We start from the raw sequence: 288,358 nt of genomic DNA, 5'->3' as shown, positions 1-288,358 counted from the left end.
GAAAGTGGGGACCCTTTAAGCTCCCCTCATCCTGCCAAGCTGTTTGTATAACAACAACATAATGGTGATGACATTTGATTTATATACTGCGCTTTAGGACAACTTAACACCCACTCAGAGTGGCTTACAAAATATGTTATTGTAATCCCCAAAATGATCACCCTGTGAGGTGGGTGGTGCTGAGAGAGCTCTGGAAGAGCTGTGAGTGTTACTGACTCAAGGTCACCCAGCTGGCTTCAAGCAGAGGAGTGGAGAATCAAAACCAGTTCTCCAGATTAGAGTCCCGCCGCTCTTAACCACTATGTCAAACTGGCTACGCCATTCCCTTGGCTCTATCCAAACAAAGTTCATTCTTCTTGCACTGTCCCACCTTCACCCATGGAAGCTCTCCAGTCAGACATCAGGATTTGAGTCCAATCTCATTAGAGACCAATAAGATTTTCAGGGTATGTTTTGCTGAAGAAGGGAGCGCTGACTCCCAAATGCTCATCCCCTGTAAACCTTGTTGGTCTCTAAGGTGCCACTGGAGTCAAATTCTGTTGTTCTACTGCAGACCAACATGGCTACCCACCTAAAATTATCAGACTTCAGAACTGAAAGAAAACTCCCATCTTCACAAGAGGTGGTCTTCTGAGGAAATAACAAAAGCAGAGGGGACTGTTGTGGCCCTGCTTGTAGGCTTCTGAGAGGAATTTAGCTGGCCCTGGCTGAAAACACAGCAGAAGAGGACAAGGACAAGAGATGGGATCTGGTCCCAAAGCACCACATTTCTCAAATAATTTCTCTTTCCAAAAATAAGCCTGGCTGATCCAATATTGTATTTGCTGCAATGCCATATTCTGATTTTTTTTTCATTTGCATGATTTCATTTGCTTGCAGAGACAAAAAGAGAAAAAATACATTGCACGTTACTTCCTCACACAATTCATCATTCATGTATGGAATATTGACTGCCAGAAGCTCTGGGGGATAGTTTCTCATTTAGATGGCTTTTTAAAAAGGATTGAACAAACTCAGGACAGAAAGGTCTGTCAACAGCTATTACCCATGATAACTACATGAAACCTCCCCATCCATATGCAGTATAACCCTAATTAGCAGCCATTATGTACAGAGCATCACTTCCATGCTCTTTTGGCAAGTTCCCAGATACACTTGGCTAGCTGTTGTTGGCCTGTGTCTGAAAGATGAAAAGGGTCTCCAGACAGGGTTGGCGACACTCAGAAGGTGGCTGGAGATCTCCCAGTATTACAACTGATCTCTAGAGTATAAAGATCAGTCCCCCTGGAGAAAATGGCTGGTTTGGAAGGTGGATTCTACCATATTATACCATAATGAGGCCTCTCCCATTACCCAACCCTGCCCTCTCCAGGCTCCACTCCCAAAATCTCCAGACATTTCACAATCTGGAGCTGGCAACCCAGTAAGATCTGAAACAACAAGCAAATCCAATCACCAGTCTTCTGCCCCATTCATTTTTTCTCTTTACAAATGCATTTCCCTGTCAGACCTTCCCCCAATTAATTTCCCCTTCTATTTCCCTCCAAAAAATTATCTCCCAGATGTCTCCAGATGTATCCCTCCCTACAAAGAATATTCAATTAATTGTTCCCTCTGCCTCTCTCTACTCAAATCTCCACTTTTCTTCCTCATTCATCTGTGGATCTCCCTTGGCCTTGTTTTGACACAAATAGATTGACCCTCATTCATTTTCACGGAGCTTGATGTTGTTGGTGTTAATTGCTAAAGCTGTGAGCTAATGCAATAAAGTTTATATGATAATGATTCTCACGAAGCTGAGGTGCTACTGGTTCCATTCAGTGTCCTCCTTCTCTTCCACCACACAACAGTCCAGCTCAATTTCAGGGGCAGATGTGGAACAAATCTTTTTTGTGCTTTTACACTAGTGCATCGGTCCTGTTTTGAAATCTCTGAAAAGAACTTAAAATTGGCCTGGTTACATGCTTGCCAGTTGACTTCCAGTGATGTTTTTGCGGAGGGTTGCCTTTTAAAAATATGATGGGTGTATGTGCCATAAGAAGCCACAACTGAATCAATGTCAGAATACTACTGAACTCATTTCTGAGCTTTTTAACCATGAGTGATTTTGCACACGTTGGATAATGCACTTCCAATCCTCTTTATAGATCATTTGGAACGGATTATGTTGTGTGTGGAACAAAAAATCCACCTCAAACGATTGATAAAGTGCATTATCCTAGTTATCCTAGGTTTGACTGGAAATGTATGACTGGTCCTAGAAAACTTATGTGGCAGAGCGAGGATTTGAACCTGTGTCTCCCAGATCCTAGTCCAACACTTTAACCAACAACACCACCACCACAACAATAATAACTGCTCTTAAATACCACACTGGGTCTCATTTCCTTCTCCCTGTAGCCCAGAAAGGTGTTGCCAAGGAACAGACCAGGATCAAATTATTGCATTCAGACTAACCCATGTAGCCAATAAACTAGCTTCAGATCCTAGTCTGATGGACTTTAACTAACAATAGTTAGTGGTATGATCTGCATTCAGGCAATCATACTAATGATATTTTAACAAAACCAAGGTTTTTGTGCCAAGTCGGAATTCTGAACTCTGTAATCATGTACTATGCCCAACATCTGTGCATATTGTGAGGGAACTATGCCACTGAAATCCTTATTCCTTGTTCATAGCTGATGTTATCATGCATGTATTTTACAATTTAAACGTGGGGACTTTTTGCAGGCAAACTCAAAATGTAAAGTATGAATTAGCCTTGATATGAGACTAGAACTGGGAATGAATTGGAGAGGAATGAGCTTTATTCCAGTTTTTGTAATGTCTCAAACTTGTAAGTGAACCTGACAAGATTGAATATTTTTTATAGGAGTAATTTTGGCATTGAAATACCTATTACCCAAATGTGATTTCCCAGGGATCCAAAGAAACAAATATTTTGAGTCCCTATCATGATTGTTCTTATTACTGTGATTTTTTATTGGAAGATTTCTCTTTTTTTTAAGACGGAAAATAATTAAAAAGCTAAGTGACTTCTGTCTGGACAGCCTAGTGGTGTTTGAATGATTTTGCTTTGCAGACATCCTTTCATGGAGCTATTTTTAGTTTCTTTTTAATAATTGAGCTGTAGCAATTGTGCTCAGCAGTCAGACCAGGCAAGGAAAATAGCAGCTCAAAGAATCACTACAGTGGGGAAATAATTTAAATCAAACGACATTATACTGATTCCCCTCTTTTTGAAAGGTGAAATTCTACCTCACAGTGAGTAACTGGGGGAAAGGAAAAATGGACACATTTACTATGTGTAGTACAAAGGAAATCCATCGACAGGGCACTTGCGTAAGAGGACAGCAAAGAGTAAGCTAGGCTAATTGTGTGATCCAGCCATAGCAGTTCAATGGCTTTGGCAGTTATCACCTTGGTTTCCTCTCAAAAGAGCCAAGTTTTGAGACATAACTAATGTCCTGATGTGAAAAAAGAAGATAGGAATAAAAGTGACTGATCCTATTGGCACTGGATTTAATCTTTTGTGGAGGGATGAGAGTGGGGTGCCCCACCCCCAGCCATGCTCAGCAATAGATAAAATAGGAGAATGCTAAGAATTCTAAGCTGTGGTTATAGTTTGTGAGCGTTTGTCAGGGCTGGTGTTTGGCATTTCACCACCTGAGGCAAGAAGGCCAGCTGTGTGTTTGCCTTGAACTATGCCCCAAAATGGCTGCCTGAAGAGACTACATTATGGTAAGGCCTTCACTATTTCCTGCAATCCTAAGGCAAGTCTGTCTCACTCACACATCAAAATTTATGAGGACATCTCCCCTTCAACATTTCCCCTGCTAAAACACCAAACACAGGGTTGCCAATCTCTCAGTGGGGCCTGGAGATCTGCCAGAATTGCAACTGATCTCCAGACTACAGAGATCATTTCCACTGGTGGAAATGGCAGCTTTGGAGGATGAACTCGATTGTAGTACATCCCTTCTGAGCTCCCTCCCCTCTCCAAACTCCACCTTCTCTAGGCTCCACCCACAAATCTTCAGGAATTTTCCAAGCTGGAGTTGCTACCCTACACATTACACAACATTATTTAGCAAAATTGTGATTTCAGACACAATTCTGGAAAATGAGGTGCATAATTAGCAACCCCTTAGGAATCAAGGGGACAATTGTGTGTTGAAGTTTTGTATATTTCAGTAGACCTAAAAATATGCCTGTAATGTTTTGCATGTTAAAAAGGTTTTTCTATTTTATTTCTGCTGATTAGTGAGAAGTTTTTAATATTTGTTTCTGTGTGTTTAAACGCAGGCCTCTGAAGTTAGGAGGGATGCTGGATGAGCGAATGGAGTCTGCTTTGATTGGATGGCAGCTGTACCCTATGGGGCAGAGTGAACTGCAGTTTTTAGTCAGTGTGCTGAGGGAAAGTATTCATTTTGGCCAAATTAGGGAAACTGTGTAGAACCTGAAGGCTTGCGTCTGTGTGTTTGTGAGAGAGAATTAACCAGCCAGGAGATTCTGGCCAAATCAGGCAGTCTTTGTGTATCTGAGAGAAATTATTTCTTTTGTCTAAGTCAAGCAAATTGTATGAGATCCTGGATTATTCTATGTATCTAGGTCAGGCTAGCTGTGTAGAAAAGCCTGAGCGAATTTTTGTCTGTGTGGATAAGAGGAGTGTTTATTCTGTTAATGAAAAATCTGTCTAAAAATTAGCCTTGTGACTGGGTCTATAAATAATATACATTTAAGAATATATAACTATTTTGAAACCACCAAGCTTTCAAACTATTCTGAAACCAATATGTGTATATAAACTCTGCAACTGTCACGCTTATGTTCTTATGAATAAATTCTACTTCTGATTAAGCAAGAAAGAATCCACTTTTTTACCTCACAGCCACCCCCATGCACTGATCATTCTGTCATACTATCATCTATAGATAAGTCTTCCCTATAATACCAGTTAAACTGAAGAAATCTAAGGCGAAAAGCCTTTGGTGGTAGCAAAAACCTTTCAAGAAGCAACAATATATAGGTCCCACAAATAGGACAACACTCCTTGTGGGTTTAGAAGTGGGATTCAAACCCTCCAAGGGAAGATGTTCTTAAGGTAAAAACCTGGGCAAAGTAGTGAACGCTCTACTGTGTGAAAAGGAGTGTTGGTTGTGACCAGGCCCCTCCTGAGGTAAAAATTTAAGGTAACATAAGGAGGAACTGAATTAAAGATCCAAGGCAGGTTTAAAAGAAAATCATTACAATGTCTTATTTATCTTAATTACACCTAGATGATGTTTACCGTAAGATAAATTTACCCTAAGGTAGCTTTATTTTACCCTAGATTATTTGCTGTCTGTTTCTTTGGGAGCCTAGCAATTGGTAACTACAGTATCTCCCAGCTAGGTTCTTACTTGAGCCCAAGTTTTTGTTTTTTTTAAACACCCTATGAAGTAAAATATATCAGAAGTCCAGCAGCACTTTAAAAAGCAGCAACATTTATTCCAGTATAAGAGCCAGCTTAAAGTTAAAGGTTCAGCCTCCTGGAATCTGATTTCCTTTAGCCCTGGAATGCATCATAAAATATTCCTATCCTCACCTATGCCCTATCTTACTCTTGAATGCCAGCATGCACTTTTCTTGCTTTACCAGTCGTTTCCCTTCCTAGACTCTTTTCTTGCTTAAGCCATAGGTTAATTAAGTCACTGTTAAAATCTAAGACTTATTCTAGAGAACCTTCACCTGTTACCCTAGGTATGCTGTAATTTATGTTTAATTTGTTTTTTTTCCTGAATATGGTCTTTTTCTTTTCTTAAACATGTTCTCTTTGCTCTTTTAGTTGCTCTCTGGCTGCTCAAAAACTTCATTCCAAACCACAAAGCCTAGTTACAAACTACTCCCTACGTAGTAATGCGTAGATTTTACTCTTAATACACAATGTCATAAATGATAGGTTAGAAAGCCTGGATTAAATAATAAAATAGATGGGCCAGCTTGAATGTCAGACAACCAATAGATTCCCAGGAATCCACATGTGCTTGGGAAGCAACAAGAAAGATTAAGTGGTAGTAATTCCCGTGTTAGACTTCAGTATGAAATCTCTAGTTAGCTTAGTCTTGTTTGAGAGTACTTAAATCTGAGATGGTTCAGAGAACCACATCATTAGTGACAAATGAAAAGGGATCCCTAGTGCCTTTGAGAGCATGGTGCCCACTAAATGTTTTTAGAAAGTGGGCAGGGCCAGGTGAGGCTTTTGCACAACAGGGCTGATTGGCCATGGGGGATTGGCTGTGCAGATTTTTAAAAGGTTACTTCAGCAGCAGCTGCCAAGAATCACTGCATGATTGAAGATAGGCTGTGTATATGAAAGAAAATATTTTGAAAGAATATGTTCATTTAAAAAGGCATCCCATTAAACATAGCTTCTGCCTGAAATGTAGAAGTGTTACTAGTAGAATTATACATGACCATACTTCCTGCCATTTTGTGTTTGGCTTCATCTCTTGTGGCAGCCATTTTGTGGTTGGCTCCACCTCATCCAGAAGGCATTTTGCAGTTGCTTCTACCACCCTGTGCCAGAATTCCAAAAGTGTCTGCTGGATGAAAATGTTGAGGATCCCTGGTATACATATAGATACTAGCTCTATGTAGAAAATGATGTATATTCCACATGTGTGATAAATGCTAAAGAAAATGTCCATTTGGAGGTGAGTTCTTTCAGTGTGTACTCACAGCTACACACATATAAGCCAAGTACATATAACTTCCCATATGGATCTGATCCCCATATAAGAAAATCATCATGTGTGAATTATCCCTTAGAGTGATATGTGTGTATAGGGGAGCAGTGACACAGAGCAATTGCTTAGGAGATGCCTTTCCACAATGTTACTGGGAACTAGGTATTTTTTTCCTTTTATCTATGAGGTAATAAATGGCCCAAATCCCCAATGGCAAAGCAATGCAAAAGAGTTTACTACATACCATCACTTTACCTCATTTTTTCCACCTGTAAAATGGAAGTACAGTAATTCTGTGTTATCACTTCACAAAGATTATACTTAATTGAGAGTTAATTAAGTGATGTTTGTCACTAGCTCTGAAAATGTCGACAGGCTCTATTTTGGCAAAATGCTGTGACAGAAGTTAATGATGGTAATATGCAGATGAAATGCATTATTAGCTTTATGAGGCAAAAGGAAACTCTAAATGAAGTGCTTGATTTCCTTGGTAAAGCAAGACAAATTGATAAGCCTTACTTCATCATGTTGTCTTAAGTCTCATTAACTTCTCTGAAAATGCTCTTTGTTTGAAGAATAGAACAGCTTTTGGGAAAATCTGCAAGTGGTGTGAAGCCATGACAATACAGTTAGTGGCTCAAATGCTTTAGGTTTTCTGAGGCAGTAGCCTCCATCTCCTTCCTTGCGGTAGGATTTGTGTGTACAGATGTACACACAAATGTACATCTTTGTAGAAATGTACAAAGAGATTGCCTTAATCGAGTAAATTTTATTTAAGTGACCAATTCTTGGCCAGATAGATTGTTCTTTGCAGTTTGGTTCATTCTGTTAGCTCTCCTTGCTCCCTTCCTTTACAGGCTTTTGTATGTAAATGCTTCCTTTTTGGATCACAGCTAGAAGTGGGTACGAACCCAAAAAATGGCGGTTCATTTGGTTCATGGTTCGTCACAGTTCACGAACCATGAACTTTCATAAACTTGCCCCGATTCATAAACCGGTTTATTTGGTTTGTGAAAACGTCACTTCCGGGTCAGCAGAAGGTCTTCAGAGAGCCCACCCACCCCCATTGCCTAGGAAACTGATTGATTGGTGCCAGGCTGTCTGCAGTGATGTACTGAAATATCAACCAATTGAACCAAGTTAAAATTCGTCACAGTTCATGAAAAATGAGCTCCCACGAACTGCCGGTTCACAAACCATGAATCTGTCCTGGTTCGTGACAAACTTTGGTTCGTAATTCAGTCCGTGCCCATCTCTAATCACAGCCATACCACATCATGGAGTTTGTCATGTTAAGACTACATAGACAAGAGGCCATTCCCTGGATGAGTGCACAACAGATTTAATCAAAACAATATCAACACAGTTAACTTTACATTCACTTTATGTAAGAGGCTGTAGGACATGGGAGCTGTTGGTGTTTTTAGTCTTCACACACACTCTCTCTCTCACACACACACACACACAAACACACACTCATCCATCCCCCCAGAGTGGGATGGGGAGGATGACATTGTAAATGCCTACAAAATGGCCACACTGGTGACCAGCCATTACTGTCATTTCATCTGGCCAAATGGGGCTTATGAATAGCCCACACATACCTCCCCAGAACTCAGGTGGGCTATTTTTTTACACCAGTCCTTCCTCTCATTTTGCAGTGTAGGATTAGGTGGTTACTTTTAGGCTTAAAAGAAGTCCCTCCCCCCACAAGACTCAGTTGGCAGATTTGTTGGATTTTCTCCTATCTACAATACAGTGTGGGGCTTGGAAGGCTCTAGGGTTCTAGAATCTAGGTTGTATGTTATGTTTTAAAGGATCACAACTGGTAGAGACAGTGCAGATATAACTTGAGGAGCAACCTGACTTTTCACTTTCAGGGCAAAGGTGGCTCAGATCAGCATGTCAAGGTTATTTGGTCTGTCAAGGCTGGAACAAGAACCAACTTGAGGGGTGACGGGCTTGCCCAACAGATGCTGTTGGGCACAAGGTGGTGACTCGGAAGGGCTGCCCCCATCACAATCTTCCAATGTGCAGATCCTCAACAAATTTTATAACCAGTCAGAGAAGGGTAGATTACTCATGCAGGGCACTAGATTGGGAGGTGGTGTCTCAGCCATCTCAGTCCAGGCACTACGTACACTGAAATGGAGGAGAATATACATTAAATTTTAATTTTTTTCCCTCTGCATTGCAGGTTATTGCATTAATAAAGCTGTAGCCCAATTCTCTTCCATTTCAGTGAGTCTTGCCTCATTATTTCTAGTGAGTGTGTTAAACTAAAGATAGAATAACTGCATATTCCCTTGGTTATGTGTCACAATCACAAGGTCAGAGATGGAGCACCTGGGAGTGGGTGGGTGTGCTTGAAGTGTTTCAGAATTGGTTTCTTTATGTCACCATATTATTTTTAATATTCAATTTGTATCTTTTCAGATTCTTCCTAGGTACTTTTGTTAGTTGCTGCCTATTTGTCTTGTCTAAAACATCAAAGGGCATTACAGGCGAATGAGAATATACACGAATGTGCTCATTAGTGAATAACCCCTCCGTTTTATGGATGATGATTTTAAGGTCCATTAGTAACATTTTTGAAGTTGATATGGGAAAGGAGTTGAGGCTGGGATTTTATGCAGAGCTTGGAATCTGGATATGTATTCCTATATTCAAGATACTTGTAGTTTATCAGCTAATTTAAGCATGAAGATATTATGAAAAACTGAAAAACACGTTCATGAAATATTTTCAGCTTGTGCTTTATCACTTAGTTGGTTTGGCGGTGGGGGGAACATAGGTGAAGTGCCATTGTTCTGCAAGGGAAGAGAAATATAAAGACATGATTATTCTCACAGGCATTCTGCAGAATGGCAATTTTCAACCTCTCGGACTTTTCCAAAGCTCAGCTGCCTAAGCCAATTGAGTTCATGAAATTGAAAATGAGCTTAGATTGGTTTGGAGGGATTACATACATCCAAATGGTGGTGAACATGGGCATTTGGCATTCTGTGTACAGGGTCTGTGAATTTTTGATAGCAAATCTCTTTTAAATATGGGGAAAGTCAAGTGGTCCAAATGAGAGCCTTAAGGCCTAAATATGCTGACCCTTCAAATCGGTCTTCCTTATAATTTTTGAATAGTTTTACAAGATGTTTGGACAGACGACAAGCTATTCTTCCCATTCATCCCAGCTCCTTATGAATTTTTGCTGGACTTCCACCTTGCTTCATGAAATATAGGTTGTGGATTTAAGGCAGCCTCTGGAATCAGCCACTGCCTATAAACACATCTTCCTGTAGTGCTGAAACATTTTAAAGCCATTGAACACTAAAGTCACTTTCTTAAAGTTACACAGAAAGTGCCATTGGTTACACGTACACTGGACTCATGCCTCCCCAATGGTACATCATAATTATCTCCATATACTCATAGAGGTTCCAGGCAGTTTTTACTGTCTCAAGCAGCTCTGCTGCCTGTAAGGTTGCTGTTCTCCTGGTGGGGGCAGTGGATCGCCTGTCCCCACCCTCTGGCCCTGCCAACAGGCTTCCAGGGCATGCTCCCAGGGCAGTGCGACAACGTCATTCCCAGAAGTGACGTCATCAGGCCACTCTGGGAGCACTCTTGTGCTATGCTTGGGGGTGATCATCGTGCAGGACTTGGGAGCACATGCACAGAGCATGCACATGAAAAGAAACAATAAGGTGAGTGCCAGGCCCCCACTTCTGCCAGGAGGGTAATCTGACCTGGCAACCCTAGCTACTCATGACTAGAGATGGGAATGAACAGCAATACGAACTAAAAAAAGCCACGAACACCCCAATCTGCTGTTCACAAACAAGCTGTTCATGAGGCCTCATTCTAAATGAACAGGTGGTCGTTGCAAGCCTCGTTCGTTGCTGTTCATCAAGCCAGACAATCTGGCACCTGCAATCAATTCCCTTGGCAACCGGAGGCAGGGACTGCTTGAATTCTGTCTGAACTCCTGCTGTTGCCCTGGAAACCCCAATCTAAGCCCAATTTAGCTTGATAGGTAGGTCTTCCTTTCAAATGTGGTGCTCCAAATTTGTTACAAGGAGGCAAAAAGCACTGGGGAGGGGGTCTCCCAGCTCGGATTTTGCAGACAGTGAGGGAGAGACAGTTGCTGTTGGCATTTTGAGAGAGAGAGAGGAAGAGTGCATTGGAGCTTGAATTTTCTTTGTGTGTGGTGGGATAGGGATCTACCTCTTCAAGTTCCAGGGCTGCTGCCAGGCTCTGGGCCAAGCTATTATTTATTACCAGTACCTTTCCTGCTGCCTGCTCGGGTAATGTTTCTGGCAGTGGTGCAGTAGGGATCTTGATGGCTGGAGGAGAGCCTGCTGGCCCCAACGAACAACAAACATGTTCGTGAACAGGTCATGTTCGTCAATGTTCATTGTTCGTGGATGGCAATGAACAACGAACACCATGTTCGTGTGTTTTTTCTGTTCATGCCCATGATTAGTCATAACTTATGGTGTTGCTTATAGATCTACAATATGTCCTGAACTGGGGGAAGGAGGGAATCTGAATGATTTTCCATACCACTGAAGACAGTCTTTGGTATGAAAAACCAGCCTCGACTTGGGTGAAGCTCCTTCCTGCCACATGGTCTACTAATTAGTCAATCTCTGAGCATCAAAGCAGAATCTTTCTACCTATGATTCCCATGACATCCCAGTGTAACCTGCAAAGGCTAGCAGCCTAGGAGATTAAAGGGAGTCTATGGCCTTTTCCATAATGTAATGCTGCAGTGTAAATGTGTAACTCTTTCTAATGGCATCAAATCAGAACTCCTAATTAGAACCTTATTGTGCCATCTGGGAGTTTTGCAAACGACAGAGACTGTTAGAGATGCTGAAAGGCCTATATTTAACTAAAGCTTCACTTCTTTGGTGGTGTAATTGGTGGTTCCCATATTCTTTTTTCACTCCAACAACTGCCAAAGTCTTCCCAAAAATTACAGGCCCTCCACCTATCAGCACACTGCTGTAGTGAACTCTGATGTTCCTTTTATCTCAACCTGTAAAAATGTGTAAATCAATGGCTGTTAGATGCATTTTTTCCCTACTTGATTCCACTTGACTGTATCAGAAGCCCTTGTTGTGTCTCTCTGTATTGTAATTTTTTTGAAGATCATTGCTTTATGTTATCCTGGGAGGGGGGGACAATTCTCAGCCTCTTGTATGTTATTTCCTGTTTTCATCATCTTGTCTGGAATATGCTGCTTATGGTAAATGGCATTATTAAAAGCAGTGCCAGCAATAATAGTGACTGCAAGTGTGTCAGTGCATAAGTGTGTATTTCAAAGTTTCATGAGCAACAGCTCCATCAGCTCCTTTTGTGGCTTTTCTTTGAATTGTTCCTTGTATTTTCTTGAATAAAGTCACGTTTCTCTAGAATTACAGTCATTGCATATGCACTATTATTTGCATTGTTACACCTCTCCTAATAGGGAAGATGCACCAATATCTTTAGCGTTTTAGGCCAAGGTAGATGTTCAATTTAAGCAGAGATACCACTGAAAATAACATTTAGGCTCCACTGCTGTCAGGCAAACAACTCTGTTGTAATGTCACAGATTTCTATGGTTTCTTGCCCAGATGTCAGCTAATGACATAGCATAGCTACTAGGGAACGCAGAACATTATGATCTCATGATACAAAGTAAATTCTTCTAGATATAATGGGTAGGGTTGCCAGTTTCCTGCTTCCACCCTCCACCCCCCGGCCTCACTTATTTGGCCAGTGGGGGGTGGGGGATGCACCTCTCAGGGCGTGGGTTCAATTCGGCCCAAATTGGACAGCTGCAGAGTGCAGTAGCACTCCTGCGCTCCACAGCGGTTGGATTCAGGCCGATTTGGGCCTAAATTTGGCCAAATCAGGCCTGATTCAGCCCCTGTGCAGAGCACAGGAGCACTCCCAGGGCAGCACATGGCCTGCGCAATGACATCACTTCCCAGAAGTGACATCATTATGCAGGCCTGGAGCGCATGCGCAGAGTGCACATGCAAGAGGGACATCAGAAGGTAGGTAGGTGCCAGGCATCCAACCTCCCACCTGGAGGGTTGGGGGATCTGGCAACCTTAGTTATGGGGGATGAGGGCTTGAAAATGTGTCATTTGCCAGTTTTGGTAGCAGCTTCAGCTTTTAACATCTAATTTGGCTCAAGGTTGGTGTTTTCTATACTACTTGTAGAATCACAATATATTTTTCTGAGATGGCGGATGCACAGTATTCCATGGTATAGATTCATTCAGCTAATGCTTGCACAGTCTGGTCCTTATAAACAAGGCTTAAAGCTGAACCTTTTTGGCCACTGATTAGTTGCAAAGTAACAGGCATTCAGACCTACAGTTCCTCACAAATATTTAGGTGGCTGTGAAACTAAATATGAAACAACAACGCTGCTGTGGGTTACAACGATTTTGTTTGCTGTGTTTTCAGCTGTGTTTCTATTCTATGTATTCTAATTCATCTGTTCTACGTATTCTACATTATAAAAGTGTGTCTGCATTAACAGGGATTAACTGGGATTGAAAGGTTATATTACTGGACATCTGGCTTTTGAATTCACTGCATAATATCCTGATGCATGATGGGTATGTTTTTTTAGGAAGAAAACAAAAAGTAGCCCATAGTTTATGATACTGTTCAGCTGTTTATTGAAGCAAGCAGATGTAGAGTATTAATTAACACTTGGGCGTGCATTAATGTTTAAACACAAAGGAAAAAAAGAGGAAGGTATCCTATCAATATAGAGCTGGTCTGTGAAAAACAACAACTAGAAAAACAACAGGCCTTTTAATATATCTGTACTCTAGTCTTAAGCTAAGTGGCATTCTGGTGTGAGAGAAGGAAAATGTATCATATAATTTATTAGTGGGGGGTTCCACACTTCTTTTTTCCCCCTTTTGTATCTGCTTCAATTTATTCCCTAATTTTTGCATGCTGGGTTTTTTCCCCTTTAGTTTTCACTTTGAGATTTTTGTTTTTTCCTGGTTTTTTCCCCACTTCCTTTGAGATCACTTTTATCACAATCTTTTTCTGGAAGCCAATTTGGGATCAATTTTTTTCTAGTACATAATATTTCTTTCAGTTTTGTTTGTTCTGGCCACTCTCAACTAGAGATGGGCACGAACAGGAAAAAAACCCGAACATAATGTTCATTGTTCGTTGCCATCCACAAACGGGCTCATGAACAGCCACAAACATGGCCCTGTTCATGAACATGTTCATGGTTGGCTGTTCATGGGGGCCAGCAGGCTCTCCTCCAGCCATCATCCAAGTCAAGATCCCTACAGCACCACTCCCAGAAACCGGACCTGAGCAGGCACCAGGAAAGGTACAAATAATAAATAATAGTTTGGCCCAAAGCCTGGCAGCAGCCCTGGAACTTGAAGGGGTAGATCCCTATTCCTCCACACACAAAGAAAATTCAAGCTCCAATGCACTCTCTCTACCAAAATGCCAAAAGCAACTCTCTCTCTCTCTCTCTCTCTCTCTCTCTCTCTCTCTCTCTCTCTCTCTCTCTCTCTCTCTCCACTGTCTGCAAAGTTAGAGCTGGGAGCCCCCCTCCCCCTGTTTTTTGCTCCCTTGTAACAAATTTGGAGCTCCACGCTTGAAAGGAAGACCTGCCTATCAAGCTAAATTGGGCTTAGATTGGGGTTTCCAGGGCAACAGCAGGAGTTCAGCCAGAGTTCAGACAATCCCTGCCTAAGTTGCCAAGGAAATTGATTGCAGGTGCCAGACTGTCTAGCTTGACGAACAGCAACGAACAATGCTTGCAATGACCGCTTGTTCATTTAGAATGGGGCCTCACAAACAGCTTATTTGCGAACAGCAGATTGGGCTGTTTGTGGCTTTTTTTTTGTTCATATTGCTGTTCGTGCCCATCTCTACTACCAACCCATTTTTTCAATGATTGGTTGTTCCTCTCTTCCACTCTTCTACCCCACATTTCTTCCCACCGTCACCACCTGGTTTTGTTTTCTTTCTTTTTTTAAATTGACATTTTTATATCAACCTACCATTGTACTAATCAATGTAGCAAATTCACTGAATTCTCAACTTCCATTTTTTAAAATAGTAAGTCTCTAGCTCCTTCCATTGCTGAGATATGCCTTTTTTCTTCACTCCTCAAAGGAAGAGGCTAGGGACTTACCTTTTATTTTTAATAAAAGCTGAGAATTCAGAGAATCTTCTACATCTATTAATATAAAGGTAGGTCAGTATAGCAATATGAAGAAGAAGATGATGGTGACAGATTAGTCCCCCACTCAGAGCAGTGAACAAAATCAATGTCATTATTATCCCTACAATACAACTGAGGAGCTGGGGCTGAGAGGAGTGGCTTACCCAAGGCCACCTGCTGAGCTCATGGCAGGAGTGGGATTCAAAGCAGCAGAGTGCTGATTTGCAGACTGACCACTTAACCACCATGCTACAGCATAATGATTTTTTAAAAAAAACGGCAAAAGCCATGGTGGCTCAGGGCAGGGGCACTTCTGACACCAAAAAAGTAGCGTGGTTTGAAAAGCATGTAGCTGCTGCTGCTGCTCCAGGCTTCATCCCAACAGAAATTGGTTTGCCTCACCACTGTAGGCCTCCACCTCCTGACTCTGTGTCAGTCCAGGTGGGGCTCTCCGATTTAGACTGCAGGAGGTGGGGGGCTTAGGTATGCATGGCAGAGCTTTTCCCCTTTTAGTCTTCCCTATGCAAAGACTTTCCCATCTGTTCATTTTCAATCTTTTTTTTAAAAAATCAGCCCGTATATCAATCTATTAATATAAGCATGTGCAAAAAATAAAAAAGGGAAGGTGCTGTGATGTAACCAATTATGCCACCGATGATGACAGCACCCTCACTTGAAAATCCTGCTTATTAGGGCACATGCAGAACAAAATAAACTGACTCCACAACTATAAAAATGCGAAGGGAGGGCAGAGATGCGGAAGAACCATACCCAAATTGTCCAATGCTTGGCGATTGACTGCTAAGAAAATCGCGAATTAGTTGAATGTGTGGAAAAGCCTTATAAAAAGATGCTGCCCAAGTAAACAATTAGGGGAAAGCTACAGAAAAGGGGGGGCAGATTTTAAAATGATATTCTCCTCACTTTCTAAGTGGGTGCAATTTCCTCATTCCATTTCTAAAAAGAGAGAAGGAGAGAAAATCCAGCAATGTGACATAGAAAAGAACTAAGCTATCATTTGTTTTGTTTATATAGTCATTATTGTCAAAAATGATTATCTGGGTTTTTTGATGTCTACCCTTCTCAAATATTCGAGCTATTTTTCACCTTGGATACTAGAAGGAAGTATGCAAAAAGTCTCAAAGCCTTGTCTTTAAAATCCCAGGGAACATTGCAGGAACTGAGCAACTAACCCACAGGGCACAGGGAAACAGTCTTGGGATCTGTGCAATCCCTGAGCTTGTTTAACCAAAGTCATGAAAGTTATGTGCTGAACAGAGGCAGGGGAGAGATTGGGTGTCAAAAATGGTCCTGGAAAAAGGCTCTGTCCCCAGGCCACCGTCAGCACCACCCTCCAACAGCAGCGGAAGAGTAGGCTAACTGTTTTGTATGTGTCAGGGGGTCCAGTGACTTGGGGCAACAGCGGCAGCAGCTCCTGGCTCGTGCCCGCCTCATGCCTGCAAGGCTTTCTTGCATAAAGTGAATCTTGTGTTGGCTCACTGAAATTTTCCCGGGTAGCCTTAATGGCCAATCCACCCTGAACACAGGTAGGACAGGTTGACATACCTTGGAGAGAGCTTTCAGATGGTATACCAAAATGGTGGCTTAAGGTTTATCTTCATTAGACCATAGAGCTTTCTTTAGCTTGGTCAGGCAAGTTCAGAGAACTGCACAACTTCTTTGCTTTCAGTGTTCAGGACCTTCAGGGGCTGTGCCCTGCCCAGGGACTGTGCAGTTTCCTGGAGGGAATATTACATCTGAACCATGATGAAGAGTTGCATTATTAAAACAATGAATTAGGACTGCTGGTTTCCCTGTTGACTATGACAACTAACATACCTAATTTGTTTACGCGTTCTTCTTTACCTGTATCTGCTCTATGCATTGCTTTTGAAATGTGCGTACCAAACAACTGAGAACACACAGGTTAACAAAAACATTACCAGCTTCCTTGATGAGAGTAATCCATAGGTAAAAATCTTGACAAGCATAGCCATCAGACTTAAGAAAAAAAGATGATGTTTTTAATTAATTAACTAAAGCTGTAAGACAAAATTTCATCAGCAAAGGGCAATTCAAGCAGTTTGTTGTAAACAACACCTGGATGAAGATTTCTTTAAGTTGCATGAAATTTATAGATCAGATTCCAAAGATACTTTTTATAAGTGATAGAATCAAATAGTGGCCATCTAAAATAACAACAGAACATTTCAGCGGGGGGGGGGGGGACCAGTATCAAAAGTAATTGATTCATTTCAAGATGGGTAGCCATGGTAGTCTGTCTGTAGCTGTAGAAAAGAGCAAGAGTCCAGTATCGCCTGTAAGACTAACAAAATTAGTAGCAGGGTATGAGCTTTTGTGAGCCACAGCTCACTTCTTCAGATACAGCTAGATACACTTCTGGATTGTTGCTCTTTTCTACTGATTCATTTCAGTTTATAAATCAAAATTGTTGACTGAAGTCAAGTGGCCAATTACTCTTTGGTCTTAATTTTTCACAAGGAGCCTGATAATTACATAGGGATCATATCATTTCAGTCATGGGCCATTTACACTGTCACCCAGTTTGTTTCCAGGCACAATTCAAAGTGCTGATGTTGACCTTCAAATTCCTATGTGACTTGAGACCAACATACCTGAAGGAGGTCACCTATTCCCTTATAAACCTACCCAACTACTGTGGTCATCTTCAGGGACCCTGCTTCAGGGACCCCCCACTTTCTCAGACTATGAAGGTGGTGACCTGGGAAAGGGCATTCCCAGTCATGTGACCCAAACTCTGGAACTCTCACCCCAGGAAGATTCGTCTGTCCCCTTCTGCCATTTTCTGCCAGTGGATAAAGACTTTTTGTTTCCTTTAGTATTCTCTCAAAGATTCCTCCTTCATGCCTAATGTTTTAAATAGTTTTAAATATTTTAATTTTGTTTTTGTCTTTTTATGTTTAGTTGTTTTTCTGTCTGATTCAAGTGGGGTATCCCTCTTAGTCTATAGCAGAGAAACCAAAAAAGGACTCTCGTGGCATCATAAATGCAACCAGAAGCATCAGCTTTTGTGGGCCTTGCCTACTTCATCATGCATTTGATGAGGTGGGCTGTAGGCCCACAGAAACTTATGATTCAATTAATCTAGTAGGTTTTAAGGTGCCACAAGACTCCTTTTTTGGGTTTTCTTTCATATCTATCTCTCTACGGAAAGAGATCTCTCTTTAGCTGATTATAAAATAAGCAGTTTGTTGTGTCGGCATGATGATTCCACCTGCCATGTTTAAACTGTCATGTAGCAATAATTAGTTTTCACAAGACAATTTAAAGCTTGCCTAGTTTGTTCAATAGTTCATTCCACTCTCTAGAGACAGTCAATTGCGTTTATTAGTGTTCATAGCCTGAACTCTTGGTTCACTTTCAGACTTTTGCAGTATATTTGTATGAAGTCTCCCAAAACACAAATGCATTAGTAAAAGCCCTCAAGCTAAAGAGAACAAAATGCACAGTGGGTAACTAAGAATGTAGTAGAAGCCCACAGCCAATGATTTGGCTGGTAATTTTAGTTCTGAAATTAAGTTCTGCCTTGTGATCGCCCTCTTTTTTTTTTTTTAACTGCACTCTCAGTCATTATTAGACCCTCTTTCCATCCATTACCTGTCTGATCAGCATCCCCCTCCCCACCAAGATCTTCCACATACCACCACCACCCCATTCCTGTTTCTCAATCCACTGGTTTCCCATATAGCTCCTCTGATCTACATATAATTTCACCACCTGATCTTTAGAGTCATGTTCTTACTCCATCACACAAGAAGAGTAATCACAAGATAAACATCCCGGATCATGGCGGCGGTATATTCTCTTTCTGTGTGATGTAGAGCACGCTCCTGAGGAAGCAAGTACGAAATCTATGGAGAGTAGCTGGCCCCAGATTGGGCGTGAAGAGGATTTTTCCATCAGCCTCGCTACGTCGGTTCCTTTACTCACAGAGGAATTTGAGAATCATAAGAAGAAAGACATGGTTATAAGGACATCTTACTAAAAGAAAAACATTTTATTGCTCCCGGTTGTGAGTTGTGTTCCACCAATTCTGCATATTTAATCAACATTGACTGTGAGCATTGTAGAAATATGTAGTGTGCACTGTTCTTCATGAACTGTGGATATTTTTGTGTGATATATGCATATGAAATGAGTAGCACTTGCACTTTAGAATATAATTGGACAGAAATGGGTTTATATTGAGCTGTTTTTCTTCCCGTGGGCTTTACCCTGGTTGTTTCGCTGATTTGTGATGGGAGTAGCCATTGTTTCAACTTCACTCTTAACCGCTACAGCAAACTGGCTCTCATATTGCAAGAAGGATGAAACAACAGCAGGGTAGGAACAGTACTGAGGAAGCAGAAGCCAAAGTGGCTTAGTCATTCATCTAAATGTTTGCCTCACTTGGGATTGCTAATTTTTTAACCTGAAACTACTAAAAGGGCTAATACGGGTAATATCACAACAATAGACCAATGTCCCCATATATACAAACCAAAATTTATAACAAAACCCTAACCATTGGGCAATCAATTACAAGAAATGCTATATACAGTAATCAAAAACAATGCTTATTTCCGGCATACAAAATGATGGAGCTTAACAATAATATATAACTATTATATATAACTATTTAAAAATAGCACTCCAAAGATTCGATGGGCCCGGACTCACCTGGGCCCGGGTTGCTGCCGGCGCGTCGGGAGGGAGGGAGGCGGCGGCGTCCATGTTGCGGGGCTCGCCCGTCCGGCCAGGGGCGAGCCCGGCCAATCGGTTTAAACCGCGGCCGCCCAATCAGGGCGGCCGGGGTGTCTGGGGGGGCGGGGCCTGGGAAACGGACTGCAGGTTTGCAGTCTTCCCTCAGGTCCGGCTCCACCCTATTTATCTCTGCTGCCGGCCGCGTTCCTCTTCAGTCGCCGGCAGAGGACGATCACCCACCCTCCTCTCCCTGTTTCTTTGGCTTGTTTTATGCTATTGTCACAACTTCGTTTGCGGTGGGCATCGGGGCAGATCTCATTCGGGGGGGCCAGGGCCTGCGCGCCCAGGCCCTCTAAGGGGATTCCCATAAGGGATCTTGGGGGTGAGCGATGGAAGGGCCCGCCCGGCTCGGGGGCGGCCAGGAAAGCTCACCCCCAGGTGGCAGGGGAGGCCACTCAGGGGTGTACACCCAGGTGACCCCCCCATATGCCACTCCTTGGGTCCCCCCCTCAGCATGGCTGAGGGGGGTGGGTTCCGGCTGGCAGGCGGGCCAGCCGATGCTTTCTGGGATCTGCCCCTCATGCTGCGCCAATGCTCCCATTGTTATGCTAATAAAGTTGTGGCCTGTTTTCACCCAGCACCGGTTCTGGTCTCTTCATTCCGCGCACCTCCCTCCCCACCTTAGCATAGGCAGCAATCAACGTGATGCCTATTTTCAGCACACAAAATTATGGCACTTTACCAGTAATATTTGGCTATTTAGAAATAGCACTCCCAAGGTCCAACGTAAATGAACTGGTGTGGTATTTTAACCTGGCAATCAAAGTGGAGAACATCCAGAGCCACTCTCACTGGAATGCCTTCAAATTGCACTGGGACTTTCCAATTTGCCTTGAGTTTTGCTTCAGCTAGGATTTGATGGAAGCACATGAATGTGCAGAACTCACCTAAAGTCAAATTAGATGTTCGTACTCAGACGAAATATCTGAGTTTTTTAAATGGCTTCTTTTTTTTTTGATGGGTGTGGTTTTTAATTGTAAACCATCTTGAGCAGAACTACAAACAGGTGGCATAGAAATATTCTAAATAAGAAATGAGATAAAACTAAGCAATTTCTCCAGTGGGTTCTGCCACATTCATGAGTCAAACTCAAAGCGAACTGGCTTCAATTCAAGCAAAACACTTGAGGAAAGCTGCCATTTATAAGCAAAATCAAAAAGAGTCCAGTAGTACCTTTAAGACTAACCAATTTTATTGTAGCATAAGCTTTCGAGAATCACGTTCTCTTCTCTGCTCTGACTTTATCAGCTGCCTGGCGAACACACCTACACCAGGCAGAGACTTTCTTGTCAGGGAGATGCAAATAGGAGGAAATGTCATTTGTTGAACTTCCGTAGCAAATGCAGTACTTAGAAATTCTTTCAAGGGGAAAAGGGAGGGCGGTTAACTGACCAGTTAGTATGACAAATAGACAAGCGTTTCAGCAACCAGCTGTAATTGCAATGACTTATCTTGCAACAGTTATCCATTGTTACCAATGACTAGTTATTTTGAATGCTTTATAATAAGCATTTGATGAGCAATTAAAAACTGCCAACCAGGCATTAAGAGACAGCTTTGAAACTGACAAGATCAAATAAGTATAAAGGAGAGTGCAATCCCTAATTAAAAACAGACAGTATAAAATTTGTGTTTGCCAAGAACACTACAGAAGAAACATTGTAATCTGTTCTGTCTGATGCAGCAGTAAGAGTTGCAATTAATACTCATCTGATTCTTAACGGGAAAGAACCTGCAAAAGTGATGTGAAGAGTTGGTTGAGTGTTTTAGAAATGAGCCGGAATAACCCTTGGAACAGGGTTTTCAGTTCAGTAGAGCTAGAAACTACTAATAATTAGCATTTATATAGGCTCAGGGTGGGGTGTTCAAAGTATGTCACATACAATATTTCAGTTCTCTTTACAATAATTCACTGGAGTTGACCAGTAATCTTATCCCACATGGTAGATTAGAGGATAGATGAGAAATAGTGGCTCATTTCAATAGTATTACACTTCAAGAAGAGGTTGGACAGCTATTGGTATGGGGCATGCTTTCTCTCTGGATTTCCTGCAGGGATTAGACTAGATAGCTGATAAGATCACTTCCAACTCTATAATGTTATCTTATCAAACTCCTCCAATTACCTCATTTTAAATGGGAAGTGTGCTAGAGTAGGTGTTAATATGCACATTGAGAAAAAGTCTGGAGTGCCCCTCAAATTCCCAAGTCACTGTGATTCTTATGGAACACCACATGGACTTTTATTAAGGATCAACAACTCTTAATTCTGCATTTTTATGTATGACTAGTTGGAACAGAAAGTAGGTGTGGGAAGCATGTTCAGATGTGCAACCTCACCCACAATTTAACTTTCTGTTCCAACTAATCTAACACACATGAGGAGTTTTGGGCAAGGGGGTTGTTCCAGTTGCCTTGGCAATGGAAATGTGTTCCCTCTTTCCCTGAACACCTCCCCCAATTTGTGGGGTTCCAAGGCCCAATAGTTCATTATTTTCTGAATTTGGGAAACTAAAACTTTTTTATCATGGCAATATACTTGAGTGACACCATCCTATTTCTCTGAGTAATGTGTAGTTGAAAAAAATGCATTTGATGATGTCACCATGATAACATTTCCTTATTCAAGCAGCCAATGAGTGATGATAGCATTTTCCAACTATATTTAACTAGCGAAACTTGAAGGGAGGACACGCCTTGGTAATGTCCACGTGTCTCCTTGGTGTCTGGTGTCTGTGCTGGCATTCTAGATCTTTATTCTTCATACTTCATGTCGATTGCATTTGCACCATGATGAAAGCCATCCAGAAAAATCTACAAGCAGTAGAACCCTTACCACATTGACCAGCTTGAAGTGGTTGATCATAAGCCACAAAGCAGCCTGATTCCTCTTGATCAGGGCCAGTGCCAGGGTTTCTGGTGCCTGAGGCTGGGGGGGGGGGAGCAGCTTCAGGAGTGCTCCTGCCCCTGTGCACACGCGTGCAGAGTGCGCATGCGCAACCAGACTGTGGGGCGGGGGACAACTGGGTAGGAGGGCTGAGAGGCTGCTGGCCCAGCCAGGCACAGCGGGTGGCTGGGGAGGTGCGCGTGTGTTCTCCCAGCCCTTCCATGCCATTGCTCTGCACACTGCCCTGGACGCCTGCCGCATCTGGCCCATGGCTGCTGCTCCTGGCCGGGGGGGGTGTCGGTGGCAGCAGCAGCGTGGGAGAGCTGGGAGGCTGCAGTAGCCACAGGCCAAGTGTGGCAGGCAGCCGGGGTGGCACGCGGGCAGCTTCCCATCCCTCTCAGTCAGCCGCCCGCACACTGCTGCCACCTGCTCTGCGGCGCGTGCCCCCAGCCCTGACCCCGGTGCCTCCTCTGGTGCTTCAGCACTGGAGGTGATCGCTGGGCTTGCCTCAATGGAGGTGCTGGCCCTGCTCTTGATTGCCCTTGCTAAGACATGGTCTGGTGCCAACACAGCCTTAGTATTCTTTTCCATTCCTTGTGCCAGTAATATCCACTTCCCACCTGTACTTAGAAAGCGTCCTGCATTTCAGGCCTTACATATGGCCCGATCCTGGTGTACTTGCCAATAGTATGTGGAGTATGGCCTAAATGAAGAGTCTTTTGTCTACAACCCCAAGGGCCAGAAACTTACATTTTTTTAAAAGCCTTAAGCTTTTTAAGTCTCTAACCTTTTCCTTAATGAGAGTTCCTTCTGTGTAATGAAAAATAGCCTGAACTACTTAAATATACATCTAGTGTTAACGTATTAAATGTGCATCCCATTCCCCTGCTAAAAGCAGCACATGTTTCAACTCCCTTCACACAGATACATGGCCAGTCAGCTGACTGAGCCTTGCCAGTCTTTGAGTCTTATGAGAGCATTATTGTTGATTCCGCACACGTTGGATAATGCACTTCCAATCCTCTTTAGAGATCATTTGGAATGGATTTTTGTGTGTGCGGAACTTCTCCTGGGTCTGCTAGGGACTGCATGAGCTACTGTTTGGCAGCCAGCAATCTCCTCAGTAGCTCACAAGCTACCTGTGGTAAATCCCTGCTCTAACTAGCATCATGACCAGGTGGAACTAAGTATTATGCATATATATAGATTTATTCAAAGTATTCTGTAGCAGAAATAATGCATAGTTAATATTTTGTATGCCTAAACTATGAATTTTATTACTTTTGGTTTGCTTGCTGGTTGTCAGCATAAACACCTACAAATTACCCCTTTTCCTAGTCAGATGATGCATAGGGAATGAGGTAAGTAGAATAAAGGGATCTAAGTGTGTAAGCTAGTTATGCCTTATGAAAAGGCATTAATAACCAATGTTGAAATACTATAAAGTACCTGTTGCGGCCTGGTGCTTCACAGGTTCAGAAGAAAACAAAATGGTCCTTATTTTTAATATTTCTCTTTGGTTCAATGATTTTATAGCACTTTTTTATATGCTTGACATTCCAGGATCTTATTCTTCAGGCATCGCATGGGTTGGTTTGTTTACTCAGCAGGTCCAATTAATGACTTGTCACTCATCCAGAAATCCTTTCAAAAGGCATGATTGATCTTACCTCACCTTGGTTAAATTAATCTCTTTTTCAGAAGAGTCTATCTTAAGATTTAAAATAAATAAATCTTTCTCCTTTTTTGTCCTCTTTCAAAGAGCTAGGGAGATACTGACAAGGTTGCTAGAAGATAAGTTGAAGGGGATTATTACTTAGTTGAGAAGATATAATAAGGTGTCCCTGATCCAAAGACTATGTCCACATATCCACGTAACATGTTGCTAACTAGTGAACTCTGACAGAGGTTAGATTGGCTTGGAGAACTGGAAGAAGAGGATCACATTTGCATGACTGAATTTTAATCATGGCATATAATGGGCAGCTAGCTGAGGCTGCGGAAAGATGCATCCTTGGCATAAAAGTACAAGCACAGAGCAATAACTCAATCAGACTTTTCAATGCCTTGGACATTATTCTAATAATGTTCAATCCAATCAAAGTACAATGCCCTGCTATCTGGTCTCAGTCTTGCCAGACAAAAAAGGTGTTGACTATAGCCTATAACTGAATGACACTATACCAAGAGACACAACTTCTCAGACCCACCTCCTGTCTTCACTGAGCCTTCCTCCTTTTCCTCTAAATTAGCCCAGAATTTTACATCAGATATCCCCACCTCCCTTCTGCTGTGCAAAAACCAGCCCTTTTTAACTGTCTGAATTGCTGCCTGAATTCTCAATTGGCATCCTTGCCAAGAAATCCCTCCTGGAACTCCTAACCTTTGGGCTGGGTTAGGTCCAACGTTTGCCTGGGTCTTCAGTCCCACAGAAAACTATATGCTATCCCAGACGACTCTTTCCCCATGGAGAGTGCAAGAAGAGATCTCCCTCTTGCTCTCCTTGCTGCCCCTAATCTTCTTTCCCCCTCTTTAGCGCTCTGTTCTCTGAGAAATGCATTGTACTGTGTGGATCCTTGGTATTTTGTATATTGCAGGACATTTGGTTATTCCTCTGACTGTGTACTTATGCCTTTTTCTCCATAAACTTTTTTCCTCTGATCAAATCCCTGTTCTTGTCTTCATCCCAGCCTTGGGCTGAAGTTCCATCACTTTGTCAAAAGAGCCTTAAAACAGAATGTGCTGATTTAGGGCATATTCATTTCTAGATGGGTGTTAAAACTTAAAGGCCAAACTACACATTACTTGTGACGTGAATCAGATATCCTTGCACAGAGATGTGACATTAGAGAATGAATGTTCCCAAGCATGTCAGGACCCAATTCGGCAATGTGTCATGAGGAAGCCTTTCAGCCTTCATTTCTGTGCCATTTTCCCAACCCGAAACGTATCGGATACTGTGTAGTTTGGCCCTATGTTAGCAGCGGCTTCCAGGACAGAAAGAGAGCATGGAGAAAACTTTGGCTATTTCATGTGATTCTGACTCTAGTTTAGGAAGCAAGCTCATTCACATAAGACACATGTCCGTCATGTGAACAAACCACAAATGGTAGCAGCAGTTTGTAGTGATTTCAGACTTGGAATGCTTGCACTTATGTCAGTTCAGTTCACATTCTGTTACCTAGTTGCAAGCAGATTTTTCATCAGCCAGTTTAGCTGTTCATGAGCAGCTCGAGCTTGCATTCGAACAGTACAGTACAGGGAAATCAGCACCATGTAATACATGCACATATTCATACAGCGCAGTTGGAGTCCTAGTCCCTCTACCTGTCATCACTGGGTCAATCTTGGCAGCAAATCATTTGAATAAAAGTGTAAGCAAACCAGTCAGTCAATCAGTGATTATTTGGGCAGGATAAAAAAAAAAAGTACTAAATAAATGGACTCTTTTTTTTAACTCTTACTATTTGATGTTTAATTCACTCTGCACTTTCAATGTTATTTCATACAGATGAATTTTTGTACAGTTTTATGGGAGGCATAATCCCTCCCACACCATGTTATTTAACCAGAAACCTAACCCAACTATCCATAGCCCTGGCAGAAAATTGATTATATAAGAAGGGAAGGACTTTAAACTGTCACCCAGTCTCTGGTTATATAGTCAGGGAGAAAGAAGGGTCAGGACTTTTCCATCCTTTTCTCTCTCCATATTGGAGCTATCCCTTTGAAGTGCAAACTGATACTCTTAGGGATTTCCTTTTTGCCTTACACCTTCCTCTCCTTACTCTCTTTTCCATCTTGCAGCCGTGAAGGAAGGACACCCATACTGCATCTCTCGGCCTCCTGGACTAGATAGAATAGAACGCTATCTCCTTTCCTATCCTCAGTGGAGTTCTGGTAATACAGAACTCATATTTCTTTTCTCAAGCTTAAACTAGACTCCAAGCATAAGTTTGTTCCTCTTCATGCACTCTGTACTTAAGCGCACACACACTTTGTTGCACCTCCTATGCTACTCTGCTAACAGGTTATGGGTCCAGCATGTTTTTGCTACATCTACTATTCTACTCTGCTAACAGATTTCACCTACAGTAAGGCAGCATGAAATGAAATGCTGCCACCATAGCTACTGCAAAGTTGTTGGGCATTGGCTGGAGTCGAATGTCAGCGAGGTAAGGAGATTCAAGGGTCAGCTCATGAGTGATTTCAGTTCTTGAAAACTGCATGGGTTTGTATCCAACTAACTTTTCAGATGGTGAAAATGGAAGGAAGGAGTTCCCTTTGACCCCTGACAAAGGTTATGCTGGGGATCATAGGATCTGCCCGTACAAAAGCCAGGTGGGATGGGGGCTGTAGAATGGAGAAGATTGGGGTGAGATTGAGTGAAAATGCTGGCTGTATCTAACTCTATGGTTGTCTTTGGAACATGTTCACTGTGAGGTTCACAGCACCTTTGCTTTAAAGTGGGAAGTGGCATTGAACACAATGGTTACTGTCATCAGGCTCTTTTTATAATATAAAGTGGAATCCTAGCATAAGAAAAGGAAGAAGAAAATAGAAATCTATCATTTAACACAGTCCTGTGCTGAGTTCCTCAACCCCGAAGTCATTTGCATCAAGAAACAGAGCAGCAGAGAGAGCTGAGTAGCCCAAGGAGGTGTGTGGGTTTGGAAACTCATACCACTTGAGAGTTTCCTCCCTGTTCTGCCCCAAATCTGCCTTGAGTTCAGTGAGTTCAAATCCAGTGAGAAAGGCAGACTATAAACAAACACACAAAACTCTTCCCAAGGTTTTGGTGGTGTGAAAGAGTCCTACCACCACCCCAAGGTCTATTTATTCTCCACAAATCCATTTGGAGCCTGGGGCCACCAAGAAGGGAGATGTGTGTAGCTTGACCAAGCAGACCGGCATATGGGTAAAGAGAGAATGTAGCATTACACACAACCTTGAAGGAAACATATATTCTATTCAGATATACCCACACAGATGAGCTAGGAATGAATCAGCTTGCAAAGGTTCAGTTTCTAGCAAATAAAATGGATAAGAGACATACTAGCTAACTAGACTTGAAGACAGATGCTGCACGCTTAGCATCATCCCCCTCCCCAGCTTGGTGAGGAGAATGGGCTTGGGAATGACAAGAGGCGTGACGGGGCATGCTCTTCATTCCTCCCTGGGTCTCCACACATCTTTCCCCAAACTGACAGGCTGTTTTTACCTGTTCCCTCCCAGTCATGTTGATTGTTGTGGTGGAGGTTGTGTCACTAAACACCCCAATATCTTTAGTGGTTGTGTCTCTAAATACCCCCCAAAGTTGTTACACAATCCTATAACATTTTGCCCTACTGATCCTTATGGCTGACATCTGAAGATTTTAAAACCTATCCATCTCCTTTCTTGATAGTGGAGTGCAACTGGCTTTCCTTTCCCATACATTACTATAGGTTTCCTGAGTGCACCATACAAAGTTTATCGCTGTTTTCACACATCTCTGTCTGTTTTCTATATTCCAAGTTGGCCTACGGTAACAAAATCAAACAGATGAAATGGAAAGATTCATGTCTATGACAATCAATTCAATAAAAACATAATAGTTTAAATAACAAAATCAAAAACAATAACTGAAGATTTTGAAAGATCTTGGGTAATCAAAAACAATCACCGGTCATAGATCCTCAATCCAAAAAAGAAAAAGTTTAAACTATAATAGAGAACAGGAGGGAAGGTGTTTCTATAACCTGGAGATGGCAATAGGAATGCTCTCTCTTGAGTACCTGACAGCTTCACAGGTAACAGCTTAAGTTCCTCAGCAGCCCCCCACCCCCTCTACCCCTGGGCTGCCCTCAGATCTTGGGCAGCTTCATCATGCCAGGCTAATTTCTCAAGACAGAAGGAAATTAATGATAGGACTAAACTGTTCAGTGGTAATCAATGGGGACCTTCTCTGGTGCATTTTATAATCAGGGTTTTTTTCCCTGGCTGGCACACAGCATGCCTGTTTTATTTGGGAGTTTCTACATTATGCCCTTCCCTTTCTGAACCCAGCTTCTGAGGCTTTTCTTTTTAAGGGATACAGCACTCCAGTCGCAGGCAGAGTCTCCATGAGAAAGCTCTTCCTGCAGCCAATCTAGGCGGGATGAAGGTGGAGCTTATTATCATTGTCTTCAAAATGGTGGTGCTCAGCTCTGTTTTTCCCACTCTTTTAACCCTCTAACAGCTCTTCAAAACAATTCAGCTGAGGCTCAGCTGTTGGAAGGAGGGGGTTTGGCCAGATTGCATGGAGGGGGACTGGCAAGATTGATGTCACATTGGCACTTCTGAGCCAACATGATGAGCAAGAAGTGAGTGGGGAAGGATGGTGCCAGCAGCAAACAGCGTGGGGAGGGTTATGTGCAAATGCTTTCCCCAAGTGCTTCAATCACATTTGCTGTTCACGCAATTGGGGTGGCTTTTCCTGCCCCTGTGTGAAAGCAGCCCAAGTGAAAACTGGTCTGTTCAGCAGAGCATCTGAGTTCTTTATGTAAATAGTCCTCTCTGTCCTTTTTCACTTTTGCCCTATCTTGTGCCTGTTGGTATTGAAGTCACATGTCCGGGGAACTGCTTGCTGCTCTGTTAAAGATCTTTTTTTGGTTTTATGTCATCTGATTTTTTTTGGCTCTGCTGTGATTGTTTTAAAGTGTTTTCTTTGTTAGCTTAGCTTAAAGTAAATCTTTTAAAGGCACGGGGCATGGTCAAAGAACAGGTGCCTAAAATGACAGAACAGTTTCCTTGTGGTGACTGGTGAGTGGGTCTTTTTTTTTCTGTATCACCATGTAATGGAGACCTACAGGAAATAAGCAACTGAGATTTGGCTATCTTAGCATCCCAGGAAGAGTCCTTACTCTGCGCTTGACAAGGGAACGTAGAAAGCAAATTGAGCAAACATTGAATTTATTCACTCTGTTTGCATCTCTGCCATGACATTATTTCATAAAGTCACCGTATAGTGGATGAAATGATGATTTGAACTCTTCCCTAAAGGAGAGGGAATAAAAAAGCAGAATCGTCAGCCACAGATGCTAGTGTCTTGAGGAACTAATTTGCCTGATGGGATGAATAGTACTAAAATCCAGTTCACAACCTAGGGAAGCCAAAATACTTGGATTCACAGTACTAGCTCCGTGATCCTCCTGAATTCACAGTAGAGCCTATGAATGTTTACACAGAGGTACCCCTAAGTTAGGAAATAAGAACATAAGAGTCCTTCTGGATCATGCAAAAGGCTTGTTTCTGAAAGTGGCTCCCAAGTAAATGTGCATCAAATAGCAGGTAGGAGTTGGATTTCAGCTTCAAGGGACTTGGAAAAACGTTATTTTCAATAGTTTTTGCAGTTTTTTATTGCAGCATTAACACCTACAATAGCTGCCACCTGTTACACGTGTGATTCCATTTTTAAGTCAGTTTTAACACTTAAGTCCTGATAGAATTGCCAGTTACCTTATACTATCCTCTGTCAAAATAACATTCAGATGAATGTTGCAGGAAAGGTAGGCATCAGCTGAAAGCCTGTCACATCTATCCAAAGAGGGAATGGTCTCCAATTTACAACCACACGAAAAGGACAATCCCAAGAGACCATATAATACAAAACATGCAATATTTGTAAGTTATTCATAAGTTTCCATATTCTTTCTATACAGGCACAGAGTCCTCACCACTGTAAATTGATATTAAGCCAAGGAACTCCCTCCAAAGGGAGGACGGCCCCCGGCAGGAGAATGGCAATGGGTTTGCCAGCTTCGTTGGTACCCCGTTTTGCTGCACCTCGCTTCTTCACAAGCCTTTACAATGTGCAAACAGGATCCTCAATATGTAGAATTGGGTTTCATTTGATAGAGCTTTTTCTCACATTCTCGCACATTGTAAAGGCCTGTATAGAAAGAATATGGAAACTTATGAATAACTTATAAATATTGCATGTTTTGTATTATATGGTCTCTTGGGATTGTCCTTTTCGTGCGGTTATATCAGCTGAAAGCCTGCCAAATCTTCTGTTAGCTATGGCGTTAGTCTCAAGATGTATTCATGTGCCATTTATATTTCAACATCATTTAAATGTGGTGTGCAGAATCAAGTGTGCTTTGGGACAAGTGTTGCATTTATGCCCATACAAACAAGATACTACTGTGGAAGGCATGTCTTCCCACACATCAAGATCAGAGGAAGGATGTGGCACTGTGCTTAGATAGCTAGAGCTAGGACGGGATCCCAGAACTAAATATCTAAATATGCTTAAAGCAAATTATCTTGGCTTAATTTAGCCAGGCAATCATCTGCCTATTTTCTCTCTGTGTGAAGAACCAACATACACTGTAGAGTTGGGGCGGGGGGGGGGGGCATGGAACATGATACAATCAGTAATTGACTACAAATTATTATTTGACTTGGAGGAGTGGGAGGATAAAAACATGTAAACATTAGGAGGAAGAAGTAGCTGACCATTCTTAAATTCACAACAAGCATGTTCTCCTCCTTTTATTCCACACCTGTCATGCAAATAAAATAACATCTTCATTTGCAAACCTTTCATGTTTCTTCTCTCTTTCCTACCCCCCCCCCCAACTGCAACATTTGTCTTTAGCTGTTAAGCAGGCTAGCAGTAACATCTGTTAGTATTAAGATATACTGCAATGGATCTCTGAGTCTGAAGCCCTGTAGCATATTGGTTACTCAGTAACAGAGACAGGCTTTTCTGTCTACATGATCTATAACGCTCTTCTCTTAATTTAAGAGGAAGGAGTTATTTTTAGACCCTACCAATGACTCAGAATATAGAAGCAGCAGCTGTGTAACAGAAGCATGGCTGAGATCAAGCATATATATGGTGTTCTGCACATGTGTGTGTAATATTGCTGAAAACCTTGAATAAAATGAATATGGTTTCAGTTCAGCGGGTAACACATTCCTCAGTTAGCCTTTCTGAAATCCATTCAGATCGTGTACCAGCAGAATCTTTCTTTCAATGAGTTTGAAAGAAGATGAAAAGTAGTATAGATGACTTTTACTAGGAAAGAGTTACTGCAGCATTAGATACGTAGCCTACATTATATCCAGAGCTAAAAATTTTATTTGGAGCTGCAGGATCATTTGATATCCTTGGTTTAATCTATAGCCCAAACAACTCTAGCAGTTCAGCAATGAAAATGCAGCCGTGATGACAGTAACCAAATTTACAGAGAAATTATTATTATTACTCAGGTTTGCAATGTGTAGCTATAATGTAATATTTATCCATTCTTCCTGGTTCACAGTCCGTGTGTCTATGTACAGATGCTAGCTGTATTTATGTGTTGTCAGAAGAAAGAGGGTTTAGAAATATTTTAAATAAATTATAATGGAGAGTTGTGTGTAAGGAAGTGCAATCTGCTACTTTAAGAGATCAGTGGTGCATGCAAACTACCTTTGTTAGAACAGCTGCTAATCCTGCTGCCAATTTAAACATGATGATGAACACATTAGTCACTCACTGATCATAAAATAGTATGTAAGTCTTGCACATGTATGCAAGTCTTTTGTGACTGAATTTCATAAATATGTTTTAAGTCTTCAGTGCACAGATCTCAATCACATAGTATCCTCCAAAGCATACAGGCCAGCCTTTCCATAAAACTTGTTTTAAAAAACTAACCTATATATGGAACTAAAGAACAAATGATAAAATAAATTTATGCTGTCTACCAATTAGTCATTTGAATAGATATAATAGTCATAATGCATTCTATTTGAAAGCATTAGTATGGACTAACTTACCATTTGATGTCTGAATGGCCTCACTGTGGGATTTCATAGATCTATGCACATGCACATGTAGCTATAGCCAATAAATTTAGGTAAATTGTGTTTTTAATACATGTGGACATTTTGCAATATAAAATGATATATATTAAAAAAATGTAGTCAGTGTTGTGTAGTGCTTAGAATGTAGGAACAGGACTAAATAGGCTTCAGTTCAAATGGCTTCTCAAAGGCTTGCTGCCTTCCATGAGAAGCTTGAAGTTCTCTCATCTTTACAACTGATCTCCAGACTACAAAGATCAGTTCCCCTGGAAGAAATTGCAACTTTGGCAGGTGAAGTCTACGACATTTCATCTGCACTGAGCTCCCTCCCCTTTTGCCATCTTTTGGGCATGGAGTAAGGATCACTGAGTTCAGCAGTATTTGGAAATTTCCTGCATTTTGGAGAGGGTTGGACTAGATGACCCTAGAGATCCCTTCTAACCCTGTGATTCTATGATTCAAACTCCCCCCTTTCCAGGCACTGCCCATAATCTCCAGGAATTTCCCAAGCTGAAATTGACAACCCTAACTGCTCAGCTATGAAACTTGTTAGTCTTGGACTTAGACACTTGTTCTAAGCCTAACATATTTCATGGCATTATTGTGAGGATAAAATGGAAGCAGAGAAAACCATGTGCAGTCCCTGAGCTTTGAAGGAAAGGCAGGATAAAAATACAATGGCTAGATAGACATTTATTTTACTTTAAATATACTGCCTTATAACTGGAGGGTTTTTTTATATTGTCTGTTGTAGAATAAAGGAAAGCTAGTGTCTTAAAGAATATTAGCTTTCTGTGGGAGAAAATATATTCTTTTTTATTTAAGAGGTAACATTTTCTTCATAGCAGTATATCAACTTCTGAGAGACAAGAGGAGAAGAGGACTGTGAAAAGAGGAGTTGTTGTACTTGGAATATTGCTCATCCAATAATTGTAGCGTGAAAAATGCTAGGTTTGTGCCAGTTGAAATTAACATCCCAGATGTATGTAATAGAATTTTTTCCTTTGTCTATACAATTTCATGGGTTTCTGAAAAGAAATCATAATATTAATGCAAATGTTTTTAGTCAGCCTTCAAGGATTAGAAAGTTGCATGTAGCGAATTTCCTTTTCCAAGCTCCGTGCGAATGAGCCTTCTTGTGTACCTTGGAAGAAGGCTGGACTCAAATGGAACGAAATCTAGGAATGGGAATTGTATATTTTTTAGGTTTTCCAAGATAATTTTCTTCTTGTGAAATGCATGTGGCACAAGATAGGCTTCATTACATGCATGCATAGTTAATTATATGCAAAATAAAAGTGAGGGACACTGAACAGCATTTGAATATGTAGAAGTGTGATGTGCATATGGTCTGATCTCATTCACTTGAGGCAACATGAGGCTTTTTCAGATAGTTGGCACCAGGCCAGTGTCTTGGACTTTGTAGGGGTGGGGGCACTGGTGGTTTGTTACCAGGCAACACTCATTCATTCTTCACATTTAAATGCCACCCTTCTTCCAAAGAATGCAGGTTGGCATACATGTATCTGATTATCCCATTCCCCCTCCCCTTCATAACAACCCTAAGGGGTAAATCAGGGTGAGAGAGAATGGCTGAGCTAAGATCACCACAAGAGATTCATGGCCAGAGAGAGATTTGATTCCTGGTCTGCCCAGCCCAAATTCAACACTATAACCATCACATCAGTTTCTGTGCACATGGAGGTCTACTTTATGGGAACCCATGACTAGACATGGGCACGAACCACAAAAAAAACGAACCATGAGGTTCGTGGTTCGTGGATTTCCACGAACCAGGAACTGCGAACTCCCACAAACTGAGGCAAGTTCCCGAACCAGTTCATGGTTTGTGCTTTCCGGCTGCTTAGCTGCAGGAAAAGGGGCATTTAATTGTTAAAACGGCCCTTTCCTGCTGCTTGGGCTTAAACAGCCCAAACCCCACAAACCCCAGCCCCAGCCCCCCAGCCCAACCCCCAGCCCCACCCCACCCAGCCCCAGCCCCAGCCCCAGCCCCAGCCCCAGCCCCACACTTACCTTGTCTTCTCCGCAGCCGTGACTTCCTCCCCCCCTCCTGCGAGGGGTGGGATGGCTGTTTTCAACCTCCTCTGCCGTTGCGCGGGCCTGCAGAGCAGTGGAGGAGACCAAAAACGGCCTTCCTGCCCCTCAAATGGCTGCTGTGGTGGCCATTTGAGGGGCGGGAAGGCCGTTTTCGGGCTCCTTTGCTGCCCTGCGGGCCCACACAGCAGTGGAGGAGGCCAAAAACAGCCTTCCCATGAGAGGAGGGGGAGGAGGCCACAGCCATGGAGAATACAAGGTAAGTGTGGAGCTGGGGGCTGGGGACTGGGGGCTGAGGGGCTGGGGGTGAGGCTGGGGGCTGAGGTTTGTGGAATTTGGGTGTTTAAAGGGCCCTGCCACTTGCAAGTGGCAGGAAAAGTTTAAATGGCCATTTCCCCAAGGAAATAGCCATTTAAACTGCCCTTCAATATGAACCAAATGAACCAGTAGACCAGTTCGTGGAAGTTCGTGGAAACGAGCTTCCATGAACCACTGGTTCGTGAACCACGAACTGGGCTGTTCCGTGGGTTTTTTTGGTTCGTATTCAGGTTCATTCCCTATCTCTACCCATGACTCCATTATGGTATGGCTCTACCATGATCTTTGTATCTGCAGGCCATAGAAAAGAGGCATCCCATACAGAGGTGCTGGTTCTCACTCCCCTAGGAGGCAACATTGGGGAAGTCCTCAGCCTCTAAAGCTCTGTTCGTTGGCTGACCAGGGCAACTAGTTGGTTGCTATATGAAACAGGATGCTGGACACTAATCTGATCTAGTAGAGATGTTCTTAGGTTTTTACTCTCTGAGCATTGTTTGGCCATGAATCTTCTAAGACCCATCAGGCACATGCACAGGAGTAACCAGAAGAGAGAACTAGCCCATAGTGAATTTGAATTCAGAATAGGTAGGAACTTGACGATAATGAGTTGCGTAGGTTCTTCTGTTCATGTTTTTACTGATCCTTAATGTCTGAATTCTTTACATATCCATCCATTAGGGAAGACTGCAATGCTTTACCTTACTGATAATATTAGGAAACAACATTGTCATCCACTCTTCTTTTTAGAAAAAACAGTTGCTGCTGTAGCAACAGTCTGACTTGTTCGGTAAGGTGGTTATATTTTGCCCTGGTATGGGATGGGGGTGCAAGGAGGGCAGCTGTGGTCAACTGAGTACGGGTGACTGTTTAAAGTGAATGTTATTGACTGAAACAGAGGAAAATTAAAGGATTTTCAGCTCTACCTTGCAAGTCCTAAAACCTCAAACAGCCGTATTTTCAGTGAGATTATCACTTTAAAAAATAAAGTCTTTGATTCAGAAAGATTCAGATCAATGACAATTACTGTCTCTAAAGATCAGCATGCCAGTTACAGAGAGATATACTAAGTACTAAAACATCCTCAGCGCATGCAACAAGTAAACAGCCTGTGTCGTAAATCAGACCTTCACAACCTGTGACCCACCAAGCTGAATGCCTCCCACCAGCCAGTTATACAATCTTCCAGGTGCTAGACATTCTCCTTTCCCCCATTGCAATCTCAAGCAACCAAGAAAAGATACATGTTTGGCTGGGGAACCATAGCTAGGTTTATTTGCATTAAAATAATTTCTAAAGTTGTCTTGAATCTGAAACATTATCAGAGATGCATGGAACAGCTTTTGTTATATCTTAGATATGAATTCTGTTATTGTACCGGGGGCGGGGATTGGAGGGTGTATGTTTTTCAGCACAGTGTTTCTACATATTGCTGCTAATAAAAAATGTCACTTGCGGACCTAGTTCATGGGAGGAAAGCTCATCCAAAGAACTAGGGAAGATCCTTTGCAGCAGAGCTAGAGGGGCAGGCTTTGATGCAGTTTGCACATGGACACGGTGCCTGTGGATGATATGTTCCCAAAGGTTCCCACTTCCTTCCCAGAATGAGAGTCAGTTACACACACTTTTGTGCTCCGAGTGTGTGCATAAGGAGGGTGAGAGAGCACTATATCCAGATGGGATGGTTCTTTTCCTATTGGTTTCCTCAAACATTATGAACTAGTGTCCTTGAAAGCTTTGTTGCTTTCTTAAAATAGGATACTTTTATTACTCAGCATATATTTTTTCCTCATTAAGTGTTCTCATATGGCACAATTATAATTGAATAAGGCCACCGTTGGGGACATATTTTCCAGAGAACAAATATTTTGCAGTAAAGAATGCAACATAACAAAAATATTATTGAAGATATGCAATATCGTATATCAAAATAACAAACTCTGCATGTTCCTTGTGGTAACTGGAAGAATTCCATCCCTCAGATCTGAGCCCGAAGGAGTCCTGGAAGCCCCAATATTTTATCCCATATACAGCTTGGCTTAGCTTGTGCTGTCCTGGAAGAATCCTAAACATTTGAGTGTACACCTTTTGCTTCCACTTTTATGTAGGCTTACCATTTGTCTGCCCATGGTATTAAATCCCCATCCACAGGACCAACAACCTTCTTGAGAAAAACTGAGGACTCGGAGAGAGAAAAATCAGAAAATGGTCTCCATAATGATGCCATGTCTTAATGGGGACATTCCTAGAGTGTTACCCAGAAGTGATATCAAACCCTCCCCCAAAGCCATCTTCCCTTAAAATCTCCTGGCATTTACCAAGGCAATGCTGACAATCCTAGTATATGTAAAGTTACACAAATGCCTCCCTTTCAGACTTTCTAGTAATCAGTATGACTTGGGAGAAATTTCACCTTTTGTGCTTATTTGAAATATCTATTTTGGGGGCATCCCTTGTTTTGAGGTAGAAAAACATCAGTATCTCATTTTCAGTATCTTATGTGATTGCTGTTCATGTGCACCAAATTTCAGCTTTCTAGGTGATCTAGAAGAACCTCAACCATTTGGGGTGCATTTTCAAACCCACCATTTAAAGGGCAGATGTACCAGGCTATTATTTGCAGTAAAACATAACAAGTTGAATAGTGGATATTGTCTACTCTTGACTGCCAGAAACTCTCCAGGTCTCATGCAGAAAAAAGTCTTTCCCAGAAACTGCTGAGATATTTTAACTAGAGAACCTAGGAATGGAACCTAGGTGGATCATTACGACTAGATTTCATTATGTCCCCATTCCCATGTTATAGTGAATGCACATACAACTTGCATGCACATGCATATACCTGCTTTCAAGAAAGAGCTAATGTGTGCTCATTTTACAAAGGACCGGTACCTGGACACATGTCTTATTTAGATCACACATTCAGCTGTACATGCATTGAATATAACATGAGAATTACTTAACACATGTATAAAGAAAAATCAAGTGTATTGTGCATGGATTGTTTGTGCATTCACTGTCCTTTGTGAACATAACAGTTGTGTCTTGGGCTGTGTGTGTGTGTGTGCTGGATTTCATCTTCCTGGTTTGGAAGTACACCATTTGAGGGAATTTGAGGGAACCCCTCTTGCCCTTGTTCATAGGGTGATAACTTAAATACAGTCTCCCTTCCAAAGAATCACCATGTCTTGAGTTACATGAATACAAAAGTTGAGTTTTCTGAAAGGCCTTAACCATTTTGGAGGAAAGAGATTGAAAATAAAATGGACAATATTATAATGCTCCTGTATAGAGATCTATAGTGCAGCCTCATTTGGAATACTGTATTGAGTTTTGGGCACCATATCTCAGAAAGGACATTGCAGATCTGGCAAAAGTATCAAAGAAGGCAACCAAGATGATTAAGTGGTTGTAGTACCTTTCCTCTGAGAAAAGACTGAAGAATCTGAGACTTTTCAATTTAGAAAAGGGACAACTGGGGGTGGGGAACATTATAGAAATTTATAAAATTATGCACAGGGTAGAGAGAGTGGACAGAGTGATTTTTTTCTCCCTCTCCCCAAATCCTATAACTCGAAAGCATCCAATGAAGTTGATGGACAATAGATTCAGGATGGACAAAAGGAAAAAACTTTTGCTCAGTGAATCATTAAACTGTGGAATTCACAGAGGATATAGTGATGGCCACAGGCATAAACAGCTTTACGAGGGGATTAGACAGATTCATGGAGAAAAGGTCTATCAGTGGATACTAACCACGGTGACTAAAGGGAACCGCCGTTCAGAGCCAGGAGACCAGGAGGGAAAGAATTTGGCCTCTATGCCCTGCTGTTGCCTGCCCTCGCCCCCAGAATAAATGTTTGGCCACTGTGTGAGACGAGATGCTGGCCTAAATGGACCACTTGTCTAATAGAGAAGGGCCCTCCTTATGTTCTTACAATACTCTGTGTGCCCTGTTTTCAAAGAGAGGTGTACATATATAATCTGTTTGACATTTTCTAATCATCCGGATAAGTTGATTACATGTATACCAATTTTCAGCCTCATTGAGAATTGCATTCTGAAACTCTCCCTGCTCTGGGCTGCCTTTTCAGAATGTTTTTGTGCCAGGTCTAATGTGTGTCCAGAATTCAGTTCCTAGTCGATTAAAGTGTGGGGCATAGAGTTTATACAGGTGGCAATTTGAAATATATAAAGATGTTATTTTAATAACTAGTCTTAAGATGTTTTGCCTGAGTACTCTACATTGGGTTTATTGTTTTATTAGCAAAATTCTGGTTATTACTACTGCTGGTGTGTGTGTGTGTGTGTGTGTGTGTGTGTGTGTGTGAGAGAGAGAGAGAGAGAGAGATGTGCTTGTTCTATGACCCTGTGGTATGTAGAATTGCCAGACACTGGGTGAGGCCTAGAGGTTTTCTGGAATTACAACAGATCTCCAGACTTCAGAGATCAGTTCCCCTGGAGAAAATGGCGGCTAGCATTATACCCACCAAGGATATGCTCCCCTCTCCAAACTCTGCACTCTTCAGGCTCCACTCCAAATCTCCAGGGATCTGCCAACCCAGAGTTGGCAATCCCAGATATGTGTGGGTAGATGTAAAAGCATTTCATTAGACATGTTTTGTCAGTGAAAGAAAGGAGATACAATGAGAGGATCTGAAGGCCAGTGTTACTTGACTGCAACCATGTCTCCAAGTTCAGCGCTTTACTTTTCCTCATAGAAGTGAATGGAAACCATTCTTAACTGCAGAGGAAACTATTAGGGAAAATATAAAAGTGAAAACAACAAGCATTATTGCCTTGCAAGCTCCTAATGTAGAGAAATTTCAGTTTCTCTTGGGGAGCTGTTTGAGATATATTTGCTTTCAATAAAATTTGCATATATACTATGTTACAGAGATTTTATTTATATTTATATTTGCATTTTTCTGACAGAAATGCTATCCCCCACCCCACCGTTTACAATGATATGAAGGGCCTGGAGTGTGTGCACATTAGAAAGAGGTATTAATGCAGGCTAATTAATCATGAGCTTTTATATAACCAAAAGCTAAGATACATTTGCCATCTATCTGGGTGAGCATTGGGGGAAAGGGGGACAGAGAAAATGCATGTTATGAGTGAGATGCAGAACCTTATAATTAAGGAAGCATGTAAATAATAATGGAAGTCATTAGTGCTATTCATTTGAAAAGAATGTTACAAATGTAATTGGAGCATTAAAATGAAAATCCATTATGACAAAACATTCATGATACAAAAGAGTGAGAATGTGTTACCTTTAGTTTTATAAATGTCAGGTCTTCCCCCCATCCCCCCAAGGCACCAGTAAGAGAAAGAAAACTAATCTAAACAGTTTCATTTTAACATTTTTTTGTTGCATGTTATTTCATTGATGCTCACAAAAGAGTTCTGCGCTTGCAGACCTAGGATGACTTGTGGATCCAGAGAGTTTAAGATTCATTGAATGGAAGAACAGAGATTACAAATTTTCACACAGAGGAAAAGATTGTTCGATGGCTGTGGGATTCAGTGGCAGAGTACAACTTTCACCATGGCAGTCTTGGCTTTATTACATCTTTGGTCTGTTTTAGGTAGGCTTCCTTGGATGCCTTTTTCTTTAAAAAAAAAAAAAGAGGGGTGGGAGAAGAGGAAGAAAATGATTTAGCAATTATGGAGGAAATTATATGATGCTAAAATTGCACCATGTTCTGCTGCTTGAATGGAGGGACTTGTGCCTTGAAAGGGCTATAATTTTAGGGTGGGAAAAAAATGAAGATTACAAAACAAAGAGTGAAAATTTAAATATGTCTAATGGATCAGGCTAAGGGGGGAGGTGGCAGCTGGAGGAAGTTGGGGGAGACAATAAAGGAAATGTTTTCTTGTAAATGTGTTCAGTGATAAATAAGCTGCATGACAATAAAGTTGGTGGACCCAACAGCAGCAACTGCTAAATATAATTCCCTTTCCATTCCCTGTGTTTAATGTGTCATATTCTGCTTTTATGCAAGTGACAATGGGACCCACTTTTGAGATTAACAATGGTTCATCCTTTCAAGGGACCCCTCAACAATAGACAAACATCAGCATGAGTCTTATGCCAAATGGGTATAAGAAAAACTATGTGAATTGCGGAGCAGATATCAATTGGATCCATCTTTGTGTTGTGCTATTTGGAACCAAGCTGTCAGGGGAAGTCAGGCACACAAAAGGTCTTGTATGGCCATAGAACGAGTAGGACAGCTTACTTTGCTCCTAGAGAAGCAGGAAAAATCCATGTGTGGGCAGGGGAGATGAAAATGCTACATAAATAGACCAAAATGTCAGAGGTTTGAGAAATTCCTAATGGAAACAGTAGATCTTTAGGACTGGTCCACACATCAGATGATAGAATTCTTTACATTTAATTTCTCTGTATTACAAAAGATATATAAAGGTCTGTCTAAAGTATCAATTGTCACTCTCGTGTATGGCACAATAGGATGTGCAGCCACAAAAGTCCAATCCAATTAGTCAATTCAGTCAAATATGACCTTTATATATCTTTTGTTTGTGGATCTATTTATTGTCTATATTTATTAATAATAATTGCACTTTTGCACCTTTTGTTTAAAAAATATTTTTTTAAAAAATATATAATAATATTTCATAAGATCTCACATCATTGTATTTCATTACATCTTACCTCTCGGTTGGTAGTTACCTCCTTTAGTTCTGCATTCTGCTGCTTATGCCTGTTTTAATTGTTGTCTTCTATTTGTTTTATACATAGTTGTTTTGTTGGTTTATTTTATGCTGCATTGGAGATTGTTTTAGATGACAAAGCAGCTACTACAAATGAATGAATCAGTAAAAATGAGGCTGTTCTACAATTGTTCCATGTAGCAGAGAAATAAAAGTGAATTGCTGAGATGAGCTGCAGGAAAGGGGTAAAGCACAAGATTAGCCTGGAGTTCTTCCCTACTGAACTTTCACAAAAGACAACTTAAGAGGACTGACTTTAGATTATCGCTGGGGCACATCATTACATTTGGAGCCCCGCATTTGGTTTCTTCTTGGCATTTCACTCTATCAGGAACAGATGGAATTTTTCATTGTAAACATTTGTCTTGCACAATGAATAAATTCTCCCTCCTTCCAGTGTCTTATAAATTGATGGTTTCAGAAAGCCTAAATACAGCTTTTATTCCAAGATGTTACAGATCTTTGGGCAGAATTCAATGCTCTTTTGCAACTGTAGCTAATAATAATGTGGGAGAAAGCAACATTGTTACTTCCTGGGACCAGTGTGGAAAATTACACACTTGGGAAAATGCATTAGGTGTTTTCCTCTGTCCTTGGTAAATAGGCTTTTGACTTCTACCAGAGCCAAGGTGCTGACCATTATTCGAACTACATTATATATACAGCTAAGCAGGCAGACCAGACTAACAACAAAAGCACATGCATACACTGTCCAAAATGCTTTATCATCTTGTGATCCTCACCACCATCCTGTATGCATTACAGTTCCAGATCCATTAGTCTGTGGTAGATGAATTAAACAAGAATCCACTAGCACCTTAAGGACTAATAAAATTTATAGCAACATGAGTTTTCATGAGTCAGAACTAGAGATGGGCACTAACCAAAATACGAACCAAACTCTGTCACGAACCAGGCCGAATCGTGGTTCATGAACCAGCGGTTAATTAGAGCCCATTTTTTAAAATAACTTTTGTTAGGAAAATGTTCCATTCTAATGACAATTGAAAAACAACAAGAATAACGGTAACAGTAATCATAAATTCACAAGGCATGAATACAAGATCAAAATATTAGATCCCATTTCTGATGAACCGCCACGAACTTTAGGGTGGTTCATTTGGTTTGTTTTTTTTGTTTGTCACTGCAGACAGCCTGGTGCCAATCAATCAGTTTCCTAGGCAACGGGGTTGGGCTTTCTGCAGACCTTATGCTGACCCAAAAGTGACGTTTTCATGAACCAAAATGAACCATTTCATGAAACGGGACAGGTTCGTAAAAGTTCGTGGTTCATGGTTCATGAGATGTGACAAACCACGAACCGCATGGTTTGTTTTTTTTTCTGGTTCGTGCCCATCTCTAGTCAGAACATGTCTGATCGGGTGCATTATTAACACTATAATGTAGATGTGGGATTGATGCAGAAAAGTCTGTAGGATTTTATAATGATTTTTATTTTTATTTGTCTTCTTGTTGATGAAGAGCTTGTTGGGAGAAAGTAACTTGGAAAAGAATTATAAGCATACACACCCCAACTCCAAAACTGAAGATTAAGCAGCTTCTTTTCCCTGCTTACTTCTACCTTCCACCCAAAATGGCAGCATCCCATGGCAATTTTTCAGTTTTTAAAAATTGAGTTTTATCAATTTCAACATAATGGGCAGTTTGCCACCTGATACAACTAGCAGTGGTTTTTGTTATGGTCCAACAGAGTAAGAAAAGAGGGCTACAAGCTTTAATTTAGTTAAAATTAGGGCAACCAGAGCCGGATCTAGGGTTGCCAGCGCCCGGCGCAGCATGATAATGTCATTTTGGTGATGTCATCACGCAGGGTGGCAGAAGCAGCATGTGGAGCTGGGAAGCCACCCACACCATTCGCCTCCCTGAAGGCGAATGGTGTGGGCGGCCTCGCAGCACCCTGCGCTGCCTTTCGCCTGCCCCACGGGACAGGGGGTGGCCGGCTTGCCATGCACCCCCCTGTCCTGCAGGGCAGGCAAAAGGCAGCGCGGGGGGGTGGCGAGGCCGCCCACGCCATGCACCTGCCCCACAGGACAGGGGGCGGCTGGCTGCCCCTTCTCCTGCGGGGCAGGCGAATGGTGTGGGCAGCCATGCTGCCCTTTGCCTGCCCTGCAGGACAGGGGGTGCACGGTGAGCCAGCTGCCCCCTGTCCCGCATGGCAGCGAAAGGCAACTCGGGGTGCTGCGAGGCTGCCCACGCTGCTGCCCATGTGCTCCGGTGCTGGCAGCTGCTCCCGGCGCCCCCTCCCTGGCAGTGCTGGGGGCAGACTACCCCCCTGCCCCCCCTTGATGCAGCCCTGAGGGCAACAACAAGAATCAGTGCAATTAACCAATGAAAAGTTTCAGTTTCAATGTAATGCTTCACATCCCATTAATAAATGGAGCAAAATGTCTTGAAGAGACTGCCACAAGCATAAAAGCCACACAGGCCATTTCCACACACGTTGAATAATGCACTTTCAATGCACTTTAGCAATCCCTTGGAAGTGGATTTTTTTGTTTCACACATGGAAAAGCAGTTCCAGATGTTCACTAAAGAGTATTGAAAGTGGATTATCCAATGTGTGTGGAAGCAGCCACAGATGCTGCTAGTCTCAGAACCATCTATGAGTTGGATACAACCAGCTTTTTTCACCCTATCTTACCCAGTCTCTTTCCATCCTGCAGCCCCTGTTCTACATAGCTTATGTATATACATGTCCCATGACTCTCAGCACAGCCTTTTCTGGTTGGCAGGAGGACGCCTCCTTTCTTTTTCACCAGCAGAAACAGTGGTTGGAAACAGCCCTGTGGCTTTGGTTTCAACAGTAAGAGACTGGAGAACTCAAAGGCAATATGCCTTTTATACTCAGATTTGCCATAATACTGAGTGCCAAACATAGGAATATTTGCTTTGCTTTAAGGTAATGGTATTTCAGCCTCTAGAATAAATATAAGCAATAATAGGGGAGATAATCCAGCTCAAGCAGCATTTTGAAGTCCTGTTTGATTTCAAGTTAAGCGCATGCCTAAATCACTCCAGTGAGAATCAATAGGACTTAGAAGTGCCTGGCTTTGAGCTGGATCATACCCCAGGGTTATTTTTAAGTTGTACTGTCCAAATTCAAATCACTGCAGCAGCAATCCACTATTGAGTGGATGCATATTACTTTTCACTGAGAAATGACTAAAAGTAGAGAGGAAGAGCTGGGATGAAATATTTCTTTAGAGCTTCCTTCCCTAAAATATTGACTCGCTTTGGTAATGGGATTGGATGATCAATGTGATGCTTACTTGTTTATACAGACATCACAGCCTTCGATATTCAAGTCCCCTTTGGAATCTAAATCCTGCAGTGCTAAAAAGCGGCCTGAGCCTGTGCCGAGTAGCACTCCAGTGAGGGGATTCTGTTCTATTGTTGAAAAGTAGCTCAGATTCCACGCTCGCTTTTCAGTGGGAAATGCAAACTCACAAGGAGAAGAAGCTGTTTGCTACAGGGGGGAAAAAGACACACCGAGGGCCCTGCGGCGCTATAAAGACTATCAAATTCAGGAATTTTGAAAAGGCAAGGTGGAAACAACATATAGGAATCACATATTTAATTGCAAATTGTAAATTATTCCTTGTCTTTCCCCCTGCAACTCTTCCCCTGTCCAAGACCTGAAAAGTCAGTAAAAGCACAACTCTGTTGGGCAGGTTGCTACTCATTCCTTTTAATGGGTGGCAACTGGAGACTGGGAGACAGTGACGAGCCCAAGGTCATAGGATGAGGTTATGGGCAACATTACAGTCCTCCCCTCCTAAGCAAAGTCACGTTTTTCTGTGTCCATTGAAGTCAATCAGCTTAGAAGGGTGTAACTTGACTTAGGATGCCACTGTCGGTTTCCCAAACTCTTTAAAAAAAGATCTGAATGCTGTGCACAAAGGTGGAGAGATCTGTACTTTAAAATCAAAACTTCCTGAACTCCAAGTCAGGAGTACAGTATTGTGAGGGCCACAGACTATTTGGGGACAGGATGGGAATCTTGAAAAATTGTTTGTTAGGCCATATGTTGCATATACCCTCTAACATTTCAGTGTTACAAATAAGGGGCTTGCATATAACATCTCTATTCTCATTCTAAAGACTACTGCCCAAGCTCCCTGTACCTGCCAACAGGGCCAACGCCACCATTGAGGTGGTGAGGCAGGTGCCGTGGGTGCTGGGGCGCTGGAGGGGGTGCTGGGGGCAGAGGCATGCACCACGGAGCTGGCATGGCTGGCCTGCAGCTGCTGCAGCCAGCCAGCCCCGCACCACCGCCACCACCGCCACACACACCCGGCCAGGTGCAGCAGCCGCGGGCCAGGCATGGCAGACAGCTGGAGCAGCATGCAGAGCACAGGCAGCCTCCACGCGCCGCCCCAGCCACCCGCTGGCCAATGGGCCCAGCTTTGCTGCGTGATGATGTCATCATGTGGTGACATCATCATGTAGTCCAGGGGCACGCATGCGCACTGTGTGCGTGCGCATGTGGGGGTGGCCACAGGCCCCATAAACTCTGGCACCAGCGGTGCCTGCCAATCACCAGTGGCTAAAGTTGCCAACCTCCAAGTGGTGGTTGGAGATATCTGGGAATTACAATTGACCTTCAGATGACAGAGATCAGTTCCCCTGGAGAAAATAGCTTCTTTGGATGGTGGACTCTATAGCATTATACCGTGGGGGAGGTCTTCCCCTCCTAAATCCTGCCCTACCTATGCTCCAACATGAAATTCCCAAGGAAAACCACAACCTAGAGCTGGCAACCTAATGATGGCTTTGTTCTGTCTCTATACAAAAGATGCCTTTTTATGATTTTTACATTGCCATGTTGTTTGTCATGTTCATGATTAACATCGTATCCTTTCCCATGGTCTAAACTGTTGCCTCCCTGTAATTGTGGCTTTGATTCTTACTTCCTCAGGTTCCTGCATAACTTTGGAAACCTTCAATTTCATTTTCTAGAGGTCAGCCTAGCTGCTAACATTTTTCAGTACCTCCTAGAGTTCCCTCACCTGCAAATCTGAGGAGTGTGAAGTCCAGTTCTTCGTATATGCCTACAGTAAGCATGGTATAGAAATTAGACCAGAGTTCAAACAGCCACTCAGCTATGAAGATCACCAGGTTACTTTTGTTGAGCCACCCACCCTCTCTCAGCCTAAACTGCCTCTCTACCAACTCAATCCTATGTATATCTGCTCACTGGAAGAAAGTTCCACTGTATCCAGTGGGACTTATTCCCAGAAAAGTGCACGCAGCCTCCATTGATGCACGGATAAAATGGGAATCATGTGGACTGACCCAACCTCCTTGAACAGAGACTTCAATTATAGAAACAGGCCTCAATTTCAGCTATATTATTCATATAAAATCTCCTTCCTCCTATTGATGAATCCAGATGTTGTTGAAGGAAATCAGGGCCTGCACACCTGAATTCGTTTATTTTGCCCAACTACTCTTTAACTTGCTCCTTGGATACCTGCTCCTGTATCGCTTCCTCTTTGTCAGCCTTAATGATTCCCAGTGGCGAGGTTGAACCTAACCATCAGGCGCAAGAATCTTGTGTGCTAGTGAGTAAGCAGCTGACAACGGGTGAAAGAGTCGATCCATCATATTGGTATGCAAAGTCTCCTTCTGAGCACAGATTAAATCCTGTTGGAAATGAACAGTTTGGGCCCTGCCAACTTTACCTTTGTTCTCATATTATCCTCATATTATTTTGGGCATCTGAAAATGAATTAGAGAAGGAGCAAATTGTCTGTGTCATCCACTCTTTTATCTACACAGATCCAAGTCCTTTGGGATACAGAAATGATTTTAAGAGCTTCTAGAGGCACAATGTCTGTGCTCAGTGTCAAATTTCTAAAAAGAAAAGTACCAGTGCTTCCCTGCCCAGCAATCAATTCCTCTCCCTTGTTAGCCCCCCACCCTCCCTTTAATTAGGCTGCCAGAAGTAGCCATTATTAGAGTTAGAAAGGCACTCTGTACATGTTTTGGGGGAAAACCCTTCCCTCTTTAATATTATCCTGTGTGCTTTGAGAATTATTTAAGGCATCGAAGGTTGTGGAGCTGAGCCCTGACATAAAAGTCCTCCTTGTTCTCTAATCGACCCACTTTGAAAGAACCCCATCTAATAAAAGTTAATTTCTCCAGGACTAAAATAGGGAATAATTCAACAAAAGACAGGATTGTTTATCAGCACTTCTGTGCTGTGTCCTTTTCTGCCATAAGTTATTTTCCCCCAGACCAAGTAAGGAAATATTGAATAACAACATGGAGAATGGAAGGTGCCGGGCACTAATGAGAACAACCCCCGTCGGGAGGTACTTTTGGCATTGTTGGCCGAATGCCTCTTCTCAGGTGAGACGTACACAAACAAGCTGCTAACACACACCCAGTTGGGGTTCATTCTTATTTTTGGAAAAGCAGATGCTGACTTCCAAGGACTCTACAGGGATATTCCAAGGATTCCAACAAAATGCTTCATAAGGCACTAAGGATGCGCACAAAACACTTTCAAAATACTTATTTTTTTTCCTTTTTGGTTCCTTTTCTTTTTAAAAAAGAACTTCATTCCATTAATTATTACAGTTATTCATTTCAGTTATGCTCAATTTGTTTTTAATTTCCACTGCTTACAATGGAAACTGCTTACAATGGAAATGTAACTTCTTTCTAATTGGGATGAAAAAAAATCTCAGTGACTATCCCAGTCATCCAAAGGATCCTCCTTGCTGAATTTCAGACAGAGAGAGGAAAGGAGGAAGATTTTCTAGCAGAACAGGCTGGAGGAGCAGCTTGGCCAAGAGGGCATGTAGCATGGCAGAGGGAGCACAGAGGGCTGCGTTTTGGCAACCCAAGCCCAGTGCATGGAAAAATGGATCAAATCATATATGAATAGTAAATTAAATGTCACAGGGCCATCACTGTGTGGGGTTATCTTTGTGCCTGTCTTGCTGGGAATGGAATCAAGGGAACATGCAGCTTGCCGAGTAACTGCCCAGGGACTCTGGCTTTTAATATCGTGTGTGATCCCTCCCACCCTAGATGAAGGGCTAGATTTGGGTCCAGGAGCACCTTAAAGACCAATTAGATTTCCACGGTATGAGCTTTTGAGAGTGTAGCTCCATGACAGAGCATGCAAAGGCCCCAGTTAAATGATTTCAGATGAAAGGTACTGGGAAAGACCTGATCCTGGGAGAGCAGCTGCCAGTCAGAATAAACAATACTGAGTTAGATGGACCAACGGTATAAAGCGGCTTCCTTTTCATAGGCTCCATTTCTCTAAGGAGAAATGTATTTGTTAGATATAGTTGTATGATCTTAACAGATTGGGTTTTGACTCTTTTTTAATGAATGGGTTCCCACCTGCTAGGACACTGCCACCTCTTCGAGTAAGTGACTGCAGTGTACACACTTGACTGAGATAAGAGAAAATACTACCCAGCATTGGGCATTAGCTTCTGTGTTATCACAAGAATGCAATAAAATGTTCGCCTATGTCTGCCTCAGAAGAAGCACTGCCTGAGAAGCCAATTATTCATCTCTGCCTCCACTCAGCCTTCCCTGCTAGTCTGTATGCTATGTATATGCCGGGGCCGCAAGTAAAACATTAGCCCTAGGGTCAGCATCAGAATATAACCAGCTGTTCTTGTCTGCTTGCTATAGAATAAAAGTTCTTCTTAAGCCAGTAATGTGACTGGTTTAAACACTTTGGAAAGACAGACCTATCAGCACAAACCTCTTTGAAGGTAAGGTCTGTGTAGCTGCTAACTGGAAAATGTTCCTGTCAGTTACATATTTGCTGAATCACCCTGTCCTCCCCCTCCGCTTTCCTGAGCTTTGAGCAAATCAGAAGACAGATTTCAGAATACTATCAACCATTAGTATTTTTCCAGGTTCAGTTAGTTGTAACTGCATTAACAAATAGAGGTGTTTTTCTGTTCTGGTTGTTTAAATCTCTAAATAGGCAACCCAATAAAGTACGTATTTGTCTCTTAGTCCCTACAAACCCGCAACTATATACAAACTCATACAAACACACACTCCGACACACAGCTTTCCATTTATTTTAGCCATCTACAACCCATCAATTACATCCTTCCTATTACTCTGGTCAGGAAAGGAAGAACGTGTTTTCATCTTAGCAAAGGCAACATGCTTACTTCTTGTTTATCATTCCTGTGATAGGAGGAGGATTAATAACTGCTGCTAGTGGTACTAGATGTTTCTGCTTCCTTTCAGGTTATTCTGCTAGGGTGTGTTGGTGTGACAAGGCATTCACCAAACACACACGTTTTCCCTGCAGCTGTCTTGCTGGGTCTGCTGTAAACGATCTACGGCAATTAGAGCTGTGGTTGCAACAGCTATAATTTTGTTACAGATTAATATCCATCTAAGAAAAAAGAAGTAAAATGACCCTCCCCCCCTGCACAGACTGAGCTCTCTGGGGATATTCAACAGGGCAAATAAGTGTTGCATTCAAAATATGAGCATCAGTCACTACTTTTTAAGTGTTGTTTTTGTTGCTTTTTGGGGGGGGGGGGCAGAGCAAAATTGTTTTAAAAAAAAGAACTGCAACATGACCAAAACTTCAGAAATAAGGGAACATTCTGACAATTGTGCCTCTTTAAGGACAGATCAGGAAACTGCTGGAATGGACTTCTGGGCTCTCCTGTACAACGCTATGCATGCAGTAAATTCCGGGATAAGGGATCCTGGTTTGTTCACACAACTGGATAATGTCGTGTAAGGCAAATTTGACAGTCCCATGATCTTGTACCTATGTAGATTTACCTCCCACCCACCCCCCAAATTAAAGAAAAGTATTCTGGAGGTGCAGTGTTACTCAGTGCCCCCCGAAGTTTCTCAGAATAAAGGACATCTGTTATACAGGGCTGCACATTTTTCTGGCACAGGAGACAATCCTTTAAAATAGAATTCAGCCATTGAACGAAAAAGCATATGGGAAAATGTAAATTCTTCCCTACTCAGGAAAGTGGGTGCCTGTGTAGCCCCTCCTTTCACTGCTCAGGTGAAGGAAAATCCTGCCCAAATTTTATGTGAAGAAAAACCAGGAGTAATAAATGATAATGATAATAAAACACTCTGTCCTTTAATTGTTTGGGTTTGTGAAGTGTTGGTGTGGTGGGGGGCGAGGGAGGGAAGGCAGGGAGCCGCAATTGTCAGAGATTAATGAGCCTCCCGCTTATTAGTGCTGTTCTTGGGCTTTTGTGTCTCATCGCTTCAGGCTGAGGATGGGCGGGCGGGCGAGAGAGCGCGCGTGCGGGGGGCGCCTGGCGAGCGGATGACACGACGAGCAGGCAGAGAGGGAGCGAGAGAGGGAGAGGGGAAAACTCCACCAAGCACCACACACACATTTATGAGGCGGACGGGCAGGCAGGCGCGAGCCGTGTGTGCCTCCGCGCGCGCGGAGCGAGGGAGCAGAAGGGGAGGCCGCCGGGCAGGGGGAGCGACGGCGGCCCCAGCCCGAAGCCGCTCCCCCGGCGGAGCCTGAAGGAGAATGAGCGGGAGCGGCAGAGCGCGCGGAGCCGGCGTGGAGGGAGAGCGACTGGCGCGCCGTCTCTGGGCCGCTGTGTGGGCGGAGAGAGGCGAGGCTGAGGGAGAAGAAGAGGCAGCAGCCGGGCTGGCGGGCAGGCAGTAGTAAACGGAGGGGGGACAGGCTAGCACGAGCAGCAGCGGCGCGGAGACAGACCCAGCCAGCCAGCCAGCCAGCGACGCGCCGCCAAAGGGCTGGGCCAGCGAGAAGGAAAGAGACAGTGCAGGAGGCGGAAGGGGGGGGGGGGACGCCCAGAAATAGAGGCAGCCCCGAGCAGAGAGGACGCCGAGCGGGGACCGCGAGAGGGGGACGGACAGGGCGAGCTGAAGAACAGCGCGGCGCGGCGGGGGGTAGGCGAGAAGCGCGACGCGCCGGGGGAGAAGTTAAAAGGGAAGGCGCGCAGGGGAAAGCCATGCAGCAGGGGAAGTGAGAGCGGGAGAGACTGAGACTCTCTCTGACTGGCAGGCAGGCAGGCAGGCAGGCAGGCAGCGAGGGACAAGTGCCCCGGCAGCCGCTCTCCAGCCCAGGAAGGGGAGGCGGACTAGACCAGAGCTCGAGCATGCCTTCCAGGAAGAGCGCCGTTGCGTTCTGACTGCGCCCTCTTCTGCAGCCACATCCGCCCCGAACAACGCCCCGAAGCTGCGGGGGGCGCCCCCATCTCCAGCGCGTCCATTCAAGGTAAAAACAAACCGGTCGCCCCTAACCCAAGATGCGGGGCGGGGAGGGGGGGTTCCTTGTTGCGTCCGTTCCAGCGTTTGTTTGCTTGTCCTGTCGTCGAAGCCATTTGTTGTGTGTCTGGGCGTTAAGAATGGACGGGCTTAGGGTGGGTCTGCACGTGAGGGGAAAAGGACGGTGGGGTGAGCTTGTGTGTCTAGAGCTCGTGTGCACATATCTGCGTTTGCATGTATACCATATATACATGTATATAATATTCAGACACATAACGTGCATATCTCACTTCTCTTAGATTTGGCGTGCTTCTTTGCCTTAATATTGTAACGAATGGTTCTTGTATGGTGATAACTGTTAGGCAGATATTTAGAAAGTGTGTTGTTTTTCCTTTGCACATGTTGGCCTTATGTTACAAAGAGGCATTGCGTTCCATTAAGAAGACTTTATCCCTTTGTATCCCTGTGTCTGTGAACCGTGGGTTGAGTTTTCGAGGAAACAAGACAGACGGAGATGCTTAGAAAGTTTTCCTGCTGAGCCGCAATTGCCTGCCACATTTCTCCCGGCTAAATATACAACATGCACATGATTATATCTTGCATGTTGCCACTGAGGTGCTTGAAATTTCTCCTCCTATTGCACGCTAAATAACAGCTGGTAGAGCATTTAGAAGTAGCATTCAGACTGACAGGTGGAAGCGCAAGTGTTGTGGAAAATAATGCAGGTGTCAGCAGGTGCTGGTTTGAGACCTGTGGCAAAACATTGCTTTGCTGTTCAGGCTCAGAGTGTATTAGCAATACTGGGAGTACTTAATCAGATGAACTTCATTTTAAATAATATTGCTACTCTATGCCCTGGAATGTAGATTCCATTCGACATAGGAAAACTTCAAGCAAATGCTTTAACTTAATTTAACAATTGATATCTCTTAAATGAAAGAAAGTTGTGATAATTTTAATCACCTTTCATTATGACATCTGTTACTGAACATCTTTTTTTTTAGTACCAGTGTTGTGTAAAATGAAGGGAGAAACCAGCATAAAACTTGCCAGAAGACGTATCCCCACTCTTCGAGTGCCAGGTATTTCTAGTAGTTAGAGGCTGTGTTTTGATTTGGTAAGGAGGAGTACATTGAGGTTAGCATCCTTATGATGTCATAAAAGGCATTGCCTGGAAGCTGTGAAGCTTACTGTATCATTTAAGTGTCTGAAATTATAAGTCAGCTGCCCGCAGTGTCCACCGTTTATGGTTACTTCATTGCTATCATTTCAGTCTGCAAGTCTGTATCCTCCAGATCCTTTGTTTGTAGCAATAAACAAAGTAAGAGTTTGTTTGTCATTCTCGTTTCCAACCATGTTTGAACTTTCCTGGAAAAGTACAATTTTATCCTCAATCTGCTACCAGTATTTTTGTTTGTGCTTTCCTCTTGTCTGCAGCAGTGTTTAAATCCATCATTACTGTTATTATTGTGCGTTGTATGTAACACTGCAAGTGAAATATATTGTTGTTCTGACTATTTGGAGCAGATTTCTATTGCGCTGCATGTTTTTAAAATTGTCATTTCGCCCTCAAGTATAAGAAGGATAAAATTGGGGTTTCCTTGGCTGTTTAATTTCAGCTAATTCTTTTTACTTATATACCAGCCTTTTCAGCAATGTTCATTATACATTGAGGCATGTTAGTATGCACAATGAAGCTTGCAAATTACTAATCTTATATTGACTTTGCTCTCCGTTTCCCACTGAGCTTGGTTACCTTGAGAACTGTAGCGTTAGTGCCATTAGAGCATGCTCCACTTGGGAGTTCGGGTGTGTTCTGTTTGCAATGCTGCTTAATGAAGAAGCATCTCACTCTCCCGTAAAGAAGCAGAATGGAAGAGGAGAGTGATGATTGGCTCTGGATACTGACAAAAAAAGAGAGGGAGAGCCATTGCAAAGGTAAAAGCTGACAATGAAATGTGGTGAATCATTATGCAGATTCTTTGCACATTAAGTTAGACAAATGTTTTCAGTCAATATTTGTGTGGGTTGAGAAGGATGCCTGAAAGAGCTAAATAAAGATTCTTTTAAAAGTTGTGAGAAAATGCAAACTGTGAGTGGTGATGGGTTGGGTCTGGAAGGATGTTTGATCTGTGCATCTCCTGGATGGCAGTCAAACAAATATTATTTCCACCCCTCCCCCAAAGTCCTAAAAAAAAATTCTGGAAAAGGATTATTACGATCTATAATAGCAAAAAATCAGTGTCTGGTATTGTGAGCAGTTTGCCAGTCTAACTATACATAAGGTGCTTGAAGGCTCAGTTTTATTTAAGAATCAGAATACTGTATTCCACCTTGTGCTTGTGCAGTACTTAGAAGTTTGTTCAGTTTATGCCACAAATTATTGTTGCTTGTTTTTTTTTTTTGCAGAAAGCAAGCAGCAGTAAACCTCTGATAATGTTTACAAGTAAATCAAAATACCTATATATTTATATGGCAAATCATTTAAGGACCGTCTCTAGATAATTGGGAGAGACTCTTTTTTTTTTTTTTGCAATGAAATAGTCCATAAATCAGAAGTTCTGAAATACTCCATCAATGTTTTCAGCAGTTTGCCTATCCAGCTTGTTTACATAAGGCTAGTCAGGTTTAAATGTCTCATAAAAATGTTTTACCCTGTTTCTCTTACTTCCTTTTTCTTCTGCATAGTATCTTATGTGTACCTTGATTTGTACACCAGTCTTGTTAAATAAATGCAGCCTGAGGGCATAAATAAGGATTAGTCCTGTGGATGTTTGCTTGCAAGTAAATTGTATTTAATTTGGTGGGGCTTACTTTCAAATCTGTATGCATAGAATTTTAGGCACATCGGTGTATGTGTATGCTACAGGCTGGTCCTAAACCATGGGTTCATGAAGATACATTAGGTGAAATGATAAAAAAAGAATGTAAAATAGAAAATTGCTTTAGGAACACAACTTGCATTTCAGCTGGACAATTCCAGCATCGCCCATTTGGATAAATAATTATTTGCAGTGAATGAGCACAGTGCGTCCAGAAGCTGCATCAACCTGTTTTTAAAGAGAGGGGTCATTTCAAGCTTCCGTCCAAGCACATAAGTATCCATTTTGAAATGACTGACCTCTTATATACATATAATTTGACACGGGTAGCCACGCTAGTCTGTAGCAGCAAAATAAAACAGGAGTACATTGGCACCTAAGTTTTGTTAATCATTAAGGCGCCACTGGATTCCTATTTTAATTTCCACAATTGTCATTGTAAATTGTATGGAGTACAGAACTTGCTTTAAGCCTATCAACAGTAGTTCTCCAGGTAAGTTGCCTTGTGCATTCAAAGAAGTTACCCTATGCTGTTCTTCGTCTGTCTTCTTCAGTATGGGTAAATGTGCTCTGAATAAATGGAACTTGTCCCAGTGTTAACCTCGGACAATGTAATGCAGTTCTCCTTATAGAAAGAGGAGGAAGAATTGTTAGATATCAAGAATATGATGCCAAGAACCTGGGTTTGGACATTCCTATTGGGAACGAAAGCCTAACAGCCAGGGAATGCCAGAAATATTTGGGACTATAGGTGTATGACAGAGTTTAACCCCTTGGTTTTCTCAACTTTGCTGCAGATATTTGCAATTACCATATCTGTTTGCATACATAAAAGCATTGAGCTGTCCAACTCCAAAACAATGTTTGAAATGATAGGGTATTAGGGACTGCAGTTGTTTTGGCGTTCTCATTTAATCTAGAACACCAGTTTTCTGATGCTTAGCTAAATTAGTCAAATGACATACCTTGAATATCTTTTAAGATAGTAGACCTAATATCTTAGCCAACTCTGATCTTTTACTAATGTGAGGAACAGGACAGAAATAATATAGGCTGCAAATGTGTAGTATTATAACCATTTTAATACATTGTTTTAGTTCTAGCCAGAAGTGCACTTTTGATTGGTTTTCAGGGAGACAAAGAGAGAAAGAATGTTTATTTTGTATGCCCCCACGATGAGCATGTACATTCCATAAGAATTATCTTGCTAATCAGGTTCATATAGTCCAATGGCCTGGTTCTAGCCATTTGTTTTAGGAACCCAAACACAGCATGAAAAGGATGGTCATATCCTGTTGTTTGTTTCCAGCTTTTGGAACACAGAGGTAGACTGCGTTTGATAATGGAGGTTCCACTTTGCTATCATGGCTAATGTAGATACTGTTTATGTAAATAAGTGTTAGATCTCATAAGTGTGGAAGCTAATGGTTCCTTCACTATAAAGTTCTGAGAGTCGTCTCACACGTAACATGGAAGATATATCTGATCCTGGCTCCCTCTGTACATTTTGAATGGGGAAAACGAAAATATTAAACATGTACCTAAGTGATTGAAATAACAAATTCATTTTTTGATCTATGCCATGCAACACTGTACCAAGTATCCACGCAGCTGCAAATGATTAACTCCAACTGGTCTACTCTGCTGTTTTGGAGAGCCAGTGCGGTGTAGTGGTTGGAATATCAAACTAGGAACTGGGGGACCAGGTTCGAATCCCTACTCTGCAATGGAAGCTTGCTGGGTGACCTTGGACCAGTCATACCCTACCAGTCTAACCTGCCTCATAGGAGGAGAGGATAAGTTGTTTTGGGTCCCCATTAGGGAGAAAAGCAGGGTATAAATGAATTAAATAAAGAAAATCTGGAATTACATGTGAGTTCTATCCCCTGTAGTAGAGGGTAGGAAGAATTACTCTAGTATGTTGATGAGAGCATTTGATGGTGTGAAGCAATTAAGAAAGGACAAGGTGGAAGTAATACGTTGAAGTGAACTTATCTTCAAAAAAATTATCTTAAAAAGTAGACAAAGTGATCTTTAAAATAAACAATTCTGACTAGAAAAGTTTCTGCCTTAGTTTGCTTTGGTTTAATCATTTCAGAAAGTAACACTTTAAGGATAATTTTCTGAATTATCAGGAATCATGATTAGAACTACATTGCTGGAATGTGTTCGTTTTTTCACGGGATGGTATTAGTGTGAAGCAATTTAGAAAAAAAAATTACCAACTGTTAAGTATCAATTAGAATAGGATGAACTTGCTAAAACAATTTCTGCTCCTATCATTCGCATGGTATGATGTTTTTATCACATTTCAAATCATATGGTCATTTGAAGAATGAATGTATACTAGGTGATAACTTCAATGAAAATCATTTTGTTGTGGAAATATTTACGTAATTCAGCATTCGGTCACATTTTGTAGTCCCTTAATATTTTTTGTTACTAAGGATTTTTGTTACCATTGATGAATTAATTTGCACTCCATTGCCATGATATCAGTACAAGCTTGCCAATTTTTTTATGGATGGGGAAATCTGAGTCACAGATACTAAGAGAGATGTCTCTGTATTATGATATTTTTCTAAATGGATAAAAAGTACATCACTAGGAAATCAATAAGAGGGCTTAACTGCACATTCAGGCTCTTTCCTATAGGACTTTGAACTTCTTCAGCTCATACCTAGTCTTTTTAAAAATTATATTCTTTACATTAGTACTAGTGTGTGTGTGTGTGAGAAACAACTTTTTAGCTAAATTTCAGATATGATATTTTAGATAGCTGTTCCCAAGCCGCAACATCTGGCACATTCGTATTGTTAGGGGAATTATGTAAGAGTAAATGCTTTGACCACAGTTTTAATTTGTGACTGCCTAACTAATTAGACTATGTTTATACAGCTGTTAGGAATTCCATGCCACTTTTAAAATCACACTTGTAAATGTCATACTAAATAGTGCAGATACTTGATTAATATTTGCATGCTATGGTCTTGTCTGATATTTTGGTAGCGGGATATTAAAATAAAATCTTCATAAATCAAAATATAAATATAGTGATTTCACGAATCTTTTTTATTTTCTCTGTTGTTTCTATCTCATACATTTTTGATCAACAAAGCAAAATAATTTGAGAAGATGGTCTTTAGGAATGTTGATCTCCCTGATACAGCTTTCATATTTTGTCCGTTATAATACTAGTATATTGCTTGCAGCTTTGCTGAGCATAAGTCACTTGTACTTATGCAGTTTTTACAACTGAAACAAGATATATTCATGTGCTGTTCTGGAAGAGTAGCATTAAATTTGTGAGATAAAAACTATGGCAGTGAACTACATAGATCTATTTGCAGAGAAGAGACTATCATTATCCGTTTCCTTGAACATTTTCTTTTTCTTCTTTCTTCTTTTAAAAATGACAATAGAAAAGCTTTACTTTTACTGTTTGTTAATATACTTCAAACCTAACATGCTGTTCGTGGATCAGTTCATTATGACCATATCATAGATATTATTGCTGCAATACATGGAATTTCTTCTAGGGTAACTCTGCTTTCTTCTAAAATCAAGAGCTTGGAGTGTGGCAGTGTAATAAGAGGACTTAAATGGTCATTTGAGAGAACTGCCAAAAGAAACAATACCATTTCAGATTGCATTATTGTGCTATAAAGGTTCTGAGTGTGTGTTCATCATCCTGCTTTTTTCTCTGATTTTAAAGAAATTGTTGCAGCAAAAGAGGTACATAAGTATATATTTGTACACGTTCTATTTACAAGGTATTTAATCAGTAAATGGAAGTGACTTCCATTTAAATGTTGAGGCTAGTGGTATCTTGTTTATGTGCCAAAGCTTAATCCCAGAGCCAGGTAATTACTCTCTAAAAAAGTGAAATTGCCAGTGTACACTGTTCAGACCTGACCACTTAAAGGGAAAAAAAAAGGGAATCTATAAACCCGAACCGTAACCCTGTTCAGACTTGACCACTTAAGGGGGAAAAAGGAATCTATAAAATTCTACCATGACTGCAAAATTCCTAGGAATGGCCAGCCTGCGTACTGCACAGCATCCTCAGTCTTCCTTGGTCTTCCCTGTGCATCAACCTTTTCACCACCATCCAACTCCCAGGTGCTGTTATCAATAAGCTTGTGTGATGAAGGGATAGCATCTCTGCATGCAGAAACAGATTTCTATTAATCCAGTAGTCTAACATTAATTCCTGGCTAAATGGTTGCAAGAGAATTGCCTTCAAACATGGTCAATTCTTTGAGGCTTCTGTGATCTTATACAGTGCATATGGTTCTGCGTATGCCTCTTTCAAAATCTGTAATCCCAGAAGTTAAAAGAATTGTACCTTTGGTCTTTCTGACAGCCACTGGTATAGCCTCTAATATTTTTGAAGCGATTGGCAATGTATTGGTGCATTTTTATATATTTCGAGGCAGTGCTTTTTTGTTTTTTAAAAAAGATGCTGGTACTCATACGTAAGGTTGCATCAGTTTCCAAATGTTCCCTCCTCAGGATCTGGGAGAGCCCTCTGGTGTTGAGCACTGCCACAAAAGAAGCCCTGGTGTGTTAAATTTCACCCCTGGCCACTCATAGCAACCTCCTCCTAATCATATATAATTTGATGTCTGAGAATGAGTGGCCTGCAACTTGTATTCATATTGAATACTTTATACAACTGTAATAAATATGGATATTTGGTTATTTATTTGTTTGATATTTTTGTCCGCTCTCCCCATGGTGGGCTCAGAGCAGAGAAACAACCAGGTTAATACATGTTAAAAAAATAAATAAAACATAAAATCACACAATGATAAAACTCAGTTCATACAATAAAACTCAAGATTGTGCCCCCCAAATATGCTGTGCACCATTAACATTCAAGGGGTGGGAGGTAGAGAGAGCAGCCAGTCTGATGGAAAACTTGGAGGGGATCACAATACTCCCCCCACAGACAGGAGGCTAGCGGAGAGGCACCCTATACCCCAGCCTCAACAATATGCTTGGCGGAACAACTCTGTTTTACAGGCCTGATGAAAGGATAATATGTCTGGTTGGGCCTGAGTTTCCACAGACAGAGTGTTCCACCAGGTCAGTGCCAGGACTGAAAATGCCTTGGCTCTGGTCGAGGCCTGGTGAGCCTCCCGGGGGCCAGGGATCACCAGCAGATTTTTTCCAGCTGATCGAAGCACCCTCTGGGGCATATATGGTAGAAGTGGTCCTATGGCACTTCTCAACAGTGTGTCATGTGAATCATGACATTCTCATGATATTAATAGGTATTATTTGTATGAAGTTATCAAGAAATCTGAGTTTAACAAGGATGACTTAGTAAATCTGCCACATCTGGTTCCATTTAAAAATACATAGAATCATTATAGTTCTAATGAGTGAGATTAGAATACATGATTAATTAGGGTTCTGTAGCCATCTGATTCTAGAAAGCTCATACCTTGGATATCAAGTTGGTTTTTAAGGTGCTATTAGACCTGGATCTTGCTCTTCTCCTGCAGACCAACTCAGCTATCCACTTCGATATATAGCCATATAGATATGGGACTGTTTGTTTAGGAGATTCCCATTTTCCGTGTGTGAAGGAATGTTGTCCGTTAATATACGGCAGGTTACCCTTCAAGCACAGGCACCCTTGCAAATACATTACCTCAAAGAAACTGAATTGCAGCCAAGTTCTTTCTAGATTGGTAAACTGTTAACAGTTGAAATTTTATACCAATTTTATGTGTTCACTGAATCATAATATTCAAGTCAAAGGAAATGCAAATGGATGAAGTTCCAAAAATGGATTATTATTAACATACACATTAAGGATTATAATAGATCTTTGTGATTAGATAGCTGAACAGCCCATGCAGTTGTCAGCACAAAGGATCATGGCAGCCCTGTCATGTAACTGTGCTTGGAAGCATATTCCACTATGTTCAGTAGGGCTTAATCCCAAGTACACATGAACAGGGCTGCAGTCTTGGCTTAAAATAAACTAACAGGTGTCCATTTCATATCTCTCTATGCCAGGGGTTGACAGGTCCCCTGCGGCCAAACTTGAGGATGGAAGAGCGAGGAGGGGTAGCAGGTACTTATTCGATGTCCACCCGTTGTACCAGAAAATGACATTTCTGGTGCAATGTGGAAGCAGTGGGTTTCACCAGGGAATGATTCTCTAAAAATCAACTCCAAACTTAGTTTTGGGGCTGAGTTTTAGAGAATCAGCCCCTGTAGCTACAGATTGCTCCAGTGTTACACTGGAAATGACTTCATTTTCTGGGGGGGTCACACTGACTTCACACACATTCCTCAGACCTGCCTCTGTCCTTTCCAGGTGCCTCTTCCCCCTGCCAACTACATGAATGGCAGTGGGGGGAGCAGAAACTGGCAAAGACTGGGAGCAGGAGATATGGCTAGCCTGCTTCATGTGCTTGTGATCTTCCTCGTATTTATTTTCTAAGTGAAATCTTTGCTGTATGTAAGATGCTATAGAAATATATTATAAGTGCAACATTAAAGATAATTTAAAGCAGTTTGCTCCATTTATTATAAAATATTTGTCATTGAGTAAAAATAGTTATGGCATCATGTACACTTGAATGGATCCACTCTAAAAGGTGAATACAAATCTTAAATCCTGTCATCGTTTTTAAAATGAATATTTTGTAACATGCAGACTTAAAAGCAAGGTTTTGTCTTCCTTCTTTTAGATATTTTTAGAAGTGTAATATCCTTGTTTCCCATTAGGGAAGAAGAAGAAAACTAAGTGAGAAAAATTACAAGCCCGAAGCAGATAGCTCTGAAAAACATCAGGGTTACACGAAGTATGCTGGAATACATACTTTCAGCTACCTGGTTTCAGTGCAGTGTCTTCTAAAGGCTGTAAGGAGGAACCTTTATGTGGCACTGTTGTTACCGTTAGTGGTGATAATAACTACGGGTAGGTATCTGAAGAAGTGAGCTGTGGCTCATGAAAGCTCATTCCCTGCCACCAATTTTGTTAGTCTTATAGGTGCTACTTGACTCTTGCTCTTTTCTACTGCTACATGGCTACCTATCTTGAAATAACACTACAGACATTTTAAGAACTGTTAAACTTTTAAGCTAGTGCACAGTTGTTTGTCACTTTAGGTCTGCACTATCACTGGTTATTTCCATATGTGGCTGAGTCATCAAATTGCAAACATCACAGAAGATTCATGTTCTTCTATTTAAATGTCTGTGCCACCTTTCCTGCAAAAATGACCCTCAATATGTCTTACAACCAGGGTTTTTCTTCAGCTGGAATGTGGTGGAATGGAGTTCCGGAACCTCTTGAAAATGGTCACATGGTTGGAGGCCCCGCACCCTGATCTCCAGACAGAGGGGAGTTTAGATTGCCCTCCATGCTGCTGAGCGGTGTGGAGGGCAATCTAAACTCCCCTCTGTCTGGAGATCAGGAGGCGGGGCCACCAGCCATGTGACCATTTTCTCTGAGGGCAACCCACTGAGTTCCACCACCTCTTTTCTCAGAAAAAAGCCCTGCTTACAACCACAATCATGAAATGATAAAACTCTTAAGCCCAACTAAAAATTACAGAGTCAAAAATTAACAGCAACAGTGAGCCAAAGTGCAACAAGCTCATGCGTCACAAAAGTTTTCTCTAGTCTTTTAAAATGCCATGGATTCGACCTGGCAAATCTTTCTTGTGAGGGAATTCTATAGTACAGGAAGAGCTGATGAAATTGCTCCAGTGTTAGTCAAAGATGCCCTGTGGTAGAGCAGTCTTTCTCTAGATCGGGGAAGTTCATAGTTCAGGCATTTGCAAAGTATCCTGGACACAAACTGATTATAACTTTTATGGGCAAAACCAGCTAACTGAACATAGCCATGAAACAATTCTGTTTCAGAGCTATCAGTTGAGTTGGATCACGTAGGTTTTTGAGCCATCAAAAGCTGAACAGGGGCGATATGTGAAATCCAGAGATCTCTATGCACATAACTGCTCATAGGGATACCATGGATATTCCCTCTCCTATTTTTAGATCTTAAGAACATTTCTGGGGAACTGTTACAAATTTAGACAGCTTAATGAGTTATTTCCCGTTAGAGAAGAAGAGGTATTATTGTTTTAAAAACAATGAAATGAGCCTTTTCACTAGGTATGCTAGTTAAAGGTACAAATTCCTTAGCTTGAAAAGGCCATGACTATTTGACTTGTGTTGATAACATTGATGCAGTTATTTTGCAACTAAAAAAAAAAAAAGCTGATGCTGTAAAAAAGCATAGCTTTGGAGGATTTAATTTTAAATACTTCCAGAAGCAGAACTTTAAACCTTGGTGAAAATCTTGCTAATTGTGGTCACAGGAAAAGGAGAAATGTAGAAGTCATTGATCTGTCTATATATTAGTTGTCATGTAATATGGTTTCTGTTCTTTTGCACACTTTGGTCCCACCATTGCTACTGTTGCAATGACACCGAATACAGATTTGGAATGTGCTAAATCTTTCATGTTTAAGAACTTCTCTTTCAAATATAAGATTTTATTAACAGACTCTACTATGGCAAATTCAAGGGTTTTTTTTACATTTCACTATGGCTGTTTGTTTATTTATTTATGTCATTTATAGTCTGCCTTTCTCACTGAGACTCAAGGCGGATTACATAGTGTGAGATTAGTACAATCAGTAGCAAGGTCAAGGGCAGGCATTTCCAAACACAGCGTCATAGGGTAAATAAATACCCTATTGGATCCATTAGCACGGATCCAATATGGAGTTGAAGAATAGCTGAAACAGAACGTAATCAATTCTAGGACTGACATTAGACAACATGATCTTGCTTCAAACACAGTTTTCTGAATTTCTCCAAATACTCATTTAAAATTGTAAGTCTGCACCTGTTTCTAAAGGTTCATTTCAGCTCTGCTTAAAGTCCTCTACAATGGGTGGAAGAATTATGTTGCAGTGTCATATCTCTTTCAAAACCACATTTTTTCCCGTAGATACATCTGTTACCTGCTGTGAATGTTAATACAGAAATAAGACCAAAAGGACACACTTTGCACCTTGCTCCTTTCCACATAATTTCTGAATGAAATTTTATAAGGGGGATGTGATTACTTTTTCTTAACATGTTTGTTTCCAGAATAAAATCATTATCGCAACAAACTGGACAGATACATTTTCTAATGTGATGCTGTAAAAGTTTGCTCAGAAAAAGATTAGCTACAGCAAGTACTTTAAACGAAACAGAAGTCGATACCTCTGATTGTAATTCCTATTGGCAAAGATTTTAGTAGCCAGAGAAGAGACCTGCAGAGTGTCTGACTTTCATTGACACAGGACTTTAATAAGAAAAAATGGAAAAGAAGTGTTCACATTTAATTTTTGATGCTGTTTATCTATGTAGATATTTATACCCCCTTTTATGGCGCCATTCCTCCATTTCCTCCCTTTTATCCTTATGATCAGGGCTTTTTTCAGCAGGAACGCAGTGGAATGGAGTTCTGGAACCTCTTGAAAATGGTCACATGGCTGGTGGCCCCGCCCCCTGATCTCCAGACAGAGGGGAGTTGAGATTGCCCTCCGCGCCACAAGTGGCGCGCAGGGCAATCTCAACTCCCCTCTGTCTGAAGATCAGGGGGCGGGGCCACCAGCCATGTGACCATTTCCTCCGAGGGCAACCCATTGAGTTCCACCACCTCTTTTCCCAGAAAAAAAAGCCCTGCTTATGATCACCCTCTGAAGTAAGTTAGGCTCAGAGAGAGCGACTGGCCCAAGGTCACCTAGCTAGCATTCATCATGACAGCATGCAGTTTAGAACCTCGGTTTCCCAGATTTTAGGCTGACACAATAGACAGAAATTGCAGATAGCTATGTTGGTACAAATCAAAATTTATAAACAAAACCATGAGCCATTTAATAGCATTTATTAGTACCAACCGAAATAACACAAAACAGAGTGCCAACACAAGTGTTGCCAGTCTCCAAGTAGGGTCTTGAGATCTCGCAGAATTACAACTCATCTCCAGACTACAGAGATCAGATCCCTTGGAGAAAATGGCAGCTTTGTTATACAGTCTTATGGTATTATTCCCTGCCATTATCTCCCAAACCCTGCGATCCTCAGGCTCTAAATCTCCAGGAATTTTCCAATCTGGATTTGACCAGCTAGGAGTTGGTCCTAGCCAGCACTTATGTTCTCTAGAACTCATTAGGCTGCATGTAAAGAAAATAAAGGGTAAAGAAGAGAGGAGAAATACGTCTCAGGCCAAAATCTTATGGTGTTCTCTAAACATCATATGTGGAAAGCCAAGCAGATTTGCATAGATGAAATGGTGCTAAGTGGAGTGTGTCAGGCAGGCTATGTCTTTGGTCCTTTGTGAAGAAGCAAAAATAGAATCATCTTATTGAAAATATAAAAATTAGTTGTTGATCCAAATTAACACCAAACAGAACACCGACAGACATTTCATCAACTACTATAAAATAGCTTCGCTAGTAGTAAATACATCCGAAAACTAAAAATTCTAAGAAAATTATTTTTGTGTTATAATGATCTATAGGAAAAGTATGTTAAGCAAACATTTCTGTTCCGCTGGACTCAGAGGTTTTCAAAAAGAAAAACAGGAAAAGAACCAAACTATATTTTGTTTACCCGGAGGGGCATATGTGTATTTTTCTTTTACTTCTTTCTAGTACCTGTTACCATTAAGCAAATATATTGTTCTGGGAATATTACTCTGTCAAGATGCCAAAAACCAACATCTGAAGTAGAAAGCGTTTCTATACCTCTCCTATCAATTACCTTAGCCTCTATTTATTTATTTATAATATTTATATCCCACATTTCTACGTTACGATAAACAAGATATCTTACAATATCTTATAAAAACAATAAAAATAAAACCATAAAACCCAAAATCATCTTAAAAGCAACGTTGCTAGATAAAAACACAAAATCAGATCTGGTTGCTTAAAAAACGCAGAACAACGTAACAAATTCAGAACAGATTGTAAAAATAACATGTTATCAGTAACCACCAACAAAAATGAACCAGCACTTTACAAATTAACACTTCACAACTCAAATTAAGATCTCCAGAAATGGGTGGATTATAAGATGGCTGGAGAGGTTTAAAAACAACTATATACAACACTACACAACTATAAATTTGGCAACAGGCAAGCATCTATGGTGATGATGTGGGGCACAGTCGGACTGTAGCAGAAAACATTCTGTTTCTGATACTCACCCACCTTGTCTGTGCCTGTGGGGCACAGAGAGTAGGTGCTCTGACACTGATCTCATAGGAGACGACAGTCCTTCAGGTATCTGAATCCTAGATCCTGTAGGCTGGGGGCTTTATGGGAAATGGCCAGCGCCAGGCATTATGCAAACAAACCACCAAACAGAGTCAGTCTTCTAAAACTGGCAAAAAGCATGCAAGCCTTGCTGATGTACTTTGTAACTTTTGCTCAGTCTTCAGAGGCAGCAATAAGTAATCAGTGCACGGACAAACATTGCTGTAAAGAAGTCCTGCTACATTGTACACTGAGAACGATGTTACAGAGTATCTTAAAATGCATTTTGTTTTCTCTTGTTAGCAATACTGTTCTGACTTCTTCTTAGCACCGCCCCCCCCCCCCCACATACACACACCATTACTATCATGTCTGGCTGTGCTACAGTTCTTACAATCTTCCATGTTTAGTAGAGATGGGCACGAACTGACATACGAACCAAAGTTTCTGACTAACCAGGTTGGTTCATGGTTCGTAAACTGGTGGTTCGTCAGAGCCCATTTCTGATGAACCGCCACGAACTTTAGGCTGGTTCATTTGGTTTGTTTTTTGGTTCGTCACTGCAGACAGCCTGGCGCTGATCAATCAGTTTCCTAGGCAACAGGGGATGGACTTCCTACAAACCTGCTGGATCGGAAGTGGCCTTCTGCTGGCCCATAAGTGACAATTTGCTCACCCGGATGTGCCGTTTTCACGAACCAGGGCAGGTTCGTGAATGTTCATCGTTCGTGAAATGTGACAAACCATATGGTTTGGTTTTTTCCCTGGTTCGTGCCCATCTCTAGTAGCAACATTAGACTTGTGGGATGACAGCTATAAAGCTGGTTTGAGCCAGATAGATATTTGCTACTGTTGTTGTGATTATTATTTATTATTTTATTCAGTTTATATTCTGCTACTATTTTGTGATTGAAACTCTGTTGAAAATTACCAGGATTCCATGGCTTTTCCCCCAGGTATGGGAAGGTTTTTGGCTTTCCTGTTACTTCTAGGTTGTGGAAAAACCTTGGAAATCCTGAGAGACAGTGGGAAGAAAACATCTGACTTCTGCCAATCCACTTCCATTCAGGACAATGGTGGTGCATGATGATTGGTAAGAAAGTGTGAGAAAAATACTTGAGAAATATGGTATAAAGTATGAAATACAAACCTGGGGTGTCATAAATTTGAGCCTGTGTAACTTCTTTGAAATAGTTTATGACTTTAAATCTCAGTCTCAGCTAGAAGAGATGGGGGGTCTATGCATATTTGTGTTGGAGTTTTCAAGTGCAGATAGAGATGAGGAGGGAACCATTATTTTTATAGAAAATATAAGGAAGGGGAGGGGAGCTGAATTGTGCCTTCTCCCCCTTTCCATATCCCGCTGTGCCCACTTGTTCATAGCATTTTTCTCCTATTCTGGCTCTGACATGAGAAGAGAGCCAGATTGGAAGAAAAATACTTAAAGCAGTACAGGCGCAGAATGGTAAGAAAGTAGAAAGAGGCGTGCTCTGTTTTCTGGGGTTTTAAAAAACAAACAAAACAAATTCCCCCATCCAAATCCATCCAAGTGTGTTGCCCTTCATCGCCTCTGGGAGAACACTGTTTCATGAAGTGAATGTGTTCTATAGAATCATAGGGTTGGAAGGTACCTCTAGGGTCATCTAGTCCAACCCCTCACACAATGCAAGAAATTCACAACTATCTCCTCTCCCCACACCCCAGTGACCCCAGCTCCATACCCAGAAGATATCAAAACATGCTGTTTTGTTTGTAACTATGCTGTTTGCAATTATCTGGCTTGGAATTCAGATCTAACCAGCTCATGTTCATATCCACTATCAGTTGAATGTCATTTCTATGAAAAGTTCTAAATTGTCTTATAATATAAAATAAGTTTGTGGTTTTAGTTTAAGACTAGTTTAAATGTAACTTTCAAACTGAGACTTTTGGGGAAATGTTTGGCTCACCCTAAGCTAAAAAGAGCAAGAAAATAAATTAGTAGATAGTAGCAGAGAATAGATATATATAAAGACTTGGCATAAATCATTCACTATTTCACTTCGGAAGCTTACCAGAGCTAGGTCAGTTGAGCTCCAGGATTGCACAACTTCTGTTTTCCAAAGAATCTCAGCCTTCTGTTTTCAAATACATCTATATCTGCTTTTGCCCCTGCTGTAAGAAAAAGTAAAATGAAATAATTCCTAAAGAGAGCCCCCTCTTGCATGCCACTTGTTATTGGGCAGTTTCCAAAGGATAAGGTATATATACCGGAGATATTTTGTTAAATGGGAAATGATGGTAATCTAGAATATATCAAAATAAACTTCTGATTTAAAAGGCTGTAACATTTGAACAAAGGATTTTTAGTATGTACTACTAAACAGGAAAAGCACATATACTAAAGTTGGGAGTTTATTGGTTCATGCTGTAGACATATGGTGCTCAATAAGCCAAAGCCAATTCAAAGCAGGATTCTTTAAATGTCATGTGACAACTCATTCAGTCATTTCTCTATGAAAAGGAAAGCCTGACCACTTAATTGATATAGAACAAGGGTTCAAGATACTTTCAGATCTGATGACAGGAGCTTTGACTCTTATGCCTTGAAAATCTTGTTGATCTTTAAGGTGTTAATGGACTCATATCTTGCTCTTGTACTGCAGACCAGCATGGCTACCCATCTGAAACTGTCTTTGTTGATATAATGATCTTGACTTGTGTTGGCTGTCGCGTTCCTTGCCTGATTGTGGAATCTGTTAACTTGCTATGTGCTTAGAATCTTAAAATATGTTTAAATGCATTTGCTTGCTCTTAAATAAAATGTAATTGGTGTCTGCAGGATTCATTATTTATGAAGTTGCTTCCTGTCTCTTATGACTCTGTATGATTTAGAATACTCTTGCAGTGGCAGATGCAGCACCAGTTTGAATATGGGAATGATAAAGGGTTTTTTCTACTGGAATTAGTTCAAGAAAAACATGATGTCCTAGCACTGTTTGTTTGAAGTACAAAGATATTTCCTTTTTTGACTTAAAGAAAAATGGGGTGGTGTTGAAAAAAAAAACAAGAATATTTCCAAAGAGAAATAAATGCTCACCAGTGCTTTCAGAAACAGGGTGATTTAAAAGCGCCTCTCTGCTTGGGATACTTATCTAGAAGGCACAATATGTAGCAAGGAGAAAGGCTATTGGTATGAAAGCCAGCAAGGAGCTAGGTCCTTGATCTCTGTGAATACCTTAAAAGCTGTGGTCATAGCTACCTCTTGTAGCACCTTAATACTTTCAAAGAAGGTGTGTTTCCTTAAAGGTCAGGGGTTCAGCAACTGAAATCACCAGCTATGAAGGTAATTCTCTCAAGTTGGCACCCCACTAAACAATTTTTAAAAGAGGGAACTTTATATAGGGAAGATAAAAGAGATCTCAACAATACTTCTGTTGTGTTCCATTTTCTACCCCATCATAAAGAATATCTTTCTTCCCTGACTTCCTTTCTTTCCATGGAAATTTTTGGCAAGGCTAGGCCACATGTTAGCAGTTGGAGTAGCAACGTTTCCATTTTTCAGCACTGTGGAGCTACTAGATGACAGTAGATATATCAATGCCTAAAAACATCCTAATTTCAAAACAGAAATATGTTACTGTCTCATCTTTATTTCACATTTAAAAAATGGACAATTGTTTCTGTAATACATAGACATCTCTACAAATATAGACCGTAAGGACAAAAATCAAGTGTGTAGATGATAATTTGTCCTGATGTTTGGGAATGAAATAGTCTGAGGGGTGAAGGGAAGAAATGAAATTCATCATCATTTGGGTCCGAGTTCAGGAGGTATCGTGCTGGAACTAAATTGAAATTTTGCCTCTCGTACGCTTTGCAATTTGTGCCTTACAGTAGCCACACAATAAAGTATATAACACATTTCTGGGAAAACTTCTTTAGTGCTTGACGCCTAAGGCAGTATGATTTTAAGAATAAATTGGAATCTTTGAGAATGTTATGCCTTCATTTTGGATAGGAGCAAGAAGAAAAAATAAATAAGGGAACGAACGAATGACATCTTGTAGTATCTTTCCATTTACCTGCGAAGGAATACATATCAAAGTAAGTAAAAAAAAATGGCATCACTTGTACCTGCAAGTAATTTTCTCTTTCATATTGAATGGATATGAGAAAAACATAGAGAAGCTTCTGCTGCATGGGCAGGAAACGGGGAGTTATAGGACAATTAACAGTTGTCATATCCCAAGTCTGGTACACTTTCTCTGCAGCTGGAAGGCAGCTGCTTTCCTCCCTTCCAAAAATGGAGGATGTAATTTAAAATATGATTAGAAATAAAATGCTTACTTTCCCAATATCTAGGAGGAATGGGTTAATTACTTGAAAGCCCCTTTAGTGTATTTATGCATTAATTATCGTTTTTGTAGCAATGTGATATACCTGAGAAAATTGACATTTAAACCAAATGATTTTTTTGGAATATGCTCTGGCATTTTTCTTCCTGTTCTTTTTCTGACTATATAAAGATGTTCATGAGACCCATGTTTCGTGTCTTTCCATACTTCCGTTGGTTTTTAAGCATCTTTCAGCAGGATAGTGTGTGTTTGCTTTGAAGTAAGTCCCACTGTGGTCAGTACAGTCAAGAAAGGATACATGGGATTGCAGTCTTAGTACTGTGGCATTTGTGCCTTTCTACTTTCCTACAATTGTTTGCAAGAAATAACCCAAGAATACCATTCTCATATCCTGTGATTTTGCACTGGCATAATTATTAACAAAAATTTATGTTTAGGAGTGGAAGAATCCCATATCCCTGTGACACGACATCGTTGTATTGCACATTTCCCTGGCTCTGCAAGTCAACAAAAAAAAGTTGAGTGGAGGTGGGGAAAACTGACAGTGAGATGATATCATTCTCTTACACGGGTAGGAGAGGGAAGGATGTGGGGTGTTGCAGCAGCCATATGTGCACCACGAAGAAGAGAATTAAACTGCTAGACCATAGACCACAACTTGTGCACGCACAATTGAGACAACATTTATATAGGGCTGTTCTTGAAGATGATTCTGGACCTGTGAATGGGACAAAATGCAGCAGATCATGTCATCAGGGTGGATCAGAAGGATCATATCATGCTTATCTTGCCCTCCTTGCATTGGATACCTGTTGGTATCTAAATCCAGTTCAAAGGGCTCGTTCTTATCTTCCGAAGCCCTTCACAGACTGGGGACCCACATACCCGAAGGACTGTTTCTTCTGATATGAACCCATGTGGCATTTTCGCTCAGCATAGCAGTGTGCTGGTTATCCCCAGCACTGTGACCGAGTGTTCTTCTGCTGCGCTCTCAGAGGCCTTCTCTGTAGCCATGCCAGCTATGGCTAGGTGGGGCTGGAGATCTTGTGGAATGACAACTGATCTCCAGACTACAGAGGTTAGTTCCCCAGGAGAAAATGGCTGCTCTGGATAGTGCACTCTGGCATTATAATCCACTGAGACTTTAACTCTTCCCCAGCCCTATCCCAATAGGCTCCACCCTCAAATCTATAGAAACTTCCCATTCTGGAATTGGCAACCTTGAGTAGCTGTCTCTCAAAAGTTAAGAAGGCTTTATTTCTTGCAGTTTCATAAGGAAGGGCTGTGCGAAAACTTTTTAAAAAGAGCCTTTGAAATCTCTTGACAAGAGTTTAGTCAGTGTCGTTTCTTAGAAGAAGAGTTTCTTATGAGGCTCTATGATACATGATTTCTTATGGCTATTTTAATAGTTCACTGTTTTAAACTTACTGTGTTTTATATGGTTTTCAATCTGTTTCTTCCCTTGAATCCTTGGTGTCTGGAAGAAAGGGGGGAGCAAAATCAACATGAGTGTTTGGTTTTGATAATGGGTATTGAGAATACACATGGATATTTTAAATGATACATGTTAAAAGTGTATTTTTAAACTTTTGAATTTAAATTTGAATTTGTATGGTGCCTTAAGCGATGGGCAAATGCTTAAATATTTAAATAAATAAATCGTCTATAACTGTACAAAACCACAAAAGTAGTGAAAAGACACTGTGGCTCAGCTTGTGGGTAGCAACAAAATGGAATAACAACAGCAGAATATTTCAAAACTACGTTTGCAAAGAGGGCAAGCTTCCTTATATTTTCCCCATGGAAAGTTGGGCATCTGTATTTATTCTGTATATATTGAATATTTTACAAATAAGATAAACAAGGGCTTATTCCTGTTAACCCAACTTTATTTATTAAACACAATTTAAAACTGTTAACTTTGGCTGCACCCTACTGACGTTGTAGTTGTTGCTCGGTTTTGCTTATACATTTATGTCAAGAAAATACTACAAATAAGATTCTGAATTCTAACAATTATTTTTTTTTTACATCTATTACTCTGAATAGTTGGCTTGAATCATTATAAATTCAAGTCGCTCTATAAATTAATGTCTTCAGTAACCTATTCCAGTGGTATAACTGTTCTAATTGTTGCTTGCGTTTTTAAATAATGTATAAGTTTATATTAGGAAAGAGAAATAGCAGTATCTAACAAGTGCAAATTGAACACATACTAGGGATGCGTGACTGAAGGAAGGAGCTGCCGTCAGGCTGCTTTGTTTTTCAATTCCTTGGGGACTTTGAAAAAGGAAGTACCAGGGCTTTTTTTCTGGTGAAAAAGGTGGTGGAACTCAGTGGGTTGCCCTTGGAGAAAATGGTCACATGGCTGGTGGTCCCGCCCCCTGATCTCCAGACAGAGGGGAGTTGAGATTGCCCTCTGCGCCACTGAGCGGCACGGAGGGCAATCTTAACTCCCCTCTGTCTGGAGATCAGGGGGCGGGGCCACCAGCCATGTGACCATTTGCAAGAGGTTCTGGAACTCCGTTCCCCCGCGTTCCCCCTGAAAAAAAGCCATGGGAAGTACTATATAGGGAAGACACCTACACAGATCTGCCATTTTTTTTTTAAAAAAGATGACTTGATGTTCAATAATATAATCCCCTTGAAAGCAAAATAGTAAGTTTTTCATGATTCACTGAAGCAGTGGATTGGATCCCATGGAATGAAGAGTTCTTGCATAAGCAGAAATGCAAGAAAGTCATTGCAAGTAGCTCTTGTACTAAGTCAACTTGGATGTATTCTGTCTTGCATTTCCTTTTCTGTGAGACGTACTACAAAATATATTTCAGAAACCCCTGCAAACTTATGATCAGTAAAATCATGTCATTCTGTTAGACTGCATTAAAAACCGTTTTGGCTTTTGACTTTCGTACATAGCAATACTGATTGGGAGTGAAAAACAAGTGCTTGATCTTACAGTAGTATGTTAGTAAAATAGGCAGTCTCCTAATTAGTTGGGGGAAATTAACTTAAAGGAGACAAAGTGAGAGGGGGTAACTGGGATTCTCCACCAATGTTTATGGAGATTTTTCCCCTTAAGAGTCAGATGTTAAAACAACAACAACAACAACATTCGATGTATATACCGCCCTTCAGGCCAACTTAATGCCCACTCAGAGCGGTTTACAAAGTATGCCATTATTATCCCTACAACAAAAAACCCTGTGAGGTGGGTGGGGCTGAGAGAGCTCCAGAGAGCCGTGACTAGCCCAAGGTCACCCAGCTGGCTTCAAGTGGAGGAGTGGGGAATCAAACTTGGCTCTCCAGAGTAGAGTCCCGTGCTCTTAACCTCTACACCAAGCTGGCTCTCAAAAGAGAAATAAAGGGGAAAATATACATACACAGAACACATATGAGGCTAACTAAGAGGAAATCAGGGATGAGAGGGGAGAAAGCAATTTTGAGGAAGGCTATAATTATCAGTCTCGAAGATGGAGGTCTGCGGAGGCAGCAGCAAAATGACCAGCCTTTCTCTCTCTCTCTCTCTCTCTCTGTTCTCGCTAAACACACACACCCCTGTGGTTCCAGGCTCCCCGCCCCCCCGCAAATCTCCAGGAATTTCCCAACCTGGAGCTGGCAAACCTAGTGGCCACTGTTGTCCCAGCAAAAAGTCTACATGCTCTCCAATGCTGATGATGGAAAATTTATCATGATGCTCAACTGTCATCATTCCGACACTCTGTTTAGTAGCTTTTTGCAAATTTGCTGCCTTTACAAGCCTATTTGGATGTATTTTTAAGACTGATCACGCAATTTCATCTTTTCTGAAAGGAGTTCTATTAATCAGTTGGGGGTCCAGTGCTCTTTTCTGGGCTTTTGCAACTCCTAGCGATATAGTAGTCAGTTTAGCAAATGTTGTGCGAAACCTTTCCTTAATGTTTTAAGTACATGTGATAGAAGAGAACAGCTTCTAACTGCTGAGACACTGCTTAAGCCTGCAAGGCACTACTTCAGTATATTGATTGCCTCTGAAGTAAAATACAAATTAATTCCAGTAGAACAGAGAGTGACTGTTTACTTGGGCATTCCAGGTTAGTAAGCTGATTTCATGTAAAGCAGAATGTGAATTGCATATTGTCTGAACAAAGCATGGCTGAGATTATCTGTTTGCTTTCTTGGTCGATATGTTTTATTTCATATTCAAATAACGTTGGAACAAAATTGTTGTGACTGTTGCGTATTGTCAGTTTTGAATTGGTGCTACAGGGTAGGGTTTTTATTTTTGGGGGGCCAGCGGACCATGCAAGTGGAACCATAGATTTCCAGGAAAGGATTGTTCAGATTTTTTAAAAAATTAAAAATCGTGATGAAAGCTAGACTTCCCGGTTGCCTGCCAGTGGCGGTCAGTCTCCTGGGGGTTTGCCTCATTTCCCACAGATTGCTGGTGATCAGCAGGAGGTTGCAACTCCCCCCCCCCCCAGGAAAGCGCTCTCCTGGTGGGGCAGACAACATCGCTTTCTGAAGTGACGTCATCGCACTAGCTGTGGGCATGCTCCTGTGATTTGCTGGCACCCAGGCTGAATTTGCCCCATACAGAATGTGGGAACATACCCATGGCTGAGAAATGATGATGTCATTTCCCAGAAATGACATCATTGTGCAAGCAACAGGAGCACATGTGCACTTTGCAGGCACGAGGAAAAGACTCCCAGGAGGCAGAAGGTAAGTGCCAGGTCCCCTGCTCCTGCTGGGAAGGTATAGGGACCTGGCAACCCTAATGAAAAACCCTCTACTATCTAGATATGATAGGTAGGAATGGAATGGAACAGATGATTTGTGCTTTGTCATGATTTCTGGGAGGCCTGTACTTAATGGGTTGATTAGGCCAACATTTTTACTCAACCCTACTTCTTTTCCTACCTTATTGTAGCCCCCATCTCACTTGGCTTTTGTCCAGACAGGTCCATATTTCCCAGCATAGCTTTTTCAGTTATCAGAGGTGACCCTCTCCTCCCTTGTTACCAGTAGATGAGTTAGTTGAATCCAACCCTTTATATCTCCCCTGGTAATGGCTAATGCCTAACATAAAGAAAATGTGGTCGGGCCCCACCAGTCTATACCAGACTTACACAACTTGTGATCCAACAAGCTGAATGCAATCCATAAGTCATGCAAAGTCATGCTAGGTGTTTGACCCCCCCCTTTTTTTTTTACATTTTGAGGCAGGAAGTGAAAAAAAGGAGCTGCAACATGCCTGATGGGCTATACACAGCACGGTAGGTCACAGATTAGATATATTTGCTCTAGGCTTTGAACTATATTCTTGCTAAACATTTTTCTCCCACTCACCTGTGTGTGCTTGCACATCAGTAGTTGTCTTAATTAGAGTGTATCAAAAACAGAAGTAAAGGTGTCCCATGTAACAGATGCCTACTACTTTAAAGAGTATCTTAAGGGTATGGAAAGCAACCAGGCTACCCTTAATTATGTCTCTGTAGACTTGCACTTGGGTATATAACAGTATAAGACAAGCTCCTGGAATACATGGTCCCACAGAGAAATTTAGGCATTGCTATTTTGGGTGAACTTATGCTTAATAAAATTATCTAAGTGGTCCAGGATAATTGTTCTAAGAGAAAGGAAAAAATACACAAATGGGTATATATTGTGCAATTTAGAATACATATGTGTGCTTGTTTTCTCTTACAAGAAAACATTGAAGATGCTCAGCTGTAAAAGTTGCTGCTTTCTGGCACAAATCTCCTCATTCTAATATCATGTCCCAAATCTTGGCCTTCTCTGCCCTAGATAAGGGAAAGGAAACCAGGAGAATTTTTTTTTCCAGGAAGAAAGATTTCAGTGGGAAAGTAATAAAAATAGGCTTTCATTTTTTAATCTTCAGTCTTGCAACAAAGAAAAAGTGTAAGATAATTGCGGGGGGGGGGGGGGAATGTGAACGAAGGGAAATTATCCTTTCACCAGAACAGTGTACTTTCTGCATCTTCATTTAGATGCTACCAGTAAACATCCCTGATGAAGATATCAGTATGATGTACATATTACCAAAATTGAGTTTAGAATATTCACGTTACCTTTTTAGAAGTATTGCTTTGGATACAGGATATCTGCTCATAAGGGAAATGAAAAACACCAGACCTGTAAAGTGGCTCCCAAAATCCCAAAAGGATATGCACACAGAAAAATGCTTTTAGTCAAGAAGTTATCTAAAGTACTGCAGGTAAAAGTGGGTTAACTTCTACTTCTTCACTCAAGTGAGCTTTCATGGTAGGATTATCCATTTTTTCCAGACCCGCTTAAGATGAAAAATTACCTCCTTAGAAATGTCCATCTAAAAAGTGTATCAAGAAATTGTAGTTCCTGACGTTTCGCCAGCAGCTGTGGCTGGCATCTTCAGAGGTGTAGCACCAAAAGACAGAGATCTCTCAGTGTCTGTGCTTTCTTGTTCCGAAGTGTTTCCAATCTCCGGGTCTGTTGGAATGTTTCCTCCCCGTAGAGGTGTTCAATGTATTGTCGAAGGCTTTCACGGCCGGAGAACGATGGTTGTTGTGGGTTTTCCGGGCTGTATTGCCGTGGTCTTGGCATTGTAGTTCCTGATGTTTCGCCAGCAGCTGTGGCTGGCATCTTCAGAGGTGTAGCACCAAAAGACAGAGATCTCTCAGTGTCCACACTGAGAGATCTCTGTCTTTTGGTGCTACACCTCTGAAGATGCCAGCCACAGCTGCTGGCGAAACGTCAGGAACTACAATGCCAAGACCACGGCAATACAGCCCGGAAAACCCACAACAACCATCGTTCTCCGGCCGTGAAAGCCTTCGACAATACATTGTATCAAGAAACTTGGATTGGTCTGCCAGACTCCCAAATCGATTAATCTCCTTTACTGCTGCACTTCGTATCGGGACGAATTATACAAGGCTTCCTTTGCTTTTTACTGTACAATATTAGTTATTTCCTTTCAATTTTAGTTCATCATTTGCTACTGTTAACTGACATACAAGAAATCTCATGAAATATTTAATGGGTAACATAGAATCGGCACCCACTTTTCTCTTACCAGTACTTGAATTATGGGTGGAAAGTTAATGAAATCTTCAAATCTCACGCCTTGCCTCCTTTCAATTTTAGTTCCTTCTAGTCCTGATAAGCCAGAATCTCAGATCTGTTCTTACAGAGTACTGTATTAATTATGATTAATTATGAGGGCACATGCACACAAATCAGGGAAGTGCTTAGCAAAAATAAACAGGAGTCTTGTGGCAATTTAAAGACTAAGAGATTCTTATTCTAGCACAAGCTTTTGTGGATTAGAGCTCACCTCAACATACTTGGCAAAGTGAAAGCTTATGCTAAAATTTACAAAAAAATATCTTAATGGCAGTAGAAGAGTTCTGTTTGTTTACTACTTCAGCAGACTTATAACTCTGAAACTGCGCCGGAATCCTAGAAAATACCTGAACCATTTATTGAAATCTATCCTCTTCTACTCTGAGAAGACTCATAATAAATAGCAAACTAATTGTTACAACTTCAAAAAGAAACTTGTCAAATAAAGGCCCGTAGAAAAGAATGCATAGACCACAAGGGGTTGCCTTTGCCATCAGCACTTTAACCTGCTATTACATAATTTAAGCAGTGGTGCAGAATGATTCGTTATGAATTTGGGCTTGTATACTTATGTAGAGCCATGACTTGTGTCAAGGGTTGGCATTTCTGGACAACTGCCAAGGCCTGAGAGGCTTAGAAGGGACCAGTCCTGATCCATTGGGGCAGAGCAGCAGCAGCCACCACTGCTCGCCTGCTTGTACTGTGGGGCAGCATTGGGGTCTCTTGGGCCATTGGACTCCTTCTAAGCTTATCTGGGTGAGCAAACAATAATGGCAGAGAGGAGAAAGAATAGCTTCTGCCTTTCTTGCTCATACTCTGTGTGGAGGTGGCAGCTCTGAACAGCCCTTACTGCTCACTTTCATCATGAGCAAACAGCAGTGGCAACATCAAGTAGCTAAACAAAACTGAGGTCCAGCATGAGCTTTCATGAGTGAAAGTTTACTTCAGACAGTATGGAAGGAAGGTATCTATAAGGAAAATTTCTGAAGTAATGGGAGGAGAGGAGACCCAAGGGTGGCAGGCACTTGCAGCTCTGTGTTGGGAGAAACATAAGAGAAGTCAGATGTCTTTTCTCTAACAGTATAGCTTTGGGCTCATTCCTAGAGAGAGGTTGTGTAAGCTTTTGTGAGTAAAGATTAGCCAGAAACCACTTGTTAAATTCTTTTTACTAGTATTCTGCTTAAATCTTCTGGCTTATATATTGTCCCTGAATATCTCTGCTTTCTAGAATATATTTGTAGTTAAAGCTTTTTAAACCCTTATCACTGCATTTAATTGGGATATTGTGCTCACACTTCTTGGACCCTATCAGATAGTTGGTGCTGAAAGGACAGTCCACAGACAGAAAAAGAGAATCCCTGTTCATAATGAGTTATAGTGAGGGCACATACAATCCTCGCACAATGTACACTTGATTTTTCTTTATGTGTGTCTTGAGTAATTTTTATATTACATCCAGTGCATGTACAGTTGAAGATGTGATTGAAACCCCACATTTATCCACACACTGGTCCATGTCTCATTAGTAAAGTGAACACCCATTGGCTATTTCTTACAAACAGAAGTATAACATGCAGGATGAATGTGCATTCATTGTAGCATGATAACAGTGCTGGGGAGGGGGGAAGCAAAATCCTTTTGGGTCCCACATGCTCACACACAACAACAGGCGGCCAAAATGGAAATGGGAGGCAAGTTCCTGTGACAGTGGAAGCTACTCAAGAGTATCCCTAGGGAAAGGAAAAAGATGGTTTTTAGTTTCAAAACAGACCCCTTGGAACTTGGCTGGCCCAGCACAGAGGGAAGGTTGGCAGCTGATGGAAGCAAAAATTAGGAGGGCCTGTGGCATGGTGTCAGCAGTGGGGGAAAAATGCGAAATATTTTCCTTCCATAGCCCCTGAAGAAGTGAGCTCTGAATCCTGCTCATGATGGAATTAAATGTTGTTTGTCTTTAAGGAGCCATCGGACTTCTGTTTTACTTTGTTACAGCAGACGCATGGCTACCCATTTAGCACCAAGTAGCAACAACTAACATATCACCGGCTTTTGCCTCTATCTCAGTAAGGAGGGTTCTAGTGGCATGGAGGAGGACTAGTCAGGGGTGGTTCACTTAATAATGGAGGGCCATCAGAGGATATTTTACCCTGACTCTGAACTTTTGTTAATCACCTTGGGAAGCTGGTTGAAAGATTAGATATGGAAAATATTTTTTTTTTGGTTTTTCGTTTCTGCAATTGCAAATTTATTGAGGATTATTAATTTTAAAGTAGAGATACTTTAGATTCTAGCAGGAAGTTGAGTTGGCACACACAGGTGGCTTATGAAGATGTTCTTCTGCCCCTACTCTGTGTCTAAAAAAACCCTCAGAATAATCCAAGGTTCATAAATAATATCCTTAATTATCAGGTTCTGTTAGCACAAAAATGATAACATCTTAACGTTGGCATGGTTTATATGATGGGCTTACCATATGTTAGGCCCTGACCTGAATAGCCCAGGCTAACCCAGTTTTGTCCGATCTTGGAAGCTAAGCAGGTTGGGCTTGATTAATGTTTGGATGGGAGACCTCCAAAGAAGATCAGGGTCACTATGCAGAGGCAGGCAGTGGTAAACCACTTCTGTTAGTTTCCTTGCCTTGAAAACTCCTGCACCAAAAGTTGGCTATAACTTAACAGAACTTTCTCCCCCCCGCCCCCCACATACTTGTTAATCAGCAGTGAAACAAGCAGAATTGCATCATACGAGCTTAATCTTTATTCTAGGTTACAGCAGCAATCCCCAGCCTAAGTGGTGCTACTTAAATTAAATAGAATCTCCTGTGAGCTCAAAGTATTTACTCATAAAGGAGATTTCCCTCTTAGATTCTACAGAAGTTACCATTCTGGTCTTGTGACTTCCAAACCACAGTGGGTTTTGTTGGAGTATCCACACATCGTATTCTAGTCATCAACTTATTTTCGATCTTTCCTCATCTTTAGTATGTTACTTCTCAAACATAGTTTTGTATGAGCTTTCCTGGAAGAAAACAGACCAAGTATGTTATCAAGCTATCTGGATGGGAAGGTGGCCATTTTCAAAGGTCCTGCCTGCATCAGCACCTTTTTCTTTTTGTAAGTCCCTTGTGCCTACCATTATCCTTGCTGCACTACTGGAAGACTTTTAAAAAATTGATAATTGCTATTGTGATACTGTGCAATAATGTTAATAATGATTCGTTGCCATGATCTAGTTCCTCTAAATTCTTAGCTTTCATTTTTTTAAAAAAAAAATAGAAAATCTCTAGACTTGAAATTAATGGAGAACAAAATGGCTATTCCCTTACAAAACAGCAGATAGAAGAGGAAAAAATCCACAGGGAATACAATACAAATTTACAAAACTGTATTAAGAGTGCGAAAGCTACAAAATTCCACCATTGTATTCATATAAATAACAACCTCTTGATGCAATTTTCAGGCACACACATCAAACGATACAATAATCTTTTACATAATAATACAGGGCAAGTTGCAGTTGACACACACAATTCCCAACAGTCTTCTTGGTATAGTTATAACAATTCTTTACAGGACTTCCCTCAGCAAATGAACGGTGAAGCCCAGCCGCGATGCAAAGCTCCAACCCACGCTCAGTCTGGGGCCGGCTATCTGTAGCAGATATCGGAATCCTTCTTCAGGAGCGCGTGGAACGCTTTACAGCAGAAAAGGAAATTTCCAATGTATATAAATCTTTCATGCCCAAAACATAGCCTTGAAAATCTCATGTGCGTGTGTCAAATTAATGGAAACTCTGCTTTAGAATTCTGTTGCACTATAATTCAGTAGCCATTACTGGTCTCTTTTTAAAGCCCTAAAAAAAAGTCCTTTGATGGCACCCTGGGAGAAAAATACAGGGCAAGGCAGATGACTGATGAAAATGCATACAAAACGTCTGTGTGGATGTTCTATTGCCCCTGTGGATCCAGCCTTGTTTCCATCCATTGAGCTCCCACTGGAAATGGGATGTGTGACGATTCTGTCTCTTCTAATACTGAAATATGGTAATCGGGGCTTTTTTTCAGCTGGAATGCGGTGGAATGGAGTTCTGGCACCGCTTGAAAATGGTCACATGGCTGGTGGCCCCGCCCCCTGATCGCCAGACAGAGGGGAGTTTAGATTGCCCTCCATGCCGCTCCAGCCAAGGGCAATTTAAACTTTCACCAAGGGCAATTTAAACTTTTAAAAACTCCCCCTTTGTTCCAGCTGACCCAAAGTGACACCATTGTGTGGTCCTGGGAGCGTGCACACACTTTGCACATGCGGTACCAGGAGAACTACCTCCCACCAAGAGTTGCCCCCTGTGCTGGCAACCCACTCAGGTCCACCATCTGTTTTCCCAGAAAAAAAGCCCTGATGGTAATATTGTTCACTTACAGAGGAGGCTGCACATTGCTATTTGCACAGTTGCACAGTTGCACAATTGCACTATTTGCTATTTGCACAATTGCACAATAGCAATTGTTTTAGTTATACTAGTGGAGTCTGCCTCCAGTTTTCAGCAGATATGCCTGCCTTAGAAGTTTGGAAAACAGAGATCTAAGCTGTTCTTCTGGAGGTTTGAGCTGATTGTGGTTCTCCTTGAAACAATTAACTCTGAGCAGTGAATTCTATTCATCTGTTCTATTCTGGTTCAATTTTTGCCCTGTAAACATGCATCTAGTTTTATCTGCTTCTTTAGCTGGATTCCTGTTGTACTATAGGTGTATATGCATGAACAAAAAGTAGGTTTACATTTCTCTTTGTTGCCTTCTGAAAAGTCAGCATTTAAAGCTGCTGAAGCTTTTTTTGAAAAGAAAAGGCATAGTTTTGGACTCAAACAACTTTTCAAAGTCATTTGTGAGTTCTGAGATGGGCAGAGACAAACATTTTAATGCTATTTAATACGAAACGGCTTCTGTTGCATTGCAGTGTTCTTCCTTACGCCACAGAAGATGCAACATTATAATGTTTTGTTTTGAGTGCTGCAGGCACTTTAAACGTGTTAAACCATTATAAAGTTTCAACTTGCTGTTGCAGAAGATCTGTCATGGAAACTCCTGGCTTAGCTTTGTGAAGTCACAGTGTAATAATTCTCTACTGTCAGCCTTATCACTCATTCCTACAGCATTTAAACAAGAAAAATATGTTAAAATTAGATAAGGATTCAATGACAAACTCAAATATTCCTTGAATCAAGAGGTGTCATCTGAAAGGCATGCATTATTAAAGCTCAGTGAATCTCTGAGTTGCAAGTGTGTGATTACTTTTGTTTATTATCGCTGAATTAGAGTACCTGTGCAATGGGGTATACTCAGCTTATGTAATAATCACTACATTCCAAGGTATATAGTTAGAATATTTAAAAAGAACTCTCGTCTATTAACCTTATTACTTCTAATATCTGAGCACTATTTGTCCTAATAATTTTTTTTTATTTGCCATTCAGAATCAATGTACAGAAATGTTGAAGCTGTAAAACATTTTCTTTGCAGTCTATTTATGACATCAGGGCTGTTTTTCAGCAGGAACGTGGTGGAACGGAGTTCCGGAACCTCTTGAAAATGGTCACATGGCTGGTGGCCCTGCCCAGACATGGGCAGGGCACATCTCCAGACAGAGGGGAGTTTAGATTGCCCTCCATGCCGCTCAACGGCGCGGAGGGCAATCTAAACTCCCCTCTGTCTGGAGATCAGGGGGTGGGGCCACCAGCCATGTGACCATTTTCTCCGAGGGCAATCCACTGGGTTCCGCCACCTCTTTTCCCAGAAAAAAAGCCCTGTATGACATACCACTTACATTCCACCTACAACTTTCTTTGTCATGAAAACAACAAACCTTACACACGGCTAGTTTCATGTATCTTTTTAAAAGTTTCATGGAAAATTATTTTACATTTTTAAGTACTATCAGTAGTAAAGTCTAAGATATCAATCAGGCTGCACATTTGTGATCTGCTATGTCTAATGCTTACCTTTGCCATTTATGATGACTCACCAGAGAAAGCCGAAGATATTTTAATACCTGAAACAAAATACCCAAACATTGCTCTACAAAAATACAATGATTAACAAGTCAAACACTCAGACCTGCAGCACTTAACCACCAAAATACCAACTTCAAAGGGAGTGAAACAGGGCTGCATTCTGGCTCCCTACCTTTTAAATTTATTTTTGAATGATCTAGCCCTAACTTTTGAACCCATCAATGGCCACCCCCCTAAACTGGGATCTTACCCAGTCTCTCTGTTATTGTATGTGGATGATATCACTAGTATCAGTCTCTTACGATATCTACATGCTTTCTGTAGGTACTGTCAAGACAATTCTTTAGCCATAAACTATTCAAAATCTAAAGTATTCATTTTTTCAAAACATTGGAACAAAAAAAATGGTCTATAGGTCATGTTGAAATTTCCCAAGTAAACGACTTTAAATACTTGGGTATTACCTTCCAATATAATCTTAACTGGACAACACACAGAGCTAGAACTATCACCTTGGCTAAGTGGTCCTTCACTCAACTCAAACAATTCTTTTTTATCAATGGAAACCAATATATTCCAGCTGCAATAAAGATCTTTGAAGCTAAAATATTGTCACAAATGCTTTACAGTATTCCTGTCTGGATTAAAGTGTTTAACAACAATCTTGAAAAAATCTAAGCATATTGCTCTTGTCAACTACTAGGTGTCCCTAGATGCGTACCATATTTAGCACTCTGCATAGAATTGGGACAGCATTTTATAGAAACTAAAGTTTGGTTACTAACTTTCAAATACTGGCTCAAAATACACTTCAGATCCTCTCCAGATTCTCTAATCTCAAAATTAAAAAGTGACCCTAATAGCACAATCTGGTTTTCTGACATTGAGGAGAAACTTCACCAAATGGGCTTCTCAACAGACTTTTTTTTTTCTTTGAACGAGTCTTCTATTCTCTGCGTCATTAAGCAAAGATGATTTGACGTAGAATTTCAGAAGCTATGCCCCTCACATCCTCATATATAGTGTTGCCAGGTCCCTTGAGTCCCCTGACGGGGGACTGGGAAACTGGCATTCACCCTCCATGTCCTTCGGTGTCTCTTCTCTCTCTCACATGCTCCCGGCATGTGTGATGACATCACTTACAGGAAGTGACATCATCACGCGGATCAAAGGGCGGCCTGGTGTGCGCTCCTGTGCTTGCCAAGTGGCTGAATCACCCAATTTGGCCCGAAGCAGGCCTGTTGCGAGGTGCACCGCACCGTCCTGGGGCACATTGCTCTGCCGGGGGGTTGTCCCCCACTGGCCAGGTAAGTAGGGTCGGGGGGAGGAGGTGGGAATAGGGGATCCCCCACCCTGGGCAGGGGCTTGGCAGCCCTACTCATAGCATCACAGGCTAGTTTGAAACTCCCAATTCAGTATGGACAAATGGCTTACTACTTTTATGACTTAGACCATCCTTCTCATCGTAGAGCCTTTTCCTTGGCCCGACTAAATGTATTCCCTTCAAGAATGGTAATTGGCCATTATAATAAAGTTCCTGTTCATGAAAAATCTTGTACATGCCCTCAACCAGCATACTAGTAAAGACAGAATAATATACTACCTACTAAATAATATACTACCTACTAAAAGATACGAATTCTGAAATCACATCCTTGCTTGCCAAATTCTTGGCAGAAGTAGCTAAAGTTAGATATAATTTTTTAAAATAACTGGCTCTATTTTATTGTTTTCTACTGTAATTTGTACTAGTTACTTTCCTAGTGTCACATTATTTATGTACTCTTTTATCTACTGTTATGCCATTAAATGTGTTTGTTGTTGTTAACAACTGACAGTTTGTTTCCATTTTATGATGTCCTAAAATCTACAGCCTGAGATGGGCTGACACTACTTAGCTGTCAACTATTTCTGTGGGCAATGATGAGATCCTATTTTTGAGTCTACCTGAGAGAATCAAGACAGGGGCTTGGATCCAGACATCCTTTTCTGTCCTTGTAAAGATTTCTCCAGTGGAACATTTGTTTGTTTTCCTCCTTCTCGTGGTAGCCTCTAATGTCCCTCAGAATCCTATTCCTGGGGACTTTTGGCCTGCCATGAGAAGGGGAAGGTGAGAAAATTGCACTGTATGGATTGAAATCCTTGCACATAGGGAACACTAGTCAGGAACCAAGCCAAGGAGAGGGAGGCCCTAAGCACACAACTCCTCTACATGTTCAGTTGATGTACAGAGGGGGAGGATGGGCACAAGTGCTAGTCCTGCCACATACCTATGCAATTACCAGCTCATTTACACAATGCTTACACATGCAGGAAGAGTCCACACTTACACTCCCTCCCTGTGATCGGGAACAGTTGAAAAGCAATGTTCCTGATCACATTAATTAAGTGTACAGATGGATATTTCTTCACACATGGCCACCATGCAAACAAGCCAGCAATTTTGAGGAGGTAGGCCATGGGTCTGGCACATTCATGCCTGCTGTCCCTCTCTACATATTGACTAAACATGTACAGGGTTATGTGCTTAGGGATGAATTATTGAGCACATTGACAGGCCATGGTACTTGGTTGGTAGCTCAGGGCAGCCAAATCTCCAGGTGGGTGAGGGGGAGTATTCCTGTATCTCTCACTGCTCCAAGCAGCAGTAGGGGAAAAATTTTTAAAAACCTCAACAGCAGGATGATGTCACTTCCAGAAAAATCCCAGAAGTGACATCATCATAATCACGATGCTGTCTCCCATGATCTCCCCACCACCAACTTTCCCACCATTCATCAGGGTTGGCTTGGTTTTCTGGGGAATCAACATGCTGGCAAATGGGACCTATTTCGAATATCCACTCACACTGATGGAGCAGTTATGGGCTTGCTTCTTCATAAAAATGGTTTATCCCTCTTTGGAAAGCATAAAGGCATAAGAAGTCAGAATAGCCTGTGAGCAGGGTTGCAAACTCCTAGGATGCACAGATCTAGCCATGAGTCAGTTGGGTGGGACCTGGCTGGAAGTAGCAGGGCTACTTGTGCTGAAGGCAGTATTTCCCAACTTGGAGCATTTCAGATGGGCCTTAAAAATCATTGTCCCTGCTGCTGGGCAAAGCTTTCTTGTGTCCGACTGAGCTGAGGGAGAAGGAGAAGGGAGTGGGGAAAGCCTAGTCAGCAGCATGGAGGAAGGCTTTGTAAATCTCACCCACCATCCCTACTTACTTTCCTCATGACTCAAGCCATTCAAGATCAGAGAGAACTCTTCAATCATGCTTGAAGTCTTCTCATGCCTTCTAATCATGATAGAAGCAATAAATGATAATTCATAAACAAACAATTAAAAGTTTGCCTTCTGTTTCCTCCATTAAAAGGAAGAAAAACTCCTCATCTGGCAACAGGTCAGAAAGGAGAAGTCTCAAGCCAGTGGAAAACTGGCCTGATGGCAACCTTGCTTGTGACAGTCCCATTAGTAACTTCTTGTAGGTCAGTGATGAGATCAAGAGCTAAGCCGAAGAGGGCAACCCTGTGCTCCATATTATCATCAGAAGGCTTGACAAGGGGAGTGAAGGTGAGTATCTTTAACATTTAACAAGAAGGTACTAGTATAGTTAATATGGTATATTGGTCAAAGTGCCGGACTTTTATTGGGCCAGTCACTCTTCCTCAGCCGAGACCTCTCTCAATGGTGGTTGTGAGGCTACAATCACCTGAGCTGCCTTGATTTCTGTGGAGGAAGGATGGGATAAAAAAGATAAACAGCGTACAAGCTATTTAAGTAAATGATAGCTTTACTGAACAGGAAAGATCAGGAATTCTCTTGAGAGCATATAAACCCACACATCAGCTTATGCGCACAGAACAGCTCCTCCTCTTGGCGTATTCTGCTTGACAGGTAGGAAGATGTACTGTTCGCTCAAGAGTGTTTTTGTTGTAGCTCTAAATCTCTGAAATGAGCTTCCAGTGGAAGTCTGTGAGGCTTCATCTCTGTTCTGTTTTGCAAGGCAAGAGTGTTCCTTTTCAAAATGCTGTTTTTGTAAAGTCGCTGTAATACCTTTTGGTTTAAGAAAAGCTATTGCGGTTAGGGATGTGAAGTTAAAAAAAAATCAGATTTATTTGGATTTTGGGAAATGTATCCATATTCCATTATTCAGGCCCCTGATATCATTTCAGATTTTGGATTCAGGTTTTTTTTAGATCCAGAGGAGTAAGCTGTGTTAGTCTGTAGTAGCAATATAAAAAAGAGTCCAGTAGCACCTTTAAGACTAACCAATTTTATTGTAGCATAAGCTTTTGAGAATCACGTTCTCTTTGTCAGATGCATGGAGGGCAGAAGGAAACTGGGCCAGTTTCCTTCTGCCCTACATGCATCTGACAAACAGAACGTCCATTATCCCCTATGGAGGAATTGGGGAGTGGGGCTTAGAGTGGCTGTTTTTCAAGCAAATAACACCAAAATTGCAGGAAACCTAGTCCAACATGTCCAACTGAAGATCCCTCAAGTTTCAGGTGCATTGGATTATAGGATCCAATTCTACAGGCCCCTGAATGAGGTGCCCCAATGTCTTCATTGTTTCTTACTGGAGAGTGAGGATCCTTGCTTCCATCTGGGCAAAGGACCCAATAGCCAAACACACAAGACTGTTAGGGTTGCCAACTCTGGGTTGGGAGGTTGAGCAGTCATTTTCTCCAGGGATCTCCAGGCCCTACCTGGAGGCTGGCAACCTTAAAGAGCGGTCACTAGCCCAGAGCCTCCAAACGAAAACAAAACAATAAACCCAACAAAGCCAACTTCAAACCAGAGAATCCCAGCAGAACCATGGACCAAACTTTTAAAGACAGTAACAATGTGGCAAATCCTCTCCCCTAAAGCACAAACTGTTTCTAAAAGATATATTATTTTTAAAGCATTTGTGCAAAAGTTAAAAAATTAAAAACAAGCCAAGAGAAGAGAACCGAACAGTGTAGCCTATTAACCTTTTTAAAAACAAGTCAGAACTAAACCAAGGAAATCTTAAAAGAACCAGAAAAAAGCTCTCCCCCCCCCCCACCCCCAACTACACCACCCCCCACCAAAAACAAAGAACACAGAAACACTTGAAACAAAAAAACGTGAAAACCAGTCTTCCCAGGCAGGCAGCAGCAGGCAGCAAGAATCCAAGGCAGAGACAATAGCAGCAGCAGCAAGCAGCATCAGTCCAAAAAATCTAGCCCTGAAATGGACTCAAGCTGCAGGCCTGTTTTTTAGCCCCTTTGCCTGTGCTCAGGCGTGGAGGACTCTGAGGGAATCATAATGATATGGCAGACTGTTCTAGTGATCCGCCGAACATCTGATCCCATTTCTTGGGAGTGCTGGCCCCTCCTGTTGCTCAGGATCTTGTAACATTGAAGAAAAACAGGCCTGGGAGCCTTAAAATGAGCCCAAATATTCCCAAATATTTCTGTAATGTTTTGGGACTCAATTTCCAGAAATACAAAAACCTATATTTAAGATAGCTGTTTTCTCCCATAGCTTATCTTTTACAGGGTCAGAAGGATCAGAAGTTATTTATTCCAGGTATAAAGTGAAAACCATACCTGAATATTGTTCTAGATACCCAAATCACAGATCCTTGTCTGATAGTAAGGTATTGAACAAGGAGGAAGCAGGCTTGACAATTGTTTATTTTCATATTTGCAAGTGATGTTTTTCTCTGCTCAAGGTTTTTGCTGTACATCTTTCAGTAAGGTGATGTACAATGCCCAGAATACTCTCATCAGTTTGTTCTGATGATTATTCCCTAATGCCTTTTTTAAAGAATCCACCAGATCTTGTAGGAGATGGTGCCTCCCAGTTGAAGGGAGAGGACATGTGCATGTCTGTGGCAAAAGAAAAGCCTGGTTCTGGCAAAGGAACAGAAAGAAGCAGATAATCACTGCTGGGAGTTGGCAAAAAAAAAAACCCTCGAAGGTGCAAAATCTCTTTTGCACACACACTTCTATAAAGCAAATATTACAAAAAATGTAATTTACCTAAAGGAAACCAACTTAGTCCATGCTCCTCTGAAATGTACGGCCCCCAGGAGAGCATAATCATCATATATTTCATAGCAAAGTGGCCCTGATTTCCAAATCCTTAAACCTGCAGATTGGGGCCACTCCTCCGCTATCTTTGCTGCAGGAGTTATTGGCAGGAATTCTGTCTGAGCCTCTGCTCCCATCCTCTCTTGCTCTGGTAGGTCCCATGGGGTTGACTGCAAAGTTGCCGTAGTCAGGTGGTGACAGGCTGGCAGGGCCAAGTGGGGGCACTGAATGCAGGGGCAGGAGAGGCTGGAAGATGTTCCGCCGGGCCTTTGACTAGGGGCCAGCATTTTTGTCCCCCTTCTGACTGCCATGCTATCTTTTTGCAGCTGCCCTGGAGTTACATCATGGCGGTGCCTGTGGTTTATGGTGACTTTGCAATAACCAGATTTGCTTGGTGGTGTCTGGACTTTTTCATATTACCTGGATCAATGTGGTTTTATTGTATCTTTTAACTGTATATCTTGTTGGAAGCTGCCCTGAGCCCACTTGCGGGAAGAGCAGGGTATAAGCCAAATAAAAATAAAAATAAAAATCACTTTCTCAAATCCTTCCATGATTTTTATCCCCTCCCTTGTATACTCATAATATGATCAAGATAGTGGAAATTGGTCATGTTTTTAAACAGATATATGAAAGGGAACAAAACCAAGATAATATCAATTTAAAGATTGTATAAAGTGGCTTGATGAACATGAATATCTCAAGAGTATCTGGAATAGTATTTCATTTTCTGTTCTACAAATTATTTTGCAGGGCAAAGAAGGGTTGTAATCTGTTATAACTAAGGGCCAAACACCATGTGATGCACATTTTCATTTTTACTTAAAAGCAACCATGGAAGTTCTGAACTGGTTCAAAGATGTGCTACTAGGAACAGGTGGGGACTACCTGTTTCTCACCCATGCAGTTTTCCTGATCTGAGTTGCTCCACTGAAGCTGCCCCACTGAAGAAGCAATATAAATATCTCTGTATTATTTCCAGGGATCACTTGGGGAGGGGTTAGATATTAGGAAAGAGGTTAATCATCTGAGTAAAATCAGCATTTCAAAATTCTGTCTTGACTGTAGTGAGCTAAGCACGCAGTATATACATAGGACATAGTATGCATACATCCAGGAGGTCATGTTTGCTTGATTTGATGCACTGTGTTAACTGTGGCTGAACATCTTCAGTAAGATTATTCTCCAATATGGCTATTTTCCTGTCATTTTAAACCTACTTGGCCTAATTTTCAAGGTCTTTAGGAAATGGTACTTTGATGCGTCCTCAAGACTGCCTCTTACAAAACATGTTGAGTTGCATACACATCCCCACGTACCAAACACATGCATATTGCGCTGGTTATAAATGGCACTCACATGCGTAAGTCGCTGTTATTTCCTCCTCCCTTGAAAATACATTTGAATGGATTTCCTACAGCCAGTCACCACTTGTATATATTTTAAATGGGAAGGTTTGTGCCTTTTATAATCCACACGATGCTTTGTACTTTTGTATCTGCATCCAAAGCACACTGTAAGACAGCCCTCAGATTACAAGTAACAAAATTCAGTTGGAGAGTTAGATTTTAGTGCAATTCAGGCAGCCTTTTATGTGATTATTTTATTTAGTTACTGTTTTATGGATTCTGTAAGGCAACCTGCATTATGGATCAGCTTTGCTTGAACTGCCAAGTTAACAATAATACTTTTTCTTGAGCTTTGTTAACATACTAACTTTGTTCTAGGACTTTTTGCAGAGGCGCACTTTGTAATTGGATTGCTACTTGATTTGATGTACTTAGAGCAGCAATAAAAAGTTGGTAGTGATGTGGTTATTTAGGAAAAAATGGGGTGTTATGGATTATCTAACTTCTTTTCCATATATCCATTTTACACTTTAAATCTCAGTATTTTGAGTGCTTTGATGGAGTAATCAAGTTTCAAACAAGATAGATTGCTTCATAGAAAGTAAACATCGTTTTGGATATTATAAGATTCCTTTATTTTGAGACCATATCTAAAGCTTTAGAGGTTTCTGTCCAGGTAATAAGATTTAAAATCTCTTTAAAATGTTTTTCTTCCTTTCCTGTAGACTGCATTTCTCTGTGTTAAATTTTCAGTGGCCTAGATAGTGCCTGTGAGATATTTATTTGATTTCTACATTTGCAGTTGTATGTCCAAATTTCAAGAGGCTTTCCAAGTAAGCTTTTGACTAAGTTTGTTAATTTTTTTAAAAGCTGATTAAGACTTCCAATATTCTTAGGTACATTTGTAAGAGTTATATAGAGATTAAGTGAGAGAAACTGCAACCCTGTTAACAATAAGAAGCACACATACTTTTGCCAAACAAACTATAACTGAATTTCAGTTGCATGAAATGAGCATTTTAAACGTATAACCATACCAGACTCTATTCTAGGGCTTGGATCCTAAGATGCTGTTTTATTGGTACAGAAGTAGCAAATCTGATGCAGTGGCTTTTTTTGTCTACAAAGGCCGGAAATGAGCAGAGGTGGACTGGGAGAGAAAAATCACCCTGAAAAAGGTCCCCAGCCCCACCCACCCAAATGAGGGGGAGTGCCTAGCCCGCATGCCAGGTGTTGCTGCTTCCCCTTCTCCATGCAAACCTCAGGCAGGCAGAATACTGACATTCTGTCCCTGGGCTGGCCCAAGTGTGTGTGTGGGGGAGCTTTGGCCCACTGGGGAAAGTTCCAGTCAGGATTGCCAGGTCCCCTTACTGTCCCAGCGGGAGGGGGGAACCGGGACTTCAATTTTGTGCCCCCACACAATGTTGTCACCTCCAAGAAGTGACATGATCACACAGGCATGGGGGAGTGGGTCGATTTGGGTGGCAAACAGGCCCAATTCGGCCTGTTTGGGGCCAAAATTGGCTCACTGTGAAGCACAGGAGCACTCTCAGCACGACCCAGTGACATCACTCCTGAGAGTGATATCATTGCACTGCCCCAGGAGGCCCCCGCCTTTCCCACCTCACTGGCCAGGTGAGTGATAGTGAGGGGTGGAGAGTGGGAGTCCCTGCCCCTACCAGGGAGGGGGGACATGGGATCCTTAGTCCCAGTACTCTTAATGGTTAGTCTGTCCCTGAGAGGAGATTTCTGCTGATTCCCTCGTCCTGTTGCAAACTACCCATTTGCTCCTTAACCCTGTTTAGGTCCACTTACTAACTTGCAGGAACCCAATTTCAGTAGGCACAGAAGGCTGGAGTGAGAGGGGGGGCAGGTGAGGAAGTTGTTTTCTTGCACCTGACTTTGCTAGCATTCTGTAACCTTTGATTTTTTTAAGGCCTCAAGTTATTCCAAACACCTTTTAAAATATGCTTTGTTTGTACATTCAAGTAAAAAGGTAAAGGTAGTCACCTATGTAAGCACCGAGTCATTACTGACCCATCGGGGGATGTCGCATCACGACATTTTCTTGGCAGGCTTTGTTACGGGGTGGTTTGCATTGCCTTCCCCAGTCATCTACCCTTTACCTCCAGGAAACTGGGTACTCATTTTACCAACCTCGGAAGGATAAAAGGCTGAGTCAACCTTGAGACGGCTACTAGAACCTGGCTTCCGCCAGGATCGAACTCAGGTCGTGAGCAGAGCTTGGACTGCAGTACTGAAGCCTACTACTTTGCACCTGTGGTACATTCAAGTAGTATGTGTATAAGAATCTAAAATGTAGGAGTAGCCCAAGTAAAATAAAAAGATCTAGGTAAAGCTCTGTTTCACTTGAGAAACAGTGATGATGTAAACAATATTATAATCTCTAGTATGCAGAGAGGGGCAGACTATAGTGTTTCTATGATGACTCGATCCTTTGTACCAGAAATGCCTGTGATCGAATTGGTCTTTCTCCATACAAGTAGGTGCTCTACTACTGAGCCAGGGCACCATCCCAGTATTCAGTGCTGATTCCGCACACGTTGGATAATGCACTTCCAATCCTCTTTAGAGACCATTTGGAACTGAATTTTTCGTGTGTGAAACAAAAAATCCACTTCTAAACGATTGCTACAGTGCATTGAAAGTGCATTATCCAACGTGTGCGGAATCAGCCCACGAGTCTGCCTTTTAATAAGTAAAGGAGGAGGAGTGTATATGGGTGGAAGAATCTGCTTCCTCCACACATATCCCATTATACTCTGCAGTTTGAAGACCACTTTTGCCCAGCTAGGGTCTGATCTGCGAGAAGGGAGAATTGGAGCATACAAGTAAAACAGTTTGCTTTCAGCTGTTCCTCACTGTTGAGGGATGATGGAAAGCCACTTGTTGTGGTAGTGAGGTAAGGCACTCAAAAGAACAGGGTTTAAGCTCCCCTCCCTTGAACCCTCCATTTTTGTTACCTCCGTTCCCCAGCAAAACTGACATCCCAGTCTGCACTTGAAGTGATGGGAAAGCTCAGTCACAAGGTTCTTCATGTCACTTTGCTCTGCAAGTGAAGTAACCGTGAGTTCAGTCTGCAAATTGCCTCTAAAACAGGGATGCCTATCTGTCAGAATTTCAGAGAGAGGATCACATGGAGAAGGGGTGGAGTCTCTGAAAACTACATCCCAATTGGGTGGGAGGGGAAGCCATACCTGGAAATGTATTTTTCTCCATTATGTAAAGCAAAACAAGATGGATTTCCTAGACCAGCTTGCTATTTTCCTTTTTAGTACTAAAGAATCTGATTAAAAAATTTAAAACACCAAATCACTTGCATGTGACTTCAGCTTTCCTCCACATATCTGTCCTTCTCTTCTCCTCAAGCATTCTTTGTCTTCCCCCATGTTGTTCCTTTTTTCAGTCTTTTGCCTACTCTTCCCCTTTTGTTAGCCATCTTGCCTCTAAACCTCTCTATCTTCCTGAAACACTTTCCTGACCAAAGATTTGCTCTAGAAAGCTGTTGCCCTTTCTCATACAGAAACTAGGGCTACATACATCCCAACCACTTTGTTTCCTAACATTTAGAATGTATGTGAAATTTCTGAGCTTGAAGTCAGTAGCCTTTTTGGCCCAAATGCCAACCCCGACCCCCAGAATTCAGTATCTGAGAAGCTGTTGATGTAGCAGCACAGAAAAGGGAGGCAGGGCAAAGGGCAAAGGCAGTTACTAGCTAGTCTCTGGGCTTGTAAGAAGAGGTCCAGAAAAATACCAGACCCTGGGGAGATGAGGGGGGGGGGCAGCACTAACCTTTTCTTTAAATTTGCGTATAGCATGCACACACTCCCAGTTGGTGTGATGACATCACTACAGAAAGTGATGTCAATACACCGACTCATTTCTGGGTGCTACAGCTGACTGGCCACTCCTGGGCAGCGCTGGGTAGGCTAGGTATCCAGGAGGCTGGCTGGGTAGGCCCCTCCTGCCAGCACCATGCAGGAGGAAGGCCTGGCGCCTAGGCTGGGTGATGGAGCTGCCACAGGGGAGGAGCTAGGTGTCCATTATTTGGGAAACATTTTCGCCAGACAGTCCCTCAAAGTACGGGACTGTCCAGGTGAATACTGGACACCTGGCAACCCTACTAGAGCCACAAGGAGAAATCTGATCTCCAGCTGTGCTGCCAGCTCCTCAGAGGCTGATAACAGACCTGGCTGGTGGCATCATGGGTTGGGGAGGCAGTGATATCTGCTCTCTTGTCTGTCACCTTCTTCTATACCCAGTGGCATTGACAGTACCTGAGGGATTTGCCTTGGTAGCTTGAGAGGAGAATCAGCAACTGCAGGCCATTTCTGTTCTGTGTTGTTGCAACAGCTAAGCCTGTGGCTATCACGCTTCTGTGACACAACCCCAGTACTAATTAGATTCTAGCATTAACCTGTTGGTCACTGAGAAAATTTACATACATAGTTTATTTTAAATACTTCCTTGCAGAAGAACTGAGTACTACAAGGTCATGGGATAAGTATTATTGTGTGAGAGAGATTATAAAGTTGTTTTCTAAAACTGTTTCAAGTGGGTAGCCATGCTGGTTTGCAGTGTAGAACAGCAAGATTTAAGTCCAGTAACACCTTAAAGACCAACAAGATTTCCCAGGCTATACGCTTTTGAGAGTCAGAGCTTCCTTTGTCAGATAACTGAATGCTTATACACTGAAAATCTTGCTGGTCTTTAAGGTGCTGCTGAACTTGAATCTTGGTGTTTCTTAAAGCAATTCTTATAGTTTGGCTGTTGCACATTATATGCAGCAACTAACAGAATTTGTCTTCTGCTAGTTTGTATGAGTCACAAGATATATCCTCTATTTCCTATCCAGTACTTGAACACAACCCTTTTTTTCTTATTAAAAAATCTCAAAACAGTAATGGAGAACATACCTAATTTATGTTTTTTTAAACACAAAAAATTGTAGTTTCGTTCTGCAATTTTCATCACCAGGGTTCTGTATGTAGTCGGTAATGTTTTGCTCCCCCCATTCGGAATGAAGAGACAGACACAAGGCTTGGGTATAAATTTGGGCCATTTATTGACCAACATTAAACTTAATAATGGCAAGGGCATCACTAACAGTACAGGTCAGGACCAAGGGATCACCCCAGACCTCCTCCCTGACCTGTCTGGGTGAGTCTCCCACTGCCTTATTGCGAGCTATCCGTGTGCATGGCTGTAACCTTGCTGGCCAGGCAAATGGTTCCCCCAATTCCTGACAGACCCCAATCCCCCACCAATGGGGAGGTGCCACCAGGTGCTCACCAGCCCACTCTGTCTACCCAAATCTAACCTGCCAAAGACCTAGGTAACAGTTCCACCACTCCAAGTATCACTCCTACAGAACAGTACAAGGTAGGTGAAAAACACCTCTTCCCTGAGCCAAATTGGGAAAAGGAGAAAAAATTCCTACCTGGCCCTGGTAACCAGCAACCAGCTAGTCCTGTACTGCTCTAGGGTGCAGTGGGTGGGCTGAACTTTCAAAGCTGAATGAGCCCTACAGAGGTGGAGCCGCCCTTTATCGGGCCAGGCCCCACCTCCCAAAGACCTGGATGCCCAGGAATGCAGAGCTGTCTCTCCCTCCATGCGGTGAGGCAAACATGGCCCCCCACCGAAGCACATTTCATGTGCAGCTGGGTGTGCCGTCTTATCACTTGTTGTATTATGTATTGGCAAAATACAGAACTGTACAACCTTAAGGAATTTCCTAAAATCTGGCCAATAACAGATTTCTGCAAATTCAGTAGGTGGCACCTGAGTAAGAGTTATAGGGTTCTCCTTGTCTTTTCAATCTCTTTTGTTTGTTATTGGTTTATAATTTTGTTATTAGTGCTATTATTATTCTCCTCATAGGGAAAAAGGTGAGGTATAAATGAAGTAAATAAATAAAATAAATACCATTACTGTGGTACTGCTATTATCTGAGCTTTGGGAGACTTATTAAATAGGCTAAACCAGTGAAACCACATTGGTGAAATACAGGGATATGGACCTGAGCAATAGAGGTTTAATTTTGTTGCTTAATGGTGCAGTCCTATAAAGAGGTAAACCAGTCTAATCCTATTGATTTAAATGGCTTAATACTGGAGTAACTTTGCATAAGATTGCATTATAAGCCATCTAGATGCATAGTCCACTTGCTATCTGATTGTGATACTCAGTAGTAGACATGGGCACGAAACGGAAAAAGCCCAGAATGAGAATTTCATGTTTCATTGTGATCCACGAATTGCGAATCATGAAACTTCATGAACTTGACACGTTTGCCGAAACGATTAGTTAGTTTAGAGATTTGTCAGAACCCAGGGCATTTTAACGGTCCCCTTCATAGAGATGCCAAACTCGCAGGAAGACTTCAGCTGGCTCTCCTCCACCCACCCTCCCAGTTTGCAATACATTGATCGGGAAGGGTGGGGAGGGAAGTGCTGCTAGAGTGCATGACTGAAATGGGGATCGAGAGTTGCTGGATCAGAGGAGGACGAAGGACTGGCCGTGGTGGAGCTGGGCTGGGAAGACAGAGTAAGGGGTGGGGTGGGGTGGTGGAAAAAAGGCACCCTCATCCAAGGACCTTCCCACAGCAAGGCCAAGAGCTGGAAATAAGAGGCTTCTTTCAGTCTCTTTAAAGCAGTAGCAGTCAAAAGCACAATCCCAAATCCTTCCACACACTCTCCCACTCCAATCCCAGCAAAACGCTGACATAGATCAGAACAAGAAGTCTGTGGTTGGCTGACAGACCTGCCTGACAGGGTTTGGAGGGGTGAGATTGGTGTGCCCATGGCTACAGAAGGCCCACCTCCGTGGTTGCCTAGGGGATTGACCTTCCAGCTCCCGGCTGTATAGGGCAGAATGGAAGCTCTCCAGATGGCTAGGAGAGCTGCCAATCAAGGGTAAGTGGGCTATGATTGGGGTTTCCAATAGCAACAAAAGGTCTGGGCCCATTGTTGCCTAGGAAATCAATGGATTGGTGCCAGTCTGTCTGCAATTACGAATCGTTCATGAAGCTAACGAAACAGGCCCCAAAGTCATGAATTTTGTGATAATTTCGTGATAACCACGGCCCCACAAAACGCTGTTTTGCGATACAAGAAATGGCCCATTTCGTGATGAAATTTGCTTCATGTTTCGATTCATGCCCATATCTACTCAGTAGGCTGGGTTGTACGCTTTGATCGCCTGGATTTTTGTGGGAGAATGGTACTGTCCTTAGTCAACATTTAGATTTCATTCCCCTGAGGTGTTTTCCAGCTGTATGATTCTGCAAACATGCCAGTTCATGTGGTCCAGCTAGTAATGCACAACTTATAGTAAGTAGTAAAGAAGCCATAAAGGGAAAACTTTAAAAAAACTAAATTGCAGTATTTACCACTTGGTCCTTTGCATGTCAGCAGTAAGTCTTACATTTTTCAATGGGACATTCTTCCAGGTAACAGCAGGATTGGATTCCAGTGGCAGCTTAGAGACCAACAAGACTTTTCAAGGGTATAAGCTTTCTAGAGTCACAGCATGTCAGATTTGACTCTCAAACTAGAAAATTTTGTTCGTCTCTGAAGTGCCACTGAACTCAAGTCCCGCTCTTCTACTGCAGACCAACATGGCTAGCTACTTGAAACTAACTTCCAGGTAAGTTGTATGGGATTGCAGCCTTATTTTCTTAACCAGAACTGAACAAGCATTGCCACTTTCAGGATATAAAGTACATTTTGTTTAGCTTATTTAATATATAAAACTGTCCTTTACAAGCTATTGTTACAAATAAATTGACAAACTAAAGGTAGACAAGGTAGTTGCATCCTAAGGATATATTTGTGCTAGTGTTTAAATTGTGGGGGAATGATAGAGAATAGCAGCATCAACATTATAGTAAAGAAAGGAAGGTTTTATTACGGGGACTTAAAAACTGTTGCCTGCCCTTGCAGCCAGCATTATCCGCAGACAATAAAAACTTACAGTACGTGATTATTAGTGGCAACAGTGGTGGTGGTGGTGGTGGTGGTGGTGGTAGACATCCAATAAGCAACAAATTGTAAAATTCTGGGAGAGGGGGACACCCTAATATCTAATTCCAGTTGAACAGGTCACAGTATTTAATGTTGTCACTAAATTCAGATACTGAGTTAAACTTCAGCATTATGTTAATCTATTCAGTAGTCTAGTATTGTTTAACACAATGAGTATAATGAGTAAACAATGAATAAAATTAACTATATCAAACCTATTGTTATTTATCATTTCTAATTAAAATAGATAATATTTATAATTTATTTAAAATTTTGAAATCCTCCCATCACGTTTCTTTCTCTAATCAGAATCAGTTTCTGAAAGATCAAATTTTATTTTTTTAACTCTGATTTGCGTGGATTGAAATCAGCTTTTTTGGAATGTTTATTTCCAAACATAGCCTAGACGGATTTTTTAATAAACTGCAGGAGATGGACAAATATCTAAGCAAGCAAGAGTATCTAAGAACTGTGTTTGTCTACAGTATGCAGAAACTGTGATCACCTAATTCTGTCAATTGCTTTACATAATTAATACTAGAGATGGACACAAACCGGGAAAAATCCAAACCATGCAGTTAGTGGTTTGTCACATTTCACGAATCACAAACTTTCACGAACTTGTCCCGGTTCACGAACTGGTTCGTTTGGTTCCTGAAAACATCACTTTCAGGGCAAGTTTGTGGCAAGAAAAGTGTTGCTGCTTTCAAACGCCTGCTGCTTTTTTCAGCTGAGGGGGCATCCTCCTGTCAACTGAGGTCATTTTTACATTGAGACTTTAAAGCATTTCAATATCATTTCTGCTTCCCATGTTTCCAGGAGTTTGCTTATTCCCTGCTGGCTTTAAAAACCAGGAAAAGGTTAAATGGCTGGTTTCTTCCTTCCTCCTTTGGGGTATGTACGTTCTCTCTTTTTTTCTCAAAAGCGAGAAAGGGTTGTAACATTGTAACGTTGCAACATTTTAATGTTACTGCACATTCCTCCTGGGTTTAAAAGCCAGGAAATGATTAAATGGCTCCTTTTTCCTCCCTCCCAGGCATGTTCCAGGCTTTGAAAAAGAGAGGGAAAAAAACAAGCGTTTTGCACAGCCCTTTGGAAACAAAGTAGCTGGGAAACTGGGAGGGAATGAAGCAGCAGCTTCTCTGCCTCTTTGTTTTCAAAGGACTGTGCAAAATGCTTGGTTTTCTCCTCTTTTTCAAAGCCTGAAACATGCCTGGGAGGGAGGGGAAAGGAGCTATTTAATCTTTTCCTGGCTTGTAAAGCCAGGAGGAATGTGCAATAACATTACAATGTTGCACACAACCCTTTCTTGCCTTTGAAAAAAAAGAGAGAGGAGAAAGGGAAAGACCCCAAAGGAGGAAGGGAAAGACCAACCGTTTAACTCTTTCCTGGCTTTTAAAGCTAGCAGGAAAAAAGCAAACTCCTGCAAACATGGGAAGCAGAACAGATAAGTTCCAGTGTGAAAATGACCTCAGCTGATGGGAGGGGGATGCCCCTCCTCTCAGCTGAAAAATGCGGCAGGCCCTTTGAAAGCAGCAACAGTTTTCTTGCAGGCAAATGCCTCCTATAAGCTGAAAAGCGGCGGGTGAACACCTCTACTGCAGAAAGCCCATCGGTTGCCTAGGAAATTAATTGATGGTGCCAGGCTGTCTTCAGTGACAAAATGAAAAATGAACTGGCCTAAAGTTCATCATGGTTCATCAGAAATGGGCTCCAATGAACCACCAGTCCACGAACCACAAACCAGGCCAGTTTGTGATGAATTTTGGTTCATATTTCGGTGCCCATCTCTAATTAATACATTGTTATTAGAAAATTTCTTGAAGGGAGTAAAGGCTGTTTAAAACTAGGTGTGTGCAAAACAAAACAAATGAGCTGGAAATGCAACCAGAAATTGCTATTTCATCTTGTTAAAGCGTTTTCTGGAAGGGTGAACCAAATTTGGGAAACCAAGTATTATTGGCACGGTCTCACCAAAAAGTTTGTATGTTTTGCTTTGGTTCATACCTCACAGCAGCAGTAGCAGTAGACACTGTGCTCACACAGCAGCATTTTGTTTCCCTTAACAGCATTCACCAATCAAATCTCAAGAGGAGAGAATTGGGCGGAAAATATTTGGAAAACAGAAAAAGAACCATTCCCACTCCCATGTTTTTCATTCTATGAGAACTTCACGACTCTTGTTCCAACATACTTTCAATTAAAGGACATGCAATTCTACCAATACAGCTTTTGGCGGCAGTTTTCTCTTTCTCATTCACCCCTCTCCCAACACACATACACATGAGTTTGAAAAAGTGCTACAAGGACAGCAGGTATTAGCATTGAGAAACTGTACATGGTAGGAGTTGCACAATCACACATTGCATCTTCTGTGTAATTCCATAATTGCCTTAGGTTTAAAAAGTTACAGTGTAGTCCTAAGCAGAGTTAGACCCTTCTAAGCCAATTAACTTCAGAGGACTTGGATGGATGGATGTATTTATTTAAAACATTTCTTTGGCACCTTTCTACCAAAATAGGGTTCCCAATGCAGTGAACATTAAAACATTAAAAATTAAATCAAAAATTTTAAAAAATATATAAATGTAAGAGTTAAAATAGTATAAAAATAATTCAATAAAAACACACACACAACATCAAGAACTGGGAGGAGGGTGTATATTTATTTATTTATTTATATTTCAATTTATAAACCACCCATCCTCAGGGGCTCTGGGCGGTGAACAAGTTAAAATCAATAAATAATAATAATAATGGAAATGCTGTCCATTATGAAATGTTATTTGTTGAAGAGCCCGGAAATGTTGTTGCTAGGACTAAATATGCAAAAAGTAAATATGGGAGACAGGACATTGTTATTTTATATGACTGTAGCAGCAAGAATATTGTATGCACAATACTGGAAACAAGAAGACATACCAGAAGTGGAAGAATGGATTCAAAAACTGTTGTACATGGCGGAGATGGACAAATTGACAAGAAAGTTGAGAGAGCAAAATCCAAATGAATTTGTAACCGATTGGAGGAAATTTAAGGACTATCTGGAAAATAAGTGGGATGTGAGAGGACAACTGTGGACTTCTCTAAACTACTAAGAGGTGTGGAGAATGTATATGAACTTTACCTTTGAGAATAGGGATTATAGTGTGAATAGAAGTAATGATAAGAAATAAAGGGGTTCTAGTGCTGTTGGAAGTCAAAAGGGGAAAAGGGGAGGGGGAAGGGATGGGGGGCATATATATCAATTTGAAGGGTAAATGAAATTGTATATCTTAAAGGATTGTATGTTAACCCATTCAATAAAAATGATTTTTAAAAAAGCAATAAAAATAATATTTATTGGGGATATGCCATAGGAAACAAAGTAGTCTTCACCCGCTGGCAGAAGAGAGCACTAGAAGGGACAGACTAGTCTCTCTGGAGAGGGACTTCCAAAATGTTGGCACAATGAGTGAGAAGGCCCTTTCTTTGGTTGCCACCTGTCTAGACTCAGATGCCTCAGATGGAGGCATCCAAAGTGGAGCCTCCAAAGATGACTGGAGTGAACAGGTAGGTTCATACGGGAGCAGGCAGCCCTTAAGGTACAGTGGCAGCAAGCAGTGTAGGTTTTTAAAGTAGAGTTGCCAGTCCCCCGCTGGGGGTGGGAGGATGCCAGTCCTACCCTCCACCACCTGCCCCTGCATACCTGGCTGGCGGGGGGAAACCCCCCCCCCCGGGTTTACTCTTGGGCCACGCGTCCCAATCTGGGCAGAATCGGCCAAAATCAGGCTCGATTCAGCCCAGATTGGGCCTGAATCAGGCTGCTGTGGAGTAATTGACTGATCCGGCCTAATTTGGTCCAGATTGGGCCTGATTCAGCCCGGATTGGGCCCATGGCCCACATGATGATGTCACTTCCCGGTGGTGACATCATCGTGCAGGCTTGGAGCCTGCACATGACCAGAGAACAGAAGGTGAATGACGGGCCTCCTGCCCACGGGGTAGGGGGACCCGGCAACCCTATTTTAAAAGTCAGTTCCAGCATCTTGCATTGAGAGTGGAAGTAAATTGGGAGCCAGTGTAGATGGAACAAGATTAGAGTAATATGATCCCTACGACTTATTCCAGTCAACACTCTGGCCACAGAATTTTTTATCATCTCTAGCTTCCAAACAGTCTTCAAGGGCAGCCTTATATAACGTACATTGCAGTAACAACAACGTTCTATTTATATACCGCCCTTCAGAATGACTTAACACCCTCTCAGAGCAGTTTATTTATTTATTTATTTTATTCGATTTATACCCCACCCTCCCCACAAATGGGCTCAGGGAGGGGAATACAAAGTATTCTATCATTATCCCCACAGCAACAATCACCTTGTGAGGTAGGTGGGGCTGAGAGAGCTCCTAGAAGCTGTGACTGACCCAAGGTCACCCAGCTGGCGACAACTGGAGGAGTGGGGAATCAGATTCACGCACTCTTAACCACTACACCAAACTGGCTAATCTAATCTAGATGCTACGAGGGCATATAGTAGAGTGGCAAGATCTTTATTTAGGATTGCTCTTACAGTTTCTTTCTAGCACTATTGTAAGTCCACAGGCCTCAATGGATTTAGATGGGTATATTTCTGCTGAAGTTGGTGTTATTATTGTAGAAAGCAATTCTGACCTAAATGATCTTTCTTGAAACGGGAGTTTTCTTTCAGGACACCTCCCCCCTCCCAGCTACACAACAGCATAAAAATTGTTAACAGTTTGTGCAACTGTTAGCTGCATAAAAACAGTCAATAGTTAACTATTGCCTATTAATTGTTTTTGTTGTTGTTATTTTTTAAAACTACACATGACTCTGGGGAACTGTTTTCATATTCATATTTTCCCCTGAATTGAGAAAACCTATGAAAGCCTCCAATCTATTAAAATGGAAATAGCAAGGATATTTTATTATTTTTATTGGTATTATATATCAAATAAGATTTGATGTTCAAATGCAGCAGTGCTGCAATCATTTGAATATATTCTAGAATAATAGAAAACTTTATTAATATATCTATTCTTTTAGAATTGCCACTGTCTCAGTTATTGGAAATTTTACGTCATGAAATTAGCATATGGCATATCTAAAAACTCAATGAAATATTGTTCATACTAACATGCTTTTAGCAAAGTTCTAAAACCATCAAACAGTATTCTGAATATCATCTCTTTTCCTTATCCTGTTCATGAAGTTCTTTTGTGATTTCTTTTTAATCTTTTTGTTTATATTCATAAAGACAGAATGACCAGTGTCTCACAAGGGGAAAAAAACCCATAAATTGACAGTTCTGGAAGCTATCATATATCCACTTCCATAATATAATTTGATGCATTAATCAGCATTTGAGCTGTGACCCTTCAATAAGTTGTGTTGAAACCAATAGGATTTCACAGCCTCAGTATCAATATGGTTCTTCTTCAACCCCAGGATTTCTTAGGAAAGATAGAATGGAAAAGGTGAAATGATAAAGAGAAGTCATTATATGTCATCTTCGCTGATGCGGGCAAGCTCATCTAAAGTTTTAAGGAGGTGAGATGGCTTTACCGGTTCCTTCCAGACCTTATTGCCAGAGGAATGCTGGGTAGTCCAAGGAGAGGCAATGAATTCTAGAAGAGGAAGAGGGACCATCCTGTTTATCTTTGGGCTCCGTGGCGATACCACCAAGCACAGTAACTGTTGGCATAGAGTGTGGGCTTTAGTTAGGCTGTGTTTCGTTCTTACATTGGTGGCTATGATTTGAAACTTTAGAAATACATGTTTCAGGCACTTGTATGGTCACAGAAGAAAGGGAGCAGGACCAACCAGATAATATATTTATATTTGGTCATTTAGTATGTTTTTATTCTTATTCAAAGAGTGGTTGCTGTGACACTACTAGTAAGGTGCCACCCAGCATAGTCTGGAGACAACCAACCGACTCCTAGTTGCTGCCACTCACAGTGGGGAGACTCACCCCTGAAAGAGACTACAACCTGCAATTAGAGACTACAGTGGCAATTAGAATTCCTCACATGTGGCCTGCCCAACAGCATAGATATGTGTACATTTGCGTACACACAGCAACCCACATATGTGCTCCTCCACATATGTGCGTGGAGTCATTTTGCAATTTACAGACTTGACAAATGAAAAGGAGAGAGGTTGAGACAGAAAAGGAAGAAGGGTCAGAGTACTGTACAGTACTGTACACAGGGTACAGTACTGCACAGTGTTTCTCACGCTATGAAGCAGGTGTGGGAAATTGCTGTCTGCACATATGGTGCCTCTTCCTCTGTAAACGAAAGAGGTATTTTCTGCTACTGCCGCTTCTCAGGTGGAGTCATGCCTGTGGCCATTAAAACCCCAATCTTTTCCTTTTCTTCTGTATATCAGCATATCAACATCTAGGAATGCCTGCCCACTGGCCAGCATTCCTGGGAGGGGTCCAGGCTGGAAAATTATGCCCAGTGATGCATGACGTCCCATCTGCCTGAAAACCCATCTGTGATGTAAGCTTGTCAGGTGATGCTCTGGCCATCTCCAAAAACTTCCTGTTGAGTTTTCAGGGATGGCCAGAGCATTGCTAAACACGCTTACATAACATCTGGGTTTGGAGGCAGATGTGTCATCAAATGTTGCTGGATATCAAAGCCCTATGCCTTTTCTCCCATCATTCAGAGGAGCAAGGGCAGTAGGGAGGGCCAACTACTGAGAGGCCTGCCACTATAAGTGGACAAATGGCCTTTCTAACATCTTTGAAGGTAGATATTGCATTTAATTCATCACTCAGCACGAAAAACATACTATGGAGTGGTAGAGCCTAAGGCTCATTGGGCAAGGGCAGCAGCAGAAGCAGACACAGGACTTTTCCTACAGTTTGCTGAAGCAATTGCAGTAGGACTAAGTAGCCTGTTAGTTTTTCCTGAAGGCTCATGCTCACACCTTGTCTCATATAGCAGTCTTATGTCTCCATGGTGGCCCTGCTCTTTGTCAGTTACGGCTGGGCTTCTTTAAGTCTAAAGATAATTTGTATTTCAGATATGCATTTGTTTATGCTTGGAAGCATCTCACATATAAAAGAAATGCAGCCTTTGGTGTGATAAATGTACATCTACAGTTTCCCTAATTTATCATTTTCTGCAACTTATCATGTCTGTTTATTTCTTGTGCTTATATATTGCTGGCTGTGGTATCTGAGGCACATCTGTTGGTAAACGTGGTATTATATTTCGATGTCTCGGCATTGATTACCAATTAACTTCCAGCCCTGTAATATATTGTATAAAGTGAACATCACTGAGTTCTAGGGGAGAAAAATCTATGTTTCTTCCCTGGTTTCATTGTTCTCAGATACTTCTGAGCTTATTACTTGCATGTTATGTGGCAGACTTAATCCACAATCTGACAATGAAATAAGAAGGGGGGAGGGGTTATCTCAGTCAAGGATTAGAGAATGGGTTCTCTCAAGGATTAGTTAAATGGTTAAACAACAGAAAATGGAGGATAGAAGTAAATGGACATTTACTTCACAGTGGCAGAAAATAAGCGGTGGCATCCTCAGAATCTGCATTAAGGGGTGCTTCTGTTTACTTCGATCATAAATGATCTGGAATCAGGTAGCCAGTGAAATGGTCCAGTTTGTAGATGACACTGAATTATTCAGGATAGTAAAAACCAAAGTAGATTATCAAAGAGCTTCACAAGGATCTCTCCAAATTGGGTGAGTGGGTGAAAAAATGGCAAATGAGGTTCAGTGTATTTGTAAAGTGAGTGGGGCAAAAACCTCTACATTGATGTGTATGCTGATGGGGTTGCAACAGGCTGAGATTGAGGGGAGATCTTGGGGTCACAGTCAGTGCATTGTCAACTCCATGGATGGCAGCAGTAAAAGAGGCAATTCTGTGCTGGAAATTATTAGGAAAGGGACAGAAAATAAAAGTTGCAGTATTTTAAGGCTTTTGTACAGATTTATGGTGTATATGTATTTGAAATACTATGTACATCGCTGATTAATGAATGTCAAAAAAGGCTATCAAAAACAAAAAAATGAGGCTCCTCCAAACTGTTCAGCCTAACAATGTAGTTGGAGAACCGCATGTGGAGGAAACCCTCATCAAGAAAGAGACGAGATTATTAAGAAAAAAGTCTCCTCAATGAAAGTAAATTAGAGTCTTTTTTTTTTTTAATAATATCTCGTCGAGATGAGATTAGTAAGAAAAAAGAACTCTAATTAACTAACTTACATCGTGGAGACTTACCTCTTGGATGACTTTTTGGCACTTGATTCTTCTGCATCTGTTGGACTATGCAAACCATAGGGTTATGATTAAGAGTTATGATTACTGTATAGCAGTTTGGAGCAGTTTATTGTTGATTTATTGTTGATGTATATGTCTGTTATACTGTGGTTTATTTATGTTTATAGAGTTTATTGCATCCGCTTTATAGTCAAAGTTAGTAAATTGCAAAGTAATTAGTTTCATCACACAGACTTGTTTTCTTTTTTCCTCCATGTGTGGTTTTCCAACTACGTTGTTTAAAAAAGGCTATCAGACAGCACGGAAAGGTGCAGCCCAGTGCAGCCAAACAGATCAGGGGCTGAAGTACCTTTCTTATGAGATAAGGATAAAGAAATTTTTGTCTTTTCAGTTTAGAAAAAAGAGCCATTCCAGAGATGCTTTGGCAGGAACAGGACGCTTTTCCCGCCCGCCCACCACTCTGACAGAGCGGCCATGGGCCTGTCACAACTTTAAGGGTTGGGTGGGTTTTGAGGCATTGGGCTGGATCCTAAGGGATGAGTGCAGCAGTCGGGCGGCTCACCTGCTGCGGAAAAAGGAGGCGAGGGCTGACCAGCATGGCTGCTGGAGGAACACGGCTTGCCGTTCCCTGGAGGCCAGTATGGGCTGGAGTGGTATGCCAGCAGTGGGCTGGAATTTTATGCATTGAACAGTATGGGGTCTTTTGATGCCAGTGGAGGATCTGTGCCCATATGTCTGGCCAATGCTCCAATCTGCTGTAATCAGTAAAGTTGTGGCCATTCCAACCATACAGAAGTGTCTGTGTATCATTCGCTGGAACCAAGCCGGAAATAGCACATAGGTGGCAAAGTACTTTTTCATACATTATTAACATGTGGAACTAACTGTCATGGGATGCAATGATGTTAAGTAGCGTAGCTGGCTTTAAAGTGAGGAGGTTTTTTTTTTTTTACACAAGTTCATGGAGAAGGGGTCCATCAGTGTCAGACATGATGGCTGAATGGGACCACCAAGTGGTCCCATTCAAGGGGTGGCAGCATCAGCGTTTGCTATCTTTGCTTCTGCAGCATCCATGCTCATCTCCTTGATCTCTCTGTGAAACAAGATATTGAACTAATTGGATCATTAATCTGATCCATCAGAGCTTTTCTTTTGACTAGTATACATTTATACAAAAAATGGACATTATTTGTAGTCACCCAAGAAACATTTGTAACAGAGATTGTGTATTTATCTGAGTAAATACAGTTATTTTGAATAAGGTAAAAGGTTAAGTCATTCTCCCACCTTGCTTGAAAGCCAGACCAAACAGAAAAGATCTTTTTGTCTCTTTTAAAAGGAGTATATTGGTCCATGCAAAATCCCCCAAACAAAAACAAGATTCTTGTAATATCTTTTATTGGTCCAACCAATCTACCAAAAAACACTGTGCAAGCTTTCAAGCCACCAGGAATGCCAGCTTGAACTTTTTTGTTTTGGCAAAAGTCCCTACCTGTCAGTCTATGGAGTTTTTTTTTTTAATAATCCAAATTTAATACAAGAAATGATAAAACCGTACTGTACAAACAAGAAAGGGATTAAAACTAAGCCATAAAAGACATTATCAGAACCACTCTTGGTAAATTGTTAAAAACCCAAGAATTACAATAAATGAGCATTTAAACTTTATTGCATTGGGGGAAGTACTTCTTTGGCATTTAAAACATCTAAAATTGGTTTCCAGATTTCATCGTATTCAAATAAAGGGACTGCCATATGCAAGTTCCCAAAAAACGGATTATTCATAATCCTACCCATCAGATATTGCTCCCAAATTTTCTGATACCATTTTTTTAGCAATGGGCCTTTGAGGGATTTCCAATTCTCAGCAATGACCAGGCGAGCAGAGGCAACTAATATCGAGACGAGGTCTGGTATTCCTATCTAACACAGAGTTCGGCCAAAAATCCAATAGAAGAAATTCTGGGGAGTATGGCAATGAAAGACCCATCATGTTGAATATCTCTTTGTGAACCACTCTCCAAAATTCCTGAACATAGTGGCATTCCCACCACATATGTAGGGCCGTGCCTTCCTGCTTGCAAGATCTCCAACACAGAGGGCTCAACAACCTGTTCATCTGATTCAATTTATGTGGTGATAAATACCAATTGGACAGAAGCTTGTAAAATTGGCGTTTAATATTCCAACAACTAGATTTGTTGGAAGGAGAATTCCATATATGTTTCCAATCAGATTCCGATATAACCCGTTTTAAAGAATCAGACCTTTTTTTTTTGGTATGGCAGAGGGTTTTTATGTATCACCCTTAATAATAATTTGTAGAGGGTTGAAATCCTACCCTGTTTACCATCTTCCCCATTCCAAATCATTTCCTCAAAAGGAGTTAGGGGCCGAAGCAAATCCTTGGACCTGATCAGCTTGGTGAACAGATGTTTCAGCTGAAGATATCTAAACCAAGATATCCCAATTCTGAACCTTTCTTCCACTATAGATTTTTCCAGAATTGTCCCATTTTCAATCCAGTTAGTGGTCTATGAAGTTCAAGTTACTTTGATCTCATCTCCCAGCCCTTGCAGCAAGAAATCCACATCTCTTGTGTCAAAGGTTTTTTATTGGAAGAGTATATATTCAATGTACAAGTGTCCATAGGTATCCAAAGGCTACAGAAGCGTCCGGCTGAACACAAGGCCTTTGTTGAGAATGTGAAAGTTATGACTCCAAGGTCTCTGCGAGTCTGTTGAGATAAGGCTGTCTTGGGAACCACATCTGTTCCAGTATACAAAATAATACTGGAAAAGTACAGCATAACAGTAATGAGAAAGCAATATGGCAGTACTGTGGATTGCAGACCCGACAGACGGCATGTTTGAGAATACTTTTCTCATGCTCTGGCAGTCTGTTCCTGGTTTACAGAAGAGCCCTGTTGGATCAGACCAGTGGTCTAACCAGTTGTTCTGGAGGACCAACAAACAAGACATACAAATTATATCATTTTAGATTCATGGGGTATTGCCGTAGAACACATCACACGAAAGTTTAACACATAAAACACAATGCATCTTAGCATTATTGGTATTATCTATATGCTACTTCTTGTGGTATAGAATAGGGCCCAGAAGACCACAGGATGCTAGTGTAAATATTGGGGCAGTGGTGTAATCTGTTTGTGGTATCTTGTAGTTTTCTAGGATGCAGATCACTACATAGGTAAAGATGCAAACTGTTAACCAGGCAGTATTGCCAAAAGACAATCCTGGTATCTTAGCCAGCCTAGCCTTTCAGATGCTGGTATGGATGCAGAAACACTGAACATGAAGCTGACTTATACTGACTCAAATTACTAGTCCATCAGGGTCAGTGCTGTCTAGTCTTTACTGGCAGCTTCTCTCCAGGTTCTTAGGTAGAGATCTTTCGCACATCACCTACTGCTTTTAATGCAAGATGCCAGAGATTGAACCTTGGATTTTATGCATGACCAGCAACTCATCACTCATTAAACCTCAGCCCCACATTACAAAACTATGAGCCTGGGTGAAAGAAGGGGAGGAGGAAACCCCATCTATGATGGGCATCCAAATCCTGAGGTCATGTAACTTGCTAACTGCCATTATTAGTTATCATTTTGGAATAATTACTGTTGTACTGGTGACTTCAAATGAGCTTGTCATTCAGGGTAATTTAAAATGAACTAAAGGTTATAGAGATTAAAGGTGACACTGAAATTACTATGCACCACAAGTTTCAAATTCAGACCCTTTTTTCCAATCTCTTTGATGTGAATACAGATGAAAATATGGAAAGAATCTCTTTATTTCTAATAAATATTTGAGACATAATTTAAGACAATTCTTCTTAGATAAAAGAATAGTTTTTTTCTGAATGAGGGAGCTTTGACTCTCCAGATACAGAGGCAATGGCAGCTTTCCCTGGAGTGAATTTGCACACATGAAATGCTTTTTCTGGATTCTGGATGAGATTCAAGACTATTAGCATAAGACCAGTAAAATGAGGCCAGATCAGAAGTGTTTGGTAGTTAATCCAACTGAGTTCAGGTGTTAATGGAGAAACTGGAAAGCAGGCCAAGTCATACTCATCCCAAGGGAACAGGATGACGGAGCAGGAAATCCATCAGTGTGAAGCTAAATCTGAACTCTGGAAGGTTGTAAGGCAGTAGGTGCTGAAGAGTAAACTTGGAATATGTTTGCTCCCAAAATTCACCTTAATATTCTGCCCTGTGGATTTTTACACTGAATATTCTTTGATTAGTCAAAAGGCTTTATGAAGGCTCACATAATAATTATATGTATTTGACCCGTTGCAATATTTGATATTTGACAGCTCACATTTGACCACCATTTGGTAGTTGACAAGCAATGGTATCTAGTATTTGATATCTGACTACTTTTGAGTTGTCATATTAGATGCCTGCCAACGAAAGCAATCCAGGGATGCCAACAGGCAAGAAGCACTCAATTTTTCAACATAAAATTCCATATTAAAATCCAGAAACTTCAAATTCACAAATTGATTGCTGAAAGTAAGAATTTTTCAAAGATTTGCAAATATTCATCCCAGTTGTGAATACATAGAGCAAATAAGCAGACATCCCAAAGGAGTGTTTAAGAAGGAGTCAAAAGTGGAAAGCTGAAAATGTAACCTGTTGCTCAGAGTCAAACTGTACATTACAGTGGCCACTTGTCCAGTCTGTCGTCGCTTGTGCCATTTTAGAGGAAAATTTGTTTTAAAAATTGTTTTGAGAGCCTTGTTTTCCCCAATGCACCTTTTCAAGTACCAAAACAGTTGTGGGGGCCTGTTTCAGCACTTGAAAAAGCAATGGCAGGAGGTGGGGAGAGAGAACTGCTTCATGCTACCACACCACAGCTCCAATCAGGATCGAGCCCTCATGGCAATTTTTAAATGGCTGTATTCTCAGAAATGGCATCAGTACCCACAGTCATGATATATAGTTTGACTTTCAGTCAAGGCTTGAGTGCTGCCTTAGATTCTTTGTAGTAGGCCAAGGTCAAGAAGACTTCGTCAGATACCTTGGAGTTGAATCAGCCTTAGTAAATTATTGCCTAAGAAGCATTGGCATTCTATAGGCTATTATAAAAGAGTGCTTCACTCCTTCTCTGTCCAAAATAAGCTTGATATGGCCTCATATCAAAAGTGTCAACCTTCCAGATTCTGGTGTACTCATCAAAATTGGCTTCTTTCTTTAAACAACAACAAAACCTTTCCATATTTTCCACTTTGGGATTTGATTTTGTATTGACTATTAAGTATTATTACTGATTTAAGCTACCTTTTTCAATCTCTTAACTTTGCATTATACACTTATAATTACTTCATTTCCTAGATGTATGTATGTATGTATGTTTATTTATTTAAAATATATATGCACCCCGCCTTGTCTCCTGAAACTGACAAAGTGGCAAAAGTTGCGAGGACACAAAAACATCCACAAGTGTCCAGCAGCAAGTTGAAAACAATACCTTCCTGGCCAAACTGTTACCAAATGGAACATCCTAGGTGAGGATACCGTCTGAGAAGTGCAACTGATGCACCGGAGCGGGGGATGTGTTTGCAGTAGTATTCCCGCCCCAATCTGTGGAGGGCTTTAACCAGCACTTTGATAACTATATTCATTGAAAGGGCTTTATCGGAATGTTTTAACGTATTTCATATTTACCCTGTTAACTTATTAAAATATTGCTCCTCTGATTAATGAGAAGCGTTTGGAAACAACTGAGTTTTGTCTCTTCCTAAAAACAGGAAAAAAACCTGTCTCTTTCACCTTATCACTTAGGGTCAAGCTACAAGTGATGAATGACACAGGTTGGACACTGGTCAGCTTTCCTCAAGATTTGATGGGAAATGTAGGCATCCTGGTCTTGCAGCTTGGCTCTCTGACTGCTGTCCAATGGACTTTTTAACTGTCACTTGTCCAACATTCCACCAAGCTGCCTATATTTCCCATCAAAATTTGAGGGAAGCTGACAAGTGTCCAACCTGTATCATTCGTCACTTGTAGTTTGGCCCTACGGCATACAAAACAAACATATGGAACATTTTGTTTCTTTTCCAAGGGCCAATACAATCTTAAGTATCTGTACAATGATGCTTATGGAATTGTCAGATTAAATATAAAAAATAAAGGGCTGTTGTGAGGTTTAGAGTCTACAGTAAAGCATATTACTGAGCCAGTTTGGTGTAGTGGTTAAGAGCACGGGACTCTAATCTGGAGAGCCGGGTTTGATTCCCCACTCCTCCACGAAGCCAGCTGGGTGACCTTGGGTGAGTCACAGTTCTCTGGAGCTCTCTCAGCCCCACCCACCTCACAGGGTGATTGTTGTGGGGTAATAATAACACTTTGTAAACCGCTCTGAGTGGGCATTAAGTTGTCCTGAAGGGTGGTATATAAATCGAATGTTATTATTATTATTATTATATTATGGATTGAATCCTGTCTGATTTCTGTGCACTAGAGTGCAACTTCTCTGCCTCCCTACTCCAGAAACAACCCCAAATGCCTTCTGATATGCTGCTTCTGAGGGGCCAGGGACCTCGAGGAGCAACAGGAAGAGGGAAGGCTACCACAGGGGTGAGGGATCCTTTTTCACAGGATCCATCTCTGTGTATTTTGTATGATGATTATTATGTAAGTTCAAAGAGTTTATGGTCTATAGCCATAGGCTGTCACAATTCACCAAACATTGACTAATAAACACTTAAATCCATTATAACAGTTTGTATAGGTTACTAAAATTAATAAAAACAATACAGTATGCCAAACTATCCAAGGAGTCACAAAACAGCCTCATTCGGTACCACCTTAGATCTTATCTTTTTGGCTGCAAGTGCAAACTGAGAGACTCTATAGGACACATGATTATCAGTGTCAGATAACAAAAACACAATCTCGATTTCAGAGTATGTGTTTGTCACTGATAGGATTCTGGCCAAAAATTGAGCTCTTACACTATATAATGGACTATAAAGTAGATAGTGGGAAAGGTTCTCTGCTGTAGGTAATCCACAAATGCAGGTGCGATGTTCCATAGGGGTGTGAGAATAACGCCCTGCCAAAAGAGCTGTCTGCATCATCTGAAAGTGCAGAGCAGTGAAAGACACTCTGAGGTTGTAATGAGAAATACTGGCTAGGTAGGGAGATCTTAAATGGTCAAATTTGATTAGTTTATACCAAGGAGATTTTAATATTGATAGCCGATCCATCACTGCATCTGACTTGTAGATCCACTCCTTAAGTGGGAGGTTGTTGGCTGAGACTCCTAACAGGTCATCTGGGATGGATTATTATGTGTTTGCTTAAGGCACAAAATTTTGAAACAGGTAGTACTGCTTATGAGACATGGCAGTTGTCCCAGTGTGTAAAGTAGTGGTCATGTCTTAAATTTGTTTTGTGAATAGATTTCATAATACCATAGAATTTCACAATGACACAAACTAGAGTAGGGATAGGGGCAGTCTTGTGTTCTATTGGGTAAGTCTAGACAGTACTGCTTCTCAAAGTACAGGTACCGACATACATCGAATCATTTCCATCCAGATAGGGAATACTGTAAGTGAGGTGGTGCTTGTAGAATGTGATTTAGCTTAGCGGAGTCATGTCTACAGCAAGAACTTTACTGTGGGCTTTAAATAACTTCTGCTATCTAGCTGTTTTACTCCTGCATTATGCAGGTTGTGGGTTAATTTGTGCAAGAGCCTCCCTGAAGCTGGGGGATTTTCACTTGACCATCTTTTAAATATCAAAAGTGTCAAAATGAATGTGGGAATTATTTATCTCAATATGTATCGTTGCGACCCTCATTGTATTTTAGAATAGTAATCATATGAGTTTAAAGGCAGCTGGTAGTGTTGCTGCTGAATTGGAAATCAGATTGGATTGCGCTTTTATAGAGTGAAAACAGATGGTAGTTTACAGATATTTGAACTCAGCTTCACAAAACCAATTCCACCAATGGCCCGAAATAATCTGCTTTTATCATATAACCATTCCAAAACTTGGTGCAATGTATATTGCACAAATGATTGTTATATATGATACTCATTACACGTACTCTTCTGTCCAATGATTGAAATGTTGGGCTTGGGGGAAAATAGGCAAAAAGAGTGTAAATGATATTAGCATTTTTTACTGTCATGGCTAAGAAAGCAGTAGTAAATATTGAAAAACCCATAAAATGAGAGATAATTTCCGCATTAAACTGCTTTAATATGCACATGAGCCTATATTTATGGAAGACTCCTTAAATAATCTGTTTCTTGATCAGAAATTGAAAGTTAACTTTATAACAGAACCATTTTTTTTAAAAAGAAACTGTCAACAAAGCAAGTATTAAAAAGTTATCTTCTTGTGTTTATCTAAGTAAGTTTTGTTCTGGATGAGCCTGGTCAGGCTTGATTCATATATAGGCATGAACTTAAGAGGCCCTGGGCTTCTTTTAGCTTTCCTATAACAGGTCATTTAATTCCTGGCAAGAGGTACACCACAACATTTTTGGTTTTTATGGGTATAGTACACATGTAATAGTATTAGAGAATCTTTGGTTCTATTTTATTCTTTATTACATCATAACTATTTTGTGTCTTTAACACAATTATACTATCTGTTCTTGTTACATAGATAATTAATGGAGAGCAATTAAATGAGTCCATAAAACTTATCTTACCCCTTCTAAGAAAAGGCTCCCAATCTGTTGAGCTTTCTATAGGTTTTTAAAATAATTTTCTTACAATAGCTAGCTGTCCCACTTGATAAAGGTACACATTCTTGGCTAACTAATTATCTTATAAATTCAAGCACTGTACAAAATTGTCCATATTTAGATATATAAAAATGACTCATTCATTCTTGCTACTTTTTATCATTACTTTGTATCATGTATTTAAAAACAGTGGTTACAACAAGTTTAGGAATATCTGTTGGCCCTCAACCAACCACCCCATTTTTGGACTATTTGCTTCTGTGAAGTTAGATGTTCGTACCATTCTCAGATGCTTCTACACCTGGCCTCAACACAGAATCCATTGATATGGGTTAGGCGATTTCTAATCTGCAAAAGGCCATATTATTGTATTGTTCTTTTGTTTCTTGTTCCTCTCCAAGGCTATTCTATTCTGGGTCACTAGACTCCATTTTTGGCATGTTTTGGCATTAAACGAGCTCTATTTCTGATGTGCAGATATATCCTCCATGATCTTTTTGGTCAAGACCAGCAACTGTTCCTTATATTCCTGGTCATATATGCAACAATTGCATTTCCGGAATCTTGAAATCCATTATAGCTTGTGACAAGCAGGTCCGGAATTTCATTAACATATTTACATATACATATTTATTCATGTTGACCTACGTACCTGCATACTTGCACAGTGTAGCTGCAGGTTCTTCATACACGATCATCTCTATGTTTCTTTGGCAACGGAACAAGTTCAAGGATCAGATTATCGGTTGAAATGAATATCTTTATTTTTTTTGGCCCAGCAAGGTGATGATAATGTTCCATGTGTGTTCTAGTCCTGTGAATGTTTCAAAACACATTCAGACCAAATGTAAATTTGACTGTCTTGATTCAAGAAAAATAGAATTGTGCCTTGTCCAATGCAGCAAAGGATCTTCTGCCTCCTCTGTATTTTTATAATTTTGGTAAATTTTCAAGCAACTGTGTTATGTAGCACGTTAAAAAAAAAACGTAGAATCCAGGAATGGCATGCTAACATAGAAGCTTTTTACAAAATTCCTTCTTTTCTGTGACTGCATTCATTGTACTTTTTCATAATGATTTTTCTCTGCTTGTTGCCTCTTGTCATAGCTAGAATGAGACAATGATGGTATTATTTTGCTTTCTTTTGAACTCAGAAGGCATCTAATTTATTTTCTTGCTATTAAGGAGAGACTGTAGTGAGAAATGATAACCTTTGTTGAGTTATTCTATATGCAGTTGGTTTGTTTGCAAAGCGTTTTGGCCACTCCCATTGCTTGTACTATTGTCTCAGAGGACAATTTTCTTGTTGCTACTAATGAGTTGCTGCTAAAATCCAAGGAGAAAGATGCATTTATGTTATTGTTACACATGAAACAATAGAGTGTGAGAGAGGTATATTTATCTCCTCGTTATTATATATTAAAATATATGTCTGCATAATCTGAACATACTGAGAGCATAGACTTTGGTAAAGAAACTCTTACATGTAACATTTGTTGAAATTGTTGTGCTTTGTGTGTAAGGATAGAATTAATATTCTTTTGTAGCTGTTGCAGCTGTTCACAATGTAATCCTCAAACCCGTTAGAACCCCTTATATGGCAGAATTAGATGCTACGTGGTATTTACTTTACTTAAAGCTGATTTTGATGGTTGATTTACCAGTTTACCAGGCAACTGCCAACACTAGATCTCCAGAAGGACATCGTGATATTTCAGTACTTTGTAAATGTTTCTATTTTTCTTTTAACCTCTCACTTTTCTTTTAACCAAATGCCCATCTGGTAGCAACATTCGCTACAAACATAACGTAATACATTTTTGAAGCAATCATTCCTTCTGTCTTTCTCCCAAAGCAATCTTCCCCCCTTCACATCCCACGTTATTCTAAATTCTCCCTAATTTCCATTGCTCAGAATTGTTAACTCCCTCTTAGCCATTTTAGTGGCTCTACCTTCTGAAGTCAGCTCATTTATACCTGCTAATGAGGTCAGGTTTTTTAATAACATTAATTCTCAAAAATGAGACTGAGCTTTCGTTATGGAGTAGACATTTATTTTTTTTTCCTTAGTGACAATATTGATTTCCATTGAAGCAAACAGATGAGCCTTTTTAAAAAAATGCAAAGTGCCAGAATTCACTAAAAAGGTTAAAATTGAAGTGAGTAATCTTCAGCACATAATATGCAATTGTTAATTTTAGCTCCGTGCGTAGGAGCTGTTATGACTTGAACAGCCGGCTCTAGCCTTCATTAGAGAAGAGGCACACAGTTTTTGAGACAGGTGGAGCCGCATCAAGCTGTGAAAGTGATTTGCTTGAAGCTGGTCATTAGCGTTAGAAATCTGGTCTCTATTTATGTTATCTTTTAACCCTACCATGATTATAACCATTATCATTGGTGTTTACTTTTTGTCTTTTTTCCCCCCCCTCCCCGCCAGGTTGATGATGACAATGATCTGTCAAACTCTCTGAAGCAACAGCATGGAGATTGGCACTCTGAACTGTTAATGGGGTCATGGGACTCACGTCGTCATTGATCACTTGTGTGGATTTAACCAGTGAGGAGCAACAGAAATTGATAGAAAGGCTTCCAGAATTAACGCAGCACTGAAGGTAAATGGCTTTTTTGTTACATACCTAATGGCGGAAAGTGGCGTATTTTTGTGTATGTGTTCATAAGTCCACATCACGTCTGTGGGGGGGGGGTGTCACATGCGTAGATGCTGTTTGAGTACTCACCAAGAAAGAGGGTTAAGGGTTAAGCTAGATTCAGACATCGAATTCATGCTAATTATATTTCAGTTTGTGAAAGGGAATGGCTTAATTTCAGATATAAATGCCCTCTGACCTGAAGAATTAATTGTAGACAGAAGTATTATGGTAGGAAAAATGGAACGTTTTGACAGTATAAGAGAATGCATCAGACTAATAACTAGTTCATTTTGATTGCTATAAATTTGATGGCTAAACAATGTTACTTCTACCCCCATTTTCACATATAAGAAAATACAGGATACGCAAGTTTTAAAAGAAATCATTGGGCTAAGTCCGCACTTCTTTTCAAAATCATATTCTATTAGAAAATTTAATTACGGAACAGGACTCTTCCTGTTAAAAATGGTACAGTACAAATGGACACCCATCTTTCTGAAATTAAAAGAGTCTTCAATATATGTTGTATTTTCCTTTGAAATAAATTAAGAAGAGGGGTTTTAATAAAGATCTGTGCAATTTTAATTGCAATCTGAAAAAGAAATACAACCAAGTGCAGATTTATCTAATAACAACCATTAAATTTTGAAAAGGGTAAATGTCGAAACCTATTTTGAAATAACTCCTTTGCTCCAGTTCACTTATTTTTTATAAGAAGATTTTTTTTTAAAAAAAGCAGGGGGGAGAACAAAAAGTGTTAAATTATTCATGAGATACATTTGACAACTAATCAGTAGGGGAAGTGTCAGAGGGGTATTTTATGGGTAGAGAGAGGGGGAAAAATAATAACAGGCTTTAACTTTGAAAAGCCATTTGAGCTTCTGTACAACAGACTATTGTGAGCTGAGAGCAATGCCCATGTAGTTACGATATCTTCATCAGAGCCACCTTGCCAAAGGCTTCCAGGAGGATTTCCGCTGTGCTGGAGAGCGACATGGGGCTTGGAAGAGGCTTACGATTTTTATAAGGGAGCTGTCACTTTGATGCCTAGAAATGTTTACCATGAAGCCTTTATTGCCAAATTTAGAATGAATGTTTATATTGAATTATTACCTCTTCAACCAAATTTAATTTTTCCCCTTTCTTGCAGAAAATGCTGTAACCTTTCATGTGTACACAGATGAATGACTCACTGTTAGGAGTGTGCAGCAATTTTTTTTTTGTAAGAATAGATTGACATTCTAGTGGGGGCTCTAGTCTACTTGAACTCCGTTCTAACCTAGAAGCAGGAATAGGTTATTTATCTGGACCGTTAGCTTCTTGGAAAAACAATTTCTGTCCATCCCTGCTTCTACAGCTGAATGAAAAAGGGTAGTCTGAGGAACTGCAGAAGCATCTATATACTTGTATTCTCTATCATGAGGAGCAGTTGAAAGCAAGATACTTTCCTTGTTTGCTTTTACTTAGTTCAACTTCCACCTAGAGCACTTCAGTCCATTACTTTCTGCTGATTTGTAGTGCCCTAAATTCTTGGGCTTTTTGATATGGTTTGTTAGTTCATCATGAAGGAAATAAAAATAGCTCTCATGGGAATAAAACAGCAATTTTCACCCAGTATTTTGTTTTTTTAATGTCTTGACCTTCCAGGTCATCAAATCGTGTTTCTTTTAATTTCTGTCTGGGAGAATGTCTGAGCAAGGAAAAGCAGAGGACGCTGGAAATGAGCAAGACTCAGCCCTCTCTCAACAGGAGAACTGCATCCATAATAAAACCGAAGGCTCGGAGCGGGATGAAAAAGATGAAAATGGTAAATCAGACCAGGTAAGAATAAGAAAATACTTTCCCATTCAGATACCATTTTTTGTGGGAGAAGAGATGATGTTTTGTTTTTTCTTCAGTTTTATCATACATTTTCTCATCATTCTTCCAGTATTTGGAGTATGTCTTTGCTTTTCTCTTTTATTCTGACGAGCTTTCATGTCTATCAATTGCATTCATAATGAATCATTATATTATTAGAATTGTTGAACAGCCATATTATGTAGAGCATGTTTTAAAATAAGGAATGATCTATATATCCTTTGGGAACACTTACCTGCAAAGAGGTGGACAGAGACTTCTCTCTGCAATACTATGTATAGAACTTTTGTAGCAATGCCTTTCAGCTCTAACCACAAATTCTTGTGATTCTAAATATTTTAAAACATCTCTCTGAAATATCTAGCTGTTAAACTTTTTCTTTGTTCAAATATGGTTAGATGATAAAATGGGTAGAAACTTGGAGGAAATAAGAACACAGATCTCCTTAGCTTTACTTTTAAAAGCAGTTTGTTTCCACCAATCATATTGATGCAATCGTTTCTTTAAAGAGTCATTCTTTGGACCACAAGTTGGCAAGCTAGTGGCCATTTGCCACATGGATCCAGTACTTTACAAATTAAAATGTTTCTATTTTACTGTTAGTAAAATTCTGTTATTCCTCTTATGCACGTTTTCTACCCGCAGTCATGCATAATTTTTCACTTGCTGTTCACAGAAACGAGGTGCTAACCAGAACCAGCAGAAAAAGAGATCCAAGGTACAGTTTCCAACTGCTTCCTTAGAGTGATGAGGAACTGGGTTTGTGATAAAGTGTTGCATGGATATGCTTGTTCATACTTTTTTAAAAAACAAATGCTTATTCATGCTTTTTAACATGTTATTCTTAGTTGCCATAAGGTCAGTGAGCTTTTGTGAGTTATTAGCTACTATTTTACTCTTATACCTCTACCACTATTAAAGCAGCTGATCTTTTCATGCATTTGGTTTTGTGTGTTATGGTTTGTCTGTATGGATGGGAAGTTCCCAAAGCTCAGAGCAAGCAAGCCCCAAGTAAGAATGAGATGGTCAGCTAAGGTTTTCTATCTAATAGTGGTGCATTTTATCCAGTCCAAAAAGTTTAGTACTCTAATTATAATTCATTGTGACAGATTTCATCCTTTTTCACTGGATTAACATTTGCCTTTTGATTACTATATTTGACTTACATTATTCACAGAAAAAGTTATTTTTAGTGTTCCCTTTATCTATGTTACCGTTGGTCATCGCCGTCCACCCCTTTATGGAAACAAAAACTTGTATGTTAGTCCAACAGAGTAATTGCTACTATAAGCTCTCTACTTAGATGTATGAAATATAGTGCAGAAGGCTAGTGTGCATACTGATGTGAGCATTCAGAACTAATTTCCTTTTTAAAAATATGTTTCAGTCAGGAGGAAAGGGGAAACTGGTGCGGAGTCTTGCTGTATGTGAAGAATCATGCCCTCGTCTGGACACAGAGATTGACAATCAGGTATCTAAAATAGTTGCCATTAGCTGCATGGTTAACTTTCCCTTTCACTTGCATGTCTGCATTGCATATTTGGGCTTTAAGGCATTTCTTGATTTGGGGAAGCCAAAATCATCTTACCTGAGAGTGCACTTGCTTGATGAAGTTGTCTGGTATTTAGCGTGTACTTACTTGAAATAAATGAGTAGCTCTACAGTATGTCACAGGGTGTTATTTGCTCTCTTTTTTTTCCAGAGCCCCTGAAAATTTCAACAAATGGAAAAGAATTCAAAAGAATTCAGATTAATTATTTTTTAAAAATTCAAACAAAAAAAGATAGAATTGTTATTTTCTCTAAGGCTATCTCTTTTAAGACTACACCAGGCATAGTACTGAGTCCACTCTGGCTTCTAGGTCATGCAAGGTCCACTATGTAACAGTTCCCCTGAATATATTTCATAGTAATAGCTAAATTCCTGACCATCTAAATCATAGTGCTTGAGAAAAAGTGCATTGTATTCCATATGGTTCATTTTTCTGATTCTTGGTGCCAATTTTCCAATATTGCAAAGCATGTAGTTGAATTAGTCTGTATTGGTGTTGTATACCATTTATTCCAAAGAAGCATTTTTGGATCAAATCATGAAAATTTGATCCAACAGAATTCAGAATTTTGCAAAAACTTCTTGTAACAGTTATTGCATAAGGTTCACATTCTCATCCCATTTGCGTGGCAAAGCAACTTTAACAAGATCACAAACAAACAAAAAGACCACACCCTCAAACTGTTTTAAGTATCCTGCCAATACTTCTTACTTAAAGACTCAGATGTATTATTGGAGAATGAGATTAGCCAGAGAGAGAGAGAGAGAGAGAGAGAGAGAGAGAGATTAACTTCTGTTAGCACAAATATTGTATTTAAGTGTACTTTCTAGGACTTTCCTCTATTAACTTGAACTGAAGCAAATTAAACTCTCCTTTTTGAACTCTTTACCATGGAGAGTTTTATTTTTTTGAAAGACCAAAAAACCCACCACCCCATATCTTACTGAGCTGTGGGGTCTTTGTACTTTCTCGCTGCTCTACATTGATATTTATGCAGTAGGACAATGGACAGGTTATTTTATCCATGTAGGTAGACATTTTGGGGGGAGAAACAGTAAGCTTTGACTCAGCTTGCATTATTAGAAACTTGTGGCTTTTGTTCTGCATTTTTTTTGTGTTTTCTATTGTCTTAAATGAGACTGAAAAGGAGAATAATATAAATATCAGATTGTATAAATGTTGCATGGCAGTTTCTAATGTACTCTCTGCAAAGGAGAAAGGAATGTCATATTCCACAAAAACTAACACGTTTGGTGGCAAAATACCTCTTCTAAACTGCCCTTAGTGCTAGACACAGGCAGGATTCATACTACTTTTGGCTCCTACCATTGTTTGGTCAAGTATGGCTGTGAATTCTCTGGTAGAAATATAAAGAATGCAGGGATTAAAATAATCTCTGCCACACAAGCCTGCTTCTTAAGGATGATTGGCTTCATATAATAAAATTAGATAGGATGCATCCTTGATTTTAATTCTGATAAACTTTGCACTGAGAAAGCTAGACCCGTGTCCTCCTCCTTGAACTGGCTGAAGTATATTGGAAGCATTGTGCCAATGGGAATTGTTTACCTTTTTGAGTTACATTGGGTTTTTCTTTATGAGTTTCTTAGTTGTTTACAAATCACAGAGTTTATCAGAATGTATGGTTCACTGCCAGTACAACAGAGTATGGATTGTACTACAAACCTAATGTTTGTATTATATTTGAAAAATTTGCCTTGATTTTCCTCTGTAGGAAAAATCTTGTTACCTGTATTACTTGATCTTGAAAGCTTACCTGATCGCACACTCTGTCCTTTCTTTAAAAGGAATGTTGCCTCTAATGTTATATGATTGGTTTTATCAGTGTACTATTGCAAAATTGAACATCTCTTGTTGTTCGCTACACTTACCTTGTATGAATGTATTTATCAACGTTGTAATTTTACTATTGAGAAAAAAAATCAATAAAAAATGAATATAAGAACCAAACAATAGATTGTTTTCACGACTCTGCAGAACTTCTCTGTGTGTGCTTTATTTCAATTGCAGTGAATATGTAGAAATGGTTTGTTATATGTACAGCACAAAGAATATGCTGGATGCTTATATGTTTGTTTTAGAATGTATGTAAAGTCTGTCTTCCATTTCCTGTAAAAATGCAAGTGCATTATAACAGTCCCTGTGGCTTCAGGATAAAATATTCAAGGTGGCAGAGCCAATTAGAACGCTTTGCGTTATTTGAAGAAGTAATCCCATGATCACACTTCTAGTAGTTCATCTAGTTCAATTATTTGAAAGCAATTTAAGATAGTGATTTGGTACATAGGTATTAGTGTATTAGGATATATTCACCATGACTTTCATTCAATGACTGCAACTGGAAAGTCTACAACCATGATCTAACACAGAGTTATGTGCACCTAAGTCCCATTGAGACTTAAGCATGCATTTTTTGTGCCCTAGGATATGTCTACATGTTTGTGTGCGCAGAAGAGAAAAAGTTAATACTTTTTTTATAACATTCACATTTTCAATATTTTCTCTTGAGAACTAAATTTTCTGATATTATTTGTTTGTTGATGGCTGTAGTATGTAAATGTCATTGGAGCTCTCAACAATACATATATTTATGGGAAGTGTGGACATTTAAGTTATTCACTCGTTAACACTTCTTAAATCAAATCTGCAAGAACTGTTAATAAAGTAATATAATTAGCACAGTGGTTCTAAAGCTGCACATCTGCACTCAGCAGGAAACACAGTAAATTTCTGAGTAAAGATTTAGGATCAGGGTGCAAGAACTTGACACATTTTAAGTAATTTAAACTTTTTTTAATTGAAGAAATTAAGCTTAACAGAGCCATGTTCCTGTTTTTATTTACCTACCATCTGTTTTAGGTATAAAATAGGTCTTCATTAAAAGAGCACACATAATAACAAGAAATGTTTGTTTTGTAATAAAAAAAAATAACTATTCAAACTAAAGAATGACCTATTTTAACTTCCTGATTCTAAGTCCTGCCCATTTCCAAACGTTTATTTTTGAACTTACATTAGCCTAAGATTGCAGAGATTGAGGTTGTTGTTTTTTCCTAACAAAATTCAAAATACATTCTATCGATTCAGTGGAACTTGTTTGGACACATAGATCAGCTACAACTTTTACAATGCAATCTTATGCAGAGGCACTTCAGTCTAAGACCACTGAAATCAAGTTTAGATTAGAATAATTCTGCACAAGACTCCCCTGATCATCATGACTAAACAAAAGTGCTTTCAGTTCAGTCCAATGGAATTTACTGCAAGGAAATCAGAATAATTTTGAAGCAAGTATGTTAGGTTCAGGATGCTCATCCATTCAGACTAACAATGCAATCCTATGAAGAGTTACTCCAGTCTATGCCCATTGAAGTCAATGGGCTTAGACTGGAGTAACTTTCCATAGGATTGCACTGTAAATTCTCATTCTTACTGACATCATCTAAAATATATTCTAAGAAGTAAAAATTGTCCTTAAGAGTACACTATTCTTTTCTTAAGATAAAGGGTTTTTTTAACCAAATAATGTTTGGCTTCAGCTTTTCTAAGCATGCACTTCATAATGCAGTTTGGAAGCCATGCCAAGTTTCCTGGATCTGGCCCTAAATTATTATATTTTTTTCAACAGGAATCAATACAACTACAGCTTTCAAGTTTCCCCAGCCTACAAGAAGAGGATAAATCTAGTAAAGATGAATCTGAGAAAGAAAAAGAGAAGGATAAAAACAAAGAAAAAGATAGAAACAGTGAAAAACCCAAGATAAGAATGTTATCAAAAGGTGAACAAAAATATTCAAGTCATTATTTAGTCATTTATCATAGTCACATATTAAGACGTGGAATGTGAGTGTGCATATATGCTTGTATGTGCATTTGAGTTGGTTTGTGAATATATTTTATACATCCTGTATATGTTTGTGGGGTTGTACTATGTGTATTTGTTGACACACTACGGGTAGCACATCTGCAATATGCTTTTAGTTATGCCAAGCCTGCACCATTTTTGACTCACTCCTTCAAGCAAGGCCCAAAACCTGTACGGTAGAGTTACAACTGTACCTCCGGTTTTGGCCTGGAACTGTAAAAAGAGGGGAATTATCATGAACCTAAAACACTGCAACATGGGGCTGGTTGGTTTGGATCAATTTGGTGGGTCACAAGTGAGCAGTCTTGGTAAGCCCTTGTATCAATACTAAATAGGCTGGAACAAAGAATTATATGAAGAAAGAAGAGAAATTATTGTGCTTTAGGGGACACAATGGGTTCATTTGCTCATTACTTGGCTCCCAATACTTGGTTTGTGTATTCTTGTCCCTGCTCATCTTAGTACAGGAAAAAAGGGAACATTCAATCCAAAGCAGAATCTCCTGATTCCATCATTAACTTCTCCCCATAAAAAAGAAAGAAAGGGAACGGTTGGAGAGGGAGTGCATGACCCAGAGTCCTCCTCCAGATCGTATCTCACCCTGGATATAATTCCAAGGGCTAAAAAATGAGTAAACAAGCCGAGTTCTTTATTTAGGAGCCCCACACTTTGTGAATCCTTTCAGATGGCATGTGTGAATGTGTGTGTATGCATGCATATGCTCAGTGCACAGATATGTATGTGATTGTACAGAGCCAACTTAAAATACTACATTAAAACTAAGCGCGAAAGCATTACCACCCAATTGTGCTCGGCTATAGACATCATTGTTAGTGTCTCAGTATACTTGAAAAGCTTCTCTGGTATTTTCAACCCTGAGCCAGGAACACTGTTGAAAATTAGAAGGTGGTTGGAATGGAGGTATGAACAATGAGTCCCTTACCTGAAGTGGTGCAGGTTAAAGGCTTCTAGATATATACAAACACAGAGAGAACTGCTGGGTAAGGAAGAGTTTTCCCTACTCTTGCATACCATACATACCTAGTCTATGAGATCCAAAAACAAAAACCTGATACTGCAACCTTGGCGGTGTTGCCATGTATGGCTCATTCTTCTTTAATAGTTTCAACTATCAAACAACAATCATATGGATAAGATTTTCTGTATAGAGTTTTAGACTATTGGCTGTTCAGGACACTCACTCTGAATATAACTTTGGGAGTCATTGCTTCCTCGACACATTCACACTTTGCCACTTGCCACTATGTTGTGAGGTGTGGCCTTTTGTTAGGACAGTAGAACATTCTATCAGTATCCAGCAGTTTGGGTCCTAGAATTCAATCTACATAGTGTTCTGCCTCATGTAATATTTAACCACTGAGGCCTTTTTTCCAACTGGCCAGAAGAATATCTATTCTATAGGTGGATGCAGGGGGGAAAAAGTTATCCTGGGTGCAACTGGACTGAATCAAGAGGACTCAGTTCTCAGATGTTTCTCCAGAGCAGAAACCTACAAATTCACCTTAGCTTTGGGTGAAACTTGATGGCAACTCCAGAAACAATCTGTGTTTATTAGCTGGCCTGGGAGAACCAAGTTGCAGATGGTCAAATGACAAAACTGATACTTTTGGTTGTTTGGTCTTCTGCATTATTTTGCTTGGATTTTTCTGTAACACTTTCACATTTGCCCAGGCAACTACAGATGTGTCTAAAATTTAGTAATCAGTTGCTCATTAACATACACATATGTTCATTAAGTTTGTAATTGGCAGCTGAAAGTATTAGAAAGACTTAAAGTGGATTTATACATTCGTTGTGTTTTTCTAAAGCACAGCACTTTACATTATCCAGTTGTATTTGGTGCTTTTTAGCTGTTGGTACAGTAACTTGAAAGAATGGATACCCCCCCCCCCCAGTTCATTGGGGTAGTTTTGCTAATGTGAGTCACAGCCTGCATGCATCAGGCACTCTTATCAGGCATCTTGAGAGGGAGAAAAAACACTTTACGCAATGGCTTTAATTTTTGTACCATTTAAAAAAATGAAACTATTAGTAATGTGTGTTTTTCAGACTACAGCCAAGAATATACAGACTCAACAGGCATAGATTTGCACGAATTTCTGGTTAACACATTAAAGAATAATCCCAGGTAAGTATCACACTTCTGTATGGCTTGAGATCTTAGCAACTGGAAGCAATGTAGTGTTAGTTCTGGAAAATGTGGTGGTCATGGGGTGGGAAATAATAATTACAGCTCTATGAAAGCGTATTGATTTTAGCAAGAGCTGCTATAAAAATCAGCATGTACTCCATAGCTTTTGCAGTTTCCCATAGCGTAATTACTTTCTCAGAGACCTAGCCTTAATGCACCACATGTGCATGCACACACACCTGCCACTGTAAAACAGCATCTGATGACTCAAAAAAGGCTACATCATTGTTTCTCAAGAGCAGACAGGGATCAGTTGTGAAATGTGTGCTGCAGTGCCATCAACTCCATCCTAAATGAATACTTGTCGCAATCATCTGTGTCCATGCAGTGGCACATATGTGACATCAGAAAGCTGCTACCACTTTCCACTTAAATAGTGTGTTGTGAACCAGAGGTATAAATTCAGTTGCAGTTATTCTAGGCTCATATGCTGTTTTTCAGTTAGTTGGTGTGTTTACTTTCGATTTGGGGAGGGGGTTTAGAGTTCAGAGACCTAACACTGCCAGGCGTTTAACCATGATTAAGCATTAAGGAACAGACCAGATTCTGTTTAACAGGAATACTGATTAGCTCATTGCTGGCAGCATAATGCTTAATGGCTGTTAGGCCTGACTGCAGGTTTTCTAGCTCTTGAAATCAGAACTTCTGTTGCCTGCATAAGGCCTGTAGATAGAGACCAGAACAGGAAGTGTGATGTAGCCATGAGGCATGATTTGTGGCAAGTTCAGGGTCAGAGCCCAGCATTTTTGATAAGTCAAAAGAGAGAGCACTGCCATTTCTGACGAGGCCAAGACTGAAGTCAAAAGTGGTCAATTTACCTAATGGGTATAGCTAACAATAACCCTACCAGCTGAGGAGTTAAGGTGTTGTCCCTTGCTTCTCTGCGAACTGGCTTTTAAGTGAGAAAAATGGCCACACCAGTTATTTTTTTCTGGTTGGTTGGCAGCCATGCCTGATGGGGATAATTTGCACTGCAGAAGGGAAGAGGATGAAGAACATGGGTGCTCCTGTGGTTCATTCTGGATTGCTTCACTGTGATTAAGCACCACTGGTTATATTATTCTGCACCTTTGCCTACAGTGTAGTATATTTCAGTTATAATGATGTTAGTTTCCATTATAATCATCATAGTATTTAAATAACATCAAGTGTTGACATAGAGCTTTTCACAAAGAGCTTCATATATATTATCTTTGTGTTAGAATAGTATCATAAAGTAGGCCATGGGCTGATCTAAGATTTCAACTGGGGAATTCCCAGATCATTGTTCATGCTCCTAACATCTTCATGACTCCAGCTCTTTTGATTAACAACTGGAGATTAATACACAAAGTTGTCAGATGACTCCTAACTTTTGGTGAAGAGTAAACCTTTAGTCTTGACTATCATAGAACATTAGTTAGGTAGAAATCATGCACCGCTACTGTACAACAATGCAGACGTTAACTGACCTGACATCACAGCCCCCTTTTTAAAAAAGTATGATCAAGCAAACATTTGATGACTGTGATTGCAGTCCAGACCCTGTTTCCTCTATACAGTACCATACATATTATCATTAAATAGGATTTATATTGTTATATACCATATTTTTATCTGCTTTACAGCCAAGTTTGGCTTCCGCAGTGACTAATAGTACTTAAAATCCTATTCAAATATCAGTTTCTGATGGGAGAGTGGTCCCCAATTCCAATGATTGCAGGCAACAGTGGCGAACACTTGTAAAACGCGTTCTTTTATCCGTGGGACGTCTAATTTTGGTCATATTTTCTGACCAGAGTTAGTTCCATAACCGTAGCCTTAAACGGTAGCAAGACTGAGTTATTTTATTTTGTATTAACAGGGATAGAATGATCCTGTTGAAAATGGAGCAGGAAATTATTGATTTTATTAGTGATAACAGGTAAGGCTGTTTTAATTATTGGTGGGTTGTGGGGGGGCAAATGACAGATACTCTCATTCATGTTTTGCAATGTTTTGACATCATGTTCTTGCCCACACTGAGAGCAGAAGGGTTGAATCCCTTGCAATATGCACTTTCCAGACCTTAACAAATGGTGTTTCATTACAAATTGTTCACCAAGCAATTGTAACAGGAGCTAAGGTTTTTTTAAGTTAGAGCAGTTCCTTTTTTCAAACTAAGTCAACATATGCCTCCAAAATCTCCTGTGCTTTCATACCTAAGGCTGTATGGAATTATCCTTTGTGACACAGGAAATCCATGCTAAGGATTTTCCATCGTGTCCCCCCACCCCAAAGATCAAAGTAGCTGGATGGATTGAGTCTCACTGATTGTGGTATTGAGAGAAAAGTTTCACCATTCTGTTTTTCTGATACCCACTGCTACCCCAAACTGCTATTTACTATGCATGCAAAAATATATAGATACGGTATATGTATATTTTCTCTTATCCTGTGGAGAAAATATCCCAGTTTAAAATGGAAAAAATGCACAAAGAGTTAAAACTCCTCCCTCAGCACTGGAACCTGTGGTGGAGTTGGTCCCCCCCCCCCCACCTCTAGCTGCTCTGGTGGGAAAAACGAAAGGTGAGCGATCATAATCACACTTCTCCTGTATCATCTTTAGTGTAGTCCTGACTTTCACAGTCCCTGTGCAGCCTTCTTTCTTTTCAAAAGACCTACACAGACCCCTTTGAAATAAAAGCTAGCTGCATACTATTGGCGTATGTTATAAATGTAATAAATAAATATCTATTTATTATTTTTATGTCCTGCCCTTCCTTCAAGGAGACCATGGAATTAATAACAACAACAACGTTCAATTTATGTATCGCCCTTCAGGACAACTTAACACTCCCTCAGAGCGGTTTACAAAGTATGTTGTTATTATCCTCACAACAATTGCCCTGTGAGGTGGGTGGGGCTGAGAGAGCTCTGAGAGAGCTGTGGCTGTCCCATGGTCACCCAACTGTCTTCAAGCAGAGGAGTGTGGAATCAAACCCGGTTCTTCAGATTAGTCCTGCTGCCCTTAACCACTCCACCAAACTGGGAGGGGGGGGGTATTCCTTCACAATCTCAAGCATCGTATCTAGTTTGGCTCTCAGATAACACCTGCTTTTTTTATAAATGGGCAAATATAACCCAATATTGCACCATTCCATTTTATTTCTACTTTACAGCAATTCTAATAACATTGTAAAAAAATTACTTACCTGTTCAATTTGGATAAAATGAAAATGTAAATCAAAGACCTGATACATGCAAAATGTTCCTATGATGGCCAAAGTATTCTTTTAGTGAATAAAAATAACAAGATGTTCTGTAATTTAGCATGTCAACTGTTGAGTTAATGAGTGTTATTGAAAAGCATTCTTTTAAGCTGAGTTCTACTGTTCTGTCACGTCAGAGTTGCATCCTATTGAAACATTTAATGTTTTGTTCTAGTAATCATTATAAAAAGTTCCCCCAGATGTCGTCATATCAGCGAATGCTGGTGCACAGAGTGGCAGCTTATTTCGGCATGGATCACAATGTGGATCAGACTGGGAAATCTGTAATCATCAACAAGACCAGCAATATGAGAATGTAAGTGCCGCCTCACTTTCCCCTTTCTGTTCTCCATTCTTAAGAATCAGTTGGTATCTGGCTACATTCTGTTCATCATACCCCAGGTGTTTTCTTTGTTCTTTTCTTCTGTTTTTCTTTACTGAGTCATTTTTTTTTCTTTTTTACCATTCATTCTCATGTGGAGTGTCATTATGCCTGTCCTTGGAAAAATGTTGGGTACATGAAATATATCGAAGCAAATCAATCAAACTGTTGTTTGTTGATAAGAAAGCTACACACCCATGCCTCTAAAAAGGAACATTACTTCTTCTGGTCCCTTTTTATCACCATAAAGTTGGAAGGAAAGTAAATTGGTTCCTGTTATTTTTACATGAATGTAACCTGTGATGTATAATGGCACCTTTAACACAGAAGGCTGCACCATGGTGGCCTCGTTTCCTTTTTACAGGACTCTGCCTCTAAACAATGAGTGCTTATGTGCTTATCTGGTGGCCACCTTTATTATTTTAGCGCAAGGCTTTTGCACACATATCCCTCCCCAGTTTCTTACTGCACTCTGAAATAAGTTTTTGCATGAAAGTTGAACTACAAGCATCTAGTTTGTAGATAACCAGAATTAGAAAATGTAGAGCTGCTGCGTATATCAAAGTAAGTCCTATTGAATAAATTGGGACTTGTTTCTGAGTATACCTGCTTAGGCTTGCTGCCCCAGTGTAGTTGTACAGGGTGCACTCCCTTTTTGCCAGAAATAGCTGATACAGAGATTTGCATTCATTCTGTGGGTACAGAATACCCCATTAATTTCTTGGTGATGGAAACACATTTTTGATCACTGAAATGAATGGGTTGCCTGTGTATGAAACTATCCAGCCAAAGAACTGGCTGCTTAGTTCAATATATAGTTTGAAATTTTGCCATCTCTCCACCCTCTCCTAGTTCCTTATTGCCTCATGTTCCTGAGCTACTCCTCCTCTGCCCTGTGTACCTCAGGCAGCTTTCTCTTAGGTTCCTGTTTTCAGTCTGTGGTCTATTCTGCACCATTTCTTCTCTTTGCCTTTGCTGCTTAGCTTCCCTACATTCCAGAGCCTCTTTCCCATTCTCAACCTACCCTACAAACCTCTCCTGTTCCCAGGGTCTGGGAAGGCTTTAATCTTAGTCACACTGACAACTTTCCCTTCCCTTATCGAAACTGGAGTACAAACATTCTGACAAGCTTGATTGCCTAGCCCTTGGAATGTTCATGAACATTAGCACAGCCAATCATTGTCTGAGACTTCACTACCACATATACAATGCAACATAGATGTGTCCTGTAAACACCACACCAGGATCACTATATTTTACATACAAGCATGTTTAATAAAGCCCAGCAGCTTCTCCATCTAGGTAAAATCATTTAGGAAGAGGGCAAGTTACAGTACAGAAATAAAGGGGGTAGGGAAAGAAAGGTGCTTAGTCCAGTCTAGAGGGGGAAAGTTAGAAGGGTGGCAACAAAAAATGCCAGAACATGGAAGGCCATCAACATTTGTGTGCTTAATCACTAGAGACTCATTACATGATTTTGCATGTGCATGTCGTTTGGTCCTTAGCTGTTGTCAGTTATAGAAATGGTTGTTTGTTTGTGTATGTTTTATGCAATTACACATGCTGTGTTCATGATAGTCTAGGTGGAGTAAATTCTATACAGTTCACTATTCACAGGCCTCAGGGTAACAGTACTGGGTATGGTGAATTATTGCATATTCCTAGCTACCTGGTTTAGTGTAAAATGGAAATCTGCGAACAAAGAATTTTCTGGTTACTTCAAATCAGTATGTGGAATTCATTCTCTTACCTTTATTCTTTTGTGAACCGTGTGGCCAGTTTAGTATCACTTGATCATAATGTTACCATGACAGCGAAATCCACAACTGGAAGAATTGCTCCATCAGGTTCTAGTCGCTAGCCTTAGGAACCATTGCCTTTAGCCACCTACATGTCTCTTGGCTGACTTCCTAGCGTTTTTGTCCTTTCCACATTCTTCCACTTAAACACTTTAAGCACATTGAGGTTTCTTCTTGATTTCCTAGTTCCCCTGCCCTTTTTCTGAATACTCACTTTGTGTACTCACCTACTCAGCTCAGCTAATCAGAGGCTTTACTGCCACAAGCACAATTTCACTACATGTTTTATTTATTGTTATCTTTACCACTGCCATTGTTGTTCAAAATCTGCAAGTACTTCACATTTCCAAACTACTTGAAAAGGTTAATTGTTAATGATATTCCTTATGTTTTGGTGTTCAATCAAAGAAAGACATTCGATTAACTCATGTCTTGCATATTCTGTTTGTTTTTATAATTTCGTATTGAACGTTTAGATGACAACTCAATTAAACTGAATATGTATATTTGGTGTATAATTATACATTTCAGATTTTATACCAAACAGCTTGTTGTTCCTGGTGTCTGGTTCTCAATTATTTGTAATCATTTAGTATCAGTTGAGTTTTAAGCAACATAAATAATATGTACCTTTATGATGACTTTTAACCTACATGAATATGGATCTTCCTACATAGTAGTTTTATGGAAAATCCCAATAATCTTTATATACACATGAAATAATTTGAATTTATTATGGCAGCATGATGCCCATTGATTCTTATAAAAAATTAACAAGGAATTTTCTATCACTGTCATTGAGGATTATTCCAACTGGACCTGAAAGAAATAATGTTGTTGTTATTGTTTTTAAATTGTAAATTAAATCCTCTTTCTTTTGAATCCTTTATTTTTAAATTGAACCTTTTGAGACCCTTAAACTTGTAACAATTCAGTCTAGCAAAGGTTAAGTAAGATTGAAACAGATAGTTTCATTTCACTATATACATCTAACATACAGAATTATAGGCGAAGCACATCTTTTGTTGATTCAATGCTTACTGCAACAGGTGCTGTAGAAAAGAGCAAGAGTCCAGTAGCACCTATAAGACTTAACAAAATTTGTGGTATGGCATGAGCTTTCATGAGTCACAGCTCACTTCTTCAGTGAGCTGTAGATGTTAAAACAAGTGGACTATGGGAGACTGAGCTTCAAGGCTGCACTTTGCAGTAAAGCTCACTAAGCCAGTCTGACTTACTTGACAGGGTTATTGTAAAGATAAAACTGGGCAGAGATTTGTATACCACTCTCTGCTCCATGGAGCAAGTGCAAGATAAAAATGCATAGACAGAAGAGAATATGCTACATATGATGAATTATTATTTCAAAATATGATTTAGCCACAGATGTCCCATTCCAACGATCCAGACATGGTTTTGCAAAGATTTCATAGATGAATTTGATTTTCATTCTTAATGGAAGTTGTAAACAGATCTTCTGCTTTTTTGATGAATAAGAGATCTAGTTGTGGCCTGAGGAAGGGAGGCAAAAGCTCCATCTGTATTTGAGAGCATCAGTATTTGGAGCAGCGATTAAAATGCTCTGTTTACCTAGGATACAAATGTTCTCACTTAAAAAAAAATTCCTTTCCTAGTGGCATTCCCACATCCCAAATATAACAACAACAATGAGAACTGTGTTTATGTACCACTCTTCTGGACAAATTAGTATCCTACTCACAGTGGTGTCAAAGTCAGTGTTGCTGTTATTCCCACAACACAGTTGGGAAGCTGGGGCCTAGAGGAGTGCCCTACCCAAGGCCACCTGCTGACCTCGTGGCAGTAGTGGGAGTCAAACCAGAAAGAGTGCTGATATGCAGCCCAGCCAATTAACAGCAAACCCTTCACAGTTACATTCCAGAAACTACTGCCAAAGAAGTAAATTAGTACTCTTCACTCTGCATGTATTTGTGTGTGTGCATGTGCATGCAAAGCCCTTTATCTCCCTGCCTTTTTGTGACTTTGTGGTATATAGTCTTACAGACTATTGGTGTCTTCGATGTTTCTCCAGAATAATAACTAAAAAAAAACCCTGAACATACAAGATTTGTCAGCAAAGTGATATAGTGCTGTGCCAAATATATCATTGCTAAAATATATTGTAGGTAGGACTGCCTACATTGTATCTGTTATCCCTTGTGTCAGCAAACAGAGTAGCTTGATTCACTTCCACTAACTGCAGAGAGGGAAAAGAGCCATCCATCATAGCTACACAATGTATTTAAATATATATATATTTAAACAGTTCAGTAACAAATGAGGTAGCTTGCAAATTATTACCAGTGTACATTTCTCTTATGGTTTCTCTGTGAACCCCTGAATAATATAAATCTTAATGAAAATCAACTTTCATCAGCAGTTGCATTTATGATAAATTACAACATAACTAAGATCTACTTTAAATTTACCAAAACTGTTACACTGGAATACAGAAAAGTTACTGTGGCCAATCTCTTAGTTTTGCATCTTACACTTTAAAAAGAGAGTAATTTTTTTCTGTAAGTATATGATCATCAGAAGAATGAATCATGAACTCATGAACATTTTGAAGATGAAACAGCAATTTTTGTGTCATGATGAATAAGCTGGAATAATGTGGGCTGAATAAGGATTCATCTACCATTAGATGGTTAAAGAAGACTTCCATGAGTAATTATTAATGCTATAATGTCAATCTGGTAGGCACTAGCAACTGGGATTCCCTAGATCTGTGTCATGAGATTTGACATTTTTATTAATGATTTGGAAAGAAGAGTGGAGAGAATGGTTACCAGATCTTCAGATTAAACAAAGCTACAAGGCATTGCAAAGGGCGCATTAGAATTTAAAATGATCTTAGCAGAGAGCAGGGATGGAAAAAAAAACTAACATGAAATGTGACAAAGACAAATCAGACATATTACTTTTTCATAGCTTGATCTATGCTTGTTTATTCAGAAATAAGCATTGCTTAATTCAGTTGTACTTACTTCAAATTAAGTGTGCACTCGATTGCAGCCTTAATTTAATAAATTATGCCGTTTGCAATGGTAGATAGTTTTGCAGAATCCAAAATCTTTTCTCCCTTAAGATGTAACATATAGCAGATCGCAACTGGAAAATGAGCCCTTAGGTAGTACAGTAAGCAGATTTACACTCTTCTAAGTGCACTGAGATCAATGGACTTGCAATGGAGTAACTCTGCTTAAGATTGCACCATTAGAATTACACTTTCTTTGGAGTAAGCCCTACAGAATAAAATGGGACTTGCTTCTGAGAAGAGCTGCTTAGGATCACTCCCCCCTCAAAGTAGGTGCCATTTTGGGTTGCATCTGTAACACAAGTTGCGGTTCAAGTGGAGTACAGAGTAAAAGTTAAAGATTGAAAGAGTAAGTAAGGAAGAGTGCAATAATTTTATTAGTACAAGGTTGTTAAAAAGAGAGAGCAAACTACATTGTCATCTACCTCCACTACCCCTAAAGCTAAAGATCTTGTCAGGAACTGGATAATGTGTGGCAGGGAACCAGGAGGGAGAGAAGACAGACGCTGGGAGTGCTGAATTAGCATTAAATTAAGCAGCCAAATTGTAGATTTAAGATCTTTAGCTTTACGTATTAGGTTTATTTGTCTTTATTTCTAACTCACGTTACGGCTAAAAATCTATAGCTAAAGAACTTAAATTTAAGATTTGGCTGATGAGTTTAGTGCTGAAGTCAACCCCACTCTGTTTTTGTCTTCTTAGCCTCCTTGGTTCTCTGCCACACATTGCTAAAGTTCACACCTGCCTGTTTTCTTCCTGCCAAGGCTGCCCTTGCCATTCACTGTTCTTCGACTGTGGGAGATTTTCCGTAAGTCTCACTTTTCCCATGCACACTTTTCTTTAGCTTTCTGCCTACTGTGCCCTCTTTTCAACTCAGACCTTTTGTCTTCCGCACATTGTCCATCATTCATTTTCTAGCTTCTGAGCCAACTGCTAACTTTGTTTTGTACTCTTACCCCTTTATATTTGGAGGTTGTCTTAGCTTCATAGCCCTCAGCCTTCTTGCCTCTGAATAACCACATCCTTCTTCAGGAGGAAAACTCAGCCCCACAGTCTAAAGCGGGTCTTGTGCAAAAATCTCCCTAGTCCTGTTCTTCTTGCTTCCTGCTTTCTGTACTTCCCTGACCCTTCCACACATCTTTCGCTCAAGTTTCTGCCTCTTCAGCCACATATTTACAAAATCCCTGCCATTCATCCTAATGCCCATCTAACTCCTTTCCTTCAATTACCCAAGCTCTAGGATGCATTTGTCTTACTTCTCCTGTTTCCTCTTTGCTCTCAACCTCTCAGCCTTCAGTTTCCATGTCTGTTTGAAACTATTCCTAGCTAAACTGACCTTTCACTTTTCTCACACATCTGTCATTGTTTATTGGCATTTCTACTGCTAACAACTTCACCTTTAGCAGTTAGAATATCCAATGTACAAACATTCCGCATCAAAGCAACTCAGGGTGCAACCCTAAGCAGGTCTAATCAGAAGCAAGTCCCATGTTCAATGAGCCTTACTCCCAGGAAAGTGTTCTTAGAATTGCAGCCCCAGTTCAAGTTCAAGTTCAAGTTAGCCTTTATTGGCATATATCAACAATTCAAGTTATACACTTACAAAAAAAGAAAAACAAAGTTAAAAGAATACTACATTACAAATACATAAATACAATTATAGCTTATTTCTGTGATATCCTTTGACACAACTTCAAAGCAGAATGAAGAAACTTAGCCACCTTCTCGGTGACATCAGGCAAGGAAGTCAGAGCAATCCATCATACTAGCTAGAACAGATTTTAAATATGTTTGACGTATACCAGCGTACAAGTGACAATGCAAAAGAACATATGTAATTGACTCAACACATTTTTATTCATAGAAAAAGCATCTAGCTGAATAGGCTGTCCTGTTAAATCTGCCATATAGAATGGCCGAAGGCATAGCATTGCACCTGGCCAAAGAAAATGCTCTATGAAGTTGTGGTACCTGCAGGGAAGATAAATATGGAGCCATCCTCCCAGTTTCAAATTTCAGCTTAAAATTGCTAAAAACAGCATTATCATTTTTTTAATCAGAAAATATTATTTTCATGATAGATCCCTCATAGGCATATTAAGAATAGATAGGCAATTTAAAGTACTAGGAAAGACTTGCTGAAATAAAAGTTAGAGACTTTGTTATGTTTCCTAGCGCCAAACTACATGTTGGAATTAACAAACCACATTGTTTGGTTCTAAAAGCCTCCGTGAGAAGGGAAGATGGGTAAGGCTATGGTACTTGGAAAGAGGAAGCATAGTTCTTCCCCTTTGTGCCAGGAGACCAATAAAAAACATCCCCTTCTGAACTACTTTAAGCTCCAGTAGAGAAGACAGACGCCCAGTTTATGCATTTCTTTTTTATGCACTGGAGCTTATATCAGTCCATGGGAACTGTTTTGAGCTGGAAAAAAAGACACAAAGGAAGAGTTAACTTTCCTTCTGCAGTGCCACAATCTTGTCCCGTATTTGCCTTCCCGTAACTGCTTTTTGGATACACAGAACTCCAGCATCATACTTCCTCCCCTAGTTAAAACAGTAAATAACCTAGAATATATGGATTGAGAGAAAGCAATGCTTTACTCTATTAATATTAGACTCATTTGCCTAGGATGGAATGAATCATGAGCCTCATGTACATTTGGAACAATTGAACACAGAAAAGTTCATCCCTTTCTTATTGCTGGACATACGTAGAGTTTATTAATTAACTTGGTCGTGGTTCCAGTACTATGACAGTTATTACTTCTTTGCTCAAAATTAGCTTTGACTATAAATGTGATAATAATGAGTTCATTAAACATCTGCTGGACTCCAAGACCAGCTCCAGGTCACCTCCTTCCTAACATCATTGCACAAATAGACCTCTTGGTGGAAAAAGCAGATGTGTGAATCCATCTTAAAATTATCCATCTTAAGTTATGATGCTTATTTTAGTTCCTTTTTGTAATATGCAATCTGTTGGAATTCTAAGGATTTGCTCTGGAATTGCTCTTCATGTGTTCTAGGCTGGACAAGGAAGAATCTGCTGTGGACATATAATTTAGGAAAGGCCTTTTTAAAAGGAAGGGGGGAAAGCTGCAATCTGTGATTCGTTATGTACATCATACGATTTTGGTTTTTGCAGATTTATCTGAATGGCTTTGTTTCTCCCTATAGTTCCATGTATAGCAAAAAAATCCCCCCGCCCCTGCCTCCAGTCATATACAGGTATGCACGAACAGGATTTATATTATAAATGAGAGACTAGATGAACCACTTCCATTGACTCCATTGTTATTTTTGAGTGAACTGTAATATATGTAAATGAATTTGTTTGGAATTAAGGTGACCATGTTCTTTATAAATGTTACACTGTAATAAAATTGGTTTCTCACTGCAGTCTTTGTTAATCATTGCAGTCTTATAACTCAAAGCGATAATCGTGCAATAAATAAAAATAAAATGATTAGAGACTGTAGTTTGCCACTGGTGGATAAAAAGCTGTCAAAGGAAATGATATATGTTGTAAAATATTCTTGAAACTTTACCTACATGGTCAGTTCTTTTATGCATCAATATTATACCAACCCTGGTACTTTTGGGGAGTTGCCACCTTCCAGACATTTTGGATTGGCTCTATTATTGCTGAGGTATTTCTTCAGAAAACCAGTGTTCTTACTTATGCCTGAAAAAAGCAAGCTTGCTTACTGAGGGAGTGAAGAGACTGTACCACTGCAAGAGCAGCTCAAATTACCTAATCATGTTCCATACCTCCTCAAGCCTGCTTCCACATAGAAAATTGGCCCGCTGGGAAGGAAGCTAGACTATAACACTTCCCCCTGACACCAAGATTTCTGTAAGGAAATTTTGTTTAGATAAGCATTGTTTCCCCTGAATATCTAACTTGAAGAGTTCAGTATATGTGAAGTTTTAATTGCTGCTAATAAAACTACCGTTGACTACTGTTGGATTTTTAAAAAATGGACTACCAAACAACCTGTGTTTTTTTTTCTGGAAAGGTACTGTACGATGGCCTAAATATCACAGAAGTCCAAAATGTTAAGTAATCAGTCTCAGATGTTAAACTTGGTTACTCAGTTGTTAATTATATCAAATACAGCATGAATCTGTATTTAGTCAGGTCAGTAGTGTTTTAGCAAAATTGTCTTTTGCTCAATTTGCTTGTGATTTCATGATGGAATAATGCAGTTCACATTGCATGCAGGAACTGCTACTGTGTCCGCTACATGGTTTCCCCCTCACCCATGGAAAAGCTTTTGCCAGTCCTTAGAGCATTAAGGTGAATCCACCCAGGCTGTCCAGCTTTCTGTGTATTTTTCCAGATGCGCTTACTTCAGTATCAGAGCTTTCTTCTACTATGTAAATTACTTTGCTACACCCATGCATGTAAGATAGCATTCATTCTGAATGGAATCCAATTGAAAATAATCCAACGCAGATGCACAGCATCCAGATTTACATGTGTGCATCTTGTGATTTCTAATTCAGCAGATGTTGTGTGCAAGGATGCCTGCTTTCTGGGGTGCTGAAGCCATGATCTATGGGAAAGTACACGTTTTGCATATAAAAGGTTCAAGACATGTTACCTACAATTAAAAATACCTTAGGTGAGACCCTAGACAAATACTGCCAGAGTACAAAGTATTGCACCAGATATGAACGACCAATTAGTTTGACACAGGTATATATACTTACCATATTTACCTGAAAGGAAGACAATTTTTTTCCCCAAGACTTGCCTTCAAGAAAAAGAGCAGGGTTGTTTTAAATTTGCATACGTGGTACAGTTATATTCAATAAGTAATAAAGAACTTTTTTGTATAACATTTTGGGGGTGGAAACTGTGTTATGTTTACAGTCATCTTCCCTTGGGGTAAATATGGGTATATATTGCAGAATCTAAACCTGACTATTCTACAGTCTTGGAGCCTGGTAATTTATCATTCCCATCTTAAGATCTTGTAGCCTTTGGCAAGCTGCACAAAGGCAATTGCATGAGTACAGCATGTAAAAACACTTAGAAATACTAAGGAAGATTGCTAGTTTTGTTTGGTGTGGATAAGCATTGGATTTTTAAAAATGGACTAACCTGACTACCTGCATTTTAAGAAGATATTTTCAGGTGTTTAGCCATGTTGGTTTGTAGAAGAGCAAGATCAGGTCACAGACCAACTAGGTTTCCAGGGTATGAGCTTTTGAGAATCAAAGCTTCCTTCTTCAGATAATGCCCAAGTATCTGACAAAGGGAGCTTGGACTCTCAAAAGCTCATACCCGGGACATCTAGTTGGTCTCTAAGGAGCTACTTGACCCAAATCTTGCTATTCTAGGAAGAGGAAGTGGATGTGTAAATAAATTTATATTACTACAGTTACAGTTGAAACATACCTATAATGCCTCCCCTAATGACTAGTAGGTAGCAATGGATAGCATTTTTTCTTTTTGCTGTTGTAGATTCTGCAGTTACTTCCAGCATGTTCATATATGTTACGAAGTTGCAATCAACTTATGCCTAACCCAGCAAAGGGTTTTCAAGGCAGGGGAGTAGAGGTGGTTTGCCATTGCATCTCCATATGTCAGCTGCTTATTATGTGTGTTGTGTCTGTGCTAAGGCAATAGATAGCCTCCGCATTTATACATTTATTCTGAGGAATTCCTGTGCTTGAGTCAGAAACAATCACCTTCCCCTTAACTTTTCATTAAATGGCCCTGCAGAGATTAAGACCAGAGCAAGCTCTGTAGTGTAATCCATACTGATTTCTGGTATTTGGCTTCATATTCTTCATCAGGCCTTCACAAATTGGGAGCTCTCTAATTGAAATGTAGTCCAAAATCCATATATTGTGGCCCATCATCTGTCCCCAGTTTTGCAGCCACTTTGGAGACACTATGAGGGTCTGGTTTATATGGGTAGTGGGCTGCATTTCACTCAGTGGGGCATAAACTGTACAGACATCTTCGGGATTTCAAAAATATTTCAAATCACTTTTTTAGAGGATGTTTTGTTGACTGATTACTTAAATATTCTTAATGTGGTTAAGACGTATGTCTCAGTTCTGTCTCTCCATTTTGGGGAAGTATTAGACTTATGCATTGACAAAGCAGGTTGTGATCCATGATTTCAATAACATAGAATATTTCAGGCAAACAAACTATTCCCTCATAGAGTCTTGGTCATATGAGACATGATTTACATATTTTGTTGATGGTATGGTATCACCACAGGAAAAAAATGTACCTTTTGTTGCATTTTTTTATTTCACAAAATACCAATCAGAACCAGCATTTTAAATGGATGTCTCCTTGCGTGAAATATATCAAAACATGATTTCTAGCACTAAAATAAAACTTGAAAAGAATTTACGATGGTGCTAAACTAGTTCTTCAAAACCAAAAGCAATATGATGTTATCCCCAAAACCCTCTTGAATCAATACATTTCTAGATAATGTCATTTCTGTCTAGAAATGCTGGGAAGTGAAGAAGAGCCCCAAACCTGCATCTGTCTGTCCTAAATCTGTTCAGCTCATTTGAATACTTGTTGTTAAAGCATCTTTTTCTGTCTCCTGAGGGAGGAACATATATCAACTAAATTAGCTCCTTGATGGTATATGCTTACAATTATGTTTCCATTTGGTTGATACAATCATTGTCCTCTTTGAGTAATGTTACTTTTAATGGCTTCCCTGTTCACTGAAAAAATACAACATTCTCTACCATGTCAGGTGCATTTTAACATGAAGTTATGTGTCAAGGTTTTTGAGTCTTCTTAGAAGAAAGTCATAGCTCCCTTGTAAGAGTGAATAATTTAGAAGGAATAATAAGGAAGCCTTATAAGGCGTATCTGGCTTGTCATCCTATTTTTAAACAGGCCTAGGGGAGCAAGAAGGATTAACTAGGCAGGGATAGGGAGGCTGAAATAGAAGAGGCAGGTGGGCAGAGTGAGAGGCTGGTAATGGGCAGGCAAGACTTCACACACACTCACACTCACACTCCAAAATCCAATCTTTGAGATGACCCTGCCATTCTGTACGCAGAGATAGCTTTAATGGTTTTCCTGGTGATTTTGCATCAGCACCATACTATTCTGCTGTCCTTGTTCATCATATAGTGTATCCCATTCCTAATAATGGTTGACCCTCACTAAGATCATCAATATGCCAATGACACCCATTTTCTTTTTGTCACTTGAATCAGGTAAGCCAGTGGATATTTTGAAACTGTATCTGGAGACAATAAGGGGCTAGACGATGGCCTTTTTTGACCAAATCCATATGGGACTGAGTATTATTAGTTGTTTATATGGCACCTGAATGATTAAATAGTGAGCTTGTTCTGGATAAGCTTACATTACTCTTATGAGATTACTCTTAGACCTGTTCTTGCAGATCGAGGTGCTGGTCTTCTATGTGGTTTCCAGAGTCTCTGCTTAACACACCAGCTATGCTATGCCCTTTCCTGATAAACATAATTTAACCACAGATATCCATTTTGTGATCATGTTCTGATTGTAGTGTAATGTATACCATGTTGGGTCTGTCTTTGAAGACCATTTAAAAACTTTAAATAGACCAAGTTCTGGCAGCAAGATTTCTCACTGGCCATGAATGCATCTTGGCATTTCTGATTCTAGCCTTTGTGGTTTCAGAGGCCAGGTGGACGTTCTTGTTCATTCAGGCTTTAGGTTGGGTTCAGTTAATTTTGCTGGGTTTTTTGTTGTTATTGAGGCAATTAATTGGCTTGCTGGGCATGCTGCTTTGTCTTTTGGATCGGATACAAATTATTGTTCTCTTGTATGATAAATTTATTTATTTACTTCATAAGCTGTCTCAAAAGTTGTGTTCTAAGACTGATGTGAGATATCATTTATTTAATAAATAAATATCCAGGAGTATACTAACTCTATGCAGTATGGTGACAAGAGGTCTAAGTCTTCATGCAAAGGTAAATGTTTTTGTTCAATAACTATAATGCAGACAGAACTTTCAAGAGGGGGAAAAAGCCTGACCCGAACCTCTACCTATCCTTGGGGCTACCATAAGTTTCCATCTGATAAAACCCCAGCAAATTATTCAGTCTTCTCATGGAATGAACGATATTAATTAAATCATGAGTGTAATTTTCGATACAGAACTCAAGTTTTTTGGAGTATTTTTAAGGTAAATTTCCAGGAAAATGTTATATAGAGGACCTTCTCCCACTTAAAGCAAGCTTAGAGGATAGCTATCCATTTTTGCTGCCTACTGCAATCCTCCTCCCACGTGACTTTTGTACATGCAGGTTCCATGACCTCTAGCACTTAGGCACTTGTGTACCTATCACAACATCCTGCTCACAGCTTTAATGCCTTCTTGGTGTATATAATGTCAAGACAAATGAATTTAACATAGACAAACAGTGGCACACAAATGGTCCTTCTATCTTTACTCTCTCTGCCCGCTTTTACTTCAGTGGGTTTTACCATACTTAGAACTATCTAGCCAATAGTAAGAAATGCCACAGGTATAGCAGTGGGAGAGGTTTGGGGGGGAAATCACAAAAAGATGCTTCCCTTCTCTCCGGCTCTCATTCTCTGTTTTTTCTTTGCCTTTCACATGCTATAGCACTGTTCATATTTTTGGTAACCATCACTTTTGAGTCAAAGCAGCTGAGCAACTCTAGCACAAATCCAAAAATCAGTTTTTGCCTGCTTTCATTGTAAAATAATGGCATTCCCAAAGTGAACTGCCATGACCAAGTGAGAGGACATCCTTTTGCTTTATAATTTAGAGGCTTTCTGTTGTTCTACAAAGGAGGAGGAGGTGCCATTTTGTTGCAACCAACTCATGGTGACCCTGTCGGAGGGATGCTCCAGGAAAAGACAAGCAGAAGTGGTTTGTCATTGCTTTCCTCCACGTAGCAACTTCAGTCTTTCTTGATGGTCTCCCGTTCAAGTACTAACCATGACTGACCAGACTAATTTTCTTGAGTCTTAGCAACAATACCTTTTTGTTACCTTTAATTCTCTTCTTCACCTTTCCATTTCCCCTTCTTGTATCCTATTTCTCAGATATTTGCTACATATTTTAAAAAATATGCAATAATCTTCTTCATAGTCAAGGAATAGACGAGAATGAATGACTGATTCTTCCTTGACTATTACTGCTGTCTCTTTTCTGCTTCTTTTTCTTCTTTTGCACATGTTCCATGCTTCGATATTGATACTTCTTATAATTTTATTAAATTGATCACTTATCTTGCTGACCCTCTCCTATTTTATTTTTTTATTTATATCACCTATCCTTCTAATCTTAATCCATTGTTACTTTTGTTTAAAAGGTTGTTTGTTGTTTAGGTTGTTTGTTCTTTTATAGCTCATATTTTCCTGTTCTCATTTCTTTCATAACTCCTTGAGCAGCTTTATTCCCCCAGTCTACCTTTCAATCATTTCTCTTCTTGACCTTTTTGGTCTGTTTCTGATATTTGTTCCATAAATCTTTTTTCTCTATATATTTTCTTCCTTTATTTCTTTAATTTGTTCATGATTTCTAATATCAGTTGTCTCTCTGTGTTCAGTTTCCCATTCTGTACTGTTCCATATCTTCTGTTCTTCAAATTGGTACCTAATGGCTCTTTGCTCATGGCTTTAGATAATGCCATACATTGACTAGCAGAGAGTAAGAAACTGAATGGACTTCCCTCCTAAACGTTGCTGCCTCCATCTTCTTTTATCTCCTTATGTTTGGGTGATTCTATTGTTCATTCTGCCTTCAGTCTCTGAATTATTTTTGATCTATTACTTTTTCCTCCATGTCTCTAATCTTGCCACATACAGCTTTTCCTTCACAATATTGAAATTTTGTCCATTTTAACTGCTGATCTTCCTAGAACACTAATTTACTCCTTCTAAGTGATAATTGTAACATTATTTTATTGGATCATTCTGATTTTCCTTTCAGACTTCAGTATTACTAAACCAGTTTACACAAACAGATTAAATAATGTTGATATACAAGAGGCAGACCCATAAGGACACTTTTTAAAAAGAACACCTTATTGTATAGAGTTGCTACAAGGTCAGCTGAGATCTCACAAAATCCCAGTTGGAATGTTAAAGAATGGGTTTCCTATTGATTTTGAATAAACATTTCATCTTTCTGTACCTGTCCCCATTATGTGAATTTTTGTGATCTGCACTCTGAGGCAAATTTTAGAATTAGATATATGATGTGTTTTACTAAACCACATTTGAGCTGCATCTTCATATCCTGTGTTAGAACATCACCTCCTGTGCAGGGTGATAATGAGAATGAATAATACTGTCTGATTCTTCTTACCCTTAATATCTTATATACTGGTAGTCACGTGGCCCTGATTGGAGGATACTATACAGTTGGTAAATGCCCCAGGTTTGCATAAAAATATGAAAACAAAAAACATGATAAAAGGAGCTCTTATAGCTTTAATTAGATGCCCTCAGTAGCTGTTACTAGACAACCATAACAGTTTCAGCAGTATTCCAGGCTTGATTTCTGTTAGTAAAGGCAGACAAAGGGGGCAGGGCTCTTTTCAGGGCTATTTAGGCCTTTGAGGGCAGTTTCATTGGAGCCAGGCTCAAAAGCAACCACTGGCAACTTGATACCACATGATATGCATGACTCATCTAGGCCTGGGTGCTTGCTTTGTTCAACAGCAGCCCTCTGCCAAAGCCCATGTAGTGTAGTGGTTAGTTTCACAGTAGGATCTGGGAGACTCAGGTTAAATCACCGCTCTGCGGTGGAAACTCACTGGGTACTTTGATTCAGTCACACACACTGTGCCTAACCTACCTGTCAGAGTTGTATGAGGCAAGGAGTATGATGTAAGCTGCTTTGGTTCCCCTTTGTGGAGGAAGGCAATATACAAATGCAGGGGTCATTTCGTAGAAAAAGAGCTGGAGGAACTCATTAGCATATGCCACGCCACTTGCCATCACTGGAAGTGTGTTATTAGTATAACTGATTTGCATATGCCACACACCCCTGATATCACCTATTCTGGCTGTTTTGGACCCAATCCTGGCCATTCAGGGCCGAAATAGGGCCCAAAATGGCAAAAAGGGGCTGAAAATGGCTGAAAATGGGCCCAAAATGGTCAAGATCAGGCTGCTGATGAGTGGGAGAGTGATCCACCACCCGTCAGAGGCCCGATCCAGGCCGTCTTGGCCCCAATCCAGGCTGAAACAGGCCCAAAATGGCCGAGAGTCAGGTGGGCAGGGCCACCTGCCATGTGACCTCTTTGGGGAACTGCGTTCCTGTGCATTCCCCCTCGAAATGAGCCCTGTATAAATGAAGTAAGTTAAAAGATATCAGTAAGATGGGGGAAGATAAAGAGTAAATTGTTTAGTGGGTTTGAAGGACAGAAGGACGTAGAGAATATGCCAGCAGGAGGGAAAGAGGAAATAATGTGAACAAGGGGATACAGGGAAAAGTGAAGTGCCACCTGCAAGTCCTTGCAGGTTCCCCACCATGCAACTGGGCCTGGCTCATCCGGCACCATGTGACTAGTCCATAAGGGAGAAGGTGCTGGGGGTTGGAGAGGGGAAAGGGGAAGTGAAGACAGAGGCAGATGTGTGGGAAGCAGGAAAAGGGGGAGAGGCTCGGGGGGCGGGTAGACAGAAAGAGGGCATAGTAGGAAAGGGGGAAATGAGATACCTTCTGAAAGGCCTTGTGGATCCCAACTGGTATGGCCTAATTTTCAATGGCATTACCACTGGACTTCAAAGCTCACATTAAAACAGTAGCTCTACAGTTGTGAGATAACCCTTCCTGGTGGGAATCAGATATCAACCCAAGCCTTCCTGTCATGTCCTTGGTATATTTGTTTTTCTTGCCGGGGGGAGCATAAAAATAAATGACCATTATCTATAAGGTGGCAGCTTGGAAACATAGTGTACAGCAGCTTTGATTATTTGAGGGTGAAGTTGTCGTTTGTGACCGCCAGTTATATGGCATGCAGGAATTTCTACCCATATGCAACTACTTTAGCATCCAGGAGAGCATCCAGGCTATGAATGGCCAGGAGCTGCTCAGGTGGCCGGAACTGTTGACGTGCTATGTTTTTAAAAGGCTACAACATGAGAAACGGTTGTCTGATTACACTCTCTGTGTTAATACTGTCCTAGTCAGTACAATACACAATGCAGTATGTCCTTGTGTTGATCTCACAACAGCACTGGGACAAACCAGGATTTTTATATGCCAGCATTTTGCTTCCATAGATTCCTTCCTTAGGGAATTTAAACATAGCCTCAGTTTTTGTGAATTGCAGTTCTACTGAAGAACTATTTACCCTTTATTTATCTTGGGGTGAATTACACAGGCAAGTTTGTCTCTTGATGATTGTAGCATCAAGTGATAGTTTGCATATGTAAAGCAAAGAGCAAACATCACAGTACAGCTTTCATATAATTTCAGCCCCATCCACCTCACAGGGTGGTTTTTTTATGGAGATAATAATGGCATACTTTGTAAACTGCTCTGAGTGGGTGTTAAGTCATCCTGAAGGGCGGTATATAAATCGAATGTTGTTGTTATTATTATTTAGGAAAACTCATTAAAGTCAAGTTTGAGAGCCTCTGCATTAAATAGAAACGTAAAACCTCCAGCACATCATTCAATGAGTTCTCCCAAGATACTGGCTTTTGTAAACTTTAGATGCTTTTCTACCTGATGCACAAGCTTTTACAGAAGCACTTAGGATAAATGAAATCCAGACAGGTGAAGTTAGTTATGTGTGTGTAGGAAGAAAGATGGAGGAGACAGTTTCCACATGTGGAATAGGCCCTCTGGAGTGAGAATATTAACTGTATGTGTGTGTGTTCCTAAGGCTGCTGTATAAAAAGATGTATTTCAGGTGATAATGTATGTTTTGAAATTTGTCACTGAGCCACATAATTTTAATTTGAGCATTAGAAATCTAGGGCAGGCATTTAGATATGTATGTATTAAAATACAGCAGTGTAATAGGTTCCCAACCATTAATTCATACTGAAAGTCCTTTGTTTATAGCTAGACAGACCTGTCTCTTAGAGTGGAAAAGATTTTTTTTTGTTCACATGCTGTATCAGACAGGCTTGAAGGTCAAGCAACTAAAAATAAAACCTATCTCTTGTGTAACAGAAAGAATCACTCATTATTGTTTTCTGGAGGTGTGCAATTTAGCTTGAGAATACTGAACATATAGCCAAAGAAATATCTGTTCAGTGTTATTTGGGTATATCTGGCTTATTTGGATATATTCAGATAAACCAGTATTTATATTCCCAAATAATCTGCATACATTCAGTAATAGCCAAGAATGTAATGTTTAAAACTGCAGCCTCTTACCCCCCTTTTTTGCAGGCTTGCCAGGCAAAAGGAGGAGGGGGAGGGAGGCAGCATTACTCTGTGTGTGGGTGTAGGTGTGCGTGTCATTGTTGCTTGTTTGCCATATGCCATTGCCAGGTCTGGCTGCTGTTTTGGTATTACTGGCTTGCTGGGTTGGATTCTGGGATTCTCCAGTTTGATATTGTTTCTGTTCGGCTCACGTTGGCCCAGGGTTCTGCCTGGCATCTTTGAGTGATACTCTTTCTGTTGGGTTTGTAACACTGTCCCTTGCTTCAATTTGGTTCTGCTGAGATTCTCTGGTTTGACATTGGTTCTGCTGGGATTTTCTGGTTTGACACTAGTTCTGTTGAGTTTTGTTGGATCTGTTTGCATTGGGAGGCTTTCAGTCATTAGTTGCTGTTTTGTGTTTTTGTTAAACCTTCCTGAATCCTGGAGAAAGCCTTAAGATTCCCGCCCCCCCCATAGGAAACAATGGAGTGTGGCTGGAGGCAGCTCAGGGGCCTTTGGTCCAATTCAATTAAAAATTGGAGGGGGGGGGATTCGTGGACAGGCAGGTCTAGATTCCCTGCAATTTAGGTGTAGTTTGTTTGTAAAATGGCCCCTCTAGCTCCCGAGAAACATTTCCCCTAGGGAATAATGAGCCAAATATATTTGGAATTCCAAATAAAAATGGTATTTTTGGATCTGAATATTGGGAATACTGAATATATATGGTATTCCAGGTACCTGATTCAAAATACTGCCATCCCTATTGTTTTGTTAATCTACAGCCGCCGGGGAAGAATTTTAGACTTCCATCAGTAAGTTTTACAGAATGAGATGATAAAATTTAGGACTGCGCTACTTCAACCTGCAAGTAGCAAAATACCTATTTGAATGCTCCTTCTCATAAGCTCCACATTCATAGAATGTTGCAATGGCTGTGAGTATAAATGCCTGTAGACGATTCATGGAAGGGAGTTGGAAAGATTTAATGGTTATTAGCCACTCAAGGGAACTTGAGCATACAGAGGCAGCAAACCTCTAGACATCAGTGATAGGAGGAAGCATTAGGGGAATGCCTTGGCCTTGATGCCTTGTTTGGCCTCCCAGGGCAACTGTTTGGCGGTGAAACAGAATGCTGACTAAATGGACCATTGATCTGATCCAGCAGGCTGTTCTTCAGTTCTTAAGCAGAAGAAGTGTACACTGCACAGAAAGATTTGCAGTGGCATGACATATTTTTAATCCCATTGAGGGTACAGCTCTGCTTTAGGGTGGCACTGCAAGGTCCAAAGGATCTTTTTACATGGAGGAGCATTAAAAATATAACAATTACCCTGCTGTTGGAAACATTGCAGTAAAAAATACTGTCTGCCAACTTATTCTGCATCATGTTTGTATCGGCTCTAAAGCAAGTTGAATTCCAATTGATATTTCTTACTTGCAGCCTGAAGTGGTGCAGTACACTGGGTCACAGGACCCTACCGTTTTCATTGTGCTGCAGATACGGACCAGTTTATCTGTGCTGAATGCGTTGTTTTAAAACAAGATTCTGTCTCCCAGGAAAGCACAGTCATGTGTACTTTTTAATATTTTATGCCTGTGAGTGACTGTGCAGTGTTGTCGGCTGTGGTGAATCATAACTAAGTGACTGCTTTGAAATATAAATGTCATTTCTAGTGAGGTAAGAAAAAAAACTGAAAATGAATCCAGAATTTTTCAGGATGCATTCCCCCCCCCCAAAATAGTAGAGTCCAGTAGCACCTTTGTGACTAACCAACTTTACTGTAGCATAAGTTTTTGAGAACTACAGCTCTCTTCGTCATATGCTTCTGATGAAGAGAGCTGTAGCTCTCAAAAGCTTATGCTACAGTAAAGTTGGTTAGTCTCAAAGGTGCTACTGGACTTTTTATTATTTTGCATCTAGAGACTAACATGGCAAACTGCTCTAGATTTTTTTTCAAGTGAACATTAGTGATAATCCCCACATCCAGAAAGGATAGCACAAAATGTGAAATGTAAATCTCAGGCAAGGTGCTTTAGACATTCAAGTAAATGTACTATATTGGGCATGATTTTGTGCTAGGCAGGATGCTGTGTGGTCTGTGTTTATTTCATATGATCAATTCGTCTACACATTTATGCTTCTATGAAAGGAAATGCTGTGAATTTTTAAGGTTGAATACTTTGTTAAAGTCAATCACTCAGCTTGTTTTTAAATAGCTTGTTGTACTGTGCTGAGGATGTTTTGAGAACTTTTACTGTTATATCCTTTGTAATGGCAAAATGCAGTAATAAAACATAAACGGATTCTGAACTTCTTAATGTGGCATATTGGAATTTACAGCAAGTACTGCAGTAGAGTACCAGAACAGAAATCTCTTTAGATTTCGCCGACATCTCCCATTTAAAGAGGGGTTAAAGGATTTTGCTTTGGTCCTGTTGCCTCTTTAGCTTCCTTCATGGAAAAAAACACCTTGATGTTAAATGCTTGTGTAGTGCCTGGCAAATCAGATTTAGGATCAGTCAACAAATGGAAAGTGGGGTTTGCTGTGTTTTTGGTAAATAGATTTACCTTTTAGAGCAAAATTATTACAACAAATACCCATCGAGAGCACTCACTTTTATCTGAGATAGCACTATTTCATAGAATCATCAGGTTGGAAGGGAACTCTAGGGTTGTCCAGTCCTACTTCCTGCACAAATGCAGGGAATTCACAGTTAACTCCCCCCCCCCTTACTGCATACCCAGAAGATGGCAAAAAAACTCCAGTATCCATGGGTAAACTGGCCTTGCGGAAATTTCTGCTTGACCCCAAGGTTGCAATTAGCCTTACCCTGGGTATGTAAGATGGGGCCACGAGAACCAAGTGCTGATGTAACCCTTCCTGCCCTCCCTCTCATGATCTGCCTAGGTTTACAGAATAAGCATTGTTGTAAGATGGCCATCTGAGCCCTCTTGGCGGGGAGGGTGGACTAAAAATCTAATATAATAAATAAATAAATCTAGCCTCTGCCTAAAAACCTCTGAAGAAGGAGTGCCCACCTCCTAACTGCCTGACTAGAGAACTTGTCCAGTTATATCATTTTGGGCTAAATTAGTTTCTGACTTTCCTGGCCAGTCAGTTTTTTTATCACATTAACATTTCTGTTCTCATTAGATGGCCTGTCCATTCAATTCACAGTTATCTTACCACAGATTGGTAATATGCATGGCTAGAAGCAGACTTGATCTATTAGTTAGCATGTCTTCATTGGGTATGGGTTTCTGTATCTAAGACAGATCTAAACTTTACTTTGGAAATATTTCTTTGGTTGGTTTTTTTATTCCTAACGATGTACCTTCCCCTTTGACCGCCTGGTCAAATATACTGCTATATATCTTGTTTTGAAAACCTTCAAAAGATTTTAATTACCCAGAAAGGAGCTCAGTGCATAAGAGGACACAGCCCTATGCTAGACTGTATTTTGTATGCCTATTATAAACTTGAGAGTGCAATGCTAGGAACATTTTCATGGGGGTAAGCCCCATTGAATAGACCTGAGTGGATTATGAGTAGACTTAGAATTTCTAAGGGAACAATCCTAAACAGGTCTACTCAGAAACAAACATTATTTTACTTCCAGGAAAGTATCCTTTCGATTGTTCTCAAAATCTGTCAAAATGGAATGAAAGGACCCCGTCATCTAAGTTCTGCGTCTTTGTCTTAAATTCCTTTCCTTCTATTCTTTCTGTTTTGTTAGCATGTAACAGAAGTTCTGAGAACCATTGCTTATGTTTCCCTTCACCTGTCTGGAAATTAAATGGTTGTCTGCTGCTTTATAATTAGCCACAAAACGGTTTCTTACTCTCCTCTGATTACAAAAGTAATTGGTATCATCTGCACATATGAAGGTCTTGGGCTGTATGACTGTAAGGCTCTTTGAATATGAATGAAACACCATCCCCAAAACTGTCTCTGCCTGGTCTGTTGGGGTAGCTGTTAGCACAGTAATTTTTCCATCATCACATGAATTGAGTTATTCCTGTTTGAAAGGGTTATTTTTAATTACTGGAGTTCTTCACTTGTTGGTTTTAAGAGGCATATCTGAAATCTCATTCTCCTTCAGAAAAGATGGGTACAATATCTGGTCAAGAGAATATTCATTTCTGAAGTTTATACCCAATTTCCTAGCCATGCTTTAAACCGTGGCTTGTAATGTGTTACAAGGAGCTCTTTCACACATCTGGCAAAGTGTATATTAAATATATAGTGGGCGGTCTCCACCCACTGGGTCCACAAAATTTAGTGCACGAACATGCATTGGAGTGTGGAGGCTTATTCACATGTAGAGAGAGTCCAGTGCAAGAAGTCTGGGGAGGGGCTGTGGCTCAGTGGAAGAGCCTCTGCTTTATACGTAGAGTGTCCCTGGTTCAGCCCCCAGTATTGCCAGTTTCAAAAAGACCAGGCAGTAAGTGGTGTGAAAGACCTCTACCTGAAACCCTGGGAAACTGTTGCCAGTCTGAGTAGACAGTATCAACCTTGATGGACCAATAGTCTGATTCAGTATAAGACAGCTTCAGGTGTGTTCAGCAGTCATTACACGCATAAAACCAATTTTGCAAGGTAAAGATTGCATGAAATCAGGTTTAGATGTCTTAAACTCTATGTATGAATGCATTATCAGTTATGCTTAGTGCACATAAGTGAGCCAGCCAGGGGGAATGAGATGACTATACAATATTGTATTCCCCAGGAGCTCTTTGGAGGAGTCAGAACTAAATACTAGCATCTAGAGAGAGATTTGGATCCAAAAGAGCCTCTTCTGCTGCAGAAAAGATAAGAATCCCTTACATTGCAGAAAGATTTCCCTGTCAATGGAACAGAAACTTTAGATCCAATCCATTTTTCCTATTAGAGACTGGCTTTTGCTGGATTTAAGTATCCATTGCTGCCGTTAAACAGTTGGGGGTTTATTTTCATCATGGAAGTTGGCCACTGGTGTTAAAAAATACAGTGTGCTGAGATTGAAAGCACAAGCAAAGATGAAAGATGATGTGGATTAAAGCTTCTCCAGTTGAGGATAGGTAAAAGGGGATGTTATATACCTTTTGAGTATTGCATCAAGTGTTCTTATTGATATATACCTGTAGTGAATTGCTATGGACAGGTAATTGACCTTGTACAGGACAAGACGCTAAAGTCCTGTGAATTGTGAGGTTATTTAACTGAGAAGTCAAAAGGGTGTGTGTCTATTAAATTCTTTCATATTGCATTGAGGTCCTAAGCTCATAGGATTTGTGGAATGGTGTTCAGCTGTTGTTAGTAATAGTGCTATTTATCTGTACAGTGAATTGGTGTACATGGCCCTGTAAAGAGTTCCAGAAGCAAAAGTTAGATCGTTTGTTATCTCTGAAGAGATTATGATCTGAAACAGATTATGGGGAAAACAACTGGGACAGGGACTGTATTCATCCTCAATGCTAGAGTGTCATGCTCTAGCTGCCTTGGAATTATCATTCATTTATGTGTGTTTATAACAGTGGAGAAAGAAAGACTTTTCTTTTAAAGTTGTGAGATCTAAGTTTTCAGATTCTGGCAAACAAGATATTTCAAATACTGCTACTCCTGTTTTCACTTCTCTCAAACTATTCGTGTTGACAGGAGCTTTTGCACACAGATTGAATGTGTTACCATGCTCCATATGATCCGCAGGTTCTCAGTTCTTCCCTTGACAATCCTGTCTGTCTCCTGTGAATGCTTGTGGAAGTAACACATGTACACTGAGTAGAGAAAAGAACCCTTCTGTTCACACTTTTTTCCTTCCAATTGATGAATGCTTTGAATTAACAAAACAGACATTATGTGACAACATGCGATTCTGTACTTTTTGAACCAACTTGCTGCTTAACGAAGCTTTGGCAGAGAACACAAAATCTGGGATGTTAATAACAGACTAAAATGCTCTGTGTCCTAGAGATTAAAACGTTCCCCAATCTCGCAATTATATCAATTGTTAGCTTGATGTAAAGAGACACTTTTCTCTACATCCTTTTCAAACAAGGTCATAGAAGAGCACAAAGCAATTTATCTCAGCCTCTGAACCTAGAAATGGGAAGTCGTCAGTCAGCACAGCCTGGCCATTTAATAACCATCTGGATGGGTTTTAAATCAATTGGAAAATCGATACGGTGACAATTTTGAAATATTTTTTTTCCAATTTACTTTCTGCTGGGTAATTATTTGTTTAAAGGAAATACCACTACAGCCTTCCCCCACAGTTACCAATTCACTGTAGTCTGAGTGCAAAGTTCTGTAAAAGACTCTCATAGATCTTGCTGACCAGTCTGTATAAGTGTTGCTAAACTGCTGCATTGCTGCTGGTCATCATAGCTGGAAAAGCAAACTAACCCATGTTGCTTTCTCATCCCTCAGTCATTGCACAGGAACCATGCATCACAATGGCCAATAATTCAAATCCCACTTTCCACCTACACAACAACAAAATATATTTATGACAATAATTTTAACATTAGACCTCACCAGGCGCCCTATGTCAGCACCGACATCAGTAACCAAGAATAGCGGTCTTATTTTGCCTTTCATTGCCTCCCCCTCATAAAAGGAAAAGAGTACTACTGACAACTTAAAAACAAAACCAAAAGGAGAAAAAAGATTTTTATTGATATGTTTTACTTTGCTGGCAGACCAGAGCAAAGGTTTTCTGAACATTTAAAAGATGAAAAAGGTGAAGAATCCCAGAAGCGATTTATCTTGAAGCGAGATAACTCTAGTATTGATAAAGAAGACAATCAGGTTGGTTCTCGGTTCGAGAGTTGCTGAACTTTGTTGTTGTTGTTTCTGGAAGTGGGCTGGCTGATGTTCTTAATGTTATATTCTGTTGCTGCTCTTGCTGCTGCTGCTTCCCTTCCTGCTCCATCTCCCTCTCCTGCTCTCGCTCCCCGTTTTCTGATGCACAGTGGATAGCATCAAGCTGCAAGTGTGTTTGCTTCAGCAATGGCAGTTTGCATGAGCGGTTTTGCTTGGCGCAGGAAATGCTGCATGTGGAAGGGCAACTTGGAATGTTCAAAAGGCTCCTGAGCTGTGGGGGAATTATTTTCTGCTACTTTTCTTGTTTTGCACAAATAATAACAATAACAAGTGACTCTAGGGGCACTTAGACCAACTTCTACCCATCTGCTAAGCTGGTTAGAGATGAATGCATACTAATCATAACTAAAAAAAAGGGGGGGGGAACTGTACAATGAGATCAAATAGATTTTTCAGTTATCCTCAAGTGAATTTGCACAGGGGAAAATGACCGAATATTTCAGTTTCCACCACTACCACCATGTTTAATTGTTCACGTCACTCGCTTGTTTTTTTGCATGCATGTGCTAGAAGCCTCTCCCCTCTGTGTGCTGCTTGTCATGTAATTCTGCACTATTAAAGTTATCAATATGAGACGTGTCAGGAGTGGGCTAAGTTTAAAAAAACTGTTGAAAAGCAAACATTTTGCTTAGAAGAATGTTGTTTTTAAAATCCACTAAAAGTACATGCAGTCATTCAAAACTAAGGAAAAGAACTTGGAAAATGTTTCTTTTGGTTCTGGAAGAGCTTTTGTAAGAAAAATCCTGAAGGTAAGATAACGTGTATATTCTCACCTGAGATTTTGGAACTATGATGAATTCTAGTGAGTCTTTCCACACCAGAGTGCCTCACTCTCTCATACGTTCCATAAAATACTATTTTACCTCCCTTTTTACAGTTGCATAGATGTTTTCCTAAACATTTAATATTACAGCTGACTTTCAAAAATAGATGTTTAGGTTGTCAGGAAGGACCCGGATAAGGAGCGTGATTAAAACTTACTGTGGGTTAGGAAGTTCGAAAAACGTTGTAGCTAGAGGCTAGTTGCCAAAAGAAAGCTTTGTACAGGGGCTTTTCTTCCACATTAAGCACCTTAGTATATGTTTTGCTGCTTTCTGGACTGCGAAGCGTTAGATGTCTGTATTTGTGTCTTGTCTGTAGTAAGAGCCTAGGGGGGGTCACTCCTGAAAGAATAAAAAACTCTTGTGCAGAATATTCTCAAAAGAACTTCTCTCATAGTCTTTTAAGGATCTCTTTCCCAGTTTTTAGTACCACTTCATTTTTCAGACACTTTCTGTTTAGTTCATTATCAGATACACCATTCATATCTCATTTTTCTCAAGAGAGTTGGCCAAATCTGTTCTTTCCCTGACAAGCCAGGTGCAACACATCCTGGATGCAAGGGAAACACATTTTAAAATTCACAGAGAGAACACAAACACCTGCCCTCCTGACTCCCCAATACCTCCTCCCCGATACCTAGAGCCATAGCTAAGTGGTTGAACACAAGCTTTCAAGAAGACGATCAAATGCTCAGTTCCCAGCGAGGTGTTGCGTAGCAGGGTTGGAACTGGAGAGCCTGGAAAACTGCTGCCATCAAGAGCTGACAATAGATGGACCAAAGGTCTGACTCTGTAAGGCAGCTTCATACAGTCACAAATAGCTACAAAAACACATTTAAACTAGACACGCTATGCAGTTGAGTGCTATCGAGTACATAGCAGAATGCCATGATGCACACTCCACCTTAGAAATAGGACAGCGCTCTCTTTTTCATGCCTCATTTGTTTAAGTGAACATTTATTATTCTCCACTGACAGTTATTTAACTGCAGTTTTTAGCAGCTCAACTTATGTAATCCTCCTGGTTCTTTTTTTATGCTCAGCAAAACAGAATTCATCCATTTAGAGATGACAGACGAAGTAAATCAATTGAAGAGAGAGAAGAGGAGTATCAGAGGGTGAGGGAGAGAATATTTACACAAGATGTGAGTAGTTGTTTTAATTGCCTCTTTAGTGCCATATCTTTATCAGTAGTCAGCCAGTATATTCTCCCCTCTGACACTGGCAAGATTGCAGTTTGCGTCAGGAGACAGTGGAAGGAATTCGATTTGAACTAGAAGTAGAAAAGTTAGCTTGCCTTTCTTGTATTGTTTTTGGAGAAGTCAGAGACTGGGAGTTGTGAGGGAAATAAGTTTGTCTAACAGGGTAGACATGCTGGATGGTGCACCTTTTCTTGCTTTAGTGACCGACCATGTTCTGTGTGGCATAGGTGTAATTCTCCCATAGAACATTGGTTTAAATGGACGTCTGTATGATATGATATAACTGTAGCCAAAGTTAGGACTGTTGATACTTTTTCACTGCATCCAACTATTCAAAGGAGGAAAACTGGCTTAAAATGTGTGTGGTACTAGTAATCTTTTTTCTGAACAGGTTAATTTGCCAGCATGTTGGACATATATAATGACTTGCTAAGGTACATGCTGCCCTATCTAAAAACAAGGGGGTGCTGTGCTCCAGAGGTATACTCAGCAATGTTATCTGTCAGAGGTACCCATTCTTTGATGAGTGTTGAGCTCAGAGAAAGCCAGTTCTGTGGATTCAGAAGCTGTGTGCACGGCTGATTAGCTGGGACTTGGAGCTTTGAGTTCACAGTCTGAATGCCCAGCAATGTACCTGTTGCCTCTTCCTTTTCAACATCAGCCACAGACCAGATTGAAACCTGCAGCCCTCAGGTCTATTGTTCCCCCTCTTCCACTACCCAGCCAGCCCATGTTGGGCATGGTTGTCAAACGCTGCTTGCAGGCCCCCTGGCTAATAGGTCAGCCAACACCAGGCTCAAAATTGCCCAGCATCATCTGTTTCCTCCCCCTCCACCCAGGCACAAATGATGCTCCAGCTTATGACTAGAAGCTAGACTTCAGTGGATTCATAAGCTGACTGTGTCCAGTGCTGATTAGCTGGGAGCTTTGAGTTTGCAATCGGACCCCCTCCCTCCAGTTAGTTTTGCAACTTTTTTTTTTTAAAGTGCCACTTGAACTTTAAATCACACAAGCATGCAAGTGACACTTGCAGACAGTGTACCTGAGGCACAGAGGAGGGTAAAAGCAGCCGCCAGCTCAGCACATTTCCAATGTGCTTGCCAGTTGCAGTGCAAAGGCAGGGGGAGCAGAGGTTGCTGTTAAAGGGGAGGAAAACCCCTCTCCGTACTCCTGTTTTGTGTATACATGTGATAGAATTTAGTATACCGGAGAATCAATCCCAAATATAAGTACAGAGAAATAGATGTTTAATAACAGTAACAACTGAATTGGACATGGATACAGTCTCATCCAATTCCCCTCCTTAATACAGCTTACACCCCACATGGCTTTAGTGCTTGCAGATCCCATGAGCCTTTTTTGGTGGTCAAAGAGGACCCCTCTTTTCCACTCTCAGAATTAGAAAAGCTGGCTGGATCCAACCCAGTAAATGCATTTTGGAAGCTGAGTACAGTATATTTTGTGAAGCAGGACAGAGCTGAATGCCACACTGAAAGTTAATTTCCTCCTGTGTCAGCCTATCATAGCATCATCTAATTCCTGCTTATAATTTGCAGCACATAAAAGTACACCAAAATAACATGGGATTCCTGGAGGCATTAAAAGAGGCATCTGGTAAAGAACTTGCCCCTTTCCAACAGCAATTAATCAATTACATTTTGAAGATGAGTTTGTATGGGTTTTTACTGATTGGCAAGAAGATCTAAATCACCCTGTGGTATTTTACACCATGCCTGTTACATGATTACACAAAGCGGAAAACATGGGTACATTGTGGCCCCGCGACTGTAAGAAGGAGATCTGACATCTAAACTTTCTGCAGTTCTATGGTCTCCTCCACATACATCAGGAAAACTCATCAGATTGTTAGAAATATGAGTTGTGAGGGATGTGTAAGGTACTGTCAATTCACAACTAACTTATGGCCACCCCAGAGGGTTTTCAAGGCAAGCGACAAACAGAGGTGGTTTGCCATTGCCTGCCTCTGAGAAGGGACCCTGGACTTCTTTGGTGGTTTTCTATACAATAACTAACCAAGGCTGACCCTGATTAGTTTACAAGGGCTGCTTCCACACACGTTGGATAATCCACTTTCAATACTCTTTAGTGAAGATTTGAAACTGATTTTCCATGTTTGGAACAAAAAATCCACTTCAAAAGGATTGCAAAAGTGCATTGAAAGTGCATTATTCAACGTGTGTGGAAATGGCCAAGATCTGATGAGGTTGAGCTTGCTGGGAGCATCCAGGGCAGATGAATACAGATAGATTAATAGGGTAAATACTTACACATTCCTCTTTATTTATAGAGTTTCACCTTTATTTCTAATCTCATCCATCAGCTGTCACATGAATATTTGAATCAGGTATGGCAGGAACTAGTGTCAAGAGATTGTGGATTACCAGTGGGCAAACATTTTAATCTTTTAGAGCGTTCTGTTGTTGATCTAAAAGTCATCTGCTACAAAACAACTTCAAAGAGAGAATTCATTGGAAATTACTGAACAAATATTCTTCACGAAGCTCTGTTCTATCTCCCTGGCAGGCCTCAACAAGCACTTGGCAATTCATACTCGCTATAGGTGCTAGTATCATAGTACATCCCACCCTTTCTGATGTTAATGAGTTCAGCCAGACCTCTATGCTTTTACTCTGCCCTGGCAGAGTTTCTGGGCACAATTCTAGGAGCTGTTTCTTTAATGGCTTGCAGCCAGGCTATTTAAAGGACTCCATTCTCTCAAAACCTCCAGCCCACCAGCTAAGATTTTCCTCTTAAATCCATCCGAGGTAAGGCTTGGTTAAGGCTTTTTCAGTGGTGGCATCTTGCTTATGGAACACTCTTCCTCATGAAGTTTGCCTAGTGCCTACAGTGCCTTCTTTTAGGTGCCAGACTGCCAGGCCAAAATGTGTCTGTTCACCCAGGTTTTGAATTAAGTGGTTAATCAAGTCAACACCATCATTATAGTCTGCTTTTTGCTTGAAAACTGCAAAACACATTTTAAGCTGCTCAGCATTCTGGCTGATGGGTTTTAATTAAGAACTTTTAATGTCTTAGGTTTTTATTATGTTTTATTTTGTAAGTCACTTTGGACAGATTCCCTTGGAGATGCAGCATATTTTTTTTTCTAAATAAGTAGATAATTCTGTGTACTCGACCTATTGTTTGTTAATCCCATCTGTCAGTGGTTAGGATTTATTACACTTATGACTGCATATTTTTTAAAACTGGCCTATCTTTGGAACATCTCCCTCCCATGCACACAACTTTCTGTTATCAGCAGCTTTTGAGTTGCTTGAACACTTCATGCATCTGATAAAGTGAGCAGTGACTCAAGAAGGCTTATGCTGGAAGAAATGTTCTATAAAATACTACTGGATTGTTTTATTTTGCTGCTGTAGCTTAACACCACCACCCATCTGGAATTCCTTCTCTCATGATATATTCCTTACAAGGGTATATATATCCACACACAGGCCTCCAAGCCCGAGGTGTACCTCCTTTCTGAATGTAACAAAGGTCCAGATGGGATGTTGTAAAATCCAACTCATGTTGTGAGAAGCAAGGGAAAGAGCAAGTACACCTTACCTCCCCGCTCATCCAGCATGCCATTCTCACCACTGACAACATGTGCTGTCTATGCTATGGTATAATGTTCCATGGAGCCATATCTAGCACAAGACTCAGATCAGATCTTCGGTTCCCAGGTTTCATCTGGGAAATTGCCACGCAGACTGAAAATACGTGCTTTGGATTTGACCCTATATGAAATTATGTCAACGATATAACACTTGCCTTAGCACTGATCTTCAAAGCACACATGAAAGCAATGAGTTTGGCTTACTGGGTGGCTGGGGAGGTGTGGAACATGCTCTTGCTCTCTTCTACACTCCCAGTTGTGCATAGGGCTTCATAGCCCATCTGGCCCATATACATTAAATATCTATACTACAAATTGTATGAGACGGTGACTTAATAAATTCTTAATGATGTTAAAAGTATTTTTTTTTAAGACAGATTGAGTTCTGATTGGCCATGGGCTCTATGCATTGTGAATATTGGACTTCCTTTGCCACATTAAGCACAAGATCTTTTTGTAGATTGTGTTCTGATACTGCTTTATTCCACATTTTGCAGAAGCTTGTTTCAGATTTCCTTCTGCTTACAATACCAAATAATTTTAGAGTTTGGTGGCTTCTTGGCCTCTCATAACGGTGACAAACAGGTGATGCATGAATGGTATCCCACTGTGGTTTTTCTTTAAATGAGAAGCAGCCATGGGAGGCTGCCAAACTAAGCGGAGAAATAGCTAAAGCAGCTCCTGCCCTTCCAAATCACATCCCTCCAGCTGCTTTTCTCCCTGCAGTAGATACTGACTAGCACAAACAAACAAACACAAATACTAGATGTCTTTTCTTAGCATAGCTGTCTGTGTCGGTCCGCTGCCAGTGTGTCACATTCTGTCACCATAAGAGTCTTTATTTTTCTCTGTTTGCAATTATAGGTGTTTAGAAGATAGCAGGTCTGGCTGCAGCCTAGGTATTGCTAAAATGGTACAATTTCTGCATCAGAAAAGAAGTTAGGGACAAGTCTTCATGCCATGATGTTTGCTTCAATTAGTTCCACCGGTAGGGCATTATTTTATCTTGAGACTTATGATGTATTCTTAAGTATGCATTATTAAGTAGACTGAAGCATTAAAATTTCCAGTGTGAATTGCTGTACAGAATAGTGATTTTAGTCTCATTCTCAGCTTTGAAGAGACGAGAATGAACTGAGTATTTCAGCCATATTCAGGAAGAGCGGACGGAAGTTAATAGACTTCAGGCATTTTCCAACCAGCTATACATCGGAAGGGTAAATAGGTTTGTTTGGACAGGTCTGAAAAGGATGCCACTGTTTAAACGCATAGTGCATAGGTATTCTTCAAGACTGGTTATGTAGATATTTCTCCCTCTCTATCATATACATTCAGCTGGAATGTTTTTCTCTACCCCACCCCCCATAAAGGTATTAACAACTTCTTAAGAAATCAAAGTATTTCAAGAAAATATACCTTGACTTGTTGCCATAATGGCAGAGATTTGTTAAAGAGTATAGATCCAGAGGAGTTAGCCGTGTTAGTCTGTAGTAGCAAAATCAAAAAGAGTCCAGTAGCACCTTTAAGACTAACCAATTTTATTGTAGCATAAGCTTTCGAGAATCAAGTTCTCTTCATCAGATGCATGATCCGAACTGGTCAAATACAGAAGAGGAGGGATGAGAGGGGAGAAAGAAGGGGCCCCCCCTTCTTTCTCCCCTCTCATCCCTCCTCTTCTGTATTTGACCAGTTCGGATCATGCATCTGATGAAGAGAACTTGATTCTCGAAAGCTTATGCTACAATAAAATTGGTTAGTCTTAAAGGTGCTACTGGACTCTTTTTGATTTTGTTAAAGAGTATGGCTCAAATATTTACATATGGCTGAAAAAAATTGTTCTAAACAAGTAGCTATGACCACACCATGACCATATACTTTTCAAGGGTTCTCTCTTGACATCAGTCTTCACAAACCTTCTGTGAAGAGGTGACTGAGTATTGTTGTCTCATGAATATGAGACTATGAGACTCAATAATTACATTGTCGCTACAATAATATCTAGAATAATAATAATGCCTGGAAATTACCTTTTCCAAGCAAAATAAAAATCTGGGTCAGCTGTTGTACTGGCCAGGTGTCTGGCAAAGTACCTAGAATGTTGGACAGTCTTTGATTTCCAGTAGACATGGGCACGAATTGAAATACGAATCTCATTTTGTGATGAATTGGGTCGATTCATGTATCGCGAAAATGTGTTTCATGGGGCCGTGTTTTTCACAAAAACCACAACTTTGGGGGCCGATTCATTTGATTCGTGAATACTTCGTGATGCCAGAGTCTGATGCCGATACATTGATTCCCTAGGCAACATAAGTCCGGAATGTCTGCAGTCCTTTTGTTGCCGTGGAAACCCCAGTCTTAGCCAACATAACCTTGATAGGCAGCTCTCCCTGCCAACCTGAGCACTGAGCAATGTAGGTCTGCGCAAGTTTACCTGGGAACTGTAGTCAGAGATGCCTTCCCCTCTCCGTTTCCCTTCTCCATTTTTAAGAACAGGATGTTGGAGTAGCGATGGCAGCGGCAGCCTCAGTAGCTTCTTCTGCCGCTGCTCGCTGCTTGCCAGCTTCAGGAGCCCTTCTGTGACTCTCTGCCTCCCGTCCTCCTGCTGCTCTGATATGCCTTCCCACCCTCAAACCCCAAGCTTCCCAGAGCAGATCCTGAGTGGATCCGCTCTGCTTGGCTTCTCCTTTGAAAACTTGGAGGTGGGGGGAGTGCATGTCAGAACAGCAGGAGGATGGGAGGGCGGGAAGGAAAAGTCAGCAAAGAGAAGCTGAAGAGAAGAAAACCCAAGCAGATCTGTTCCGCTTGACTTTTCTTCCAGCAGCAGCAGAAAGCAGGAAGACGGGAGGGAAAAGTTAGCAAAGAGAGCTAGTTGGAGGGTGACTGGAGGAGAGCCTGCTGAAGTCTCCCTGCGAGTTTGGCATCTCTGGGTATGAAAGGGGCCATTCTAGGGCCCCAGGATCTAATGAATCATGAACCTAACAAATCATTTTGTGAAACGGGACAATTTCATGAAAGTTTTGTTTTGTGTTTCGTGGAACACGACAAACCATGAAACTTATGGTTCATTTTTTCCCCTTTTCATGCCCGTCTCTAATTTCCAGTCAGTATGAACATATTAGTAATTATAACAACTCATGTTTCAGGATGTAAACTTAAAGCTTATCATAGTGGTATAAATGTATGAGACAACAGCCAATAGAAATTTTGTGTTATAATCCACGTTTGTTATGAAAATGCCCCCCCACACACACACATGTTATTTTCAGTTAGGTGGACCCTAAAATTAGCAAAAAGGTATTCTGGTCAATGCTTGAAAAGCAGAAATTATGGATACTGTCTTAATTTCATTTAAATTGGAAACTTTAAGTACATAAAATAAATACATGAATAGTATGATCCTTGTGTATCTTCAGTTACAAACTGTGTTTCATTTATGTTGGCCCCACACATCTGTGGTAGAAAAGAGCAAGAGTCCAGTAGCACCTATAAGACTAACAACATTTGTGGGAGGGTATGAGCTTTTGTGAGTCACAGCTCACTTCTTCAGATACATGAAGATAACTTCACATATCTGAAAAAGTGAACTGCAACTCAAGAAAGCTCATACCCTACTACAAATTTTGTTAGTCATATAGGTGCTCCTGGATTCTTGCTCTATTATGCTGCTACAGACAGACTAATATGGCTACCCATCTTGATCTACTGGCGCTTCTGCTATGCTGCATAGCTTAGCTTGGGCATGACAACAAGAAGAAAATTAATTATGTTGTCAAATTAAGTACGCCAAATGTTTTACACTGCCCTGAGCCTGATTAAGGGGGAGGGCAATTTAGTAATCCAATTAAATAAATAAATAATCTTGGTAAGCAAAGGCTGTGGTTCCTTAAGAGATGGGCAGTGTAAAATTTCAGAAGAACACATCAGTTGCACTGTTTTGCCCAAAAGAAAAATCAAATATTTTACATTTCCTTGCCACATTCGCAATCTCTTTCTGCACGTTCTGTTGAAAACTCAACCTAGTTGAAAGACTTCATACCATCAGAACAGGACTCCGGTTGGAGTGTTCCAAGAGTGACAGTAACATGACATCACTACATGATAATATATTTGTTAATGTTACTAAAGCAGAGACAGACAGATAGACCAGAGCTGATAGAAGGATTGTGTTATGTTATGTGGTTGTTTTATCACTTGAAAATAGTTGGCTTATTTTTAAAAAACAGAACTAGAAAAGCAACAATATAGTTGCTGAGCAGAGATTTCTTGGGGTTAATTAATTGTGTAATATGGAAACAAAATCTTCTGCTGTCATTATATGCATGTCCTTCTCTCCAATATGCAATTATTGTAACATGTACATTTATTATATAAATGTGTTAGTCCTAAATGTCTTTTGAAGAAAAACTGCCCTGCTGTTGTTAATTAAAGGTGAACTAATTGTAGTGAAATCTGTGATCATTTCCTTTTTCATCAAGCAGCAGCATCCAGTTCTTAGCCATGGTAAACATCCAAAGCACATTTAGAATCACACTCAAAGATCAGTTTTCCAATAAGAACCTTGCTGGGTCAGTCCAAATATCTATCTAGTCAAACATGGGCTGTTTCCACATGCTGGTAAAGCGACGGGCTACTTACTGAATGCTGGCGTTTTTTTTCACAGATTCCAGACGCCTCCAATTTCAAAGAGGAAGCAGGCAGTTTCGCTTTCGTTTGTTCAGCGTCTTTTGTGAGAACAGGATTTCCCACTCTTTCCTGTGCCGGGTAAAGGACGCTGAACACACGGAAGCCAAACTGCCTGCTTCCGCTTTGAAATCAGAGGCATCTGAAATCTGTAAAAAAAACCTACCAGCATTTAGTAAGCAGCCCGTCGCTTTACCAGCCATTCTGTCACTAACAGAGGAAAACAGTGGAAAGATTGCAAGGAGAGAATACATTGTTCCAGGCTCTTTTTTTCCCCCTAGGATCCAGCAACTATTAATCATGGTTATGAACGTTCATTGGCTTGCTATGTTTTGTATCAACTGATAGACCCATCTCCCTCAAATCTACATAATCTTTTAAAAAAAAGTTTCAATGATAAATTTCATAATTTAGTTATGAAGTTAGCAAAGAAATACTGCCCTTTGTCTGTCTTGAATCTTCCCACAGTGCATGCTAATTTCTAGTATATAGAACTGGTATCTTCACAAACTTTATGTAACAAAAGGATCTAGCATGTAATCAACTTCTGAAGAAAAGGCCAGGCTTTCAGTGGGGTCTCTTCCACATGAACTTTACAGGCTTTCTGTGTATTCAACCCATGAGGATTGGATCCGCTTTATTCATCGGTTCTGACCCCATACTTCTTAGATTCTTTAATTCTACACTTTGAGGATGTTGAATTGAAGTGTTGTCTGTTTTTTATTTCTGCACTAGAAAAATGTCCTGATTTTTCAGCAGGCTTTGAGAACTCGTCAGTTTCCTCAGAGGATCCCTTGAGGAGTACTTCCGTTTCCTCAGTTGATTGCTGAGAAAACGTACAAAGTTTTTTAAAAAAATCTTTTTTAATGGCACCCACATTGCAGTGTTGCCATTTAATTTTTAAAAAAACAGGAAAAAAATTATTGGTTGGTGTTCAGCCAATCAGGATGCAGGAGAATAAAGAGAATGTCAAAAAGCAGGGCCAGGCCTCCCACCAAAGAAACAATTCTATAATTCAAAAAAATCCCAGTTTAACTTCGTTGGAGAAAAAAAAACATCAGGGTACGTCTGCAGAGAGAAAAGCTGCAGAAAAGCCAGAGAAAGATCGATTCTGTGGCACTTGCAGCCTTCCTCTGTGCAGAATGCAAAAAAGTCTGGGAAGCAGTTTGAAGACTGAATTGGGGTATTTTGACTGAGCATGCAGAAGTCTGGAGAGAAATCAATGCAGTATGAGACCAGAAACAATGAAAAAGCCCCATGCAGGAAAGACCCGGGTGATAAAATCATGGCTTCCCTAAAGAACAAAACATTACATGCTGACCATCTTTGCCTACCCTAAAAATCCCCTCTCCTCATCATATAGACTTACACTGCCATAATTATTGTTTATCTGATGTCCATTTCTCTATTGTTGATAAAGAAATAAAAAGTGATCATTGAGTGCAATATATTCATAATAAACTGGACATCACCTTTACATTCTACAACCTGGCCCAGGCTGGGGTAGGAAACATTTTGTCTGGCACCATTTTAGCCTGTCTTGGAATGGACTTGGCAGAACATTCTTGCTACCACTTGGCAAGATGAAAGTGATGGCTCTGGGTTAGTCTGGTTGTTGGTATCAGTCCTGTGAGGGGGGAGGATCCATAACCTAGGGTACCTTCTCCATAAGGAGAGTAATGGCAGCAGTAACACAAATAAGTGAAAGTTGTTTTGAGAGATATGAATGGGGTTTCTGGGAGATGGATGGCTCATTCCAAAGAGAGAAAGGCAATAAAGGGCACAGGGAGAGCATTCTGAAGGCAAGACAGGTGAGGGCATCTGTTTGTGAGTTGTCCATTGGTTTATGACAGGGCACCTAAATCCGTTAAGATATTCAGGCCATTCTGACATAAATCTTGTCCTGTGTGTTTTGTCTTTTTGAAATATTGGCACTCGGTATTTGTAGATTGTTTTGGTGTCGTCATTATCAACATCATCAGAATGTTTATAGTTGCAAGTTGATAGCGTAATGTTTCACAGTAGTTTACTCAACTACTTCCAAGTCCAAGTAACAAGAGCCCCAGGTCTAAACCAAACACTTTTATCTTCCTAACCACACTGTTTGTGGTATGGTTCCTTAAGATTTTTTTTCTAGGATCTTCTTGGGTTACTTAAATAGTTGATGAGTTCATATTATAGTTTAGTTTTAAGAAGGCATCTAATTATAGGTAAAATAGTTTTCAAAATAGCTTACCTTAATAGTGATGTTATGGATCTACAACAGAAAATTAGACAAAATAGAAAGCTACTCATGGGATTTTATAGGAAGTTTGGAGCATGCAGGGATTGTACAGTAGGCCCTTGAGCAAATGCATTTATGCATAAATATATTCAGCTTTTTGTCCTACGTTCCCTTAAATTTGTGACTGGCGGGCAAGCAAGGAATTTAAAGGTAGAGTTAGCAATTGCTATGCTATGATAGCAGAAGCATTAAGCAAATGGAGCGTTGCATATAAAAGAACAAAGTGAATCTCAGTATGATAATAGCTAACTTGCTTCCCCTTAAGCTTCTTGGCTCTTTTCTTTTTCTTTTTTTTTAAATAACAAGGGTAATGTAATAAAATGTGTCTGTCTTCTGTGCCACTGAGACCTGCATCAGCTCTGAGAAATGGATATTCCAGGAGATGGCATGGCTTTGTGCCAGCTTCTGCAGCATGGAAGATGAATGGGGCTATTATTGAGTCTGTCCATAAGGCTGTAATGCTGATTACAGTGATACTCTTCAAGATACAGAAGAGGTAACAGACATCTCACATTTTCGAATGAAATAAAATATAACTTCATAATACTTATTTAGCCTTATGCCTGACTTAAACTCGTGAACTGTTATCCCCTCCCCCCAAAAACCCTTGGCCTTTGCTCAAACATTTTCACTCTTGTAGGCACAGATTTGGAAACTTGTGTACCACCAGCATGTACTGTAGAAAACCACCTGTCACATATCCATAGTTGACAAGAAATGAAAATTATTGCCTTAAGTGATGAAGAGCATATTTTTTTAAAAAAATGAGAACTTCATTTTGCATACTAAAAAAGAAGCGGTAGTTACTTAATTAACTAGAATGGGCTGCTTAAAATGAGAAGAAGAAAAAAGGTGAAGTGGTTATACGTGTTTTTGGTATTTTTCTCCTTCATGATCATGCTTGTAATTCCACTGATGCTTTAAGCATCCAGAAGGCATGGCTTTCCAGAATAGCCCTATGGACTGATGTGAGTAGGAATTCATATCGTCAATATCAGGCAGAAAATGTGAGTTTGCTGAACATACGCTGTCGATGGAACACTGTGACAACTGGAAGCTAGGATCATCCCAGTTTACAGATTACAAACCAGCTTCTTCAGTACGCTGCAATCCTAAGAAACCTTCTTGGGTCTAAAACCCAGTGAATCAAATGGGACTTACTTTCAAAGTAGACCCTTTTTAGATTACTGCCTTAGTGTAAGTTCCTATATCAGCTTGCCTGCCATTGAGACCAGCTATTGATTCCTATTGCAGGTCTACTTTCCTCTGTCAGAAATAAGGTGGAGGAAGAAGGGGGTTTTCTGTTGCCGTGCTGCACTTAGGAAATTCTCTCCCTGCATTGGTTTGTTTGGCGCTAGATGAAGACCTTTCATTTTTCTTTCTCTTGATGTATCTCTGAATCAGTCTGGTCTGGTTTTTTCTAACCCTGACTTCAAGCTGCCTTTTGCCTTTCCCCCCATCCATGCTAGCTTTTAAATTTTATGCTGACATTTATTTATTTATTTATTTATTTATTTATTTATTTATTTATTTATGTATTTATAATGAGTCTTTTATTGGTTTAATATTGGCATTTATCATGGTAAACTGTTGTAGTTTCATTAGCTTTAGCCTTGGGCATGGAGAGACTGTATATAAATAGTTTACCGGGGGGGGGGGGCTGTGAGGACTCAAATGTGCCATCACATTTCCCCCTTGTATTGCCTTCCCCACACTATTTCCTCTTTCCCTTTTCCTGCTTTATCATCTCCCTTCTGCCCCAACCACCTTTCCTTCATCTGCTCACATCTTCAGCTTTCCCTCCTTTCCCACAGCCTCTCCCCCTTTCTTCTCCCCCAAGGACATTTCTCTTCTGCATCCTCTTTCTCCTTTTCCTGCTTTCTTCCCTTCCTTTCATCCCTTACCTTTTTCATTCCCACCCCCATCGACTGACTGAAAACAAGCTTAGAAGACTCAGCAATAGCATTGCTGTTGCCTAGCAGTCCTCAAAATGACCATCAAGATTTCAGAAAATATCCTCCAAAGATCTCAACCAGCCTTCATCTGTTAAAGCTACATGCTTTTCTTCTGTTATTTTGCCTTTTTCTCCTCCTCCAATGTAGTTTTTTCTTAAGATTTCAGATTTTTTTATGCAAATTGGCAGCTTCTCTCAGGTTTGTAGAAAAATCCCTTGTCTGTGCTTGGCCCCATTGTGTGGATATTTGTGACCCACATTCTGGGCCCCAGGTCAGAATTAGCTATAAAAATATAAAGTGAGGCTTTGTGTTTTGCAAGAGAGTACTAGAAATAAATGTTTCATGGTTTATCACTGCTCTTTCAGGTCTCTTTCCATTCATACTGTTAATAGGAACTTGCAGAGTGAATGGACTTCTGTAGCACAAGAATTTTAACATTCCCGTTGATGCCGTTATATGATTCTACAGTTTCATGGTTACAGAAGCAGTGTACCTGATTGCTTTCCTGCTTCTCCCTCCCCGCTCCCATTTAAATTCAGTGAAAATAAGAGCTGGGAAAGGAATCTTCAGAAAGCAGCTACTGTCCTCTAAATGAACATGAAACAAAATGGAAATGGAGAAAAAAAATCAAAGGGAATGAGAATTATTCATGGAATAGTGAGCACAGGCCCATTTTGCTACATAAAATTTTAACCAATGTTAAAGCAAAATGTTCTTGCTAACAGAACTTATTTATTTGACATTTTCCAAATGAAACTTTTTTTTCAGTTTCTTAACATTTTATTTCTTCTAATTAAATTATATGAGATCAAAACTTTAAATCTGTTTCTGCTTCTGAATTTTACCAGCTGTGAATATTTTTTTTCCATTTGTGTTTCCCACCCAGACCAAAGATAATTAGGGCTCAAATACATGATATGCCCAACACATATTAGGTTAAAGCTGTGCAACCAGACCTGCAGTCAGATGTTCATCAGGGAAACTCGCTGTAAACAGTGTTTGTTCTATAAGTACTGCAGGAAAGGACTAGGAGCTTACAGTTGTTGCCCCCCACCCCATTATCAACTGTGGATGGTGGTGGTGGTGAATTCCCCCCCCCCTTTCTCTGTCTCCAGGCTGCCCTAGTGAAGGGTACATAGAGCCTGAGAAAAGGGTCCCCCACCCGTTTCCAGTGGTGAAAATGGGGTGTGAGGAAATATAGAAGTTCTTTCTCTTCCCTTGCAGTGCCAAGCAAATGTGTGCTGTTTACTGTGAGTTCCATAAATGTATATCTGACAGCAAGTCTACTTGTACACATGTCTCTTGTACCATGTATTTGAGCCCTTAATCATGTTTTTCTCCATTGAAAGTGGGACATAAATTTGTTACAATGTACTTGTGCTGTTGATTTCAGTGGCACTGATTTAAATTTCTTAGGATCAAGATCCTTGTTTCTAAATCAGATAAATCTACAATATACCAGAAATGTGCCCCCTTTGCTTTTAAAAGTATAATTTACATTAATCTGTGAGAAGACATCTTGATTCATGATTGTATATTTTAATCTATTAAATCTGTTTTCATGGACTTGATGTATTATCAATTGCTTGTTTGCAAGTGCTCCAATATTTCTTGTCTCAGCAGTGCATGAATTGCAAGCTTTTTGCCTGGATATGAAAATTGGTTCTTTTTTCAGTGGAGATTGGGGGGGGGAGTTTTTGAGAGTTATGAAGAACTATTAATATAATGCATTCTTTTTGTTTTTTTGTTTTTCAGTCAGTTTGCTCACAAGAAAATCTTTTTGTGGATAACAGGTATATGTATATGAACTCACTGAATATTTTTATATAATGCTCAATATCCATAAATTGTGTTACAGGTGGGGGGGGATCAGTTAATTTCTAATAGTCTTTAAAGTGTGAATGTCAGAACAAAAATGAATACTCTGAGGTATATAAAGACAAATTCATAAGATTGCATGACATTGCACGGATGTTTAAGGTTTAAAAAAACAGATTATGAAAGACAGTGGGGCTATATCCAACGGGTAGGTTCACAGAAGAAGTCTTCCTTTCACAGAAAGGCCCTTTCTGTGAACAGAAGAGCACTTTTGGAAAAATCTTGTAGAATACTAAATAAGAAAAAAGGAGCCCCATGGCGCAGAGTGGTAAGCTGCAGTACTGCAGTCCAAGCTCTGCTCACGACCTGAGTTTGATCGTGGTGGAAGCCGGGCTCAGATAGCTGGCTCAAGGTTGATTCAGCCTTCCATCCTTCCGAGGTCAGTAAAATGAGTACCCAGTTTCCTGGGGGTAAAGTGTAGATGTCTGGGGAAGGCAACGGCAAACCACCCTGTAAAAATCTGCCAAGAAAATGTCATGATGCGACGTCCCCCATGGGTCAGTAATGACTCGGTGCTTGCTCAGTGCTTACCTTTTTACCTACTAAATAAGATAGTTTCAGATTATTAATTTCTTTGGCATTTCATTAGATATGATACTTCTGATTATTATTAATGTGGGATAATGTTTTGGTTGTTATTGAATATCCAAAACTGACCAAAACATTTTAATACCAGAGGTGGACATTCCAAAATGTCCTTCCCCTTTTTATAGTAATTAAAATGGAGCACAAGTAATTCAGCCATGCAAGCCCTGCTGAAGTGAAGTGAGCCAAACTTTGGGCCCAGGGAGTCAGATTGGTTTCTTTTCCACTGGGGTGGAATAAAATTTTAAGAGCTCTTATGATAAGACCACCTTTGTGCCTCTCTTGAATTTTAGAGACCCTGAACAACAGTGCTGTTTTGTTTCAGATATATGGATGCTCATGTTTTTGTAGAAAATGAAATTATTCTTGCTATAATTTTATTACTAAAAAAATGGGTGTTTTAATGTTAATAGAACTCACTCTTGTGTTACATTATTAGATGATGCTGTTCCATAAATGTTTTATAGCAAACATCTTGCTACTAATGCAAAAATAATTTATTTCACGATTATGTAAAAATAAAAAGGCCACAGACCATCACCCCTTACTCGCAAATCAATATTTAAGAATGGTTATGGATGCAAAATCATCTTTATGGCCACTGCAATTAAGATGATATGTGTTTTTAATGAATTCTGATTAATAAAAGGAAAAAATGTTGTGAATATATGTTGTAACAGCTAAAGTATTATTTGCAAGGGGGAAAATAGGAGTTTTTTAGTTATTGCTTTTTAAATTTTCAATAGGCTCTTGGAGGACAGCATATGCAATGAAACTCTTAAGAAGAGACAACTCTTCAGGTGTGTACAATATGCATTCTTAAAGATACATTTACAATCTTGTTGTGCATAGATGGTTATCCTGAGTCCAAATTCTCAAAATTGGATTACAGATATGTGTGTGAGAGAGGCCTAACATACAATGAAAAATCACAGTAAACTTCAGATGATTTAATCAACTTCCTTTCCCCCTCATATCAAATATCTAGAATCTAGCAGGGCTTCCAGAATAGGCTTCCAGAAGTGTTCATATTGGGATAAGTCTCCAATAGGGAAGAGTTCAACAGCTGCGGAACACGGTGAACTCAATTCACTTGTACTGATGTAGTACACAGATAATATATGTGAGTGTATTTAGGAGTGGTGACTGATCTGTAAGATCATGAAAATGTGGCATTAATGATATTTATACAGAAATAGAAAATCAGAACTGTTTACCATGTTGGTGCAAAAAATTTCAACTTATTTTCCCGAAACTTTTAAATATGTCTGTGACATCAGAAAATCAGCCCTGAATTTGTACTGTTCCTCCAATCTTTTATTTTTAATGTTTATAGTAATGTTTTTCCAAAAAAATGTTCAGAGCAAACAATAAAATATAAACAGAATGTCAAACCATATAATAACATCTCTTTCAATTTACCCTTGATATTGTAGACAGAAAGTACAGATGATAGTGGAGAAGGAATTGCTCACAAGTGCACATATGTACAGACAAAGCTCATGACAGCCATGGAAATCCCCTATTACTGTTATGTTAGAGATAGTTCTGCTCACCAAGTAGGGTTTTATATCAGGGGCTGTGTAAAGTACTCTGGTGGCGACTCTGTGCGTAAGGGCTTCACTTTTGTAGATAGTGTAGAAGAATCTCTGAATCACAATTTCTGCACTCAAGAGGAATAACACAAAAAACCCCACCTCCTGTTAGTCTTCTTTGTGTATCTAAATACAAATATGCCTATGCAGTATTTTTCCATTCTTACTTTTTTTTGTCAAATGTGCTTAGGTTTGAGCTTCAATATCTTCATTAAACTTTTTTAAAGAAGCCTTTATACACTCATATAAAGTTGTACTGAGAATATTCTAAGCAGAATAGCAGTATATTCTTGGTATATATGAAATTCCGTCTCTTCTTGTATGGCTCAAGATGAAAACTGAAAAATAGGAAACACTTCTAAAAAGATGGTGGTTGTGGGTTTTCCGGGCTGTATTGCCGTGGGCTTGGCATTGTAGTTCCTGACGTTTCGCCAGCAGCTGTGGCTGGCATCTTCAGAGGTGTAGCACCAAAAGACAGAGATCTCTCAGTGTCACACTGAGACACTGAGAGATCTCCGTCTTTTGGTGCTACACCTCTGAAGATGCCAGCCACAGCTGCTGGCGAAACATCAGGAACTACAATGCCAAGACCACGGCAATATAGCCTGGAAAACCCACAACAACCATCGTTCTCCGGCCGTGAAAGCCTTCGACAATACTTCTAAAAAGCCTTAGCTATATGCTTTTAAGTGTAGTATTTTACCAGGTATGACTATCACAAGGATGTGAGGTTTTGTTCTTTAATATGTAAGGAAGGTTTGAACAATACCTTAGGAAAGTACATGTTCCCTATTTGTATAAGAAATCATTTATATAAAGCACAGTTTGTTGCAATTTATATTCACATAGTTGCTACAGTGATAGATTTCCTGTTCAGAAACAGAACCGCTATGTTGAGGAGCTCAGAATGATAATAGACAGGCACTTGAGTGCCAGTATTATTGGCACAAGTGTTACACTCAGAAGACACAAGTATGAACAGACCGACAGACAGACAGACAGACAGACAGACAGATTCTTTATTACAGCACTTAGCCAATACATTTATCATAAAAAGTAAAATACATATTTTACGACCATTAAAACATGGAACATACGAATATGTACGATTTAAAACATATCTTTAAAAATTTATAAAAACCAGAAATTCAGCATAGTTCTAGACAAGCAGCCGGAGTGGAGGCCTACACTCTAATGGACTTTAACAACCAGGGCACAAAATTTCGCTATCTGGTGTAATGTTGTAAAATCTGAGTTTGACAGCAGTTTCTCTAATTTGTTATGAACAGACAGAATTCAATATTGTATTGAGCAAATTATGCCTTAAGGAAGTTGGCAAGCAGGTAATACTGTGTGCAAACTGGATAAATAGGCAGGTAAGAGGGCAAGAGCAGAAGGCAACACACTGTCTAAGGCAACACCTTCCTACAAAGGAAGGATAATTACAGAAGAGTAGAATTAACATGTTTTAAAATTACAGTGAAAAATCTTAAATGATAAGAGGCTGAAGAGACACCCAATGAAAGTGTCTGTTGAAAAATATGGAATGATCAAAATGATGTGTTATAGGTTGGTTCCCCATACTCCAATCTGAAATACAACAGGTGCTAATGAATAATGAATTATTTCTCAAACTTAGGTTAGATCCTTGAAGCCTTTCTTGGTTAAAAATATAAGAATATCTCAAATGAAAGGCGACAAACTTGTAATTCATGGTTCAATAGCGAATGCATTTTAAAAAGAACAAGTAGCTTAAGTGTACTCATAGAATGTATAAGCAAGCGCCAAATATCCATTTACCAAAACCTTTTTTTGAACTTTGTAATAATTATAAACAACTTAGGAGGAAAAAGATTGCTTCAAAAAAGGAATCGCAGCAGGAACATGCCTTGGCATTGACTCGGAAGGATATGTCAAAGTTTTGGCACTTCTTTGAAAATGTGGATGGAAGAGTTCATTGAGATTTAGACTCTTATATATCTAAAGATAGCTGGGAAGAACACTTTCCCCAGTCATTCGATAATCTTGAACAAAGGATCGATACAGCTGAAACCATCACAACAAGCCCATCAAGCTTATCACCTGTTTGACCTTCTGTGACTTCTTGTGAAATAAAATCCTTAATAGCCATAAGTAAGGATAATAAGACTCCTGGGGAAAATTTTATCCCCTCTGACATTCTTAGAGCATTTCAGGGCTGGTGGGCACCAGTTCTAGGCAATTTGTTCACTCATATAGATAGAACTGGTAAGTTCCCCCAAGAGTGGTATTCTTCCATCGTTGTACCTATCTACAAGAAAGGAGAACAAAAAGATCCATCCAGTTACAGACCAATGTGTCTACTATATGTCATAGGTAAACTTTATGCAAGGGTCCTCTTGTTGAAGTTAGAAGGTTAGGTGTTTGAAAATGATTTGCTGGTCCCAGAACAAATTGGTCAGGTCATTCAACTTTAGACCACTGCTTCTTATTAGAGCATTTTCTTTATAAATACATGAATGGGTTATCTAGGCAATTGTGTGTTGCATTCTTTACTTTACTTTAATGATACTGCTCATACAGCCTATTCAGCTCTGAGCAGTGCCACACTCTGTGCTGCATTCATCGATCTTAAAGCTGCTTTTGACTCTAACCCAAGGCACTGCCTATGGGATAAATTAAGTAAATTAAATATTGATAGAAAGTTATTGGATCAAATTAAAGTTCTTTGTGCTAATACCTCTCTTAACATTAGACTAGGTATTTATGGTCAATTGTCCAACCCAGTTGCAACTTAAAAAGGTGTGTGCCAGGGTTGTATTTTGGTTCCTTTGCTTTTCAACCTGTATATAAACGATATGGTTGAATATTTGTCAGGAGCACAATTTTTTCCATTTAGGCTTGGAGGGAAGACCATCTCAATACTTCTTTATGCTGATGATACATTACTTACATCTCATACACAAGTTGGCCTCAGAAGGCTTTAAAAACAGTTTAGTTTTTATTGTAAAAATAATTTACTAAACATTAACTATGATAAAACAAAGATTATAGTTTTCAGTAAAAAAGACCCACCCTCATAAGTGGATAATGGATGGGAATTCATTAGAGCAAGGGACCACTTTTAAATATCTTGGGGTAGTCTTTTATAAGTCTGGTTCTTGGTCAGCACATATTTAACGTGCAAAAAGAAATTTTGAAAAGGTTGTGTTTGGCATTAGGTTTTACAGAACAAAGGGAGGCTGCTTGATGCTCCCAGTACTAGAAACCTATAGAACAAAAGCATTACCATAGATACGATATGGAGCCCCAATTTGGGGGATTGACAATTTATGATCATTAGAAGTTGTTCAAAATAAATTTGCTCACATGTTATTAGCAGTTCCCAGCTCAACACCAGCACTTATAGTTAGATCTGAGCTGGCTTTGCTTCCAATATTGTCCTCAGTCCATAAAGCTGCTGTTAACTTTTGGTTGAAAATTCTGTTTGGTCCAAGTTCAGATTTCTTAACTTTGGCTTATGAGGAAGTGAAAGCTAACCCATGGCAAAGTGCTATACTAAATCTGGTAGCCAAACTTGAATTTTCAGAAGATTATGTAAGGAGGGCTGACTTTTTGCAGCAAAACAATTAATAAAGCAGAGACTGTTGGATATAAGTGTTAAGGTGGATGTTACATTATTGGGTACTCAGAGAACAGCATCTCTCTATAGGCAGCTTGCATTCTCCCCTTTAATCCTGCCAACTTATTTTACTAATCTATTAAATTTCAAGCACAGGGAAACATTCACCAAAGCACATTTGGATATTTTATAACTGGCAATATTAAGAGGTCATTATACTGGGACCCCATATCACGAATGAGTCTGCCCCTGTGACCAGAAATCTATTGAGGATCTAGCCCACGTGGTTTTCTGGTGCCCGAGATTTGTAATAGAAAGTGAATGATACCTTGGGAATATTTTATCGTGATATCCAGGAAGATCAGACCAGAGCAGACTTATAATATTGCTTGCTGATAAAAATAAATGGGGAACAACACAAATGGCAAAGTTTATCACTTGAGTGATAAAGACTCTGTAAAAACCATCTATTGCTAGCACAGTTGATGGATAAATCATAAGTATGATGTTCGATTGGATGTGTTAATACAGGAACAGTAAGTTGCCTCTAATGTTCTATTTTATTGCTATGGTTTTAATTTTTATGTATTTTAATTGTAAACAGACATTTTAAGGGTTTCAGTTGGTATTGAGATTGTTTATATTGCAGTTTTTTTTCCTGGTGTTGTTTGCTAAGGGTATGAGCGAATGCAGAATGTTGATGATGTGCTAGAAGTATTTCATCATTGTGGCTTCTATGCAGTCCCACATGGGATTTGTGCATGTGCAGGCCAGACACGGACATTCCAATGCTCCTTGATGCCTGCTCGGCCTTTTCCCACACTTCTCCAACTAGGTGCAGCTATAAAAGGCCAGGCGATCAGCTCCCTCCCTCAGTTCTGCTTTCGCCACCGCTTAAGGAGGACATTTCTGGAGCTCCCTCTTCAGATCCAGCTTCAGATGTGAGTGTTGGCCTTTGGCTCCATAGAGTTGAAGGCCCTCTTTAACAAATATGTCCACTGTGGAACCAAAGTAGTCCAGTCTGATGGCCATGACAAATGCGTCCTGTGCTTGGGCAAGGCACGTGACCCTTTATGGTGCTTCATCTGTAAACAATTTACACCAAAAGCTCACTTTGAAAGGGCTCTGCTCCATCAGAACCAATGGCCTCCATCAAGAATCCACAGTACCCCAAATGAGGTTCCTCTATTTTCCTTGCCCGAGATCAGTTCCGAGGCTAAAGTTCTATTGCAGAGCCGATCCAAACTGCCTATGAAAAAAGCCAAAACAAAGTCAAAGCATCTGCAGCCTTCATTTGCAGAAGCCCACAATGTACCTGACAAAAGGAATAAAACCTCTTCCTCCCATTGGAACCAGCTCTGGTTCCTAATACACCAGCGCCTACTCCGAGAAGAAGGCTGATCTATTGGAAGGTGAAATCCCTGAACTTGTTGGGACATTGAAGGCTGTCTCCCCCCCACCTCCATCCCCATGCTGTGCTTTGAGTCCCCATATCAGTCAAGCCATAGTAGCTGAGACCAGTAACCAACTTGAGCTATCACACCCTTGGAGACACCATCACAGTCTCCATTACTCTCCATATAGCTTTCTCTATCACCATTGTTATGCTTACAGCTATTATGAGTCTCCATACTTCTATATTCCCCATCTCTTCTTCCACTCTGGGAACAACCCTTATGGGCCAGGATGTTTGGAACCAAGGCATAGTGTGAAGTTCTCCCTCTGAGGCAGGAGGACATCTTGGGTGTTTCCTTTCGCCCAATCAGGGAGGCAGGAAGTTGAAATTTTCTTCCTCTTCCTGTTGGTGCCTGGAACACCCTGCTCTCCAGTTCTTTCCTGCCTCCAGGGAGAGCAGTCACTTAGACAGATTCTCTGTCTACCTTCCTTTGACTGATCTTACTCTCTTACCCTCAATTCTTCTTAGATCTCTTTCTTTCTTCCTCTCTTCTTAATCTTCCTTTGACTTATTTCTTCAGTGTTCTTTTTCTATTCACTCTCCACTCTCTCCCTTCTGGTCACACCATCGGAGGTCATGGACCCCAGGGACTCAGAAGGGAGCTTTATGGATGCCGAGGAGGAAGCCCCGGCAGCAGTGGTCCCGGCTGATGGAACAGCGACCCTACCCGGTACCGTCCTGCCCCTCGGGCTGGATTGGTCTCCCGGCACCTTTCCGGCCGGCGAGCCGTGTAATCCCCCCAAGAAGCATCGTGGATCGTCGCTGGAGCCAGGACCCATTTCGCGCCATCGCTCGGAGCCCGAAAAAGGCGCCAAACGCAAAGCCGCAGAAAGAGCGGGAAAAGCCGGCGGAGCTCGCGTCTTTTCCCACGCGGCTCAAAAAGACGTGCTTGCCATCCTCCCGCCGGGAGAAATGGCGGAAATAGCTTCTGGACCGGATGCCACCATTCTAGCCGCAGAGGACACCACAGAAGGAGCAGGTAATGTGTCCAACGAAGTTGAACAGTTCCTGCAAGGAAGCATCCGATCCTTCTTAAGGCAAGCAGTATGGGAGGAGGTTGGGAAGGTCTGTCAACCACCTTCCAGGGCTTATAGCGGCCATGCCCTTTCTCCTTCCCCACCCCCCAGTAAGCAGCGTCGGACTGCATCTTCCTGGCCTACTAAGGCGGCCCAGAAGTCGGCCCGGGTCTACCCCAGGGAACTGGAACAGTCGTGGGGGGGGATTTGTCCTCAGAAAGCGAGGACGAGGCTGAAGGGGAATTCCTCTCTGAGGAAGAGGATGAGGACACCCTCATTCCAGAACAGTCCAATAGACTCTTTAAATTAGAGGACTATCAATATCTGCTTTCCAAAACCTTGGCAGCATTAGAACTTCAAGAGTCTGCAAAAGGGGGGGAGGAGGACCCAGACCCAGGCAAGGGATCATCCAGACCCAAGGGAAACAGAGAGTTTTTTCCTAGAGATAGCACCCCTGAAAGAGTCTTCCCCTTCCCGGAATACTTTGAAAGGCAGTTAAGGGCTGAATGGAGGGCCCCAACTTCTTCTAAACAGTACCACAGTTCTGTCAAAAAGCTGTACGCCTTACCTTCTTTTACCAACGAGTTTTTGCAGATTCCCAAGGTTGATGCACCTGTGGCCGCCCTTCAATCCGCTGGCCTACTGATGGAGGATGGTCAAGGATCAGTCAGAGACAACCTGGACAAGAAAGCAGAGACTGCACTCAGAAGGGCGCACGAAGCCTCGACAATGGCAATCAAGGCTGCCTCATCTGCTTCCATCGTCTCCCGAGCAGCAGTGGTCTGGATTCGGAAGCTCACACAGCTGTTACCAGGCAACCGAAGGCGATTAATGGAGGGCGCGAACAGGATCCTGAAAGCAAGCTCCTTCACGGCGGATGCAACCTTGGACGCTCTGACCTTTTCCGCCAGAGCCATACCCTCCACGGCGGCTGCCAGGAGACTTCTATGGCTGAGAGCCTGGCCAGCCGACTTGCACTCGAAATTCATACTTATGGCTTATCCCTTCCAAGGGGACAAGCTCTTTGGCAAGGCTCTAGAAAAGGTACTGGTGGAGACACGCGACAAGAAAAAGGCCCTTCCAAAGACGATCAAGAGAGTGGACCGACGCGTTTACAACTCTCAGTCCTTTCGTTCCCAACATGTGCTACCCAGATACCGACAGGACAATAAAAGATTTTCCTGGAACTCTCCAAAGACGAGTCACAGAAAAAACCCCTTTGGCAACAGATCCTACAAGGCACCTCAGCCAAGGGGTGACCGACAGGGCTTTGAGTCCAAGGCCCAGAAGTCCTGACTCTCAAAGCATACCGGTGGGAGGGAGACTTCAGCACTTTGCCCGGACATGGGAAGAGACCCAAGCAGATGCGTGGGCCATCAAAGTAGTTTCTCAAGGATATGTCATAGAATTCAAATCCATCCCACCGGACCGTTTCCTCAGATCTCCCCTTCGAAAAGATTCAAAGAGAAATCAGATTACGTTCAAAGCTATACAACACCTCTTAGAGATTCAAGCAATAGAACCAGTCAGTCATCAAGAGTCAGGATCAGGGGTCTACTCCATTTTCTTTACAGTCCCCAAAAGGAACGGAGACTGGAGGGCGATCCTGGATCTAAAGTTTGTCAACCGGTTCATTTATCTGAAACACTTCAGGATGGAGACGCTTCGGTCCATTGCGGAGGCTCTTCGCAGCGGGGAATTCCTGACTTCGATAGATCTCACAGAGGCGTATCTAAACATACCTATCCATCCCTCACACAGACGTTTCTTGAGATTCTGCGTCGCCGGTCATCATTTTCAATTCAGAGCCCTTCCCTTCGGCCTGGCCACGGCCCCCAGGGTATTTTCCAAGATCTTAATCAATCCCATCATGCGTCTGCAAGAAGCCGGGATTCATGCACATCCGTATCTGGACGACATCCTCCTGAGAGCAAGATCCAAGAATCAAGCAACCCGGGACACCCAGTTAGCAATTCGGTGCCTTCAGTCGTACGGATTCCTGGTCAACCTGGACAAATGTTCCTTGAACCCATCCCAGTCGATACATCACCTGGGCATGATACTAGACACCAAAAGGGGTCTCATTCTGCTGCCCCAAGAAAAAGCTCTGAAAACCAAAGAGCTGGTCAAGTCGGTGATTCAGGAGCAGTCGACATCCATCTTGAGACTGGCCAAGCTGATGGGCACACTGGTGGCAGCCTGCGAAGCAATATATTGGGGCCGTTTTCACTCCCGGGCCCTGCTCAACTTTCTTCGTCCACATCAACATTTAATCATGACCAAAACAGACTGCCTCATCAAGGTGCCGTGGAAGGTGAAGGAAAGTCTCCGATGGTGGACTGTGACAGCCAACCTGCGGCAAGGCAAGTCATTTCTCCATCCCCAGAGGATTCAGTTGTTCACGGACGCCAGCCTGTCGGGTTGGGGAGCGGCCCTGGACTTCCGTCCGGCTCAAGGGACTTGGTCCGCGGAGGAGTCTCGACTTCCCATCAACATACTGGAAGCCAGAGCGATCCACCTAGCCCTGGCACACTTCTCCGACTCGATCCACGGCAAACACGTCTTGATCAGGACAGACAACGTGTCCGCCAAGTCGTACCTAAACAAACAGGGCGGCTCAAAGTCTTCCAGGTTACACAAAGAGACAGTGAAGATCATTTCGTGGGCAGAGACACACTTAGCATCAATCCAGGCGGAACACATAAAGGGGACAGACAATCTGCAAGCAGATTGGCTGAGCCGACAGACCATCCAACCGGGGGAGTGGTCACTCAAACAGGAAATTTTTCACCTGGTCACGAGCAGGTTCGGTCGACCAGTGATGGACCTATTCGCGACCCACTTGAACTGTCAGACCCCGCGTTTCCTGTCTCGATTTTTTCACCCCCTAGCAGAGGGGATAGACGCCTTGTCATCGCCGTGGCTGGAGGGCCTTCTATATGCCTTCCCTCCACTCCCGGTCCTTCCAAAGTTACTGCGGAAGATAGCAGACTCATCAGTGGAAGTGATCGTGATCGCCCCATGGTGGCCCAGGAGACCTTGGTTTTCGTCCCTTCAATCGCTAGCAATTCTTCCACCCTTCCGACTGCCAGTCACGCCAGACTTGCTTCACCAGGGTCCGATTCTACACCCCGACCCGGACTGGATGCGTCTGACTGCCTGGAAATTGAGAGGCTCTCTCTCTCCAAGCTAGGATATTCGTCACAGGTAGTTAAGACTATGCTTTCTTCTAGAAAGAAATCTACAGCGAGGATTTATAATACCTCATGGAAAGCCTTTGTTCGCTGGGCCAGAAGGAAAAAGGTCGATCATCTGCATCCACACCTGAATGATATTCTGAACTTCCTACAAGATGGGCTGGATGCAGGGTTGAAACCAGCCACGTTACGCAGACAAGTAGCGGCCTTGTCTTCAATACTCTTCTTTCCTGATGGACTTAGTATCTCTAAACATCCACATATTCGACGATTTTTGCGAGGGGCTACCCTCTTGAGTCCTCCAACGGTGCACCGCTTCCCCACGTGGAGACTACACGTAGTTCTATCAGCGCTGACTAGGAAACCCTTTGAGCCCTTGAGAGAGGTCGCCTTGAAATGGCTAAAGCTAAAGACTATTTTCCTAGTAGCCATTACATCAGCGAGACGGATTTCTGAACTAGGGGCCCTCTCTGTCAAGCCGGGACTTTGTGACTTTCATATGGATAAAGTAGTTCTGCGTACAGATCCTACCTTCCTCCCGAAAGCTGTCTCCTCATTTCACAGGTCACAGGAGCTGAACTTGCCTTCCTTCTGTCCCAAGCCAACACACCCCAGGGAGAAGGAGTGGCACACATTGGATATACGCAGAGCCCTCAAGATCTACCTGATCAGAACCGAATCATTTAGGAGGTCAGATTCTTTATTTGTCAACACGTGCCCACCAAATATGGGCAAGAAAATGTCAAACGCTACGATAGGTAGGAACATTCGTCTGTGTATTGCAGAGGCCTACCAAGCTTGCGGCAGAGACTTACCTCAGGGCATCACCGCTCACTCAGTCAGAAGTGCAGCGACTAACGCAGCTCTCCACAACAACACCTCCGTGGAAGAAATCTGCAGAGCCGCAACTTGGTCGAACATCTCTACCTTTATTAGACATTACAAGTTGAACCTTTATGATTCCGCTGACGCTGCCTTCGGAAGAAGAGTTTTACAACATGTCATGCAAGACGAGGACCTTGCCCCACCCGTTAGAGAGTAACTGCTTTGGGAGCACCCAAGATGTCCTCCTGCCTCAGAGGGAGAACGGACCTTTGGACACTTACCGTGAAGGGTCCTTCTCCTCTGGGGACAGGAGGACATCTTGCCCTCCCTAGGTCTCTCGTCATTGCTGATCTGTTCCCCTTTTCTCTTCTCTGGTTTTTTGCTTCGTTCCCACTGATTTCATTGTTCAATGTTATCTTGTGGTTGTGTATGTTATTCATACCTGTTCGTTTTTTCTTCTAAGCTCTTAATGTTTGTGTTCCCTCTCAGTAGGGTCTTCTAGTGCTAGTTCGTTGAGGTTTTTAACTTTCTTCTACTGCTGTTTGGAGTCACCCGAACTGGAGAGCAGGGTGTTCCAGGCACCAACAGGAAGAGGAAGAAAATTTCAACTTCCTGCCTCCCTGATTGGGCGAAAGGAAACACCCAAGATGTCCTCCTGTCCCCAGAGGAGAAGGACCCTTCACGGTAAGTGTCCAAAGGTCCGATTCCATCGACTGCCTCCTGAAACAGTTGCCATATGTGGTACTCTCTTAGATCCAGCAACCTCTTAGGTGAGAAATCTGGCATTGCCTCCAGTCTAACAACCGAACCATCTCCTGATGACATTGTCATGGAAGAGTCTGCAGTGTCACCCAGTGAGGGCCTTCACACGTATTCAGAAAAGGTGGTCAGAATGGCAAGATCACTGGAGACTGAAATGAGCTGTTCTGCTTCAGCCTCCTCAGATCCAGTGTTTAAAGTCCTCCATTCTGAGACTGTGGTGTTTCCTATAATGCAGGGTATGCTTGATGCCACCAAAGACATTTAGACCAGACCTGCAGCCACACCTGCAACATCCAGTAAACTTGATACTATGTATAAGACTCGTCCAGAGGGCTTACACAAATTTTCAGGTCATTCAGCTCCCCTGGACAAGGAGGGATGGAAATTAGATATCTCGAGCTGTAAAGTGTCTGCCTTGATCTTCTGAACTAGGAACTATGAAGCCATTATGGCTAGGTTCAGGTCATTCAGCTCCCCTGGACAAGGAGAGATGGAAATTAGATATCTCGAGCTGTAAAGTGTCTGCCTTGATCTTCTGAACTAGGAACTATGAAGCCATTATGGCTAGGTTCAGGTCATTCAGCTCCCCTGGACAAGGAGAGATGGAAATTAGATATCTCGAGCTGTAAAGTGTCTGCCTTGATCTTCTGAACTAGGAACTATGAAGCCAGTATGGCTAGGTTCAGGTCATTCAGCTCCCCTGGACAAGGAGAGATGGAAATTAGATATCTCGAGCTGTAAAGTGTCTGCCTTGATCTTCTGAACTAGGAACTATGAAGCCAGTATGGCTAGGTTCAGGTCATTCAGCTCCCCTGGACAAGGAGAGATGGAAATTAAATATCTCGAGCTGTAAAGTGTCTGCCTTGATCTTTTGAACTAGGAACTATGAAGCCATTATGGCTAGCTATCAGCTTTTCCTCTGGGAAAATATACGAGCTTACCTAGACCTCATCCTGAAGGTAAAGAAAAGGTTGGCCAGGGTCTTGTAAGGGGATGCTTTGCAGCTCTGTAAAGAACAGATTGATATGGCAAGGCACATTGCTAACTGTACTGCTAGAGCCATAGTCATCAGGTGCTATTTGTGGTTTAGGACTAATGCTCTGTCCCCGCATCATAAGATGAAGACCTTTCATTTCTCCCACCACTGATTAAATCCTAAAAAATATCAAGGATGACAGAGTTACTGCCAGATTCTTGGGAATAACTCCTCATTATCCTAATCTGATGAGAAGCAGGCCTTCTCCTCGGCCTTATACTTCTTATAATAGATATTCTACATACAGCTCCCAACAGCTTTGTTACTCTTCTAGAAGTGCTGCTGACCCACTTTCCTCCTCTTCTTCCCATTCTTGCAGGAGTCATTTCAGGAATAAGTCTAAGGATGTTTCTTGTTCTCCAAAAGACCATTCAGGTCCCTTCAAACAGGGTTTTTGACAATCTGCTTCCTCTACTCTTGGGCAACCTGTTGTCCAGTATCCAGGCCTGAGAGCTGGTCCCTTGAGAAACATAGGACCTTTCAGTCATAAGTCAGGGATACTGTCTAGAGTTCAAGACAGCCAACTTCCCTCCAAGCATTTTAGCCTTCACCACCCACCTCTGCTCCAAATAGGGGTGTGTGCACACACACACACACACACACAATTTAAAAAACCAGAGTAATCCAGGTCCAGGCATTAAAAAAAACTTCTGGGATTCTTTAATTTACCAGATTATCTGATCTGGGTTATAGAATCCCAGATGTAACTGGATATTTATTCCCTATCGGGGTGGGGAGGTACTGGGGGGAATTTTAAAGCAATCTCCACCAAATTTGCAGGGAACTTCCTCCTGACTGTCTGCTAAAGACCCCTCAAATTTCAGGAGAACTAGACTCCAAGGTAGGCCCCTGAGCAAGCTGCACCCAGCCACTCTCCAGTGTATCTTTACAGAGAAAACATTTCCAAGGATTTAAAACTTCGTGGTCCTCCCTTCCCCACTGGGATTCTCTGGTTAGACATTACCCCCTTACATGCTTATTGTCAAACCAGAGGATCCCATTGAGAATCCCTTTACTGAAGCAAGGGAGGGGGGCGAGGCTTGCCGAGCCGCAGAGTTTAAAAGGTGGCCAGCAGCAGCTATGGCATCTTAAAAGAGCTCTTTTGGAGCTACAGTAGAAGGAGGAACAGAAAGTAATAGAAATTGACTCTGCCTGCTGCCTCCTCCCCCACCCTGCCAGCCCTGTGCCGCTCTCCTGCAGCAGCATGGAGCTTGGCTTTCTTTACGCCACTGTCCTCTCACTGTCACGGTGGCTGCCTGCAATGGCTGCCTACAGCCAGATAGTCTAGCTAAGTGAGTCCAGGTGCCTGGATCCAATCTGGGGTTCAGGCGTGCGATCCGACTTAACTGGATGAAGCCGTATCAGCATAAATCTAGCTTTTAAGATGGTTGCCAAACCCGGATAGCCCACCTCTAGGGAGAAAATCTTCTCTGGGAGATGTGTTCCAGATTCCTTGGAAAGATGCTCTTTTCTATGCCTTCTCATTCCTTCCCCTTCTCTCTCACACTGTCAGCAAAATCCTCACAAATCAAACTTCAGCAGTTGTAGTGGATCCTTATTGGTCATGCCAAGTCTGGTTCTCTACCCAAGATGGGTTAGCCCAGGGCAGGATTTACCTTTTCCTTTAACCTCAAATCTCTTCCACAAAGGAGCCATTCTACATCATAGTCTCTCTGCCCCCAAGCTGACAGCCTTGTTCATCATTATGTCAGCAAGAAGGGTGAGTGAATTGCAGGTCCTTAGATCAGACCTCTTTTTTTGAAGATCTATTCTGATAAGGTCATACTTTGTCTAACCCTCACCTTTTCCAAGGTGGCATCTGCCTTCACTTCAATCAAGACGTTATTCTCCTGGTAGTTTTTCCATCTCCTCAGGATGACAGGGAGAGGCTCCTTCACACATTGAACATTAAGCGTGCCCTATCATTCAGCTTAGATAGGTTTGCTGCAATTCACAAAGACCCTAATCTCTTTGTAGCCTTCACTGGACCCATAAAAGGACAAAAGATTTCTCCCCAGACCATTTCCAAGTGGATCGTTTAGCTCATTTGGACCAGCTGTGCCCAATCTGGTCACCCATGTCTTCTGCAGCATTATGCCTACTCCATGCACATACAGGCAAAATCTTCTGTGATCAGACAAGAAATTCTGCTTGCTGTTATCTGTAAGGTGGCCACCTGGTCTACTCCTTAGATTTGATTTGCTTGAAGAGCTACACACCCTTCTCCAGGGTAAGTTTGCTCACTACCATGTGAGACTGCACAGAAGCCACGATGACAAAAACAAGGTTGCACTTGCCTGTAACTGTTGTTCATCGAGTGGTCTTCTTTGCAGGCACACATCCCTCCCCCCCTCTGTCCCTGCCATGAACTCTTCCTTTTCTTCTTCTTCAGTTGTGGTCAGTTAACTGAGGGAGGGAGCCCCTTGCCTGACCTTTTATAACCGTGCCTAGATGGGAAAACTCAGGAAGAGGCCGTCTTGTGCTTTGGAACATCTGCAGCTGGCCTGTGCCTGCACAGAAGACCACTTGACAAACAACCTCCTGTGTGTGCTCACACAAGAGACCACTTGACAAACAACCATTACAGGTAAGTGCAACCTTCTTGAAAGGAGCAGACTGATCCAAAATATATAATTGACAGTTTCCATGTAGGCCTGAGTAACAGTGTTTGACAGTCAAGAATTTAGAGATGCTAGAGATATCAAATGTTAGAGATACTAAGTAGCAACATGTAAAATTTAACTATAGAAATAGAACTTTATTTCTATTTATTTTATTTATTTTTAATTTACTTCATTTGTACCTTTTCTTTCTCCCCAATGGGGACTGAAACTGGCTTACATTATTCTTCTTTCCTCCATTTTATTCTCACAACAACCTTGTGAGGTAGGTTAGGCTGATGTGTGTGACTGGCCCAGGAGCCCCCAGCAAGCTTCCATAGCAGAGTGGGGACTGGAACCTGGGTCTCCTAGATCCTAATCCAATACTCTAACCACTGCACTACACTGGCTCTCACCCTCCCCAACATTATTTTAACTATACGTGGACAAATATAAGGTTTCTTCATTAAAACTGATGTTATTGTTTCCTAGGAGGCACTGAAGAGTCGTAGAGTATAAGTCTGCTGCCTCACCAGGATGATTTTGTGTTGTTCACTCATTGCTTTTTTGTAATTAGCTGCAGGCGGATTCAGAGCTGAGTTCCTTGTGGTACTCAGTATTGCACCATTTCCCCTGTAAATATCCAGCCATGCCTGTCCCTTGGGGGCAAGATCCTATAATATGTTCACTTGGAAGTAAGTCAGGTTCAGCAAAGGTCCTTCTTCTCCTTGTAATTTTCCCTTTGTTCCTCTCTTTTACAGCCTAATTAATTTCTTCTCTTTGTGAACAACCATACTATTCGTGAATTAATTGTTAATTATCAGTTCTTGTTTGTGGGGGATGGAGTGGGAATTATGTACTGCTTTCATTTTGCAGGCAAAGTCTCCGCAGTTTTTTTTTAAATGTTATTTTTTCTTTAATGAGAAAATTAACCATTGATTCAGGAATGCTACAGCCAGCTGTGTCAGAACTTTGAAGTTACTAAGCTGGAAGTATTACCCAAATCGTTGTACACGTGAAGGCCCTGTACCCAGCAAAGGCACCCCTTTCCCAACACGGAACAAGCTCATGTGTGGTGGGCTGTTTCCCAAACAGTGTTTTAGGATCTTGAACCAGTGTATTCCAAGGTCCAGATTCAGCATGGCACCTGGAAGAACGAGGGTGAATAAGCATTCCTTTATTGGATTAATACAGATAGACCAAATTAAATACACAACAATTGGGAGGGGAATTTTTTAAAAACACCCCCCCCCCAATTTTCCCTACTAGCTACCTGCCTATAGGAGAAATGAAAAGACGTACTAACATGATCTCGGTGAGGAGGGGAGGGGGATCCCTTGGAAGCAGCGAAGCAGCCTCGGGACTTGGAAGTTGACCAGGTAGGGGAAGAAAGCAGGTCTCAGAAAGGCCATTAATGAAGTTGAGGTAACTGGCTGAGCTCCAAACCAACTACAAAAATTGGGGCTCAGGGATAACCTTTTATACCTTTTCTGCCAAAAATGAAGAGGGAAAGAAATGTTGGCTTCTGAATGGGAGAGTGTTGAAAAGAGATGGGCATATTTGCAAAAGAAGAGTTGCTAATATTGTAAAGGGGAGTTTTTCCTGGGTTGCATAGAGCAAACTGAGCAATGAGCAAAATCCAGAAAGACTAATAAAAGTGCTACCTTGAGGAGGTATGGGAAGATAGAATCATGATTGGGTGATTGATAGAATTAGGGAGGGGCAGAAACTTTTCTGTACAATCAGGCTGGGTGATTGACAGGATATGGGGATATGGGGGAACTGTCTGGAATCGGTCTAATGGTTTGGAAATCATTAGGGTCAAATCACTTAGGGAGGAGGCTCCAAATTCCTTGGGGAGATTGCCCTCCAGTTTAATCTCTCCTGGGATGGGTTTTGCATGATTGATGGATGAGCTGCCTTGCATTCCATTATGCCTTTGGCTTGACTCACTGCATTTGATATCAGGTTGATGTAGACTCCATCTTTTACTTCTAAGCCCATGCTGAGACAAGATGGGGATCAAAATGGGGGTCTCCCTGAGATGAGAATCCCAGGGGCTACAGAAGCAGAAGAAGGAAATTTTCAGGGAGAGGAGCCCTGAGAAACCTAATAAGGATGTTGACTATCTACAACGTAACACTGCAATTCAGCTTTATATTTTTGTTTTTAAAAATGACACACACTGGGTGTGAAAAGGATTGGAGGTCAATTGCCCCAATTACTGGAATACAATGGGCTGCCCATGACATTGTCTGAATCCTCCATTACAACTAAATGACTGGATCATGGCAATTCCAGACTAAACAACTAGTGTGGAAGCAACCTAAGATACTCTTGAATAAAAAAATCCTGTAGTCTCTTTCTTTACATGTTTGGGTTCTTACTTGTTGGCACATTGAACAATGAAGTGAAGGTGGAATGCAGCTAAGTCTCATATATCTTTTTAATAAAAAGAGAGCAATGAAGTTACCACTATTGTGGTATGTAAACATCTATTATACTGTCTGAATAAAGATGACACTGTGTATTCCTCTGGATTTACAAATATGTAAAGGAAGTTTTGTAATAAGAATATACATGACATTTGATGGGAAAACAATCTTTTGAGCTGCCACAGAAGGCCTCTCCGATTTGTAACGTGCCAAACCAAACACAGCCTACCAGCTTTCTGCCACTGGTTTGATGCATATCTTGTTTTAGCTGCCCACCTGGGATTGCAAAATCAGAGAAGGGATATCAATTTTGTAGCTAGGTAACAAAACAAAGTTGTTGGGCTATACCTTGGCTCGTGGGTCAAAAGTTATGTAGAACTGATGCGAGATTGCAATGTTATAAATGCCATTTACATGAGAGTGGCTGGTTGTGATTGACAACACATACATATCTTCCAGTGATGTATTTAGAACAATACAAACAGAAATGATTTTTGGTGTTACAAATTCATTTTCATGTGCCTTTGTTTCCTTGGTGATACTGCAGGGGTAACAGAGACAGCACAGGGAAGGCATCTGGCAGTCGGCAAAGCAGTACAGATAATGAATTGAAATGGACAGACCACCAGAGACCATGGAGCAGTACAGACTCGGACAGCTCCAATCGCAATCTGAAGCCAGCCATAACTAAGACTGCAAGTTTTGGTGGAATAACTGTTCTTACAAGAGGAGATAGCTCATCAAGTAACAGGAGTACCGGAAAACTGTCTAAAACAGGTAGCTAGTACTGTATTCAGTTTATCACAGATTTCTTTGCCTAGCATGAGCATGTAAGCCTGTCTGCTGTGTTAGGCTAATAGCACTAGTGCCGTGTCCCTCACATGCTTGTGTCAGTATAATGGTGCTATAGCTTTCTCCAGATTTTCACAGTTAATTGGTACAATGGAATTAAGAAATCAAGCCAAAATAATATTGGATGTGAAAAATTTCTCTTTCTGCACGCAGTTCACCTTTGAAAAATGCAGTATATACAATGTCCATGAGAAGCTTGTATTCTTGTAGGCAAAACCCATTCAAACCCCCTAAGGTCTGCCTAACTCAGCATGAAGTAATACTGAATGATGCTATGTGGACTAGAAAGAAAAGAAACACTAAAATGTATCCGTGAGGAACATTGTGTTTTTCAGGTTGGAGTTTGACATCCACATGCTAATTTCATTTTTAACTTTGCAGATGCAGATTAAAAGATAATATAGCTTTGTTTTCCCCAAAGTTTGTGAAAGCTCAGCCAATTTTGTAAACATAAAGTGTGATCCAGCCAGTTTCCCACTCAATCTAGCCTAATTCTCCTCCATTCTACAGCCCCCATTGTACTTGGCTTTTGTACATGCAAGTCCAATGATCCCCAAGCAAATCTTTTGGTGAGCAGGACAGTCAGAGGAAACCCTTCCTTCCTTTCTCACCATCAGAAAAACTGATTGGTTCCAACCCAACATCTTCTATCTTTAGCTTTAACATGTCTTTAGCTCTGACATTTGTCTTTTGCTCTAAAACTGCTTTGTGCATTTCATTTAAATTTGAAAAGGGAATATCATCTGAAAGGAAATATCTATTACTGAACTTAAAGCAGTGTACTTTAAAATCTGGAACTTTATTATCTAGGTAGATTTTAGAAATCATAGTGGTACTCGAGAAAGGAGGTGGCCTTAGGGGTACGTAGGATCCAAGACTTGGGTTTGAGTACTAAAAATTCCCAGATCAGTCTTTTACATGGGCTTACACATTCAGTGTCATATCGCAGCTGCAGGAATGTTTTCTCCTATAGAAATGCAATTCTGTTGTCTTAGGCCTTATCAATTAAATACTGTTTGCATTAATCCTTAAGAACTTGGTTAAAGACAAGGATGGTGCATTGTCTTAAATTATTCCAAGGCTTTGAGGTTTTATTTTCTGCAGCTTGTATTTTGAATGTAAATGGATTTAATAAACCTCACATCTCTATCTTCATCCGTTTGGATTCTTAGTGAGAGAGTTCAGCTTTAGTAATAATCAATATTTAGCACTTAATGCCTTTCACCTCCAGGATGTTTTACAGAAACTAAATTAACCTCAGTTTACTAAACCTCTGTTAGCCAAATCTCAGTAATGTCCCTCAGGTTGCGTAGGTTCTTTATGGTTCTTTAGATTTCATTAGCAGGAGCTCAGTAGAAAACTATGAGTACATTTAGGTGAAAAGTGGAAGATGACTCCCTTCTAAGACTCAGAAGAGCCCTCTCTTGAATACCCAGATAAAGTTCAAATGTAATGCAGAGGCAAAATCTGAAAATTAGTTCTCTGTCCATGCTAATGTAGTTCTGTGAGCTGGGAAGAATACCTTGGTGAGTGAATCTCATTCCCCATTTAAGGCCAAACATTCCAAATATTCTGGGCAAGCTTGTAATATGAAACTGCTGTCTTGGTTGAGTGGGGCAACTCGTGGAACCTGAGGAAATATTTTATGCTTTAACAAGATGGAGCTTTGTCTGTGTGATTGACATGTTGTGGGGAGTCCATACTTTCTATAATCAGGCTGCTGTCAGAGCAGCTGCTTTTAGCTCAGCTTTTGACAAGGGATCAAAAAGGGGAATTAAAAAGTTTCTTCCCCTGATGCGCACAGCAAACAAGTTCACTTTGCTGGACCTTATACCACAGTGCAATACCACCAAAATCCTGTCCTTAGGCAAGATTCTGTCATCTGTAGAATAAGGGAGCGTGACTCCAGAAGTGTTGTAAATGTGTACAGAGCCATAGGCATTGGAGTGTGTGTGTGTGTGTGCTCACGAACAGTGAACTGGTTTCTGTAACAATCATTTGCCCATAGATGTGGCACAGAGTGACAAAATAACATGCCACTTTTTTTGTTGATATGAATTGCTGGTGTGACAGGAACTATTTATATTATTTATATATAAATTAGGGTATATCAAAGGGCTGATTCTCTGGATATATATATATATATATATATATATATATATCACATGGTGAATGAGCCTATTGAAGAGAAAAAAGTATGTTATGCAATGAGGTTATTCTGTTCAGTTCTTACTGTTCAGTGATTCTAGTCACTACTTCTATATAAGCCCTTTCAAGCCAGGAGCTGAAACAAGTTTACATTTTTACAGTACAGCTCTGTCGTTAAATATATTTGTTGCTGTTTTCATAAAAATAATTTCCTATGGTGCTGGAAGCTAATTAAGATGACATTTCTAGAAAAGTAGCCAACTATGCATAATTTGACATTGTTTGGGTATTTTCTGTGGTTTACTGCAGGGATACACTGCATTCCAAATGTTATTAAGCCACAACTTAATCTTCCTTTTGCTCTCTCTCCACTTTTGAAAACAGAATCTCCTTCTGGTAGGAAACAGAGAAGATCGAATCTCTGGAGGCCAGATACGCCTTTCCAGACAAGCCCAACCTCATGGGCAGGAAGCAGAGTGTATTAGGAGCTCCTGAGTGCTTTTCCCCCTTTATTTCTCTGTCTTCCTTCCTGTATCTCCTGTCCAGCATCTTGGGGATCAAAGGAAGGGAAATTGTTTATACATCTAACTCTGGCAGATCTTTCCCTGGCTGCCTTTCCCTTCAGTTCAAACCATTTCTAGAACTAGGAGCACAATTGACAAGGCTGTAGGAATATCGCACCGCAGAGAATTACAACTTATTTGGTAGGACAAGCTACTAGGGATGCCAGATGGGGTCTGGAGAAATACTTGACCCCAAGGAAAGGGGAGAGGCACTCCAGAAGTGCACGCGCTCCTGCTCCCTGGCATGTGACATCACTATGTGAGTGATGTCATCACAGTACCTCACTTTAGGGGCGGGCTGCCAGCCAACCACTCCCAGGTGGCGTACCCAGGTAGCCAGCCAGCCGTTCCCAGACAGTGCCACACAGGCATCCAGGTGGCTGGCCACCACACAGGTGCCCAGGTAAGTGGCCAGACACTTCCAGCTGGTGCACGCAAGAAGCTGAGTGGTCAGCCAGCCACTCCTGGGCAGTGCAGGCAGGAAGCCAGGCGGTTGGCCAGCCTATCCTGGGCAGCACTGCGCAGGTGCCCCAGTGAGTGGGACCAGTGAGTGCTTCCCTGGGAGAGCTTTGAGCATGGAGGAGGGGACAGAGGCAGCACCGGAAGACCTGCTGGCACTGCTGCCAGCTCCTGCAGACCTGTGGCTAGGAGCTCCTCTTCAGGCAAAAAAATATCAGACATTTATATATCTGGTATTTTAATGGCTTTCCCCCCAGACAGTCTGATAAAAAACAGGACCTGGCAACCCTACAAGCTACAGCCATGGGGCCTTCTGGGAGAAGTAATGCCTGGAAGACATTTATATATATTATAAAGTGGACCTTGATCCTTTGCTGTCATATCCTTTGGATGGAGAGTTTTCTACTTAAGATTCAGCTTGTTATTCTTGGGAATAGGACAAGTTTTTTACACACCAGAAGTACACACTAATCTCAGGCAGTGTTCAAATTAGAGGGAATAAAGTAGGGATTCTTAAAAGAGTTCCATACATCCCACATCTTTCAATTTTAGCCCCTTCCACTCATTCTCATAACCAACCCTGTTCCTGCAGCTTATTGCAAGAATTATTCATATAGTTCAGGAAGGTGGTCAGGTTATGAGGGCATGCCCACAACAGTCAGTAAAGTGCACAAAAATTCCTTTTTCTATTCAGTATAAAAACTACCAAACCCAACAACTTCCTGCTTCTGGTGAACGGCACTGAAATGAGAGCGATGAACCTTATGTTTTCACAAGCATCTTTTTAGTTCATTGTATGCCCCTGTAACCTGCATCAGTAACCCCCCCTCCCCTTTCTTTTCATTATGCTTATGAGACCTACAGTCCAGAAAGCAAAACATAGCCCCTCTCCTATTTTGGTCTGCATAAGAGTATGATATGTTTTTTAATGAGTCAGGTCCAGATTTTTGGAACTTTCTCATCTTGTTCTGTGGTGAACCTGTCCTCTTACCACTCATTGATTCCAGAAGGGAATTCTCAGGGATTTGCCCATTGCTTTCATTCCCTTTTCTGTGCCTTCACAAAACAAAGAGAATGGCTAGGCCTCAGGTAATAGATATTCTGCCCGTCCTTCTCACAGCAGGCCTCCGGCTCTAAAAGATGGTCCTTCTTTGTGTAGTTCCTCATAGACATTTGAAATGAATTCCTCAGTACCCAGACCTTTTCCTACTTACTTTTCTGCTAGAGTTAGGGTTGCCAGGTCCTCCAGTGCCCCCAGGCAGGAGGTCGGAGGCCCAGCACTTACATTTTATGTTTTTGATCCTGACATTGAGGATGATTTTTAAGCAGTTAGTGTGGCATTGTCCACTTTTAGAAAGTTCTATTCAACCAGTCTATTTAGTAGTGAGGTGGTGAGGTTGGCACGTGTGGGTCTGTGGACAAAGTTCCATGGAGGCGCATGGAGAATTTACTCCTTCTTCATGGAATACCAAGAGGCATAGAGCAGAACCACAAGTGACAAAAGGCACAGATTGGACACTTGTCAGCTTCCCTCAAGTTTGGATGGGAAATGTAGGCAGCTTGGCGGAATGTTGGACAAGTGACAGTTGAAAGGTCCATTGGACAGCAGTCAGAGAGCCAAGCTTCAAGACCAGGATGCCTACATTTCCCATCAAAACTTGAGGGAAGCAGACAAGTGTCCAATCTGTGCCTTTTGTCACTTGTGGTTCTGCTCTCTGACACAGCTTGGCACAGGAAAAGACTCTGATGGACAGGAGGCTAACCAAATACATGTTGGGCGGGGAAGGGGAGAAGAAAAAGCAGGAAGGCAGCTGACTATAAAAGAGAAGTCCCACCTGGTTCGTAACATGAGTGATTCTGGATAGTGTAAACAAAGCAAAGCAGAGCTGGAGACCAGGCTGTCCTTCTGGATACAGCAAAGAGAATCATAGCAGAGGGATCTAGGAAGCAGAACTGGGAGGCTCTTGAATAGTTGAACAGGTAGGCCTTCAAGCCTTCTAAGACAGCAGCTGAATCTCAATAATTTCCCTGGGCAAGTAGAAGAGAGAGGGACATTTTTCATAGCATAAAATTCCTATTTTTCATTTTGTTTAGAAACCTCATGGTTTTGGCCTGGACTGCACTCTTAGCACATGTAGGAATCAAGACCTTGTAGTGATAGCTTATTTGATCCTTCGTTTATATTTTTTACAACCTCTATGTTGTTGTTGTTTTTTCAAATTTAACATTGTTACTGAAGTTTGTTGTTACAGTTTATGTAATTCTCATGGGCTTCTGCTTTTTCCAGTCTTGATAAGACATGGAACCCCTTTCATGGGCAAGTCAGAGGTTCTGCCCTGCCTTCCAGCCAGAACCTGAAGTAGATAATGTCCCCTCAACACATTACAATGAGAATTTACAATAAGAAGCTCATTTGCTAGTATATATGTCATTCATAGAGTACCAAACCGACAGTCAGAAGGAGATAGTCTTAAATCAGCATCATTTCCCACTAAAACAACAGCATGTTCTCAGAGCCTGAACACTTTTGCAGTCAAGATGCAGAAACAGCATGGTCTCCTTAGCTGCCTAAATTTTAATTTTCAACTTGTTTTACTCACTCTCATCAATGCAAGTGGAGTCTGTCTCCTGTCCACTAGCTACTGGAAAACAAACATCTCCTACTCATCAACACCGATTAACAATGTTATCTATTAACTATACTAGAGAAAATATTACCTCTGACATCTTTAACATTACTTTTAATTTATGCATATAGATCCCATTTGGTCAATAATGCTGCAGGTGGTTGACAGTTAACAAAAGATTCCTTATAAAATGATACCAGATCATCACAGTAAGACCAGTTAATGCACCTGTCATTCCATCCCAGAGCTTTATAAGCTTTATAAGGTCTTACAAGCTCAACCCACCTTCCATTCTTCCCTTCTCACAAGGAGGCTTTGTGCTGGCTTTGTATGCAGAGGGCAAGAGTTAGTGGAGAAAGGCGTAGTAACATCATTAGGAACAGCTCAGGGTGCAGGCTGCAATCACTAGATGATCCCATGGCAGAAGTGACTCATCAGGTATCACAAATGATTGTCAAGACTAGAGAAAAGAAGGCGTATTCAGGAAAAGAAAGGTAAGCCACGGCTTGCCATTCGCCTTCCTCCTTGCCCCTTCCACTCTTAGCAGTCATCCCTCACTCTGGCTTCCCACCGCTTCTACCCTCTTCATGTGAAAGTGATCGTAGTCAAAGCTTATATATTAAAACTTGCATAATCTTTTTGGTGCTAAAACCAACCACTGAAAATTATGCATTTATATATATAAAAAAGAAAACCCACTCTCTGAAGAGCTCCAGTAATTCAAGTTTTTCTACTCTATATAACCATTAACCATCAGTCACCTTCAAATGAAATCTCATATGATAACATTCAAAGCTACTTCAGTGATACTAAAACATTGTTCTCATTTTAGAGTAATTAGAAATTTTGAGTGCTTTGAGTGTTTTTCTTAAAAAAAAAATCTGTCTAATTTTGAAAGGCTGTCAAGGCCCAGGAAAGAAAAAGGCTGCAGAAACTCAATAAAGCAGTGCTGGGGCGGTGGGGGGGTGGGGACTGGTTGTCAAAACAATCTTGGGCTTTCCAGTGCAGGGACATAAAGCAAAGCTGTCAGTCAGCTGGAGAAAGTCTGATGAAGTAATGCTGGAGGTGGGGGGGGGAGATTTAGAAGCAATTACCAACTGAAAAGAATTATTATTCAAAGAAACCAAAAATATACATCCTCTCCAAATTGTGCACTGTGTTTTTCTGTAGCAGCTTAAGCCATCTGACAGTTTTCCTGGTTGTATGGAATATTGTTCAATTTCTTTATTAATAGTACTGAATTCACTAAAAGTGTGACACCGAGAGATCTCTTTCTTTTGGTGCTACACCTCTGAAGATGCCAGCCACAGCTGCTGGCGAAACATCAGGAACTACAATGCCAAGACCACGGCTATACAGCCCGGAAAATCCGCAACAACCATCACTAAAAATGATTAGACAAATGTATAGATGATGCTCTCTCAGCTGTGATAGCCCGGTGAAGCTCCATGTTCAGAGGCAGTATACTTCTGAGCACCAGTGCTGGGGACAGGCAGCCAGGAGCGGGGCCATCACATTCACTCATGTTCGTGAATTTTAAGGGGAATATACTAGACCAGTGTTGAGAACAGAATGTCCAAGTAGATCAGTCTTTGGTCTGACATATCAGTGAAGTTAGGTTCTTGAGAGATGAGCAAATTTCCTCAGTTCCATTTCTCAGGGTTGGATCCAGCCATCTTCCATTCATTCTCACCCAACTCTCCTCCATACTACAACTCTCATCCCATATGGATTTTGTATATGCATGGTGTGTGATTCTGAGCATAGCCTGTTTTGGAAGTCAAAGAGGATGCCTCCTTCCCTTTTCATCAGCAAAACAGCTGGTTGGAATGCTCGGTTTTTCCAGTTCACTTTGCACCTCATTCGCTTCCTTTTTAATGCCAGTTTAATTCTGAAATGGGATAATACACAGTTTGCTATAGCTTTCGCTTTCATTCATTTGCATCTTTATGCTATCACTGTGATTGAGCGCATTCATTTAGCACAACATAAAGCAATCTTGATGTAATTCTATGTGTGATTTTTGTGTGGTGTCCTACTGAGATACACATGTACTCCTGTGCACCTGTAATAATCATATAGAAAGAATCTTGATCCAGCCATACTTAACAGTCACAACAAGATTGCTTGTTCCTCTGTTCTGTCATCACATCTATGCACAGCAGTAATTCAGAGAAAGGTAAAAAAATGATAAAGAAACTGAACAATGAGCAGTTGTGACAACCTGCTCATACCCAGTGCTCTGTACAAAATTTGGAATTTAGAAAAACAAAACAGTGGAGAATTGCTAATGCATAACTCCTGTTTTGGAAACAAGACAAGATGCAAAATTCAGGGAGAAATTTGGATTAGAATTTCAGAAGAATTTCCAGTTTGTCGTGTAGCGTATTGCAGCATCTTTGAACTTAACATAGGAGCTAACTATACAGGTATTGACCGAGTTTATTAGTTTTAGCTGTCCTTGAGAAAAAAATCAGTACTTTTTTCCTCCTCATCCTAAAGGAAAGGTATGTAGGTAACATGGCACCTTCTGCTACAGAGAGGATTATGTCATGCACAGTAGAAGCCCTATAAATGCCATCCTTTGAGGACCTCTTCAGCTGACAGGGTATAACTACCCTTCTGCAAAAGAGTTTTAAAAAATATCCTCCTGCAAATATATACTATTTTCACAGTTAGACACAAATTGAAGGAAGCGTGAAAACTCCAACCATATCACTCAGGTACCATTGCAGGCAACTCTGCAAGAACCAGTTTGGTGTAGTAGTTTAGAGCAACAGGACTCTAATCTGGAGAACCAGATTTGATTCCCCACTCCTCCACTTGTAGCCAGCTTGTAGCCACCTTGGGTCAGTCACAGCTTGTCCAGAGCTCTCTCAGCCACACCCACCTCACAGGATGATTGTTGTGAGGATAATAATAACACACTTTGTAAACCGCTCTGAGTGGGTGTTAAGTTATCCTGAAGGGCAGTATATAAAGTTATTATTATTATTATTATTATTATTATTATTATTATTATTATTATTATTATTAAAAGAGCAGGAAGCAGGACTAGACCCTCTTCCATCACACATTGCAGAACATTTCTCTAGCCACATATCCAACTGGTGTGCTGGAAAAAGGTGTTGCAAACAAATACATTAAGATTTTGATAGTGACCTCTGTACAGGTAGAATTCACCCCACTGAGGCTTACATCTGAGCAAATATGCAGAGGATTGGACTGAAGGTACATTATTTAGCTACATTTCAACTTATCAGGTTACTAACCCCTCCCCCAATCCATTTTAATTTAAAAGCATAGTTAGTCTCTTGTCTATAATATACTACCTGTTGCTCACATATTATGAGCTATAATGGATACAGAGAGCTGCATTATTAAAGCTATAAATCAATACTAAGGCTGAAATGGAGAGTTAATAATTTAACAAATCACTGGAGCTACCCTTCTGCAATTTATGACATCATCAAAATATTCAATTAGAATTCTGTAATGTAATACATCTATAGAATTGCAGTGTTGGCATCATTTTTAAAGGGGACCATTAATGATCTCTAAAAATAATTGGGCTTCCCACCTTCTTTGTAAGCAGTTCTCTGCTCTGTTAAACCATCTTTAAACATTACTTTGTATAGTTATACTAAAGCATTTCATAACTCAAATATTTCAAGTAAGGAATGAATGAAATGTTGAATGTCATTTACATTATGAATTTGCGTATGGAAGAGTGCTGAACTGAAGCTGATGTAGCCGGCAGATAAGGTTATATCAGCCCTATAAACATCCATAAATGGTGAAGGTGCTTAGGATGATAATCATCAGATTTTATCATTTCATTTGGTATTTTTGCATTAAGGGCAGCATCAGGGTTTCGTTGTTAAATAAACCAGGAATTTGAAACTGGGAATTAATTTTTTTTTCTATTGACCACATAACCTGATTCAGTGGGCTTTAATCTGTTGGAGTCACCAAAATCTCACTGCATGTTTTCTCTTGATAATGAAAATCCTGTTTCTTTCTCTTCTCACTGACCATTTGCACTTTGGCCACCTTAAAGAGGCTACTGGTAGTTTTTGATTTCTTAAGTTTTTAAAAAATGCTAGAATTTCTGCTGAAAAACAACAGGTGAGAATTGTTGGAAAATGTTGGCGAGAAAGCGACCGATGGGTTGGATGGCACAGAGTGAAATTTGGTGACAGAAAAGAGAGAGAATATAAATGGCAAGAAAATAAGCCATATCCGGTGCAGAGAATGGTTTAACGAAAAGGGCGGGCTGGCATTTTGGGGGGATGCCATTATATAAGCACAATTTCAATCCATTTCCAGTGCAGTGAAATAGAGTGAAAGAAATGCAGAGGGCCAGAGTGGCAGTGTGGGGTCCTTTTTTAATTATTTGAAAAAGCAAAACAATCTGGCATGGACGAGTATATTTGAGCAGCATAAGAGAATCCAGCACAAAAGGAACAAAATCGGTCTGCAAGAGCATGAGGAGCAGAAGGAAAAAAACAACACTACTTAAATTAGAGGAGAAGGATGGACAGATGATGTGAAAAGAAGGCAGAAGAAATAGCTTGTTCGATGTATAGATTAGTGTTCAGGTATAAAAGAGCAATCAGCAGATTGAATGGGGTGGGGTTTTTTTTGAAGGTCAGATCTTTATATATCATCTTTGAAACAGGAAGGAATATGTATAGTTGGCATTCATTCATTTATTTGTTTATTTTATGAAATGTATAACTTACCTTTCTGCCTTCATCAAGGCATCTAACAGATTAAAAACATATATAAGAACACATCTTAAAGCCATTAAAACCAAACAGATATACATCATTAAAACAATTTAAACCAAAACTAAAATACAAATACGTTTAGCAACAAACATATTCCATTCGCAAAAAAAAAAGTCAATGCATGTTAGCTAATTTTAAAGCAAGTACAGTAATATACAAAGAATAGTAATTTTTGGGTTTAGAAGCTAATCATTATAATTAGAGCTGCCAATTGTTTAAAGAGCTTTTAGTTGACAAATCGCATTTCTTCCAACCAATGAATCATTAATTGATCAATTATATTTAAATTAATTACCGTGTTACCAAACCTCACTGTGAGCTACTGAAGAAAGGGTAAGATTAAGAGCAATCAAGGTTAGAAAGAAAAGCCTTATTAATATTTCTTTTTATTATGTACCACAGTGCCAGAGCACGGCCAAAATAGCCTTAAGGAAGAAGCAGGTGCTGCCCAGAGGTCCGGTGTTAAAGTGAGCTAAAGCTTTAATCTACCAATCCAATAGATTTAATAGCCCTAATTGTAAATTAAATCTGAATGCACTGAAGAAGCTGGTTGTAAATTCACTGGACATGCATAGAAGTGGTAGATATAATCATACTATGCCTCGTCAGTGACTGCATTCTCAAGTGTACTTTCCTAGGAAGAAGCCCCATGGTGTAAATTTCAGTTGAGCAGACATACTAAGGATTGCTCCGTTAGTACTCATTCTGATTTGTAACTATAGGAGTTGCCATCTTGGGTAAAGCATACAAATACAAATACCCTATTCCTGACTTGCAAGCAAAGGGGAATGTTATACCCACCACGATTTATAGAGCATTGTTCATGAAAACAGAGTACATTAAAAACAGAAGAAGTTGAGTAGCCAGAATAATAAAGGATTACTACAACCAGTCAAAAATTTGGCAACTACTATGGAAACAGTTATTAAGACCTTCTAGCAAGAGAATCAGAAGAAGCCCTTTAATGTTACTGTGTGCTTTCCATGCATATTGTTTTACTATATGTATATACTATATGTATATGTCATGTACACTCTTCCACAGGTTTCTATATACTAGCACTGTTCTCTCTCACAGTATGGTCTTCAAATGACAAAGCATGCTTTGAATCTGTGAATGGTTCCAGTGCCCAAATTTACCACCCATGAAGTCTTGGATGAGCTGGCAAATAAATAAATCCCCTAGTAATCCCATGCTGGTATAGATGGGATTTTTTGTTTTTTAGTCCATAGTCGAGTTCTGAAGGTGTGATGTCTTTAATAGAATAGCTGTCTTTTATAGAAGAAGTTTTGCATCTCTTTCCAGGTTCAGAGTCTTCCAGCAGTGCTGGCTCCTCAGGATCTCTGTCACGAACGCATCAACCTCTCCAAAGTGCACCCCTTGTCCCTGGAGTGACAGCCACCTCTTCAAGCAGCATTACCTATACAGAGAATGGGATGAATGGCCAGGTCGTACCAAGCAACACCAGCTATATCATACTTCCACTTGAAGCTGCAGGGATACCTCCAGGAAGTATCCTGCTCAATCCACACACTGGTCAGTCACATAGTAATTTTCATTTTCCTGATAACTGTAGCATATTAAAGCTCATGTAAAATTTTGAAGCAGGCCACTCTATAGAAACAGCCATTCCAATTCTGAGGGACATAGCAGCCAGCTGTGTTCTGAGGAATTGATGTTAGCTGTGTTCATGGTGGATGTTTAACATCCAAGCAAACCCAGAAACAATCAGTACTGTATGTGTGTATCCAGGTGGGTACTGTATCTTTCCGCCCGCAAGGCAAATATAGAGGAAGGGGTTGAGATTTAGAAAATAAAATAAGGAGAAAGGGGTTAATTGCCCCTGCATGACTTCTTTTAGTGTTAGAACCAGCAGCACTCTGATCACGGTTCTCTTACATCCGGAGTGTTTTGATTTGTAAGTAATTGAGACGCTTGGAGGCAGAGATGGCTGCTGCCCACTCAAAGCTGTAGCGTTCAGAGCTCCACTACATGCCCCCCCCCACTCTCCAGCTCCTTTCAACTGTCCCTCCTTCACTATACTGTTAATTCAGATATATGGACCACGGTAAACTATAGCTAAGTGGAAAGGATCTGGACAAGGAAGATCAGGTGTGATACAAAGTCACGATGGCATGAACAGAAGTGGGTATTTTAGTGAGATCAGATATCCTCATCATATTGTTCTAGGACTCTAGTTATGGAAATGTGAATTAAGCAAAAAGTGCCCTTGAGTATATAAAGAATGTACTTGTAGGGTTTCTGAGAGCCACCATAACCCTGCACACTACCCGGACACAACTGAAATAGGACATAAAACAAACCACATCCACGTGATCTATCTATTTCCATGGTCCTTCAGAGTGACTAGGCCCCTTGGAATTTTGTTCCCCTAGTCCAAGGGCTGACAACCCTCAGCATGCGTGTGGACAGAGGCACACCAGACCATTTTGCTCGGCACTTCATCCAGGAAACTGATGCCCTGGCAGCACTTCTGGGGCCAGTGGTACAGGAGAAGGCAACAGGTATGGCTCATGACCACCATCTCTTTCCAGACCTGCACAGTCGCCAGCTGAGTCCAAGACAAATCCCTGAGATTCTGCTAGTGCTGCTGGCATTTGCCCTGCTCCCAGCATGTCTGGCTAAGTACAGCCCTCATCTCTTCCCCCGCCCACCGCCATTATCTTTGCTGGTATACCAACATCATCACATGTACACATGACAGGCTCTTTCTCCACTTGAGCCAAAAAGGTTACTTATTCCTGTGCTAGACTTACTTCCCTCTCCATGAAATAAACAAAAACTGCTTCCATTTATTTGAGGCTAAAGATAAAGGGCATCCATTGTGACTTCCATCCTCTTATTTTAGCCCAGTTGTTTCAGATCTCAGAAGTTAAATAGGGTTGGCCCTGGTCACTATTTGGATGGGAAACCACCAAGGAAGAGGCAGGCAATGACAAACCACCTCTGTTTCTTGCCTTGAAAAGCCTATGGGGCCACCACTAGTTGGTTGCAACTTGATGACATTTTACACACACAAAAATTAACATCCTGGGAGACGGAGAGTAGAGGATGGGTGGGTTGGGGCTGGTTCAGAAAGGGAAGGGAAGTAGAATAGTTAAAGAGACTAAAGGAGTTAAGGGATTTCAAAAATGAGGGTAGTACAAAGCAAGGCTGTCTAGAAAAGGATAATTGCCAGAAAAACACATTTTTACCTAGCTTTTAAGTGCAAAAAAGGTTTTGTTGGAGATGAAGATACAGTTTGCAATGTGATTGAAAAAACTAGGCCTTTGAGGATCAAGATGGAGGTGAAGGCAGCCCGGACGAATATTCTGCTCTGTACAAAGGTGGGAGCCTTTCCCCCACCAGTCTTATTGGCCGTGCATTTCCAGTACTTGCTGGAAGGATAAAAATGAGGAAGGATAAAAATCCTCCAAGAACATCCGAACAAGATTCCTGACTTTTTAAATGAATTAGTAGAACTACTCAATTAAGTACTCTTCTACTCATTAGCAATCATACAGAGGAGATCGTTGCTGCTGCTTCTCCCTACAAACTCAGCTGTTCACTGAGCAGGGAGTCTAGAGGCGTGCCTGCTCTCAACATTTAAGGACAAAGAAACCAAAGAAACCTTCAGTCTTTTTGGGACTGAAGCCAGAAGAAAGGATAATGGGGGCATAGAGAACCTACCAGTGAGCCACCGTTCCATTGTTCTCAAAGTTGACTGTGTACATTGGTCTCTGAGTAAGTGTGATGGCCATTAAATCACACAGTTGACGAAGAGTCCTGGTTTCTGGGAAGAATATTTTCCTGTCTGGGTATTGTGAGAGAAATATCTCACACAATGACACACACACACATAGAGAGAGGCACTTGGTAAGATTTGCTTCTTAACTGTTTATCACAGCAGCAGAAAAGATTATAATGAATCCCTTGAATGGTAGTTAAGAGCCAGCGCAGCATAGTAGTAGTTCACAACCACAAGCACTCAGAAGGTTCCCTCAGAAGCTCTCAAAACTGCAAATGCAGAAAGCCCAATCTTACTCAAGGGCTTGGCTCATTTTCACAGTTTCCCTTAAATTAACATCCAAGAAGAGGTATTGTTATCTAATAGAGAGAAACTACTTGGTCATGTAAAGGGAATCCAGAAATTTAATGAAAAGGAGGAGTTCTTGAAGTTTGTAGTAGGGATCCTCTGAGTACAAAGTGTATGCAAAAGGTGCCCAAGCAAATGCATAAAGTGGGTTCTTTGAACTGGTGGAGTATAAATGAAGTAAATTAAAACACACTGCCTGAACATCTCCACTTGGTTCATATTAGCTTGGTTTAAAATGTTATTGGAAGGTTGAAGCTACTGATGGCTTAAGGGGAGTTCAAGCAGTTGAAAAGTTTGCAAAGGTGGAAATGCGGTTATCCTTGTAATTTGAGCCTGTGTAACTGTTCACTGCTACTGAATGAAAATAGTAAACATTGCCACTCACCAGTAAACAAAGTGCTAAAATTCTGTATTCCTTCAGCCACAATCTACCATCACCACCAATAATGTATGGGAAAGGACATGGGACATTTCAAAACATTGTCTGTTCAGTGACTGAAAATGGCTGGTTGGAAAGAAATTACATATTTTAGTGAATAAAAATCTTTGTGGAATCCAGTTATTGCTTAAAAGAAAACTGACATAATACCCATTCAAAATAAAATCTTCAAAATGGAGCAAGCTTCTATCTGTACTGGTTGTGATTCCCATTAAAAATCTACTTTTAAAATGTGTAATTAATGCATTAATCAGTCTGTTCCATTAATGGATGTGTTCATCTTAATATACAGTGTCACAGAAGTTATGATATATATGAACCTCTACTAGGTTCAAGGAAAAAGGGAGGAGCTAGAAGTCCTAACACGGTGGGAGGGAGAAACACACAGGAAAGGATCCCTGTAGAGAAAGCTCTTCTGTTTATATGTTTGCAATAAATAGTTATTTTTAAGAAGACATCGAGTCTGGCTTTAATCTGACACACAAAGCATTTTTTAGAATAAAATATTTTGAAGAGTGACATTAAAATGTTACAAATATTAAAAAGTACTCTATAATTTACTTTCCTAGTCCATTTTTGTGCGATAAGAAAACCAGTGAAAGAAATTCCTTTGCTTCCCAAATGCCTGCCTATGCCACTGCTTTCTGGAGTCTTCATGCCATCTTGAGGATTCAGAGCATACAAGTCTGCAGTGTGCTTGTAATTAGAATTCAGCTGGAATCCTTAGAAAGTATTTTATTTAGTGTGTCATTTCTATGCCATCTCTGTAGCATGCAAAAGGTTACACATTGTGTAGCTCAAAGGGAAAAAAACCTGTGGTTGTATGAAGATTGGACCTTTGCGAGGTAACTCAGCTTTATCTGAAATATGAAAATATTGAAGATTTTCTGGTTAAATATCCTTGAAGAAAACAATATGCTGCCCCAGGAGTAACAAATGTTATTATGTCCAACAGCAAAAATAGATAGCTGATTGCCAGTAATTTCTATCTAACAGGACTATTTTCCTGGAGTATTGCATTCTAAACTGCATGGACTAAATAGGCAAGATAATTAAACATGCTGTTTCATGTCTTCTTCTGGTGATGGCTTCCTTCTTTGAAAGTATCTTGAAGTGTAATCTGTTCCAGGTCAACCATTCGTAAATCCTGATGGTACACCTGCAATATACAACCCACCCAGCAGTCAGCAGCCTCTTAGAAGCCAAATAGTTGGACAGTCTCAACAACCACCTTCGTCACAGCAGCCTGTGCAGCAACCACAGCAACAGATTGCAAGTCACCTTGTCACACAGGTAGGACCACTAGAAGTTGCTCTCTGTGAGGACTCCATCTCTCAACTTCACAATGGATCTCTCTCTGCTAGGACTGAAAAACTTTCCAGCCCAGGCTACCCAATCCGAAGCCTTAGAATAGCCTGCCACTCAAAGCTCTCTGATTCTGAGAGGGATTAACCCTTAACAGTCCTACAAATGTGTGTGTACTGCCTTTCCAGGCTTCTTTAAGATATGCAGACTGTCTCAGGGACATTGTGGAGGAGGGAAAAATAAAATGCCTCACACAAAACCTTGCGGTTCCCCCACTTGTCAACTTGAGTGGTCACTTCGGGCCGCAAAAGACTACCAATGAAGCCGTGCAAGGGATATGTCCTATGTTACCTCGCAATGTTATTAAAGATGCTTGGGCACAAGACTAAAGAGTTCTGCTCCTCAAGCAACATCACAGAGGTGCATGTGGTCATGTGGGCTAGCAAAATATCTGGGGCCAGCCCTGCTGTCCTGTGTCTCCATTTAACACTTCCTTTTTGAGTTTGTGGTTACCATGATTTGCACTAGTATGGAAACCTTTCCAGCTGTTGCAGCTATGCAAATTACACCACCTGCATGAACAGCTGTTATGTGGAGCCATGGGATTATACAAGAAATACCTCTATGCAGGGCTTTTTTTCTGGGAAAAGAGGTGGTGGAACTCAGTGGGTTGCCCTCGGAGAAAATGGTCACATGGGCTGGTGGCCCTGCCCCCTGATCTCCAGACAGAGGGGAGTGTGGCGTGGAGGGCAATCTCAGCTCCCCTCTGTCTGGAGATCAGGGGGCGGGGCCACCAGCCCATGTGACCATTTTCAAGAGGTTCCGGAACTCCGTCCCACCGCGTTCCAGCTGAAAAAAAAGCCCTGCCTCTATGTGAATGCTTCACATTGGCTCTAAGCATTCCCAGGAAGGATGGAGGCAGTCACAAACAACTGTGAACTATTTTTTGATCTAATCCTAAATGGGGCTTTTCCATCTTCCCTCTGTGGGACTGCACAAGCTTCTTCCATACGAACATCTTTCCACCAAAGGAGATGCAAAAGTTCTGTTTTCAGTTTATTCCCTGAAAATCTGGTTGGTCTCTAAGGTGCCACTGGACTCAAATCCTGTTGTCTTAAAGCTGTAGGTCTCAGAATATATACCTGGTAGGTCTATCACAGTCCAATGGGGGGGAAAGTCAGGTGACACCTTTACTGACTAATAAAACAGGATTTGTGTTTTATTTTGCTGCTACAGATTAAGGCAGCTCCCCTCTGGGATTAATACTCCTTCTATAAACAGGCAACTAGAACTAGGAGATGGTGCCTTGTCAAAGGACCTTTCAGAAAATCCATAATTCATCTTAGGTTCAAGTTGAAGTTTCAGCACTCAATTGCTGAAATAGACATCTCATCATTTTTTCCCCCAAGCAGGCTCCTTTATGACTGGCAGAAATTCACTGCATCTCCATGCCAGGGAAAGATTTACCCATTAAATCTCTTTCTGCAGTGCAGCTCATAAAGATTGCTGACTGACAATTTTTAAAAATTATGGCACACATAGCTGAGACTTAACCATGCTTTTTGAATTTTAATTGTGACTGAATTTGTCCTGTAATGTTTCTAATTGCAGTATCAATGTTCAGCACTTCTGATGCAAACAATACATAGGAGACATACAAGTTATTTCAATGTATCACTTTCAGATATTGAAGGAGATTTCATCAGAATGATAATTGATGCAGAACCCTTCTTTCATTTATTTACCTGTTTCCTCCAAATAAGCTCTATAATTACTGCCTCCTGCACCTTCTTATAAGTGACCTTTGCACAAAATAGAATTGTGTTTAGCTGAATCTATGCTTGTAGCAATAAATCATCTTTCCACTAGTATCTTGCAAAGCATTTTACCATTTATTCTTCTAAGATTCGCTAGTGGCAGTCTGGTTTTGAATTGTGTTGTATCAAGAGCAATAAAGGAAGATCTTCCCCCTTCAGAGACCCAGAGATGCTGCACCAGCAATAAATCAGTCCCTAGTGCCCGTGTAAGTTTACAACCTCTCACCAAATTCAAGTGCCACTGTACTATTACACCCGCATTGCAACAGTAGAATCAGTATTGAGTTTCTGGGAGTAAGCGAATCAATGGGATTTTTGCCAGTGGATTTAACAAGATTAGGATTGCAGACACACTGGAAAAATTGCAGTCTTAAAGCAACTCTATCTGACCTATTGTGCTCTGTGCTGGGTGAGCTGGAGAATGTTATCTATATTTCAGGTTATTGTTTCAACCTTAGCCCAAATTAAGAGATGTCTGTCTTGCTCTAAGGGCAATAATTGAATCTCCTCTTGTTCTGTTTCCTTTCCACCTCAGCCTGTACAGCCTCTGCAGCCTTCTTCCCAATCAGTCCCGTACTCTACAGTTTCCTACCCACCTCAGCATCTCCTGGCAATGTCTCCAACGCAGCAGTTTCCTGTGGTACTATAGATTTTTATTACTTTTTCATGTGGATTGATTATATTGTCTGAACACGTTTAGTGTTTGAGGGCACAGCTGTCCAGAGAAGAAGAATATAATTGCTATAAATGTCTGGTCCAACTCGGCAACCTTGGAATGGCTTGTCACGGCCCACACAACACTCTAGGCAAAAAGTCCTTTGAAAGTAGCACAAGCTCCATTTGCAGCATTTGAGCAGGCATGTGAATTGATGTCTCTCTGTGTGTCCCTTCCCAAATTAATGATTAGTAGGTATTATTTTAATGCTGGCCATTAGTTGAACTTCCCAAAGGCTTCCCAAGTTGCAAGCAAATAGGATCAAGGGGTCCAATTCTATAGGCCCCTGAACAATGTGCCACTTACTTGTCTCCATTGTTTCTTAGGAGGAAAAGAATTATAAGCTTTCTGCAAAGCAAAGAAGTCAGCAATCATTGTGGTATAGTGGTTAAAATAGTGGACTAGGATCTGGAAGCCAGGTTTGAATCTCTGTTCTTCCAGGAAAGCTTGCTGGGTGATCTTGGGCCAGTCACATCCTCTCAGCCTAACCTACCTCACAGGGTTGCTGTGAAGAAAAAACGGAGGACAGGAGAATGATGTAAGCCACTTTTGGACCCCATTGGGGAAGAAGGCTGGGTATAAATTAATTATTATTATTATGAATAATAATAATAGCCAAACACACAAGAGTATCTACTAGCCAAAAGCGTCCAAATGTAAACAGAACCAACAAATCCAACAGAACCAACTTCAAACCAGAGAATCCTAGCAGAACCACAGGACAGCCCAACACAGCCAGTGTCAAACCAGAGAATCCAAGCCAAACCAACTTAAACAAAAATCACTGTTGTAAGCCCAAGCAGATCTGTAAAACTGAAGAAAAAACAGGCTTGAGAGCCTTAAAATGCCAGGCTCAAATATTCCTGAATATTTCCAGCATTTTTGGGACCTAGTTATCAGGTATTCCAAAAAATCCTCCTGTCACTCCAGATACCAGGATAAAACTGAAAAACAGTGGTATTTTTCAGATATGTATTTGGACTGGAAATATCTGACTACACATCACTGAATAAAGGACTGGCTAAAAGAAAACTGCACAAAAACCCCCTGAGTAAACAGGAAAATCTTAAACAGGTCCTGAAAATGTTACAGGCGTGATGGCAGCTGTGCAAAGAGAGTTTCATAACTAGTGACTACCTACCTTACTTCAGAAAATGGCAGTAGACGAAGTTGGGCCCCTGAAGATAATCTTAGAAAGCTGGCAAGGTTATAATGTCACTGCCTATTTTCAACAAGTTTTCTTGGGTTACGGATAGAGCAGGCAAATTTAGTTGAAAAGTACCATAATTAGGTCATTATGTACTTTTAGGCTGTTTTATGCACGTGCCAATATTATTGGTATTATTTTATTGTTCTGTTGCAAATTTTGGGTTTTTATTTGGTTAGCTGCCTTGAGTCTTCAGAGAAAGGTGGAGTGTGCAGGTTTAAATAAATAAATAAGCAAGGGAGCAGCAGACAGCTCTTAAGGGATCCTGGTTCCAGGCCATGTACTTTAAACATAATAACCAGCAAATTGATTCGTACCCAAAAGCAAGTTGGCCTGAAATCTGGGCCATTTCCACACGTCTTGCCTGCCTGTGGAACATTGTGCGAAAGACCCAGAAGACACCGTCTTTTCGCGTGAAATTGTGCTAGGAAGACACTATCTGGGAGTTTTGCATGATTTCACGCAAAACTCCCGAATAACAGCGTCTTCCTGGCGCGATTTCGCACAAGAAGACGGTGTCTTCCGGGTCTTTTGCGCGATGTTCCGCAGGCAAGGTAAGACGTGTGGAAATGGTCCTGATCTGATATCTTTGGCTACTGTATTTTTGCACTCAGTCAGAGTTTCAGAGCAAACCATGTAGAGTGTCTTGCAGTAGTTTAACCTAAGTATGATCAGAACATGGATAACCACAGCCAAATTTCTCCCGGAAGAGTTGCAGCAGCTGATCTTACTGAAGGCACCACTGTGGAGTTCTGTCTTTAGAAACAGCTCCAGCAATAACCACATGCAGTGAACTGGCTCTTCTAAGAAGGAAGAGCAACTCTCTCCCAAACAGGCTGACTCTTCAACCACTAGTTAAGGCTGCAATCCCAAGGATTTTCCTGGGAGTAATCCTCATTGAGTAAAATGGTACTTAATGCTGGATATACATGCTTAGGATGGTTTCCTGTACATAGTATTGTGGTGCAGCACTTCAGTCTGTTTGACTTATTTGTTTGGTATGTTTCTGGTGCATATGCATAGATTAGGAAATGTAAAGGAGGCTTTCTGTATATCTGCAGGACTCAATATGGTATCCCTTTTGAAGTGTAAACCAGTGTTTCCCAATCTGTGGGTCAGGACCCGAAAGTCGGTCACAAAGCCTCTGAAAGTGGGTTGGAGACCAGCCGTCCCTAATGGCAGATCCTACCCTTTGCACCCTTCTCTTTCTCTCATCTTCTTCCTTTTCAGCTTCTTGTTTTCTTGCCTCCCCTTCCTCCTCTGTGACAATAAAGAGGCAGGAGGAGAGGGAGCTATCTGGCAACTGGTGATAGTAAGTGGAAGAAGGGGGGAAAGGCTGGCGAGTAGGTAGGAGCTGTTCAGCACATGGAAAAGTGTGAGGAAGAGAGAAAGAGCAGTGTTTGAGCTAAGCTTTGTCTTGATGCTGCTTCTTCCCTAATGGCAGATCCTACCCTTTGCACCCTTCTCTTTCTCTCATCTTCTTCCTTTTCAGCTTCTTGTTTTCTTGCCTCCCCTTCCTCCTCTGTGACAATAAAGAGGCAGGAGGAGAGGGAGCTATCTGGCAACTGGTGATAGTAAGTGGAAGAAGGGGGGAAAGGCTGGCGAGTAGGTAGGAGCTGTTCAGCACATGGAAAAGTGTGAGGAAGAGAGAAAGAGCAGTGTTTGAGCTAAGCTTTGTCTTGATGCTGCTTCTTCCGTGGCCTAAGCTCTTGCCCAGCCCCCTGCAGTACCTCTCTGCCCTCTACCTGCTGTGGGAGAAGTACTTGAGTGAGCCACTTGGCATATCTCTTTGCTGCCATCTGCCATCTTCCTGTAGCTCCTCAATCCTGTGCTCTCTCCACGCCTTCTCAAGCTCTTGGGCCAGCCCTGGATGGGTCACCATACAAATTTGGATTTGTGGGTTGCCATATCATAAAGTTTGGGAACCACTGGTGCAAACTCAAATGTGCTTTTGCATAATTTTCATGATTCTTTTAAAGGTAACAGGATATTAGGTAGCCATGTTAAAGGGGACCACACTTTGAGATGGAAACAGGAATGCCTGCATATCCAATAGCAAAGAGGTCATAGTGAAGGTTCCATAATGATGAGTCATGTATGAATCTCCATCGTTGCACATTCAGAATAAAGATGGTATAGATAGGAGCACTGAAAAATGATCAGAAACAAGGGGAAATGTATGTGGTAGCATGTGTATGACTGCAGTAACTCTAAAAAAATGTTCTGCAAAAAATTATGAAAAAGAAGCATATTTCAGACAGTAGTCTTGAAATGAAACCAGCATTTTTTCAGTGTATTCTGGGACACATTCCTTGACAAACAGCTGGTATAAGCACATACTAAATTCATAGCAAAGGAACATTAACACAGTGAGGAAGAGCTGTCAAAGCAGTAATGAACAAGATGAATTAGTAAGTGAAAGAGTTGTGAGGAAGCTGTGCTCATAGTAGGGAGTTCATTCTTGCCTGAAAAGGATGGAACTCCTAGAATTGCGTGATAGGCCCTTGACCAATTTCTGCAAATAGGAATTACCTCTTTATCCATCCCCAGCACATACTTTTGCTTCCTGTCAAGCTCATTAGCTTTTCCAACCCTTGTATGATTGGACTAGACATTCAACCAGACTTTGGCATTTACTTGCCCTCTGTCTAGGTACTCTATCCAAGCAATTGTTCCAGGTAAAATATCGGACACTGTAAGAGATAAGCTTGGGGTATGTTGTCGAGTCAGTGAAAATACCACATGAGTTAGAGGCTTGGGATACGGCAGACTCCCCATGAGAACCTATGTTTGCTCTGCAACTCAAGGAACTGTTGATTAAGGTAGAAATGTTAATAGGATAGGATTATTTCCTTTCTTTCTCTTTCCCCTCATGTTCCAGTTTATGACTAGCATTCTAAAACATCGTATGTTCTCTTGTCCTTTAAAAGGACAAACAGAAGCAAATAACCTGTGAAAGTCTGGAACTAAAGAAAAAAAAATTGTGAAAAAAAGCACAATTTCTTTTCTAGCAGCTCTGTCCTCTAGAAAATCTGAATAGTTTAGCATGCAGTGCTCAACAATAGAAAATCAGCTGTCATTAAAAAATCTTTTATTCTTAGCCCCACTGATAATTGTAGAGAATTTTTGAAAAAAATGTTGATTATAATTATCTAAAAGTAGATTGCCATGCTATGCAGATATGTATTTGTACAATCATTTGCCCCTATAACAGTATAAATATATTTGGTAATTTTTGTAAAAGCAGAATTGGAAACCATTGACAGCTCTGAAACTTAAAGGACTTTGGAAGTCAAACCAACACTTTGAGTTGGGTCTCTCAAAGAAAATGTGGGGGAAACCTACTCTGTAGAGGCCTGCTTGCACCACATCATAAGCTGCAGCAGCAACAGAGAAATCAGATATGCCTTTCCCATGTGGGAAATCTGACGTGCCTTTCTCTGTAGAGATGTAGGTGTTTCTGAATCAACAATGAAAAACCTGAATCTTTTAAAACACATAGAAAATCCTTTTTTTCTCTTCAGAATGTGTGTTTGTAAATCATAGCTGGCGTTAAGGTGACTGAAAAGGCTGCTTTTTGTGAGCATGTATATGTGGTGGGGATTGAATCGATGCTGTGAAGGGGAAAAGAGAACCTACAGCAGAGTTTACCACTCACACGCCATCCTGAGCAAATGTATGCCTTTTTAAGCCTATTGGCTTTAATGGCCGTAGAAGGGTGTAACTCTGCTTAGGTGTTGTTAAATTCCTTGGTGGCTGTACAAAGGAGGTTGGTTGGTATGGTAAATTTAATGGGTGTAGTGAAGGTTTTTCTCAGTTACTTCCAAGTTTTGATGGGTAGGTGTGAGTTCAAATGGTTTTTTTCTCTCTCTCTCGCTTCTTGTGTGTGCTTCTTTGAACCCATTTTTTTGTTTTCCAAATATCTACTGCAGAGATCTCTGTTGATCATTTTCAACTGACTTTTGCCTCACAGCGAGATGACATGACAACACAGTTTAGCCAGATGAGCTTAAGTCGCCAGTCATCAGGAGACAACCCTGATTCGCCTTCTGGTCCTGTCTACCCATCTCCTATTATACAGCAGTCTGCCCCACAGACTGGTTACGTCATGGCGCCCCCAAGCCAGCAGCTCCACCCTGGAGGCTTTACAGGTTCAGGTCCATCAGTTTCCCAACAAGTCCTGCAACCCCCACCTCCACCACAGAGTTATGTACAACAGCCACCGCCTGCTCAGGTAAGGGTATATTTTCAGTTACTTCCCTACCCCCAAGTATTTGTTTTCTGTTAATTTTATAGCATATCTGTAGCACAGTCATAGTGAATATGATATCCAAGAAACATTTTCAGAAGTGATCATCACTAAAATGCAAAACAGTGTCACAGAATTTCATAGGACCAAAACACACATTGAATTTGATAGATTTGGCCTTGGGGTGTTTGTTTGTTTGTTTGGAAAACGCATCACATGATTTTTTTTTCCAGAAGAGATTTTCATATTGTCTTGGTTTTTAAAGGAGAGGGCAGATAATGGCTTCATATAGAGAAGCAAATGCATTATCTGGCTGCGTGAAAATGTTCTCCTGTGACCTTGATTCTGACAACTCTTTTTGTCAGTTCCTTACTCCTTGACTGTGCTCTCACACACAGATCAGGCAGCTGAGAACCTCCACATACCCACGGACAAAATACGCAACTCCCAAGTCCAAGCATACACTGTATGAAAACATTTACATGGCATGCCTAGCTCTACAGACCCCTAATCCCTCCATCTGGACAACTTTCAATAAAAAAATCATGCACGAATAAAACATTGCAGAGTAACCTTCACAAATCCAATGCTTTTACATGGAAACCATCCACACATTCAGCTGAAATTAGTGAACAGTTAAATAATGTGAAGTCAAGTGGACATAGGAGTGAGTATGAACCAGCCCTTTGAGGTTAATGGTCTGAACACACTGCTGTGTGTATATATTACAGTGGCTGATGACAATTACATTACAGTAGATGGACACTCCTTTTTCCCGTGTGCACAAAAATTGCTACTCCTAGTAGCCATTCATCATACTTAATTGACTTGAACATGTACGACAAGCCAGGACTATAATGCATAAATGTCTTTCTGGAGACTTATTAGACTTTACTGTTTGCCACCAAATATCCGTGGATCTCTCCCAAGTCTTCTGACAGAACAGGGGAAATGAATTTTGTCAAGAAGCAGAAGTGCCCAGATGATTTTGTAGCCAAATTATACATTTTGGTTAAAAATGTTTAAATTTAATTATATTAAGGTGCACTTAAATGAGCACCTCTAGATGGTGGATCAAATTAGTAACATCTTTCTCACACAGTCACGTAGATACTTTTTTCATTTTAAACTCTTAAAACTTACCTGTTATTCCACTAATTTTAATTATCACTTGTTTATTATTTCTTATAACTAGAATGGTTGCACTTCTCAGCTGTGTCACTGCTTCCAAGGCTGTTTCAAACAACTCGAATAATTTGTGCTTTATTTGCAATATTAATTACAATACAATCCTGCCTCCCTCTCCCCAACATCTGGGTAATTCATGGTTATTTAAGATGCAGTGAGTAAAACTACAGTGAATAATATTCAAGGAGTGTTCCCCCCCCCCCTCTGCCAATGACATTTATTTTAGAGGGTTTGCTTTTTGAACATAAGGTCTTGGCATTTGAAATCAGAACTACATATACAAAAAAAATGAGATTTGAAGTAGTAGCAAATTGCATGATAACAGATGGAGTGCATGAACTGCATGTAGGGAAAGATTTGTATATTGTCATTATATTCATTCATGGGGATCAGGCACCCAGTGGTTAGGGATATGAGTGTAATAAAGCATCTAAGCATTTGAGTAGTCTCAATTTCTGCCCTGGCTGGTCTCAGTGAGCCCAGCCAGGGAGGACTCTGTAGAGAGAGCCATGATTGGGTTCTGTCTCCTCCTAAGGAGTGATGGAATGTCACAAACTACCTTTTCTACACAGTGGTGATAAATATTTGAAAGGTGTATCTCTCTCATCTTGTGATGGAAGCCTCTTATTTCATATTTAGGTTACATCTTATCAGGGTTTTCAAACACTGGCATAGTCCTACTATACCACGTTGCTTGGCTTGCTAAACTAAGTTTTCTCACTCCTCTACTACCAGGAAGCAACCAATACTTGTAGTTCTTGCACAAGAATTTCCCTAAGCACAAAATTGTCTCAACTAGTTCTTTATGGGAAGGGGGAAAAATCCTGTTGCTGCCACATTGAACATTATATTTTACTCCCATGTTTTGTTTGAGACATACTGAGTTCTCCAGTGCCTTTTAACTAAAAGGTCAAAATGCAGACTATTACTATAGTGACAAGCCAGTTGGCATCATCAGCCAACATGTGCTCCAGGCTGCAACAGCCATCCTGCAAGAAGGACCATATAAAACAGAGACAACACCCGCATCCCTCCAGCCTTTGATTGGAGCCAAAACAGATGTGACACACGAGATCCACAATCAGACGTCTCGATACATTTTCTTTAAATTAATAGCTGTCCACACAGCTGCTTTTAGAAAGTGGTACTGAGAGGAAGGTATCTTTAACCTTTTACTCTGGTGCCATTTATTCTAACTGCTTTCTTCCTGTCCTCTCCCTAAAGCTACTACGAGCCCGATATGGGGAAAAACAGAAATGCAGGTGCCTGTGGAACTAACAGTCTCTATGAGGGTGTAAGTTAGGAAAACTGTGAGGGAGTAAAGTGTTAAACATTCCTATTCCCAGCCAATTATTCTTAGCTATACCTGCCCAATATCCTGTGGTTTCCCTAGAATGGCTAATAATAATAAATAGCATACCTCCTTTATAATAGTCCACAGTTACTAAGCTGTAGTTGGCAGGATTGGGGAGCAAGTAGGAGAAAAAAACAACCGTTATAGCAAATCCTTTATAATATGAATATTTGCTGCTAAGCAATTTCTCAGGTTATTTTCATAGTTCAAAGCAAATCATTTCCTTTCAGTCAGAAATCTGCAAACTCATAAATTGGCATCAATTTTCACACGTTTTTCTTACATCAATTTTGTTTGGATGATGTATCTGAAATACTTACAGTTGATGGAGAAATGTTGAGGCAACTTGGATCTGTTTCATAGCTATGTTGTAGGGGAATGCTTTAAAGTTTATTTATGGTGTAGCATCCATCATATTATTCATTTTAGTGAAGTCCCATGTATGAAGTTTTCTCTTTACTGATCCTTCAGGTTCTACTTCAAGCGTATGTCAAAAGCAGAATTTATTTTCTTGGGATTCTCGCTTGGATTGGAACTGGCTTAGCAAACTACATTTTTTCATAGACCTAAGAGATAATTATTTGCAGCTTTTGTTGATCTTGCCAACAACTCAAAATCAAACAGGATCACCTTTGGTTGATTGTTAATGGAGAACAAATATTGAGATATATACGTTCACCTTGATCTGGATATCCTATACTGAAACTGCATGAGTTTTTCCCTTTCACCAGCTCTCTACCTGTCTCTACTATGAGACAGGGAAAACCAGAATATCTCTTAGCTCCATCTTTTATGATCTTATCCCAGAGTTACAAAATAGTAATTGCTCTGTGTCAATGTTGATAACATGTTGTAGTTGTCATTTGCACAAATCTATCAGATAAGGCAGTTATATGTCAAATGTAGGAGAGTAATCAGGGGAGGTTAGCCTACACACCATAACCAAGCTGTTGAACAAGTGTAATTATTTGGGGGTTGTATTTTCTGAGACAGGCAAATGGATTTGTCACTTAAATACAACAATATTATAAGCCTGAAATCTTTATGTCCAGTTCATCACTTTGAAAGAAATGGGAGTGGATGAGGACAGAGTAGGATCTAGTTTTTCCATCTCTAAGAATTTTTGCAGTAAAAGTATTTCTCAGTTATAAGGGGAATTTTGGAATGGCTAGAACATCTGGTAATATCCAAAAACAATTTTTAAGATTATTGAATTTTTTTTGTAATTATGCGTCCTGCCTAATTGTCCTGTAGCAATTAGCAAAATGGTAGTAGGATTTATGTTCCTTTTTGTATTATTGTCACCGTTCTAAAATGGAGGAGAATACATTGCTAAAAAAAAAGTATCTTGGATAAAAAAAGATAAACACAGAAACAATTTGCTGATGCAATATAGGCACAAAATTTAAGAAACAGTGAAAGGTAATAAAAACACATTACATTATTTCTTTTTGTACTAAAGGATTTAAATTCAGTTTGGAGCTTCTCATTCCTACCATATTTCTATTTTATTAAATCAGATCATGCTCTCAAGAGTTCTTTTCATGACTAGACATACAAGTCCTTGCATGAGGCCTTTTTTTAATTAAGATCCCAGTTTGTGCCTACTACATCATATCTTGAAGGGCATTGAAAATCCAACGTAATTCTGCTTAAACATTTGTGTTGCCCTGTCAGTTGAAAGTGTTTGTCACGTGCTTCATTGTGCCCAAATATAGTGAATGCAGGAAGAAACGTATAGTGGCCAATGATTTGACTAAAACAGTTTGTCTATTATCCACTCAAGATAAATAGGTCACATGAGTGTATAAACTGCCAGCAAGTCATAACTGTTTCTCACTTGCTTTCAAGGCAAGTGAGAAGCAGAGCTGGTTTGCAGCTGTTGCCTTCCTCCGTAGAGTATGCTCTGGTAGTCCCCCATCCAAGTACTGACTCTGTTTAGCTTCTGAGATCTGACGAGATCGAGCTGCACCATGCCACCTTCCCTCTCAAATAGGTCACTTACAGAGGAGCAAAATTTAGTCCCATAGAAATGAAGAGTGGAGCAAAAGTAGATGATTTTATGGCAGTACATTTTTTAAAAATGTTTTGCCTCTTAAATTATTTGTACATTACTACATTTATGAACAAAAGTGTAACATTTTGCCTTGCAATAAGGTCAGCTCAACCTCTATTCTATTGGGAAATCTTTCAATAGTATTTAGTTTTTCCAAAGTTTTCAAGAAAGTTTGTAGTTAACTTCTTATGCAAAGGATAGTTTCCCAGGCATGGTCAATTGATTCTCTATGACTAAACTTTTGCCTGCATGTTGAAAACAGATGCATTTGCCTCTGTTGGTTCTCCTAGTTAGGGCTAAAACTAGGTGAAGTGAACTGAGGTAATTATTTATTTACTTCATATAAACCTCAACTTTCTCCCCAGTTGGGACCCAAAATGGCTTACATCATCTCCTCTTGTCCATTATATCTGTGATTAGGATCTTCCATATGTTTGTGAAATTACTAAACAATTTTACTTGGCTGCTTTTAACACTGGGGAATAGTTTCTGTGGGAGATAGGGTCTAGAAACTTTCATCCTATGTCTGTTCCATGGTTTGAATTGTATCCTCTTCCACCTTCAATTAGTTCCACAAGGAGAAGAAGACAGGTACAGCACCTCAGAGCTAACTGCAGTTTGGGTGATGCAATTTAAATCCATTGCAGAGGAATTGGAGGAATGAATTAAACACCCCCTGCTCTGTGATCTTCAAAGCCACTGCATGGGGGTCGCTAATTAGCTTTTTTACAACAACAACAACAAAGCAGGCACACTATTTGAAATATCTGCTTTTCAAAGGAAGGACTTGCTGGAAGGAAGGACTGATTCTCCTAGCCTGATGCAATCACGGAAAGTAATAATGTGATTGGTATGACCTCCACATTATTCCAGGATTCATACATTATTGCAGCAGTCATTTCTAGAATAGAGAGAAAGTGGCTTTTTGGCAGCTACAGCACTGGCTTGGTAACATGAGAATCAAACCAAAGATTGCTACTATGACAACACTAGAGAAAAGGCTTTTAATGGATGAACCAATGTACTATGTTTTCAGTGCTTCATTTGAGTAGTGTAATGATATGTAACTAGTTTTCATGATCTTGGCTCCTTAGTCATTTCTTAAAGTTAATCTGAATAACAGTCCAGGAATCCTCAAGTTGATTTGTAAGTCACTCATCTGCATAATGCAATTTATGTGAAACTGTTCTTCAATTTCATGGGAACCCTGCTGTTAGATTTGGGATAGTGGGGAGACTGGCACATAAATATCTATTAATTAGTTCCTGTAACTGCAGCAGCAAAGAAGCCTTTCCTGCGTCTTTCTTTCTTACTTCCTTACTTAAATGATATTGTCTTTCCTGTGTCACAAAACGAAGGGAACAACAGGCAATTTCTGAGCATGTCCAGTCAGTGTGGAATTATCTTTGAAGGAAAAAGATGGAAGTCGGCTGAGCCTGGGAGTCTAAAGATATCTCACATTAATATATTAAAGTTTAATTAAAGCTGCCTTTGCAGTCGCCTTCTAAAGCCCAGTTTCCCATTTTGCATCAAAGGAAGAGCAGATAGATTTTTAAAGTGCCAACATCTAAGAGAGGTGGAAAGCATTTGTTCTTTGCTTGCCTGTTCCATCTGCCCTCCATTGTCTCATTCTGACTCAGAGATTCTTTTAAAGTTTTACAGGATTTTTTCCCACTGTCCATATGCTTATCTGATTGTTCTGTGACAGTAGCAAGCCACAGAGAAAATGCCTAGAGCAGTTCAGTTTTTATTTTGTCCCCTTCAGGGCCAAACTCCCTCTTTGCTGCCTCCCTTGCAGAAAAATGTTCGACTATTTATGTTCTCATCTTGCCTTTCTCTTCCTTCATGTTCTCTAGTGATCATGGCCGAGAACGCTATGTGAATAACCAGTCTGGATACTTGAAGTATATGACCTATAATAACTACTCTGCCTTATTTAAATTAAGAGGATGAAATAGCGATCTGTAAACGATTGATGGAGAGAGTTAAACATCCCCTCCATATTTTTCAATAGCATTTTCTGTTGGATAGAAGAAAAAAAATAGATTTTGCAAGTAGCAATGCCGGAAATTTTCTTCTTAATACATCATATAATAATGGTTTTATGTGTCAACTTGAGGTCCAATGGCTGCTTGCAGAAAGCTTTAATAAAGCCTACTGAGTGCGAGGTTCTTGAATGAAGAGAGGCAAAAGACATCAGCTTTGCAGGACTCTCAGAGTAAGCCAAGTGAAATTACTAGCTATCAGAGCATGGGGAGTATCCTTTTTAGTGAACAAGAATATATAGCTATCATAGATAACATTCGTATAGTTTAAGTTTGGGTGATGCCAACAAAACAGTTACCACATGGAAACCTCTTTAAAGGGGTCCCACAGTTCCTGCCTCCATACAGTAAACTATTTCTTTGCAGTAGTTCACTAAGCAAACTGATTATTTCTTCCCCATGCTGAATACGGCTTTTTCCCTTTGGTGGCTGTTGCTACTTCACCAACCCATAGTATGAAAACAAAGAGATTCCAATAGTTGTTTATAGTGTAGTGTCACACAAGATTTTCTGCAAGTCCTGATTAACAATTCAGGACTGGGGTCTTGATCAGAGAGATTAATGAAATTGGTGCAGAAACTTAGGAACAGAGTGGACAGGATCAATGCATGAGTAACCAATACTTAGCTGCAAATACAGAATAGTAAACCATGCCCATACCATGATATTCAGACAAGTGGATTGCTACCATGAGCAAAAAATTGCCAAACCTAAGACCAACAATGCATGAATCATCCTGAACTGCACCACAGTATTGGTACTTTTCATAGACCCAAGCACAAAAAGGATCTACAAATTCTGTATTCATTGAAAGATCTATATCTCCACTTTCTCCAGAGATTCAAGGCAGCTAACAGAATGTTAAATGACACTATTATCTATAACCGTAGATCAGTCAATGGATAGGCAAATATAGCCATAAAGACATAATAAGTCTCCATCATCATCAGTACAAAAAAAAGCCATACAATAATAAATACATATAAAGTGGCATCCTTAGCAGGTCTATTCAGAATTCTACTCAGGTCTGTTCAGTGGAACTTACTTCCTGAAAAGTGCTTTTAGAATGGCGCTGTTGCAGTCCTCGACATTAATTACAAAGAATAGGCTCAACAAAAAGTGCTCTGAAAGAAGATGGCCTTGCGTGTTTTTCAAAAAATAGGGAGGTGAAGGTGCCCTCCAAACGCACTCTAGAAAGACAATTACAAAAATCAGACGAACGACAAGGCCTCAGATCAAATACAGAAGGAATGAAGAACTCCATGAGAGGGCGCCATGAACTGAAGCAGACTGGTGGACATGAGTTAATAAGGGAGACATCATCCGCCAGATATGTCAGTCCCAGGTATCAAAGAACTTTATAGGTGAAAACGAGCACCTTACATTGAACTCAAAAACAGATGGGCTGCCAACACTGCTGTTTTAGAACAGGTGGTATCTCCCTCTTGTCTGTATTCAATTTCAGATTGTTTGCTTTAAGCCAATGTATTCTAACCCTCTTGGCCAACTCAGCTAACTCTCCTGACTTGGATGCTCTAGCTGTGAATTTGAATGGTCAAGTCCTTTTGTTTGTCTAGAATCTGTAAGATATTTACAGATTCTGCTTGAACTTGGATTCAGCCTAGCAATCCTTAGTAGAATACCTAAAGCTATCACCAAACAACTTTGTTATATTCTTGATCAACCTGTTTTCCCTTATTTTATTATTCAAAGTAGCATTTCCTACCAGAATTCAGGGATCCTTGTGGGTCCAAACAATCTTTTGTAAGGACACAGGATGAGCTCTTCTTGTTCAGATAATGTCAATTCATTGGCTAAGTGGCACCAAGGAGGTACAGTCAACATAGTTACTGCCAGTATGTGCTCTGCCATACTTTAAAAAGGGATTTCAGTGGAGAGACACATATATGCCACTCTTCATCCATAGACAAAAACAACCAATGGTAATTTTAATTCGATTATCAATAGTTCAGGTATGTGTGATGTTGGTCTTTTCTATTTCCGTGACCTGTTGTACAAGTTTTTGTAGGCCCCTTTCCATCCCTGTTCAGCTGACCTCTGTCTAAAAGGAGATTTCTTGCCACCTCTTGTGCAAAGCCCATTCCAACCAAGAGCTGAGATTGATTAGAATATGTGTCGGCTTTTTCAGTTATGGCCCTATACAATCAGCTGCTCTCTGAAATCCAAAAGACAGTAACATTTTTCTTAAACTTGATTCTAAAATGTTGCTGATAAGAGTCTCACTGTATTGGTTTAATGCATCTAACAAAGAGAGCTGTGGCTCTCGAAAGCTTATGCTACAATAAAGTTGGTTAGTCTTAAAGGTGCTACTGGACGCTTTACTGGTTTAATGAAGATGGGCCATGCCCTTTAAACTTAGCTGTTCAGTGTGTGCCTGCAAGGGAGGCTTGGGACTCTGCAGAATTTTTAATCAGAATTTTTAATTAATTTTTAATTAAAAGCCAGACAGTGATGGGAAAATGGGTGGCCTTCTGGGTTGCTAGAGTTTGGCTTTCACTTATTTAGATAAAAATGTCTATTCTTGGGAAAGCCATGAATGCTTAGTTACTGTCAAAGTTACACATTAATCACCCAGAATTATATGATTTTTTTTTGCCCATCCAGCAAAAACATTCTTCACAGTGATCAATGGATGCCCTGATAAGCTACTAAATGGAGTATATAACAAATGCATTTTCTTCCAGTCAGTTAAAAAAATAATTTTCCTGTAGCTGACTCTGGATAAGAGTATCTAAATCCTACAGAGATAAATTGATTTACATTTGTATAGTACTTTGTAAATAAAAATTACTGTGTGTGAGCTGCCCATTGACAATGATATGTACAAAAATGTCCCATGTTGGTTTAATCCTGACTGAGTGGTTATTTTGAAACCATCCTGAGTGACGTTATAAAACAGCCACTCTATTATGCGTGGCAGTTTGTTCCATTTCTTTAATTTTATTAATTAAAGAAATTAATTGATCAAACTATTTCATCATGAGGTTGTTTTATATGGTTTTGTTTTATTTTTCTTTCTTTATGGTTGCTTTGTTTTCATAATTCTGTTCTGTTATTGTTTCCCATTGATTTCAATGGAAGACCTCGCCTCTTCTTGCATTTGTATCTTCATAGATTTCCATCCAAACTGGACAAACCTTAGGGAGATTGCAGTACTCCCCTAGGACATCAACACTGCCAAATTTCAGAAGTATAGAATAAAGGGGCCCCACTTTTTGAGGCAATGGAAGGTCACCATGTTTATTTTTATTTACTTAAGTTTTTTGTTTGGGACTCTCAGCCATATAACAGAGTGAATTGGACAAAACAGACAGCAATCAAATTTTAGCAAAGAATAATACTCATATAACTCTCAAATTAATTATAATTCTCCAAGAACCACAGCAACAACAGCTGGGTGGGGGCACAGTTTAGATGTTTAGATGGGAAATTTGTTTTGCTTTCATATTATTTAGTATAATTACAAAACATCCCTTCTTTGTAGTTACTGTAATTAATAATTAAATAAATGCACAAGTCTGTATCAAGTGTTCCTCTCTGTTCACTATATCTAAAACTCAGGACAAACAGCACCTTGGATCCAGGTTCAAGTTGCATTCCTAATTGTTTGTCCTTATATTGTGACTTAGTTGTTTGCCATTTTCTGGCAGGTGTTTATCCTTACTAAATGGTAATTGGTTGTGTTCGCCAGTTCAAAGACTGCAAATTTCCTTTGCCCGAGCCTACTCAACGTTGCAACCATTTCCTGTACTGCATCGTTTCCACCCATCTGGGATTGATGCTTGTCTCCTATTATAAAGGTCTCCACCACCATCTCTGAATTCTCAATACCCATCGAGAATTTAGGTGCCCCATTTTGGACATTCATGGGGTTCAGTGCTAGTGTTCTTTCTCATTGTTACTCTAAGAAAGCCATTAATAATGAATAGAAGTGATTTTACCTAGTAAAGTAAAAATAATATTTGTGGTCAAACTTCTAAAGAGGATTTAATTTAAGCTAGTTCTCAGCCATAGGAGCTGAGCATCATGTTTTTGCCTTTGAGCTAGGGCCAGTTACCAAACATGGAACAAAAGATAATATATTAGTGGATGTTGCTAAGAGAAGAGCAGTTCCTGGATGCTTTTCTCAATTTTTATGACACATTGAATCTAATTTCACCCTTGCCAAAAGCTTTATGCTGAGCACTCAGTGGGGCTCATGCAATCTGCTGTCTTTTTTTCAGTGTCCCTCAGCACCAAGCCGAACAGCAACCTGTGACATAACTCAAATAAGTGCTGCTTCCACCAGATTCCAGAAAAGAGCATGAAAGGCTTTGAAAAAGAAAGTGGGGGGAAAGAAACCATCGTAAATGTTCAGAAGGCCTGTCTGTCTGACAAGATCTTTTTTTTATCAGTCACCTCTTTAGTTGCAATTTTCCTGGACCTGGGGACGCATTTTTCTAAGCAGTCATTTCAGTCCCTTCCCTTACTTCCCATATTTGAGGGGCTGCATTCCCTCTCCTCATCAGGCTCCCTTGAGTTTTCCAGTTCCTTTTTTCTTTATAATCATCCCTGTTTCATGAAGCCATTTCCATCTTGCAGTTTTATCTGTGACGTTATATTCTTTTGTCTAAAACTCTTCATCGGTTTGTTTTGGTGGTTCACAGAATCAGAGGGATGACATTCTGAAGTAGAGATGTGCACAAACTGGGGAAAAAAACAAACCTTGCGGTTTGTGGTTCGTTGCATTTCACTAACCACAAACTTTCACAAACCTGCCCAGGTTCACGAACCAGTTCATGCAGAAAACCCATCCCCCCGTTGCTTAGGAAACTGATTGAGCAACGCCAGTGATGAACCAAAAAACAAACCAAACAAACCGGCCTAAAGTTTGTGGCAGTTTGTCAGAAATGGGCTCTGACAAACCGCGAGTTTGCAAACCACAAACCGGCCTGGTTCGTGCTGAACTTTGGTTTGTATTTCGGTTTGTGCCCATCTCTATTCTGAAGTCGTGGCATACTTTTAGAGAACAGAAAATTGTGTGTATATTTCTAACAATGCCTTGCAGAGAGATTACTTGAAGTTACTTCTTTTTCTTTGTTTGGAATTTTCATTCTATGTATTTGTATAAGATTCCACCCATTAAGGGCACTTTCAGGGCTAAAAAAAGCAAATCCGATCTTTATGCAGCTAGACTTTCAAAAGGCTATTTAAGTAGCTGTGCTCAAATAATTTGCATTTCATAAATAATTTTGAACTTCTATGAGATACGCTGTGGATTGTTGTATGTGCACACACATGCGTACATGCACATGCAGCTTTAGAGATTTTACAATGCATTCTTTGACTTCTTTATTTTCCACAGATGCCTGTATATTATTACCCAACTGGTCAATACCCTACCTCAGCAACTCAGCAGTATAGGCCCATGGCCTCTGTCCAGTACAATGCACAGCGGAGTTCCCAAATACCACAGACTGCTCAGCAAGCAGGTATTTCCTTCTATTACTTTACTCTTCAGCTACATCCTGCAAAGGTTTTTTTCTAGATGAACCCATAAACACAGCAGTTCAATCTATGTGTAAATGAGAGAAAATGGTTTTGGCTCCCAAAGTGTCATCATTCTACCCTTTAATCAACCAAAAGCCAAGATCTATTTTATTCCTGAAAACAAAATTCTGATTCTGAGGAAGCCTTCTGCTTTCAGTCTAACTATTGTTAGTTTTCTGTGCTGAATAACTGGAACTTACATAGGTTTTCTCCCACCCAAAATTAATGGATGTATAAGAATGATTCAGGAAGATAAGAGAGGGTACCAAATCAGAAAAATCTAAGGCCTCATTATGGAAGATGCATTCTCGACCCTGCCTTGATTTGGGGGTGGAGGTGGGAGTGAGGACAAAACAGTACGTTCTTTGTCTTACATGGATGAAAATATCTGCTTCTTATTTATGTTCCTCCTGGGTAGTCTTCCAAGTCCATATCCTTTCTCTTCTTCATAAGAGTTCCATATATTTCATTTCATAAATCAGCTATCTAAAGGGAACTCATGTTCTTGCCCTGTCACAGCCCACCCACCCCCAAGTATCAGTATTTAAAATAGCACATCCAAATCCAAGCACGAAGTAAATGGATGAATGTTTCAGCAACGTTTGGAGATCATTATTATGTGTGGTCTTGAAATCTGTCAAATTCAGGGACCGGTAAACAAAACCATGAAGGAATATTGCTGCATATAGTCCCAAAATTGTGTGTAATGCTAAGGCAGCCAGTTGAAACATGCTGCTTGCCTTGGTAGTGCTGTGCAGGGTGCCAAACCTCCTTTTTGAGTTAGTCGACATGAGCACAGCAGGTGATGAGGAATGTTCTCTAGAGTGTATTGTCCAGGTGGTGTTGATCTCTGCAGTGATGTGCAGCTGGAAGGGGGGCCGTTACACTGTAAGAGAGTGAGTAGCAGGTCTCACAGTGAACCGGTCTCTTTTCCTACTGTGTCTTATTGCTCCTAATAAATGCTGTTAAGACAAAACGCTGCTGATGAATGTTTGCACTGGCATGAGGTTCATTGAGTTGCTTTTGAGCAAGAGAAAGAAGAATCACTGATTGTCCAATTCCCCAGTGTAAAGCTGTACGATTCCATGATTCAAACAAGTGCTGTCTCAGTGGAAATTATAACAATAAATGTCTTATCAATCAGTTACAGAATGATTCTAAATATGCAAATTCTTGAACATGAAGTTTTCTCTAAATTCATGAAAAAGAAGTTTTAATACATGGGGCCTGAAAGTCACAAGCTCACTGCAAACCAGATGTTCAAACATACAGAAAAGCTACACGACTGCTGTATCCATCTCCATATAGTTGGAAATACTGTTCTTTCATCATAAAAATCACATTAAACCAGCCCAACAAAGTGATAATTGATTGTTCCAACTTATGATTTAACTAAAACTGCCCTGAACTCCATGGAAGATGGGGATAAAAATGTGACAAATAGATAAACTAAATATAACATATTAGGTAAATGGGTAATAAGAACAGTTTATGATAAAAATTGCTTCTCAAAATACAGTTGATATAGCTCAGAACATGTCCTATATGCTTTTTAAAGTATAATTTCTATATTACTGATGCACGATTTAACTGACAGGTTAAATAAGGATTCAGAAGCACTGAAAAGAAGAAGGTAATTTCATACAATATAATTTGAATTTAGGTTGAAAGATTTAATGTAAATCAGTAATAAATATGGAATGGTGTTGTTAAGGCAAATGAAGCAAAATGAGCCAGTGTTTTTGAGTGTTTGAACTCCTGTGTCTCACTCTCTCTGTCCTTTTTAGCATTTGATAAAAGATAAGAAATCAAGAAAAGGTGCTATTAATACTAATTAATTATACCCATCTAAACCAAATACACCAGAGCACTGGAGATATTAAAAATGAAAAGACTAGAAAAAGCACTCTTGAATATTATGATGAATAACACTTACTACTTAGGAACTTGAGATGCTTCTGGTGTCCAATTGTGTTACACGTGTGAGATTTCAGAATGTCAAATATTCCTTGCTGATTTGTTGGCCACTCCATTGCTGTTTGCCCATGTGTATATGACCTGTGGGTCCTTTTTAGTGTTTCTTCTGTATTTAATTACCTCTTCCTGATTTCCAGATGAACTGCTTCATTTTACAGGGTTATAAGATGGCATATTTTATAAGAAAGAAATGTCTTTCATAGCACTGGGGCCTCTCATATATAAGGGACAGGAGGGTGCTGCAAACAATACTGGATTTTGAGAGCTATCTTTTCTTCTGACAGATTGCAAGTAACCTCTCCACTCTGTTGAGACATGTTTGCCACCCTCCAAGGCATCTGCCTTCCAGCAAACTAGAAGGGAAAGTGGTTGAGATGTTTCAGCAAGCCTCTAAGCCCTCTTTCCTCCTGGCAGGCTATAGATGTGGGTTTGAGCCACAAGAAGGGACAGTTTTCAGTGACTGAAGTCCCCGGAATCCATATGCCCAAGGGCCAGAGAATTCATCTTCCTTTAAAGAAAAACATACACAAATGCAAATGAATTCTTAGGTTGACAAAAACTCTTGCTCATGTACATTCAGAGAGAAATTATGCTAGATGAGGAACCACATGTACTGCCTTGATTCAGTTCTGATGAAAGCTACAGATTCAGCTGGTAAATGGGGGAAATAGGAAGTTTTCTCACTATAAGAATTTGCATGATTTTCAAACTTTGTGTCTGTGCATGACAAAGAGAGAGAAAGCACTCTTCAGTTCTCTTGGTCAATCACAAATCTACAGAAATGACAACCGTTTCAAGGCAAAGGGAAGCACAAAGGTTGGTTTCGTTGTGTACGAGCAGAGACTTAAATAATTCATATGAGTTGCGTGCTAGTTAGTGAGAGGCATGCTGGGTAAGAAGAGATGATTGCAGAACTAGCTAGATGTCATGACAGGTCCCGAAGCAGCTTCCCATAAGATTTAGCACCACTTGCTGTTGCTGAAGGAATGTGGGAATCTATGAGAACAGTGAAACAGTATGGCAAAGCTCAGGGGAATGGAAGCAGTGCCTACCAGCAGAATAGAAATGCAGTGGTAGTTCTGAACCTTAAGAACTTGCAGACTGTGTTATAAAAAGAAGCTTCACTTGCCCGGTGGGGTTTTGGAAGCTTTCATCTCTCCAGCAAGCTTGTGAGCATGTATAGTTTCCCCACTGTGGAACATAGAGGTCAAGGCAAGCTCTGATACCAGCAATTTGTTTGTGTTTTCCTCAGAAAAGGTCTGGTTATGAGTGGAGCAATATTGATGTGTTCTACAGCAAGTGGCTGAAGCAAAATGTCAGTGTAGTATCGTTAATGGCTGAGGGAGTATGTATTTTCTCATAGCTGTGGAGCAAGAGCAATATGAAGCTAAAATGGCTCCAGGGCAGAGAGAAAAGATGAGCTCACCTCAAATTAGATTACTGTCTGACAGCAATAAATCATTTTGCAAGAGAGATGAGAACTGGTGTGTGTGTATGCATGGACATGCATGTGTGTGCTTATACAGAGTACTGCTTGGCTATAAAGAGATTTCCTAGAAGTTCCTGCTTCACAAAAGATTCACATAGAATATCTTCATGCTTAAGATGGCTAACACAGGAAAAGTCCCATATTTGTTACGTAGCATAATTTAATGCTTTAGCCCTTGAAATGATTGATTACAACAATATTGTCACAAAAAACACTGCTTTCTTGTCTATCATGTAGTCTGCATTATCCAGATTGTCTGAGAATTTTCTTTTTCCATTACCATTTAGTTAGTAGGAAGTTCATCAGGTATACAGTTAATAGGCAGTGCAGTTGGTTGGGCTTTCATGTTCAGGCATGGACTTCAGCAAAAGCTGCAGAAGCCAGTGTTCCAAAGAGTGGGCTGCATCTCCCATGGATGATTTCACTGTGTTCAAATCCAATGTACTACATTAGTGAGTAGGTGATTCCTGTTGGCTTTGTCAGTCTGAGTTCCAGCAAATAACACAGAGAACCATCTCTTGGTTGGAATGGCCACAACTTTATTGATTACAGCAAGATGGAGCATTGGCCAGGCATATGGGCAATGGATCCTCGTTGGCAACAGAAGGCCCAGTCGCTCTTCGATGCATATCACTCCAGCCCCATGCTGGGGCACCACAGCAAGCGTTATTCCGCCACCAGCCATGCTGGTCGGCCCTTGCCTCCCAATCCACAGGGGTGAGCTGCCCGAATGCCCCACTCACCCTTTTAGGATCCAGCCCAATGCCTCCAAACTGCTAAACCCACAACGTTGTGACAACGCCCCCTGCTGCCCCTGAAGAACAGAGGGTGGGTGAGAAATGTGCTACTCCTGCCGAAGAATCCACTGGAATGGGGCTGACCACGTTGCTGGATGGAAGGAGGGCTGGCCATTCCTCCTCTTCCAACTTGGCGACGCCTCCACTTCATCCTTCCCTCGGTGCCAGTACAGCCCGCTGGTGATTCTGCGAGCTTCCTTTATAAAGCATTATGGTAAAAAGGGAATAAAGTTGCTTCTAAGACACATAAAATTCACACTGTTAACTAGGGGCAAGATCCAGTCAAGTTACATACACCTTTTAAATCATATTAATTTCAGCAGATCTTTAAATCAATGGGATTTTAAAAAGTTGAAGCCTATTTTTTGTCATTGTTACTGAATTGTTGAGGTGCTCAGTCAAATATCTTAGTCATTGACAGAATTGAATACATACAATTTCCCCATGCATATCTCTGCTTCAGAATTCAGAACAAATAATGTATGCCTTGAGAAAGTTACCTCTTTGTGCCTTATGGTTGGCCTTGTTCTGTGTTTCACTATATCTCACTAATTGTACTTTTAGGTTGTTTGTGCTGCTATTTCTTGTTTGTTGTGTTAGATCATTCAGAGTATTCACCGGTTTTTATTTTGTGTGTGGGTGTTTTAAATCTGGCTCTCCCCACCCCCACCCCTGCCGCCCAGTCTGTTGCCTTGAACATTAGTTTAGAAAAATGACTCATACATTCATATGTAAATTAAAAATGGCATGCAAGAGTATTTCATACATCTTTCAGAAATAAAAAATTACAATAATGGGGAATGCACTTTACATAATTTTACATTAGCATAAGGCAGCAATGGAAGATAAATGAATAATCAAGAGTCTCAAATAACTACAATTGTATTGCTCCATTTATTTTGACAATTACATGTGGTATTGACTTTCTGTAATATTTACAAATAATCTCTTGAACTGTGGCATTCATCTCAGTTCCGTGCTTGTTGATGATTTGATTTGATTTCTCCAGCATTCCAGTCTAAAGAATGCCTTCCACTTAAGCAAATAAATTGCACAGGCAATGCAGGTTTCTTGAACAGGGGAGATGTAAACAATATTTCTATATTCTTGTCATGCTGCATTGTCCAAATTATATCTCTACCACTACTAGTATTTTATTTTTGAACTTTGACTTTTCCTTCTGAGTAGTTTGAAATCGTTAGAACCTGGTATTCTGTCTGCTTGAGGAAACAAAGACCTGGTTGTTCTTGTTTCCCAAGCCAAAAAAAGCCCCATGATGAAATCCATATAATATAATAGAACTTGCAATTTATATAGCGTTTTGTCTTCTAAATGCTTTCCACTGTTGGAGCCTCTCAAAACCCAGTTGTAGAGGGTAAGTATTATCATGTTAATTCCCAAATAGGAAAAACAAACCGGAAATGGATGAGTCCTTTAACATCCTGATGACATGAAGGAAATTTATGTATTTATACCTTTTGAATTATAATTTCACTTTTGTCAGGGAGTGTAGGAGATCAGTGTACAGTTTTGGGTACCACATTTGAAAAAGGCTATCAGTGGTCCAGGCTCAGAATTCCACTAATATGAGCCATGGTCCCATTGTGACTGCTTAAAGAGGGGAGTGGGTTTGTTGGCATAGACAAAGTTACTTGGAAATGGAGATAAATTCGCCTGATGGAGAAGTGTTGTGTGTATTTGTGATACTGATTAGGGGTGTGTATGGAGAAAATTTTCATTATAACTTCAGATCCAGACTTCGGGGGGGCGGGGGGGGGGGGCTTTTACTATGATTACTTATTTCCAGGTAGGACATTACCAGTTTGGATTCAAATCCATATGTTGGGGGGTGGGTCTGAAGTTCTGGGGCCATAATTTTCAATGGCAAATGTATACAAGAGAATGGGGCAGCTGCTTATAAAGATAATGGCACCAGATTTGCACAGAACACAATCCTCTTTCTAATCTAAATCTTCCCTAAGCTTCATGCAGATTGACCCGGGGGCGGGTGTTGATTTTACAGACCCCAAAGTAGATCTCCCTCTGTGCAGCAGCACTAAGTTTCTTCTACTAATTCCTAAAATAACTATCAAGCAGCAACCATCAGGAGAGTTCGAGCCAGCCACCAGCATTAAAAAAAAAAAAGCCCTGTCTGCATTCGTTTCATTTCCCTACTCTTACAGTGACTGAATATTAAAAAAAAATCTTTCCACTGATAACTCTACATTTGCCATCCTTCCTTGTTGTAATTTGTTTCAGAAAGTAAGGAAGGCTTCCATTGTGGACCCCGGCCCCTGTCCTGTCATTCCTTCATTCCCTATGGGGGAACTTTTTCAGACCAAATAACACAAAAATTGCAGCAAAGCATCTTCTGCCTGTCTACCAAAAAACCCCACATTTCAAGCAAATTGAACAAAGGGACCCCCAAATTAGGTCCCTTTCTGTACAGCGACACTAAGTTCTCTTTACTGGTTCCAAGCAATAGCCAGCAAGAGCGCACCAACCAGCCACTAGCATTTTAAAAAACTGTAGCATTCATTTCATTTTTCTACTTTTATAGTGACTGACAAACAATATTACCTTTTTTGGTTCTCCTGAAAACTCTCTATTTGCCTTCCTTCTTGTGATTGTCTGTGAAAGACACAGTGAGGGAGGCTTCCTTTGCAGAATGCCCCACCAGTTATTCTGGCATTATTCCCTAAGGGGGACTATATGGGGGGAGCTGGAAGTTACATTTTTCAACCAAATGTCACCAAAATTGCAGTGATTCTTCTTCTGCCTGTCTAGCAAAGAACCTCCAACTTTCAAGAAAATAAGGGGAAAGTTTTGAATTTTATGGGCCCCTGAACAACCTCAGGCTTGTCCCTAAATGGTTCTTATTGTGACCCTAAAAGAAAAACATGGTAGTTAATTGTGAATTAAGTATAAACCCCCCTTTCACAGCTATTTTGACTTGACATACAAGATGCAGGTGAAACTGAACAAATGTTTATTTACAGAAAATAAGATGTATGACACGTTTATTATCAGTATGAAATGTAACCAGCTTCACTCCCCAGAGGTTATACTTTCCCCTCACTGTAAGTTAACACATTGAACTGTGCCTTAGTTAACCAAATGAAAGGATTTGAGTCCTTTATGTCCAGACAGGGTTCCTCAGTATTCAAGGTTGAACTGTAACTTTTTTACCACAGTTTATAGGCTGACTACACAGGTACCATGCTTCTTTAACACACAGAGTTCCTGCTCATAGAACCCGTGCCCAGAAAGTTTGATTTGAGGGACCCATAACAGGGTACTTGTTTTTTTCACTAAAAACTAGTTTCCTTCCCTAACCTGACCCCAGATCCTAACTAGAAGTTTAAAAGCCTATCTAAGTTTACTCATCCACAGCCACCAAACTCCCTGTCTGTGGGGGGAAAGTATCTTTTTTCCTTCCTTAAACTGAGACTGTCATACCCCCCTCACAACCAGTGGCATTTCAGGGACTCTGATTGGCTGGCAATCACTTGGATTTGCATAAAGCTTAAATCACAAAGATTAGTTTAGAGCCCTGGAGGATAGTTGGGACTTCAGAGATGATTGCAGATATTGCTAGATATTGTTTATATAATGTGTATGATGATACTGTATTTTCATCATACACATTATAGGATGTTTGTGGTAAAAAAAAAGTCACAATTGAATATATCCTTGAAAATTCATTGTATATGTATTCAGTTAACACAGGAATTATCATTCTCTAATGTTGGTGGTTGTCTTACATTATATCTTCATCCTGCATATATAAGGAGCCCCATGGCGCAGCCCAAGCTCTGCTCACAACCTGAGTTTGATCCTGGCGGGAGCCGGGTTCAGGTAGCTGGCTCAAGGTTGACTCAGCCTTCCATTCTTCTGAGGTTGGTAAAATGAGTACCTAGTTTCCTGAGGGTAAAGTGTAGATGACTGGGGAAGGCAATGGCAAACCACCCCGTAAAAAGTCTGCCAAGAAAATGTCATGAGGTGAAGTCCCCCCATGGGTCAGTAATGATTCGGTGCTTGCACCTTTACCTTTTAGGACCCCCATGGCACAGAGTGGTAAGCTGCAGTACTGCAGCCCAAGCTCTACTCACGACCTGTGCTCGATCCCGGCAGAAGCCATGTTCAGGTAGCCAGTTGAAGGTTGACTCAGCCTTCCATCCTTCTGGGGTTGGTAAAATGAGTACCCAGTCTCCTGGGGATAAAGCGTAGATGACTGGAGAAGGCAATGGCAACCACCCCGTAACAAAAGTCTGCCAAAAAATGTCATGAGGCAAAGTCCCCCCATGGGTCAGTAGTGACTTGGTGCTTGCACAGGGGACTACCTTTACTGCATATATAAATATATTTTACTCATTCCAAAAGAGAAAAAGAAATTCCAATTTTTCTGTTAAAATATGTGGTGGGGAGTCCTTAGGAAAAAAAACAGGAGAAATACTTTTTTCTGGGTCTTCACCATCTACATTGTTGTTCCTCAGCTGCACTTCCCAGCTGCTGCATATGAAGACTGGGTTGTACCCTAAGTAACAAAATCCTACAGAACCTGCTTTAGAAAACAAACTTGAATAAAGACATAACTGTCCTGTACTGAGTAGTTTGAACTGCCTTGATGTTGCAACCCCTTACAAGAGTTAAGATGTTCAGAAATTATATACAGGATTTGGTGCATTTGGTTTTCTGTTAAAGAATTCTTCCTTAACGGAACACCCATTGGATTTCTTACACATCCATGAGCATAAAATGCTGGCATTGTAATTCATTTCAGTGTTCCTAGGACCTAAAATAGGTTATTCTTATTCAAATATTTCTGTGTTACTCAAACACATTATCTTTCTTTTTTTAAAATAATCTCTGCTTTTTTTCCCCTGAGAGGAAAGAACAATTGTCTGCATACAATAGCACCTCTGTCAATAGACTGCAATTACCCAAGGCAGATACATATTTAAAATGCACACAGTTCCTTTCATAATAGGCATTCGTGGGTATTCTACAAATACCAAACGTTTGCCTCAAATGGAGGGCAATATATCTGGTATAATATTGTACTATTAGTATTTTATAGCCTCTACGCAAGAAAAAAAAAGGTTATTACTTCAATACTGTTGCTTGGAAACTAGCTTTCAAAAAGGTAAAGTGTACCTTAATGAAGTCTATAAATGTGCTTAACTAGAATGATAGACACAAGCTAACAACAAAATCTTTTCTGTAACCATTTATATCTCTCTGTTACTGAAGTGTTTACACTGAAATTGGGTTGGGCTTTTAAAATAAGCTCTTTTTTGTTGTTTATGTGTTTGTGGTCACCAGGGGTTAATTTCTGATATGAGAAGTGTTGAGAGATTCAAGTTGTCAAACTGTCTGCTGCCCTCCCATTTAATCCCCTATGTAGGAGAATAGCTGCAGTTACTCAGTGGTGTGTGGTTACTCAGTGGTGAAGGAAAAGCATTACATGCATATTCTCCAAGCACTCTCCTTATTAAAGCTCCCAAGGCATAACAGCAATAATCCCTGGCTCAATTTCAGTATTATAAATAAAAAAGGTAGCTTCCTCCTTTATTAGCATAGTATGATGGCATCTGTGCAACCATTTTGTTTGCATTATGTTATCTCCATTTTTCCAGAATATACATATGTAAAACAGGCTATCTTGAGCTAATAATCTGTACTAAGGAAATATCTCCTTGGTGATAACTACTCACTTCCCAGTGAAACTGATTTTCCCAGCAGTTCCATCTATGTGATCTGCATTGCAGATATCAAAGCACAAGTGAGCTGAAGGTTTAAATATCTTTGGGGAAGGAGGTTTATTGCCATGGTGTTAAATGGAGAAGGGCAGGCATTGATAAGTATATTTTCAAACTACAAATTATTCTATAGGTTATGAGCCACTAACAATCTACTTCTGATGTAGTCCCACAGATGGTGGTTATCTGTCAGTTGCTGATTTACAACCCATTGAAGGCACAGTAATTGAATTTAAATAAAGATAAACTATTGGATTTAATTTTTTTAAATGATGGGCCAGTCAAATTTAAAGTGGCTTGAGGAACCTGTAATGGTCCCAGATAATGCAAAATGAAGCCTTAAAATGGTCTGGAAAAATACCCAATCATGCTAGATCTTGCCTCCCATGCTATACTGCAAGTCAGAATGGCTGAGTCCTTGATTTCAGACTGAATCCCAAAAGGACAGAAGTCTACACTACATTTTTGTGTCTGTGTGGTGATTTTTCTGTCACCATACTTCTGTGGTCAAACTTCTTGTGATGGAATTTCTTGAAGGCTGTCATTTCAAACATAAGTCTATATTAGGATATTCATTTGATCAAAAAATAGCAGTTCTGGTCTCTATCCTGCATTAACATCCATAAGTTACTTTTAGTGTCACTGAAAAAATGCTTTTGATGGCAATTAAATCATAATGGTAAGGCTGCCTTGTTCTTCTAACTTCCAAAGAGGAAAAAAGAAGTTGCTGTCATTTGTTTTGGCATTGTGCCAATACTTACATCTCCAGAAAAATGGCAAATATTTTTACAGTACATATCATCCTTTACAAATGCTAGAGAGAAGATTAAAACATTTGGACGATAAAATGAATGCCCTTAATTCGCATATTACACAAGTGGGATCTCGTAGGTTTTATTCAACTATCCCCAAAAGCTTGATTATGCATTAGTATCTATAGAAGCCGGAGCTTATTTTGTTCATTTTTGTTTCATGGCCGATGGCGTCTTCTATCACTGTACAGCCAGCTCAAACACTGGAGGGAAAAAAATGCAAAGAATTTGCTCATGTATTCATTCCAGCTATTTATTCCTGATTCTTATGTAATGCAAGGGAACTGTGGAGTTAGAAATACATCAAGCTGCTCATTTGTTCCATAATATGGCCCATTGGGTAAATATAGGCTAGTATGATTTACTGAGGAAACAGGTGTGAGCATGTTAAAAGAATGGTTTGCCTCAGAGAGCTGCTTGTAATTGACTAGCAAAATGGCATATGTTGTTGTTTCCAGACAAGCTGCAATTCATCAACCAGTATTTGCTTCATTTTCAGGGAAAAAGCAAGGAACAGACTCAGCATCCAAGTGATGGGGCTTGAATAAAAATGGGAATAAAAATGCCTCAGATCTGTAGGGGGTGATGTTCCCAGTGGATTCAATTATTGCAGTTTTGTGACAGTGGATTTAAATGCCACTATTCATTCACCTTAATCTAGTGAACTCTGTGCACAGTAGGAAGTTCATGCTGACTGCTGCATGCATGGCACCTAGGCAAAGGTCAGTTTATAGGGATCCCAGCATAGTAATGTCTGTCTTATCCCTTCCTTGATTGCAGGCTTTTATTCCTCCTTCATACAACAGCCTCTTCTCTATCCCTACTACATTGGATCTGCATCCTGGACTTGTTGCAGTACATAATAAAACTGCTATGACTGTTTCAGATTGTTAGTGTCTTTTCTCAGAAGTTGGTAATTTGATAATATTTATTGGACAGTAAAGATATTTGCAGTAAAGATATTTTCAGGGCACTAGAACCTTTGGCCAGCTGTCTCTGCCATGCAGCTTGAAGTAAGAGACCATTCCCTGTCCGAGTTTCGTAATGCCCTGAGAACTTGAGAGAGGTAGTCTCTCATTTTGTGCTGGGTAGGCAGTACAGGAAAAGGGATGTATGGTTACAGCTGGTGAGCTGGCTGGCAACTACATTTGTTGTATTTGTTGAAGGAAAAATGAAGCAGAAAAGAAAAACATTGCAAGAAATACTAGTTTAGCGAATACATTTTCAAATTGCTTAAAAAAAAAAACTAGAACGTTTCCCTGCGTTTTCAGCACAATCCACCAAAGCTTCAAAGAGAACAAAGGAAACATGGATGTCTCCCATAGAAGATTTATCTTGTGGAAGATACTACCTTTGAACTCCTGTTTAAATATTTCTGAGTATAAAAGACATCCCACACTTTGATATATAACTTTTTGAAGGGTGGATAATGCCACCACACTATTTTCCTTCATACTACCTGTTTTTGAAGCACTCATGCCAAATCTACCAACTGTTCTTTAAAGTTCCATTTGTGAGAACAGGAAGGAAAAATCATGGTGTGTGTGCATTTGACCACATAAATGGTGTTCTGCCAGTCTTGCCAATACTAAAGTAAATTCTTCTCTGGATTTCTGATTGGGTATGGATGTGTAGCAAAAGTTTCCTCACTACTTGCCAGAAGTGGCAGATGATCAGTTTACCTTATATGTACAACCTATTGAATTGCCGCTTGGTTGACCGCTGCTGTAGAATTAGATACAGGATGTTTAACTCAGAGCGGGACCACAAGTGACGCCTGACACAGGTTGGACACTAGTCAGCTTCCCTCAAGTTTTGATGGGAAATGTAGGCATCCTGGTCTTGCAGCTTGACTCTCTGACTGCTGTCCAATGGACTTTTCAACTGTCACTTGTCCAACATTCCGCCAAGCTGCCTACATTTCCCATCCAAACTTGAGGGAAGCTGACAAGTGTCCAACCTGTGTCATTCATCACTTGTAGTTTGGCCCTCAGTCAATGCAAAGATGGGGGATAATCTGGATACTTCACTTGATACAGATATTCTCAACTGAGAAGGTGCCTCTGGCTATTATACTTTGGTAAAAGTGATCTGAGATATGAAGCTTTTTCATGGGTCTAGAGACCAAATTACTCCGATTTCAGGAAAAAGTGTCCAACCTGTGTCAGGCGTCACTTGTGGTCCCGCTCTCAGAAATACTCTGCTGAGAAGAGGAAAATCTTCTGACATTTGTATAATGATGTTGAAATTTTTATATGAAGACGTAACAGCTTCCCACCAGTGTGTTATATGGTTTTATCAATATGTGTGCCTACAACATCTTTTACACAAAAGAAAAGAGGCTATTGACCTTGATTGTGCAAATATATTGATCCTTGGGATAAAAATTCTTTTTGTCTCTTAAATTTTAAAGGCTGTTGCATTGCAATGTGCATTGGAAAAGAATAATGTAATGTTAGGAGAAATTTATTAAAGCAATTCAGTCATGAAAGAAACAAATTTGCTCACTAGGACAGCGTATGGATGTAGCATAGGCACATTTACCAGTAATTTGTTGTTTTAAGTGTTGTATTAATAAGAAAGATGAGTAATTTCGCGTCCCTACAGGAGGAAAAGCCGACAGACGGCTTCCCATCCTGAGATTAAGGGAACGGAGCCAAGCACCTTATAAGGTGGCTCCTCCCCTACTCTCCCCGCAGTTGCCTTGAGCTTGGCCCATCCACCCGCCTTGCAGTAGTACAGGCCTAGCCAGTCACTGTTGACCAGGACCACGTAGGAATTGTTTCTCCTTTCTTCATTTCGGCTTTGGAGAGGAAAGTTTTTCTCCTACCTTGTACTTCTTGCATGGGTTGTGATAATTGGCTTAGGGTGGAGCTGTAATTGGATGTTCTCTGGCAGGATTAGGATGAGGAGAAATGAGTGGGCCAGTAAGCACCCTTGGCACATCACCATTTGGGGAGGAATTGGGGTCTGTCAGGATCATTGGTACTGCCTGCCAGCTGCCAGCTAAGAGGGCAGAGTGCTGCGTGGCTCCCTCTGTACAAGTAAGGCCCTCCTGCTTTACGGTGAGGTGCTATAGGCTTGGAGGGGGAAACCATTTGCATTCCACCCTTGCTGCCATGCCCTCTCATGGCCAGGCTACAAGTGACGAATGACACAGGTTGGACACTTGTCAGCTTCCCTCAAGTTTTAATGGGAAATGTAGGCAGCTTGGTGGAATGTTGGACAAGTGACAGTTGAAAAGTTCATTGGACAGCAGTCGGAGAGCCAAGCTGTAAAACCAGGACACCTACATTTCCCATCAAAACTTGAGGGAAGCTGACAAGTGTCCAACCTGTGTCATTTGTCACTTGTAGCCTGGCCCTCAGTTATGAAAGGTGAAAGATTTATGCGATCTGAAGAGAAACCAGAGAGCAGAGGCAAGATGGCGTCCTGAGTAGACACACCAGCGTATCACTCCTGCTTTTATCCGGCTTTAAGATAAGTGTCTGTGCTGAACGCTCAGTTATGAAGGGCACACGTAAATGTGGATTTTCACAATCTGATACTTGTGAGTGGCAGCCAGAAAACTGGAATCACACTTGTGGCTATTTTGAAGGAAAACCATGCATTGGAAGTACAGGTGGGCCTTTTATACATGACGCAGTATGTAAGTTTTTTATACTGTTGGTGTTCATTTGCACTTATGTACAAAAATAAATTCATGAGAAGTAGCTCCATAGATTATCCAGGGGATTAAGAAATTGCATGTTCATTCATATCCTGCTGTATTCCCTTTTTTCTGGAAAGAAAGCTGTTGTAATGTTCATCACAATTACAGTATGTGAAAGTTAATTCTTTTTTACACTACATTGGGTTTAAAGTAATGTTGTATCGGTTCAATTTTCATTAGCTGGCAATAAAAAATCTATTAAAATTACACTTTACATGTAATCAATTACATTCCTGAAAATGCATCTGAAAATGAAATGATGCTTTATAGCATTAAATAAATGCAATTTGATAGCAAGTAATATACCACTGTAAGACCTTTATAGACATGGATCTTAACACAAGCAAGGCATGCTTTATTGATCATTGGATTAGAACCATCAAATAATTCAATGTGGAACTGAATGTATATGGGAGCTATGCCCACAATCCTGAACATGTTTACTTGGATATTAGCCCTATATAAAACCACGGGCCTTACATCTATATAATGATGTTAAAGATTAACAGTGCAATTCTAAGCACACTTTTCTAAACGTATTGATTTAGTACAGTCCTGAGCAAATCTCCACCCTTCTAAGTTCACTGATGTCAATGGTCTTAGAAGGTGTAATTCTGCTTAGGCCTGCACTCTAAATCTTGCAGAGTTTTACTGTGGATTCTGTGCATTGTAGATGATCAGATCTAGACTGTGTGCACCTTATATGAATGAATTTTGTTAAAAATGTGGTACATCACAACTGGGTTCGTTTCTTCATTCTTAATGAACCTGCACTTGTCTCTTGTGGGTACTCTGTGATAAAGATAAAATAGACGGACTTTTATCTAATGAGATTCCTCAGCCTTCAAGATAAGATGTGATACAGGAAGCCTAATAGGATGAACAGAAGAGGCAGTGAATTATGCCGCAAGTGAGCATGTGGGAAAGTGCCAATGTTGATAAAAAAAATGTGTGGGTCTTAAGAAATTAAAGCTTTTCCAAAAGGGATGTTGTGTGTCCTGTTGACGTGTCCTATTCCCACAACTCTTGCTCCTCATAACTCTTCCCCCCTCCTCCTCATATCTCTGATAAAAGGGAAGTTCTTGAAGAACCTGGACCTCTCATAGAAGTACAGAGAGTGGGGGCATGATGAGAGAAAATATTTGGCACTTCTAGAATGATGCCCTCATTTGCTGTTTCAATTTAACAGGAGACATCCAGTAGTTGCATAGTTCCACTTGTCAGTGAGATTCAATTTGGATGCAGCTTCAGGCAAGATACGCAAATTTAGAATTCAGAATTCTAAGGCTGAAGAGCTGGGTTATGTTCTCATTTATGCTCATATAAATCTGGCATAGTGTACCTGACATCAGGCAGCACAGTTCATTTAAGCGAGTGCCTATATAATTACATGTACCTAAATACATGCTTGTAAGAGTCCTGTGGCACAGAGTGGTAAGCTGCAGTACTGCAGTCCAAGCTTTGCTCATGACCTGAGTTCGATCCCGGCGGAAGCTGGGTTCAGGTAGCCAGCTCAAGGTTGACTCAGCCTTCCATCCTTCTGAGGTTGGTAAAATGAGTACCCAGGTTCCTGGGGATAAAGTGTAGATGACTGGGGAAGGCAATGGCAAACCACCCCGTAAAAAATCTGCCAAGAAAATGTCGTGATGTAATGTCCCCCCATGGGTCAGTAATGGCTCAGTGCTTGCACAGGGAACTACCTTTACCTAATATATGCTTGTAAGGCTCATTTTAATAGTTTTTATGTTCATGAAGCCTGATGACCGCTATGGCTCCCCCCACCATCTCTCTTTGGTTTCAAAGACACAACCCGAGCTATGACCTACAGGACAGGTTTAATTCCAGAGGCCATTTATAAACCATTGTAAATGTGGAAATGTGACTATAGAGAGACAGTTACTGTCATAATGTTATCTTCTCTTCCCGCCTTCACAGTGCACCAGAGATTTTTCTTTGTGTGCTCCGGATGCCACTGCATGTGAGGCATTATCATGAAAACCACATTATCACACTAATTTGGGGCCTTTGGGCATCTGATGTGGCAATTGCCTTCACTGGGTTCTGGTATGTAATTTATCATTAGAGTGGTCTACCCTGCTAAAATGCGCCCTTTGTGAGCAGAGGCAAAGCTAATATACTTTCAAAGTGTATTTGAATTGCCTCAATAAATCACAGCTGTCACTGTCAGCGTTTTGATCATTTGCCAGGACAGCATGTTATCTTCGCGTTTTTTTTACTTTGGGTGCCTTTTGGGATTTTTATTTGTGTAAATTGTAGTGCATCCTAACATGAAATTAAGTAAAACACATTCTGAAGGCTTGCTTTATTATTTCATTTTCAGATGGAAAGTTTGCTTTGCCTTAAAAAGAAGGCACTTTATGGGGTTTGTTTTATGGCACTAATTAGGTTTTTTATTATTATTAGTTGACTATAAAAATGGTTGAAGCCTAGTTTAATGTGTCAATTTTCATCCTCTTAAGTAGTTTATGTTGCAGGCCATATTTTTCATTTAGAATCTGAGAATCCTTATGCATCACTTTTTATCTGAAAAGGGGGATGCAGGGAAACATGACACATCTTGCTGCTAACTTGTCCCTAACATCTCTCATTCTATTCGCAACTGTATGTAAAATAATTCTCTTAGTTATCTATCTGTTTAGTGCATATAACTAGAGATGGGCACGATCCGCATTACGATCCAAAAAAACCCACGATAATGGCGATCGCACGATCGTGACTCAGCGGATCGTAATCGGCCATGGCCAACAATCCAGCGATCGGGAGGGGGCTGGATCGGGGCTGGATCGTGCTCGGATCGGGAAGTCAGACACTCAGGCACCAGTAATCTATTCCCGGGGCAATGGAGCCAGAGGAATTCCTGAGCTGTGTTTCCCCTCCTGTCGCCCTGGAAACCCGAATGGAAGCCCAGCTTTCCTTGATCACGAGGGCTTCCTTCCAACCACAAAGCAGCAAAGCAATCACCAGTTGGGAGAAGACACCCAGGGGAGGGAGGGGGGAGGGGTGTTCTGTAGCCATGGGCATTCCAATCTCATCCCTGCAAAACCTGATAGGCAGCTCTGACAGCCAAACACAGACGGCCAAACACAAACACAGATGCCGCAGGCATCACCCACCGTTCTTTTCTCGCCAGCGTGCTCCTTTTTGGCCTGGCGGGTGGGCACATGGGGGGTGCCGCCAGTGAGCAACCAGACCCCCTGCCCCCTGAGGGAAGGCAGCTCATCACCATCTCCCCATGCCCGCCAGGCCCGGTGGCCGCCACCAACACCCACCTTCCCACATAGCTGGGAATAGCAGCACGCTCTGCTTTGGCCTCCACGATCCACGATCCACGGATTGGGAATGGGAGATGATCGGTGTGGATCATTTAGTTGGGATCGTCACCAGCGCCGATCCACGATCAGCTGGATCAGCAATATTTTTTGGATCGTGCCCATCTCTACATATGACCCTCATTCAAGATGTTCAGAGTGACATATACAGTTATCCCTTCCCAATTTTATTGTTCAGCAACCCTGTAAGAGACGTGGACTCCAAAGTCACCCACTGAGCTTTATGGCAGAGTGAAGATTTGAAACTGAGGCCTCCGCTCTAACTACTACAAACTCAGAATCTGTCTCTGGCAATAATGCTGAGGCAGGGCCTATGTTTTGTTGCTCAAAAGCATCTTGCAAGTGTTGAGTGATTGATTTAGCCCAGCTCAAGCTGCCCGGAGAAATATACTACTCTAGACTAATCAAATGGCTGCTCATCAAAAAGCAAGTAACTCTTGAAGCCACAGTTAAGTGCTTGACACAAATAAAGTAAAATTTAGTTGGACTAATGCCATATAATATTCAGAAGTACTCAGATGGAATGGATTAGATATGGAGAGGGAATACTAGATGAGATGCTTTCCCTGTGCATGTTTTTACAATTTTGACTACAGCAAGAATTAGGGGAATTTTACATAATCTTTTTTTTTTATTAGTAGAAAAGGCTAAACACTATAGTTTTCCCTGTTTGTTCTCTCAGGGTTTAACTGTCTTGTGAATTTTTCCACATATGCTCGTAATAGCTATTTCTGTAAATTACTTCAAAAAATAAAGTGCTTAAAATGTGGTCAAACTTAAATCTGACTAACAGGGCTTTTCTACAAGGAAATATAACTTTAAATGAATGAAGAATTCAGCCCACCCGGCCATCAGCATAGCTGCTTAAGGCCAGGGGCCACCATTTGCCTCCCCGCAGGATAAACAGCTGACAGACAACTTTCCAGCCAATCCTGGGATTAAGAAGGGGGTAGAGTCAAGAGCCTTATTAGGCGGCTCCGCCCCTGCTCCCCTGCAGTTACGCTGAGCTCGTCTTCAGCAGAACACACTTCAAGCCGAGCTCCTCTGAGGCTGGTTTTATTGAAGGCCATCAGGTCTGGGTAGCAGTAGCTGCCTTGGAGAAGCTGTGCTATTCCCCTGCTTGCTACCTTCAAACTCCAGGATGAGAGCCAGGGCCCAGCGCCAGGCTTATTGGTTTGGCAGCTTTTTCTTATTTACATTTGGGGCCTGTTTATCAGCCAGGAGGGCTGAAGCAGGGTATTTGTAAGAATACTCATTGTGCAGTAATTTTTTTCCCTTGTGAAAAGTGACCATGTAAATATACTTTTAGTTTCAAATGTGCTGTCAGACATTCCCCTCTCGCATATTCCTCAGTACTTTGCAACTTCTTTTCTGACAAGGCGTTGCTAAGGCAGTAATTTGGTTAGTATGATGAGTAGAGATGGGCACGAACCGGGGAAAACCCCGAACCATGCAGTTTGTGGTTCGTCAAATTTCACAAAGCACAAAACTTTCATGAACCCACCCCTGGTTCACGAATCGGTTCATTTGGTTCGTGAAAACATCACATCCAGGTCAGAAAAGCATCACTTCTGGGTCAGCAGAAGGTCTGCAAGAAGTCCATCCCATGTTGCCTAGGAAACTGATTGATTGGCACGAGGCTGTCTGCAGTCACAAACCAAAACATGAACCAAACGAACCAGCCTAAAGATCATGGCGGTTCGTCAGAAATGAGATCTGACGAACCGCGGTTCGCAGACCATGAACTGGCCTGGTTCGTGCTTAATTTTGGTTCGTATTTCAGTTTGTGCCCATTTCTAATGATGAGCAACTTTTTAAAAGGTTGCTAGCATTTTTAGCTGGGCCCCTATTTATCAGGTGAAATCTGCTTATCAGACAGTGCATACAAGGAAAGGATAAGCCACTGAATTTCTGTCTCTCTTGCAAGTGGCTTAAGGTGCATGCTGGAGGCCTACGGGAAAGACGGTAACACTGTGTGCCATAATGTGAGTGGGAGAGCTGAGCGGGAAAGGGAAATCAGGCTGGGTCTGTGATACACAATATGCATCTTTGTAGACCCCCTTTCATAGATCCCCACCCAATCACTTGAATGTGTTAACTGAGTCCATCACAATACTTTATTTATTTTAAAATCTTTAATTTGAGACTATCTGTCTTGTTTGCTCTGTGATGACTCAGAGCTGGCCTTTTCAGTAGTTTCACTATGGAGCTCAACATCGCCCTATCAACAGGACCATCACAAAGTGTGTTCCCCTACTTATGGCTGTTATCCGCGAACATGTAAGGTCAGGAAGACTACAGACTGGCATGGCAAGTCGTGCATTGAAAAAACACTATTGCAGCATTTTAACACAGTTGTATCACTTTATGTTTTTCTATGTAATGAGCCAGTGACAACCACGGTCAGTGCTGTGTAGGTTTATTGCCTTTGATATGTACTATAAAAACATGGTTTAGACTTTCCCTGAGAGAAGTTTATAGAGAAACAGCAGTGACACTCCTGGCAAGCAAAAAGACTAGAGTGGGGGAGAATGCACCATAGCCATGATGTCAGATAGGGTTAACACAAAGCCATAGTTTGCAAACCCACTTCACATATCCTGGGTTTTGTAGCCAGTCCTTAACAGTAGTCATTCAGACGTGATGTTTACATATATTTATATATTTAGTGCCTTTTTTAAAATCAACTCCCTCGCTGCAAGAATATCAGGGCGGCATACATAATTCTGTTCCCTCCTCCATGTTATTCTCACAACAACCCTGTGAAATAAGCTGAGCAGAGTGTGTGATTGGCCTAAGGTCAGCAAGGAAGCTTCATGGCTAAGAGAATACCTGCATGAGAGGGAGTAAAGAGCGTTGGTTGTGACCAGAGCCCTCCTGAGGTATAAGTTGAAGGTAAAGTAAGGAGGAGTTGGACTAAAGGTCCAAAGTCAAAGGCTTAAAAACCAAACAAATCATTACAGGCTGTTTCATCTTAGGAAAACAGCGCAGTGGGGAAGGCAAGAGCCTTAATTATTATATTTAAATCCTGCTTTTCAGATGATTGTCTCCCCATAAAGATAGATGCTTACAAATTAAAAAGATAAGATGCATAATAAAAGGAGAGAGGATGGAGAAAGTAGGAGCAAGAGAGTAATTAGACACCTAGAATTTATATTCACTTGGACCAGGCTGATGATTCAGTTCTGGTTTACGTGCTTGGATGAAAGGGGTGCAGAAGCATTCACTCATGCTGTAATTTTTGCAAAACAGGCTCAGTAAAATCAGTTTTTTAAATTAGAAAATGACATATAAGCTGTAAATTTATACCATAATGTGCAGATTAAATTGACTTATCCCTTGACTAACAAATTATACTAATCACCAAAATAGGACAATAGCTGTAACCATAAGGACAATTTTTGTAGTAGAAAATATATTCCCTATCATTAGTGAGAATTTAAAGTTCTAGCTACAGTTTAATTACAAGTTGTAGAGTTTGGTTGGGTTTGGGGGTTAGAGGTAATTCATATACCTTAGAAATTAATTCATAATAGTTTTTTCCCAGAACGAGGCACTTTTTATAGTTACTTCTTTAAGAAGTCCTTGCTGTTATATTTACAAGAAATACCAATTAAAGAATTCATGACTGAGCATAGAAATATCCTAAATCAAGCAATAATGATACAAGAGATATTTCTGCAATTAAAAAGCTGAAGGCTGCAAAAGCCACAGGTCCAGATGGATTCACGGCTGTTTATTACAAATCCTTTGAAGATATATTGGCTATACCTTTGCAAAAAGTGATGAACGAGGCACAAAGCAAGAAGATTTTACCACGGATCTGGCAAGAAGCTAATATAACTTTAATACATAAAGAGGGAAACGATCCATTAATACCACAATCATATAGGCCTATCTCTTTATTGAATGTGGATTACAAGATATTTACAACAATAGCTAAAAGATTAAGAAGATGCATTTCAGAGGTAATTCATGAAGATCAAACAGGCTTCGTCCCGAAGAGGTATATGAAAGATAACATTCGATATCTCTTCAGTGCAATCGAATATTCAAAAAGAAAAGGCGAAAAAACGACATTTATGTTTTTGAATGCTGAGAAAGCATTTAATAATATTTATTGGAAGTTTCTTATGAAAGCATTGCAAAGAATGAATTGTGGGAATGAGTTTCTGAATTGGATCCAAAGTATTTACAACAATCAGCAAGCTGCAATTTTAGTAAATGGTTCATTTACGAAGAAAATTGAAATAACAAAAGGAACACGTCAGGGATGCACAATGTCACCACTATTGTTTATTATTGTGCTGGAAATTTTGGCAGTGAGAATCAGACAAGACAGTAGAATTGCTGGAATAAAGGAGGGGAAGAGATATAGAAGATGAACAGCTACGCAGATGATGTGGTCATATCAGTGATGAATCCACACACTTCCCTGATTTATGTAACGGAACAAATACCAAGATTTGTACAGTATTCTGGATACAAATTGAATAAGAAGAAAACAAAGATAATGTTACTTTCGACAACAACAGAGCAACGTGAAAAGATTGGAAAGAAAGAAGACTGTGCCATTACTACAAAGTTGATAAAATATTTAGAGATAAATGTATCATCATGAAATGAGAATCTCTATAAAAATAATTACCAGAAAGTTTGGATAAGTATTGAAGATTTGCAGAGATGGGAAAAATTAAATATTTCATGGCTAGGAAGCATCTCAGCTGTCAAAATGAATATTTTACCTAAATTGAGCTTTTTATTTCAAATTATTCTAATTTATATAGAACAAAAGATTCTCAACAAGTGAAAAAAGTAATAAATTATATGGAAAGGAAAGAAACCAAGGATAAGATTTAAAGTAATACAGGATGATAGAAATCGAGGAGGACTGGCAGTACCGAATATCAAACTCTATTATCAAGCAGCGGCATTAGTTTGGATAACAGATTGGATTATAAACCCAAGTAGCAGACAGATCAAATTGGAGAGAGTGGATGCTAAAGAAGGCATCCACAATTATTTATGGATCAAAAAATCATGGAAATCTATTCACAAAGAGGATGGGATCTTGGAGAAGATTTACAAAATGTTATTGCAATACCACGCAGAAACAGCAAGTTAAAACTTGTATGATAAAATGGATGGAAAACTTTGGAGAAACTATCCCAGTGAACATATTGGAAAATTTATGGACTGAGGACATAACATTTACAGATTGTCAGTTATTGAGCGAGAATTGATATAAAATGTTCTTTAGATGTACCCCCAAAGACATTGCGAGAATTAGTAAGGGTTACAGCAGACACTGTTGGAAATGTCATAGCATGGATGCGACATTTTATCATATGTGGTGGTCCTGTAAGAAAACGTAAAAATACTGAAACATGAAATAAAGAAACATGAAGAGCTGCAGAAGATTCTCAGATTTGAATTAAATCCAAAAAATATGCTCTTAAATATCCTACCAACTAATGTTTAAAAAGAACAGGGAGATCTTTTCTCTTACATGGTGACAGCAGCAAGAGTATTATTTGCAGCAAAATGGAAAACAGATATCTGTCCTGATGTGTTAGAGTGGAGAGATAAGATTCATGAATATGCATCAATGGCTAAACTCACTACCTATCTACATATCACACCGATAGCCAAATTTGGGGGGAAATGGAAGGATTTCTTTGACTACTTAGGTAGAAATTAGCTTTAATTAAGGCAACTTAGTATAAAGACAAAGCTGATATTGTAGTTTGTATAGGTGAAACTAACGAGGGAGAGGGAAGGAGAGGGAAGGAAAACTAGTATGCAACTATGTTTAGGTATATCAAATTTTGAATGTATTCCTTTATTAGTTTAATGTAAGTTTAAGTGTAGTGCTTGTACAAGTCTTAAAACAATTTTATATGTACTTATATAAGATTGTATAAGTCTCAACTCAATTTCCAATCTAGTATTTGTATAATCTTCTATTATGCACTTTCTGTTTTCACATATTCTTTTTAAAATAAAATCTTTTTAAAAAATAAAAAAGTCCTTGCTGTTGTTTTAGAACTCATTAGGTTCCTTGTATATCTCCCTTGTGGAATCAAGGAGAGACAGCACATGTGCATAACTTCAGATTCAATCCCTGGAATAGCAGGATTTGAGTTGAGTAGCACCTTAGAAACCAACAAGATTTTCAGGCTATAAGCTTTTGAGAGACACAGTTTCCTTCTTCAGATTCAGGCCCTGAAATATCCACCTAAGGATCTCTGATAGGAGAAGCTGGATGAGGTCTGCCTGAGATCTTGGAGATCCAGTGGTTAAAGATAAAGTAGATGTACATGTCAAGAGTTTGGGGTTTATTTTTAAGTTATTTATACAAACTCTTTTTCTACAATAACCATTGTTCTCCTCTCCTCCATTTATCATTAAAAAAAAACGTTATGAGGTTAGACTGAGAGTCAGCGATTGCTCCTAGTTTACTCAGTGAGCTTCCATGGCAGACTTGGGATACAAACCTGGGTTTCTCAGATCTTAGTCTGACTAACCACTGCACCACACTCACTCTCTATACAGGTGAGTATTTGTTCTCACATATTCAGACAAGATTTAATCCTATATTAAAGCAACATTATTTTAGAGGGCTTTGTTCTTGTAGCTGTTATCTGATAATTTTTTTGTGGGGAGGATATAAGAATGAACTGCATTTGGGATCGGAACTGACTAATAAAAATATGACTGCTGTATCTTAAGGCTGACAGATTCATTGGTGTTCTAGGATTATTGCAAAGTGCTGCTGAGTCAGATGCCTCTGTCTTTATTGTTGCCTTCATTGAAGAAAACACACAAGACTTGGTTGTCTAGATATTAATCCACTTACCTCCACAGTAGCACCATCCTTAGGGTTTTCAAAGTGTTGCACTGGACATATTGTCCAGGCTTTCATTTCCTGAAAATATACTGTAGATAGAATTACAACAGTAAAATGTTCTGAAATTGTTGTGTGGAGTTGGCAGGTTGTGACAGTGTTCACTGTCAGGTTATTCTTGAAACAAGGCCAAGCCAGTTTCTGAAAGGAATAGCTTAATTGCTGAGGTATGACATCCTGCCACAGCATTCATAAAGCTGGCTGTCTAATTCTGGACATGAAGCCATCTTCTGCAAGAAAAGCTCGCTGTTGCTATCTTAACACAGTTCTCAGGCTGTGATGCAAGTCCCCTTTGGTAGAAGGAGTGGAACACCTGAACAAAGATTCAGGAAGGGATAAAATCTGAGGCATTCCTTCCCTAACTAGTGAAGATGATGGGATAAGTTGGAACATCTTCTGTCCCAGTGTTGGCTTTGGTTCTCACTGGATTTGTAGTTTCCTCTTGCCCCATCATCCCCATCTGATTTGGAAAAAGCTGCCACTTTTTTCTAATTTTCCCTATTTATGATTTTAGGAAGTGTCAAAGATTTTAAGTTTTAGCTCCCTTCTTATGCCAAAATTGCTTCAGTGCCCCCTCTTCCAATCCACATATCTTTCCATACATCATCAAGCTGTGTGCACATCACTGTGTGGCAGGATCTCTACTAGTCCTGAGTGGCTGGTTGGTGCTGGATTAGAAGAAGGGGAAAAAATAGAATCCTTTTAGAGACAAACTCAAAAGATATATTGTCAAAGGCTTTCTCAAACTCAAAAGCTTTTTCCAGGACTAGTTACATTAGCCAGTCTAACTTGAAAGTAATATAATAAATAAGTCCATCTTAATTAATACATCAGAAATGGCTACATATGGGTGACTTAGGGATAAGAACAGTAAATTTATTTCAGTTATTGTAATTCACTTGAATGTTTCAATCAATCTTTATTTATTAAAATGGTCCCTAGACCAGTATAAAATATAACAAAGCTGAGGCAGCCTCCATGGCAGTGCCTGACAGCCAGCAATGGAGGTGGAAGCCGTTGCTACGCATCGCTGCCATAGTCATAAAATTCAGGAGCTCTAAAGTAAAATTCTTATAATACATGAAACTAAAAAAATACCATGTCCGCCCTTCATCAGTTATTTTTATACCTTCCTTAACTGGCACAAAATTTCACACTGCATGCTGTAACCACTGAGTTTTTATCCATTAATAACATTCTAATAACATTAGTTTACACTAATTCCAAAATACCAGGGCACCTTCTAATTATAGAGAAGATAAACTTATTGCGGATTTCTTGGTAAAAGAGGAAATGTAAAAAAAACTTGTTCTATAGATTCGGTCTCCCCTGTACCACAAGAACATAGTCTATCCTCCATCCAAGCCTTTTTGTAACACCCCTTTAACACTGCTGAGGGGAGGGCTTGATTTCTTGCCCATGAAAATACTGTCCTGTGTCTGAGTATTTCCAGTTGAAATAAATAGGCAGCCATGGAAACTTCTTCTCTAGAGTTCTCCACAGATAAGAAGATCGGTGACTTTTCTAAGTCCATCTGCCACTTGAATCATTATTAGATTAATTTTGAACAAAATTCTCCTATCTTCATTGAAAAACAAATCTTGGGAGGAACGTGCTGGTTTTGTCTGTGGCAGAGGATCTAACACTACAAACCTTTGTTTCAGCAGAGTTGGTGTTTACGCCTTCTCAACCAATCCAACAAGCAACTGTGCCACACAGAACAAAACATTTATTTGAAGCCTCTCAAAGCCTTTTGAAAGAACTCTTTTTAAAAAAATGAATTGTGCACAGTAGTAGAACTGGATCCCTGGTAGTTACACCTACTCCAGACTGTTGTATTGCTTTTGGGGAAATTATGTCGATGGGGGTCGGGTTGCAAAACAAAGCCTCCTTGCCTGTAATTTACAAAAAATTGTGCTGGTTTACCATTGAACTATAGATTACAGTGCTTGAGCTACCACCAAATAGATGATTTCCCTCCCCCACCCCACCCCTGCTGCCTTTTTTATAACAGTAAAAATAGACCAGTATCTAGATGTGGCAGCATATCCCAGCCAGCTAAACCAGTGATGTGGAGCACACATAATAATGGCATGGGGTAAGATTTACTGAATGCCAGAAGAGAAGAGAGAGAGAGTTGCGGACATTGGCAGCCATTTTGAAATGGCCTTGTCTCTCCTGTAACATACATAGATCCACTCTGAATAGTTTTAAGCAGAGCTTTTTTTCAAGGGGAACACGTGGGAACGGAGTTCCAGAACCTCTTGAAAATGGTCACATGGCTGGTGGCCCCGCCCCCTGATCTCCAGACAGAGGGGAGTTTAGATTGACCAGCGCGGAGGGCAATCTAAACTCCCCTCTGTCTGGAGATCAGGGGGCAGGGCCACCAGCCATGTGACCATGTTCTCTGATGACAACCCACTGAGTTCCACCACCTCTTTTCCCAGAAAAAAAAGCCCTGGTTTTAAGCAATCATTTGTGAGCTCTCTTAAAGACTAACTGGTCAAAAGGTGTTTTCCCCCCCAATTAATATAATAAATAGATTGTGGCCTGCCACTGTGCTTTTTACAGTTGGTTTGTTGCTATTACTATTCTGAAACATCACCTATTGGCCTCATCCTAGAAATTAAGTCTTAGAAATTATTCCATTGTTTTTACATGCAAATTGGCTTAACATTACTGTGTCAGGGTACATTGATTTGATCCGTTTCAAAGATAAACATAACCATATGGAGATAGATATATCTTTCCTGTTTGAGATATTATATTGAAATATGATTAAAATAAATGTTAGTATTTGGGGGTATTTCAATGCAATCCTAAGAAGTTACTCCAGTCTAAGCCGTTGAAATCAGTGGGCTTACACTGGAGTAACTCTGCTTAGGATTGCACTGTTTGTCACAGACTAAAAGGTCTCTCCACCATACAGCAAGCATTACATTTGCAAACAGTGCAAAAAATGGTCCTTTTTAAAAACTCTCATCGTCCTGTATTCTGCACAACCACTTTTTTTTAGCCTCATCTTCTTGAAACCGCAACCTGTCCTTTCAAGTTAGTAGCTTTAGCAAGCTCAGCAGCAGAAAATACTTTTCTACCCTTGTTTTTTTTCTGTGTCCTCCCTGTGTCGTTTACTAGCTGAGTTTTTGGGGAGGGTCTCCGATAAAATCATGGACTTCAGATTACTGAACACAGCTGCTTCTTTATTGTCAGAGTACCCAACCAATCTTAGTCAGTTGTAAGTTTCACTATGTTTAATTGAGCTTACTCCCAAGTAAATACATACAGGATTGTAGGCACAATAATTTATGTCAGGCTCAGCTCTCTGACTAAAATCCAAGATTTTGGGCCAGCTGGTTTGCCAGAATTATTCCCCTGTAGTGAAATGCTCAATTTAGAGTATTGCAAGCAAAATTAATTGTGGCTGGTTGTTTTTGCTGTATATTTTCCCCTGAAAGGCTTGAATCTTAAAAACATGGCTATTTCTTTTCAAAAGCTTGCAGCTTCTTTGAGTGCTGTACTATATAAAAGTACCGCTCTTGGGTTTAACTTAATACAAAAATGTCATTTTGAAAAAGGCAAAAGGTATCTTGAAGCACAAAAAAACAGAAGGATACCTGGAGGAGAACAAAGCCAGAAAACAGCAGGAGCAAGGTTATATTTCAGTAGGAAGCCATTTTCCAATATCAAGACATTCACAAAGCTGTGCTGTGTTTTGAAAATGCTTTTTGTATTAGAAAAAGAATAGATGAGGTACTTTCTTGCACTGAGAAGTAGTCCCTAGCTTGAATCCATATGCCTCCATTCATTTATTTCCCATTTAAATACCTATTCAGATACAATTGTGTCATATGAAAGCTCTCTCTCAGGTTCTCTATTCTGAAGGCAAAAGGGGAGGGGGAACTAAGCATGATCATTTATCTTTAAATTGTTCAACTGTGCCCTGCTTAGTGTTCTTGTTAATAATGCCACGTCTCCGAGGAGCCATCTCTCATTCAATTTCCTCCCATAAGCCATGAGGTTGACCTTACCTGCTGCTCCCTTGAGAAAAAAGAGAAAAGGGAAAGCTGAAATGCCAACCTACCTTAATTAAAAATTTGGTTTCCAAGATATATCTGTGATCAGGAGGCTACAAAGATGTATGTTTAAGAAAATAATGAAGGCATTTAATCATGGCTATGTGTTGTCCTGGACCCTTTTTTATCAGTAGTAATAGTGGCATTAGAACTAATTCAAAGTGGTTTATCATAAATCAGTGTATGTTTTTACTTTTGGTGAACTGTAAACATCCCATCATAGCATCGAGCATTCTGCCTGTATTCCCTCAAGGAAGACCCTTGGTCGATAGGATGATAGTTAAAATAAGGGCTTCCTGCCCTTTGAAAGCGACTGAGATGGAGTGAGATTGGTATGTTATTACAGTTCCCAAGTTTTTACTAGAAAAGGTTTTTACTGTTCCTTCTGTATAGGAGCCTGGTTTTTCTTTCTGCCATGGTTAGCTTTGCCATCCTGTTATCTGATGGACAGAAAGAGTTGTTCATCATAAGAGAAATGGATCAAAAGGTTTGTTCTTGAAATAAGAAAAGAGAAAAAGAATCGGTGTCTTGTCTGAAGTGGCATTTTGCCTACCGATCTTTGGCATAAGTAAATCAAATCTGAATCTTTCATGTTATATATATATATATATATATGTATTCATTCATTCATGTTATATATTCATCTCTGATGGAAAAAGAAAGGGGGAAGCTTCATATGTATCCCAAATCTTCTGTCTAATACTGATTTACTTCCCACCACAAAAGTAAATAATTGTGGCTGGATATATGCACAAACACTTGCCCAAACTCGCCAGAGGTTTAAATATAGAGGTCTGAACATGCACTCCATTGAAAGCAAGCCCAGCACCTGTATATGCCTTCTGATGCACCCACTGTTTTGAAACAAGGATATCAAAGATGCTACATGAATACAAGGAGAGATTTTACACATTGCTAGCCCATTAGCCAACAAAATCTCCCATTCCCACCCTGAAATTGAAAGGACAGCTCTATCTTTCGTTCAACTCCTTTTCCAAAACACTTTTTAGTATATGTATGAAATCAGAAAATGACACACCGAAAGGGAGGCCACTTTAGCTATATGGCAAGCTCATATTGCCCAATTGTGGCTGGCCATGTTCCTAATTGGCAGCAAATCCCGCCCATTTTAATAGTACCTACTTATTGTGATGGGGGCAAGAATACTCTTATAACTTACTTGCATGCAGTTCTGTGTAAAATGTTGGGGAGTTGCAAAAGCATGGCAGTTCTCCAAAAAGACTGCAGAACTTCACATTCCCTGCTAAAATCCCCCCCCCCAAACAGCAACTAATGGAAACATCAGTGGCTGTTTCTGGGGTGCATGGTGGGGAGAGATTTTAATAGGGAATGGGTCAAGGTTATTAGCAAGGCTTTAAAGCCTGTTCCTGGAGATAGTTAGGATTACAAGGTTTATTACAAATGTAGACCATATGGCTTCTTTTTATATCTCCTAATAAACAGAGGTATAGGTGCTCTGAAGAACAGTAAGATGTTGGTTGGAAAAGGAGGGCAATATGCCTCCTCCCCAGTGTCATCTCTGCAATGCAGCAGCCACTTGAGGCTTCAGGCAGAACCATAATCCCAAACGCTGGATTTTATTGTTCCCCTCTGCCCAGCTTGGTTTTTAAAAAGGGCTGTTTGAACAGAACTCAGAATTGCAATCATTATTCAAATTAGATTTCACTATAAGGCTGCGAGAATTAGAATAACAGTGTATTATGTTGATTGTTGTTGTTAAAAGGCACTTGTTCAGCTAGAGGCAAAACGGAGTTAAGGAAACATGCCCTTCTTAAGCCACTGTATTCATTACTCTGCAATATTACACACTTCCATTTATATTCCCAGAGATATAGACACATTTGGCTCAGTAAATGCAGATGAATGCAGCCTTCTTTGTTATAATTTGTTAATACAAATACACTTAGATGAAAACAGGACTGGAGAATTTAACTATGTATCAGAATTAATTTTAAAGTTAAACTACTGGGGGTGATACGCTGACGATTATCTGCAGAGAATTCTAGTTTAAAGCTCTGCTATTGTGCAGCTGTAACTAAACAGGAGGATGGTCCCTATTGCTGCTGCTGTTATGATCAGACTATCAGACTGTTTGTCACAGTTGTGATCTTCAAAATGACAAGGGCAGAACCAGCTTAAAAATGTTTTGATCCAGCACAGTTTCAGATAACTGATAACCATTAATGCCCAAGAAAATTAGAAAGAGAGCAGGGCATTTATGAGTGCTGTAAAGTACTAATGGTGCCCAGAGAATATGAGGCCTGTGGAAGTGTAAACAATGGAAGGAGTAGCTTTACTAAAGTTGATCTTGAGCTGGGACTCAGAGGAAGAAAGGGAAACAGCTTCCTGAACATACCAAAAGAGAAACTTGTAACTCATATTGCACAGGGACAGAAGAAACTGGTGAGATGAAGGAATTTAAGAACACATTATGTCAGGAGGAGTAATGCCCCAAGAAGAAGACACATTCAGAAGAATTCAGATCACTCCACTGTTGTGCCCCAGCCGTCTCTTCCTCCTTGTCCCTGCGCCTTGCTCACTCCGTGCCTGCTTAGGGGCCACAAAGGCTGGCCGCCTCTTTCTCCTCATCCCTCGTCCCTCCACCTCGCTTGCCCCGTGCCTGGTTTGGGGCCACAAAGGCCAGGTGGGCTGCAGCGGGGGCGAAGCAGATGTGGGGTGTGCGAGCCGCGGCGTAGCTCAGGAAGCTTCTCCGCTGCCGCCAGTGGAGAGCTCCCTACAGTCCTCGCTGCTGACAGCTTTGTCAGCCAGTGGAAAAACTGTGTAAGGGCGCTTGCAGCGGCAACTGCCAGGGGATCCCTTGGACCAGCAGAAGGTGAGCTCCCTGCATGCATGCACACCGCCGCCAGTTCAGCTCCTTGCAAAGATGCCCCCTGAAAATCCTGTCAACAAACTGGGAATTGATGGAGCTGTGTAGAGCACATGAACTGAGAGATGCACTGATGGGACGCCTACACTTCCCGTCAAACCTTTCGGAAAACTGACACGTGCCCTTCTCATGTCAGGCATCTTTTCTAGCTTGGCTCTCAGGAAACAAGGTAGCCTTTTAGAACAAAAGATAGGCTTAATGATGTATTATGCAACTTTTGTATCTTAACCTTCTGGAGGACAGTCTCTTTATGTAGGTTCACTTTCTTTGGCTGGGATTCAGATCTCCTATTAAGCATATCTCTTCTGGGGAATAGAGGTACAAATTCTATTTGAAGACTACCTCATAGCTTTACAATATGAAACATATTTGAATGATGAATATATGAGCCTTTGAATGATAAATATATGGGTTATTCAGTAGTTTAAATGAGCAATACACGTCACATATTTTTCCTCCTTTAACCAATCAGTCATACTATTAAATAGGCTACGTTGCTCATATCTAACTGCAGTGATGATTTCAAAGCCAAAGAATAAAATCTCAGCTGAGCAGATATTGGAACTCCAGATTTCTGAGGGCTTAAACTAGCCCGTCATGCTGTGCCCTTCATTGTATCTCATAAACATGTTGCTTGGATTAATGTGTTAATCTGCAATTTCATATAGTTTATACGAGGCCTGATAAGAGTTCCAGTTCAAGCCAGCTACTTGATAACTGGCAGAGTTCACACATAACAGGTTGGCCATATGAATTCTAATTCCTTATAATACTCATTTTTAATATGATTTGGGCTCCCCTTATATTGAACCCTGACCTCTGTTCGTAATCAAAACTCAGATGTACTTCATGGTTGATGTCTTGTTTTTGAGCCTGCACAGTTGGTATTTATCAGGCCAGCCTGCTGAGATCAGTAACAGCTGTTAGTTCTTACTTGATTATTTTAATCCTATACTTGGTTTTGATGAGAAAGTAACAGTCGTTTCCTCCCTGGTCACTAAAATTGACTTGAGTTGTTGTTGGGTTTCCCCCCCCCCCCCCTAAATGGCACAGCAATTTACAGAAAAATGACTTGGCTCCATCTGCAGTCCAGCAATCCATCTTCATCATGAAACGCGGAAAGTCATGTACGCCTGAAGGGCAGGGCATGCATCATGTAAATGTGATCTTTAGAAAAGCAAATGTATCTGGACTGAAGGGAGAAACGATTTTTCGTGTGGCCAGTTGGGGGGCAACCCCTCTTGAACAAGCCGACCGAGGGTCAGGGTGCTGTAACAGATGACATACTTGAAAGGAAACGGGTGTGCAGGCTGCAAGACCAACGCCAGGTGAAAAATTGAAAAGAGTCCAGTAGCACCTTTAAAACTAACCAACTTTACTGTAGCATAAGCTTTCGAGAATCACAGTTCTCTTCTTCAGATGCATTTTAGATGCATCTGGATGCATCTGACGAAGAGAACTGTGATTCTCGAAAGCTTATGCTACAGTAAAGTTGGTTAGTCTTAAAGGTGCTACTGGACTCTTTTCTATTTTGCTACTACAGACTAACATGGCTAATTCCTCTGGATCTATGACCAGGTGAAAAATTGTAGGCTAGAGCGTGGAAAAGAGCAGGGAGAGGAGAGGAGAAGAGGTCTAGCAGTGGGGGAGGATGCTAAAGAGCAGAATGGGCATCAGTCGGGGAGGGGAAGGAGTGAAGAGAATCCACCCCCTGGGAGTCAGTGACACAAACTGCCGCTGCCAGCTGAAAGCGCAACAACTATGAATCTGTAACCCAACCTGAATAAGCAGAAAGTGGAACCGGATGAGAGTGTGTCTGATTCCTTGGAAAAGAAGGGAAGTGTGGATATAGGACCCCTCCCTAGCTTGCTGAGGGCTCTGGCATTGCAGGTAACCCAAGCTGCTGAGGACATAGGGACTTGAGACTCTAAAACCTGTAAGGTCTCTCTCAGCAGTGGGATTTCTTTTCCTAAGCCATTTAGGCTTGGCGGGGATTTCTCCCTTTTTGCGGTTTGTACATTTGGCTATTAAAATCCTGTGTTTATTTATTTATTTAGCTATTTCTTATGCTGCCTCTTCAGAGGTGGCTTACAATTAAAACAACATCATAGTATTAAAAACTAGGGGAGCAGGATGCATACGTCAGGGTGAAGGCTCCTGTGTGCCTCCCATCTCATTCTAAGAGAGCTGAAATCTCAGTCCTTCAAAACCTCACTTCCTATTTGCAAAAGTACCTAGACTAAGATCATTAGAGCACTGAGCCTGCCTTAATGACACTCCTGGGCGACATTGCTAGAGGAAGTGTATGATCATTCTGCTCTCTTTTAAGCACCATAGACTCATTAAGAAATTAAACCAGCGGTGAGCCTTTCATAAGGTGGCTCTCCCTTGGGGAATGCTTTAAGTTGTTTTGGCTGTCTGCACAGTGATACTGATCATAAAAGTTCAATGCATTAACTCAATACAATGACAAGCTCTTCTATTTACAGCGTAAATCTAAGGCTTCCTTTTCCTCAGAGGGACTCATTGGAAATCCATGCAAGGCTCTGGCTGTGGAAAACTGTGTCTCATGTATGCCTTGACATTTTTTTTAAAGCCCTCTGTCTTTGTAGTAGAGATAACATGGAGCAGGGTGATATAATTGCAGTAAAGAGGCCCCAGAGCTGGAAGTAATAGGGTGGTTCATCTGATATGTTCTGCAGTTGTAAAATAAGCCATGTATGTATGTTCTCTGGGGACAGAAAAGAGGCTTTTGAGGATTACATTTTATGTAGTATGAAAGCTAATGAGCTGGAGAGCAAGTATGAAGAAAAAACAGTACATAGTTCCCCTTCTTACCCTTCGCTAGTTTATTTATTTTTTGAATGTTTTTGTTTCCTCCTCCTTTGCAGTGTAACATCATTTTCCTGTTCCGCTACAGTAGATTAATCCTTATCTTTTTCTTACCAAAACAGACAGGTTTTCCAGACTTCCTAGAAATTAGTCCCCGATAGGAAGCCACAGTGACACTTACTGTTGAAACTTCAAAAACATCTGGGAAGAAACAGTGTCATTCAATAGCAATCACAAAGAGTCTTATAAAAAATGGGATAGCAACAAAAGTTATTTCTCATCAAGCAAAGGACTTTGACAAGTTTTTTATTGTTGCAGAATCAGTCCAGTCTTATCTTCATCTTTCTTGTACATCTATGAAATACTTGGCCCACTGTGCAAATAAGACATTGGCATGAAGCAGCTATCAGAGGAATCAGTTGTATCTAATAGCCAAAGAATGGCTCCTGTGCAGATCCAATACTGTCCACTGGCCAGCCACAGCTATTGGAACGCCCAGGGTTACAGGAAAAAATGTATCAGCTGGGTCAATGCAGAGGCAGGCACAGCCAGCAGCAGGAGAAGGGGAGGGATGGAACCAAAACTGAAGGAGGGGGGACAAACGAGACAGAGACAGCAAGCCAAAGCCTATGCTGGAACCAAGGGAATAATAAGCTGTGCTGAAGCCAAGGGAAGAAAATCAGGCTAGATTTGGCAGGAGAAGCCAGCAAAGCAAGGATGAGTTTCCCCCTTCCTCATAGGTCCTGTATTCCTTTTGTAATCTTCTAAATGGAAAGCTAACCATAAATAAAGGAAAGGAAATGGTATGATTGCTGAATCACATAGGCATGGTATAGGCTGAGGGGTGAGAGGCTACTAAGAGTACACAGCATTCTATCTGATACCTGATTGGACTTTCCATGATAGGATCATTTATACCATTAACAACATCATGTCATCATAGTGATTTTGCAAAGAGATTATGATTACACTGGAGACAATGCAGGGACAGATGTATAGACTGGTTTACTAACAGTGCAATCCTAATTAGAGTTGCACCAATCTAAACCCATTGATTTTAGTGGGCTTAGACTGGAGTAACTCTGTTTAGGATTGCACTGCAAGCTAGTGAAGCTCTTCTAGTCCAGTCCCTGACCTATCAGGATCCTTCGTGCAACTTCTCATTCCCATCAGCTCCAGTATAATCCCATATTACTTCTCAAGTAATGCAAGCAAACACCATCATGAATGATGAAGGTATACCATGCTTAGACCTGATTCATGTGCTTGTAATTTTTTATGTGCTAGAAGGAATTTTGCTGGCTTCAAGAAACAAACATTCATTTGCCATCCACATGAAACATATATTTAATGTCAGATGGGTATGCATGTTGGATCGTAGAAGAAGAACAAAATCCAAGTCAACACCTTAAAGACCAACACATTTTTCTGGGATATAAGCTTTCGTGTTCAGGTACTGACAAAATATGCTTTCACTCATAAAAACATATGTACCAGAATGTGTTCATAGAATCGTAGAGTTGGAAGGTGCCTCCAGAGTCATCTAGTCCAACCCCCTGCACAATGCAGGAAATTCACAACTACCTCCCCCCCCCCCTCCTGCTCCAAGCCCAGAAGATGGCAAAAAGCCTCCAGTATTCCTTGCCAAACAGGCCTGGAGTAAATTGCTTCCTGACTGCAAAGTGGTGATTGGCTTTACCCTCAGTGCGTAAGAAAGGAGAACAAGAACTAAGCACTGATGTAACCCTTCCTGCCCTCTCTCATGGTGCCCTCTCTCATGTCTAGTTTCACAGAATCAGCATTTCTGTCAAATAGCCATCTAGCCTCTACTTAAAGATCTCCAAAGAAGGAGAGTTCACTACCTTCTGCGGAAGCCTGTTCCACTGAGAGACTGATATAACTTTCAGGAAGTTCTTCCTAACGTTTAGCCAAAAACTCTTGATTTAATTTCAACCCATTGGTTTTGGCCCAACATGCTGGGGCAATGGAAAACAACACACCATCCTCTGTATGACAGCCCTTCAAGTACTTGAAGATGGTTATCATATCACTTCTCAGTCGTCTCCTCTCCAGGCTGGTTTTTAAGGTGTTGGACTCAGATTTTGTTCCATTGGTGCTAGAAAGTGCCACCAAGTCATAGCCAACTTATGGCAACTTCTGTTGGGGTTTTTGAGGCAAGAGACTAATGAGTGGTTTGCCATTGACTACCTCCACATAGTGACACTGAGCTTCCTTGGAGATCTCCCATACAATTATTAACCAAGGCCAACTCTGCTTAGCTTCTGAGATCTAACAAGAGCGATCTTGCCTGGGCTATCCAGGTTGTTCTATATGTATTTAATGTTATTACCAGTTTAAGTACAGGTGGTCTGATTAATATGCACAGAATCTGAGAAGTGGGAAACAGTATAAAATATGCAGCTATAGAGTCAAGGACAGCATCAGATCTGAACCTACTTTCATATAAATACCATTTATCCTTTAATATCTGGTACAGTCTTTTTTTAAAAAAATTCAATTACGCATAGCACCACACTATCAGCTTTTCTGGTGACACTGAGAGAATAAACATACTTCAGGCAAATATGAGTTTCTCCAGCAAGCAAATACTGTGTTATTTCCATGCAAAAGTATATGCGTGTCATGGAGGCTCAATTTGTATTCATGAGTAGTTTGTTGTTCAGTGTACCTCACGACTTTGAGATCATAAGCTAGGTATATCTCAACTGTGCAAGGAAATAGAAAGCAAACAACAACACTGCAAATGTCAATCCACCAAGAGCTAATAACTTTCTTCTGAAGCCTTGTGCATGGGGAGAATTGTATGGCCCATCTGGACAGGAGCACTGGATTATTTCATATTAAAAAAGTCTTTCTGATTGATATTGTAAGATTGATCTCCCCCCCCCAAAATAACCTATCTTGATTGACAGCTCTATTGAAAGGTCCAGGGAGATATGATTGCACCTGCTTGAATGGTTTTATGCTTACCCATTTTTTTCCTTTTAAAATCATTTTATTTCCCCTGTACTTTTACTTATTTATTTAAAATATTTATATCCCACCCTGTCTCCACAAACTCAAAGCACCTAATAGAACAGCAAAACCTGCAAGGACACAGACATCATAAGCAACAAATTAAAACCAATATGAAGTTAAAACACACAGTTAAGAACACAGCCAAAGCCCATTTATCCTCCACCAAATCCTCTCTGGAACAAAATAATCTTACAGTTCTTCCTGAATGCAAAAGCACTTTCCATACCCACCCTGTTTATTCTCACTATCTGCATATGAAAGGGGTCCAAACAACAACAAAAGTTATTAAAGGATCCTAGTTGCTGAGCCACTTTCAGCTGATATTTTTAGCTATTAACAGTTTTATTTCTGTTAATCCAGCAGCTACAAAACCTCAGAAGGATATGTATGTGGAAATTTATGTCAAGGCTTGGTTTTTCCCTGAGCACTCTGAAAAATCCATCTGTTGTTTTTTCCAGGTTACCAGTCTGTTTTGTCCAATCAACAGCAAGGGTTCCAAGGACTCCTCGGAATGCAACAGCCTCCCCAAAGTCAGAACCTGATGAATAATCAACAGGGAAATCAGGTGCAAGGCATGCTGGTCCAGTATCCAGCCATGTCATCTTATCAGGTACCAAGCAACTATTTGGACATCTACATTGTTCAAAAAAGGGAAAGCTGCTAACTAGTCATGGGCACAGAATGGGAAAAACCCAAAACGAGAGTTTCATGTTTCATCGCGATCCACAAATCGTGAATTACAAAATTTCACAAAATTGATTCGTTTGCCGAAATGATTCATTGGTTTCGTGGCTCGTCAAAACCCAGGGCATTTCAACGGTCCCCTTCATACCCAGAGATGCCAAACTTGCAGGGAGACTTAAGCACGCTCTCCTCCACCCACCCTCCCAGTTTGCAATATGTTGATTGGGAAGGTCAATGGGAAGGGTGGGAAGTGCTGCCAGAGTGCATGACTGAAACAGGGACCGGGAGTTGCTGGATCAGAGGAAGACGGACCGGCCATGATGTGGAGTTGGGCTGGGAAGACGGAGTGAGGGGTGGACGGCAGGCAGGGATAGTCTCAAGAGTTTGGGATGTGGATGAGGAGCTAGATGTTCCTCCAAAACCTCACCGTTCATCCCAAGATGTCCCCTAAGGGGCGCCCACCAGAGACTTCCAGCTCCTGGCTGTATTGTGCAGAATGGAAGCTCTCCAGATGGCTAGGAGAGCTGCCAATCAAGGGTAAGTGGGCTATGATTGGGGTTTCCAATGGCAACAAATGGTCTGGGCCCATTGTTGCCTAGGGAATCAATGGATCGGCACCAGCCTATCTGAAATTACGAATCATTCACGAAGCTAACGAAACAGGCCAAAAAGTCATGAATTTCTTGATAATTTCATGATAACCACAGCCCCACAGAACGCAGTTTCGTGACACACGAAACGGCCCATTTCGTGACGAAATTAGCTTCTTATTCCGATTTGTGCCCATGTCTACTGCTAACATGTCACAGGGGGTCCATAGTTATATATGTGCTATCACTACAAACCCTGGCTGAGCTGAAATGTCTCCCTCCACTATTTTTTCAATCATTCACAGTATGCAGGCTCACATACCCTTCTGTGACTTTTAAGGGGTGTGTGTGAAAAGAAGTGTAGTGTTTGCCCCAAACAGCAGTGGAATTGATCACATCTCTCCTACTTCCAGGTGCTCTCCTACTTCCAGGTGCCATTCTACTTAATATTATGTGATTTATTTATTCTAAATGTTGATAAGCCCGCCTTTGTACCAAGTCAGAAAGAAAGTATGTTACTTACTTGGTTACTTTCTTTGTCTATGGATTATAACTTCGAACAATGTATATTTCAGTGTTCTGCCTAGTCTAGTTATAAATTACTCAGTGGTAGAGGTATCTGACACTGTCTTAGTAGAAGAGACTCTCATACCCAACAAATTGTTTCTCTTAAGTAAGCTGTTTCTCTTAAGTAAAAAAGTAAAAAACCTTAGCTGTGTGGGATTAAGTATATTCTCAGCAAGAAAGAAGGTAACTTAGTTTACTTCCTATCTGAACTGAAACCTTGTAAAGTATGACAAGTCATCCTAGTGCTTCCATTGTCCACTTGTTGCTTTATAGAAAATGATAAGAAACCAAATGAAACTCAATTTGTATTTTAAAGTATTCCATTTGTCTTGCTTGTATTCCATTGCCTGCTGCAGTTTTTTTTTAATAGGAAGAATTATAAGGCTAACCTAGGCAGAAAAACACAGTATTGCCTTTGTCAGAATGCCTTTGTCTATCAACTCCAAAGGAATGGGATAGATTTACAATGCTCACATTAGATCTAAATTCAGAATACCTTAATCATTAACTATAACATTTAAGGTAGTTAGGCAACCACAGTTAGCTATTTAAGGATCATTATCCCTAACTGTATCTTCAGCAAGCTGTGAAATGCATGACAGTATGCTTATCCATAACTCCCACAGTAGCTGTGTTCCAAACTACACATTTCAAAGAAAGGCATAGACCTGTCAATCCACATCTTCCAGATTGTTTTGTTGGAAAGAAAAATTCTGGTGGTTTGCATTGTGTTACCATTTCCATCCCCATATCGCACAACAACAGTCATCAAGGGGTATCTCCAACCAAGTCCTGCATTTCCACCCAATTACATGTTACTTTAGCTATGTTCATCAGATGAATAAGGAATTTGATGATGAACTAGAAATATAATATTCAAAATCCAGTGTTTGATCTAATCAGCTTTTCTGCTAGCAAAAAAGAAAAACCATTCTCTCTGACTACTCGAAGAGGTTGAATTAAGTCATGGGACCTGCCCGTACAAGAGTCATGTGGAGTGGAGGCTGTACTGTGGAGGGGAATTGGATGAGACTGAGTGAAAAAGCTGGACTGATCCGGCCCCCAGTCTGGACTTTGTACAGGCAGGTCCCTAAGTTGATTATAGAAAGCTGAATATTTGGAGTCAATGTTTTAATACTGTTAAGGAAAAAATTAGAATCTAATCAGTATTTTTTTTCCTGGCATCACGAAAGATCATTAAAAAGGCAAAATTTCATATGTATACACCAGATGAATATAGAAACAAACTAACTAAATGTCAGACATAAAATATAGTTCATAAAATCATTGCCATATACAGAATTAACATGACAAAATGCTTTGCAATTGCTTGTCAGAAAAACGAGATGTTGCAATTCAGTTATGAACTTTTTCACTATTGATTTAACTTTCCAGAAATAAACAAGGAAGCAAAATGTAATGTTAAAATTCAGATTCCCTAGCCGAATAAAACAGTTAAATAAAGGTGAATTCCCCCACCTGTCTATGTATTCCTCCTCCCTCCAAGATACTTATTCCTACAATTTGGTATTTCTTGCGTCTTCCACACTAATAGTGCAAGTGCCCACTGAGTCCCTTATATAGCTTTCCCGTGCGTCACTCTTGATGCAGCTCACAGGGAGGCATCATAAAAGTGATCTGCTGTCCTCTCCTCTGGCCACAGCAAACCCCTCACCTCCCCCCATGTCAAGTGGAGACGGGGTACAGAATGGCATTCTGAAGTAAACTAGGAAGTAAAATGTCATTTTAAAATTCAGGTTCCTAAGTTCAATAAAACCAAAGATTGTTTTGGAACAACATGTCAAAAGAACTTATTATTCAGCTAGCAGTTTTAATGCCAGCATTTGCAGAAAGCTTATTGGGATAGCTTATCAGCTAGAAATATTCCAGCAATGGCACTATTTCATTCAACTGGTACCTACAGAAGTTCCTCCTATCTGATAAAACCCCTTTACCCTTGTGCCTCTTTTGAGGTAGAGAAATTCCAGCTCTCCTTATTCAATTTTTCTATTGTATGTCAGAAAAAAAGATTTAAGTTTCTTTATATTGTCAGTCTGCACATCCAATAGCAAAGCAAAGCCATCCAGTAAAGAAGAGATAGGCTCCTTTCACACTTACAGTTTAAAACACTATTTTTGAGTAGTCAGGACGATTGCAATGGCTTTGGTTTGGCACCCTCTCCTTTCATACCATTCCAAGAAGTTTTGATTTGGCCTCTTGTGATTCCTTTCAGATCTGCCCTGAAGCCTCTGTTCAGTTTCGGACTTTGGGGGCATTGCAGTGCACGTCACTGTTGTTTTTTTAAAAACTTCGAGCATGCATAGTAAAGTTTCAACATTACTACATCTTCTGACTGACAAGCCCCCACCCCATGCCCACCCTCATGTCAACTCCCCACCCCCAACCCACTGTTCTCAGAGGTAAGGCATGACTTCCCTTTGCAGGGGGAGGCAGCAAGCAGACGTACCCAGCCCCAGCTCAGCTGAGATGCGCCAAGCCAGGGGTTGGCTGGGGTGGCTACTCTTCTGCTCCACAGCCTCCTGGCTGCGAGCCATGGTGGCCGCTCTCCTGGTCCACAGCCAGGGAGGTCTATGGAGCAGGAGAGCAGCCGCCCCAGCCGAGTCCCAGCTTGGCGCATCTCCGAGCGAGCAGCGAGCCACAACTTGGCACATCTTAGCTGACCCGGGACTGGGTACGAGTCTGCTCGCCCCCCTCATGCAAAGAGAAGTCCTGCCTTACCCCTGGGAACAGTGGGGTGAGGGTGGTGGTTGACAGGAAGGCTGCAGAGGAGAGCAGCCACCCCAGCTAAGCTGTGGCGAGCCTGCTTTGCTTGCCCAGGAGGGCTGCAGAGTGGCCCAAAAAAATGGCAGGAAAGGAGTTCAGAGAGCTGACTTGGGTGGGTGTGGTTAATGCCATACAATCCTGTCAGCTCCCAGGGAAAAGGAGAGGGGTGAGCACTCCAAAAGTGTTCACACTGGCATTAATCTGGCAGCTGATTAAAAATTAACATTGGGGTATGTCCACAGGGAGAAAAATCGGGGTAACACGGACAAAGAGCTGCACCGCGTCCCATGGCTAGTTTGCAAGTATGAAACCCCTGCAAATATGAGACATGGAACAGGTACAAACACACTTTAAAATCTGAGTGTGAAAAGTACCATCGTTTCTCCTCATAGAACCTCTGCTTTTATTTAGCAGTTAAATGCCAGAAGTTGTCCTGATTTAGTTATCTAGTTGCTGCAATGCTTCATGGGTCCCACTTAAGTACAAAAGAACCGAGACTAGAGTATTGCAAAGTAATTCTGATAATATGGTGGAGAGCACAGGTACATGATACACTCTGCTTTTAAAGCTTTATTTTGATGCTACAACGACAGCACAATAGTGCCCTGAACTCATGCAGCTTCTCCTCAGATTCAGAGTCCCTCCAAAGAAAGAAAAAGCCCAAGGCTGCTTTCGCATTATGAGGATTCTGCACTTTACATCATTACTGTGGATGTAAAGCCATGTGCATTGTTGATGGAAATTCCATACATAGGGATTTTCTGCAGTTGATCAGTGTTTCCCACTCCAGATGTCTTGCAGATTGTTTCCCTGGGCACTCTAGACAAAAACTGCCTCTATTTTTCCCCTTACATCTCTGCAATGAAACGGCTGGAGATTTCATCTTTTTTAAAAAAAAAACCTGAAAACAGAATTCAGAGGAACTAAAATTTGAAATAGAAATAGATAAGTGGCAATAGAACATTATATTAGTGTCCCTGTCTTTCTCTATGTGGATGATTTTGTCTCGCTCCAGAGTTGATTTGCAAAGGGACTCACAAGTTTTTTTTTTCAATTATTGTCTGTATGAGAGTCTGGTGATTAACTACCAGAAATCTAAGATCGTACTCTTCACCAAAAGTAAGAAATGGTCCCCATTACAGTGGTCAATAAATGGGTTTAATATTGAGCAAATTCTGCTGATAATTTTAATAAGTTCAAAGTCATGCTGGGGAGAACCCATGGTCAGAAAAACTCAGGAAGAAAGGAGCTCAAGATGGGTGGGCGTTTCTTAAAAGCGAGATGTTAAAGGCACAATCACAAACTATTTCAATGAGAAAGAAAAGTGGGAGGTACCCAAAGAAGCTAGGGTGGCCCCATAAACAGCTTTCTAAAGATCTGAAAATTTAAAAAGACACATTTAAGAAATGGAAGGAAAGATGTATAACCAAGGATGAATATAAGCAACTTACCTTGTAAGTGGATAACTTGAATTGCTGCTATATGCCAATAAAGGCTAACTTGACTTGAAGCAACTTACCAATGCTTGTCAAGAGACTGTTAGAAAGGCTAAAGCTCAGTATGAGGTTAGGCTAGTGAGAGATGCTAAACACAACAAGAAAGAGCAAAAAAAAGAAAGAAAGAAAATGTTAGGCCCACTCCAGGGAGAGGAAAGTGAGATTTTAACAGGTGATAAAGAGAGGGCAGAATTGCTCAATTTCTACTTTGCCTTGGTCTTGACGTGCAAGGGAGTCTGTGCTCACCCTGGCAAAAAGGGAACACCTGAGAAAGAAATGGAATTGCAGCCTAGGATAGACATTGGGGTGGTACGTAAACACCTAGCTTCTTTAAGTGAAATCAGTTCTTCAGGACCAGATGAATTGCATCCTAGAGCACTAAAGGAACTTTACTGTTAGATGGATTTGTTACTGGTTGACAGATCATACCCAAAGATTGCTTGTAAATGGTTCCTCTTCTTCTTGGGCAGGAGTGACAAATGGAGTGTCTTAGGGATCTGTCCTGGGCCCTGTGTCGTTCAACCTCTTTATAAATGAATTGGATGAAGGAATAGAGGGGATGCTCATTAAATTTGCAGATGATACTAAATTTGGAGGGGTAGCCAACACAGCAGAAAACAGAAGCAAGATTCAAGGTGATCTTGACAGGCTGGAAAACTGGCTAAAACTAACAAAATGAATTTCAACACAGCCTGCCTCTATTGGCTGCCTTGAAACAGGATATTTTGTAATAGGTCTGAGTGAAAGCTTGGATGAGAAACTGCCACTAGTCGGTATGACAAGTAATCTTATTTCTGATATGGGTAAATTAAAAGCTTTCTCTTTGACCATGGAAGTGTGACATTTAGAGCTCGTTGTGTCTGTACCCCCTTGTTCTTTGGCAGTACTCCTTCAAAAATCTTTACCTCCCTATAAGTATTATTTAACAATTCCATGCTATTGCAGAGCTTTTTTTATTTGAGAGATTGAATATTATACCTTATATGGGTTAGAAGGAAGATTTTTGAACAGGCCTTATTTTGATAGAATCTGCTCTTGTAGTCTTAATAGGATTGATACATCTTTACATGTCCTGTTTTTATGAGAATATCAGAGCTGCCGAAGCTCAGTGGTTAAGGGGTTTGGCTGCAAATCAGTACTCTGCTGGTTCAAATCCCACTACTACCATGAGCTCAGCCTTGGACAAGCCACTCCTCTCAGCTCCAGTTCCCCAGCTGTATTGTGGGGATAATAATAACACTAACTTGTTCACTGCTCTGGGTGGGGCACTAATCTGTCTAGAAGAATATATGTGCAGTTTATTTTTGTTGTTGTTGTTATTGTTATATTGAGCCACCTTTTACTGATCAATCACCACCACCCTGCAAGTTGGAAACACTATTTTATTTGCTTAAAGATAATTATCCTAAGATTACTTTGGTGGTAGCAAAATTTGTCTCAGTCCTTCTATCCCTTTCACCAAAAAAGATGAACAACTTTTTGCTGTTAAGATTTGTTAATTGATGAGCTTCTAAGGGAATAAAAGGAAAGAACATTATACCATTATTGTACTATAATGCAGTAGCAACTACCATTATACTATTACCATTATACCATTATTGTACTTTAATGCAGTAGCAACTATCATTTGTTTAAAAAAAAAACCACCAAAGCCTTGTGGCTGCAGCGCAGAGAAAAATGGGGAAATGTTGCCTGCAAGGGGCAAATTGTGGGGAAATGCTGCTGTGTGGGCGGGAAATATTTTCTTTCAAGATGACCTGAACACACCTGCTTGGACAAAGTTCTTTCCAAAAAATGTAAGAGTAAAGTAGGTTTGGAAAACAGCATACTGCGTCTGAGGAAGATATGGAAAGACGATTACAGCATAGGAGGTAGCCACAGTGGGGGAAAAACCTCCACGTGAAGGTAGTCCAAAGAACTCACTGGTTTCACTGTTAAGAATTAGCTGTAGTTTTGATTTCTTGGCCCAGTTTTTAAAAAGACAAGTTCTTGAAGCCAAACTAATTACCTGGGTGATTTTTGCTCACCCATGTAATTCAGCAGTACTGAATGAATTACGCTTAGAATATCATGAAGTCTACATGAACTGCTGCAAAAAAGTCTGTGCCAGTCCAGTATTCTAATTTTGAAATATTGCCACATTAAATCCCTTTTTCCATACGCACATGGATTAGGAAGAAAAAGAGGTGCTCCTTGAGTAATTTATTCAAGAAGGGATGTGTGTGTGCAAACGTGAATTATGACATCAAAAATGTTGGATTAATAATGATACTTTGCAGTTCATTTTCAGTGTTCCAGTTGCTTCATATACATTATCTCATTTTCCAAACTTGGATATCTGTCTATATACATGCAGACAGACAAACACAGCCAGTTCCCCTTCTCTTCTCTCTCAGAGTCTCTCTGCACAAGCCATCTGGCACACGTTCTTCAAGTACTGAATGGCACAATGTTTCCTGGGAACTGTAGTTTTAAAAGAGTCACTTGGGATCATTGTGGAGAGGGTTAAAAATACAAGTAAAATTAAGTTAGAAGCATTTTCTAGTGTTGTTTATGGGCTCAAGCCTTTACTGTCAGGCCTGGCTAGGGGATTCTCTCAGACCCTCCACTTCATCCAACATGATTGTATGAATTAAGGGTCTTTATTCAGATAAAACTCTCTAGAAGTGCACTGTTATATAGAAATTGTTTGGAATGCTGAAGCAAAGTCTTTCCCGACTTTCCCAGTTCCCTCCCCCCAGTTCAAACAAGTCAGTTGAAGTCAGCGAAAAGTCCTGCAAAGCTTATGTTCCCAAGGTCGTTTCCCATACTGATAAGACCTCTCTGCAAAGCGAAAGCAGAAAACTACACTACAGGAAGAAAGCCCATTCCCCACCCCACCCCCAGTATATATGCATTCACAATTATGGCAGGCAGGCTGGCTTGCCTGCCTGACATTTAGTCTCTCCTTCCCCGCCCCCCAACTCTGGGTGGAATCTACCAGGTCTTAAAATAATTCCACCCAGAGTGGGTGGGGAGGAATTACAAAGTTCCTCTCCTCCAGTAATCTCTCAACTTTCTTTTAAGACCTGGCAGATTCCACGAATGGGGTGGGGGGGACTAAAGGCTTGTGTCCATAAACTACACTAGAGAAATGCTTCTAATCTAACTTTGCTTGTATTTTCAACCTTCCTTTCCACAACAGTCCTAAGCGACTCTTTTAAAACTACAGTTCCCAGGAAACATTGCATCACCTAACACTTAAAAAAAAAAGTGTTAGATGTCTTGTGTAGAGAGACTCTCAGTTCTTAGATATGGGGAGGGTTGTCTTTTTAAAATAAGAGCAACCAAATTCTGCAATCGTCAACATTTGCTGATGGTGAACTATTAAGCCCACCAGCCTGCAAATGGCAGGAGCAAGGGGAGAAGATGGAAGCAGATTGGTATCCCACCGTTCTCATTAAACCAGCAGGTTATTCTCAAATGAAACGTTTCCCAAAGACGTTTAAGAACGTCAGTGAAGGGAAGTAAAAAATGTGCAGGGTCCAACAACAGTAACAAAGAAAGAAAATAAAATCTGAAGGCAAGGTAAGGGCTTCATACTTTACTTTTCTTTTAACTGTGTTCTTATATACTCTCCCCTAGGTGCCAATGACCCAGGGTTCTCAAGGACTGCCTCAACAGTCATATCAACAGCCAATCATGCTACCTAATCAATCAGGTCAAGGAACACTTACAGCCACTGGAATGCCCGTTTACTGTAATGTCATACCTCCTTCCCCACAGAACAATCTTCGATTGATTGCGCCCCAATGTCCCTCTAATAATGTTCCAGTTATCTCTGCCAACTGCAGGACAAACTGTGCGAATATGAACAATAGCGGATGGCAGGTCAAGTACTGAAACTGTGAAATTTATAGTACAGATACTTAAAGATAGTTGTGCATTTTTTTTAATGACCACTATCTCATGGCCTTCAACTGAAAAGAGGAATACAAAGTAAGTAATTGGTTAAGGAGCATAGAGAGACCTCACTGCTGGAAATATGTAAAAAACAACAACAACAAAACGTAATAAGTTGTTTGCTGGTTAATGGTGCATATTTTGTCATGTCCGCTAGGTATGCCTTTATAGCTAAGCTAGTGACATGAAATCATTGAGGTAAGATTTTTTCCTACCACTAAACACCACTGTGTAGATTATAATATCCCTGATTCAGATTAGTTTTGTACTTTGTGTTGAGTTTGTGAAGCTAAAAGTATTTAAAAATATAATAAAACCACATTGTACCAAAGTTGTAATGGACATTTTAAAAATTAATGAATGGAACGAATAATTTATATACACTATAGAGTTTTTTATGGATATCTACTGTATTGTAGTGTTAAATCACAATAAAGTTACTTGACCTCATGAGGAAAGGTCAGCTTTCTAGTATCTGCTTGGCCTCTTCATTCTTTCCAATCTATTCATTTGAACAGCAGGATTTGAGTCCAGTGGCACCTTAGAGACCAACAGAAATCTAAAGAAGAGAGTTCTGACTCAAAAGTACATACCTTGAAAAGCTTGTTCATATGTGAAGACAGTACTGGGACATTACAACAGGTGTATAGTTAGCGAATGCTACAGTATCAACTATTTTCCAATATTACGAAATGGCCAGTTGTTCCATGGAAAGCATCAGCTGCAACCTACCATGCACATGTGAACAGTTACTGTGAATAGTTACTTGATTAGTTTGATGATTGGTGAATAGGCATGTTGCAAATTGCATGATGAACAAGTTCAATAGTTGAACTTGTATGTTTGGAAATGTTAATCAGACATGAGCCAATCAATTCAGCCTGTTTGGTCTATGCCAAACGCCTGTGAACAGCAGCTGAAACATTTGCGTCAGGTTTTCACAAAACTGAATGCGCAAAGATGATGTTAATTTTATTTACTAATAATGATAATAACATTCAATTTATATACCGCCTTTCAGGATGACTTAACACCCACTCAGAGCAGTTTGCAAAGTATTTTGTTATTATCCCCACAACAACAAACATCCTGTGAGGTGAGTGAGGCTGAGAGAGATCCTAGAAGCTGTGACTAGCCCAAGGTCACCCAGCTGGCTTCAGGTGAAGGAGTGGGGCATCAAACCCGATTCTCTAGATTAGAATCCCGCACTCTTAACCACTACACCAAACTGGCTTTATTTATTTAATAAAGTGTATATCCCACCTTTCTGCCCTCATAAGGACCACCAAGTGACTTACAAGTTAAAATATACATAATAAAATTACATTTTAAAATGATTAAAACCAACCAAAATAACAATAACAGAAACAATACATAATTAAAACTAGAGCCTAAAACATACAAAGGCATTAAAAAAACAATTTAAACAATTTAAAACTCTGGGCATGAAGGAGAAATTCCTGAAGGAACACCAAAGGAAACAAAAAAGTTTTCACCTGCTGTTAAAAAATGGCAGACAGACAAATCTTCCTGGGGAGAGAGTTGCAGAGTTTGGCCACCACAACCAAGAATGCCCTCTCCTGGGTCACCACCCACCATTTTGTGATTGGTTCCACCTCCTGTGGCAGCATTTTGTGGTGGTGTCAGAATTCCCAAAATGACCACAGGCTCGAAGAGGCTGAGAACACTCCTCACTTAGACAAACACTGAAGGGTAGAATTTTATTAAAACATAGCATTTATTCCTGGCTTATTTATATGTTTTGTAACTGATTTACTTGTCTCTTTAAAACATTGCCAGTAGAGTAGAGCAGTTATACGTCAAGGACGGAGCTATAAGAGAACTGGGACCACGTGAGAAAATTGCACAGACAAGCACTTCACGGTTAGGAAGAAGCAATATGTCAAACAGTCACAAATGGGTCAGTGAACAGTCAGATCAATAATTGAAAAATCAGTTCCCCGTTCACAACTGGTGAATATAACATCAGTTGAACCTGTGGGTTCAGGGAGTTGTTGGTCTGGAGAATTACATCATACAGGGAAAGTTAGTGGTGATTGTAATCATTTGCTGGTTTTTATTTTAAAACCTTTTAAAACTCTTGGACCTTACAGCTCCTCCTTACTTTATATACCTCAGGAGGGCTCTGGTTTCAACTAGAGGGGTGCACTGAAAAAAAATTCCATTTCAATTTGGGATCTAGGGGTTCCAAACCAACTATGTACCATTATTTTTTCCTGCTGGAGCATAGCCAGTTCTTATCCGTTTGGTTTTTCTCGTTCTCGTGTGTTTCAGCCCTGTTCTTTGCAATGAGGGCTTCCAGGTTCTTTGGGGCAGCTGTTTTTGCAGCAAATTGCACCAAAATTGCGCAGATCACAATCCTCCCTCTAAACAATCGATCCACCTAGTTTTCCCCAGTCACACTACACACACAACAACAGTTCCTGACAAGTGTCAGCAGGTGCACAGAGAAACCAGCTGGCAAAGGGTAGTGGGGTAGACATTTGCATTAAAAACAATCCTACATTATGTTCACTGTTTTCTTTTTCTGTAGTGCCAATAAATTATTACCCTTGCATCCTTCTGTTGCCTTTTGGTTTCATGTTTCCTTGTAATTACTCCCAGGGAAGTGTATTTAAAAGTATAGCCTATGAAGTCTTCCAGGGCTTTTATCAAGTTTGATTGATTGAACAGGCCACTTGCACACACACCCCAGCAGGACTTTTTCTCACAGCGACCGTCCAAATTCCATGAAGAGAGCGGGGGTGACAGACCAGTGCCCAGGTAGTACTGCAAAATAAACAAAAATGCACCTTCCTGAACAGGACTACTTGGATGTAAGTCCCATGTTATTCAATAGTACTTATTCCCAGGGAAGTATTTTTCAAATTGTAGCCTATGAGTGAAGTCTGCACATTCCCAAAGCTGATAGCTAAGGTGAGGTCTCCCCTTCTGAAGACCCAAATGGCAGAGAAACAATGCCATTTCCTGAGTAGCAATGGGGGGGGGGGAGATGAACTCGTGCACATTGCGCACATTTCCCCTTCTTGCCAACAGAGTTAATAGTGTAAGGGCTCTTCCCCTTGGGATCCAGTTGGTGAATGCAAGAAAACAAGACACTGCCCTGTGAGGCCAGCACCTAACTGAGGACACTTGAACTTAAAACCTATGGTTCAAGTACCCTCAGGCCTGTATCAGTGGTGGAGATTACCATCAAATTATAGGTGAATTATGGCAACTTCTAGTGGAGTGTTCATGGCAAAAGACTAACAGAGGTGGTTTGCCTTTACCTGCCTCTGCAACCCTGGTCTCCCATCCAATTACTAACAAAGGCTGACCCTGCTTAGCTTCTGAGTTCTGATAAGACTGGGCTTGCCTGGGTTATCCAGGTCAGGGAAGGCCTATATTACATGTCACTTTTGTTAGCGGTGTGGATTTTGCCACCCCCAGTATAGTGTTTTGGACAAACCAGTGGTTCATTGGAGCGCCACTGAACTTCCTTAGTGAGAAGGTCAGTAATAGGGGACCACTCAAGGGCATACACTGAGGTCATGCAGAGGCACTATGAGGCTCGAATAAGCTCATCCGTTTTCCACATGAACTGACTGGCCACCCTAGAACACGTTATGAGATACTCTGCAACACACAAAGATTTCTCAGCAGGAAATCCGTTCAGAATTCCTTAAAGCTTAAAAAGTCTGAAATTATTCTGCTCAGACTACAGTTCCAATCTGAATCCCAGGAAGGAGGATAGGACACAAATGTGAAAAAAGAATTTATATTCTAGTCATTGTCACTGATCTAAAATAGTCCGGCTGGTATTGTTTGTATTGTATTAATTCTTGAAAGGTTTTGCAGTACAAAAATTGCCTCTAGTTTAAAGCAGACAAGAGAGCTCTTAAATGGACATTTTTTTAAAAGTTTACAGTTCAAGGGATTTTCCAGGTTAACAAACAAAATGGTGGATGCAGCAGCAGTGGAGGGCTGCTTGATAGATTGCCCTCTGCCAGCTACAATCATGTGACTGGGTACATCCAATAGTGGAGTTTCATAACCGGGCACCAAAATTCTTTCCAATCAGCCAATAGTAGAACTTGTAAGAGGAGGGGAACACTGGGCCCCTGTTGTTGCAACATTATAATGTTACAATGCATGCGCAAAAGTAAAAAAAAAAATGTGATGTGGATCACAAAGCCCGAAAAGCCTAACACTACACCAATGCTTCCGCAAACGTCTGAAATGAAAAACCAGACACGAAATCGAATCCCCGTCACACAGTGCAGAAGGCAGGAAGGACAAGTCAAATAAATATAGATTGGAGCAACCACATATAAATGCCGGCTTCAACCTCATGTGCAGAAAGAGCCAGTAGAAGTGATCCAATATTCATGGAACTGTCCAAACTGTGGTAATTGGGAGGAGCTACAAAGGGTTTGAAAATGATTACAAGAGTTAATGCAAATGGTCTCTCTTTTCCTGCACTGGGTCGTGGTATCCATTCAGAAAGAACAAAATGATTGTGGGTTTTTTGTCCTTGAAAACTACTTTGCGGGGGTGACAGGAAACAGAGAAGTTACAAGGGCACTTAAGCTTATCCCTGCCCGCTGCTTATCCGTTTCTAATTATTCTCTTTGCCTTCACAGAGTTTCATGTTTCTGTTACCAACATGCATTTTAAAACTCAGCAAAAAGAAATTCACAGGGGGAGGGGTGACTTGATAAATTGTGGGTGGGAAAGTTAAGCACACAGACAACGTGCTGTCTCTCTGTTCCAAATCAATCACTCCTCTAGGAGGTTTTCTCCATGCAAGTGTTTGAGCAGGTTTTCGTTTCTCTTGCAAAACCCACAATTGAAACTCCAGGGGGAGATGAGGGGGTGATGGTTATGGAGCCACTTGGTGATTATTTCAAGATAAGAAATAATGTACAGTGTAAAGATTACGCACAGACACCATCATTTTTCTGCTTAGAATCATTCCCTTCCAAAGCAGGTTTCCCTATATAAAAATAAAGCATTTGAGTGCCATTAGACACACTGGCATATGACACGTAATTTTGGATCTATGTGGGCAGTGCTTACATTTGCATACAAAGAATATTTAGCAACTTTCTTTTTAACGCTCCAGCTTTTCCTAACCACAAATTGCTTCAGATTTATGCGCTATTTTTCCATGGTTATGCCCAAGGCCATTGTATTTCTAAGTCTGAAGACTCCTTTCCTGTTGTGTAAGGTATCAAATTGCACATGCCAGTAAAAAGAAGAGCTGCTTGGGGAATTGAAAACCTTGGGTAAAACGGCCCCTTTAAAATTGCAAAGGCAGCATAAAGCCCTCTATACCAGGACAATAAAAGAGCAATAAAAACTGCAGGCACTTTAATAATCAAGCTAGATGCTTATAAAGAATCTACATTGAACTTTACAAAATAAGTCTCTTGAGTCCTACTTTATAAAGTTCCTCACAAACATGGCTGATCCCTTCAAAATAATAGGCAATCTCTAAAGTCACCAAAATTTGCATTATTTTTTAAACTTACTGTGAATAACACTGGTCATTAAATAAGCAGAACTTGCTAAAGCTTGGTTTGTAATTCTACCATAATTCCAGGACCAATGAATATTTGGTCAAGATGTTAACTATTTCTAAAAGTGAAGATGTAGGAATGTATTGAACATTTTATTCCAGTTGCTTTGGGGTTTTGTTCTTTAACTTTTTAAACAAAGAGCTCTTGCACCTGTATAGATTCTTTGTTCTAGATTTGTTTGCATCATTTCAAAAGGAAAATCTCTTTAACATCTATCCAGTTGAGAAGAAATTCTTAAGAAACTGAACCTTTTGTCTAAGCAGTCCTTCCAATAAACTCCAAGCATGCAGGAAGAAGCATTCCATTTTACAGGCAGTTGAAATCCTCACCTGCAATGTTCATACCCAGGTTCAGTTTGGCTTGCATTGTAGATGATGATGATGAGGTGGGGGTGGGGTGCTTATATACCGCTCTTCTGTGCAGATTAGTGCCGCATAGAGCGGTTAACAAAGTCAATGTTGTTGTTATCCCCACAACGCAGCTGGGGAGCTGGGGATGAGAGGAGCAGCTTAGCCAGCAGGCCAAGCCTGGAAATTCTGTTTTGGCAAAGTAAGATATTTTTCCATCTTATTATCCACCTTATCGGATCTCCTGTCATTGTATTAGGAAGTGGGATGCTTGGGAGTTAAACCATGCACCTGGTAGGGGGCCTTTTAGGACATTTGCCACTACTGGTTTTCAGTTGGTCCTGAAGATGTCACTCCTTTCCAAGACCAACTAGAGGAAAATAAGAGCCCTGCTGCAGCCAGCCAGCTTCTATATAAGCTCAGAGAACCACTACACAGCAGAATCCCAGCTCAAGCTGAACTGCAGGTTAGCAGTGTGCAACTGAGAGCCGGACCACACGATACGAATTACACATGAATGACACAAAAACTTACTTACACATGTTCCAACGTTTTTAACTACATGCGCCAGGACTGCAGGACCTCCATCGAACCCGTGTTCGTGGTGGCATGGGTTTTCTCTGCATACCACCAAGATATCCCATCATGCATCTCCACTTTGCACAGATAGGAAGCGGAAGATATAGGAAATAAGGGCACTCTGCATTGCCGACTTACTGATCATGACCACGTACATGTGCGATACACTGGAGGAGAAAACTTTGAATGCGTGCCTGGACCAGGACACGTGCTTATCGATAGAATGCTGGACACGGGCATTTGGGGTAAGAGGACTCCTGACACTCGCTCGGTCTCATGTAATCCGCATCGTGTGGTTCGACTCTGAGTAGAACCAGGGGTCCACCCATTGTCATTTACCAGGATTCCCAACAGCAGTATAGAGGGGTAAGCATGCTCTCTCTTTTGTACTTATTTCTGTAAACTTCTCCAGATTACTTAAATAAATCTCTCTTCATTTAACACTTGTGTGTTTATTGTCATCAAATCTAAAAGAACCATTGCCTCCTGGCAACACTTTTCTCACTGTGCTTTACTGATTCCAATAATTTTGTTTGTCTGGCTGTCTTTTGAAAACCCAACCTGATTGGGAGAAAGATACTTTAAGCACTTCAGTAAGTTTGGGCAGGACCAGGGTTTGGCTGCCTTCACCTGCACACTCAGTTTTTATTTACAGATGGGCTCCTGCACTTTATTTTAGAAGAACAGAAGGTACTTGTCTTTTTCCCCTACTGGAAATAATAGCAGTGGAGGAAGGCAATTTGTATCAGGAGAAAGAAGTGGTTCTTTGATGCTTTTGTATGAAATAAATGGGAGAGTTTCTCATGTATAATCTGACCCTTCGAAGGAGTCATGCCTCTTGTCTGGTTTGGGATTTATGTGTGTTTCTGTTGTTGAGGATAGGCAACATTTGCATGCATTTTCCTCATCTGTAAAGTAAGTGAGCTTTCTATTGCAAGGGAGGGAAATTTACTCTCTGTCTGTGAGCCCTTCCCAGTCTCTGCAGCTCTTACCTGCTGCCAGCTAAGGCAAACAAAACATTTGCTTTTCTTGTCTCTTGCCATGGTAATCTATGATGGGGCAAAGAGAACAAAAGCTGGTCATCTTCTCTACTTCCCTCAGTCTGCACAGCCATGTCTGCCTGCCTGAAGGTACAAGTAAATCTTTGCAACAGACCCAATCAACCAGCATAGTCCCAGAAAGCAAAACTACTCATATAAAAATAATCTCTGCTGATATGCAATCAGAAAGCCTCTCTAATGGTACAGTGAATGATTCATGGAAAGCAGAAACTCTTTGCAGAGAAATGCCAGTTCAGATGATCTTACTTGGCAAATACTTCTTCCTTGAACGTGTACTTGCTAAGTCACATTCTCATCTCTCCTCCTTCTCCTCTTCCAATTGCCATTTCATGCATTGTGGTGTAGAAACAGTATTGGCAAGGCACTTGCCTCATTATTTATGAAGGTCAGTTATTTTACTGTTTGGATTAGTTGCAGTAGCTGCATTAATGAATGAGGTTTGTTCAGGCTGGTTTGGATTGGTAGACCATGATGCTTTCCCAGGATCCATCTTCACTGGCTGCCAGTTGGTTTACAGGACCAATTCAAGATGATGACAAGTAATGGTATAATTTCATCATATTTTAGAGAACATCCTCTCCTCTTAGTTCCACAAGAATCAACAGGTATCAGTGTCAAGATGCTGGCCGCATCTGCCGTACTCATACTTGGGGGGGTTGGGGTTGGAGGTTATGTTGTTATGACTGTCTGTTGCAGCGGTGTTTCGTTACTCTCCCAGGATGTGAATTCTTCTTGCTCCTAGCTGCTGGGAAAGGAGCCCACATAGCCTTGAACCCTGTATCCTCCCCTGTGCAAATAGTTCCCAGCAGAATTAGGCAGTCTCTAGGAAGGGGGCAGGATATTAGCCTGTAAATGATATATCTTCTTGATATTTGGTGGTGCCTCATTCCTGACAATGAACCCAGTAAGAACATGAACTAGAAACTTTGCAATAAAGCTCTTACTAACAAACAGTGGAGTCTTTTGAAGGTTACTTGGCAGATCCTTACGATCAGAGGCAGAGAGGATACAAGGGTACAGTAAGGACTTGAAGAAGGGCAGCTGTGTCCAACATCAGCACCGTTGTGCCAGCAATGTGCTTTCACTATAATAAAACCTCAAGCTAGACAGGTCCAGATAATGTGAAGGAATTCATGAAAGGCACAATTGCTCTGGCTGGGAAGGGACTGGCAGAACAGCCCGTGCGTGGAGTCAAAATAACACTGCTGTCAATGCTGCCTGGTTGAGTATCAGGTTAAATGGTAAGATAAGAATATGGAATTCTTTCTGCTCATTCTCTCCAAACATAGTCTCTGGCTGTGCAACCCTGTAAGCAATGTTGTTTCCCTGCTACGCCTAGAACAACTTATTCCAAGCAACCGCATACAAAACTATCTACATTACATGTTCAAAAGCTTCTGTTCAGTTCCATTTTATGCCAGCTTCCAACAATGATCAGAAATTGTGAGTGACAGGAAGGCCATTTCTTTTCCCACAGGCTGGTTCATACATGCATCTTCACAAGGGTCATTTCGTAGAAGAAGAGCTGGAGGAACTCATTAGCATAACTCATTAGCATATGCCACACCCTTGCCATCATCGGAAGTGTGTCATTAGCATAACTGGTTTGCATATGCCACACCCCCTGATATCACCTGTCCTGGCTGTTTTGGACCCAATCCTGGCCATTCAGGGCCGAAATTGGGCCCAAAATGGCAAAAAGGGGATAAAATGGCTCGAAATGAGCCCTGCATCTTCATCCTTGCATGATTTTGTTTGTTTAAGCATTTATACCTTGCCTTTCCACATAGCTGAAGGTGGCTTACAAAACAATTAAAATGTCCAGATTAAAACCAAGATAAAACCTCTCCAGGGCCATTTTCACGTCTTACCGTCCGCACAAAATCGTGCAAAACTCCCGGAACGACAGTGTCTTCCTGGTGCGATTTCCTGTCATGACTCAGGTTTGTGGAGCATTCATGCCACAAACCAGAGTCATGACAGGAAATCGCGCCAGGAAGATGCCCTCGTTCCAGGAGTTTTGCACAATATTGTGCAGACGGTAAGACGTGTGAAAACGGCCCATGTGTGAATGAGATGTTGCAGATAATGCCACACAGAGTGCTTTTATATCACCCCAGACACATTTTATATTGATATATCTTTGTACTGTTGTTTGTCTCAGGATTGTCAACAACACATAGTTTAAACTAAACAAGATAGACTTAATGATAATTAGGACATATCTGATCTGAGACTAGATAGATGTTGAACCTGCTCTGAATGGAATTGCACTTCCTCTCGAGACGCCAGATCACAGCATGGGTGCACTTCTGAATCTAGTGCTGCTACTGAATGTCCGGATGGCAGCAGTGGCCAAGATCAGCTAAGGCTGGTACACCTCCAGCATTCTTTCCTAGAAAGAAAAGACCTCGCTAAAGTCATACGTGCTCTGGCAACCTCCAGGTTAGGCCACTGAATGTCAAATTGCTTTTGAAATGTGTTTGGAAACTGTAGCTGTTCCAGAATATAGCCAAAAAGCTGTTAAAAGAGATCTATCACAATGGAGTGTATAACACCAGTGATGGACAATGTTATGGACTGAACAAAACTGTGTTTCTGGATCTAATTCAATATGCTGGAGTAACCTTTAAAATCCTAAACAATCGCAAAGGCCTCCTTTTCCATTATGAGCATGCCCATATATTCTGGTACTGCTGACGCCCTGTTCTGTGTCCCCCCACCATGAGAAATACGATGGATGGGTACACATAAATGGCTTTTCTAATGGTAACTCACAGGGAGATCACTTGCATTGCTTTGCCTTGTTCACATTTCACAGTGAACATGTCAGAAACGTGCATCCTACATGTACATGCATACATCTGTTTGTAAGAAAAAGGCAACATGCAGTCACTTTACAAATGCAACTGGGGACCAGTACATGGATAAATGAGGGCTTTAAATCACTTGTTCAAATGTACATGTACTGAATGTATGTGTGTTATGTGCTGTCAAGTCACCTCTGACCTATGGCGATACTATGAATAAAAGGCCTCCAAAACATCCTATCCTTATCAGACTTGCTCAGATCTTGCAAACTGGAAGATGTGGCTTCTTTTATTGAGTCAAGCCATCTTGTTTTAGGTCTTCCTCTTTTCCCGCTGCCTTCTACTTTTCCTAGCATTATTGACTTTTCCAGAGAATCATGTCTTCTCATGATGTGACCAAAGTATGATGGCCTTAGTCTTGTCATTTTAGCTTCTAGGGAGAATTCAGGCTTGATTTGATCTAGTACCCACTGATTTGTCTTTTTGGCTGTCCATGATACCCTCAGAACTCTCCTCCAGCACCACATTTCAAACGAATCAATTTTCTTCCTGTCAGCTTTCTTCTGAATTGAATATAACATGAGAATTACTCAACACACGCA

The 288,358-nt window shown here is 40.7% G+C and overlaps 1 protein-coding gene across 6 annotated transcripts; it reads left to right on the top strand.

The window, feature by feature from the left end:
- The first annotated feature begins 51,507 nt into the window (after positions 1-51,507).
- On the top strand, positions 51,508-277,767 carry ARPP21 (cAMP regulated phosphoprotein 21). 6 transcript variants are annotated; one of them, XM_054991301.1, is made up of 22 exons: positions 51,508-51,794; positions 118,213-118,387; positions 120,074-120,247; positions 120,963-121,004; positions 121,674-121,757; positions 125,488-125,638; positions 127,795-127,873; positions 129,780-129,839; positions 131,342-131,482; positions 156,442-156,550; positions 158,490-158,591; positions 172,963-173,000; positions 174,417-174,470; positions 192,741-192,970; positions 204,941-205,171; positions 206,032-206,160; positions 209,300-209,463; positions 211,828-211,932; positions 217,188-217,448; positions 229,472-229,598; positions 267,773-267,924; positions 277,060-277,767. In XM_054991301.1, the coding sequence occupies exons 3-22, from the start codon at positions 120,113-120,115 to the stop codon at positions 277,315-277,317; spliced, it is 2,652 nt and encodes an 883-aa protein (XP_054847276.1). In that variant the 5' UTR covers positions 51,508-51,794; positions 118,213-118,387; positions 120,074-120,112; the 3' UTR covers positions 277,318-277,767. The 6 variants fall into 6 exon arrangements, with proteins under 6 accessions (XP_054847276.1, XP_054847277.1, XP_054847279.1 ...); XM_054991302.1 differs by lacking the exon at positions 158,490-158,591 and having other exon boundaries at positions 192,741-192,973; XM_054991304.1 differs by lacking the exon at positions 206,032-206,160.
- Positions 277,768-288,358: the final 10,591 nt, after the last annotated feature.

Source organism: Eublepharis macularius, chromosome 11, assembly GCF_028583425.1.
Source record: "Eublepharis macularius isolate TG4126 chromosome 11, MPM_Emac_v1.0, whole genome shotgun sequence".
Taxonomy (NCBI): domain Eukaryota; kingdom Metazoa; phylum Chordata; class Lepidosauria; order Squamata; family Eublepharidae; genus Eublepharis; species Eublepharis macularius.
This window is presented reverse-complemented; position numbering and strand designations above follow the sequence as displayed.

Excerpts from the sequence above, each read along its gene's own strand:
- ARPP21 (XM_054991301.1), top strand. The coding sequence starts at position 120,113 with ATGTCTGAGCAAGGAAAAGCAGAGGACGCTGGAAATGAGCAAGACTCA. Across the intron at positions 229,599-267,772 it reads ACAGACTGCTCAGCAAGCAG|GTTACCAGTCTGTTTTGTCC; the intron begins GTATTTCCTTCT and ends TGTTTTTTCCAG. Across the intron at positions 267,925-277,059 it reads CAGCCATGTCATCTTATCAG|GTGCCAATGACCCAGGGTTC; the intron begins GTACCAAGCAAC and ends ACTCTCCCCTAG.